Below are 284,925 nucleotides of genomic sequence, written 5' to 3' on the forward strand. Positions count from 1 at the left end.
CATCTGCTCCCTGATGCCCAGTGCTGGGTTATAGGCAGTGTGTAAATGAGTGGCCAGGGCCGACTTCCGGTATGACTTTATGCACAAAATCCCTCCCAGGAGGTTAGAATAAGCATGCCCGGAATCCACTCCTTTGCAAAGGTGATATAAACACTAACATAAACAGTCAAAATCATTTTTTTTCATAACTCTGGGAAATTAGCTAAAACCTTTCAAGAAGTCAAATGTTTCTATTGTTTGTTTTCTTTTGTTTTGTTTTGTTTTGTTTTTGTTTTTTGTTTTTTGAGACAGGGTCTCACTCCAGCCTTGGTTGGCCTTGAACTCATAGAGAACCCCCCTGCCTCTGCCTCCCACACACTGAAATTAAAGGCGTGGCCACCATGCCTAGAGACTATTAGTGTATTTAGAACAAGGTCAAGGGCTGGGAAAAGACACAGCTAGCAAAACACTCACCATGTAAGCATGAGAACTGAGGTTGGGGTCCCAGTCCCTGCTTAATGTTAGTGGGCATGGTGACCTGTAATCCCAGTGTATGAGAGGTAAAAGCAGGCGTGGGGGGAGGGGGCGGTCCCCCGAACAAGCTGGGTACCTTGACCAGCCCAGCCAGCAAGCTGTGGTTTCAGATGGGAAACTCTGCTTCAAAAGGTAAGACAGAAAGCAATCAAAGACACCAGCATCAAATTCTGACACACACACACACACACACACACACACACACACATGCTCATCCTCAGAGTTGCATAAAATGTAAATAGTTGAACCACAGCAAGACTACCATATTTTATGGGTTGTGTGTGTGTTTATGAGTGAGGTTTGTGTGTGTTCATGTCCATGCATGTGTTAGAGGGCCAGAAGTCAATGTCTCTGTCAGCTCTCCACCTTGTTGTGTAAGGCAGGGCCTCTGCCTGCCTGGAGCTCATCAATGCTGCTAAAGGAGGTGGCTCCTGGACCCCAGGGATCCTTCAGCCTCTACTTACTGAGCACTGAGATTACAGGTGTGCACTGCCACACACACACACACACACACACACACACTCATCATGGTTACCTGGAATCCAAACTCAGTTCCCAGCAAGGTCTTTACCCAGTGAACTGTCATCGCAGGCCAGCTTTGTGCTGATTTTGTGCTGGTTTTGACTTATTCCACAGCTCTGGCACAGGCCTGGAAGCCAAAATTCACACAGCTCTAACTGCTGGGAGAGCAGTTCCCATGGCAGCCACTGGTGGGGAAGAACAAACAGACTTAGGGTTCCCAGAACACTCCTGTCCCCAGGGTGCGCTTACTATTTGATTCGTTTGGAAGTTTCCTGGAAAGTTCCATGCTGCGAGGATGGTAAGGCTCTGACCTGACTCACAGCTCGATCTGTGAATGGCTGTAGCTCCAGGGCACTTGTCAGGACCTGCAGCAGTTTAACTTGCAACTTCCTGGGGAAGCCGGGTTGAGGAGAGGCTAAACCAAGTCTGGGAAGGAGCAGACTGTGGCTGTGTGGTAGAATACTTATCTCCCATGCCTGGGACCCTAGGGTCAATCCTACTACTGCTAAAAAAGAAAGCCTTTAAAAAGAAGAGACTCCTTGGAGAGAATTGAAAGTGCCAAGATATGCCGGGACTCAAGAAGGCCCTGTGCACATTAGTGTACACATTCCCAAAGTCCTGTGGATGGCCTGGCCTTCACATCTGGATATCTTCACATCTTCGTTGGCTTTAACTGTTGTACTGGCTTGGTTGGTTGGTTTGTTTTCTCAACTTAACACAAGATAAAGTCACCTGGGAAGATGGAACCATAGTTAGGAATATGCCCCAACCAAGTTGGCCTGTAGACAAGTGTGTGGCTCATTCTCATGAGTGATGATTGGTGTGGAAGGGTACGGCCCACCGTGGGCGGTGTCATCCCTAGGCAGTTAGTTCCTGGGTGCTATAAGAAAGCAGGATGAGCCCCAGTACGGGAAGCAAACCAGTAAGCAGCACTCCTCCATGGCCTCTGCTTCAGCTCCTGCCTCTAGGTTCCTGCCTTGGCTTCCCCTGAGGATGGACAGTAACCTGGAAACTGAAATTAACCCTTTCCTCTCCGGGTTGCTTTTGGTCACAGGTGTTTATCGCGGCAATAGAAAGCAAACTGAGAGAAGCAATGTGTGCTCTCAGCTGCTGAGCCATTTCTCCAGCTCTGATTCATCGTATATTCCTGAGAGACACAGTTCAAGCTCCTTCCTACCACATAAAAAAATTAACTCAAAAGATCGTGGACCTATATGTAAGAGCCAAAGCTATAAAGCCTTTAGAAGGAAATGTAGGTGTCAGTAATTGTAACCTTGGATTAGCTGACAGCTTCTTTGATGTAGTACTTAACGATTCAAGTAATGACGGAGAGCAAATCAAGTGCCTTCAACAGGAGGGCTTTTCATTCAGGATACTATCAGAATGAAAACTGACTCATAAGATGGGAGAAAATATTTGTGCACATTGAATACAACATTGGGTTGTACTTCATCTGGATGGATAGGTGAAGAACTCTTACGAGCTAGCGATAAAATTACAAACACGCCAACTCAAACCTCAGCCCACGAGCTGCATGTGTGTTTGGTGTTGGAGCAAAGAAATAATTGCCTAATCAGAGGCCTCGGCTATTCACACCCGTCTTATTACAAGGTCTGTAATCTGTCTGGAGTTAAAAGTTTTATATGCTGTGAGGGAGAGACCTACTGTGGGGGAAAAGACTTCAATCAGCTTTTCATCAAAGACCAACAATGGAGGTAACAGTCTCTGGGAAAATGCAAATCAGAACAGCAACAGCACCTCCCATGCGCAAGGAAGTCTATAATAGAAAAATGTAATGGAGGGACTGGAGAGATGGCTCAGTGGTTAGAGTGCTTTCTGCTCTCGCAGAGGACCCAGGATCAGTTCCAGCACCTACCGTTGGCTCTGGGGCACCCTAGGCTACTGGCCGCAGTAGGCTCCCGCATGTGTCACATACACGGACTCTCTCACACGTACATAATTAGAAGAAAACATAATATTTAACAATACATCATAGCAAGCATGTGGTGCGGTTGCAAAACCTTGTAAGTCCCTCTAAAAGCTCATTTGGCGGTTTCTCAACCAGTCACACAGTTACTAGAAGATCTGGCTATTTCCTTGGAGGTACTAACTACATCAATTACTTTTCTTGCCACTCAGCGGGAAAAATACTTGATAAAAGCAACTTAGTAGGGGAAACTGTGACGCCTGTTTGGGCTCTCAGTGTGAAGGGAAGCAGTCTTTCGTGGAGGGAAAGGCAGCTCCCAAGACTGGGGAGGTGGTGGAGGGGGCAGGCCTTAAACTCCTCATATCCCTCACACCTTAGTTAAACAAGAAAGAGGTAGAGAGCTGACAGGCTTTTTAGTTTTAGATCCTCAAGACCTTTCCCCTCCAGTGAAGCTCGTCCCCAATGATTCCATGATCTCTCAAAGCAGCAAACCCCGCTGGACACCAGAGGGCCAAATGCATGAGCCTGTGGGGGCTTTGACACTCTAACCCCAGCAGAGACGTACCTGTAAGCTACGAGAACACATGCCTGTGCCAAGCCACACTCAGGGTTCAGTAGGTCAAACACTTCCTGATCTCACAGGGCTTGGGCTCAGTTGTCGGTGCTCACGCCTGGTGGTTTATAACTACCTGTAACCCCGGTTCCAGGGAATCCCTCCTCTGGTATCCCTTGGCACCCATACACAATGTACGTGCAGTTGCCTATACACACGCACGGATGCACACACATGCACATAAGTATTTTACAAAGGAAATAGCCATGCAAATATGTAAGTTATAGCATTGTTCACAACAGTCCAAAGGAAGAAGAAACGCAAGTGTCTTATCAAAGGGTGAATAAACAAACATACTCTGACATATCTACACAGTAGAATATTATTTACCCAGGAAAAAGAATGATGTATTTGATACATACTGAAACATAGCTGGGTCCTTAAAACACACTGAGGGCCAGTGGCTAGCAACTTCTGTCAGTGTAAATATAATTTAAAAATAATTTTTAAGGTTTTTTTTAAAGAACATGTTAATAGAAGCCAGGGACAAAAGCCCACACATTATGTGATTCTATTTATATGAAATATCTTGTGCCAGTGAGTCTGCAGAGACAGAAAGGACTTGAGTGGCCATGGCAGACTGACAGGATAGTGCCTGCCAGGGGAGGGAGGATCTGAGGGCTGAAATGTCCTAAAACTGGAGAGTGACAGATGATGCTGTGAGCTTTAATTTTTAAACGTTCACTTGTTTTGTGCGCTCTTGCATGCCACCGCGTGAGTGTGGCTGTCAAAGGAGTTGCTTCAGAATCTGTCCTCTCCTGTCCCAGGGATCAAACTTGAGTTGTCCCACTTGGCGGCAAGCACCTGTACCCACTAAGCCATCTCATCGACCCTGATGCTACAATTTAAATATTTCCTCCAAAATCCATGGGTGAGAAATTTTATCTCCAACATGACAGGAGGTGGGGAGGCTTCTAACTGACTTCATTGTGAAGGTTCCTCTCTCCCTGACAGATCGATCCATTCCATTTTCAATTTTTCTCCCTCTCTTCTCCTTTGTTTGGACAGGGCTGGTTTTGAACTCACAATCCTGCTGCATCAGCTTCTCAAATTCTGGGGCCACAGACTGCCACTCCGACACTCAGCTCAGGCAGGAGATTTCTCTGTGTCAGATGTATTCCTCCTTCCTGCCTCTCTCTCTTGCTCTCTGCAGTCCTTCTCTGCAGATAACAGAGACTCGTGTGTCAATTGTGACACTCAGTGAGCCACGTTAGTGCTTAGATATCCAACTTTGTGGTTAAAGTCTATCTTGACTGGGTTCTTGCAGGGACCTAAGTCTGGCTCCCAGCATCCTCTCAGGGGGCTCACACCTGCTTGTCACTCCAGCTCCAGGGGATATGACACACTTTTCTGGCCTCCACGGACACGGCACTTACCTATAAACAGAATTTGTTTTCTATCTTAACCTTGGATATTTTTCTTCTGCTCATTCATTCATTTACTAGTGGTTTTTTTTTTTTTTGGTTTCAGACAGAGTCTTAGGAACATCCCAGGCTGGCCTCCCACTGTCAGCCTTCCTGCCTGGGCTCCCTGGTGCTGGGATGACAGGCCTGGACCACCACAACAGGTTTCAAATGTTTCAAACATCCCAGGGGCTGGAGAGATGGCTCAGAGGTTAAGAGCACTGGCTGCTCTTCCAGAGGTCCTGAGTTCAGTTCCCAGCACCCACATGGTGGCTCACAACCATCTGCAATGGGATCTGATGCTCTCTTCTGGCCTGTAGGCAAACATTGTAGGCAGAACACTGTATACATCTTTTTTTTTTTTTTTTTAAATCTCTACTTGTTTATTTTGTTTTGTTTGAGATAGGGTTTCTCTGTGTAGCCCTGGCTGTCCTGGAACTCACTCTAAACAAGGCTGGGCTTGAACTGACAGAGATCTGCCTGCCTCTGCCTCCCAAGCGCTGGGATTAAAGGTGTGCGCCACCACCTCCTAGCTGGTGATTGCTGTGATTGAGTCGGGCCTCAAACTCATTATGTAAGCACAAATGACTTTTAACTCCTAACCGTCCTCCTCTATTGCCCCAGGGCCGGGATCACTGTGGTGCTGAGGATGGACACAGGGCATCCCGGGGAAGCACTCTGCCACCTGAGCTATATCCCTGGCCCTGGGTTGGTTTTTAATGAAATTTCCCCTTGTATATTTAATTCATTAAATCTTTAGAAGTTGATATTGATAGATGGTGTGAAGGAAAGAGCTAATTTTATTTCCTTCCAAATAGCTAACCAAATGTCCTGGTATCACTTCTGAAATACTCCAGCTCTTTCCCTGCAGATCTGCAAAAGCCACCTCAGGAAACTGAGACCAGTGGTCACCATGGCAACCGGAATGCATTAAAAGTCTCCCTTCGGGGCTGGTGAGATGGCTCAGTGGGTAAGAGCACCCGACTGCTCTTCCGAAGGTCCAGAGTTCAAATCCCAGCAACCACATGGTGGCTCACAACCATCTGTAACGAGATCTGACTCCCTCTTCTGGAGTGTCTGAAGACAGCTACAGTGTACTTACATATAATCAATAAATAAATCTTAAAAAAAAAAAGTCTCCCTGCTTATGAAGGACCGAGTTCAGTGTGATCTTGATACGCATCATACCTAATTGAGACACACCGTTTAGTGTTTCTCAGAGGGGGAAGATAGCCCAGTTGTTATTGTTTGCCAGACAAGTGTGAGGACCTAAGTTCGATCCCCAGGACCCACTTTAAAAAGTGAGGCATGGCCGGGCGTGGTGGCTCACGCCTTTAATCCCAGCACTCGGGAGGCAGAGGCAGGTGGATTTCTGAGTTCGAGGTCAGCCTGGTCTACAAAGTGAGTTCCAGGACAGCCAGAGCTACACAGAGAAACCCTGTCTCGAAAAACCAAAAGATAAAAGAAAATAAAAAAAAAGTGAGACATGGTAGTGTGTACCTGTAATTCCTTTGCTGGGGAGGCAGAGACAGGAGGATCTTGGTGATCAGCCTGCTCCTATGACAGCGAGAGACTCAGACTCAAAATAACGATGATATCCCAGAAATGATACTCAAGGTTGTTTTCTAGTCTCTACACACCACACACACACACACACACACACACACACATACCACACACATACATACCACACATATACAACACACACATACACATATCACACACATACCACACACACACACCATACACATACCACACATATACCATACACACACACACACACACACACACCATACACATACCACACATATACTACACACACACACACACCACACACATACACATACCACACATATAACACACACACAGACACAAGCATATATATCTATATCTATATATATAGATATCACACAAACACACCACACATACTATACATACATATATCACATGCACATGCACATATATCACAGAACACGCATATATTACACATATACCACATGTACACATATACCACACACACACACCACACATACCACACACTACACATACACATACCACACAAACATATATCACACACACACACCACACATACACATACCACACATACACATACCACACACACATGCACATATGTCACACAACACACATATACCATACACACACATATACCACACACATACACACACACACACACACACACACACACACACACACCACACATACACACACCACACAATTCAAAGGAAAAATCATGACATCATCATAATGTAAATGTGGGATGATCAGGTTCGAAAATGCATTCTCAAGGCCACTGAGCTGGCTCTGTAGGTAAAGGTGCTTGCTGCGAAGCTTAATGACCTGAGTTCAATCCCCAGGACCCACATGGTAGAAGGCAAGAACTGATTCCTGATTCTGACCCCCACACAAGCATTATGGAAGGTACACATGCAAATAAATAAGCAAAATGCGTAAAGGAAATGTGATAAAGGTGAGGCCCCAGGAGAAACAGTGCCTTCTTGTGACCCAGCAGCAGCCCAGCTGGAGTCTGAGCCCCTCTTCACTTGCAGGATGCGTGGCCTCTGCCTCAGACAACAAAACCATTCTTCCCTCTCTGAGATGTCTAGCTTAGGCCATTGAATCCACTGCCTTTATGCCCCCCTCAATGTGCATCCTTGTGGAGAGACAGGACCCCAGCTTGCTGTTGTCTGCCAGGGGAGCAAGAGTCATCCATGGACTGCCCTTCCTGTCCCCTAAATTCACATATTGTGAATGGCTAATCTGCACGTCAGCTTGGTGGGCTCCAGAATTGCCATGGAAACCTGTCTGTGAGGGATGTTCTAGACTGGGTGAACGAGGAGGGAAGACTCACTGTACGTGAGGGGTAAAATAAAAAGGAGACAGTGAGCTGAGCACCAGCATCCATCTCTCTCTGCTTCCTGACCGCAGATGCAGCATGAGCAGCCGCCTCACGCTCCCACAACACTCCATGCCTTCCCCGACGTGATAGACTATTTCCTCAAACTGTGCCCTGAGATAAATCCCCCCTTTTAAAGAATTATTTGTTTATTTGATGTGTATGAGTACACTGTAGCTGACTTCAGACACACCAGAAGAGGGCACTGGATCTCATTACGGATGGCTGTGAGCTACCATGTGGTTGCTAGGAGTTGAACTCAGGACCTCTGGAAGAGCAGTCAGTGCTCTTAACCACTGAGCCATCTCTCCAGACCCCAAATTCCCTCTTTAAGACAGCTTTATCAAGTATTTTGTCATAGCACTAAGGAAAGTAGCATACAAAGCCTGACTCTTCTGCATGGTAGATGAATATTTGGGGGAAGGAGAATGGAGGGAAACAACAAAGGAAAGATAAGGAGGGCTTTATGGAGGTGACATAGTCCTGAGGAGGGAGTGCTTGAGAATGAGATTAGTGTCCATCTGAGAACAGATATGCAGCATATAGTAATTTCTTTGAGTGAATTGAGACATCCTATTATAGATGGGTGATCTAAAGACCCAGGAAGCAGTCAACTCACAAGTTTCAGAAAGTTCCTGAAATTTATCAGATCCATAAGTCGCCCCCCCCCCCACTACCTCTAAGGTTATATAAGAATGAAGGATTACTGAGAAGGGGAACCTCTTTATCCTGTCAAGCTGTCTGTCTGTGCATCTTACTGAGAGCTCCAGGGTCATCCATCACCTAGGTTGGATGATACAACTGCCTTTGACTCATCCCTGTTCCTGTAACTAGCCCCAATTAACGCATTGGATCACTAAGTTGGACTTCGGTGGTAATGTTACTTTGGTATGTTGTCAGTTCCTCATTTGGAGTGAGTAGGTATTTATTCACATCTCCTCAGGAAAAGTGTTACACATGAGAAGACAGAGCCAGGAAAGAGTCATCTGTGAATCCAGAAGAAAATCCTCAGCATGGTCGTATCTGACTGCTTGCAACTTGATCTTGGTTCTTCATTTTCTAGAATTGTGAGGCATATTTGTTCAGTCCTGTAGCCTACGATCTATTTGTATTGTAGCTCAAGATGCTTCTGGGGGGGGCAATTCTGGGAGCCCAGCCAATAAAGACTTTAGGAGTCTTTATTTTAAAGGCACTGGAAAGTGCTTTTGCTAGAATGCACCCGCTCCTCACCTGGCCCACAAGATACTCAAAAACACAAGGAAAGCATGCCCACGTCCATTTTGTTTCTGTTCTCTGTCTTTGGGTCAGCTACTGTCTGAATTTCTTTGCCTGTTTCTATCATAAAATACTTAAGGGAAAGAGGCTTGTTTTAGCTCACAGTTTAAGGTAAGATCATTATGGCAGGCTAGTCAAGGTGACAGGAGCTTGAAGCAGCTGTCCACACCCACCATCAGGAAGCAGAGGTAGGTGAAAGATGGCTGCTGCCCAGCTCCCTTTCTCCAGTCATACACAGCCAGGGAACGGTGCCGCCCACAGTGGGCGGCTCTTCACACATCAATGAACATTGTCCAGATAATTCTCCACAGGTATGCCCCGCCCCTCCCAGAGCAGGGTGGGGCTCTCCCAGCTGATTCTAGGACCAGTCAAGTTGACAATTAACACTAACCACCATAGTCATTTATCTCTGGGATGTAGGCATGTCAATCACTCACTCCCAGACTGAAGGTACAGTCACTGAAGACCCTTAGTGTTAGCATCTACACAGTCCTATTCCAGAACCCCGGAGACTGCCTATTCTAAGTCTATAGTCACCTTGAACTCTAGGAACGGCAGAGCCTCACAGAAAGATCACCCCATGGTAAGATCACCCCTGTATTAGTCAGGGTTCTCTAGAGTCACAGAACTTATGGACAGTCTCTAGATAGTAAAGGAATTTATTGATGACTTACAGTCGGCAGCCCAATTCCTTACAATTGTTCAGTCGCAGCTGTGAATGGAAGTCCAAGGATCTAGCAGTTACTCAGTCTCACACGGCAAGCAGGCGAAGGAGCAAGAGCAAGAGCTAGAGCAAGAGCTAGACTCCCTTCTTCCAATGTCCTTATATTGTCTCCAGCAGAAGGTGTAGCCCAGATTAAAGGTGTGTTCCACCACACCTTTAATCCCAGATGAAAGGCGTAGCCCAGATTAAAGGTGTGTTCCTTAAACTCGGAGATTCAATCTTCTGGAATCCATAGCCACTATGGCTCAAGATCTTCAAACCAAGATCCAGATAAGGATCTCCAAGCCTCCAGATAAGGGTCACTGGTGAGCCTTCCAATTCCGGATTGTAGTTCATTTCAAATATTGTCAAGTTGACAACCAGGAATAGCCACTACAATCCACCCCTTGTCAACTTGACACAAATAATATCTCATGTTCACATGAAACAATAACAAGGTTGTAAATACGCCTAACATGATATAACTATCCCTCGTACAATCGCAAACGCATTAGTAAATTTACAATGGGCATTCATATTACTTTATAATCCTCGTTTCTGCAACTGGTTACGTGGCCTTAATTGGTATTTATAACTACCTTCCTCTACTACCCATTCTGTATTTCCTTCACCTTCAGCCAGCACCTCAGCAGGTCTTGGCTCTTTTCCTGGAGGATTGACCCATACCTTCATTCCTGATGGGTCTGCGTCCTTTGTCATCCTGCTTGGATTAGGCTGTTGTAGTTTCCCATTGACTTTAATCACAGGACATGGTAGTACTAAGAGACGCCCTAAGGGATCTCCTGCACTCCAGACATAATCTTGCTTACCACCATTGTGAAGAGGTAATCCAATTTCCCCATGGTAATCTGGATCTATCACCCCTCCTAACACTGTTATTCCTTTTTTAGCCTGTTGGTTTAAGGGCATTAGAAGCCCAAAATGACCAGGGGGAAGTCTGAGCTTCCAGTTCAATGAAATGTTTGTTGTAGCTCCTGGTAGGAGCACTCCCCTCTCTGGAGCCAAAACTTCTAAGCCAGCAGAACCTAGAGTTATGGGGACAGGAAGCAAAAATTTTCCTAGAGGGTCACTAGGAGTGATAGTAAGTGGAACTATTCCGTTTTCCACCCCTTGATTCCTGGACCCATGAATCCTGGCTATGGGTGAAACTGTACCATATATCGAGCGCTGATTCAAAGCATATACTGCCTTCTGAAGAACTCTGCCCCAACCTTCCAAGCTGTTACCACCTAATTGGCACTGTAACTGCGTCTTCAAAAGGCCATTCCATCTTTCTATCAGACCAGCTGCTTCAGGATGATGGGGAATGTGGTAAGACCAGTGAATTCCATGATCGTGAGCCCACTGTCGTACTTCTCTGGCTGTGAAATGAGTTCCTTGGTCAGAAGCAATACTGTGTGGAATACCATGACGATAGATGAGGCATTCTGTCAGTCCGTGAATGGTGGTTTTAGCAGAGGCATTACGTGCAGGAAAGGCAAATCCATAACCAGAATAAGTATCTACTCCAGTAAGAACAAAACGCTGTCCTTTCCACGAAGGAAGTGGTCCAATGTAGTCAACCTGCCACCAGGTTGCTGGCTGGTCACCTCGAGGAATGGTGCCATATCTGGGGCTCAGTGTTGGTTTCTGCTGTTGGCAGATCTGGCAATCAGCAGCAGCTGTAGCCAGGTCAGCCTTGGTGAGTGGAAGCCCATGTTGCTGAGCCCAAGCATAACCTCCATCTCGACCACCATGGCCACTTTGTTCATGTGCCCATTGAGCAATGACAGGGATGGCTGGGGAGAGAGGCTGATTGTCCACAGAACGGGTCATCTTATCCACTTGATTATTGAACTCCTCCTCAGCTGAAGTCACCTTTTGGTGAGCATTTACATGGGACACAAATATCTTCACATCCTTTGCCCATTTGGAGAGATCTATCCACATACTTCTTCCCCAGATGTCTTTCTCACCAATTTTCCAATTGTGATCTTTCCAAGTCCCTGACCATCCAGCCAATCCATTGGCTACAGCCCATGAGTCAGTGAATAATTGTACATCTGGCCATTTCTTCTTACAAACAAACTGTAATACCATGTGTACTGCCCGTAGTTCTGCCCACTGTGAAGATTTTCCTTCACCTGTGTCTTTCAGGGTTGTCCCAGAAAGGGGTTGTAATGCTGCAGCTGTCCACTTCTGGGTGGTGCCTGCATAACGTGCAGAGCCATCAGTAAACCAGGCTCTAGTCTTCTCCTCTTCGGTCAGTTGATCATAGGGAACACCCCATGAGGCTATAGGCGCATGCTTGGCAGCAGATGGCATTGTAACAGGAGTAGAAACCATAGGCATTTGCGCAACTTCTTCATGTAACTTGCTTGTGCCTTCAGGACCTGCTCTGGCCCGATCACGTATATACCACTTCCATTTGATAATAGACTGCTGCTGTGCACGTCCCACTTTATGACTTGCAGGGTCTGATAGTACCCAGCTCATGATGGGTAATTCAGGTCGCATAGTAACTTGGTGTCCTATTGTCAAACGTTCAGTTTCCACTAAGGCCCAATAGCAGGCCAAGAGCTGTTTTTCAAAGGGAGAATAGTTGTCTGCCGATGATGGTAGAGCTTTGCTCCAAAATCCCAAAGGTCTTTTCTGTGATTCACCTACAGGGGCCTGCCAGAGGCTCCAAACAGCATCTCTATCAGCCACAGACACCTCAAGTACCATCGGGTCTGCTGGGTCATATGGTCCAAGTGGTAGAGCAGCCTGCACAGCAGCCTGGACCTGTTGAAGGGCCTTCTCCTGTTCCAGGCCCCACACAAAGCTAGCAGCTTTCCGAGTCACTTGGTAAATAGGCCTAAGTAACACACCCAAGTGAGGGATGTGTTGTCTCCAGAATCCAAATAGACCCACTAAACGTTGTGCTTCTTTCTTGGTTGTAGGAGGGGCCAGGTGCAATAACTTATCTTTCACCTTAGAAGGAATATCTCTGCATGCCCCACACCACTGGACTCCTAAGAATTTCACTGAGGTAGATGGTCCTTGAATTTTGGTTGGATTTATTTCCCATCCTCTGATACGCATATGTGTTACCAATGAGTCCAAAGTGGTTGCTACTTCCTGCTCACTTGGTCCAATCAGCATAATGTCATCAATATAGTGCACCAATGTGATATTTTGTGGAAGATCCAAACGATCAAGATCCCTTCTTACTAAATTATGACACAGGGCAGGAGAGTTAATATATCCTTGAGGCAAAACTGTGAAGGTATACTGTTGGCCTTGCCAACTGAAAGCAAATTGCTTCTGGTGGTCCTTATGGACAGGTACTGAGAAGAAGGCATTTGCCAGATCAATAGCCGCATACCAGGTGCCAGGAGATGTGTTAATTTGCTCAAGTAACGAAACTACATCTGGTACAGCAGCTGCAATTGGAGTTACCACCTGATTTAGTTTTCGATAATCAACTGTCATTCTCCATGATCCATCTGTTTTCTGCACTGGCCAGATAGGAGAGTTAAACGGAGATGTGGTGGGAACCACCACCCCTGCATCTTTCAAGTCCTTGATAGTGGCAGTAATTTCTGCAATTCCTCCAGGAATACGATACTGTTTTTGATTCACTATTTTCTTTGGCAGAGGCAACTCTAAAGGCTTCCATTTTGCCTTTCCAACCATAATAGCCCTCACTCTACAGTTCAGAGAACCAATATGAGAATTCTGCCAATTTCTGAGTATATCTATCCCAATTATACATTCTGGAACTGGGGAAATCACCACAGAATGTGTCCGGGGACCTACTGGACCTACTGTGAGTCGGACATCAGTCAAAACTCCATTAATCACCTGCCCTCCATAAGCCCCTACTTTAACTGGAGGGCCACAATGTTTCTTGGGATCCCCTGGGATCAGTGTCAACTCAGAACCAGTATCCAGCAGACCCCGAAAAGTCTGATTATTTCCTTTTCCCCAGTGTACAGTTACCCTTGTAAAAGGCCGTAGGTCCCTCTGGGGAAGAACTGGAGAAAGGGTAACAGCAAAACCTTTGAGTGTCTTATCAAGATCCTTCCTCAGCGGAACCTGGCCACCCCTTCATTCAAGGGGTTCTGGATCTGCAAACTGTCTCAAGTCTGGAAATTGATTCACTGGCCGAGATTGCTGTTTACCACGATCTAATGTAGCCTTTCTTTCATTTGGCTGTTTACCACGATCTAATGTAGCCTTTCTTTCATTTGTTTGAGAATTTTTCTGCTTATACAGATCAAACAAATATGCAGTAGGCTTCCTATGTATTTCATTCCTGGAAACACCATGATTGGTTAGCCAGTACCAAAGGTCCAACCGAGTCATGCCATTATAAATTTCACCTCTCCTGTGCTGACCATTACTGGGTATGCTATTATAAACATTCTTTTGTCTACGCTGTCCATTATAATAACTAGAATCACCTTGTCTCCGGCGATTCAATGCTGCCACCTGGCTCTTGTTACCTCGGAATCCAACTAAACCCAGTGAATTTAATTCATCTAATTGAGCAGAAGCATCTCCAATGCTAAGATCTGGCACAAGGAAAAGGGAAAGAACAAAACCCTTCAAATGTGCTGGTGCCCCTCTCACCAATTTGCGTCTTATAGAGCTGGTGAAAGGCATATCTTCTGGACCTTCCCATTGTGGACAATTATGCTTTACACAATATATCCACTCTAGCATTGCAATTTCCCTAAGTCTTAAAATCCCTTCATCAACACTAAGCCATGGAATATCAGGCATCTCCAAGTCATTTCCAGTAGGCCATCTTTTGATAAACACCTCAGCCAACCATTCAAACAAACTTTTGACACCTTTTTTAACTATGCGAGCTTCCGTATTAAACCTAGAATCTCTACTCAGAGGACCCATGTCAATAAACTCAGCCTGCTCTAGTTTTATGTTCCTTCCACCCTTATCCCACACCCTTAAAATCCATTCCCACACATATTCACCAGGTTTCTGCTTGAATGAATTAGCAAACTCATTAAGCTCCTTAGTAGTGTAGCGAATTTCCTCATGGACTACACTTTCTACCTCCCCTCTAGGAGCCTGTTTTGCTTTGAGTCTGGTTACAGGTCTAGAAGAAACTATTGGTGGGCCGTGAGCAGACTCTGCAAAATTAATTTCCTCATGTGGGGAAGGCATTATTTCAAGAGGTGGGGCTGAGGGTACTACTTCCTCAGGTGGGGCAAACCCTTGAGAATCTGAGGATTCAAAATTCTCAGCTTCAACATGGTCTTCCCACACATCCCCATCCCATGTTGTAGGATCCCATTCTTTGCCAATTAGAGCCCTTACTTTAACTGTCGACACACTCTGAGGCTGAGACTTGAATTTTCGCTGTAGTTCAGCCAACCTTACAATGAGAGTTTCTGTTTGATTTTCTGCAACTTGAGCTCTATTGCTACAAGAGAGAAGATTCTCCTCAAGGACACACTTAGCAACTTTTAGATCGTTTACTTGTGTCTGGAGCCTTTCGATTTTATCACACAACTCCTTCCTTTCATTCATCATTTTTTCCACAGATACTAAGAGCAGCCAGCCAGTAAAATCATTTTTCGATTTTTTCCCCATCTTGTAGAAAGCTTTGTGCACTGAATCACCTAATTCATTAAGAAAATCAAGGGCATTAGCTTCTTTAAGTTCGGAATATAGTTTCAACCATGGGTCTTCAAAATTCTCTGAGCTCCCAGGAGGGAGAGAATCTGGAGAGGTTTCAATAGTTGAAAGTGCTGGTGGATCAACAAGCCAATTCCAGAATTTTAAAAGATTCATCCTTGTACTTCTGTTACTCTAGAACCACTCCTGGTACCAACTTCTGTATTAGTCAGGGTTCTCTAGAGTCACAGAACTTATGGACAGTCTCTAGATAGTAAAGGAATTTATTGATGACTTACAGTCGGCAGCCCAATTCCTTACAATTGTTCAGTCGCAGCTGTGAATGGAAGTCCAAGGATCTAGCAGTTACTCAGTCTCACACGGCAAGCAGGCGAAGGAGCAAGAGCAAGAGCTAGAGCAAGAGCTAGACTCCCTTCTTCCAATGTCCTTATATTGTCTCCAGCAGAAGGTGTAGCCCAGATTAAAGGTGTGTTCCTTAAACTCGGAGATTCAATCTTCTGGAATCCATAGCCACTATGGCTCAAGATCTTCAAACCAAGATCCAGATAAGGATCTCCAAGCCTCCAGATAAGAGTCACTGGTGAGCCTTCCAATTCCGGATTGTAGTTCATTTCAAATATTGTCAAGTTGACAACCAGGAATAGCCACTACAACCCCCAAACAGAAGTGATCATGCTTTGAGAAGCAGCTTGTCCCTCAAGCAATAAGGATTTAGTTGGACTGCCCTACAGAATCAGATGATGATCAATGTGACCCAGAACTGTCCCTGTCCCCTGCTGCAGCTCTCTCTCCATCTAAACCTAAATCTCTTATCAGAGCCCTGAATATCGACTCGGGGGTCACTGAACCCCTTTGTCTTCTTTTCCCAACATGGAGACATTGATTAAATCTCCTTTTTCTGCTTTTTTTTTTTTTTTTACCATTAGTCATCTCTTTAATTAGAGAATTCACACTGGTGACTCATCTAGTCTGTTGGTGGCTCTCATAACTAGAGAGTTTGCCCTAAACTCCTGTAACAAGAAACCAACAACCCAGTTGAGTGGCAGACAACTGTGAAGCTACCAGTCACAGGGATCAGACAAGTGAGAGGGTCTGTGAGTAAGCAGAGGCCATGAGGTTGGAGACAGAGGACCACAAGAGGAAGGGCAGGCAGCATGTAGGATCTAGAGGGACCTGCCTCTGTGATACTCCTGCTCCTGTCACAAAGGTCCTCTTAAGTCCTTGTGCCTTACAGATGTCCCTACAATCCTATCATCTTGATCCCTCCCAGGAATTTCCTTATTCCCTGTCTTGTGACAATAGACTTTGTGCCTAAGGACCTTCTGGGCTTGCACTATCCCCTCTGTGGTCTCCAAAAAACAGGACAGCTCATGAGCGTCAGTGACAAGTGTACTCATCCAACAGACAAGATGAGTAGATAGGCAGACAGATGAAAGACAAATGTTTTGTCTTGAGATGTGGTGGTTTGGATATGCTTGGCCTATTAGGAGGTGTGGCCTTGTTGGAGGCAGTCACTGTGTCACTGTGGGGGTGGGCTTTGGAGGTCTCCTCCTATGCTCAGGCTCCACCCATTGAAGAAGAGAGCTTCCTTCTAGGTGCCTGAGGATGCCAGTCTCTCCTGGCTGCCTTCCGATCAAGATGCAGAACTCTCAGCTCTTTCTCCAGCACCATGTCTGCCTGCATGCTGCCATGCTTCCTGCTATGATGATAGTGGACTGAACTTCTGAATCTGTAAGCCATCCCTAATTAAATGTTTACCTAATCAAAGAGTTGCCTTGGTCATGGTGTCTCGTCACAGCAATGGAAACACCAAGACAGATGCCATCTTGCTATGTCGCCTGGGAAACCTTGAACTCTCGATCTCCAGCCTCTGCCTGAGTCCTTGGATGACTAGTGTGTGCCACTATCTCCCAAGAGCTTGCTTTTTTTTCACAGGCAGCCCACTCAATCCTGAGTCTTCCCCTAACATCACCCTTATCCAGTCCGTACACACCAAGCAAATATTCCCCTGCTGTAGATCTTCCTTGGCCAGATATGAGGCAGGTTGACTAAACCTTGGTAATACAGCTGAGGATGACCTTACTGCCTCCATCTCTCTAGTGCTGGGACTGTAGGTGTGTGCCATCAAGCTACACAAGGTGGGGATTGAACTCACAGCCTCATGTGCGCTGGGCAAAGATCTATCAGCTGAGCAAGCCCAGAGCCATCGCTAGGGCCAAAAATCCCATCAAGAGGAAAGTGGATAGAGATGAGGTGATCAGCAACTGGAAGGCAGAGGCAGGAGGATTGAAAGATTGAAGCTAGCTTGGGCTATGTAAATGAGGTCTGGAGCAGCCTGGGCTACATATAAAGACCCTGTCTCAAATAAACTAAACAACTGTTTGTATCACCCATATATACCCAGAATAACACTGGATCAGATATCGAGGCTACCTCAGTGAGCCATAGAGAAGGTGACCAAACTGCCCTTTACCTCCGGAGCAGTAATCAATATCAACCCCAAGTGCCCAGAACCCTGAAGGAGACCCTGTGACCCCCCTCCAGTATTGGGGATGACGGTTGTCATTTGTAAGCTGCAGAGGGAGGGGACACCGTACCCCAGCTCTCCACCTCAGCACACATGACAGGCTCATCGGCTTCCCCAGCCCCCGCCTGAAAAGGTATTTAATTTGCCTTTTACAACATGCCAATTGCAAGTTAATTAACTGGCAATTGAGAGTTATAGGCTGCATTAGAATTTATTAATACCATTGGAAGTAAATCTCCCTGGGAATTCAATTAATTGAAAAATCTCGTGAAATTCTCCATAAAGCAGGTCTGTGAGAGACTGGGCTTGGAAGTGCAGGTGCTGGCTCTCCTCGGGGCGGGAGGGGTTTGTGTTCCAACTGGGGCGGCTTTGGGAAGGCTTTATCCCTCTCTTGGCCCGGCTCCTTCTCACGATGCCTTAAGGGGTCTGGACAGGAGGTGATTTCATTGCCCAGGTCCTGTCAGGTAGGGGGTCAGTGATCTGACACAGTGGCTCACTGTGTTGCACCCAGCTAGCCTGGGAACTTAGGATGGCCACATGTTCCTGCACCTGGACATCCACAATTGAGCATGGAAGGGTGAGCTATGGGGTGAGTTTTGGGTCGAGTGAGTCATGGGCTTGGCTGGGGGACCCTGGCTTTACCTTTATTAATTACCCTTGCTGGGACTCAGTGCTGCCTGTTTCCACCCTATACCTCATGGTTTGGGGGGAAGGCCGAGAAGGAAGGACATAGGTGGGACCAACTCGGGATCGCAGTCCTGAGCGTTTGCCGTGGCTGGAGGCTGTGGAAGGGCAAGTAGGGTTTCCGGTTGTGGAAAAAGCAGCCACGATGCTGTGTTCAGGCCATAAGGCTGGGCCTCTCTCCCGAACCCCCTTGCTGGAGCACCCTTGAGCTTCACAGCGTGCGCATGCGCATGCGCATACACATGCAGGGGCTCGAGGAAACTTGAGGAGGGGAGGAAAAACATAGGTTTCCTTATCTCTTGCTCTGAGCAAGGAACACAGCAGTCTCCCATGACTAGACATTGCTTGTTGAGACCAGAACATTCCTGAGCTTCCTGCTCCCTGTCAATGTTCAGCTCCAAACTCATCCGTCCTCAGTCTCCCAGCACTGAGTGATCCTGAGTGATCCTGGGCCAGCTGGGTCCAGGACCGTGCGGGTAGAGTAGAAACACTCACCTATCGGGTCTGGGAACAGGCCTATAGCCATCGTTCCGGAACAGGCAGGCGAAATTTCCAACTGTGTGTCTCTTGGTCTCTCTCTCATCTTTAGCTCTTGGTTCCGGACTCTGTAGCTCAGAGCCTCTGCTTTCTCCATCACCTGGATATTTGATAGCCATCTTCTTTATTAGATTGGAACTCTGGTTTCAGTGTCAGCAGATGTCGGCTTTGGTTTGGAGAGGATCAGGCACACAACAAGAACCTGATCTATAGTGATCCAGCAGCCACTCTGCACCCCACCCTGACCTAGGACCTTGCTTATTGAGTATTTGGGTTTTTCCCAAAGTTCTAGAAAGGAATTAATTGATTGGCTAAGCCAGGTCTGGAAAGGAACAGGAGACAGGGTAAGGGGTGCCCTGGTACAGTGCTAATAGTTTAAACCCTAGTCGGAATAACTCTACCTCACAGCAAACCACTTTTTTTTAAAAAGTTGTTTCATGTCCCAAAATGTCACCAAAGCCATCTCTCCCATGACTAGACATTGCTTGTTGAGACCAGCAGACTCCTTGAAAAAGCAAAGGCAGACGCCATATTAATGTATAGTATTCCTAAATTCTGAGTTTTAAAATATTATTATTATTGTGTGTAGGTGATGCATTGTGGGCTGTAGGTGTGGAAGTCAGAGTTGTCAAAGAACAACGTTGTGAAGTCGGTTCTCTCAGTTCACCTTTATGCCACTTCCAGGGATTGAACTCAGGTTCCCAAGCTTACCCAGCAAGTGCTTTTCACATCGGCCGCACAGTCTGGTTTTCTATGGTCCGAGGTCACTGCTACTGCTTTGACATTGAGTGTCTCCTGCTCTAGAGCTTGAACAGATTCTATTGACACTCAGAGCCTTGTGAACTCAGAGCGTGGTGGGCGTGTGATTGACAGCTACGAAGAAGGAAATGGAGCTGTCTGCACTTTTCCTCCTCATGAACTCATCAAACTCATCAGGATAAGCTTGCTTGAATCATCCTTACGTTGTTGAGCTGTCCGGGTTGGGAAGCAGGTGTTAATTAAACACACCCCACCCGGAGTCATGCAATGCCTGGCGTCTCTCAGTTTAACTCTGCCTTATAGCTTTATAGCACGGTGGCATACGCCTTTAACCCCAACACTGCGGAGGCAGAGGCAGGCAGATCTCTGTGAGCCAGTCTGGTCTACATGGTGAATTCCTGGTCAGCCAAGTCTTCAAAACAAAAACAAAACCACGTGTCTGTTTTGCAGGGCTGGGGCCCCAACTTAGCCCAGATTCAGCCTTGATAGAGAGAGTAGGCAGCCACTTCTTTCTTTTAAAATTTTATTATGCTTTTATTTATGTGTGTGCGCGCGCGTGTGTGCGCATGAGTGCATGTGTGTGTGCACGTGCATGCGTGTATAGGTGAGTATATTTTTCCTCCTCATGTAAGTCTGTATTGCACATGTATGTGGATAACTACAGAGGCCAGGGGAGGCATTGGCTGGCCTGGAGCTGGAGTTTCAGATGGTTTTGTGTCCAGCATGGGTGTCATTCATGGAACCTGGAAGCCCCTGTAAAAGCAGACAGCTGTAGTAACTGCTGAGCCATCTCTCCAGCCCCATCTTAAAATGCAGACGTATTGATCCCTTTTTGTGTAGCAGTGCACATCTGGAGGCCGGAGGACACCTTGCAGGAGTCAGTTGTCTCCTGTCACGGGGGTCCTGAAGATTGTACTCAAGGTCACCAGGCTTGGTGGCAAATGTTTTTACCTATGGAGCCATCTCGGCTACTCCGAGCGGCCACTTCTGAAGCTACCTTCCCTCCTCTACCCGCTTTCTTGGGTTCCTCTGCCTCAGAAACCTTAAGGGTACCCTGAATCTGGACACAGTTGTTTATCAGTTGTCTGGCATAAATTATCTGGGTGCAGTCCAGCCTCCCCCAGAGCTGACAAGCCACAGAAAGACCACAGTGGAGAGAGCACCTTTATTTGAAATAACATCACAGGTCTCTGATCACCTCCTGGTGGAGACAGAGAATAACTCAGAGAGAGCCTACAGGGCCCAGTGGGGTCAGGTCACAGCCTTGCATAAGCACCAAGAACTTTAGGGATGGTCACTCCTGCTGGGCAGGGAGACATACCCGAGGGTGGTGTTTTCTGTTCTCTGAGTGTCAGGGCCATTGGCCCAGTTATAGGAGCACCAGGATGGGGGGAGGGCGTCATAAGAGACCAAGCACCAGCCAGAGAAGCCTTCAGGGCTGTGGGGCAGTTCTTCTGTGTAACCTGCCTGGACCCCAGCCTCAAGGTGTGTGGCCACGGCCCCTAGCAAGCCTAGAATACAGGCAGTCTGACTCTGTTAAGTGGACACGGATTTGTGTTGTCCATCAAATTAGGATATAGATATTCATGAAAGAGTGGCCATGATGGAGGTTGTAGGTCCCATTCTGGATGGATGGTCTCATTAAATGGTCCTTCCTTCTCCATGGGGGAGGGCAGATAAGGACCAGTAGGCTCAGCAAGACTGGGAGACATTAGGGGGCATCGCCAAAGCTCTTCGCCTTTCTCATTCTCAGAGACCCTCCTCCCTCACAGTCCCAAACTCCCCTCTTGGAAGCTGACCCCTACCCGCAGCCCTAAGGAAGACCAGAGGAAGAGAGGCAGGCCCAAAATTTTGTAGTGCCCTGATGTCTTTCCAGGTGGCCCTGCCTCCCGGCAGCCCAGCTGCCTCAGGAATCCTCTGGGCCACACACCTCAGGGTCATGGCTTCAACAACAGTGAGGTCTGGGTTAAAACCTACCCCCCAGGCCCCCACATCCAGAATCCGGGTCATGTGTACCATGTGCACATCGGTCCCCAGGCTGAGTGGGGAGCACAGACCTACCTTTTAAGGATTAAATGAGACAATATAGGGAAAGTGCCTGAGCTGGCCCTGGCCCTGACAGAGCAGGGGCTCAGCCATTGAGGGTTGTGATTATTCTCCCACCTCCACCTAGCCCACCCAGCTCACCCAGCTTACCCAGACCCCGTCTCCAGCGGGAGTGGGAGGTAGGGGGCAGGGGCAAAAGAAGAGCTCTGTCGGGGTGCTAGTCAGCACTGGGCCCTGCCCTTGGAAGCACCATCTCTCCCCAGGGACCCCAGGCTCCCAATGTCCTCCACAATGGTCCCTGCTTGATGCCCAGTCCCACATGGGGAGTCTTCAGGATGCACCCGCTGTTCAGCTGTAACACTGGGCTCGCACTGGACAGAGGGACTCTTACTTCCTGTCGCCAGCCTGGTCTGCGCTCTTTTGTGCAGGGTCGGGGCCCAGCAGGGCAGCCAGGATGCCGTCAGGTCGAGGACCTCCTCGCTTCATCTTGAGATTGGCTCTCAGGGCTGCATCCTGCCCAGAGCCACCCTCAGGAGAGGCCAGGGGATCTGGAAGGAGGGCAGAAGGAACGTTGCTCAAGACAGCCTAGGCGTACCCAATGGCCTGGCTCCCAGTGAGAGGAAGCAAATAGGCTCTGTCCCTCATTCATTCATTCATTCATTCATTCATTCATTCATCCCATTCATTCTGCAGCACACACATTCATTCATCTGTTAATTTGCTCACCCATTCACACATCCAGGTCTCCATTCATTTTCCCATTCATTCATCTTCTTTCCCATTCATTCACCTAGCTAGTCACGCCACCGTTCATTCACTTTGCCATTCATTAATTTCCCCATTCTCTCGTTTATCATCCACTAGCCCATTCTCTCATCCACCTACTCGTTCCCCAAGTCATCCATTCCCCTGCTCATCCATTGTCTACCTACGCATTCTCCCACTCATTCATGCACCTAGGCACCCTCCCCCCATGTGTTTGATCCTGCATTCATCATACCTAGGCACCCGCCCGCTCATTCTTTAGCCAATAGCAAGTGGCCTGAGCTCCAGACCCTGCAGAGTCACCAGCCACCCCCAGCTTGTACAAGGGGTCCCCAGTGTATTGGGAAGACACAGGAAAAACTCATTCCACAGTGAGAAGGAAGATAGGGACAAAGAGGGCTTAGGACAGCTTCACCGAGAAGCGTGGGAATCAGTGGTCAGCGGTCACTGCTCAGTGATGGAGGGATTGGCCTGAGCAAGATGTGGAGGCAGGAGACAGCCGGGCATGTCTGGGTGTGGCTGGTCATCCCCTGTGATGCCGGGGGCGGGGGTTGGGGCGGGGGAGGGGTGTTAGGGTTTAGACACTTATTGTCCTTAAGCAAATGGAGGAATGAGAATGCAAAATCAGAGGGCCATTTGACAATACCAAGGTGGAGTCCCTGAAGCAGGGACCACACAGCATGGCAGCCCCCACGGGGCTGTAGGTCATGAGAGTGTGGGAGGCCTGCTTGCTACTCACCATGGACTCCAATCATATGCTCAAGGATAAGGACCCTCTCTGCCAGGATCTTCAGGGCCTCGCGAAGCTGCTGCACACCTTCTCCCTGGTGGCAGTGAAAGGCCAGGTTCAGGGTCTCAGTAAGCCTGGGGTGGGCACAGGCTATGCAACACAGTGGACATCCTCACAGCCCTGCCTTTCCCTCAGTGTTCACACCGCTACAGTCAAAGCCAAGCAGTGGCTGTGTGCAGGCTGGTGCTCCAAAGAGGTCACCAATGAGCAACCTAGAATCCAGTCAGTAAGCATCCCCATAGTTACCCAGCATGTACTGCTGGCCTGGGCTTCTACTCTAGACCTGGTGGGCTCAAGCCTGTTTTTCTCTTGCCATGGTTTTCTAAGGGCTCCTTCCCAGCATGCCCTGGGCTAAAATTGTTGCTAGGTTTTTTTGTTTTTGTCAATATGACACAAGCTAGCATTATCTGGGAAGAGTAACCTCAAATGAGAAAGTGCCTCCATCAGATTGGCTTGTAGGCCAGTCTGTGGCTCACAATCAATTTATTGACTGATGATTGATGTGGGAGGGCAGAGCCCACTGTGGGCGGTGTCATCCCCTGAGCAAGGTGGTCCTGAATTATATTAGAAAGCCGGCTGAGCAATCTATGGGGAGCAAGCCAGTAAGCTGTGTTCCTCTATGGTTTCTGCCTCAGCTCCTGCCTCCTGGTTGCTGCCTTGACTTCCCCTGATGATGGACTGAAACCTGAAACTGAAATTAACTCTTTCTTCTCTGGGTTGCTATAGGGCACAGTGTTTATCGCAGCAATAGAAAGCAAACTGACCTGAGCAGTCTGCTCCCAGCTACTGAGCCATCTCTACAGCTCTGATTCATCATATATTCCTGAGAGATGCAGGTCAAGCTCCAACAGAGGCTCTACTTCCCACTATGCAAAGGATTATCTCAAAAAGGTCGTGGACCTGAATGTAAGAGCCCAAATCATAACGCCTTTGGAAGGGACCGTAGGTGTCAGCAGTTGTAACCTTGGATTAGGTGATGGTTTTTTTGATGTGATGCCTACAATACAATGGCCAAGAACAAAGTAGGCGATCGTGTGCCTTAAAAGAGGATTTTTTACTTTCATAATGAGGAATGCTAGCAGAATGAAATCTCACTCATAAATGGAAGATAATTTTGCAATTGTTGGACATCATATTGGACTGTTTTTAACCCAGGTTATATGAAGAACTCTTACAAGCTTTGGCTTCCCCTGATGACCGAAAGTTTGAGAATCTGCTCTTCAGCCAATGTTAATCACAGTGATGGAAATCAACCCAGGACACTCACCTTCCAGGCAAGACCAAGAGGCCAGAGCACCCGGCTCAGAGGCCTGCAGGTGAGCACCGAGAACTGCACCTGCCTGGATTGTCTGTCTGAGAGAACCCGGCCAGATCAGCTTTGTGGGGTAGGCTGGGTCAAGCCAGAAGACTAGGGACAGCTGAGCCTCCCAGCTGGTAGGAGCTAGTGCCAGGCACATTCAGAAACCTTCCCGCGTGGCTTCGCTTGTGGATGTACATGACCACAGAAAGTAGGATGCTAACTTTTGAGAGCCACTGCAAGGCGGAGGCAACGCCAAGTGGCCAAGGGGCAAGGCTGCCACCGCAGAACAGCACAGGGCTGGTGTCAGGACAGTTGTGCGGTTTTGCCCTGTGGAACACGGGAGCTCTGTTGTTCCATTCAGAGTCAAGGGGCGAGTCAAAGAGTGTTTATTAGATGATTAAAGCAAAGGTCTCACAGGAGACAAGGCAGCTTGTGTGCAGAATCCACACCTCCTAGCTGGGGAAGAGGCTCTGGGTCTTCGGGGTTTCTCAGAAACCCAGAAAGCTGTCATCTCCTCCTCCTCTCCCTCCCCACCTCACCTTTCTTTCCCTCTTCCATTTCTCCCTTTTCTTCCCCTCGCCTCTCTCCCTCTTCTCCTTTCTCCTCCTCCTCTCTCCTCTAGTTTCCTTTTTCCTTCCATTCCTCATGTGCTACATTTTATTTTGTTTTGTTTTGTTTTTGAGACAGGGTCCCAGTATATGCCCCAGGTTAGTCTCAAACCTGTGCTTTTCCTGCGTCAGCCTCCTGAGCACTAGGATTTTCTTTTCCTTCCTAAAGCCCCTACGCTTGGCTCAGCCTCACTCCTGTAGCCTAGGCTGCCTCCACCCTACTCCAAATCTCCTCACTGACTCTTGAAAAGTCTGCCACAAGCCTACTTCCAGCACATACAGGTAGCCCTGAGCAGGCACTTCCCTTCCTGGGACTGTTTTTGCTTTTGTTATTTATTTTTTGTCCCCCAACCCAGTCTTCCAAGGTCTCAGTGGCCCATGCTGGCTGTGGACAACCTTGACCTTCATGCATGCTGTGTTTACAGCTTCCGCTGGGGACCCCAGGACCGCCGTTCCCTTTCCTCCCCCTCCAAGCACTTGTCCCAGCTTCCACTTGCTTGACCCAATCTTTTCCTCCTTCATTAGGGTTCCAAGTTGCGCCCCCTTCCTTCCTCCGCCTGTTGAACCCCACATCTACCAGCTCACGTCCACCAAGTCAGTGTGGCGACTGCTCTTTGTAACGAGGGCTTGTTAAGGGGCAGTGTCTTTCCAGCATGTCTATGCCCCGCCCCCCACCAGCCACTCCTGAGAATGCTCCTCCCATCCCAGCATCCGGGCTCAATCACCCCAGCTGCAGCTGCGGCTGGCCCATAATTGCAAGAGTAGCCACCTTGTTGAGCTGGAAATTGCCAGAGGAAAAAGGAGGACTCTGTCCTCGGCAACTAGTACCCAGCTCAGGTGGCCTTGGTTGTCTGGCTTTCACCTCTAGAACAGGAGACATTACCAACAACCATAGTTACCTCTGCAGCGCTGGCTTTGTCCTCTTCTTCCTTCACACTGGGCTCACCCTAGGAAGCAAGTCTCATGGTCAAGATATTGGTAGAGGCAAGGGCATCTCTCCACCCTCGGGGACACACAGAAATTGAAGACAGATGGTCTGCAGTGACACAAGGGACTAGGACATCACTTGTCCAGTCCGCCATAGGGACACATAGACTAGGACATCACTTGTCCAGTCCGCCATAGGGAGGTATGTAGAGTTACCCCAAGGACTGCCCTGAAGCACGGGGCACTCAGGCTTGGAACTTGGTGGGGGGCGGGGTCAGCTTTTGTGAATGTTGATTAAATTGCCTTTGTCTCTAGGCTCTGTTTCCCAGTCTCTAAAATGGGGCCAGGAAAACCAGCATCATGGATGGCATTACATATACATGGCCAATGACTGCTTTGTGGCTTTGAGTGATGCTAACCTCTCTGTGCCTATATTGCTCACCTCTAAAAGGTGACTAGTAATAATACCTATCTTGCTGCTATGCAGGAGATTAAGTAGATTAATACTGAGCAGAGGCTTACACTATTCTGAGGTCTAGAAGTGCTGTCAAAGTTAGTGCTGCCATTGGTCACTAGAAGAGGCAAGCATGGTCATTGACAGATGTTTCTGAGTTCAAATCTCAGCTCTACTGTTGTGCTGTGTGGCTTTGGGAATTACTTAATCTCTCTGAACTATGGTTGCCAGTTCTGATAAGTCATTATAATATAGTCTGTATATGTGGTAGTGAGGCTTAAATACATGATGACAGCCACTCCTATTATCAGTAGGTACTCAGCAGAGATCCATTCTCCACCTCCTGACCCTGATTTGTGGCTTGAATATGAAATATTAGCCTCTTTGTTTGGTCTTAGAGACTGGAGGCCCATAAATCCTTGTGTATTAAAAAAGGTAATGGAAGAGCTGTCTGAGTACCAGACTCTGGGAGGTCCAGAGAACCAAAGGAACCTTTCTGGTTACACGGACTGTGAATCTATAACCCTGGGCTATACAGCATTAATATAAAACTCCAAACCACTTGGTGCATTAACTGTGTATAAATTGTGATTAGACCCTTCCAGGACAACCCCCAACTTGAGGCTATTTCCTCTCGTCACACTCTCAGGCTGGAGTCCCACCTCTAGGTTACCCCTTTTCTGTTGGGACATCTCAGGCTGTACCCAGTTCATGCTTTCCAGTCCCTCCTTTAGTTAGAATAGACAAACCTACACTTGGGAACATTATGGAGCTGAGTGCAGACATGTCCCCCAATTTCCCGGTGCCCAGCCCATACTTACAGATGGCCTTGCCACAACCCGCTCATCCACCAGGCCCTGAGAGGGGAAAAACCGTCAGTGATATTCTCGTCTTGGATGTTTTCTCTCTCTCTGGCCTCACCCACATTGGATCTCAGAAGAGGAAGCTGGAAGTTCAAACTTGGAAGCTGACTGGGCCTGCAGCCCCACCCACAGCAGAAGTCTGATCTAAGCCTTGGGTGAGACTTCAGTTCAATCCCTTGTACAGTGAAGCAGTGCCAAGCATGGGCATCATGAAAAGGAGGGAAGCAGGAGACTTAGCACTTGGGCAAAAAATCCTACAAGTAACTGAGGCAGGAGGATGGTCATGTATGTGCTGACCCAGGGTTTATATGTGCCAAATCCAGGGTTCTCAGTCATATGCTTATGTGTGCAGCTGTCTCTCCTGACACCCAGCTGCTCACAAAACACTGTCCAATCTGTCACTAAAATGGTACCCTAGCTCCTGGCCTCAGAGTGAGCCAGAGAGACCTTCTGAAAATGCAAACAGTAGCATGAGAACTGACTCCCAACTCAACCAGTGCCATCTACATGACAGAAACCTCACAGAGTTCCACAGATAAGTCCCAGATACCTCACCTTGTCTTACATCCCACTCCACATTTACTGCTAGCCTTGTCCCTAGATCAGGGCATCAGCACCCACACTCCCTTCTCTAACTGATGGATGACATGGCTGGACAGGCAGAGGAATCCTAGAACTTGGGACTGTCCGATCAAGCTTCCTCTCCCATATATGATTCTCAGGAAAAGAACCAGGATTCCAGTGCCATGGGTTACCAGCCAAGAATGTCTGTGTGACTTCCAGCAATGTCTAACCTCCCTGGGACTCAGCTCACCAACAAGATGGGAGTGGTGCCACACTGGGACATTGACACCCCAAGACTACCCCCTATATTACACTAGAAATGGCTGTGTCCTTACCTGGGATCCAGGTGCTCCTGGGGGTCCTGGGGGGCCGTGTGGTCCTGGGGGACCTGTGGGTAAAGTCATTGAATGCCTGAGGTCAGAAAAGGCCACTGATCCCCCATCAGATGTGAACAGAGACATTCCCAGCATCCTGACCCTGCCCTAGGTCTTCCCCCCATTGATAACAAATGAAAGTTTGATGAATGGACATCATAAAAGACTCATACACTCTCAGCTCTCATACTCCAATCTCTATCCACCCACCGCCTTTCATGCCTAATCTACATGGTTACCCCAATCCTGAGCCCAGGAGACTGAAAAGGGAGATAATCCAAGCTACCCCAGCTTGTTTGCCCCCTGCCAATGTGGAAACCTTGAACCAGCCCCCTCTAACAGCCTCTATCCATTTCTTTGTTTTCCATGGCTGCTCACCATGTCCATCCAAATCACACATTTAGAAATGCTTGATTAGGGACCTCTGTAGCCCCAGCCATTCTGGGCATCCTTATATAGTTATAGAGATGACTCTAGAGCCATCTGAGAGGAGATGCCCAAACTAGACTGGTGTGTGGGCATGCCTGGGGGATTGTCTTAATTATTAATTGATGTATGAGAGCCCAGCCCACTGTGGGTGACACCATTCCCTAAGCAGATGGTCCTGGCTGTAAGAGTCTGAATCAGTAAGCCAGCAAGTAGAATTCCTCCATGGTTTCAACTTCAGGTTCTTGCTCTGGCTTCCCTCAATGGCAGACTATGCCCTGCAAACTGAAATAAACCCTGTCCTCCCCTGAGCTGATCTTGGCCATGGTATTTGTCACAGCAACAGGATAGAAATTGAAACACTCCCAAGTTCCCACCAGGCCCTCTTCACCTCACCCTGCAGATGCCCTTCTGGAAAGTTCCACTGGTGCTGTTTCTTCCCATTAATTGATGAGCAAACTCTATTATTATTTCCTGGTTTTCTCACAGCACTGGGTAAGAGGAATACCAGGACTTCTCCCTTTCCTCCTCCACATAAATCTTTGGTGTGGGCCAGCCGCTGTGCATGGCCACTGTGGGCTTCATGCCTATTTCCCCCAACAGCCCGGGGGATGTCCCAAGGGCCAGGCTTTCAACCCTTTTACCTGCACAGACCTCACTTCTCCAGCCTGAGGGAGACTTCACTAGAGTGTGCCCAGGCAGCCACCTCAGGAGAAGACACACCAGGCCACAGTCTAATTACAAAACAAACACCTTCTCTGTGTCCCAAGCAAGCCAGAGATGTGGCATGTCACCTGGAAGTCCTCAGCACCCCAAGAATCTGCTGCCTCACCTCTCTCAAATATAACCTTCTATGTGAACCCCACTTATCTCCTTTCCAAAGCTGCCTCTCACCTTTGCTTTTTTCCATTCTACAGAAGAGTGGAGAGGAAACCCAGGTCCTTGTGCATGCTAAGCAATGACTCTACCACTGAGCCACGCCCCCAGCCCCTCCCTGGGGGATTCTAGGCAGGGGCTCTACCACTGAGCCACGCCCCAAGCACCTCATTGGAGGATTCTAAGCAGGGGCTCTACCACTGAGCCACGCCCCCAGCCCCTCACTGGGAGGTTCTAGGCAGGGGCTCTACCACTGAGCCACGCCCCCAGCCCCTCACTGGGAGGTTCTAGGCAGGGGCTCTATCACTGAGGCACACCCCACATCCTCACTGAGCCATGGCCCCTGTCCCCAGGACAGAGGTGAGCAGCACAGAGCTGCCTATATGCATTTCTAATCTGTTCATTTATGGGGCTCTTGGGGCATGGCGTGTGCATCTGTGTACACAGAAGGTCTGTGAGGGATGGGAAATCCCCAGTCTCTCTTTTCCTATAGGGATCTCAGTTTTGCTGCCCACTGTACACATGAGCTGTAACCTCCTCCAAGGTCCTGAGTCCCCTCTGTTGCCCAGCCTGGCCCTGGTCTGGGTTTGCATGGTTCCTGGTGCACCTCTCATTGTGGCCCCCACAAGGACAGCCTGGGACAACTTATTCAGGCATCTGTCTTGTTCTAGTAGACTTGCTCAGATTTGATGTGTCCAGTTGTGTCAGGGTGGGGATGGGGGTTTACCTCAGGCCCCAGGTCCATCTGTAGACTATAGACTGCCCAATTGGACTTTAGTTACCTCAGGACCTGGGCTCAGGGCTAAGGATGAAGACAGTAGAGTGCTTAACTGGGTTGGATTCCTAGCACTGAATAAGCTAGGTGTCCTGGGGGCACATCTGTAATCTTAGCACGTGGGATCTGGAGGCAGGAGGACAGGAAGTCGAAGGCTATCCTTGGCTACATAGTAAGTTGAAGGCCAGCCTGGGCTAAATGATACCCTGTCTTTAAAAAAAAAATGTAGGAAAAAAAAAGACCTTTGTACTCAGGACAAACCCAAAAAGGAATCCTTAATCTACTCACCAGGGGGGCCTGGGGGACCCCGGGGACCTGGGATGCCAGTCAGCACTGTGTCTACAACAGCAGGGTTCAGCTGGGAGTCTCCATCTGCAGAGAGAGTCAAATGATCAGTAGTCAGGCGGGGTGGGGGTAGCCAACCTGGATGCTGAGTCTGAGAGTCCAGCATCCCCACCCTGTGTGCAAATGGACACATTTACTGCTCAGAATTCAGAGTAAGGGATGGGGAAGTGGATCGGCGGTTAAAGAACTTGTCACACAAGCGTGAAGGTCTAAGTTCAAAACCCCAGCACCACCATAAAAGCTGGGAGTGGTAGTGCTTGCCTGTAACCCCAACACTGGGGCACGGAAACACCAGACTTGCTGGGTTCCCAGTCAGCAATCAGCAAGCTCTAGAGTCAGCAGGAGACCCTGTCTCAAATAATAAGGTGGAGGGCAACGGTGGAAGACACTCAATGTCAACCTTTGGCCTTTACACACACGCACACACGAACACACACACACATACACACGCACATGCATATACACACATGCACTCACGCATGCACGCACACACGCTTGCACACACACTCATGCATGTGCACACACTCATGCATGTGCACACACACAAACACACACACATATACACACATGCACACACTCACGTGCACACTCATGCACGCACACGCACACGCGCGCATACACACACATGTACACACACTCACGCATGTGCACACACACTCATGCACGCATATACACATGCACACACACTCACACATGTGCACACACTCACGCACGCATGCACACACAGACACGCACACACCTGCGTACCCGAATGCATGGACATGGGGTGAGGGCTCCTCCATTGGACTCCTGGTGGCTTAGGGATATATTTATTTCAGTGGTCATTAAGGTCACTGCCCACTCTTCAGCATCATATGCCTTCTCCCTAACTAGGAACATTTCTTCAAGGGAACCTAGGCTACAGACCAAGTCAGAATGGGCTTCCTGCCCCGCCAGGCACCCTTTGAGTGCACCGAGATTCCCATCATGCCTTGGGACAAGCCCCCTCTTACTGCAAGCGCTCAGAAACTATGCGTAAATCTCCAGAGTGGCTCCCTTAGGAAGTATGGCCACCCAGCTTTACAGCTGGGGAGACTGAGGCCAGGATTCAGAAACCAGTGCCCAGGGAGGTTTGTGTTATGTATATGGGGTGCTGAACAGGAGTCTCCTCAACCCTGTTTCCATAACAACAGACCCATACTGTCAATCATGTCACCAACCCATCCTCTTCTTCAAGATTTTATTTTTGGGGGCTGGCAAGATGGCTCAGAGGGTAAAGGCACTTGCTACCAAGGCTGATGACTAGAGTTTGATCCCCAGAACCCACATGGTAGAAGGAGAAAACACTCCCACTCTGACCTCTACACCTAAACTCTGGCATGTCCCTATCAATAAATAAATACAACAAATTTACTTTAGTGTACTCTTCTTTTTTGATGCAATTTATTTTTGAGGTATTGGAGATTGAACCCCAAGGCTCATAATGTACTATGTACTATGTAAGTATTCTACCACTGAGTCACGCCCCCAGCTCCTCCCTGGGGAATTCTAGGCAGGGGCTCTACCACTGAGCCACGCCCCCAGCCCCTCCCTGGGGGATTCTCGGCAGGGGCTCTACCACTGAGCCACGCCCCCAGGCTCTCACTGTGGGACTCTAGGCAGGGCCTCTACCACTGAGCCACGCCCCCAGCCCCTCCCTGGGGGATTCTCGGCAGGGCCTCTACCACTGAACCACGCCCCCAGGCTCTCACTGTGGGACTCTAGGCAGGGCCTCTACCACTGAGCCATGTGCCCCAGACCTACTTTTTTTTTTTTTTAATATGCTTTTTTTTTTCCCTCTTGAGACAGGGTTTCCTTGTGTAGCTGAGACAGGTCTTGAGTTTGCTGGATATCCCAGACTAACTTAAAGCTAGCACTGAGTCTACTGTGTCAGCCTCCCAAGCCCAGCTCCTCCAAGGTTTTTAAATCACCCCAGGGCTAGGGTTAAGGTGAGGTTAAGATCAGGGTTAAGCACTTAGCCAGACCTGCTCCTCCTTCAACTGCTCTCCTCTGCCTCCCTCTGGTCCCTGAGACCCAGAGTCTCTGACCCCATGCTCTGCGCCCCCACAAAGCAGGTGTTTTATGTGGTCTGCGACTCACACAGGTCACACTGTGGTCCCTGAGAACAAGCAGGTCTCTGCCACTTTTGTGTCAGTAAACACCTGTTAGTATCTTACAGTGAGAGACCACAGGGAAGAAAATGTTTCAGGGGTGCTCCTGGTGGGGGAGCCTCGCCAGCTGCAGGCGGAGCCGGGAACCATCAGACCTGGTGAGCTAAGCCTGGGGCCAAGAGCAGGCTTGGAGGCGGTCTCCATGGAGCGACCAGGCCTCCTGTCCTGGATGATCCCTGATATTAGCGACTCTTAGCTTCTCTGGGATCCTTAGCGAAAGCTAGTTTCCCTCAACAGACAGTTTGGCTCACCCACCCCCGACCTGACCCAGCACTCACTCTCCTTGTCTGTTGGTGTCTGCAGGGAATACAGGACGCCTTGGGGAGTGTTTGGCAAGAGGCCAGGACTTCCTGCTGGGCCAGGAGGGCCTGGTGGACCAGGGCGCCCCATCTCTCCAGGGAGCCCGCGTGGCCCCGGTGGTCCCAAGAGACCTACAATGAAGAGCAGAGGCTTTAGGTGAGACCAGCGGCTGCGATGTTACAGACAAGGGAACTATGGCCCTGAAGAGGAGTGGCCAAGGACATTTGTCCAGTCAGTGACAAGTCTCCGGGCCCACAGTCCTCCTGGGAGGTCAGTGGGACATCTTCCTCTTTCTGGCACAGGGACAGCAGAGGGTGGACATGACAGAGTTAGGAGTGGGATCGGCACAGGCTCCAGCCAGATGTCTTGGGACTCGGGAGTAGTTTAACTCTGGAGCAAGGACAGAGCGTGAGCCAGCCCTGAGCAGGCATTGGAGCTCTGCAGCGCGCAGGGGATCATGGGATTCCTGCATGGGGTTTCAGGTGCTTGGAACAAACCCTGGGCCTTAGCAGCGCCATCCCCACCCCAAGGGTCCCAGTAGACTCTTGTCCTGCAGCACCTCTGAGATTGGGGAGAGGAGAAAGGTGAGAAGGAAGTAATAAATTTGGGGTAACAAGCAAGATTAAGGTACACAAAATGCCACCCATGCCCAGGTACAAAGCAAACTCCTGTCTCCACTCCAGGGGACAGGGCTCCTTACCTGGAGGTCCCACTGGGCCCTTCTCTCCTGTCTGGCCCTGTTCACCTTTGGAACCTGGAGGTCCTGCAGGTCCAGGTGGTCCCATCTGTCCTGGAGGTCCTGAGGAGAGAATTATGGGAGAACACTGTGGACTCAGATGCCATAGAGGCTCCAGTTCTGGTCACATGGGTTGTGTGCTCAGATGAGTGATAGGCAGGGGCTCTACCACTGAGCCACGCCCCCAGTCCCTCCCTGGGGGATTCTAGGCAGGGGCTCTACCACTGAGCCACGCCCCCAGCCCCTCACTGGGGGATTCTAGGCAGGGGCTCTACCACTGAGCCACACCCCAGCTCCTCACTGGGGGATTCTAGGCAGGGGTTCTACCAAGAGCCACGCCCCCAGCCCCTCCCTGGGGGATTCTAGGCAGGGGCTCTACCACTGAGCCACGCCCCCAGCACCCGGGTATACTGGTCATGAGAGTTGAGAAGTTGCCTTTCCCTGTCTGTGATCCCAATGACTGAGTTTGTTTTCCCCTTTTGGGTAAACTGAGCAGCTGAGAAGCATGGTCTTCCACTGCCAGCCACAGAGTCAAACTGTAGCTTGTTTTCTCAACATCCTTTCTTCCTGCTGTCTTCTTGCTCAGGGTCCAGAACTGCAGTTGTGGCAGCTGAGCCCAACCTTCCCTGAGGGTCTGCAGGGCCAGGCCTTCCCTCTTGAATCACTATCTCTTGAAATATTCTGGAGGCCTGAGTGTGCCACCACGGAGCAGGCCCAGTTATCCCAGCACTGAAGAGGCTGAGGCAGAAGAATCAAAAGTTCAAGGCTAGCTTGGGTGACATACTTTGTCTTACTTCTGAGTCAGCTGAGGGCCGTGTATGGAGCACAGCATTTAAAATTGCATTTGACTCTGGTCTGTGAGAGAGTCTCTAAAGAACCTCTTGCTGGAAAATCTCACTCAAGGAGGCAGGAAAACGCAGGAGTCACCATTAGCGGGGTGTGTCTGCCACCTGCTGGCCATGCCTGGAACTTCACTTTCTCTGATAAAGTTCCAATCAAGAGCATCAATGAGTTTTGAGACTATGTAACACAGGAGATTTGGGGCCTGGGATCAGGGGCATATGTGTGAACTCTAGAGGTGAATCCTGGGGTTCATCAGGAGAGGAGAAAGAGGGGACTAGATCATATTCCCAGGACCTCCAGGCACTTACCTAAAGTGTCTGAGTTTTAGTTGCTATCTCTAACTTGTTCGTTCACATGCTTTGATTTAAGTTGGGAATGACACGTACAGCCAGGCATGGCTGCTTGCACTTATAATGCAGCACTGTTGGAGCGGGGTGGCAGAGAAAGAGGGATCGTGAGGGGTTGCTAGCCTCCAGCCTAGCTCCAGGGTCAGTGAGAGACCCTGTTTCAGGGAATAAGGTAGAGGACACATGATGCAAACTTGTGAATTTATCAAAATATCTAGGGGGGACACAGTGGGGACAGTGACCCATCTTGAAGGACATCTCACCCCCACATCCACCACCACCATCATCACCATCACCATCACCATGGTATACAGCCTGAGGCCAGCACTATCTAAGTGTGTTAGTTAGCTCTGTCAGTTAGACACAGCCCTGGGTCAACTGACAAGCTAGTCTCGGCTATGGAAAACACCTAGATAGGATTGGCCTGGGGCATGTCTGTGATGTATTGTCTTGAAGTTCATTGCTGTAGGAAGGCCCAGCCCACTGTGAGGTGGCACTGTCCCAAGGCAGGTGGTTCTGGGTCGTTTAAGAAAACTAGGTAAGTGTGGGGCTGTGGGTGACCCAGCAAGCAACATTCCTCCATGGGTTTTGCTTCCAGTTTCTGTCCTGACATCCCTCAGTAGTGGACTGATGTATAAGCTGAAAAAAGCCCTTACGTTCCCTAAGCTGTTTTTGGTTTAGAGCGGGTCATCAGGCAACAGAAAGGACCCCAGGACAAGCAGGCATGACAACTGCAACTGTGCTGGCCACGAACATCAGCAGCACTCTGCAGCCCGGCCACAAAGCCTGGACCTCTGAGGGGAGTCTATAGAAAGGTCTTCTTATTTTTGCTCTTGAAAAGAAGCCAGGGATAGTGGCCCAGGTCTAAATTTTAGCACACAAAAGGCTGAAGCAGGAGGATCAGGAGTTGGACAGCAGAGCTCAACATGGATCTATGGGGCTCTGTGTGCCTTAGGAACAGCTGCATGCTTCCAGGGCTTGCTTTTTTTCTTTTTATTTATTACCATCCTGAGAGATGAACACAGGTCCTCACACATACCAGACAGAGGCTCTATCACTGAACCACGCCCCCAGCCCCTCCCTGGGGGATTCTAGGCAGGGGCTCTACCACTAAGCCACACTCTCAGCATCTTTTATACTTTGAAACAGGATATGGCTTTGCTAAGTTGCTTAGGCTGGCCTTAAATTCACTCCATGGCTCAGATGGACCTTAAACTTATAACCCACCAGGTTCAGACTCCCCGGTAGTTAGGATCACAGACGTATGCTACCAGTACTGGCTAGATCGGTCACTTTTTAAAAGAAGAATGTAAAATTCTAATATTATGCTTAATTTACCTTTTTTTGTAATTAGTTCAAGTTTCAACACGCCACATGAGCAAATTAGACCCAGGAGGACAGGGTGTAGCCTATGTGTAGAGGCCCCGGGCGCCCACTGCCCACTCTGACCTCACTCCCTGGCCAGATCCCTCCCCTGTGGGTCCTTCTCACCAGCTGGACCTGTGGGTCTTCTCCTCCGGGGCCCTGGATGTGCGATGGGAATGGCGTCTGGCAGGAAGTCCTCGTTCCAGGTTGGTGGGGTGCTCTGCGGGGGTGGCAGGTCATTGTCTGGACCTGAAGGCTGCTCAGCTGCTTCCAGCAAGAGGACCTGGCCAAGGAAGGGTGGACTGTCAGGCCTTAGCCAGCCAGGACAAGGATAGGCAACAGATAAGAGTGGGGCCCAGATACACAGTGGAGTATTATTCAGCCATCAAGAAGAATGCCATTTGCAGAGAGATCATTATGTTAAGCAAAATGAAACAGACTCAGAAAGACAAATGCTGCATATTTTCTCTCATAGTCAGGATCTCCCCACCCCTTCTCTCTGGAGTTGAATACAATTAAGATTACATGGAAAATGTAGTGACCACTTTTAGACAACTTGGTAAAAAGAATGGGTTGGTGAGATGGCTCAGAAAGTAAAAGAGCTTGTCACCAAAACTGATGACCTGAGTTCGATCCCTGAGACCCCACACGGTAGAAGGAGAGAGTTGACTCCTGCTTATTGTCCTCTGACCTTCAAACATGTGCTGTGGCATGTGTGTGCCTCTATGACACATTCACACACAAAAAAATAGACAAAATGTTTTTTAAAAACTTAACAAAATGTAAAAGAAAAGCTGGGCATGATGGGAACACCCATGTGTCCAGTGTTTGGGAGGTGGTGACAGAAGGATTAAGAGTTTAAGAGTTCGGGCTGGTGAGATGGCTCAGTGGGTAAGAGCACCCGACTGCTCTTCTGAAGGTCCAGAGTTCAAATCCCAGCAACCACATGGTGGCTCACAACCATCCGTAAAGAGATCTGACTCGGGCTGGTGAGATGGCTCAGTGGGTAAGAGCGCCCGACTGCTCTTCCGAAGGTCCAGAGTTCAGATCCCAGCAACCACATGGTGGCTCACAACCATCCGTAATGAGATCTGACTCCCTCTTCTGGAGTGTCTGAAGACAGCTACAGTGTACTTACATATAATCAATAAATAAATCAAAAAAAAAAAAAAAAAGAGATCTGACTCCCTCTTCTGGAGTGTCTGAAGACAGCTACAGTGTACTTACCTATAATCAATAAATAAATCTAAAAAAAAAAAAAAATCCTTAAGAGTTTAAGAGTTCAAGGCCAGCCAAGGGTATATAGGAGTTCAAGGCTAGCCTGGGCTACACGAGACATTTTGTGTGTGTGTGTGTGTGTGTGTGTGTGTGTGTGTGTCAGTGTTGCTGTTTGAGCAGAACAGGGTCATGGGTATGCAGGGACACACGACATGACCCCTGATGGTCACTGAGACCAGTTGTCTGCCGCTCATGGTGAGTTATGCCTTTCAGCAGGGATGCTGTCCTTTGGTAGGTACATCTCTGTCCTTCCTTCCACATCAGAAGTTTCATGACTCTCAGGCAGCACTTTCCAGACCATCTGGTTCATTTGTAGCCATTTGTCACTATGACTGAATGACAGCGAGCCCCACCCTCTTCATTGACACAGAGAGACTGTGAGGTGTGCACCCTGTCCCCTCTTTCTGTGGCTTAGTGTGTTCAAATTCCTTCACTGGGGAATAATCATGAATGGACACATGGACAGATAGAAAGATAGAAGGATGGAGGGTTGGATGGATGGACAGATGAAGGGTTGGATGGATGGATGGATGGATGGATGGATGGATGGTTGAATGGATGGACAGATGGATGGTTCGATGGGTGGTTGGATGGATGGATGGATGGATGGATGGATGGATGGATGGACAGATGGATGGGTGGATGGGTGGAGGAGTCGTTAGGTGGGTAGATGGACAGGAAAGAAAGGTATAGATGGCCTGTTTCGGTGCTCTTGGCATCTGTTGGCACTAAACTGAGGCAGTGGCTCTCAGTACCCCATGCCCTGCCATCTCCTCTCAGTGGAACTGGGGCTCAAAGATGGCAAATACTGGAAGCCTGTGCCTGGAACTCTTTCCCTTGATTCAAGTTTTCAAGTAATGTATGGAAACACTGTATGGAAACACCGTAATGAGACCCACAGCTTGGCTCACTGACTCTTTTGGAGCTTTTGTTTTTATTTTATGTATGTGAGTATCTGGCCTGCATGTCTGTCTGTGCACCGTGAGGTCAGAACAGAACATCAGAAGCCCTGGAACTGGAGTTGCGAGCTGTGATGTGGGTGCTAGGATCCGAATCTGGGTCCTCGGAAAGACCACTGGGTGCTCTTAATGCTGAGCTATTTCTCCAGCCCTTTTGTGTGCCAATTAACAACAACAACAACATAAAAATTCCAAAACCCAGTGGGCCCTAGCTGTTCCTGAAGTGTCCATCAGAGGGCGCTGTGTACCTGGGCTGAACACAGGACAACCCCTGCTCTGGGTGGCAGACTTGGAGTCCGATGGGTCCTAGGGCAGAGGGGTACATCTGGGAACCCCGTTACTCCCCCTGATGCTGGCAATCAATGGGCCAAACAGCTGTTTTCTCTACCCTGGGACCTGGCTAGCCTGAGGTTTCATGGGAGGTATGTATGCCTTTCCAATTCAGCTACCTGGGATTCCTCTCCACCTGGCGCTAGGGCCACTCAGCTAAGCCACTCTCTTTGATCCTTGAGCCAGGAAGGTTCTGTGCATCTTTCTCATATATGACCTGGAAACCAAGACTCAGAGACTGTACTTAACTCCTCTGAGGTCACCCAGTGAGTGGGTGGTCAGACCAGGATCTCAGCCTCGGATCTCCTGACACCCTGCCACCCCCTCCCAGGTTTCCCACCAGAAAGGGAGGGTTCGGAATCCTGCCCCAGCCTGTGGGTTTCCCAGAGCTCAGGCTACTGCTGGGATGCTGCCGCAGCAGAGGGGAAGGGAAGTAACTTAACGGAAGGAATGTGTGTCTGAGGGTGGCATGGGATGGGTGACTCAGCACAGTAGATGCGAGCATGGCATGACAGGGACCTCTGTTAGGGATGGGGGAAGAAGGCTGCTCCCCAGTTTTGCTTGGTTACTGAGAACAGAGTTGTGTTGTTGGACGTGTGTGTGTGTGTGTGTGTGTGTGTGTGTGTGTGTGTGTGGTGGCAGGGGTGGGGTGTGGAGGGGTGGTGCTGTGGAGGAGGTAAGATTGGTGGGGACCAGGACAATCATCAAGTCAGAGGGATCCCAGAGGAAGTGTCTACCCCATGCCGCTAAGGATTGACCAAGGTATTCTTCCTGCTAAGTTCTGGGCTTCCTCAAAGGGACCCTGCCCCCAGCTCGTTAGTTGACTCCTTCTGGATGCTTCCACTTGGCCACCATGGCCCACAGAGCCCACGAACGGAGGCAGAGGTGTCCCAGCCTCCGTCAAACCTGAATCTGCTTCAGCCTGAGCCCCTGAACTCCTGGCTCAGCATGACTGATGTCCTAAGAGGGGAATCCATCTGTGCCCAGACTGAGCTTAACAGGGACACAAGTGGACACAAGTCCAAGAAAGTAGGAGTATGGGCTGGTGTGCTGGCTCTGGGTTACCCCCTGAGCTTGCTGCCAAGCCTGCAGACCTGAATTTGCCCCCTAGGGTCCACATGGAGGGAGAAAAGCGACTTCCATCAAGTTGTCTGTGCTTGCTCACACACTCTGGCATGCATATCTGCACTCATGACCATGCGCACGCGCGCGCGCGCGCGCGCGCGCGCGCACACACACACACACACACACACACACACACACACACACACACACTCAAGAAAAAGTAAAAAAACAAAACAAAAAACCAGACTACAGATATTCTGTGTCAGTGACCTGATGATGTCATCACAACCTGGTCCTTACTTTCCTCCATCAAGAGACCAGTGCAACTTTCACACGCAGAAACTTTTTGGGGTGCCTCCCAGTTCTTGTGGATTGTGAAGTGGGACTCAGGAAAGGAGAGGAGCAGGTGCCCTGCTGGCCTCTTGCCTATGCTGCCTGGGACAAAGGGAAGTCCACCCTAATGGCCACCTGTTCCCCCAACTTTCCCTTCATACCTTGCTCTAGAGCAGTGGTTCTCGGCCTTCCTGATGCTGGAGCCCTTTGACACAGTTCCTTGTGCTGTGGTGACACCCTCCCTCCCCAGTCATTTTCAGTGCTACTTCATAACAGCAATTTTGCAATCATCATGTAAATATCTGTTTTCCAATGGCCTTAGGCAGCCCCTGTGAAAGGGTCGTTTGACTCCCGAATGGGTCGTGACGCACAGGTGAAGAGCCACTGCTCTAGATCTTCCAGTTGTGTTGCATCTGTCATGCGAGTCCCAGAGAGGGCTGGGGAAGCGTAATTAGCGATAGATCACGGCAGTCTCTTTCTGCTTTGTCCAGTAGTCAGCTTAGCTGGTGACCTCTGTGCAACTACACAGCCCAGCAGCCCTGCACAAGTCTGCTGGGCACGCTGTCTAACCCTTGTCTCTTCTATATTATTGATTTAGTGTGAGGATGGGACACTTTAGAACTCGAAGCGTCACAGACACCGATTCCCTGGGGAGCCTGAGGGGGGGGGGGGGAGAGTCTTAATGATCCTGGGTCCTTTGGTCACGGGACAAATCCCAAGACTGACAATTCCTGGATTTCCCATTTGAACAAACATACTTAGAGAGTAAACTCCTGTTGGTTGTGTGTGTGTGTGTCTTGAGCAACTTGATGCACCATACAGCTCTGTCTGTATATACGCCTTTACGCCAGAAGTGGGCATCAGAGATGGTTGAGAGCCACCATGTAGTTGCTGGGAATTGAACTCAGGACCTCTGGAAGAGCAGCCAGTGTTCTTAACCACTGAGCCATCTCTTCAGCCCCAACCACACAGTAGTCTTATCTGAGAAACTAGAAGTCTCAGTCTCTAGGCTTCTGCCCTGTGGCTCTTAGGCAGGCTGCCCCAGACAGGAGACACGTGAACACTGAATAGGCAGCTGGAAAATGGCATGGGGAGGAGTCACGGTCCACAGCCCTTACCTGAGCGCTCACAAGTCTGTTTTAAGCAAGCTGGGCTGAGGAGTTGGGCTCTGCCCCAGGGTGGGCCCCAGGCTCCTCAGATTCAAGCTTTCTCTTTGGGCATCATACCCTGACACCACACCCCATCTTGGAGCTGGCTCTTTCACGGTACCCTGAGGTCCCTCCATCCCTCTGCCAGCCTGAAGGGCAGAGGGCAAGTTTGGCAGTTGTGATGTTTATTGCTGAGGCCCTATGTCCCAAGGGGAGTGAGAAATGGGGAGCTAGGGGTGGAGGGATTGCTCTTAGCCAGAGGGCATGTATGAGAGCCAGGTGCGAAGGAGGCAGCTGGCCCCCAAAAGCTGTGACTTGACACCCAGAATGCTGAACCGGAGCCAGGCCAAGCCGTCAGATTTTCCTCTGTGCCAAACCCTACCGCAACTTTGGAAAATGCCCATCAGACCAACGTCCCTCCCCTGCTCTGAAACCTTAGGGGCAGAAGTTTGTCCCAGCCTCTTCCCCAGCAGCCTGCTCACCCTTACCAAGCTCTCCACCCCACACACCCCCAAGTCTCCAGAGAGATGCTGACTCCAGAGAAACAGACGGTCCCTCAGCTCTCAACAGTGCGCTGGGCCTGGGCTGGAGACCCTGGCTGCTTGCATAGTGGTCTGATTACAGTAAACTGTACATTGTCCTGGGGCCTTGAGTACACTAAATTTTGCATATTCCCCCACAACCTGTCCTTAATGTTTTTATTTGTGTGTTTGTGTGTAAGGTGTGATGGGATACACTTGTAGTCAGAGGACAACTTGCAAGGGTTGGTTATCAGACTTGGAAGCAAGTACCCTTATCCACTGAGCCATCTCATCAGCCCATCTTTTCTTTCTATGTATGTATGTATGTATGTATGTATGTATGTATGTATGTATTATGCATGTTTGTATTCATTTATTCCTTTTTTTTTAGATAGAGTCTTGCTATAGCTCAGACTTAATATTCTTTCTTTCCTTCTTTCCTTCCTTCCTTCCTTCCTTCCTTCCTTCCTTCCTTCCTTCCTTCCTTTCTGACAGTCTTGCTATGTAGCTCTGGCTAGCCTCAGACTCACAATCCAGAGTGCCGGGATGACAAGGTTAGGGAGAGGGGCATCTTCCATTCACTTGTCCCCCAGGTATGCTCAGCATTCCTATTTCTGTGCACACATGTATGTGAGGGGACACACACATGTATGTGAGGGGACACACATGTGTGTGGAGGTCAGAGGATGATCTCAGATGTGTCTTAGGCCCTGCTCACCTTGGTTTTTGAAGCAGGGTTTCTCTCTGGGACCTGGGGCTCACCGAGTAAGCTAGGCTGGCTGGCCAGTCAGCCCCAAGCACCCTCCTGTCTCCACCTCCCAGCCTGGGGTTAGAAGTGTACACTGCCATGCCTAGCTCTTTCACATGGGTGCTGGGAATCGAACCCAGGCCCCCAGGCTCACAAGGCAAGCGCTTTGCTGACTGAGCCCAGCCGGCACCACTTGAATTTTGACTCGTATGGAGTTCAGATGAGTCCTGCCTATCCCTGCTAGCTCTTCCTAGACAGCCAAGCCACTGCAGAAGTCCCCATTCCTTTAAAAGGTTCTGTCACCTCAGCAGGACACCCCCCCAGGCCCTTCTTGTTCATCACCCACCCCTCTGGGTGTGTAGAAACAGAGTATGTCCCTATAAGGGACATGCTACAGGCACCTTTGATCCCGCCCCCTGCTCTCTGGCCACAGAGGCACTACATTCCAGGATGGCAGCAGGCCAGGCCAGGGGAGAGCAGAATTAACTCCGAGGAAACCTCATCCAGTGGAGAACGAGCGAGCCGCTCCCTGGCTTTGGAAGTTCCCAGGTAGGTAGACTTGAGCGTGTGCTCTACAGCGCCCCCAGGAGGAACTAAAAGGGAGAGTCTTATCCCCTGGAAAGGATACTCTACCCTGCTGAGCTGCCTGGAGGCTGCAGTGTACTGTCACACGAACTGTGCTGGGGGCTGTGGTGAGGCTTTGAGCCATTTCTGTTCCTGTAAGTAAGCCTTCATCCATATTCCTGTGAATAACCCCAACAAAACTCATTGGCCCACCAAGTTGCACTTTGGTGGTATCTGTACTTTGGCTTGTCCTGGGCTCCCTATCTAGAGTGAGTAGATGTGTGCTGTGTCTCCCCAGGACGTCTTGTCACACAGTCCTTCCCCCACCCACCCACCCAGTGGAACCACAGTGTGGAGCCCCAAGGTACCCAGCCAGTGAATACACCTGTCCCTGTCCTATGCACGGGTTTCCCCGTGCCCTTCCTTTCCCTTTTGAGGCCAGGCCTCAAGCCACAAGTCCTCTGTCCCTGGGGCACCCACTAAGGACCTGACCTCTAGCTGGCTGTCCCTCCTCCAAGTCTCTTACTCAGTTTCCTGTGCCCAGTCCCAAGCAGGTCCTTAACTGAGGAAGAGCAGCTTTGGAGAGACGGTGACTGACTTCGCTGAACCAGCCTCCCAGCATGCCTTGGGAGGATAGTGCCCTAGATTGGCCACTCCCTGAGAATGTCATCCCCTTGTTCCTATCTCAGGAGGCTAGTCCATCTGAGGCTACATGGAGCCACGAAGGCCAGGCTGCTTAGGCTAGGCTGTCTCCTTGCAGAGGGGCTTCCTTTAGCCATATCCAGCATGTACCACACGACCCTCCATCCCCATTCACGGTTGGCTCCCTAGGCCACCAAGCCAGTCTAACCTTGGCCTCCAGCGTGGTCAGCCGTTCACTCATGTCGCTAAGCCGGGTACAGTTCATACATTCTGAAAAGAGAGAGAGAGTACAGTGAGAGTACAGTATAGATACCCAGGAGACAGAAGCCTGGCACCAGGATATCCTCTAGTGACAGACAGGCAAGAAATTTCTAATATTTTTTGACTGGAAAACTCCTACCCATCCCTCAGAGCCCTATCCTTGAGGTCCACTCTCCTTTCTGCAACCTTGGAGACAGCCAGGGAGGACATGCTGGAGGTTGTGGTGTCCGATGGGAGGTCGAAAGGCTGCATGGTGGTTGCTATGTGCTGAGACCCAGACAGGAGGAAAAGCAGGAATTAGCAACTCTATGCGGCCAACCCTTCTAGGGACTGGAGGAGATGGGGTGGCCAGCACCCGATTCTCACACCAGGGTGCCTGTGAGATGAGTTTGGCAGTATCCGGAAGGACCTCAGAGAAGTGAAAGTTGGGTTTGCAGCTTTAAGGCTCCTTCTGCAGGCTAGGACAGGGTCAGCTTGTAGGGCCCTTGCAGGGCATGTGTGGAGCCCTGGCTTCTACTTCCAGCACTGAAAACTGGGTGTGGTCCAGGCCTGGGATCCCAGCACGGAGGTGGGAGAGGAAGCAGGTGCATTTAGGATTACCCCAGATCAAGTTCAAGGCCAGCCTTGGATATGGATGACCTTGTCTAAAAACAAACAACAACTACACCCCCTTAAATCCCTCTGGTCTATGCATAGCCGCTCATACCGATGAATCCAGTACCTGAAAGGCTGAGTAGGAGAACCACCAAGAATTCCAGGCTAGCCTGGCCTACAGAACAACTTCCAGGCCAGATTGAGCTGCACAGCTAGACTCCTGCTCTCCCGTGTGTGTGTGTGTGTGTGTGTGTGTGTGTGTGTGTGTGTGTGTCTGTGTGTGTGTCTGTGTCTGTCTCTCTCTCTCCCTCTATCTCTGTCCCTCTCTGTCTCTGTCTCTCTCTCACACATACATACACACACACACACACACACAGACACACACACACACACACACACAAACACACACAGCCACCAGTCTCAGTGTTCCCCTGGGCCCTCACCTCCTCTGGACTTTAATTGTCTGTTTACGTCTGTCTCCCCAGACCAAAGCCCTTTAATGTGGAAAGGAGACATTCAAAGCCACTCCGGAGAGCTTTGATTGCTTCAGACCCCAAGGCTTGTCTCTCAGACTCTCTCTCTTTTCTTTACCTAGTTCAAAGCTTAGATTCACAGGAACCTCCCTCTGGAGAAACAGATGTCCAGAGACTTGGGAGGCCTTGCTGTCTGACTCCATAGCTCCACCCGCATAGCTGACACAGGCTGCTGCTGAGAGGACGTGCAAGTGGCCTCCAGGAGGAGTGCAGAGGGGTGCGGGCAGTCCCGGTGTAATGCATGCTAGGACTAAAGCACTAGTTCTCTCTCTGAGTGTGCACAGGCCAAGCTGGGCCACCTGCCCACCTGCCTGATGTGTCAATCAAAGTGTGCTGTACGCTTATAATCCAGTCCTGGGGCAGGGGGGGGGGCCGGGGGGGGGGGAGAGACGAGGATGGAAAGTTCAAGGTCAGCCTGGGCTATATAAGCCTCTATCCAAGAAGTAAGGCCGGCGAAGTGGCTCAGTGTGCAAGCAGGAGGCCCTGAGTTCAAATCCCCAGAATGCTTGTAAAAGCCAGGTGTAGGGCCAATGGGTTGGCACAGCAGCTAAGGGTGCTTTCTGCCAAGCCTGATGCCCTGGTTTGAACACAGGGATTTACATGCTAGCAGGAGAAAACCAACTTCCACAAGTTGTCCTATGATCATATATATATATATATATATATAAGAGAGAGAGAGAGGCATCGTATGGGGGTGCTGTAATCCCAATAGCCCCAGTACTGTGGGGAGCACAGCCCAGTCAGGAAAACAGTGAGCTCCAGGTTCAGTTAGAGACCCTGCGTCAAGAGAATAAGGTGAGGGGTGACAGAACAGGACATCTGATGACTTCCGCTGGCCTCTGCAAGCATATGCACAGGTGCACAAATCAGCACACATGTGTCTACATGTGTTGCACATGCACTGAAATAATAAAACAAGAACAGAAAAAAAAAACCTGCAAAAAGAAGACGAGCAATAATGAGAAGCAGAGAGGAGATCTGGCATGCGCAGTGGGGAGAGAAAAAAAAAAAAACAGGTCAAGCAGTCACGTGACTCGGAGTCGGCCTTTGCGTGCTTGGCTTAAGGGGAAGGGTTAGGGAAGGAAGGAGAGCCGGGTGTAATTAGCAGTTCTGGTCAAGGTGGGGTCTGGTTGGCCACTGTCTGGTTCCGCAGAGTGGTCCAAAGGAAGCTCTTGTTTGAGCAGAACAGACTGATTATCAGACATGAGCTGCTCCAGCTCTAAGCTGCAGCCTCCTCTTCGTTAATAACTGTTCGTGTGGGCTCAGGCAGGGGCTTTGTCCCACTTTTTTTCTGAAATACAAAGTGACTGTAGGTTTATGGTTTTGTCTTTTTTTTTTTTAAGATTTGTATGATTTTCAACTGTGTGTCTGTATGTATGACTGTGTACGTGTGTGTGTGTGTCTAAGTATCCGTGTCTGTTTGTGCATGTGGATGCAGGTGCCAACAGAGGCCAGAAGAGGACGCCATATCTCCTGACGCTGGAGTTACTGGAGGTTATAGCATGAGTTCTTAGAACTGAACTCTGTCTTTTACAAGGATGGCAAGCAAGTGTCCCTAACCACTGAGTCATCGTTCGGGCCCTGTGACTACAAGTCCACAATGACTGGAGCCTCTGCATGGTCTGGAACAGAAGAGTGTAGATGCTGACAGTAAGGTGCTCCATGACTCTAATCTCACCCATCACTATGGATGGTGATTAGCTAGATCAGGTATCACCAAGTTTTAGCTGGATGCCCCTGAGGGATTAATGGACCTAGGAGCAGAGGTAGCAGCTGAGCCAAAGTAAAGGATGAAAGCAGGATGAAGGCAGAGACACCAGGCCTGCTTCCAGCCTGCTTTTACTTAGTTGCCTTGGAGACCTGGGTGAGGAGTCTCTGCTTTTTAGCAAATGAAGTCCAAAGTATTCAACTTTTGGTTTGTCTTGCTTTTGAGATACTGAGGGTTGGACTACAGTAAGTGCTCTACCACTGAGCCACGCCCCCAGCCCCTCCCTGGGGGATTCTAGGCAAGGGCTCTACCACTGAGCCACGCCCTCAGCCCCTCACTGGGGGATTCTAGGCAGGTGCTCTACCACTGAGCCACGCCCCCAGCCCCTCACTGGGGGATTCTAGGCAGGGGCTCTACCACTGAGCCACACCCCCAGCCCCTCACTGGGGGATTCTAGGCAGGGGCTCTACCACTGAGCCACGCCCCCAGCCCCTCACAGGGGGATTCCAGGCAGGGGCTCTACCACTGAGCCACACCCTCAGCCCCTCACTGGGGGATTCTAGGCAGGGGCTCCACCACTGAGCTACATTTGTAGCCCCTCGCTGCAGGTTGGAGAAAGGGTGTAGGCAAGTGCTCTGCCGTCAGCAAACCCCATCCCCAGGTCTCTTTTACTTTGTACTTTGAAACAAGGTCTCACTAAGTTGCTCAGGTTAGTCTTGAACTCATTCTGTAGTTCAGCCTGGTCTACAACTTTCCACCCTTTGCCTCAGGCTCCAGAATAGCTGGGGTGACAGGCGTGTGCCACCTGGTTCAGGTCTAAGTGTTACAGCAAGATTATGAATACAGGAGAGTCAGGCTGTGCCCTCCATCCCAGCTCTTGTCCTCCAGGCTCAAACTAAAAATCCCTTAGCAAGAAGACTGACACCCGGCCCACCTCCAGCTCCCAGCCCTCTTGACTCATTAGAAGGAACTCTATGTCTTGCATGGAGCACTCCCCTCATCACACACACACACACACACACACACACACACACACACACACACACACACACACAATTCCTCTCTCCTACCCCAGTCTGCTCCACATCAGTGGTTTATAAACAAGTTTTAGGAACAAAGACTCTCTTTTGCCTCTCCATAAAACCCTGTCATTCCGATACATAAAACAGATTAAAGACGGAAGGGTAAACACTGAATATTAACACAAGGAGAGGAATGAGAATGTGTACAGTATCCAAGGTGGGAACCAGACAGGACTTTACAAAGGAAAAGCAAGAGGGGGAGGCGGTTTTTTTCTGGTTAAATGTGGTAGATTGAATGCACATGTCCTCTAAAGGGGAACTGGAGGTAAAGAAACAAAAAAGGCACAGAGAGAAAAGGCAGAGGCTACCTCAGCAGATGCCTGCACCAGTCAGCCTCTCCTGAGATGGAATGCAGACAGGCCATCCGTCTCATCCTGGGAAACCAGGAGCCAGGAGGTCAGGTCACAACCGTTAGACCCTGCTGCGGTTGGAGCAGAGAGCAAAGGGTCCTCTGAGGGATGGGACCAGCCAATGGGACCAGCCAATGGGACCAGCAAAAAAACAAAGGGCCATGGACACTGGTGCTCAGGGAGAGCCACTGATGAAACACTGGGTTCTGAGAGACCTGCCTCTTGCATGTGCGTGTTTGTGTGTGTGTAAATAAACAGGTCTGCAGCATGGGGAAAGGGGGACAGGAGGAAAGGGGGCCCAGAGGACTCCCAGTGTCCCTTAACAGGATGGGCAAGAACCAAAAGGAACACGGGACCATCTGTCTACCACTCCAGTCCTGTCTTGTGTCCTCTTCACCCAACCCTCATCTATCCCACACTGAAGGCCCATGCCCACCCATCCCTATTCCCCATCTATGCTTAACTAATTCCTCACGCACCCCAACTCATGCCCTACCCACCCCTAACCCATCCCCCATCCATCACAAATCCATCCCCCAACCCACCCACCCCAGTCCATGCCCCATCCACCCCTAACCCATGACCTCTACCCCAGCCCATCCCCCACCCATCTCCTGTGTTAACTTCTACCCATCCTCTACTTACTCCCTAAACATCTCCCGTGTTTCTCCCACCCGTTTGTCATCTGCTCCCTTCCCCCACCTGTCCCCACCCCTATTCCTTGTTGCCCCTGCCTATCTGCCTACTCTTCCCTCACCTGTCTCCCAGGCGTTCTTCCCCGTGCCCCCCCCCCTCTCCACCCACCTCATCCTCTTCCCATCCTTCATCTATCCTCCATCTTACCTTCTTATCACCTGCCAGTCCTGCCAGCTGCTGCAGCTTATACCCACCTAACCCCCAACCCTCTCCCTACAAGATCCCCCATAGTTCCCCACCCACCCTGAGGCTCGGTGAAGTTCATGTGGACTCATCAGCTCTAACGGCTGTGGGTTATCTGTCGGGGCTCTTTGGTTTCCCGCAGCCACAGGACAACTGGGATTTTAGGGTTTTGTTTTTGTTTTTTGTTTTTTGTTGTTTGTTTGGTTGGTTGGTTTTTTGTTTTTTGTTTTTTTTTTTTGCTTTTTTGAGACAGGGTTTTGTGTTGTCCAGACTTGTCTTGAACTCATTATGAAGCCAAGGGTGACTTTGAACTCCCCGCCTCTACCTCCTAAGCATACATCACCACACCCGCTTGACTTGTATCACAAAAGTGATTTTCACCTTGAGTCTTGGCACCCCCTTCCCTTCCCAGACTAGAAGGTGCCCACCCCACCCCACCCCAGGGGATCACCACAAACAGCCAGAAGGCCACAGTGGACCTGGCTTGGGTAAACCAGTGCCTTGGCCCTCCCAGGTATCTGGGCAAATGGCACATTCCAGAGGCTTCTAAAGGTTTTTAGGGGCTGTTTCCAGGGTCTGGAGCAACAAATAAGACCCTTTGTGGGGGGCAAGGGTAGCCGAGGGAGGGAGCCTTAGGGTCTGCAGGGACCTGTTTCTGGAAATGTGTTAGGCCCAGCCCCGTCGTCTGCTCAGGCTTTCCGTTTGGCAGGTGCGCAGTGACTTGGCCCTTGGAAGATACTGGACGGGTGAGGCTTGTTCGCGTCCCAGTCTCAGGGGGGTGTCTTAGCGGTCCAACCATCTTGGATACCCCACGGCCCCAGCCCAAGCAAGCCTTGCACATCTGGTTGGTTTATAGCTCCCCTGGAATATGTCACCAGCAGGCAGTTAAAGCCAGTTTGTTTAACTTGTTCTAATTACTAAGCTGCGTAGGTGGGGCTGGTCCTGTCCCCTGGCTCTGGGACCTGCCCAAAGACATATGTTCTATGCTCTGGGCCTTGATGGCCCTAAGTAAGATGCAGGCCTCAACTTTGGGTATTCTGAGAGTTTTTAGCCCATCCTGACTACTCCACAAGGCAGGCCAAGAGGACAGGACATTCCCAGCACTGGGGCGATAATCTGCTGATCCCAAGAACCATAAGTGCTCCAGGCGGGGCGGGGGAGGTGCTATGTCAGTAAAGTGCCTGCCTTACATGCATGAGGACCCCAGGGGGCCCCTAAAAAGACAAGCACGAGGGCGGAGCCATTGGTGGGCCTCTGGGACCCACTAACTAGTCACCCAGTTTACCAAACCTGCTAGTTTCAGGTCAATGAGAAACCTTGTCTCCAAGAATAAAGTGGCTCCTTGTGGGTCGTGCTAGTAGGAGCTGGCGAGGTAGAGGCAGGAGGATTGTGAGTGTTCAGGCCAGCAAGATGACTTACTGGCTAAAGGTTGTTTACCTTTTCAATTCCCAGAACCCAAAATAAGGTGGGAGGAGAGAAGTCCTCTGACCTTCGAGTGAACTCTAGCCCCCCCCCCCCCCCCCCGCCGCCCAGAGAGGGAGAGGCCAGGTGGCTAAGCATGGTAGCACACACCTGTAGTTCTAGGACAGAACAATTACTGCAAATTGAAGCTAGCCTGGGCAACATAGTATGTTCAAGGCTAGCCTGGGCTACATATTGAGGCCCTGGGCTTGAGCCTTTTCTTGCTCCCTGCAGGGTGACATCAGTTGCCTCATCTGTAAAACGGGTCCACATTGGATTAGACCCAGGGCCTCGGGCAGATTCCTGTAGCTATGCTACATCTCCTTCATCCACAGCTTCTCACTAACACCCTCTGGCTATCCACCCACAGCAAGATAGGAGTGGGCGTGTCCTTTTGCTACCTGCATTTGCCTGGCACTGCTGCTGCTGGTGGCTGTACTCTCAGAACTCAGTCCTCACCTCCCTGCATGAGGCTGGATTCCTGAGGGTGGGCTCTGAGAAAGGCTTTGTCGTTAAGGTAGGAGTTGGCTACAGGAGTGAGTTTAAAGAGACAGCAGAATTTTACTCTGAGATGTTAGTCATAGACCCTAGTGGGCCATCTGTGGAGAGGGACATCAGAACAGGCAGCGTAGAGTGGGCTACTTTCCCCAGCATGACAGCCCGCAGAAGGTAGAGCGACCTGCCTTAGTTCATACATGAGGCTTCATCCACTCCCTGCATGGAGCCAGCTGTGCCCGGCTCAGGAGACTAGCTGTTGCTTTCAGCCACACAATAGTGAAGTGACTCCCTCCTCCTCCTCCTCCTCCTCCTCCTCCTCCTCCTCCTCCTCCTCCTCCTCCTCCTCCTCCTTCCACCCCTCCTCTTCCTACCTCCCTCCCCCCTCTCCTTCCCACTCCTCCACCGTTGTCTCTGAAGACTTCCCTCTATTGGTCACTCTTGCTGAACAGCCTCCATGGCCCTGGGAAAAAAAGCCCAAGTCATGGCCAGGCTTACTATTCCTGCAGATCCTCACAGCCCTCAGCCACACTAAGGACGCCATGATGCCTTCAGATGGACTGTGCCCCTTCTCCTGGCTCACCCTTCTAGTAGCTGGACCATATCACCCTTTGGGCCACACTTCTCACTGGGACATGCCTCTTACAGTTGAGTCACAACGGTACAGTTAAAGCCACATCCCTTCTTACTTGGACACGCCCTCCCCATCTGGGCCACGCCCCCTCCACTGGGCAGACACTCCCTCTGGCTAAGCCACATTCCTCCCATTGGCATAAGCGCTCTCAACACCCAGCCATATCTCCTTCAGCCGAGCTTCACACCTCCTAGGATACACCCCTAGGCCATACCTCTTCCTTTGGGCCACAGCCCCTTCAGCGGTCCACCCCTTAGAGCTATGCTACATCTCCTCCCACTGGGATATGTGCTCTTACAGTTAGGTCGCACGCTCTTTCAGATGAGCCGTGCTCGTCTAATAGAATATGCCCTCTAAGGCTGGGCCGCATCTCTTCCCATTGGATCACACCCCTCCTACTGGCCACACCTCCTTACATCATAGCCAAACCCCTCCCCTTCAGCTAAGCCTTGTCCCATTCAATAGAGCCGCACATCATCCTACCAAGCCCCACCCCTCAGCCCTTCTCTCTGGACCATACTCCATCCATTAAATCCGTTCAGGCCTCTGTCATTCCCACATAGCTTATAGCTTTTCTTCAGGTGGCATCATGTGAGCTATTCTGAGTCTCCCAGCCTTGGCAACAGACAGTCGTCTGCCCTGCTCACAGTTAACGCTGCCCTCGGCAGTTGTCTGGACACAGAGTAGCTTCCTTCATCCACTATCAAAGCTCTAAGAGAGAAAAGCCGCAGGACAAACGCTAGGCTGCGCTGTGAGCACATGGTCCGTTCTGAGTTGGAGGGAGGGTGTGAAGAGAGAAGGTTCCCACTAGCTGCAGGAATCCTCACTCTAATAAGCCAGCATTTGCCCAGCAGGCGGCTCCCAGGAAAGGCAGGGAGCAAGGGCTCTGTCACAGTAAGACTCCTATCTGGGGAAACCCAGCAGCCCAAGAAAGCCGACCTGCAGAAGTCATGATTGGGCAAGGCAGGACCGTCACACAGAGAAGCCCAAGTTCTAAGAGGACAAGCCTGGCATGCCCAACGACCGTCCATCACACATAAATATGGTCCCTAAGATGGGAAACACGCAGCAAGAGAGCAGAACACAAATTCAGAACAGAGCACTAGTCAACAGAAGAAAACAAAAACAAACATAAAGCATCAAACCAGTACTTCAAAACCCTAAAACAAAAATCACAATGTTTTTCTGTGTATTCAGTACCCTTAGAGAGCCATGAGTATACGGTATCCCTGTTGTGATTGTTTTTTTACATTTATTTGCTTTGTGTGTGCATCTGGGTGTGTGGTCACGGGTGCTGCACGCATGTGGAGGTCAAAGGATAACTTGCAGGAGTCTGTTCTCTCCATGTATGTCCTAAGGACTGGACTCGGGTTCTCAGGTGTAGTGCCAAGCCCCTTTACCCACTGAGCCAACTCACGGGCCCTATGGTCATCACCTGGGAGACAGACATCTGCATCTATCTGCCTGTGGGGGATTATCATGACTAAGTTAGCTGAGGTGGAAAGGCCCACATTGATCTTGGATGAGCCTGCTCCTTGGGCAGGAATCCAGGGCTGTATAAAAGAAAGACGGTGAACTGAGCCCTGGAAGATTCATTGCTGATTCCTAACTGCAGGTGGAATGTGAACCAGTGGTTCCAAGTTCCTGCTACCTTGACTTCTCTCCTGTGATGTACCTCCAGTAAAAAACAAAAAACAAAGCCCAATTCTCCCCATGTTGCTTTTGTTATGGTATTTTATCACATCAAGAGAACAAAAATGCACATTCAGAAGTGAAAATTTTAAAAAGTTCAATAACGGGTTGATATATAGGAATGTGTTTATAACATTATAAGGGGAAAGTGTGAAAACTGGAGAGAGAGAAACAAATCTTTAAAAAGGCATATAATCGCAAAAAATTCAGACTCTCGGAGGTAGAAAATAATAAATGTTTTCAAAGATAAAATGAAGCCTGTGGGAAATGTCAGAACCAGGTTGGTGTTGGAATCCTAAATATTACCAAACAGCTGGAGTGGGGAGCAGAAGCCACCAGTGTTCTTTTGAGAAAGAGGATTTTCTGGCTAAGATCCTATACCCAGCACAACTATCACGAAAGATTTGAGCCTGGAATGAAGACCTTGGTTTTAGACATGCACATTCTAAAACATGTATTCACACCTCACATGCCTCCTCTCAGAAAGATGGTGAAGGATGAGCATCACCCAAAGAACAGAGCAAACTAGAGAGAAGAAAACACTAAACACGAATATGCAAAAGTTTGGCTTTAAACTCCAGAGCTAAGGACGACCTAATCCTCCTGCCTAGGTGCTGGAATTTCAGGTGTGTGCCATCAGGTGTGGTTTCTGCAGTGCTAGGGATGACACCCAGGCTTTGAGTATCCTACCAATTGAGCTACAGCCCTGGCACCCACTTCCCTTTTTAAAAAGTTTAAAGCCTTGAAGAACTGACTTTTCCCCATAGATGATTTAATTTGAAATACTATTTTTGGTGTTGGCATTTAAACTCAGAGCTTCGTGTGGGCTTTGTATGTATCCTCCCACTAAGCTACACCCCCGCCCCCTGACACAATTGCATTTTTTAAATGGGGAAAAAAATCAGTGCTATATAAAGAGACAGACAAAATTGGATCTGTATTCTGTTTGTAATTATATAAAAGATGCATAGCCAGGGATGGAAGAAGAGGGGACAAACAGAAATAGTTGCATCGAAGTGGGCAGGTTTCCCCCTTGTTTTTTATAGAACTTCTGGGTGATGTAACATCTTGGCTCAGTCTGCTGGTCTAAAAATAGGTTTGGCCATCTCTACCTCATTAGAGTTGCTGTATGGGCTGGGGAGAAGTCAGGGGAGAAAGGGGTTTCTAATATCCCTATTTCCCCTCTTATCCCCCTCTCTCCTGTCTCTCTCCCCTCCCTCCCTTCCTCTTTCCCTTTCTCCCCTCCCTTCCTCCCCTCTCTCTCTTTCTAAGATAGGTTATCAATATGAAAGCCTGGCTGGCCTGAAATTCACTATATAAACCAGACTGGCCTTGAACTCAGAGATTTCCCTATAATCCTTTTTCCTAATTGTGTGTATCTACACATAGGTCTCTCTGAGGGTTTATGGCATGAGCACAGGTTCCTGCAGAGGCTAAAAGAAAGGGTATCAGATTCCCCTAGAACTGAAGTTTAGGCTGTTATGAGCCACTTGATATAGATACTTGGAATTGAACTCAGGCCCCCTGATTGATTCGGGAGGGCAGCCTTCGCTGGGTGTTGCCATCCTTGGGTAGATGGCCAGGGCGCCCTGAGAACAAGCCAGTGAGCATCGTTCCTCCCTGGATTCTGCTTCAGTTCCTGCCTCTAGGTTCCTGCTTGAGGTCCCTTCATGAGGGAACTGCAAAGTGTGTAAACTGAAATAAAACATCCCCTCCCCAGGTAGCTGTTGGTCATGATGTTTATCATAGCAATAGAAACTAGACTAGAGCATGCAGTATGTCATAGTCCTAAGCCACCCCCCCTTCCATTTGTTTTTTGAGACAAAGTCTTGCGTAGCCCAGGTTGACCTTGAACTCTTGCAGTTGAGAATGGCTTTGGCCTCTGATCCTCCCCTCTACCATGGAGTGCTGGGATTACAGGCACACACTAACCACACCCTCTTCACATAGCACTGATGATGGATGCCAGAGTCTTTTACCTCTAAAACAAGCGCTCTACCCACAGAGCTGCATCTCCTAGACTTCAGTGTCAGTCTTGACTTTGACTCTGCCTCAGCCCCTGAGATGGATGCAAAACTGGTTTTTAACACGGGTCTCTACAGGTCACCAGGACTCAGATATCCAGTCCGAGTTCCAACTCTGAGCTCCTAATCTGTGACTTCCCATCATGGGCCTCCTGACACTCTGAGGACATCTGCCTGCTCAAGTGGATCTGGTGGCTTCTGACTGTCACGTTGCAATAACTAAAGCCCTGAGGTAGAGGTAGAGGGGAGGATCAGAGGCCAAAGCCATTCTCAACTGCAAGAGTTCAAGGTCAACCTGGGCTACGCAAGACTTTGTCTCAAAAATAACTTCACATTGAGGAAGGAACATGGTAGGCTTTTAAGGACAACCATGGTGTCCTACTTAGAGTCACTATCACTGTGATGAAACACCAGGACCAAAGCAACTTGGGGAGGAGAGGGCTTACTTGGCTTGTTCTTCCACATTGCTGTTCATCATCAAAAGAAGTCAGGACAGGAACTCAGACAGGGCAGGAACCTGGAGGCAGGAGCTGATGCAGAGGCTATGGAGGGATGCTGCTTACTGGCTTGCTCCCTATGTCTTGCTCAGCCTGCTTTCTTATAGAACTCAGGATCACCAGCCTAGGGATGGCACCACCCACAGTGGACTGGGCCCTCTCCCCTCAATCACTAATTTTTAAAAAATGTCCTACAGGCTTGCCTACAGCTGGATGTTAATTGAGGCATCTTTTTCTCAATTGAGGTTCCTTTCAGATGACTCTAGCTTGTATCAAGTTAACATAAAATTAGCCAAGACACATGGGGGGATGGGGCTACAGCTCAGCAAGAAGAGTGCTCACCTAGTGTAGTGGTTTGAATATGTTTGGCCAAGGAAGTGGCACTATTTGGAGGCGTGTTGGAGTAGGTGTGTCACTGTGGGTAAGGGCTGTTAAGACACTCGTTCTAGCTGTCTGGAAACCAGTTTTTTCCTGTTTGCCTTTGGATGAAGATGTAGAACTCTTGGCTCCTCCTGCACCATGCCTGCCTGGATGCTGCCATGCTCCTGCCTTGATGATAATAGACTGAACCTCTGAACCTGTAAGCCAGCCCCAATTAAATGGTGTCTTTGTAAGAGTTGTCTTGACCATGGTATCTGTTCACAGCAGTAAAACTCTAACTAAGACACGTAGCATTGAGAAAGTCCTTGGCTTTATTCCTACCGATGCATAAAAGAGGTGTAGTGGTATATGCTTGTAATCTCAGCACTTGGGAGGTGGAGACAGGAGGACCAGAAGTTCAAAGTTATTGACTACTGGGAAGGTTTAGGGACTTCGTGGGTTACATGAGACCCTCTCTCAAACAAAACAACAAAAATAGAGGCTAGGGAGATAGTGCTATCTAAAGTCTGTGTTGTCCAAATCTGGGGAATTTGATGTACCACGCCTATGTAAAAAGTCATACACTGGTGACTGTAGTTCCAGCATTGGGGAGGCAGACTAGAGGTTCACAAGCAGTATGTAGTCACTTTTGAATTATTTATTATCTTATGTACTTATTATTTGTGTAGGGCCATACGTGTGTGTGTGTGTGTGTGATAGCATGAATATGGAGCTCAGAGGACATATTACACGAGTCAGTTCTCTCCTATCCCATGCTTCTGGGGATTGAAATCATGTCTCAGGCTTGGTAGCAAACACCTTTACCCACGGAGCCGTCTCACCAGCTCATGGTGCAACCACTGTTAAAAAAAAACTTTCTAGGTCTGACTATAAACTAACTTGACTAACATGTCCAACAAAATGAATACATACAATCATCAAAAGGCACGCATGAGGATGTCTGTGGTGGTCCTGCTCATGGTAGCCCAAGTTACAAATAACCCTGACTTCTAGGCTTATAAAGATGTCCCATGACTAAAATGCTTGCCTCACAAGTATGAGGGCTCAGGTTTGGGTTCTGAGAACCTACATAAATGTGGATGTGGTAGTACACACATAATACCAGCTCTCTTATGGCTGGCTCACTTACCACTCAAACAAGGTGGATGAGAAGAACCAGTTCCTGAGGTTGTCCTTTGACCTCCACTTTTGTGCTCCATGGCACGCATGTACTCAGACAGGAGAGAGAGAGAGAGAGAGAGAGAGAGAGAGAGAGAGAGAAAGAGAGAGAAAGAGAGACAGAGACAAAAAAGAAAAGATTGATTCCCAAATTGGATGTCCAGCATGATGGTCCAGACCTGTAATCTCATTTATTTGGGAGGCTACTTGAATAAGAATGACCAGTGAGGGGCTGGGGGCGTGGCTCAGTGGTAGGGCACCTGCCTAGAATCCCCCAGTGAGGGGCTGGGGGTGTGGCTCAGTGGTAGAGCCCCTGCCTAGAATCCCCCAGTGAGGGGTTGGGGCGTGGCTCAGCAGTAAAATCTTGCCACACAAACATGAGGACCTGCATTCTATCCCCTGACCCATGCCTGGTGATGAACATTTGTAATCCCAGAGATAAGTGGGTCCTTGGGATTCCCTGGTCAGTTAGCCAATCAGTCAGTTTTAAGCTGGAGGAATACTGAGCTTCAAAAAAAGAAACAAAGGAATTCAAAAAAAAAAAAAAAAAAAAGGAATGTGCCTAAGGAATGACAGCAGAGGTTGTCCTCTGGACTTCTTGCATGCACATGCGTGCGCGCACACACACACACATCTGAGGAGCTGGTGAGAAGGTTTAGGAAGAAAGGGTACATCTTAGTTGGGGGTTTCTATTACTGTAATGAAACCAAAAGCAACTTGAGAAGGAAAGGGTCTATTCAGCTTAGAGCTTTCATGAAGGAAAGTCAGGGCAGAAATCAAGGCAGGAACCTGGAGGCAGGAAGATGCAGAGGCTGTTGAGGATGCAGAGGCTGTGGAAGATGCAGAGGCTGTGGAGGATGCAGAGGCTGTGGAGGATGCTGCTTACTGCTTGTTCCTCAAGGCTTGCTCAGCTGTTTAACTGTACAGTCCAGCCCCATCTCCCCAGGACTGACATCACCCGAGATGGGTTGGATCTCGTCAATCACTAATTAAGAAAATGCCCCGGGCTTGCCTTCAGGTGGGCCTTTTCTCAATTGGTGGCTCTCTCTTCTCAGAGGACTCTAGCTTAACTCGTGTAAAGTTGACAAAGTGCTTGTTGACTAGTCTGATGTTGGGGGACAGAGAGAAATGCCTTCTTTGAGTAGTCCTTTGACCTCCACAGGTGAAGCCCTACCCCCACCCCCCCCACCCCACCCCCACCCCCGCCCGCCCCATAAACGAAATGGATAAACTTAAGCACCACATTTGAACAACAAAGGCCTTTGTGTAGCATCTTCCCTGGGTGCCCAACAGTTTTTAACTCAATCCCCCTGGATCCTGCTCTGGCCAAACTGATCAGGAAGGAAGGTTGAAAACCAACTTCCTTAACTCCTGGATCCTCAGTTACTATGTCCATGATAAGGACAATTCACCATGGTGAAGACCTTCCACTGGTTAGGAGTAACTGATGTGTCGAAAGTCTGGTTTATCGAATTTGAATAGTGGCCGACAAAGGGTGGAAATCCTGACCCCTCTTCTCCCCTCTAGCCATTTACAGTCTAGCAGGAACGAATCGTTAAAATTACCAAGCAAGTTACAACGTTTCGAAAAGTGCTTTCCCATGATCCACTCCTCCTGTAGCTGGAGAATTCTTTCAATTAATGCAAAGACAAGAAGCGAGACCACACCTCTCAGAAAGAGCAAATAAGTTGGAAGTCCAAGGGCCTGGAGAAAGTTCACAGCCATTAAGATCGCTTGCTGTACAGTTTGAACCTGAGTTTGGTTCCTAGCATCTACACCAGTGGCTCTCAATCCCCTAGAACTCCAGCTCCAGAGACAACGCGCCCTCTTCTGGCCTTTGTAGGTACTGCATGCCTGCGCGCTCCCACGCAGACACCCATGCATACTCATAATTATAAGGAAATATTTAAAACTAAGGTGGAGAGCAGTGTAGAAAGATGTCTATGTCATCTGCCAGTCTCCACCTGCACAAACAAACACGAAGACTCAGATAGCACGGCTCTCCTGGCTGTCGGGCCTGTTGCCTGCTAGGTCAGCCCTGGCTGAGAGCTAAGCAAGACAGGTCAAGGTGAACCTGAGCGGTAGGCTCTGCCAGCTCCAGCACTGTGTGTTCTGCCTAGTACCCAGAGCTCAGGGAGGCAGCTGTCTTGGGGTTTAACATCACTGCTGTGCTGGGGAGGGTGAGAAGGCATCTTGGTTTGGCTTGAGTTTGCATTTTCTTTTTACATGCTTGTAATCTCAGTGCTGGGGAGACCCAGGTGGGAAGATCATAATTTTGAAGTCTGTCAGGGCTATATGGTAAAATCCTGCCTCCAAAAGAAACAAACAACGAAAAAGAACAGAGAAAAAACTCAGTGATTTTATTTTTAATTATGTGTGTCTCTCTATACTACTCTGTGTGTGTGTATGTGTATGTATATATGTGTGTGTGTCTGTGTGTATGTATCTGTGTGAGGAGGTGAATGTGTGGTGGTCAGAACATAACTTTGGGTGTCAGTACTCAGATGCCCTCTACTTTCTGTTGGAGCCAGGGTCTTTCCTTAGCCTGGAACATTACCATGCAGGCCAGGCTAGCTAGCTAGTAAGTTTCCAGGAATCTACCTACCTCTGCCTCTCCAACAGAATGCAGGCTCCTGTTGTGTGGTTCTGGCCTTCAAGCTGAAACACTCTATCCCCGAGAGAGTCTCTAAGGCTCAGGAAATAAGCAACTCACAAGTCTCCGGAAGTCCCTGAAACTCAACAGACTCTCTAAGGCCCTGCCCAAGGTCATATAAACAGGAAGTCCTCCTAAGAAGAGTCTGAGGCATGAGCTGCCTGTGAGTCACTCAGAAGGTTGCAGGACTGCAGCTTTTGTGAACTGGCACCCAGGCTGGGGTGGGCTTCTCAGTGATGCAGCTGTCTCTGCTACTATACTAACCCCAGTAAACGCATTGGTTCACTAAGTAGATGGAATAGTGTCTTTAGTTATCATTGGTAGTCAGTCTGTCTGGGGGCAGGCCATGTATGTCTCAAGAACAGCCATGCTCAGCTCTCTATGTGGGGTCTAAGGATCCAAACTTGGGTTCTTCGTGTGTGACATGACCATTGCACCCACTGGGTTCTGCTTGGTTTTGTTGGTTTTGTTCTGATTCGTTTTGAGGTGGTACTGTACTAAGTAGCTCAGCCTGACTGTAAAATCATGATCCCCCTGCCTCAGCCTCCCAAATACTGGGATTGCAGGTATGTACCCCCTCACCAAGGTATGTGGTACCAGGAATAAGACCAGGGCTTTCTGCATGCTTGGCAAGCACTCTACCAACCGAACAACATCCCAGCCCTTCAAGTAGAGGCTGTGCCAAGCCAAACGGTGTGCGGCGACCACCAGACATGCATTTGAACTCTATAACATGTCAAGAACTCTAACATGTCAGGAACTCTATAACATGTCAGGAACTCTATATCAGAAAGAGAAGACTCCCACGCACTTTAATTACCTACTGTGAAGGCTCAGAAAAGTCCTCAGCACAGCAGGAGGCCCAAAGCCAAACACCAGTCTGCTAGAATACTCTACCATTCCCTCTCCCCCTCCCTCTTCCCATCCTCTCCTCCCCCCTCCCCCTTCTCCCCCTCCCTCTCTCTTTCCCCACCAACCCCTAGCCTGGCTTAGAACATTCTGAGGACATGAAGGGACTCAGCCACTTTCACGGGACAGCAAGAAGCCGTGAAAGCAGCCAGGCCAGTAGCTCTGTCCACAGGCTTCGGTGAGACACCACCACTCACTGTTCCTCGAGGGAGGAAATCGGAGCCTGTGTTGGGTCCTGTCCTCCAGGCTGCAGGAGCCCCACGGATTCCTGGGCTACAGATTCTCTTTCAAGAGCACATGCCTGATAGGACTGGAGAGATGGTCACGTACAGACTGATGTAATCACGGATCCGATCGGATCCCAGCACCTATGTAAGCAGCAGGGCATCCTGCGCATGCCTGAAACACCACCTTCAAGGGGGCGGGGCACGGAGAGCCGAAGGCTGCTAAGTCTTACTGGCTTCCAGCCTAGTTGAGAAAACCCAAGCCCCTGCTTCTGGGAGAGACCCTACTTCAGAGGAATAGGCAGAGGGAGACAGCGGGGAATACCAGATGCCTCTTCGGGCTTCCACCCATGTGTACAGGTGGACATGCTCAAAGACATGTGCATATACGCATGAAGGACAGTTGACAGCGTTCAGAATGATCCCTTTGACCCAAGACAGACTGCTGGGACACTGTTGCACTAAGCTGCCTAGGGGAGCCACAGATTTATTATGTAGTCCAGGCTGGCCTTAAAATCTCCATCCTTTGCCTCAGCCTTCCAAGTGCTGGGATTACAGACCTCTCCCACTGTGCCTGGCTCAAACATCCTCCTCCTCCTCTTCCTCCCTCTCCTCCCCATCTTCCTCTTCTTCTTCCTCTTCTTCCTCCTTTCCCCCTTTCTCCTTCCTCCTCCATCTCTTCTTCCTTTTCTCCTCCTCATAATAATAGTAATTATTAGTATTATTATTGTTATTATCTTATTGAAAGAGACTCCCATGTGGCCAGGCAGACTTCACATTCACTATGTAGCCAAGGCTGATCTTGCTTTCCTGATGCTCCAGCCCCAACAAGTGCTAGGTTTATAGCCATGCGCCACCGAGCCTGATCTATGTTGTGTTAGGGATGAGGCCCAGGGCTTGTGAACACTTGAAAAACACTCAACAAACTGAGCCACACCTCAGATAAAGCCTAGCTTCTATGAAGGTTTCCCTCCCACCCTGGCACAGAGCTTAGGACAGAGCATGGGATTAAAGACTGCAGGATGCAGGCCAGACACAAATGCAGGGGGCGGGGGGGGGGGGGCTACAAGTGTCCTTCACTTGTGAAAAGGGGTGGGGTGGCAAATGTGATTTAAGATAAGGACTATGAATCAGGAAGGAGATATAGCTTGGTCAAGATGGATGGCACAGCTAGTTCACGGTACCACCCAGGTCACCAGCTGATGATTCCCACTGCCTGCCTGTCTGCCTGCCTACTACCTTTAATCCTTCCTTCCCCTTCCCCTTCCCCTTCCCCTCCTCCTCCTCCTCCTTCTTTCTCCTCCTCCTCCTTCTTTTTCTTCATTATTTCTCTGTATGCACATTCATGTGTGCAGATGCACATTATGATGAAGAGGCCTGTGTGTACATGTGAGTGGAAGCCAGAGGCCAACCTCAGGGGTGTGTGTGTGTGTGTGTGTGTGTGTGTGCATATAATGTGGCACATAGGAGGGGGTCAGAGGCAGTCAGTTCTCTCCTTCCAACAGTTGGCTCTTGGGGATTAAAGCTGGGTCATCGGGCTTGCCAGCAGGTGCCCATATTCACTAAGCCACTTCACCGACCATCTTGTTTTTAGAGACAGCATCTCTCGCTGGCCTCTGATCTACTGATTCAGCTGGGCTGGCTGGCCAGGGAACCCTAAGGATTCTTTTTGTCTCTTCTTACCTAGTTCCCAGATTATAAGCATGCTCAGATTCCTACTCTGCCCACCAGGGGTTCAAGAAGATTTGAACTCAGGTCCTCAAACTTGCCAAACCAGAGCTTCACCCACTGAGTCATCGTCACAGCCCTACAGCAGGTTTTTAGCACACGACTTACCAATGAGCAAAGACTGCCTTTTGCCTTTAAAGGACTTTCCTGGGAGCTCTGTGGAGGTCACACTGAATAACACAAGTCTTTCCCAAGCTCCTCGGTGCTCCTAGCTCTAGGGTTGAGGGCGGTGGTGACCACGATGTGGCGGTGACCACAGCAACTCCCAGTTCCACACCTCACCCCGTGGGACAGACAGCTGCAGGGAACTGATGACACAGCCCAGTTTAGAAAGACCAATGACAATGAAAATTTGGTCTGACACCATCTGGCTTCAGTTCCCAGAGACTAAAATTAGGCAGGAGAAATTTAGGATACACTTCAGATGTCCAAAGAAAATAGGGGCGGGGGCCAGAAAATGGATCAAAAAAGAATTTGAGTGACTCAGCCCCAGCTGCGGAGAGCAGGCAGGAGCTCTGCGTGTGGGAAGGAGCAAAGGATGCCTTTCTTCCTTCACAGCAAAAGAAGACTGAAGGTCCCCCCACCCTGCACCCCCACTCCCACCCCCACCCCCAGTCAACACGTTCCCAAACCGGGGCCTTGCTTCAGCCTCACTTCCCAACTGGAACAAAGAGGTTGACAGGAAGCAAGCTGAGCTTTTATTTCAAGCTATCCCCCTGCCCCAGTTTCTTCTCTTCATAGGAAGCTTGGGAGGGGGAGCGTGTCTTAACACTTTAACTTATTACTGTGTGGCAGGCACATGTGTGGAGGTGAGAGGATAACGTTGAGTTAGTTCTCTCCTTCCTGCCTGGGTTCCATGGGTTGAACTCAGCTCACTGTGACGGCATGGCAAGCACCTTTACTCGCTGAGCTATCTCAGTGGCCCTTGTTTGGGGTCTTCAGTGGACTGCTACCCCATCTGGACTAGGTGTATCTGTCCCCCAAATCCAGCTGAGAAAAGGGCTGGACCACCCTTGTGGGTGAGTTTCTAGTCTCCTTTCTGTTGCTGTGATCCAATATCTTAACCAAAAAGCAACTTAGGGGAGAGAGGAGGTTGATATGGGTCATAAGTTCAGGTTATCCCATAATAGCCGGGAAGTCAAGGCTGGAAATGGGATGTCATTGCATCTTCAGTCAAGAGCAGAGAGAACCTAATGCCATGTACTTTTGTTTTGCTTTTGTTCAGATAGTTTTCTCTAGGTCAAGGCCTAGGGAATGGTGCTGCCCACAAGGGTCTGGTTCTTCTTCTTCTTCTTCTTCTTCTTCTTCTTCTTCTTCTTCTTCTTCTTCTTCTTCTTCTTCTTCTTCTTCTTCTTCTTCTTTTTTGGTTTTTCAAGACAGGGTTTCTCTGTATGGTCCTGGCTGTCCTGGAACTCACTCTGTAGACCAGGTTGGCCTCGAACTCAGAAATCCACCTGCCTCTGCCTCCTGAGTGCTGGGATTAAAGGTGTGCGCCACCACCACCCGGCAGGTCTGGTTCTTCTGATATCAATAAATTATCAAGACAATCCCCTACAGATAGGCCAACAAGGCAGTTTGGTTTGGGTGATCCCTCAAATGAGATTCTCTTGGACTTGGCAAGCGGACATTTAAAACTAACCCATACAGGAGTCAAGTGCCTGGGAGGCTGAAAAGGGACCCCAGACGGGTGTACACCTGCAATACCAGCACTCAGGAGGATCAGGGCCATCTTTCAGATCGAGGTGAGTTCAGGTGAGTCCAGGCTACAGGAGACCCTGGCTCCGTAAAGCCAAACCAAGAGAAACAAAGGAGTGTGGAGAGGAGGAGGGAGCAGAACAGAGGAGAGCAACACACACACACACACACACACACACACACACACACACACACACACCATGAACCAAGGCCCAGTGGGATTAAGGCTCTCTCTATCCTACCATCTTATCTTATCTGGAAGACCTAAGATCTAGATTCAATGAGATGATAGAACCCTCTAGGATCCCAATAAGCAAGAGTCTCTGTAGGGGGCTGGTTTTAGTGAACAAGACAGATGGTTTTGTCTAATTCTTAGCAAAATGGGCTATGTGACCCCTAAAGTCTAAGACCTTGACCTTGTTTATTTAACTAAATCCCTCCTTTTGTAATTTTATTTGCATGTGATGAGTGTGGAGGCCAGAAGTCCATTCCCCAGTGTCTTCCTCAGTCATTTCCCTCCACCTTACCTTTAAAAAAAGAGAAGGATTCATTTATTCATTTTGTTGGCATATGTGCACGTGAATACAAATGCCCTGGGAGGCCAGAGGCTTCAGAGCCCTTGGAGCTGGAGTTACACGGCTAGCTGTGAGGCCCCTGGCATGGGTGTGAACTTCACCTGGGTCCCTTGCAAGAGCAGCACAAGCACGCTCTTAACTGCGGAGCCACCTCCAGCCCCTCCAGTTTATTATTATTGAACCTGGAGCTCACTTTTGTCAACTGTGAATGGTGGCATACACCTGAAATATTACCATTCAAAAGACTGAGGCAGGAGGATTGCCATAAGTTCCAGGACAGTCTAAGTACACACAGAGTACTAGACCAACCACAACTTTACAGAAAGATCTAGTATGGATAAAACATTAAGAGGAAATCACTAAGACTAAAATTAAAACATAATCTCTTCCATTCCTAAAGACATCACAAAGAAAGTGGAAAGACAAGCCATAGAATGAGGATATTCATAAGTCATGTGACCAATGACATCATAATATTCAGATCCTATCTTATATAGGTCAACAACAAAAAAGCAAGCAGCTCAATTCGGAAAAAAAAAACATTTGTGTGTGTGTGTGTGTGTGTGTGTGTGTGTGTGTGTGTGTGCGCAAAGAGGGCACGGATCCCTTGGAGCTGGAATTAGAGGTGGTTTGAACAGCCTGACATAGTTGCTATGGTCTGAACTCAGGTCTTCTGAAAGAGCATCAGGCATTCCTGAGCACTGAGTTGCCCCAACAGCTCAAATTGAAAAGGTTAAAAAGACATTTCTGTATAGATGTCTCTCCAACGAACACATGAAAAGATGCTTCGAATAAACCAGAATTCCCAAAATGAGATGTTACTGCACATACATGCTCTCTCTCTCTCTCTCTCTCTCTCTCTCTCTCTCTCACACACACACACACACACACACACACACACACACAATCAAATTTAAAATAGAAACAGTTTAGGACAAGATACAGGTAGCAACTAAACAGTGTAGTGATTGTAACTAAACACATTCAAGTCAGTCATGTTGACGTGTTTAGTTTTGCTTGGTGTGACTCGAGCCTCAGTAAGTTATTCTAAAACCAACCAGACAAGTCTGTTATTGTGACTTGTCCCATCTCCCTTAGATAAATGAAACACTTGGGACTACAAATGTCTCAAAATTTTGGAGTTAAGATTCAAGAATGTCTGCATAGACTTCATCAGTTGAGCTTGAAAACCCAGAATGTTCGAGACGCTGAGGGTATACGGGGTTTCAGCATTCCAAACTGGCGACAGAACGGCCATCTCTTTTTAGAGTCTTCAACTAATACATTTCCCCAACAATTCCAGAGAAACACAACCAGCTTTCTCCTTTAGCTAGGCAGGAAGGAAAGCCATCCAAATGGAATTTCCTAGGCATTTTGTTTTTGTGTGTACGAGCTCTACGTCAGAGACGACAGAGAAAGATACATCGCAGAAGGAACAGAATTTGATGTGAAGCTACCACACTTCCGGTTTAAATGACACTGATTCTGACTTCAAATATGGCCATTTCCAGTTTACAATTATGGGTGTTTGAAGGCACCCATATTTGTTCTAAAACAGTGTCCTTTCTCACTTGAAATTTAGCCATTCAATTCCGGGCTTTCATTTCCTGTCGAAGGGACAACCACCAAGCTTCTTAGACTTTCCATAGACGCTTCACCCCAGACTACTTCAGAAGGACACCTTGTCTTTGGAGTCAATTTACAAAATCTCCACTCCCCAAAGGCAGATGGTAGCACGATGAAGCTGTCTGGAGAGGTTAGCGACCCTCCTGTGACATGCAGAAGCCAGGGGCAGAGCTGGAGCTTGGGCCCGGTCTGGGCCCGGTCTGCTGATGGCACACCTGTCATCTTAGCTTTACCTGTCAACATGACACCTCATAGACATGTTGACAAGGGAGTCTCAATTGAGGACTTGCCCTGATCAGATTGGTCTGTGCGGATATATCTGTATGCGGTTGTCTTGACTATTAATTGATATGAGGGCCCAGCCCACTATGGGCAGCTCCATTCCCTGGGCAAGTGGTCCTGTATTAGAACGTTATCTAAGCATGAGCCTGTGAGTGAGCCAGTAAGCAGCATTCTCCATGATTTCAGCTTCTAGCTCCTGCCTGAATGCCTGCCCGAACTTCCTTCAGTGATGGACTGTGACCTCTAGGGCCCAAGCAAACCCTCTCCTTCCCTAGTGTTTTGTCACATCAACAGAAATGGAACTGAAGCGCAGGACTCTTGGTGTCCAGTCCTCTAGTCCTCTGAGGGATAGGAGAGCAGGGACTAATAACCCCCAGAGACCAGCATGCTTTCCAGTGTCCCCCACCCCACCCCCAGGAAGGCATCCAGGACATGGGCCAACCTAACCTCTGCACTCAGCCATCTTCGGCTAGAACCCAGATAGAACCCCTTTCCTGGCTAAGGGAACCCAAGCAACTTAACCTCAAAGGCCAGTGTCCTGAGCTGCAAATGTGCTGCACACCAGGTTGTTATGCACGCTTTAGAGTTTTTTTTGTTTTGTTTTGTTTTGTTTTTGAGATGAAATCTCATTAACTCAGTGACAGAAGACAACAATGCTCTCTGTGGTGGTCAGTTTATGTCAGGCCTTTGTGTGTATATGTGCATATGAGTATATATATATGCATGTAGTGTATGCATGTGTGTTTGTGTGTATGTGTGTGTGTGTGTCTTTCCTCCAGAACTGTCTACCCTGTTTTCTTGAAATCAGGTTTCTCTCTCACTGGGATCTGAGGCAGAGCAATTACTAGGCTGGTTGGCCAATAAGCCCCAGGGATCCACCTGTCTCTCCATGCCCCCACCCGGCCCCCAGCATTGGATTTACAAAGTGCACAGAGCCATAACCATCATGTGAGTTCTGAATATCAAATTCCAATCCTCATGCTTACATAGCTAGCACCTTACAGACAGCCACAAATAGATGTAGATGTAGGTATAGTGCAAACACATACAGAGACATGGGCATCACAAGCAATGGATGGAACCCAGGCCTGTCTCCATGTTGTATTATTCAACCTCCCTTCTGAGATCAGAGTTAAACTAGGTCCTGGAAATTCAGAGCCAAACGAGGCTCTGTCCCTGCAGATGACGGGTTCACAGCTCAGAGGCATCAGAAGGCATTAAAGCGAGGCATGGTGGTGCATGCTTGTGATGCCAGCATTTGAGAGGCTGAGTCTGGAGGACTAACCTCAGCTACATGGTAGCAGTCTTAAAACACAACATCCCCACAAACAAAAGGGCACCTGAGGGCCTAAGGCAGCCGCTGTAAGATTTTTGCCTTAGGAGGGGCAGCCTGGAGGCAGAATGGAGGGGTGCCACCCAGCTTGTGATGAAAAACTTTCAGAGCTACAAGGGAAAGCCATTCATAAGAGGCAGGGTGGGATGGTCAGGCCCTAGCGATCATGTGTCACGTGTCTATCTATCTATCTATCTATCTATCTATCTATCTATCTATCTATCTATCACTGTCTATCTATCATCTGTCTGTCTTTCTATCTATCATTTATCTATTATCTATTTTCAGTCTACAGATCTACCTACCATGTTTATTAGCTATATCTATGTCTCTGTTCACTATGTATGTATCTTCTGTCTTCTCTTTACACATCACATCAATATATGAAATATATTTGATAATAATTACCGTTTGAATTGCATTAACATTAATATATACTGTTAGGTGTGCATGCATGACAATACAATTGGTGGGATCCAGGGCTAGCTGAGCATCTACTAGGCAAGTGAGCATCCACCAGGCTATACCCTGGATCCTGTTTTAAGCAGTTAACAAATATTCACCAGATAAACTTCACCACATCCCTACAAGGAAGGTATTACCAGTGTTATCAGTATTCCCATTTTATAGGTGAGAAATTGATTGTTCTTAAAAGAAAGAATGCACTCTGTTGGAACTGAAGTTTGAGTTTGTTTGTTTGTTTTTGTTTTTTGTTTTTTTTTTTTTTGCTGTTGTTTTTAAAAAGAATCTTACAGTTAGGTCAAACTGATCTTGAACCCCCTATGTGGCCAAGGCCCACTTTAATTTCCTGATCCTCTTGCCTCCCCCATCCCCAGTACAGGAATTAGGGTATGCACCACGGTGCTGGACGGAATCTAGGGCCTCCTGAGCTATAGGAAAGCACTCCATCAGCTGAACCACAGAGCCATCTCTACAGGAGGGGTTCTGTCTCTAAAGTACTCTACATGCCTATCTGCCATGTTCACATGCCCCTGGTGAGCGAGCAATAGCTCCGGGTCATTGGAAGAGAAGATATGAGCAGGTCCAAGGTTACTGAACCCAGGCGCTGAACCTGTACAATCCCAGCCAGGTCCCATGAATTCCTATGGTCAGTACCACATCCGTCCAGCAGGTGGCAGCCACGCACCTCCATGAGAGGTTGTCTTTGCCGGCTTTGCACAAAGACATCTGTGTTCGCCAATAGTTGCTGTTTGGCTTGTAGCCAAGCAGAGTGGAGCTAGACAGCTTACTCTTGATGGGGTGACAACTAGTGCAGCTGAGGTGGCTCAAAGGCGCCCCACAGACAGCAGAACAACAGGCTAGCAACGGACAAAAAACAATAGCAGCAAAAAACTAGGCAGGGCTTTGAGATTTGCGATTCAGTAGCCAATGGGTTAGTTAAATGGGGTGCTTGTCATCAAGCAAGAATTAGAAGTGTTTCTAGGGAGCTAAAGGGGAGTCGCTTGTTTGTTTTGTTTTGTTGGGACAGGTTCTTATGTAGGCCAGGCTGGCCTTGAACTCATTATGTATCTTGAATTCCTGACCCTCTTGGATACACCTCACATGTGCTGGGATTACGGACATGTGTCTATATGTGCCAGTATGTGGTGCTGGGGATGAAATCTAGGCTAGACAAGCCCTCTCCAAATTGAGCTACAGCCACAACTCAGAGCTTAGCTTCTCAATGTGTGTGGGGTGAAGGGACTATGGAGCACACAGGAAGGATGCTGGACATTGGGAGGGCCAGGATGCAGGGGCACAAATCTTAGTGTGTTGTGACCATTGTCTGTCTAACTGAGGCTCTTCAGAGGTCTGGTACAAATTCTACAGTACAGATCTGGAGTCAGCCAGAACACCTTCCCATCCTACCACCGTGGGACTTGGAATCACTGTCCACCTCCTCACCTAATATCTTATTTTTTTGTGTGTGCATATGTGTGCTTGTGTGTGTGTGCGCGCGCACGTGGCAGGCACACAGAAGCTAGAGGACAACCTCGGCTGTCATCTTTTTCAGACACTGTAATTATTTAGAGACACGATCTCATACTGAACCAAAACTCACTAAGTAGACTACGCTTCCGGCCAGTAAGTCCAGGGGACCTGCCTGTCTCTGCCTCCTCAGTGCTCAAATTACAGCACACACTGCCATGCCTGTGGGGTAGGGGTATATGCACGTGCGCGTGCGTGTGCGCGCATGCGCACATATGTGTGTGTGTGTGGTGTATATACATACACACACATGCACATGGAGCCCTAGGAAGAATGCCATGTTCCCTCCTCTCTCTCTCTCTCTCTCTCTCTCTCTCTCTCTCTCGGCTTTATTATTCAGGTCAGAGGCTCTCCCTGAACCCGGATACTTGTGTTTTCAGCCAGGATAGCAACCTACAAGCTCCAGCCATCCTCCACAGTCTTCGAGTTAAAGGCATCCCAGGAATCATGCCTGACTTGTTATGCGGGATCCGAACCCAGGTCCTCATGCTTGTAAGCAAGCACTTTTACCCCCTGAGCTGTCTCACCAGCCCCCTGGGCCAAGGTCTTTAAATACACTCTTTCCATGAGGTCCTAGTGATTGAAAAGGGTTTGCATTTCCAGAAGTAAATGGAGGTCCGTCTGGTCACCCCCAACCCCACCCCTAGCCCAGAATCCATTTCTGCATTCTGGAACATGGGCTGGGAGAGCAGAGGGAAGGGATCTCATGTCCCATGGAAGGAGAACCCAGGCCGACACGAAAAAGTCCAGCTGATAGACCAGCCATGGTCTGGGGGAGCCTCTCTCAACTGCTTCAAGCCAGAGCCACTGTCCCAAGAGACAGGCAGGGACGCTTTGGTCTCTGCTAAGAGGCTCCCATCACCTCTTTGATTAGCAGCCAAGGCGAGTTTCTTTCCAGGTCTGAACGAAAATAAAATAAAGCATGTTACAGAGTGCCTCCCTCTCCTCAGATTTTCATTTTTAATGTGGTTTTCAGCACTGGCGTACTGTGAATAGGCCTGTGTGTGTAAGCACATGTGCTCGCAATATGCAGGAGACAGAGGCCGCCGGCCGCTCACAGCAGAATCAGCAGGGAGACCAGAGGCAGCACTTTGAGGGCCCCATCACGGAGGACTGAGGTATCTGTCCCAAAGACTGCGGGGGGGAAATGCACTTTCATCTAGAGACTTTGACCTCTAATGGGAGCCATGATCTTCTCCAGCCTGGAAGATTGGTCAAAAGGATGGATGGATGAACAAGTCAGGAGTTTTGGCTTCCAGGGTAGGAGACAGGTCAAGAGAGAGGCCTCTTGTTTGCTTGCCTCGCAAGCGGGTGGACCTCAGTGGACTCCCCGAGCCCACTGAAAAAGCTGGGCACAGAAGGTCTTAGGCCAGCCTGGCAGCTTACTGTTTCAAACAAGATGGAAGGAGGGGAAGTTACTGACTTCTACGTGTGGTCCAGTGTATGTACACACACGCACACATTCCCCATGTACACATGTACACACGCACACACATCTCGTATGCACATATGTGAGCACACACATGCACACACACATCCCACATGCACACATGCACACACATCCCATGTGCACACATGCGCACACGTACACACAAACTTCTTAGAGCCACAAGAACTGGAGCAAGGTGGGCAGGAAGCTCTTTCCTACACCGGTGACTTAGGGTCTGGCATGTCACCTATGGTGACTAGGCCATTTCAGGCAAATGCCTGTCCATCTCTTAGCTGTTTGGCCTGTTTTCCCCCCATCCATGAGTTTATTTGGTGCTGGTGAGATGGCTCTATTGGTAAAGTCATTTGCTGCCAATGCTGACAGGCAGAATGTGATCCCTGGGACCCTCAAGCTGAAAGGAGAGAACTGGCTCCCACAAGTTGTCCTGTTTCACAGGATTGCCATGGCCTGTGAGGGCATGCAGACACACACAAACACACTTAATAAGTAAATAAGTAAGTAAATAAATAAATAAATAAATAAGTAAGTAATAAGATGTAAAGAGGTATTTGTCTTAGTTTTTTAAAAAACTTTCGTTTCTTTACTTTTTTCTCTTCTCTTTTAAAATTAGTTTTTAATGTATTTGAGTGTTTTGCCTGCGAGAGTGTATGCATATCACATGTATGCAGTGCCCAAATTGACCGGAAGAGGGCGTCAGACCCCCGGAATCAGAGGTGCAGGGGCTGTGAACCACTATGTGGGTGCTGGGAACAGAACATGGATCCCCTGCAAAAGCAGCAAGTTCTCCTAACTGCTGAGCCATCTCTCCAGTCCCTTCTTTTTAATCTCTCTCTGTCTCTCTGCACCCGTGTGAGTGCGCCAGCGCGTGCGCGCACGCGCGCGTGCAAGTGCATGCAAGTGCGTGTGTGCCAGAGGACAACCACATGTATTATTCTCGGGAACACTATTCATCTCCTTTGAAACAGAATTTTCCATTGGTCCAGAGTTCACCAATTAGATGGAGTAGGTCAGGCAGTGAGCCCGAGGGATCCTCCTGACCCTGCCCGCCCTGTCCCCTGTGCCTCTCCACCGCCCCACCCCCGCCAGCAGCTCTGTCCTGGCGTTTGCTGACCCGCCCTCCCAACTCCGCCCCAATCCTATCCCCTCAGTTTCTCACACTGCTTCCCCAGGGAAGCCATGTGAAGGTGGGGCTGGGCTGGTTTCTTCTGGAACTCATGATTTCTTTGCTATTCCGCAGCACTGAGGGGTGCCCTATACATCATCGTCAACACCCTCCATGTATGCTCTTTAGCTCTTTGCCTCAGGTTCTCCCTCCTGCCAATTTGATTTTGGTGTCTCTCTGGAACATGAAGTTCTTGCCTCTCAGGACTCTGACCAGGATTTCTCTTAGCTGCTGAGACAGACAGCAGGTTTCTCTTCAGTAGAACACGACTCTGGGTCATTATTTCCTTTCTTTCAGATAGGTGGGTGGACCAGTGGGTGGATTGGGTGGGGGTGGGGTGGGGGTAGATGGATAGGTGAGTGGGTGGGTAGATGGGTATGTTGGTGGATAGATGAATGGATGGGTAGGTGGGTAGGTGAGTGAGTGGGTGTCTGAATGGGTAGTTGGGTGGGAGAGTTGTGAATGGGTAGGTGGGTGGGAGAGTTGTGAATGGGTAGGTGGGTGGGAGAGTTGTGAATGGGTAGGTGGGTGGGAAGGTTGTGAATGGGTAGGTGGGTGGGAGGGTTGTGAATGTGTAGGTGGGTGGATGGGTGGATTTTGTGGTCTAGGATTGAATTTAGGACCTCATGCGTGTTAAGCAAGTACTTTACCACTGAGTCTGTCCTGTTGTCAAAAACTTGACCTAAAGAATGTATCCAAGGCCAATCTGGGCAACTTAGTGAGATTCTGTTTAAAAACAAAAACAAAAACAAAAACAAAACAACAACTGGGATACAGTTTGGCTCAGTGGTAGAGCCCCTGCCTAGAATCCCCCAGGGAGGGGCTGGGGGCGTGGATCAGTGATACATGAAACCCAAGATTCAATCCTTACAATAAATAAATAAATAAATAATCAATCAATCAATCAATCAATCAATCAATCAATCCAGACTCAGCCCTTCACACGTAGGCCCTGTGAGTGATTCCCAGAATTCCTCTGAGCTCAGTGGCCTCGAGTTTGACATGAGAAAGTAAAAACATCATAACGCCCCCCCGCCCCCGCTGGGCCTCTGGAGGCTCTGCAAGGATGGAGGAGATGACAGGAGGGGTGTGCTTTATGCATCCCAGACCCCATCATCACGTTCCTCGGCTCTGGCTTCAACATCTTCCCCACATATGGAAATGCTGTCAACCCGGACTTGGAGCCGGGCAAGGTGTGGATTTCCAGTTCAGAATCTCCTCAGGTGACAGAGGTAGCAAGGGCCGGTGGGTGGGATGGCTCACTGGCTCAGGGTGCTTGCTGCCAAGCTTGACAATCTGAGGTTGACCCCAGGGACCCATATGATGGAAGGAAAACAAAAAAACAACAGTTCTCAGAAGTTGTCCTCTGACTGTCACGTGTGTGCCGTGACACCTGCCTACCCACCCCTACCCCATCCTACCTCAACACAAACTAAATAAAACTTAAATAGAAAGAAAGGGAGGGACCTTTGTCCCTAGTCCTAAGAGACAGTGGTGAACTTTGGTAAAGACGGTGGCTTACACAGGGCCCTGAACCTACAGGGACCCAGGAATTTGTCATCTGGAGGAGGCAGGAGAGTGAAGGTCTGTTTAGCCCAAAGCCACCTGCCACTCTTCAGCTCTCTGGCAGCACAAAGGGCCAGCTCAGGCCTCCTATGTGATCCACGTCTTGGAACCCACCCTCCTCTCATGCCCAAATAATGACCTGACTGGAGACTGGCCTCTGTAGTTGGTGTAAAACAATGATCTCTCCAGGGGCAGGGATGGCCACTACCCACTCATGGCCTTTACCAAGGCCACTGCTCTCTTCTCCAACCTCTGCCCATGTGGTTTCCCACAGCAAGAGGCCTAGAGTCAATGTCATGGTCTTCAGGCATCTCTGCTGTCCCCATTGTGGTCCTGACCAGTGGGGTGTGCTAGGGGCTGCCTAGAAGTGCAGGCCCAGTTCTGTGAGGAAGTCCCCTAACTGATGAAAGACACAGAGAAAAAAAAGGTCAAGAGAAGGTTTTGTGATGGAAGAGAGTGTTGTACATCTGGCCCAAGGTCCCGTCTTTTTATGGTGGTGCGTACAGAGACAAGGTTGCAGAGGAACAGGCAGGCTGGACCTGTGAAGCCAACAAGGTGCTGAACAGCTCTCTGGGAGGAGGGAGGAGGGAGGAGGGAGGAGGGAGCAGGGAGGAGGGAGCAGGGAGCAGGGAGCAGGGAGGAGGGAGCAGGGAGCAGGGAGCAGGGAGCAGGGAGCAGGGAGCAGGGAGCAGGGAGCAGGGGGAAGGAGAAAAGGACTGGAGGAAGATGTGAGGTGCAGAAGGAGGGGAAGAAGGAAAGATGAATGGAGAGAGAAAGTGGGAGGAGGGAGGGAGGGAAGAGACAGAGAAAGAGGGAAGGAAGGAATGAAAGGGGAGGCAGAAGGGAAGAGAGGATGCAATGAAGGATGAGAAAGAAATGGCAGGAGTGGGAAGAGGGGGAAGAGGGAGAAGACAGAGGTGGGAAGAGGGAGAGAACAGAGGAGTGGGAGGAAGGGGAGGAAGTAGAAGTGGGGGAGGAGGGGGAGGAGAGAGAGAAGTGAGAGGAGAGGCAGGAAGAGGGGGAGGAGAGGGAGGAGGGGGAGGCCTAGGCTACCGGTCAAAAAGGCAGAGCAAACAGATGGGCCTCTCAGTTCCCCTGGGCAGACTTCATACAGGCCAGACCCTCCCTACCTCCTCAGGGGATGAGCCGCAGGGCAGGCTGAGTGGATCAGCTCAGAGAGAGTGAGTGCCCATCTCTAGAGTTGCCCAAGAAGAGGTTAGACAGCCATCTAGGGGCATGCTTGAAAGGGGGGCTGCTCCCCCAAGATCTCAGAATCTGAGCCCCCATCCCCCAGAAGGCAAGCTACCCAGCTGTGAGAAAAGTGACCAACACAGTATATAACAAAGAGATAAAGCCTCATTAGGTAACCCAGGCTGGCCTTGAACTCCAGATCCCCCTGCCTCAGCCCCCCCACCCCCACCCCGGGCTGGGATTGCAATTATGCTCTACCCACCTGGCTTAACTGTGCTTTAGTGCTGGGAGTAAGCTAACAGGAAGGACGGCATCCTGGGTAGCTTTGAGTAGGCTTGGTGAGGGAATATGGATCTCGGTTTCCACACTAACTGCAGGTCCTACTTCCCTCAGGAATCATGGTGTCCCACAGGAAGTTTCCTTTGTAGCTCCCTCTGGCAGACAGCAAAAGGAATGTAGAAACGAGCTCGTGCACAGCAAGTTCAAAGTTAGCGACTGTCTTAGTTACTTTTCTTGCAGCTCTGACCAAAGCAATAAAAGATGGAGGGGTAGAATTTGGCTGAGTCTGTGTCCTGTCCCTCACGATGGGGAAGACCTGGCAGCAGGAGAGTGAGGCAACTAACTGGTCATGTGACACCCACAGTCAGGAAGCAGAGAGAGGCAGAGGCTGGGGGACAGCTTGCTTTCTTCTCTTTATTCTACCAGGGACCCCAGCCTAGGGAATGGTGCCGCCATATTTAGGGTGTGTCTACCCAATCTAGAAATTTCCTCACAGACCTGCCAGAAGGGACTCTGATCCTGTCAAGCTGACAATCAGTATTGACCACCACAGTCTGGCCTGGACCTGCTGTCCTGCCTGGACAGACCCTGGGGGTGGCCACAAAGGCACTCTATTTCCAGTGTGATTTCTGTGACTCTCCCGTCATTGACAGATAACCGCCCCCCCAAGTTTCTGAGCCTCAGGTTCCCTAGCTGCAAAGCAAGCTGCTCCTCTCAAACAAGGCAGGAGGTGATAACTGGCACCGGGGTTGTCCTCTGACCTCTACAAGTGTGCCGAGGCATGCACACACACACACACACACACACACACACACACACACAAGCACACATGTCCCAAGTTTGTCCCCACTCAGTCCAGGGCTCTGATTCTAGGAGGTTCTGCTAGTACTTTGCTCAGCTCTAAAGAGGCTCTCTCTTCCTTTCCCCCTCCCCTCCCCCTGTCCCCCCTCTCTGTCTCACTCTCCTGTGCAGTGTTTGTGCCTGTGTGTGAGTATCCATATGAGAGTATAGTACCCCTTAAGGCCAGAAGGGGGCTGTCAGGTGCCCTGGAGCTGGAATTAGAGGTGCTTCTAAGTTTTGCCATGTGGATGCTAGAATGGAACTCAGGTCCTCTGCAAGGACAGTAAGCACTCTTAGGCACTGAGCCATCTTTCTTATTCCCTAAAAAAATATAAAGTAGGGTGCTTGTATGTTTGTCTGTTTGTTCAGTGCTGGGAATTGAACTCGGGGACTTAAAGTCAAGGCCTCTCTTAGGATATGCTGGGTGTCCTAAGTAGCTTCAGTTGTCAACTTTATACAACCCAGTCTCATCTGGGGGACTGCCCAGATAAGACTGGCCTGTGGCTATATCTATGAAGAACTGTCTTGATGGTTGACTGATATTCAAGCCACTGTGGGCAGTGTCATCCCTTAGGTAGATGGGTCAGGGCTGTTTAAGAAAGCTGGCTGAACATGAGCCAGTGAGTGAGCCAGTGAGCACCCTCCTCCATTGTTTCTGCTCTAGATCCCTGCCCTGATGCCCTCCTGCCCTGATTTCCCTCAGTGATGTACTGTGGCCTGTGGGGGTGTAAATGGAAATAAACCCTTTTCTCCCCTAAGTGGCTTTTGATCCTGGCGTTTATCCCAGCAACAGCGCAACTAGAACAGTAGCCAAGTACTTTGCCTAATTCCTCAACCTGAACAGGATTTTAATGTCAAAGGATGCGGGGATGGGAGCTACAGATGGACCATTCACAGATGACCACTGCCCTGCATCTACCTAAGGGGTGAAGGGGTCTGGGTGCTTCCTCACTCGGCAGCTTCTGCCTCGAAGCCTCCCTTGCGCCGACAGCCCCGGCGTCCTTCTTCAGACACATGCTCCTCCAGTCTGGAAAGCATTGAGAGAGAATGACTCCAACTCAGACGCAATCATTACAACCCCCCTGGGGAACGTGAACTCCAAAGTGAAATCTCCCTGTCAAAACGTTCCTGAATGGTCCGTCTTTGTGCTGGGATTGGCCTACATTCCCATCCTGACGGTAACGTTTGATATGGACCAGATTCTCAGGGCGCGGTGTGGAAGATAACCAAACCCCCAAACCTCCTCCCTCTGTGGACCCTGGGGGATCTGTCTTCAACCTGGATCTCCAAAGGACTGCAGGACAGCAGGACAGCAGGACAGCAGGACAGCAGCCTTTTTTGTGGGGACATATCTCACGCATGTTCAGAAGGCACAGCTACGTGCTTCAGAAAATTCCTCAAAAAAAAAAAAATCATACGTGTGTTGTTGTTATTGTTGTGTGTGAGTGGGAGAGTGTGTGTGCCATATCACATGTGAGGTCAAAGGACAACTTCGGGTACTGATTTTTCACTTTCTACCTTGTCGAGAGACAGGATCTCTGATTGTTTACCACTGTGTACACCAGGCTAGCCGACCTGTGAGCTTCCAGGGGTCTCCTGTCTCTGCCTCCTGCCCCACCCTGGGAACAGACAGGTGAGCTTATGGATGGTCCTGGGGTTAGGACTCCCATTCTCATGCTTACACTGGAACTCTTCAGCCACTGAGCCATCTCCCCAGCCCTCAGATAGAAGCCTTGTTGCAGGGAACACCAGGGTGTGTATGCAGGGTGTGTATGCAGGGTGTGCATTGTGGCCAGTGTCCCATGATGATGTCACCTCAGAGTCAATTTCTTGGTTAGAAGAGGAGGCCCAAAGGCTTCAGGTACTCAGTAAGCCTTAGTGAGGTACAGTGCTGCCCCCAGCTTAGTGGGGCGGGCAGGTAGAAGTTTATCGTGTTAGAGACCCCCGTTGACAGATGCCCTCGGCCTGCACACACTCTCTGGGAATGTAGACACTGTAGTCTACACTCTCTTACTTAGGACACTATGCCCTTCCCTTACCTGGGAGGTGAGGCAACATGACTGTTGGTAGTCCGTCTGGACTCCAACCCCACAGTTACCTGGTTGCAGCCAGGTATCCTCCTCCCCACAGTTACCTGGCAACAGCCAGGTAGGCCTGGCCCACTATAAAAGGGGCTGCTTGCCCCTCCTCTCTCTCTTGTTCTCTTACTCTCTTGCCCCTTGTTCTCCCTTCTCTCCACACGGTCATGGCCGGCCTCTACTTCTCTACGTTATCTCTCTCTCACTGCCTTTCTCTGCCTCTACTACCCTCTTAACTCCCCTCCATATGCCCTGAATAAACTCTGTTCTATACTATACCGTGGTGTGGCTGTTCCCTTAGAGGGAAGAGATGCCTTGGCATGGGGCCATTGAGACATCCCCTTCCCCAACACCTTGCCACACCCCCATAAAACATATTCTTATCGCTTTATCTTTTTATAACCACAATAATAACAGACCCACTTCACAGTTGGGAAAACTGAGGCATGGAGGTCTAGGTTGAAGATAAGTTCTATGGTGTTTCCCTGGTCTGATGGGCATGCCTAAATCTCTGCTCTCAGTCACTGCGATAACCTGGATGGTCCTCAGGGCTAAGGGATGGGAGTGCTGTGTAGCTATGTTCTCTATCTTGAAACATTTCCTCCTAGAGGAAGACTCACTGAGATGCAGAAAGTAGGAACTGAAGAGATGGCACAGTGGTTAAAAGCACCAGCTGCTGCTATTCCAGAGGACCCAGGTTCAAATCCCAGCACCCACATGGTGGTGGTTCACAGTCATTTGTAACTCCAGTTACAGAGCATCTGGCCCCCTATTCTGGCCTCTGTAGGCAGCAGGAATGCATGTGGTGCCCAGACACACATGCAAGCAAAACATCCATCCATACACATAAAATAAAATAAATCTTTTAAAAGACTTAGGAGGAAAAATAAAACTCAGAAGGCTCAAAAAAACAAAACAAAAACCAGCCAAACAAACAAAAACCAGAACTGGTAAGTTTCAGGAAGTTTCTGAAACCTACAAGACTCACAAGGCCTCTCTCCAGATGACATCTCTAGAGTCAGAGAGCCCCTTCTTCTCAGAGATGATTGCATACCCCAAAAAGTCACCTCTAAACTAAAATTGTTATAATTTTGCATTTTGGGGGGCAACTAATTACCAAATAAACTTTTAAAAAAGGCTTGAGGAAATTCCTGTAGTAAAACCCTCAACTATCACCAGGGTGTCCCACTTTCTTGGAGGGAAATGGAGCAGTAAGTGCCATTTGTCCCTGAGTCCCCTTCCTGCCCTGATTTTGTGCCTAGGGAGACCAAAAAGGGCATGATCGCCTGGAGTCAGAGTTACAGGCAGTCGGAAGATGTCTGATATGGGGCCTGGGAACACAAGAGGTATTCCAGGACTGTGGCATACCCTGCTCACTCTGCTGTGGTGCCCAGCAGGTCTATACTGCAGCCAGCCTACGTTGACAGCAGTGGCACAAGCCACTCCGTCTCCTAAGCATCCATGGCACCTGCCAGATGTTGCCTGTGACCCTGGTTCACAAGTCAACTCATGTGAGCCTGTGAGCCTTTTCCCCTCTGGAGCGCTCTGCTCTGGACAGTAACACACACATACACACACACACACACACACACACACACACACACACACACACACCCCAAGACTTCCAAAGGCTGGGCATGTCTTGCAATCCAGAGCCTCCCTCTGGAATGCATGAGTCCTTTGAAGTCTACAAGGCAAGAGTGACCAGATGTGGTGACATCCGTGTCCCAGGTAGCCTACAGTGACTACAGTGACTGAAGTTTCCTTGCACCTCCACAGGAAATTCACAGTTTAAATGGTTTCTCTTTGACATACATAAAGGGAAATCGAGGGGCTGGGGAGACCGCTCTGTAGGTAAAGTGCCCACTACACAAGATGGGGACCTGAGTTCTGATCTCTGGCACCCACTAAAAAAAAAGTCATGCGTGATCGTGCACGACCATATCCCCAGCACTGTGGGGGCAGGGTGTAAGCAGGGATCCAGTGAGCCCTAGGGTTCACTGGGCAGCCTAACCTAATTGATGACCTCAAAAAACAAGATATAAAAAACAGTAGAAGTCACCCAATGTATGGCTTTTGCATACCCCCGCCATCCACCCCAAACACAGAGGAGAAATCAAGTCAGCATGCTTGCTAGCGTTTGCAGGCAGACTGATATGTAGGCTACATTCATGACATCATGGTAGATAACTTTATAGCCCTCCATATACAGCAATTACAGTTGAAGGCTGATGGCGTCTCTCTGAAAACCTGACTTTCTCAGTAATGTCTCTTTAAGACAGTAGTATTCCAGGTCTCTCCCCGACCTCACCCCCACCCCCACAGAGACAGAGTAGCATCAGGTTGAAGACTTTCTGACACCAAAGCTGTTCTTCCCAGGAGAGTCTGAGGCTTCAGGCCTCGTTTCTTTCTGCAGAGCGGATGGATCACAGTCGCTTGGGGGTGGGGGCGGGGTCAGCCCTGGGGCTTGCTTTGCAACCTGTGGAGGGAGGTGCCGCTTATCACCCGTGTGGGGTAAAGCCAAGTCACGTCTTACTAAACAAATGGAACTGCGAGAGCCAGGCCTGGCCCCCCGCCATACCTTCCTGGACTTAATTCTCTCACTCGCTCATTCAAGCAAACCCGGGAGAGACGACTTGTCTGCTGAGCGCAAACCGCGCGTTATTCGAGATACTGAAAATACAGACAAAGAGCCTTGAGGGATCCTGACTCTGGAACTCAGGTTCACAGCTGGGGTTCATGGCGGGGCGGGGAATCGGGGTTTGGCGAATATTAGAGACATAGCTCAGTCTGTAAAGTGCTTGCTTGCAAACACGAGGAGCTGACGTCTGTCCCTGGCACCTAGGGAAATGCCAGGCATGGTGGCATGCACCTGTAATGCCGGCACTGGGGAGGCAAGGGCAGGTGGATCTCTGGAACTAGATATCTAGCCAGTTTAGTCTAATTGATGAGTTACAGGCCAGGGAGGCACCCTGTCTGAAAAGAGGCGGATGGTGTTCCTAAGGATGACTCGTGAAGAGTTGCCTCAGGCCTCCACATACGTGTGCCTATACGGTCATACATACCGCACGTGTACACTCACACATACATGCAGAATAAGCGAATAAGTAAATAAATAAACCAGGGGACAGTGAACTTGATGAGAACTAAAACTAAGGGTCAGTAAGGTGGAGCACCCACAAGGCTAGGGCAGGAGGACTGCAAGTTTGAGGTCAGCCTGGGCTACAGAGGAACAGGTTAGCCTGGGCTACATAATAAAACCTGGTCTTCTTGTTGGGAGCCTGCTAGGTGTGTGGGAGGGCTCACCATGTACAAGACCCAGTGACACTTATTTTCAGGTCATAGGCACAGTATCCTGCCTGCTCACTGAGTCTGCAAATCCCCACCCCTCCCCCTACAGTAAAAAAAAAAAAAAAGCATTTTTCCAACTAACTGAACCAAACAAAAGCATGCATTATTTAAATTTCCCTAGCAAATGCTTTTTGTCATTGGTTTTCTTCTCTTCTCTCTTAATAGCTTTATTTCTCACGAAGCAAACAAAGGCCCAGTGACTGAAGGAATTGCTCCAAGCACCCCAAAATGTGTGTTTGCCACACTGAGGGTGCTTGCACCCCCACCCCCAGCCTCTTTGCTCTCCAGGTCACTGGGAGGACAAGGCTGCTGCCATTGGCTGTGATTGTGACCCCAGACTGGCCTTTGCTTTGTTTGGTTTTGTTTTCTAAATTATGCATAGGAAAAAAAAGAGGCTAGACAGACAGACAGACAGACGGACGGAGACACAAAGAGACTAAAAAAAATGGAATATGCACATTTACAGGTGCCTAGGGAGACCAAAGAGGGCATGGAATCGCCTGGAGTCAGAGTTACAGGCAGTGGGAAGATGCCTGACATGGGTCCTGGGAACACAATTCAGCTTTCTGCAGGAGCAGTAAACACTCCTAACCACTAAGCCATTTCTCCAGACCCAAGGGCTGCTCTTTTAACCTTTCTGAGACTCTGTATATTCATCTCTAAATGGAGGCAGTGTTCATATCCACCCACTCTTCACAGTCTGTCCCAAGGGTGAGAAACAGCTGGCCACAGGCATGAAAGACATGCTCCAGGCTTGCCAGTCTGAGCCCTGAGGTACAGTGAAGCAAGGTGGTCTCAGACACATACATTCTGTGTGTGTGTGTGTGTGTGTGTGTGTGTGTGTGTGTCTGTCTCTCTCTCTCTGTCTCTCTCTGTCTCTCTGTCTGTCTGTCTGTCTCTCTCTCTCCCTCTCTCTCTCCCTTTCTCTCTCTCTCTCTCTCTCTCTCTCTGTGTGTTTATGCACACATGTGTATACATTTCCTGTATGTAAGTGCACAGAGGAGGAGTGCACTCGGATATGCACAGGTAGAGGACAGAGCTCAACTCTGGCTGTCACCCTCAGATGCTATCCACCTTGGTTTTTTGCTTTTTGAGGCAGGGTCTCTCACTGGCGTGGACCTTACAGACTCAGCCAGGCTGGCTGGCCGGCGAGACCCAGGGAGCCTCCTGATTCTGCCTCGTCAGCCCTGGGAGTACAGGCACACGCCACCACGCCCGGGTTGTTCCTGTAGGTTCTGAGGATCCGATCAAACTCAGGGTCCCCATGCTTGTAAGGCGAGCGTGTGACTGAGCCATCCCTCCGCACTAGCCGACCCTGTAATGCTATCACTTACTCCCTGAGCGGGGAAATGAGGATAGTATCTGGGAACTCTTTCTTTAATTGTGACAGCTGAGTGGGCTCCCTGCCTTGTCCTCCCCACAGCTGAGGAGGTCTGGGCTCTGGCCCAGCTGCTTGACTTCTTCACCTATCAAATAGAAGCCATGCCTGCCTGCGAGACTGGTTCCAAAGAGAGGAAGCATGGGGGCCATTTCTGTCCCCAGCTGCCTAGTTGCATACATAGTCTGTCCTCCTACAGATGGAGACTCTCAGGGGTTAAACCATAGCTTCTCCAATTTGGAGACTAAAATGCTGGGAAGAGGCAGGAAGATGAACATTTGCCTCTTTAACACAGAGAATTTGAAGTCAGGCTGGGCTGCATGAGACTGTATAACAAAACCAAAATAGTGTTGGAGAGACAGTGCACATACTTGCCCTGCCAGTATCTGACCCTGAGTGCAATCCCCAGAACCCACATTTAAAAAGCTGGGCATGGTGGTGTGGGTATGTAACCACGGTGCAGGGGTGGGGGCAGACAAGCAGATTTCTGAGGTTCAGTGGCCAGACATCCTAGCCTCCTTGGTAAGCTACTGGCCAATGAGAGCCCCTGTCTCAAGCAAGGTGGTGGTGAATGGCAAGATAACTCATAGATCAGAGCATGCACTGCTATGGCAGCGGACCTGGGTTCTTAGCGCTCAATATTGGGCAGCTCACAACTGCTTGTAAACTCCAGTTCCAAGGGGGCCAAAGACATCTTCTGGCCTCTGCTGGCACCCACACACATATGGTGCACATGAACCCATGCAGGCGCACACATAGAACATAAATAAAAGCAAAGTAAATTAATCTTTTTAAGGAGACAAAGTAGGGGCGGGGGAGACATCTAGGGGGTTAAAGTGCTTGCAGCTGTGAAGGCCAGAGATCAGATCCCAGAAATCCATACAAGTGCCAGCTAGTCACGGGGGGTTGGGGGACTGACTGCAATTCTAGCCTCGGAAGGTGGAGATGGGGATCCCCAGAGCAAGTTGGCTAGTGAGACCAGCCGTCCCAGCAAGCTCTGGGGTTGGCCTGGAGACTCTGCCTTGAGGAATGAGGTAGAAGATCTGTAGAGGATAGCTCCTGATGACAACTCAGGTCACCACATGCACTTACACAGATGTAAAACTATGCATACACCCAGACATGCACAGCACAGAGACACACACACTCTCTTGCATGCATATGCAAGCACACACACACCTGTGAGCACATACTCACGCGAATACACACACACACACACACACACACACACACACCTGTGAGCACGTGTGCTCACACACTTTCAGTCCTCACAAAAGCAAACATGAAGCCCTCACACCAGTGTTAAAGTTCAACTCGGTTTCTTAACTAAAAGAGGGCCAGAGCCTGAGAGGTGCCTGTCATAACCAGTCCAAAGGCAAACGCATAGAACTATGGGAACGCAGATGTTACAGGCTTGCCAAAATGAGCCCATGAATAGATGCAAACCAGGCGCATCCCCGGGGCGCAAGCAAGAACATTCCACAGGACGCAGTTAGCTGGCGAGCATGTGGACAGGGGTCGTGCACAGTGATTTTGACAGTCGTACAACTTCACAGGGTTATAAAATCGCTAAAAGACCATAAAAGGGGGAGATAACACAGAAGGGTGTGCTGGAGAGAGAACACCTGGTAATCCCCTCCTCCTTGAAGCTTTAATCAGGGTGCTGGGAACATTCTAGAGACGGCGGCCAGTGGTGACAGTTGAATCCGATATGCAAATGCACTTGGTGGTGCTGAATCACATACTTAAAAGTAGCTAAACTCTCAAAGCAGGAGAGATGACTGAGTGGCTTAGAGTGGCCTTGCAGAGGACTCAAGTTCAGCTCCAAGTTCCCTGTTGGACCACTCAAAAACAGCTGTATCGCCAGGCTGTGATGATGAATGCCTTTAATCCCAGCACTCCAGAGGCAGAGGCAGGTGGATTTCTGAGTTCGAGACCAGCCTGGTCTACAGAGTGAGTTCCAGGACAGCCAGGGCTACACAGTGAAACTCTGTCTCAAAAACTAAACCAAACCAAACTAGACCAAACCAAACGAAAAAACAGAGCCAGGCATGGTGATAAGCCCTTGACCTCCAGTGTGGGGGTCATAAAGATAGGACAAGCCTCAAGGCTCTCTGACCAGCCAGCCTAGCCTACTTGGTGAGACCCTGTCTCAAAAAAACATGTGGATGATGACTGAAGACTTGGGCCCGAGACTGACTAACCGTCCCATAAGCACGTACTCCTGCACACATATGCAGAGGTACACACACACAGAGAATAAGATGAAATTGATCATTTTAACTGGTTTTCAGATTTATTTTAATCGATTGACAGTACTTCCACTTGTGTGCGTGGGTGCGTGGGTATGTACCCAGGAGAACAGGTGCACAGAAGCCAGAAGATTCTGTTAGATCCATGGAAAATACATCTGGGTTTTGTTTTGTTTTTTGATGGTTTGGTTTCATTTGTTCTTATTTGTTTGTTTGGTTTGGTTTGGTTTGGTTTTGAGATAGGGCTTTTCTGTGTAGCTCTGGCCAGCCCAGAACCCACTGCGTAGACCAGGCTGGTCTGGAACTCAGAGATTCACCTGCCTCTGCCTCCCGAGTGCTGGGATTAAAGGCGTGCACCACCACCACAAAGTCCTGGCTTTAAATTTTTTTTTTTTAAATGAGCTCTGGTGACTGTATCACCAACAGAGCTGTTTTTTCAAGCTGCAGACAGTTTCATCTTATGTAGAATTTATCCCTATTAAAGAGAGACTGGGAGATGCTCAGTGGGAAAAGTGTTTGCTGTGTAAGTGTGAGACCCTGAGTTTGGACCCTCAAGACCCACAAAAAGCCGGACACAGTGGTACACGTCTGCAATCCCAGCACTCCTATGAAAGAGATGTGAGGCAGAGACCAGAGACATCCCAGAAGCCCTCGGGCCAGCTAGCCGGGAGTACTTAGCAGCTCACATAAGACCTGGTCTCAAACAAGGTGAACCTCCAACCTTTACAGACGCACCATGCCACGTATACCCACAGACACACCATTTTAGAAGAAAGTGCTTGAGTTCCGTTGCCAGTACCTGCACCTGAGTGGCTCACCATGGGTCCTAGCTTTGGCCTTATTGATGTGAAGAGACACCATGAGACTCTTATAAAGGACACCATTTCATTGGGGCTGCCTTACAGAGTCAGAGGTTCAGTTCATTACCATCATGGTGGGAATCATGGCATTGAGCAGGCAGATATGGTGTTGGAGGAGCCCAGAGTGCTACATCTTGATCCACTGGCAGTAGAAAGGGACTATCTCCTGAAGGCAGCCAAGAGGAGACTGTCTTCTGCACTGGGCGGAGCTTAATCAAAGGAGGTCTCAAAGCCTGCCTACACAGTGGCACACTTCCTCCAACAAGGCCACACCTCCTAATAGTCCTATGGCCAAGCATTCAAACACACGAGTCTATTCAAACCACCACACCACGTAACTCCAGTTCCAGGGGTTCAAAAGCCTCTGACTTCCATAGGCACCTGCACTCATGTGTACATACCCACACATACACATATACGTACACATGAAATAATAATACGAGACAGCACACACTACCCTATGCTGCCCAGTGGTATTGTGGCATTATAGCCTTCTCTGTTAGTCTTTTCTTGTGATGGTGACGATGATGACGAGGACGAGGACGAGGTTTCTGGGTCTTGACCTCAGGGCTTCATGCATGCTAGGCAAGCATTCTACCAATAGGCTCTATTTTTGCCCTAACATCTCTAATTTTATTTAAGATTAGAATAGGCTGAGCTGGTAACGCAGACAGGAATAATGGCAATAAAAAGTCTGCAATGTAAAAGCCACTCCACAGCCCAACGGTGACAAGCAGGTTTGCTTTGTGACCTGCCTCAGGAGCTGTCTCTCCTACCCAGAATATCTCCAGACCTTATAACAAAGAAGATCTTCCCTCAGATGAAGAGTGACCAACCAAAGGGCTAGTGTGCAGAGGGCTGGGGACTCTGGGAGCACAGAGTACTGGGCCCAGGGTCTCAGGTCTTCATGTGAACATGGTAGATCTTACCAGGCTCAAAAGCACATCCCAAGCAATGAGTCTTGCCCAAAGTTCCACCTTCTATGAGAGCCTCCTTGAGAGTGTCTGAGGAGTCCAGGCTGGCTAAAGAGAGTACCGGATACCACAACATAAAACGAAAAGTTGGGTAATCCTTCCCCCCAGGGTCACATTAGCTGGTGGTCCCAAAGGCCTCAGGTGAGGCCTGTGCTCTGGCTCAGGGCAAGGTCAACATTTGTGTGCCTGCATCTTCAGGGCCCAATCAGAGAGAATTTCCACAGACATACTTCTCTGGGATGTGGTTGGGCTGCTTGCTATCTATCTCTGTCTCTCTGTCTCTCTGTCTCTCTGTCTGTCTGTCTGTCTGTCTGTCTGTCTGTCTCTCTCTCTCTCTCTCTCTCTCTCTCTCTCTCTCTCTCAGAGGCCTCATTACCCCACTGACCAATATAGTCAGTCCCACATTGTGCTGGGGAGATGGCTCAATTGGTAAAGCACCTGCCTTGAAAGCAAGGGACCATAAATTCAATCCCCAGAATGTTGAAGAGTCCAGGATGGTGGCACCTGCTTGCAATCCCCCGAGCTGGGGACGATGGCCAGTCCTGAGTGATCAGCTTCTAGAGGAAGCAGTGAGCTCCAGATTCAGGGAGAGATTCTGTCTCAGAAAGGAATGGGGTTAAGGGATGGAGGAAGACATCGCAACTCAAACTGCTGTCTTCCACACACTCCATGCTTATAGGCACACATCATACAGGTATACACACAACAAAAAAAGAAAAGCCACTGCTTATAAAGCCATAGGGGGTCCACTATAGCTGGGGACACTCTGGGACAGCATTCCACCCTAAAGATTCTTCAGGGTCTTTCCAGATCTCTTCCCTTCTCTCCTCTCCTCTCCTCTCCTCTCCTCTCCTCTCCTCTCCTCTCCTCTCCTCTCCTCTTCTCTTCTCTTCTCTTCTCCTCCTTCCACTCTCTCTGTCTCTCTTTGTCTTTGTCTCTGTGTGTCTGTCTGTCTGTCTCTGTCTTTGTGTGTATATGTCTGTCTGTCTCTATCTTGGTCTGTCTCTGTCTGTGTCTGTTCTCTCTCTGTGTTCTCTCTCTTTCTCTCTCTCTCTCTCTCTCTCTCTCTCTCTCTCTCTCTCTCTCTCTCTCTCGTGTGTGTGTGGGGGGGGGCGCGTGTCTGTTTGGAGGCCAGAGGTTGATTTTGGCTCTCCCTTGAATCACTCTTCACCTTATTTCTTTGAGAGAGCAACCCTGTCTGAGCCTGGAGATGGCCGATCCAGCTAGATGGGCTGGTCCACTGCTGAGCCTCTGGGATCAGTTAGCCTCTCTGCCTTCCCCAATGGCAGAGCTGCAGATATGTTCCGCCAAGGGGACTCAAACCCCGGCCCCACACTTCTGCGGCCAGGACTTTACCCACTGAGCCTTCTCTGCAGCCCTTCCAGTGGCTCTGGAAGTGGTGTTCCACTTCACCTCCTCCTTGCCCAGAACCGGGACTCCAAAGACTCCTTTGTCCATCATCTAACACCGCCTCCCGCCCCGCCCATCTACCGGTGTCTGCCCAGAATTCCCTTAAAATCAGGAGCTGTGGATATGAGTTTCTTTCCTCCCACTCCTCCGGTGCCCCCTGCCCTTCCCCAGAGGACTGGACCCAGGTTTCTGATGCCGCCTTGATGACCAGGGGCAAACATGAGTTGGATATTTGCCCAGAGACTTCAGAATGAATAGCGGCAGAGTCCGGTTCCAAAATAGCATACATTAACAACCTGGAATCCATTCCGTCCTGATCCCGTTAGGCGGGAGGAAACATGGTCTGCAGCCAAATAAAAGACACTCTGGAACCCTTACGGCCTCCTCCATGGAAGACAAAGGCAGAGCGAGGACATTATGGGATGGACGTGCCTAATAAACGACGTGTTGGCATCTCCCTTCCACCGGGACCTGGATTAACAGCAGATGTTCTACGCGCATGTCGACTTGTACGCTAATCGAAAACAACTGTGAGGCTTTTGCAGACAGGAATTCCATAAATGCAGACGGGGGCCTGTTCCTGCAGTTGCTGGTGGGATGGTAGTAGAAGGGGAGCAAGCTGACTGGGGGGGGGAAGGGGAGGGGGGACAGGCTCCAGCCCTCCTCTGGAAGACCCCTAGCTCAGGGTCAACGCTCCAGTTCCCGCTCTGCTCCGGGGCCAGGCTGAAGCTGTCTTGCAAACCTCAAGGGGATGGAACAGGACATTGAAAACCTTGGGTTCCAGAGAGTGTGACACAGAACCAAAAATCCAACTCAGTTCCTCGATGGCAGTGGTTCTCAACCTATGGGTCAAGATCCCTTTGAGGTTCGGAGGACATTTTCACAGAGATCACCTGAGACCATCGGAAAAACACACACTTACACTAGAATTCATAACAGTAGCAAAATTACAGTTATGAAGTGGCAATGGGAATAATTTTATGGGTGGCAGTCACCACAACACGAGGAACTGTATTAAAGGGTCGCAGCCTTAGGAAGGCTGAGAGCCACTGCTTTATGGAATGGTTTGGAGACGATATCCTGGCATAGCCTATGCCCTTCACACGTGCATATCACACGCGTGCACACACACGGAAGAAAACAGTCACGATTTATAAAGTATAGAGGATCCACTGAGCAGTGTGATGGGGATCATGCTACCATCAGAAAAATATTCTCCAGACCTTTCTAGAACCTTCACAAATGTCCGACCCTTTCTAGATTCTTCCCAGGCTCAGGGATGGAGTTCATCAGTGGATCCCAACCTCAGAGGGTGAAGATGGACTGTGGAACCCGGGATAAACTTAGACCTGATGCTTCCTACACACTGCCATCTGAGAAGAACATCAGGAACACAGGGAGAAGATGCAACCATCCATGCCCGTGGATGCAGCATGAGATGGAGACCCACCCCAGCCTTCCCCCCCCCCCCCCGCCCCCAGTGCAGTCCTTCCCCAGTCCCAACCCAGGCAGGGCTATTAGAAGTCGCAATCTGTCTCAACAATGTCTCAATAATGACTACTCTTAATGATCATGATTTAGAATCACCATGGAAACGGACCCCTGCACTAGTCCATGAAGGATTATCTAGATTAGGTTAGTTGAGGGCCTGTGAGATGGTTCACCGAGTAAAAGCACTTGCCGCCAAGCCTGGCAACCTGAGTTCAACCCCTTAGGACCCATATGGTGGAAGGAGAGAACCGATATCCACAGTTGTTCTCTGACCTCCACAGGTGCACCTGTGCACACACACATACACACAAATAACATAAATGCCAATTTTTTTAATAAAATTAAATAGATCAGGTTGTTAAAGTGGGGATGTCTACTCTAGATGTGGCCTGGGTTTCTGAGCAAAAAAAAAAAAAAAAAAAAAAAAAAAAAAAAAAAAAAAAGACAAAGTGAGCTGAGCTCCAGCATCCATCTCTCTCTGCTTCCTGACTGTGGACACAGTAACAGCCGCCTCGCTCCTGCAGCCATGATGGACTGGACCTTCAAAATGGGAGCCCAAATAAATTTGTATTTCCTTAATTTTATTTATTTATTTACTTACTTACTGTGTGTATAATGTATGGAGTATATGCATACATACCCCAGCATGCATGTGAAGGCCAGAGGACACCATTCAAGAATCAGTTCACTCTGTATACTCTCCATTCCGGGGATGAAACTCCGGCCATCAAGCTTACATGAGCTTTCCCCACTGAGCTACCTCTCCAGACCCTTTCCTTCCTTCAGAAGCTTTTTCAGGAATTGTGTTACAAGAGAACAGTAACTTAGGTGTGCTGACTGGTCTTATGTCAACTTGACACAGAAGGTAGAGTTATCTGAAAGGAGGGAGCCTCAGTTGAGGAAATGCCTCCATAAGATCCAGCTGTTAGGCATTTTCTTAATTAGTGAATGATGGAGGAGAGCCCAGCCCACTGTGGGAGGTGTCATCCCCTGGGCTGGTGGTCCTGGGTTCTATAAGAAAGCAGGCTGAGCAAGTCAAGAAGAACAAGCCAGTAAGCAGCACCACTCCATGACCTCTGCACCAGCTCCTGCCTCCGGGTCCCTGCCCTGTTTGAGCTCCTGTCCTGACTTCCTTCAGTGATGAACTTCATGGAAGTATAAGCCAAGCAAAACTCTTTCCTTCTCAAGTTGCTTTTTGGTCATGGGATTTCATTGCAGCAATAGAAACCCTGACTAAGACACCAAGAGAGATCTCTTCAGGGCACAGATGAATGAAATAGAGTGACCAGGACACCTATTAGACATGAGCGGCCACAGAAAAGGAAGATGATGACCGACCAGGACGAAGAAAGATAGGCAGGGGGACCAAAGCTTCCTATTATCTCTGGAGCCTGCATCCTAGGAAAGTTCGGTGTCACTTGCAGCACAGGTCACACTAATATGTTTGTGTGAGTGCGGGTGTCCTCGAGTGTGAGCTCATGTGTACATGTGGAGAAGAGACGACAACAGAGACCGTTACTCCTTAGACACCATCCATCTGGGTTTGTGGAGTTTTACGTTTTGTTTTGTATTTTGTGGGTCCTGTTTTTGAGACAGGGACTCAGTAGTTAGCTCTGGCTGGCCTGGGACTTGATGTATACACCAGACTGGCCTTGAACTTACAGAGATCTTCCTAGAACTGGAATAGTATCTGTGACCATGCCCAGATTTTTTTTTTTAAAATGTGGGTTGTGAGGATAAAGCCCAGATCACTATGCCTGCGAGGTAGTTTTTTTACTGACTGAGCTGTTTCCTAAGCTCCAAGCTTACAACTTAAGTTCATGCCTAACTAGAAGGTGGCTCTAGACATGTATCTGCCCTTGTTAGACAGCCCTTAGCAGTCATGCTGTGTAATTGATTCAAAATCAGTGTATCCTGGGCTCAGTATACACAGCTGGAGTTCAGATTCCAAAAGCCAGGTGGGAGTGGAGATAGAAGATCCTGGGCCACACTAACTAGACCATCCAAATTGGTAAGCTTTCAGTATGAGACCTACCACTATAGATGAAGTAAATAGTGATTGAGAAAGATACCACATGCTGACCTTGGGACTTCAGGCACATGTACTTAGGTATAACACACACACACACACACACACACACACACACACACACACACACACCACAGCCTACATTCACATGAAAATAATTGTATCCTTGATTGGGCTTAATGGTACATAACTGTTCTCCCAGCATCCCAGAGGCTGTTCAGGTGGATCATGAGTTTTAGAGCAAAACCCTGCCTTGGATAACCAAGGGCTGTGCTATAGTTCAATGATAGAGCATTTGCTCAGCGTGTGCAAAGCACTGGGTTTTAATCCCAGTACCATAACACACACTCCAAAGACTATTACATTTATTTGTTTTGTTTTGCATTGGGTGTGGGGGGGCACATTTGTGTGGAGATCAGAGGACAACTTGAGAGAGTCAGTTCTCACCTTCTACCATGTAGGTTCTGGGGATCAAACTCAAGTTATCAGGCTTGGTGGCAAGCACCTTTGGCCACTGAATCATCTTGCTGACCTGCAGTCCAAAGACTGCCATGAGATCCAATCAATCCAATTGTCATGGAACAATACATAGACAATCACCATGAGTCTTTGGAGCAACAAAGACAAAGACAAAATATGGCAAATTAATAAAAGAAAAAGAGTTGTCTCCAAAGACATTTGAAAAGCAACTACAAGAGGCCTGAGACAATGGGAGACTGTCTCCCAAAGGGCAGAGAGTAAAATCTGTAGACTAAGAGGGTGGTTTTATTTTAGATTTATTTATTTTATTTTCTATGTATAAGTGTTTTGCCTGCCTGTGCATGTGTACCATGTGCATACGTGGTTTGCACAGAGGCTATAAGAGGGTGTCAGATCCCCTGGAACTGGAGTTAAAGATGGTTGTGAGCCACCAAATGGGTGCTGGGAATCAAACCCTAGGTCCTCTGAAAGGGTATCCATTGCTATTAACTGCTGAGCCATCTCTCCAGTGCCATCTCTCCAGCCACTGCCCATGAGTTTTATACACAGCTAAACTATCACTCAAGAGGGATGGAACAATTCAGTAATTTGGAGACAGGACTGGAAGGAGCCAAAACTTTTCACCCGTTAGAGAAATGCAAATCTCAAAATGTGTTACAACCTCTCATCAGTGAGTTGACAAAATTTAGTCCCTCTGGGCCCAGTGAGAGGCTCAGCAGGTAAGATGACTGCTGCCAAGCCTGAGGACCTGAGATCAATTCCTAGGACCCACATGGTAGAAGGAGGGAACAGACTCCAACCTGTTCTCTGACTGCCACATGTACCCTGATATGTGCTCCCACATACAAACATATGTGCACACATATAAATAAATAAATATTTAATTAAAAATTAGGAAGTCTGACTGTTGCGGCCAGCCAGCAGCTCGCAATGTGAACGGTTCGACTGAGATGGCCACTCGAGCTAAGGGAGGAACTAGACGGGGAGAAAGAAGAAACGGAGCCAAGACAAGTTCATCCTGTTCAAAGCTCAATTTTACTAGTTCCGACATTCAGTTAAAAAGGAAGGGGGAGGGAACCCGATTCCCGCCAACTGGTCTGGGGTCCAGTAGCAGGGTGAACACGTGTGTGGCTCCAAACAGCAAAGCGGCAGGTTCCAGCAGTGGGCATGGCAGAACGATTGAGCGGGAAGCTCCACCCCTGAGCAAGCAGGTTTCAGGCTGGGGGAGGGGAGGCTACACCTGACAACCCCAGCTATTGGCTTGTATTCAATGCTGGTGGAGTGGAAGTTGGAACATGAGCTTGGAGAGGAACTGATAGTATCTACCAGAGTTACAGACAGAAGCAGGCAAGATGGCCCAGTGAATAGTGTCTGCCATGTAAACACAGCATATGAGTTCATATCCTCGGTACCCAGGTAAAAGCCAGCCTTGGAAGTGCACATCTTAAACCCAGTGTTTAGGGAGAGGAGAGAGGCAGATCTCTGGTACTCCCTCGCCAGACAATCTAGCCAACTGATGAGCTCCAAGCTCAGTGAGAAACCTTGTCTCAAAAATTAAGGTGAAAAGTGATAAAAAAAAATCACATTAACCTTTGATGTTTACATACACACACATGTGTAAACACAGCCACACATACACACATATTCGCGTGCGTGCACACACACACACACATGCACATACCCCACACACCTACATGAATACTTATACATGTGTGCACAAACACCCTACATATGTACACACTTATCTACACACATGTGGATACCTTGTCACATACACACATATATACAGAAAAACACATACCCACACACCACACAAACAAACATACAACAATTAAAACTAAAACATAATAAAGTTCAGGCTTGGAAGTTTTGTTTATGACTACAAAGCCCCAAAGTTGAGTAGGTAAGGTGGCACTAGCCTTTAATCCCAGCTCTCAGGAGGCAGAGGCAGGCTGATTTCAATGAGCTCGAGGCCAGCCTGATCTACGAAACGAGTTCCAAGACAGGCTGGGCTATATTGAGAGACCCTGTCTCAAAACAAAAACAAAACCAAAAAAGTTCCAAAGTTGTTCCCTGCAATTCCACTCACAATGGTAAGAAAACTAACCACCCTTCAACAAGTGTCAGATGAACAGACTGTAGTATATCAATGTTGGGAAATATTACAAGGCAGTTAAAAATCAACTAGAGGAGAAAGAATCTATGTGGGTGGACCTGACAGGTATCTTACATGAAAAAGCAAGCTGTGCCCAGATGACTTCAGCAAAACTTCAATGTCTTTTAAAACAAACAAGCAAACAAACAAACAAGGTCCCCCCACATGTCTCAGGCTGGCCTTGAACTCACTACTCTCCTGATCCTTCTGCATCTACCTCCCCGGTTCTTACATAGATGACAGGCCTGCCAAACCATTCTCGGCTCAATTATACAAATTTGTATATATGACATGAAAGTACAAAACTTTGCCTGAGAAAGATACATGCTGGCCATAAGTTAGTGCCAGGTTTAGGAAAGAGAAAGAGGGAAGGGACCAGCGAGACGGCTCTGCTGGTGAAGGAGCTTGCTGATAAGACTGAGGCAAGAGTTCAGTTCCTGGGACCCACATGCACAAAAAAAAGAACCAACTCCCAAAATTTGTCCTCTGACCCCCACAGGGGTATTGTGGCATACCACACACACACATGCACATGTATACAGATGAGGTTAGAGATATGGCTTGGTGGTTAAAAACACTTGTTGCTGGGGGCTGGAGAGATAGGTCAGCGATTAAGAGCACTGACTGCTCTTCCAAAGGTTCTGAGTTCAAATCCCAGCAACCACATGGTGGCTCACAACCATCTGTAATGGGATCTGATGCCCTCTTCTGGGGTGTCTGAAGACAGCTACAGTGTGCTTACATAAAATAAATAAATAGATTTAAATAAATAAATAAATAAATAAATAAAACACTCGTTGCTCTTGCAGAGGACCTGAGTTCAGTTCCCAGCACCTGAGTGGCAGTTCACAGCTGTCTGTAAATCCAGCTTCAGAGGATATGATGCTATTCTGGCCTCTGAAAGCACTGTATGTATATATGCAGGCAAAACAGTCATCCATATGAAATAAAAACCTTTTTTGTTTTATTTTCAAGATAGGGTCTCTCTGTGTAGTCCCAGCTGTCCCGGAACTCTCTGTAGATCAAGCTGACCTCAAGCTGACAGAGATCCAACTGCCTCTTTCTCCACCTCTGCCTCTCTGCCTCTGCCTCTGCCTCTCTGCCTCTGCCTCTGCCTCTGCCTCTGCCTCTGCCTCTGCCTCTGCCTCTGCCTCTGCCTCTGCCTCTGCCTCTGCCTCTGCCTCTGCCTCTGCCTCTGCCTCTGCCTCTGCCTCTGCCTCTGCCTCTGCCTCTGCCTCTGCCTCTGCCTCTGCCTCTGCCTCTGCCTCTGCCTCTGCCTCTGCCTCTGCCTCTGCCTCTGCCTCTGCCTCTGCCTCTGCCTCTGCCTCTGCCTCTGCCTCTGCCTCTGCCTCTGCCTCTGCCTCTGCCTCTGCCTCTGCCTCTGCCAAGTGCTGGAATTAAAGGTATGGGCCACCATGCCCAGCTAAATCTTTTTAAAAATTTTTTTAATAAAAGTAAAATTAAAAGGGAAAAGCATGCAGGATACCATTACAATTATACAGCCTGGTATATATAGCAAGACCTTGTCTCAAAAAGAAAAATACATTGCCCTGGACTTTTTCAAAATAAAAGTCAAGGAAACATTGAAGCAAATATGACATAATGCTAACAGCTATTTAATCTCAGCGGTTGGTATATGAGTATTTTATGGGGTGTTTTATGTGCTTCTTAGCTCAGAAATATTTCTTACATAAGGTTTAAAAATTAAGAGTTTAATATTACCATCAGGATGTCAGGAGGCTGTGCCCGGCTGCCCCGTATGGTGACCTGCCTCTGCAAGGGGACATTCCATGGTTCCTTTCTTGGTTATTTTTGGCACAGATGGCAGATACTGCCACATTTTCCTGAAACCCCACTGAGGTGACATAAAGGATTAAGTTTAAAGATAGAAATTGACAAAGATAAAGAAATCCAACATGGAAACAACAGAAAGGGAAAAAAAGAAAAGAAAAGAAAAATGGCTGCCGACTATGCTCCATCAGGGAAGGCAAAGTGGCTGCGTTGTGCACACTAGCCATACCAACACTCAGAGGTGAGACAGTGCGGTGTGCTTCGGGGCAGCCTGATCTACAGAGTGAAACCAGGAGAGGGGAAGCGGGATGGAAATAGAGACAGAGACAGAACTCAGCAAGTAAAGGTGTCAGCCGCGAACATGAATGTCCTGAGCTCAATCCTCAGGACCCACACGGTGAAATAACTGACTCCTGAGCATTGTCTTCTAACTTACACACACACACACACACACACACACGCACGCACGCACACACGTACACATACACGTACATACACACACACACACGTACACACATACACACACATACACACATGCACACACAAATACACATACCCGCACAGACACACACACACATACACACACGCACACACACACATGCACACATGCACACACACACATGCACACACACACCTACACACAGACTACACACAGAGACATACACACAAACACACACACTACACACACATACACACACAATAAAAATGAAAAAATAAAAATAAAAACAAAAACAACCTGCTATCCTCAGTAGAAAAGTAGGGATGAAAAAGAATGTAGGTAAGGAAGAAGAGAGAGAATGAGAGAGAGAGAAAGAAAAGGGGCAGAGGGGGAACAACAGGAGGGGGAGGGAGAAAGGGAGAGAGAAGGGACAAGTTACTTAGTTCAGCCCTGGTTCTGCAGCAGGGAGGGCTGATGAGCCCTGGATCCCGCAGAGTCCCCTCCCCAGTGACATGTTGCATGTACTTGAAGGGAGAAAACAGAAGTGTTCCGTGCAGACTGGCTCATGCAGGAGGACGTCTGTGGGTACTGTCCTCTCCCCAAACAGAAAACTGGATTCTCTGCAGAAGGGAAAGGCAAAATGCTCACTCCTGAAGGACGCCAGCCATGGACGGAGAGCATGGTGAGACCAGCGAATGAGGTGTGAAATGATACACTGAGTGATCGGAAAGACCCCGCCTTCTCTTCTCCCGGCTCAGCTTCCAGATGGCCTGTGGCCAGACACACCCCTCAGGTACAGTTAGACACATTTTCTATGGAGAATCTGATCATGTCATCCACAGCAGGGAACGCCTACATACTGTGCAGCGGTACCCACACACGCAGTGCACAGTCACCACAGACATGATGCACTCATCCATCATGCATGGCTGGTAGACCCCACCCAGACACACATGCCAACATACAGGCAAGGCTCGGCTTTACATCTCAGTAAGTTCATCCTAGGGCTTGAAAATACCGTTAGGTCAGAAGGCATTAAATATGGTGTGGGTGGGGTGTAGCTCAGTTGTAGAGTGCTTGCCGGGAACCCCTCAGTCAGAGGCTGAGGGTGTGGTTCAGGGGTAGAGCATTTGCTTCAATGTATGAGGTCCTGAGTTCAACCCGAGCACCCAGGGTGGGTGTGGGAGGGGGGAGGTAGAGATAGGGATGTCTCAACAACAATCAAACAACAAAGCCGAAAGGATGGGAGAAGTTCAGACGGCTCAGACACTGACCATCTGGGAAGTAAATATATAGGCAATTAAGGAGGCAGCAAGAAAACTGCAAAGTTGTAAAGGAAGTGCTGAACAAGAGTCCCAGGCAATAAATGATTGCATTATAAAAGGCATGAGATTCTGGAACATTCCAAACCCACACTGGGGAATGCAGGCGGTGTTTGGCCATAAAGAACATTCAGGGGGTTCTTGTGTGAGCTAGGAACCAAGAGCCAAGTGTGTTCGTTCCCTGGAACTCAGAGCTAGGAACTCCCTAGAAGAAGCCCCTGAAACACTTTTGCTGGGGAAGGGGTGAGGATCTGAGCCATGGAGTCCTGGGCTTAAGGGCTTCTAAGAGCCTGTGGGCATTTCATAAATCGGACTGCAAAGTGGGACGGTTGGCTAAGTAAAGGCTGCCTTCATCTCAGATGTACCTTGTCCTCCTGGAGGGTACGCGAGGGACATGACCTCTGATACAAGATTCACACAAACTAGAATCACACAGTTTTATTACCGATCATACCCACCCACCCACACGTGACCACTGTGAGACTCCACCACTGAGTTCAGATGCATCACTGTGGCAGAGCCCAAAGTCAACTGACAGGAAAAAAAAGACCCTTGTGTGAGACCTCATTAGGGGACAGTGCCACACAAGATGTCACTGTTCGTTAAGAGGGTTTCCTTGGCCTTTTGCCTCAAGCTAATGCTCACACAGGAATCTTTTACATCGTATTTGCTAAGATTTTTTTTTTAAAGGGCTTGTGTGTGCCTATATGAGTTTTATGTGCACCTTGTGTGTGCAGATTCCTGAAAGGCCAGAAGAGGGCACCAAATCCCTTGGAAGTAGAGTTACAGACACTTGTGAGTCACCATATGGAAGCTAGGAACCAAACCCAGGTCCTCTGCAAGAGCAGTAATACTTCTAAATACTAAGCCATTTCTTTATATATATATTTTTTATTATGTATTTTCCTCAATTACATTTCCCATGCTATCCCAAAAGTCCCCCATACCCTCCCCCCCACTTCCCTACCCACCCATTCCCATGTTTTTGGCCCTGGCGTTCCCCTGTACTGAGGCATATAAAGTTTGCGTGTCCAATGGGCCTCACTTTCCAGTGATGGCCAAATAGGCCATCTTTTGATACATATGCAGCTAGAGTCAAGAGCTCCAGGGTACTGGTTAGTTCATAATGTTGTTCCACCTATAGGGTTGCAGATCCCTTTAGCTCCTTGGGTACTTTCTCTAGCTCCTCCATTGGGAGCCCTGTGATCCATCCAATAGCTGACTGTGAGCATCCACTTCTGTGTTTGCTAGGCCCCGGCATAGTCTCACAAGAGACAGCTATATCACTAAGCCATTTCTTTAGCCCCTATTTATCTTTATATTTATTTATTTATTTATTTACTTACTTACTTAACTTACTATGTTTGGAGAAAAAGAGAGACAGACAGACAGCAGAGAGAGACAGACAGAGAGAGAGATGTATTTGTGCCAGGGTACACATGAGGGAGTCAGAGCACAACTTGTAGGAATTGTTTCTCTCCTTTCAATGGGTGGGTTCCAAGGATGAGACACCTGTCATCAGGCTTCATAGCAGGCGCCTTTACCCACCGAGCCATCTTGCTGGCCATATGTTTTACATAGATACATATATATTTATCCTGTCTCTGCCTCCTAGGTATTGAAGTCACAAGTGCATGCTACCATGCCCAACTATTTCCCCATGGCCTGTAGAGATCCAAAACCAGGTCACTTGCAGGGCAAGCAAAACTGTCGAGCCGATTCCCTGGTCTTCCCGACGGCCATCTTGATGATGCATGAATACCAGCTCAACCTTTGCATAGAGTGCTGGCTAGTTGTTATGGCAACTTGGCGCCAGCTAGAGTCACGTGGGAGGAATGCCTTTATACGGTCAGCCTGTAAGCAAGCCTGTGGAGCAGTTTCTTGATTGATGGCTCATGTGGGAAGGCCCAGCTCTCAGTGGGTGGGGCCAACACTGGCAGGTCATCCTGGATGGCATAAGAAAGCAGGCTGAGGAGCAAATCAGAAGCAACACTCCTCCCTGACGCCTGCATCAGTTCCTGCCTCGAGTTCCTGTCCTGACTTCCCTAGATGATGGACTACAAGCCATAAAGTGAAATAAACCGATTCCTAAGTTGCTTTTGGTCATAGTGTTTTATCACAGCGGTAGGAACCCTAACTAAGAGACACCTGTTGCGTAATGATATGAGTAGAGAGATGGGCATGGCAGTGCTTAGAATCTCACCACGGGGAAGGCTGAGGTGAGAGGATCTTGATTTCAATATCTGGGCTACATCGTCTTCCAGGACAGACCATGCTATAGAGCCAGACATGATCTCAAATAACATTCAGGTATTTTTTATGAGAACCAGAAACCATCAACCAAATACATTCCCTGGGACACAGACAGAGACTCCCCAGAGATCCCTGGAACACTTGGGATGTTAGCCACCAGATGTGGGTGCTGAGAACCGAACAGCTGTTCTCTGGAAGAGCAGCAAGCACTCTACTGGGGGTTGAATATGCTCTGCCCATGGGGCGTGGTCTTGTTAGGAAGCGTGGCCTTGTTGGAGGCAGTCACTGTGTCACTGTGGGGGTGGGCTTTGGAGGTCTCCTCCTATGCTCAGGCTCCACCCATTGAAGAAGAGAGCTTCTTCTAGCTACCTGAGGATGCCAGTCTCTCCTGGATGCCTTCAGATCGAGATGCAGAACTCTCAGCTCCTTCTCCAGCACCATGCCTGCCTACACGCTGCCATGCTTCCAGTCATGATTGGCGTGGACTAAATCTCTGAACCTGTAAGCCAGACCCATTTAAAAGCTTGCCTTTACATGAGCTGCCTTGGTCATGGTGTCGCTTCACAGCAATGGAAACCCTAACTAAGAAGCGCTCTTAAGTTAACATCATCGCGCAAGCTTTCCTTTCTCCTTTTTATTCTGCCCAGGACTCCCAGCCCATAAAATGCTGCTGCTTACATTTAGAGCAGGTCTTTCTAACTCAATTAACCAAAAGTAGAAACTCCCTCTTAGACATGCCCAGAAGCTGTCTCCTGGGAGATTCTAGATCCTGTCAAACTGCTAAAGCACATTAACCATTAACCATCACCGCTGAATCTGACGCCAGAAGGAAACATAACGCCGTCCATTTCTTTATCTATAAAGATATTCTCTCAGCCAGCACATGCAGCCTTCAGCCTGGTTCAGATTGTCTGCGATTGTCAAAGCTGTTTCTGTCATAATTGTTTGGCTCTTCAAAGACAGCAAAGCTATTTCTGGGTCTTGCATGTTTGTTTGTTTGTTTGTTTTTTGTTACTACCAAAGGCTGGGAGGCAGGCTTTAGCCTCAAACCAGCATTCCTTGCAAACAGCAGGCATGTCTATTGAGATACTCTGCCAGGTCATAGAGGAGCAAGAGTTGGAAACGTCTGGGCTGCAAGATTCTTGCTGCATCCTCAATTTTACAGATAAGAAGACTGAAGCTGGGATAGACTGTAGCAAGTTTGCTCCTGCCGGGTATAAACACGCAGCAGGTCTGAGCTCCAGTTGTGGGGCTTTTAAAAGGCAACTGGGTGTGAGCACTGCCATCCCGAGCAAAAGCTGTGAGCTGAGACTCAAGTCACAGCCAATTGCTAAGGCCTTCATCTCCCTGTGGTTCCTGCATCTCCATGAAAGAGTAAGTTGGAGCTGAGATTATAGCTCAGTGGTATGCACTTGCCTCGCATGTGTGAGGTCCTGAATTCAATTGCAAGCACTGTGATAAGAAAATAAATTAAATAAATAAAGATGATAGATAGATAGATAGATTAGACAGACAGACAGACAGATAGATATGGATAGATGGGTGGATGGATAGATAGATAGATAGATAGATAGATAGATAGATAGATAGATAGATAGATAGGGATAGATAGATAGATAGATAGATAGATAGATAGATAGATAGATAGATAGATAGATTAGATAGACAGACAGACAGACAGATAGATAGATATGGATAGATAGATAGATTAGATAGACAGATAGATATGGATGGATAGATAGATAGATAGATAGATAGATAGATAGATAGATAGATAGGGATAGATGGATAGATGGATAGATGGATAGATAGATAGATAGGCAGACAGACAGACAGACAGATAGGGATAGACAGGAACTGAAAGGGATCTCTGGTGTTCTGAGTTCAGTCCCCACCACCCACATGGAAGGCCTGAACATGGTGGTGTCGGTTTATAACCCCAGTATTGGAGAAGCAGAGACAGGGGGATGCCTGGGGCTTGCTGGTCAACTAGCTTATCTTAATCAATAAACCCCAGATTCCAGTGAGAGACCTTTTCTCAAAACAAAAACAAAAACAAAAACAAAACAAACAAACTAGATGGCTCCTGAGAAACAACATCAGAGATTAACCTTGACCTTGCGCGCGCGCGCGCGCACACACACACACACACACACACACACACACACACACAGGTACACAGATACACCACACAAATGCCATGGCACAGGCACACATGTGCACACACGTATCAATAAAACTTTAAAGAGAAACACTTTAAAAAGATAAAAGAAAAGAAAAGCGTGTCTATGGCCGAGGCTGGAGAGATGGCTCAGTTCTTAAGAGGATTCGCTGCTCTTCCAGAGAACCCAGGTTCAATTCTCAACACCAACGTGGTAGCTCACAACCATCTACAGCTCCAGTCCCAGAGATTCTGATACTGTCTTCTGGCCTCTTCAGATACTGTATGCATGTGATGCATAGACACACCTTCAGACAAATAGCCATACACGGGTAATACAAACAAATAAAATATCAAGACAGAGGTCAGCCTGGGCTACATGAGATCCTGCCTCAGAAAAACAAATGGAAAAGAAAATGGGTTGGGGATGGTTCAGTGGGTAAAGCACTTTCTGTGCAAGCAGGGGACCTGACCCCCAGCACCTACAGGAAGCATGGGGAACTGAGCCCCAGCACCTACAGCAAGCATGGGGAACTGAGCCCCAGCACCCACAGAAAGCTGGGCACAGTGGCCCATACCTGTTGCTCCATCACTGAGTGAGGAGGTAGAGTCAGAAGGATTACTGGGTCTTGGCTCTCAACCTAGTTCCACACACACAGAATCCTTCCACACATGTTTAAAGACCAGATATAAAAAGCTTCAAGTGGGGGCGGGGACTATGAGCTATCTGAAGGCTCCCAGGATGTCCAGCCACAGCATAAATCCCACACATAGTTTTGAGGCATCCGTTTTATGGTTGAAGGCTGGGGACATGGCTTCAAGCTCTTCCCCAACAGCTTCCAGGAGTATGGGGGCACTGGGAAGTGCCAGAAGACACGGTGACAGTCCCTTCCGCTGAACCCCATCCCCAATACCTGCACCTGGTTTTTCCAGCTCTCCATGGAACTCAGGACCAAGCCCAACCCCAGCCTTTGTGTCCCTGAAGCTAGAAGTAAGGGGGTCCCTTGGGAGCAGCATGATAGACCAATGACCACACAGTCATGGAGACCCCAGGAGAAGAAGTTGAAGTAACTACAAGATGAACTTGAATGTTAAAAATCTTCCCTGAGGGTTGAGTTGTAGCTCGGGTGGTAAAGTGCTGGTCTGGCATGCAGAAGCCTTGCATCCCATCCTCAGACCACAAAATCTGGGTTCTGATGCATGCCAACATTCGGGGAGGTGAAGTCGGGATAGGCAGGGGTCAAGATCCTCATTAGCTATGGAGAGAGTTCGAGGTCAGCCCGGGATGCACGGAACACTGCCTCAATAAAGAAGAAGGGGAGAGGAAGAGGGAGGGGGCAGTGGTTCTCTAAAGCTTGGTGCCATGGCACACACCTGTATTCCCAGAATTCAGGAAGCTTCAGCAGCAGGGGTTTGAGTTTGAAGCTAGCCTGGGCTACACAGTGAGACTCTTTAAACACACACACACACACACACACACACACACACACACACACACACACACACACACACCTGCAACAAAATACTCTACCACAAAGGTCCTTCAGACAGGTTCTAAGTCACCCGAGAGTCCCATAGGAGTGACAGTGACTCGAGGACACTAATGGCCTCTGAACCCTACAGTCAGCCATCCCAGGACAACCCAAGACATCCTTGTCTTCTATCTTGGAGTGACATGAGCTAGCTCTGGACAGTAATGACACACACAGGGTCCCTTTGGGATAGACTCACATGGGCAGGGGACATCGACATACTTTGTCTCCCCTCGCCTCACCCTTCCCTACTCCAGTGACCCTCTATGAAAAGCCCATTGCCAAGCAAGTGACAGTGGGAAGGGCTAAGTGTTCTGGGTGTGTGCATAGACCAGAAGGCACACTATGTGCTTTGTGAGCTAAGCAAGAGCTTTCCAGAAAAAAAAAAAAAAAGTCAGGTGACATGTGCAGGCTCATGTGACACGTGGGCTACATGGCAACATGGCTAAAGGTGGGCAAAGATCTGATAACAGAACTCTATATGGTGCCTGAACCAGCTTCAGGGGAGGTGGGGGTACCACGGGCTCAGAGTAAGATGGGGTATCATAGGCTCAGGGTGAGATGGGTTATCATGGGCTCAGGGTGACATGGGGGTGTCACAGGCTCAGGGTGAGATGAGGGTGTCACAGGCTCAGGGTAAGGTGGGGTATCATGGGCTCAGGGTGAGATGGGTTATCATGGGCTCAGGGTGACATGGGGGTGTCACAGGCTCAGGGTGGGGTGGGGTATCATGGGCTCAGGGTGAGATGGGTTATTATGGGCTCAGGGTGACATGGGGGTGTCACAGGCTCAGGGTGAGGTGGGGTATCATGGGCTCAGGGTGAGATGAGGGTGTCACAGGCTCAGGGTGAGGTGGGGTATCATGGGCTCAGGGTGAGGTGGGATATCATGGGCTCAGGGTGAGATGAGGGTGTCACAGGCTCAGGGTGAGGTGGGGTATCATGGGCTCAGGGTGAGATGAGGGTGTCACAGGCTCAGGGTGAGGTGGGGTATCATGGGCTCAGGGTGAGGTGGGATATCATGGGCTCAGGGTGAGATGAGGGTGTCACAGGCTCAGGGTGAGGTGGGGTATCATGGGCTCAGGGTGAGATGAGGGTGTCACAGGCTCAGGGTGAGGTGGGGTATCATGGGCTCAGGGTGAGATGGGTTATCATGGGCTCAGGGTGACATGGGGGTGTCACAGGCTCAGGGTGAGGTGGGGTATCATGGGCTCAGGGTGAGGTGGGATATCATGGGCTCAGGGTGAGATGAGGGTGTCACAGGCTCAGGGTGAGGTGGGGTATCATGGGCTCAGGGTGAGATGAGGGTGTCACAGGCTCAGGGTGAGGTGGGGTATCATGGGCTCAGGGTGAGATGGGTTATCATGGGCTCAGGGTGACATGGGGGTGTCACAGGCTCAGGGTGAGGTGGGGTATCATAGGCTTAGGGTGAGATGGGTTATCATGGGCTCAGGGTGACATGGGGGTGTCACAGGCTCAGGGTGAGATGGGTTATCATGGGCTCAGGGTGAGATGGGTTATCATGGGCTCAGGGTGAGGTGGGGTATCATGGGCTCAGGGTGAGATGGGGGTGCACAGGCTCAGGGTGACATGGGCTATCATGGACTCAGGAGCTCTTCCACGAAGCCAGTGTGTCTGCTGAGTGAAAACAGATGTCTAAGCCAACAGGGTCTGAGCTCTTCTCCCCCTTACCCGTCCCCATCCCCCACACCACTGATACTGACCCTCTGTCCCCACCAAGGCACTAAGGCTACCAGAGACCCTAAGGAAGGAGGTGACAGAGTAGGGGGAGAAGGGGATGGAGATGGGGGCACGGCTCACTGACTAAAGAGATTGCCACAAAAGCATGAGGGAGGACGAGTTCGAATCCCCAGAATCCACAATGAGGGCGGGTGTGTCAGCCCATCTGTAACCCCAGCACTGGGTGCAGACACACGCAGAGCTTGGGAGCTCACTGGCCAGCCTGACTGACTGAGTTAGCAAGCTCCAGGTTCAGTGAGAGGCAGTTTCAAGGTGGGAGCAGAAGATGAAGACGCTGACATTGACCTCTGACCTCCATGTGCACAGACACACATACACACACTCACCTGAACATGTCCATACATCACACACATGCGAACAAGGTGAGTGGTTCCTGAGGAATCAATCAAGGTTGTCCTCTGACCTCCAAGTGCAAGTACACACATGCACATGCTTGCACACACACACACACACACACACACACACGTGTGTGTACACATGCACATACACACATGCATATACACACATACAAACACATACACACACATGTGTGCACACACATGCACATACACACATGCATATACACACATACAAGCACATACACACACACACACACTGAGTGGCAGCAGTCAGGTCCTATGAAACGTCCCCTTCACCTGGGCCAACCTGACAGCATCAGTGGCACCTTGGTCACTCAGCCTCAACTACCCCGGTGACCTTAGCAGGACCTCACATAAATAATACATTTCTTGGTGATGGTGGTGTATGCCTTTAATCCCAGCACTCAGGAGGCTTTGTGAGTTCAAAGCCAGCCTTATCTACAGATCACATTCTAGGATAGCCAGGGCTACACCGAGAAACCCTGTCTCAACAACAACAACAACAATAATAATACCACCATTTGTTATTGTTGTTGTTCCTTTTTGTTTTGTTTTTTTTTCAAACAGAATCTCATGTAGCTCAGGCTGTCCTTGGACTTGCTTTGATGACCCTGAACTCTTCTTGATCTTCCTGCCACCCGGGATTAGAGGCATATGCCACTGTGTCTGGCTTATGTGATACTAGGAATGAAAATCCAGGCATCTGTGTATGTGAGGAGAGCATCACCCTCTGAGTTATTATTACTATGGCCCTAACCCCAGATGACTTGGTGAGTTCCAGGCCTGTGGGAGAGCATATCTCAAAGCAAACAAGAACAACAAAAGACTCAAGGTAGACTGCACCTAAGGAAAGGCAGCCGAGATGGTCCCCTGGCCTCCAGGTGCATGCTCACACATGAGTGCATGCACCTGATTAATGCCATGGCCACTCAGAGACTTCCCGGGCCTCTGTATAGAGTGAATTCTGCTGCTCACTTGCAAGGGCTGGAACCCAAACAAAGAGCTGGAACCTTCAGTGAATGAGTGAATGATGCCACAGAGCCACCTTTGGCATGCATGAGGCCTCGTAATAGTTGGGCTCCTTGTTTCTAGGAGAGGAGAGCTTTTACTCAGGCTCTTGGTTCAAGGGATGAAGTCCATCATGGTTGAGAAGGTGTGATGATTCTGGGGGATTCTAGGCAGGGACTCTACCACTGAGCCACGCCCCCAGTCCCTCACTGGGGGATTCTAGGCAGGGGCTCTACCACTGAGCCACGCCCCCAACCCCTCACTGGGGAATTCTAGGCAGGAGCTCTACCACTGAGCCACGCCCCCAGCTCTTAAGATTCTTCTCTTGATGGTAAAAAGCACTAATGGGAAGGAACTAGGAGGAAAGAGATAAAGATTTTTTAAAGGGAAATATGACAATATCCATGAAGTAGAGTCCTGAGAAAATAAGTAGAATCCAGAGGACCAAGCCTGAAGTTTCAAGAACCCCCACCCACCAATCTCTATCCCTTGTGGCTTCCACAGCATTTCAAATATGCATTCAGTAAAATTCATTGCCAACATCAGATCCTCCACTTATTCTTCTAGGTACATCTTGTAAGCCTGCACCTAGGGATGCCCAAGCTTTCCCCTTCATCGTTGCAACATGAGCATCTAACGCAGTACCTGGACCCCCTAAGTCTGCCATACATTTTAAAAGACAGCCACACCCGCTTATATCCTGCTTTAATGGCAGCCGTGGAAGACAAGCCATAAAACCCTCCTCAGATTCACTAGGAATCATTTTCCTAAAATGCTGAGCTCTGCAGATTGGTGAGGGGTGACCTCAGCTCCTCCCAGGAGAATTCCTTTGGCTCTGAATGCTCTGCCATTCAAAATAAAAAACAGGCTCATACACAGAACAGGGGTGAGGTGAAAGGGCAGCCTCGTTTGGATTCAAATCAACCAGCTCCATGCTGAAATGCACTAGCGGAGCCCCTCTGCCCCAAGCCTGCCTTGCCCCTTATGGGGACCCTGGGGATTGATTTCCATCCATCCTATTTATTTCCAGCTGGATACAAAGAACAGAAATGGGGTGGGGTGGGGTGGGAAAGGGCCGTTCCACACTTAACTTATCACACATCCCCACAACACTCCATTTGTTACTTTTCTGGGTGCTGTGACCAAATATCCAATAGGAAGCTTTTTAAGACAAGAGGGGGTTATTTTGGCTCATGGTTTCAAGAGATAAAGTCCATGTGGAGAGGAAGGCATGAGGGCAAACCGCTCCAAGGTGGGAGGAGTGTGTAGCTGGGAATTCCCGCTTCCTCACATCTCAGAGGAACAGGAAGCAGAGAGTAGACAGGAAGTGGGCTACAAACAAGTTTCACAGAACTGTCTCGAGCCAAACAACCACCGCCATCGTAGGGCCGGCTGTGCTTGCTTGCAAAAGGTCATCATGGCTGTGCTAGCTGAATGCTGGCATTCCAAAGAATGCTGTCGTCGGGAGGGCCATAGGACCCTCATCTGAGTATCTTCACTCATAGTCTGAGGAAAACTCATCTCAGAAGCCATGAGAGTCAGAGACACCATCCATGCTGGGTACAGACCTTCCAAGGAGACTGTTTTAAGGTCTGCCATGCTCCAGCATCTGGCCTCCCTCTCACCCATGACTTAAAGTAAACCCAACAAACTCATTAGTTCCCCGAGATGAACTTTGGTGGAATGAAACTTTGGTTTGTTATTGGGACGTTATGAGGTAGGGGCAGACATTGTTTAGTCTGCCCATCAGGGAGACAAATTTTACCCCAAACCTCCAAGCCCACCTCACCCCACCCAACCTCTACCCCATATGATTCTCTTCCTCCATCAAGTCTCCCCCTCCTAAAGCTCCCACAATCTACAAAGCGATGCCACAGCTGGGAACCCTGTGTCAGAACACATGAGCCTGGGGGCGGTGCTTCATATTCAAACCCCAACAAGCACCCCCGAAGTGGGAATTTCTGGTTTTGACGGAGACGCAGTTGTGCCGTGTGATGTCTTCCTGTAGACTGTCTTATGAGAGGATGTTTTGCTGAAGCAGACACGTGGTGTTTTTCTGGAAGTTGCCTGGTGAAAGGGTATGTGATGTTTTCCTGGAGCAGATGTTTGAGAGGCAGCTGATGCTTGGAAAGAGTGTAAAACAGTGGACGGATGATGCTCTTGCATTGGTTCACCTTGCAACTCTTTGCTGGTCATCACTGGGCTTTGCGGATGCTGGTCTTCGCTGACGATGCTGTGTGATATTGCTTTGTCTTGCTTTCTTTGCTGATCTTTGCTTCATAGAGAAAAGCTCACCAGAGAACTTCGGGTGGTGTTCCTGCTGCTTGCTCCGACTCATGCCGATTGGCAGAGCCTCTCGGTTTCTTCGGGATTGAGCTGCAGCTACTGACTCATGTTTGGTGTTTGCCAAGTGGACTGGATTGCCTCTGCTGATTTGTATTTGGTGTTTTGCCACTGAACTGGACTGCTGACAACAAAGACTGGAATTGCCCCCAAAGAACTGTTTCTAAACAAGTCCACAACCCCATTTCCTATTCACCTTTCTTTCCCCCTACCTCTGGTGGGTGGTAGACTGTGGGGCGGTGAACCATGAGAGGAAGCCTGGTAATGTCAAGCTAAGGTCCCAGGGACTCTGACAGGACGGTAGGAGCTTTGTCTGCTTACAACTCCAGGCCCCTGTCAAGTAGCCACAGCCCCCCATAGAGAGAATTGTGGCCATCAGTCACAGAGGGCAACACCCACAAGTCCCTTCTCGTGTAGATGAGGCATCTCAGGCCAAGCCAATAGGAAGTACCTGCTGTCAGACCCAACCCACCCCAAAACTGTATAGAAGACCCTATCCGGAAGGAATAAAGGTGTGTGAGTTACTCCATCATCTGAGAGCATCCGTCACAAGAGCTGTTACACTGCCTGGGAAGAGAACACTCTCCTGACTCCTGACGCTTTTGGCAGAGGCAGAGGCAGAGGCAGAGGCAGAGAGGCAGAGAGGCAGAGAGGCAGAGAGGCAGAGAGGCAGAGAGGCAGAGAGGCAGAGAGGCAGAGAGGCAGAGAGGCAGAGAGGCAGAGAGGCAGAGAGGCAGAGAGGCAGAGAGGCAGAGAGGCAGAGAGGCAGAGAGGCAGAGAGGCAGAGAGGCAGAGAGGCAGAGAGGCAGAGGAGAGGCAGAGAGGCAGAGAGGCAGAGAGGCAGAGAGGCAGAGAGGCAGAGAGGCAGAGAGGCAGAGAGGCAGAGAGGCAGAGAGGCAGAGAGGCAGAGAGGCAGAGAGGCAGAGAGGCAGAGAGGCAGAGAGGCAGAGAGGCAGAGAGGCAGAGAGGCAGAGAGGCAGAGAGGCAGAGGCAGGTGGAGACACTTCCCCCTCCCTGTTCACTCCCTTTCCCCTTCTCTTGACCCCTACCGCTGGGCCAGGACAAAGGTCTCTGTAGAGAGCCTCCAGTACATCTGTGTGCGGATAGGCACACAGACTGACAGGGGCTAGAAAGGAGGCTGAAGTGTTAAAGAACCATAATTAATGTAAGTTTTGAAAAATCTAAGCCTACACATCCCAAATGAGATCTGGCTTCTGAGTTGCTAGGGGCAGTGCCATCCTGTATACCGGGGAAAGACTCAATCCAGGCTATGGCTGTGTTAACTATGGGTGGGATTTCCCTGGACCTTCAAAACTCTAGGCAGGAAAAAAAGAGCTGTGTTCCAGATCTGTGTTGACACTAACTCTCTTTCTGCCTCAGAGTCTCGGTTTCCCTACATTGCCTACAGTGAGAGCGTATAACACTGGGCTGAAAATCCTTTCTCTACTGCATCATATTCAAGGTGAAGACCATGGACATGACTCCCTGGAGAGACACCTGTTGGTAGGACATGGGATTTATTTTATTTTTACTCATATGTACATGCAGCTGTATGTATGGGGTGAGTTCGGGCATTATGTAGAGAGCTTAAGGAAGCCAGAGATTATCAGATGTCCTGTAGCTAGGGTTACAGGCAGTGGAGAACCACCTGGTGTGGGTGCTGAGAACAGAACTCCAGTCCTCTGCAAGAGCAGCAGTCACCTTTAACTCTAAAGCCATCTCTCCAGCCCCGCCGAGTCACTCTCAGATCAGACCTAGCATAGAAAGAATAGACCCACCCATATTCATGTTCAGTGCCTGCCTCCTGCACTCGGCTTTGGCAGAAATGAGGACCCAGGTCCCACGTGAGTCAGAAGCGTTGTTAAAATGTCTTAAGGGCTGGATCTATGGCTCCACCTGTAAAGCTCTCACTGTGCACACATGAGAACCTACTTTGGATCCCTAGCACCCATGGGCACAGCAATGCGTGCCTTAAATTCTGCCAGCAGAGAGGCGGGGTCAGGGATGACTGGAGCTCGCCAGGCGGCAACAACAGCTCTGAAAACTAGGTGGAGAGAACTTGAGACTGACACCCAACACCAACCTCCATCTTCCACACACAGACACAGGTGTCATCTAGATTCTGGACGTGAGAGGAAGTACGTACCCTTGCCTCTCAGAGCCAGGCCGAGTCTCCTCAACATGAAGTTCTTTGCCTCATTCACTTCCTGAAAACGATAGAATTTCAATCTTCTCTGTGGCGCAATAAAACCCGCTATGTGTACATCTGCTTCTTTATCCATTCATCTACAGGTGGATATCTAGGCTGATTCCAGAACAAGGCCAATATTGTTTCAATTTAATAGCAACTTGTCGCCCCCTCCAAGGCTCAGGGAACACCTCAGAGAAGGGGACAGAATGACAGTAAAAGCTTGAGCTGGAGAGAGGTGTGAAGGTTTCAGGATGCTGTCTCATGGGTGTAGCACCGCATCTGGACTCTTGGACTCTCAGGGCCAACCTGCAGTGTTTACCTGAGGAGACCTACTCTAGACTAGGCCCATCACAACCGCATCCCAGAGGAGGGGGGGCTCGGGAGGCTCCACCCTTCCCTAAAGATCTGCAGCAGTGAATGGTTGCTGGGTAGGGAGAGGCAATTTCTTCAGTGTTGTAGTCTCAGATGAGCTATGCCCTCTTCCAGGCTCTCGCAAGCAGCCCTAATGAAACTCGTTGGATCCCAAACAAGCAAACAAGGAGATACATAATGGTATGAGCAGGAAGGTGGCTGGGGCTTGCGAGCTTCCGGTCAAGCTGAGAAAACACAAGATGAGCCCTCAGATCCAGAGAAAGACCCTGCCTCAAAAAAGCAGGGGGAGGAGCTCAAGAGATGGCTCAGCAGCTATGAGCACAGGCTGCTCTTGCCAAGGACCCCAGTTCCGTTCCCAGCACCCACATGTCAGCTCACAACCATCCAGAACTCCAGTTCCAGGGGATTTGACACCCTTTTCCTCACCTCTGTAGGTCCAAGCATGCACATGATACACAGACATACATCCAATCAAAACACCTGTGCACATAAAATTAAATCTGAAAGAAAGGAAGAAAGGAAGGAAGGATGGGAGGGAGGGAGGGAGGGAGGGAGGGAGGGAGGGAGGGAGGGAGGAAGGAAGGAAGGAAAAAAGGAGAGAGAAAAGTTGCAAGAAGCAGATGGAGAGGTTGCTGTGGTGGTCTGACGATGCTTAGCCCGAGATATGGCACTATTCGGAGGTGTGGCCTTGTGAGAGTGGGTGTGGCCATGTTAGAGGAAGTGTGTCACTGTTGGGGTGGGCTTTGAGACCTTCATCCTAGCTGCCTAGAAGACAGTCTTCTTCCTGGCTGTCTTCAGATCAAAACACAGAACTCTCAGCTCCATCTCCAACACCATGCCTGCCTCGATGCTGCCATGCTTCCTGCCATGATGATCACAGATTGAACCTCTGTGACTGTAAGCCAGCTCCAATTAAGTGTTTGTCCCTTATAAGAGTTGCCTTAGTCATCGTGTCTCTTCGCAGGAATGGAACTAACTAAGACAGATGTGCAGTGCCCTCTTTTGATCTCCACGCTTACTCACAGGCACATGCACCCCCACATACATATGCACACAAACACACACACATGCATCCCCACATACATATGTACATACACACACATGCACACACATATACACACAGAGAGATGTATATATACAAATAACTAAATAAACATTTGCACATTTAAGTATATGAAAATTTTACTTATTTTAAAAAGATGCTATGCTATGCAAAAGCTGGAAATAACTCAAATACCTTATACTAGATGTTTAGCTAACAAAGGACATGTGTTTCCATATTCTATAACCACAAAAAGTTATAGAAGGACGTCAGTCCACAAGAAGAGATGCCCTTGAAAGCCACTGTGGTCGGTACATAAGTGTACTGTGTGCGCGGGCACGCGCGGGCACGCGCGCGTGCGCACACACACACACACACACACACAAATCTCAAGTTTTGTTGTTATCACTTTTTGGTTTTCTTTTTCTTTTTGCCAAAGGGAGATGGGAAGCTACTTTGAAATATGTCATTCCAGGTGTTTCTATGCTTTAACACTGAATATGAATAGGTGCTTTTGACTTATAATAGGACAGTGCACAGATATACTTATAAATATAAAACATTGAAAATGCATTTGAGGGTCTAGAGGGTCATGTGGTAAGGTCTTGACCCAAGTATCACTAACCTGGGTGTGTTGTGTACACTGGGGAGTTGGAGGCAGGGGGATTCCTGTACCTCACTGTCCAACCAGCCAGCCTACAGCCTACCTTAATCAGCGGGCCCCAGGTCTCAGTGAGAGACCTTGTCTCAAAAGAACGAGGTGGACGGCTCCAGTGCCAACCTCTGATCTCCACATATGCACAAATTCATGTGTACCCACCTACACATAAACAAAAGGTATATGTTTTTATATAATGAATCTGAGGGGAGCGAGATACAGCTCGGCATCCTGGTGTCTGCCTGTTTGTACCAGATTAAACCCTCATCTGCATTCCCTTAGCCACAAACTGCTAGTAATACCTGTTCCAGTTCTGAATGTGTCGGAGCCAGAAGGAGAAACAGGCTGTAAATCAAATTCCCTCTCCGAGATCAGAGCTGCTGAGGCTCCCCCACTTCCCATCCAGCCAGTGTAAATAGGAACCCAGACTGGCCACAAGCATGGTGAACCGCTTTGCCCAGAGTACCGGGCTCAGGGATCGTCAGAAGAGTAAAGAACTCCAGTTCTCAAAGCACGTAGAGCAGAAAGGGAACCAGCGGACCCAGGGCACACGGCGGGTGAGGACAGAAACACCCATAGCCCTTACAGCCTCGATGGCTAGCGTTCCAGCTCCTACTTACCTTCCTCGCAGTTGCTTCCGGTGAATCCTGGGCAACACCTCCACTCCAGCGCAGTCACCGTGCGGTAGGAAACCCGGTAGGTCGGTCTAATGAGAGTCCTGTAACTAACACAAGGACGCGGTCAGTGGGGCATGCACTCCTGCCCATCCACCCCGACTGGCTGCTGAAGGTACCCGGCCTACTTAGAGTTTGGGAGGACAGCAGGACAGCTGACCTGTCACCTCAGCTTTGTGCTCACTGGCTCTGTGGTTAGAGACAAATCACCAGCCCAGGAGACCCAGACAGGAATCAGGGTCCTTCTAGACTCTTCTTACTTCTCTTAACCCCTCACTAGAGGATGCCAAGCAGGTACTATACTACAAAGACATGCCCTCCCCACAGCACTTCACTGGGGGATTCTAGGCAAGCATTTTACCACTGAGCCACGCCCCCAGCCCCTCCCTGGGGGATTCTAGGCAGGGGCTCTACCACTAAGCCACGCCCCCAGCCCCTCCCTGGGGGATTCTAGGCAGATGCTCTACCACTGAGCCACGCCCCCAGCTTCTCACTGGGGGATTCTAGGCAGGGGCTCTATGACTGAGCCACGCCCCCAGCCCCTCACTGGGTATTCTAGGTAGGCATTTTCCCACCGAACACCTTCAGCCCTCTTTGTAAGACAGGGTTTTAAGTTGACTTGGCTGATCTCAAACATAGTCTGTACTGTCCTGGGTAGGCCTGACCACGCAATCTTCTGGCTTCTGCCTCTGAGTATCTGGATTGCTCACCCGGGCACGTACCACCTGACCCTGCTCACCCCTGTCTTTCTCTAGCTTTGTAAGTACACCCAGCTGCTGTGGAGAAGTGTCTCACAGTCTTGAGTAAGCAAGACTGGGGTTGCACTGTGATCAGAACGGTGCTCACCCTCAGCAAATGCGTTTTGATTAAAATTCAGACAGCCACATTAGAATCCTTCCTCAGTTAAAATGTTTCTAACCAGGCACATCAAGAAGGTTTAGAGCAGGGCTGAGGGGACAGTGCGGTCGGTACAGTGCTTGCCTTGTGTGTACCAGATGTGAGTTTGAAATGCAGAACACACATTAAAATGCCAGGTGTGGGGATGTGCGCTCATTATCCCAGCCCTCGGGAGGTGGGGACAGGAGACTCCCTAGGGCTTGCTGGTCAGTCAGCCTGGCCAAGTCGGTGAGCTCCAGGCTGAGTCTCAAAAGGGAGGTTAAAGGGCTGGTGTAATGGAATGATGGGTAAATGGGTGACCTGAGTCTGATTGCCCCAGACTCACACGGTGGGCGGAGAGAGCAAGTTCCCAAAGCCTCTGACTTCTACTTGTGCACTGTGTATGTGCGTATGCTCGTGCACACACACACAGAGAAAGGTTAAAAAGTGAAATCAAGCCGGGTGTGGTGGCGCACACCTTTAATCCCAGCACTTGGGAGGCAGAGGCAGGCAGATTTCTGAGTTCAAGGCCAGCCTGGTCTACAAAGTGAGTTCCAGGACTACACAGAGAAACCCTGTCTCGAAAAGAAAGAAAGAAAGAAAGAAAGAAAGAAAGAAAGAAAGAAAGAAAGAAAGAAAGAAAGAAAGAAAGAAAGAAAGAAAGAAAGGAGGAGAAAAAGAGAAAAAAGAAAAGAAAAGAAAAGAAAAGAAAAGAAAAGAAAAGAAAAGAAAAGAAAAGAAAAGAAAAGAAAAGAAAAGAAAAGAAGAGAAATGAAATGAAGCCCAGTGTTATGGTGCACATCTGTGAATCTAGCAGTTGGGGCGACTGAAGTTTGAGGACCTCATGTTTGAGACCAGTCTAAGCTATTCATACTGGGACCCTGTCTCAAACAAATAAAATACCCCCCAAAACAAACAAAAAGAACAAACAACCAACCAAAACAAAACCTATATGGTCAAGATCGCAAGCCCCGGCTCCTGTGTGTTACTCCAGCTTTCTGCTTTAACGTGTCTGTACCAATCCCCCTTCCACACAAGGCGGCTTGGCTTCACAAACATTTAAATCCACTGTCATGGGGTGATTTAATGGGCGAATGGAGAAATGAGGAGTTAATTGGTGGCAGCATCTGAAGCTTCCCTGTTGACAGGAAAACCCACAAATCACAGCCATTTCTAAAATGGGACTTCAGGAATAGGCTCTGCTTGTGGGAACTCTTGAAGGTCTCCTCCAAGATGTGCCTCGTGAGCATTCCGCGAGCCAGAGATGGTCTCCACCGTTTAGCTACATGTCCCCTGCTCTACCTGGGGTGGGACAGTTCCCTCTACACACTGCCCCTCTCTCTCCCAGCCTTTGGCCACTGAGAGGTACTACAGTCCACATTTTAAGTGATGATGCTGGAGAGACGGCTTAGCTGGTCACACGATTGCTGGTCAGGCCTGAAGTCCCGAGTTCTGATCCTCGTCAATCGTGTGACAATGCCAGCTGTGGTGGCAAGCACTTGTAACCCCAGCCCGGAGGAGGTGGAGATAGGAGAACCCCTGAGGGTCACTGGCCAGCCAGTCTAGCCTACTCGCTGAGTTCCAGGCCAGTAAGAGAACCAAAGAGATGGCTCAGTGGTTAAGAGCACCTACTGTTCTTGCAGAGGGCCCAGGTCCGTTTCCAAGCAACCTACTCACAACCATCTAGAAGGCCAGTTCCAGGGCACAGACATCCCTCTTAGGAGCTCTGAGGTGGTTACATACATGGTGCACATATACACACGCAAGCAACACACTCACACACACACACACAGAGAATAAAATAAGTAAGGGACTGCAGAGATGCGCAAACATTAAAACTATGACCGGCTCTTCCAGAAGACCTGAGTTTAACTCCAAGCACCCACATTGGGCAGCTCACAGCTGCCTGTAACTCCCACTCTGGGGACTCAGTGCCTCTGGCCTACAGAGGCACCTGAGCTAGTGTGCACATACTCCCACACAGAGATTTCCCTTCATTAAAGACCATTTTAAAATCTTTAAATTTTTAAAAAGTGCACATGTACACAAAAACAATTATTACCCCAAAACAGAACATTTAAAACCACCTTTTTATTATTATTGTGTGGAGAGCGCTCAGCACGTGCCACAGCACACCTGTAGAGATCACGGAGGGACAACTTTCAGGGGTCTGCTCTCTCCTTCCACTGTGTGTGTCCCAGGAATCAAACTTGGGTCCTCAGGCTTGGCTGCAAGCACCTTTTTCTGCTGAGCCGTCTTGCTGGCCCTAATACGGTGAATTGAGTGGTTTATATATGTTCATGTAGAGCAAGTCAAGAGGCCATGATCATTCCAAGCTTGCATATGAAGAAACTGAGGCAGAAGTTTGTTTAGCAACTTTAACAGCCCCACTGCTGGATGTCCGTGGCACTGTGGAATCGCTCCAGGGTCCAGTCAGTCTGCCCTGGCCATCTCATGCCTGAGAGCACTTTTCCTTCCAGGAGCTTCCTGAGGCTGCTGCTTTCAGGTTCCTGAACTGCAGGAGGAGAGCTTGATCCTCCAGTACAGCTCTCCTCTGGCTCACTATGGACCACTCTGCTGACTGGTGCCATCATTCCGACTCTGCAAAGCTCCTAGCCTGCGCCAACGACAAGCACAGACTCCACCAGTGGGTGGCGCTGTTTCGCCAGCCTGGCCGACCAATGCTACGTTTGAAGGGCAACTTAGTCTCCTGGATATCCAGAGGGCTTCAGTATGAATTTGTGAGCTATCTCCCTCCCTAAGACGGAGCCTAGGGGTGCTTCATCCTCCTCTGTCAAACCTGGTTGTGCACACAAAAGTTCCCCTCCCTATATACCCTTCCTTCTTCTTCTCAATGACCCTTCACAGTGAAACTCAAATGTTCCCTCTGTCCCCTGGGCAGAGTTGACAAGCTCCCTCCTCTTCCCCTCCTACACATCTTGTAAGAGAGCTTGGTTATAAGTTATTCACACGCTCAGCAAAACATTCCCAACCGTCTGCTTTGTGCAAGCAAGGGGATTGTTAGCATGAACAAGGAGGCGGGCATGGAAGTGTACACTTCTAACCCCAGCCTCTTGGGAGGCAGAAGCCTTTACAGAGTCTGAATGCAGCGTCTCAGAAGGCAGAAGCAGGTAGAGCTCTGAGAATTCAAGGCCAGTCTGGTCTATGTGGTCTATAGGTCAAGTAGGGCTATGTAGTAAGACTCTGGCTTTCCTGCTTAGGGTTTCTATTGACTGAAGGAAGTCAGGACAGGAACTCAAACAGAACAGGAACCTAGAGGCAGGAGCTGATGCAGAGGCCATGGAGGGGTGCCGCTTACTGGTTTGCTCTCTGTGGTTTGCTCAGTCTGCTTTCTTATAGAACCCAGAACCACCAGCCAAGGGATGGTACTGCTCACCATGGGCCGGGCCCTCTCCCATCAATCACTAATTGAGAAAACGTCTTACATCTGGGTCTTATGGAGACTTTAGCTCTTGTCAACTTGGGAGAAAACTGTTCAGCACACTGGACAAAGGGAAAAAAAATGCTAGACAAGGCAGGCACACAAGAGTGAGCAGCCAATACCAGGTGGCGTGATGAAGCTAACTCTACCCCAGCTTTGTGCGTTATTTTTTTGTTTTAGATTTATTTATTTATTATATGTAAGTACACACTATAGCTGTTTCCAGACACTCCAGATGAGGGCATCAGATCTTGTTACAGATGGTTGTGAGCCACCATGTGGTTGCTGGGATTTGAACTCAGGACCTTCAGAAGAGCAGTCAGTGAGTCCTCTTAACCTCTGAGCCATCTCTCCAGCCCCAGCTTTGGGCGTCATTAGTGTACATGTTTAGGTGTGCAGGTCACAAGACAACTTGTGGGAGTCAGTCCTCTCCTTCTACCATGTGGGTCCCAGAGATCAGACACAGGTCATTGAGTTCAGTGGTGAGTACTTCTCCCAGGGAGGGGACCTGCCTCATGAGAGATCTCCACCCGAGGCCAGACAGGAAGGAAGGAAAGGTGTGGAAGGGAATCAGGGCTGCTAACTGGGACCCAGCAGGGACCCAGCAGGGACAAACGACCTCACTTAATGAGAAAAACGGACACTCAGAGGAGAGGGAGGTCAGACTCAAAGCAGCATACACTTGACAGACTCAAGCCTCCAATGGGGCCAGTGAGTGTGCTCTTGTCTGCCAAGCGATGTATCAAAGCTCTTTGCTGGAGTCTTGGGAGGTGGCTCAGTGAGTAAGAGTGTTTGCTGTGCAGGCATGAAGACTGGAGTTCAAATCCCCAGCATTCAAAAATGAAGCCTGGACCTGGCTGCCTGAACTGTAACCTCAGCACTGTGGTATGTCCAGGAGGGGCACTGCAGCGCTGCGGTATGTCCAGGAGGGGGACTGCAGCGCTGTGGTATGTCCAGGTGGGGGACTGCTGGGATCTGATGGCTGCCAGCCTAGCTCAGGTTTAATTAGAGATCCTGTCTTAAAGGAAATGGATAAAAGTAACAGAAGAGGACACTCGACGTCCTCCTCTGACCTCCACAGTGGACTTGGACCCTGAGCAGTCCTAGCTGGGTGCTGTAAGAAAGGAGGCTGAGCAAGCCATGGGCAGCCAGATGCTAAACAGCACTCTGCCACGGTCTCTCTGTCAGCTCCTCCCTACAGGTCCCTGTCATGAATTCCTGTCTTACTTACATGGATGGTAGACTACATTCATATTTTCTCACAGAAGAGAACCCCTAGCTAAGACACTAACATGCCCTTCAAGGACATACAGGTCCTCCAAAGAAATGGTCAAAATCACAATTATGTGGCATGCAGAGAACTCAGAGGGGGACCTGCTACAGACCCACAGCTTCTCAGTGACTATCCTGAAAGTCTGCAGAAATGTCCAAGGTGTGCCCAAAAGCAGGTTGCTTCAAAGGAGATTAGAAGGACTGGCAAGATGGCTCAGCTGGGAAAGGTGCCTGCTGCCAAGACTGACCACCCAAGTTCAATCCCCAGGACCTACCTACAAGGTGGAAGGAGAGCCCTGACTCCTGAAAGTTGTCTTGAGGCGGCCACATGTGTGCCATGGTGCACGCACACATGTGGACACACACACACTAAATAAATAAGTGAATAAATACATTTTTAAAAGAAAGAGATTTGCAAAAGGTATTCCTATGGGGGTGAGATACTCAATTACTGGAAATAGATGCGTAGAGGCCATAACCCTCTGGCCTTCAAAGGACATCTCCCTGTAGTAACGTGAGGTCTCTTAATGGGAGCCTGGGTACTGCCACAGTCTGGGAGCCACTGGCTCATCCTAAGACCTCATCCTACGAGTCTTGCATCCCTCTCTCACTGGCCAGGTCATCTTTCCAGCCCCCTTGCTTGCCTGGTTCTCCGATGCCTCATCAGAGACCTCGGTGAAGAGGAACAGGCTGGGAGGTAGCAAAGCCTCCGCAGGAAACAAGGAGGCACTGCTCAGAGGAAGGAGATTAGCTCCTGAGGAGCAGCAGAGGACCAGCAGGGAGGGAGGGAGGGGAGGTCCCACTGCAGTCCTCCGGGAGGAGGGTTGTGTTTGGCCTCTAGCATTCCCCAGGGGCAGCCACAGACAACTTAGGCAAGAGAATTGTGAGTTTGACATTAGCCTGGGCTTCCTAGTGAGAGCCTGTCTCAAAAACAACAATGAAATCAGATGAGGGCTAGAGAGAGAGAGAAAGAGAGAGAGAGAGAGAGAGAGAGAGAGAGAGAGAGATCAGTGGGTAGAGTGCTTGAAATGATTAGGACCAGAACCTGCCTGAGTCCCAAGACCCATATGAAAATGCTGGCCATGGGCCAGCAAGATGGCTCAGTGTGTGAAGGGCTTGCCACACAGGCCTGGAGACCTGGGTTCAATTCCTGGAATCCATACTACAAATGTGGAATGAGAGAATTAGCTCCATAAAGGTGTCCTCTGGCCTGGACATTTACATCATCATCATCATCATCATCATCATAATAATAGTAATAGAAAAGTTAACTGTTGGATGTGGACACAGGTATATACCTGGGCTTGCTAGCCATCTAGCCTAGCCAAACTGGCAAGTGCCAGGCTACATAAGAGATTGTATCTCAAACAACAAGATGGTGACACTAGTGCCACCTGAGGTAGATCTATGGACTCTGCATGCATATACCACACGCCTACACACATACACAAGTACACACCAAGAGCAACAGGGAAGAGACAGCAGACTCAGCAGACAGCTGCTTCCGTTTGTAGCTCAGGTCCACAGAGGTGGGAAGCATCACCTAGACAAGAAAGCCTCTGAGATTCCGCAGTCAGGGTGAAGAGGAGGAAGGGGAAGGGGAATGGGGGAGAAGAAAGGAGGGGAAGAAGAAAGAGGCGGAAGAATGGGGGGTGGGAGGAAGAGGAGGAGGGACAGGAAGGCTAGCCCACATCTTAAAGTATTTAAATCAGAACTCCATTTAGCCTGGCAGGCGTCTGCCCCCTGAGCAGCAGGCAGCCCCACCAAAGCAGGAGGCCAGCCAGCAGGGGATCGTCTGGCAGAGGTGGAATGAGGAGGCAGATGAGGAGGAGAGAGTTCCTCCAAAGCCCTCCACTCAGCACATCTGGAAAAGGTTGGCTGGAATGCCATCAAAGACCTCAGAGGAGCTGAAGATTCCGCCAAGGGCAGAAGAGGCTTGGTGGAGCAAAGCGACCCACCCCTTGGTGCCCATGTGACTCCTCTGAGTCTGGCAGACCTCCTGAACCCAGCCCACCACCACTAAGAGTTGACTGAGAGAGCCTTGGGGGCACCCAAGGCTAATGTCCAATACCACCTGACACTGACTGTAAGGGACACACGCAAGCTAAGCCAATCCCCCACTCCAGAGCAAGACAGGGAATGGGAGTCATCCCCCTGTCCCAACTAGGAAACTGAGGCACTGAGCAAGGAGGCCCAGATGGTCCTTTCTGCCTCCAGGTCTTTGTTAGTGCTGTGTCATAACTTGACCCATAAGGGAGGAAGGATTAATCTGGGCTCATGGCTCAAGGGCATAGTCCACTAGGACCCAAAGGCAGCCGGACACATTCATTGAGTCTGCAGTCAGGAAGCAGGGGGAGATGAACGTTGATGTTCAGCTCAAGTTCTCCTTGTTTGTTTTAAATCTGTGCTTAATTTGATTGCATTCCCCCCTCTCTCTCGTGGTGTTGAAGGGTTACGGGGTCAAGGGGATGACACACTGAGACCAGCTACAGGGAGGCATATCAACTTTACTTGGGGTGATCAGGACTTATATAGTTTTGGGGACTAGGGATAGAAACACCCAGGATGGGCAACGGTCACTGGCTGAAGGCTTTGGGTACCAAAATGCCCATTAGCATAGGGAAGCATTTCAGCAATCTCAGGTTGTAGCTGAATGGGTTCTTATCGGGAGAAAGGAAGTTGAACCTGTAATCTAATTAAGGTTACATGACATTCTGCAGATAGAGGCATAGGGCCTGGGGAGTTGAACTCCCCAGACAAGTTCGGAAAAGGGGAAGCCCTGCCAATGAAGGGGGTCCTCCATATTGTGCCGAGCTTAGAAGGCTATCCAGTCAAGGGTAGAGTTCGACTTTAATTAGCAGGGCAGCAGCAGTGTGTGCCAAGACCATGTGCATGTCTGTGAGCAGAAGCCCCATCAGTCGTCCATGTTGGGTTTGTTTTGGAGACACTATCTTCACTGGCCTGGAGCGTGTCTATTCATCCAGGCTGGCTATACACTGGCTAACCAGTGAGCCTCAGGGATCGAAATGTCTGCCCCTTGCTAAGCTGGGGTTACAGGTATATACCACCAAGCCACTTCTAACCTGGGTTCAGGGGATGGAACTCGGGACCTTATGCTTGGGAGGCAAGCACTTTATGACAGAGCTGTGTCCCTCAGTCAAGCCCTAGTCTTGCTCCATTCACAGCAAAATGTCAAATTCTTATATTAAGTTTCTCCCTGCTCAATGCCATCTCCATCCTCACACCTACCATGTCCCCCAAAATGTACATACCGCTGTCCCCAGTAACTTAGTCATCTGGCGTTGTGCCTCCAGCTGGCCAGAGGGCAGCAGGGATCCACCTCCCTCTGCCTGCCCGGCGCTGGGCTTGCCAGCATGTGCCGCTGTGCCCGCCCAGCTTTTTCACAAGGGTTCGGGGAATGGAACTCAGGTCTCCTCTTTATACAGAAAGCTCAGAACCTGAACCACAGAAACTGAACCACCTCCCAAACTCAGTTTAGTATCTTTTTCTTTTGGGACAGTATCTTCAGGCCAGGTTGGCCTGAAATTCAGTCTCCCTGCCTTAGCTATTGAGTGCTGGGAATACAGGCACCCAACCAACCTTTCCCAGAGCGCTCTATCCCTGTCTCTCTGTCTCTTTCTCTGTCTGCCTATCTCTCTTTCTCTCTGTCTCTCTATTTCTCTTCTTTTTTCTTTCTTTTTTTTTTTTTAATTTTTGATACAGGGTCTCATGTAGCCAAGGCTAGCCCTGCGTGTGCTCTGTATCAGAGGGTAGATAACATTGAGCTTCTGATCCTCCTGCATGTTCCACTATGCCTAGTTTATGCAGTGCTGGAATGGAAATCAGGATTCTATGATTCTAGGTGAGCCCTGAGCCACATCACCAGCCCCTTACTGTCTAGGGTAGACCCAGGATCCAGAGATTGAAGTGACATTACTACCATGGAGAAAAGCAACGGGGGACCAAGGGAAGCAATTTGCAACTGATCCCAAGCTCAGTGAAGTGCCTTCTGTATTCTGTTTTCTCCACCACGGTTCTATGCCAACACAAACCAAGGCGCCCAGGAATGCTTCAAAGGATGGGGAGACCAAAATTGGGCCCCACACAACTCCAGAAAAATGGGGAGGCAAAACAGACAAGAAATACGGAAACCTGAACGCTGATATGTAAATGCTGCGGTTGGAACACGGCCAGACACGCTGAGCAAGTGGGATTCTAAGTGAAAGAATAGGCCAGAGTCAGCTCGGGATGGGGTGGGGGTCCTGCCAGTATTTGCTTCTCTAACCTCAGAGTAAGGAATGCAGGCAAGCAGCATGCTCAGGCCTGAACCGCACCAGGAGTGCCTGGAGTTGGTTCCTAAGCCTTTCGACACTCATAAAGCCTGCGCCTCGGAGTTGATTAGAAGTTAGGTTCCTGCGGGACTTCCATCATGGAGTCTCATCTCTTCCCCCAGCAATATTTTGAGACAGTATTCTGTCCTCTCCATTTTAAGGTAGGGAAACTGAGACTTGCAGGCTCCCAGCCAATGAGGCATCAAGAGAACTCTCTAGGAAGGCAAGGTTGTGAGAAGGTGGAGCTAGCAAGCTACGAGAGGGTAAGAAGGATGGCTGGGAATGCGCGTGCTTGAGGGGTGGGGCTGTGTATGGGTGTGGCTTTTTGAAGGGGCGTGGTTTTGGAGGGTGTGTCTGTGAGAGTTCAGAGCCACAAGAGGGTGTGATTGTTGTGAGGTGGTGGCTGTGGTAGGGCACAGCTGTGGGACGGTGTGGTTGTGGGAAAGTGTGACTGTAGGACCGTGAGGCTGAGAGGACTGGCTGCAGAATGCGCCCTCAAGAGGGGTATTGTAATAGGGTGTGGCCCTGAGTGGGCGTGGCTATTAAGGGGCAGCTCTAAAACCTAGATTTCCAAGCCCATATTTTTTAAATTTACTTTCCTTCTTAGTCCCACCATCCCTCTCCATCTCTTGTCCCCTCCCCCAAGAATCAGCAATAATCCGAAACAGTGACACTGTCTCAGGCAGGAGCATGTCTCTCTCGTGGCGGCATGTACACCTCACTCCCTGTTCATGGACTCTGTGGCCAACTTTCCTTTCCCAGCATCAAGGCAGCCAACCCCAGGACTGTACTTGGGTCACATCATGCGAGGGAACAGAAAGGCAAGGCAGAACCGGGCACCCTGGGTGCCTTTACCTCACGAGGTTGGCACAGGGCCCAGGCCACCGGCAGCTCTGGTAGACTCGCTGGACCACCGTCTCGGAGCCATTCTGCACCTGGCAGGACACTGTCCTTGTCACCGTGTGATGGCACCAGTGCCTGTGGGGACAGCAACAGTTGTGTTAGCCTTGGCTGTTCCCAGATGGCCCAGGGACAGTGTAGAAGAGCATACTATGGGGAAAGGGGGTATTGTCAAAATAAAATTTCCAACAGAAGCAACTTAAGGAAGGAAGGAAGGAAGGAAGGAAGGAAGGAAGGAAGGAAGGAAGGAAGGGAGAGTTGGTTTGGGCTGAGTCTGAGGGTCCAATCTGTCATGACCAGTAAAGCATGAGGTGGCTGGTCACATGGCAACTGCAGTCAGGAAGCAGAGAGAGTTGGATGCTGGTGCTCAGCTCACTGTCTCCTTTTTATGCAGCCCAGGACTCCAGCTGCATAAAAGAGAATGGTGCTGAGCATAGAGAATGGTGCCGCCCATTTGGTCTTCTTATTTCAATTAACCCAATCTAGAAACATACTCAGAGATATGTCTCCTAGTTGATTTTAGATTCTATCAAACTTGACAACCAATATTAACTGTCATAATCAGGCCTGGACCAGATCTGCCTGTTGTAGGACTCTTTCTAGAATAAGCACTCAGACATCAATGAGAAGGGAAGGGAGATGGCACCAGTGCCTAGGAAGCACAGCTTAGCGTAAGCATAGGAGAAACCTGTCAATCAAGTGAGCTGGTTACCTGGAATGCCAGAATGGTCAAACAACCTGGTGATCCTTAGCTATTCTGTTAGGAGCCAGCCTCCCCTGGGTTCCCACTAATATCCTGAGTATTGTTTAGGCCCTAATCCTGAGCTTCAGCTCTCAGTGATTAGAATCCACTTTTTATGAAAGAGGTTCCATGTACTTGGCATTGTCTACCAATAGAATCTATCCTTATGCTTCCGACCGCTCCTTCCTCTCTAGACCCCAAGCCCTGAGCTCTGCTTATCTGCCAGGAGAACTCAGTCTTGTTAGAAAGGTCACAGGCTTTGCTACGTTGCTAGGGAGTTTCTCTGTAGCTACTACCCCTAAAGCTTTATTGTGAGAATTGTTACATGGTAACCTTTTCCCAGAGTTTTACTTTGTTTAACTGTGTGAGGAGAAGAATAAAACACAAGGTCAGACTCGGGAAGTGTTTGACCCAGTGCCTGCAGAGATGGTACTGACTGGAGGTTCATTCTTCACCTTGTATGGTTTGTCTCTGCCAACCCTGAGGTTTATGGGGTTGCCGAAACCAGCAGACCCAAGCCAGGACAGCTCCTGGAAGGCTTCTAGGTGGGGCAGGCAAGCAAGTGAGATTTTACAGAAGCGTCAGCAGGTTGTTAAGGACAAATGACCCCTTGTTTCAGCTGTTCCTCCATATCGTTCTGTTTTGGTAGCAAGTGATGTCCTGCTGGTCAAACAGGTAGTACAAGCAGTGCTTTAAATAAATCACTAAATACACCAATATCTCCCCTTTTTCTTTCTTTCTTTCTTTCTTTCTTTCTTTCTTTCTTCCTTCCTTCCTTCCTTCCTTCCTTTCTTTCTTTCTTTCTTTCTTTCTTTCTTTCTTTCTTCTTTTTTCTTGGTTTGTTTGTTTGCTTGTTTATTTTTTGAGACAGGGTTTCATTGTGTAGCCCTATCCGTCCTGGAACTTCCTCTGTAGTCCAGGCAGATTTTGAACTCGTAGAGATCTGCCTGCCTCTGCCTCCCAAGTGTGGGGATTAAAGGTGTATGCCACCACCATCCAGCAATAAGCCAATATCTAATAATTGATCTTTTCTACCTTACTCTACTTCACACTCTTTTCTTCAAACTCTTAGTTTCTTTGCACCCTGTCTCCAGATAGTCTCTTTGTGTATCCCTAGCTGACCTGGAACTTGTGACACAGACCAGACTGTCCACCAATTCACATAGATGTACTGGCACTACCTCCCCAAGTGCTGAGATTAAAGGCCTGCGATACCACACCCAGACAAACTCTTGGTTAACACTGAACTGTGTATCTGGCCTGTAAAAGTTAACCTTCAGGATCAGCTAAAACATACACCTCCGGGAGTGTCTGGGAAGCTTATTAGAGAGGTTTGATTGGAGTGAATATGGGCGGCACCAGCCAGTGGTCTGGGGTCAGGGACTGAATAATCAAGAGGAAACAAGCTGTTTGCAACTACCACTCACGGCTCCTGACTGGGAAGGCAGTATGAATGGCTGCCCCAAGGTCCTGCCTATGTTCTCACCTGAACTGACCCAGTCTTGAAACTCTGCCACAGACATGCCCACAGTTTTGTTTCCATGGTACTTTTAGAGCCCATTGAGTTGACAATATGAACAATCAGAGATCCTCTGTCAGGGGCTAAGGGGAGGCTAAAGCACTTCAGGCTCTAAGCCCTGGTGTCCTCTCAGGCACTGACCTGTGGATTCCGTGGAAAAGACTCAACCCCCTCCTTGCCACTGAAGCATGATAGAGGCAGACCTGGTTACAGAAGAGGCCCAACCTCCTGATGAGCACAGGGATCTACAGGAACAGAGCAGGGTCAGTTCTAGGAAAGGCTACAAGCTAGGCACCAAACGATCAATCCATTAACTGCAGTCCTGTGGGTCATCAAGGGACAGTGTTACCACAGAAGGATAAACATGGGCCAGAGCAAGGCTGAAAGAGACAAAAGCATGTCAGAAATTCCTGTAAAATTAGGAGTGTCAGGAGAGCTGGACCTAAGGACACAGGCCTGTTCTGGAGGCTGGGGCCATGACTCAGTGGCAGGGCACTAGACTCCCCAGTGAGAGACTAGAGGTGTGACTCAGTGGTAGAGCTCCTATTAGAATCCCCCAGTGAGGGGCTGGGGGCATGGCTCAGTGGTAGAGCCCCTGCCTAGAATCCCCCAGGGAGGGGCTGGGGGCGTGGCTCAGTGGTAGAGCCCCTGCCTAGAATCCCCCAGGGAGGGGCTGGGGGTGTGGCTCAGTGGTAGAGCCCCTGCCTAGAATCCCCCAGTGAGGGGCTGGGGGCGTGGCTCAGTGGTAGAGCACCTGCCTAGAATCCTCCAGGGAAGGAGCAAGGGTATGTATGACTCATCAGGACAGTGACTGGCTACGGAATAGGAAAGGAGAGCTGGACAAGGACAACAGAGGTGGAAAGGGGACAGAACAAACAGTGTGGCGACTGGGCTAAGATACCCAGCAGGAACATACTCCCATCCCCTCCACCTACCACCAGATCCTAGAAATTTTAAAGCTAAAAATAAGTCCCTAGCCACATTAGAAAATGAGAAGCAGTGGGCTAGATGTTCTGAGGCATCCGGGAGAGACATAGAGCAGATGGGAGTAATTTGGAGGTGGAGAGCCCAGCCGGAAATCTCCAGCCAACAGGACCAGCACTAATGATGGGGGCAGCTTAGGAGCACATGTGGTCAGTACGCAAGGGAACCACCCGGGTGACTGCCAGAGGGCAAGGCAGGAGCACAGTAGAAGTGGTCAGGGATAGCGGTAAGAGGCAAGTCTCTATCCCTGCTGGGATCAGGAATCAGGCACTGCCTGCTGGTGCCTGTGGCACACGCCTTTAATCTCAGCACTTGGGAGGCAGAGGCAGGCAGATCTCTGTGAGTTCGAGGCCAGCCTGGTCTACAGAGTGAGTTCCAGGACAGCCAGGATTGCACAGAGAAACCCTATCTTGAAAAACTAGAAAAGAAAACAAAAGAGGAAGAATCAGGCATTGTAGCTGAGATAGGTGGTACATACTTACAGCATGAACACTCTGGAGGCTGAGGCAAGAGGACTGCAAGTTTGAAGCTATCTTGGACAACACAGTAAGTCCCAGACCAGCTTGGACCGTCTATATAGCACATAGACTCATAAGCTATTGACCTTCAGGATACTCTCAGGTCAGATAGCTGGATTCTTTTGCACACCCTTTCCCCATTTTTTTCCCCAAATCACCAGTGTACCAGGTATCAAAAGTCAAGGTATCAAGAAACAGTAAAGTCATATAAGACAAAGAACAAATGCCAAGACTTGAATTATTTGAAGAGAAAAATAAAAAGGCAGAGGCACCAACTGAATAGGCGATAAATCACAAGGAAAACCAACCAGATAACTGGAAAGAACATTTTTTTTAAAGACAGGGTTTCATGTAGCCCAGGTTGGCCCCAGTCTCACTATGTATATAAGGGTCACCTATAACTTTTGATCCTTCTGTCTGTACCTTCCTAGTGCTGGGATTATGAACGCTTTCTCAATAGGATGCTGGGTATCGAACCCAGGGCTTTTGGGGTGCTAGGCAAGTATTGTACCAACTGAGCTGCATTCATCAGCACAAAGAGAGCGTCTAAAACCTTAATATCCTCAAAGAGATAAAATGTGCCACCTGTAAAATTATGGGATGGAAACTTTTGATTTCTTAGAAATGAAGTAAGCCAGGCATGCTGGCACACACCTAGATTCGAGGTACTGGAGAAACTGAGGGAGGCAGGAGCATCAGAACTTCCAGGTGAGCCAGGACTAGCATCTCAGTGGGTCCTTTCTCTAAAAAATGTAACAGGGGCACGAGGAGTGGCTCAGTGGCTGAGCACGCTTGCTGCTTTTCCAGAAGGTCCTAGTTCTGTTCCCAGCAAACACCTGAGGCAACTCACAACTGTCTGCAACTCCAGCTCCAGAGATCCTAACATCCCCTCTGGATGTCACCACATACATGAGGCACACACACAGAAATACACATAAAAATAAACCCTTTAAAAAACAAAAACAAAAAACAAAAAACTGCCTTTGGCAGCACATACTTTTAATCCCAGCACTCAGGAGGCAGAGGTAGATCTAGTAGATCTCTGGTAGAACTTGAGGCTAGCCTCGTCTACAGAGCAAGTTCTAGGACACAGAGAAATACTGTCTAAGAAAAAGAAAACTACAAAGAGACCAGGTTTGAATAGCATCTTTCTGTAATCTTAGTACTTAGGAAGTAGAGGCAGGAGGATTAGGAGTTCAAAGGCATCCTCAACTACCTGTCAAGTTTGAGGTCAGCCTGAGCTACATAAGACTGTAACAGAAAGAAGGGAAAAGGGAGAAGGAAAGAGGGAGCATGAAGAAAACGAAAGGCAGAGAACTGTATAGAAAACTCACCAGAAGACACACACAGCCTATGGAAGGCTCCGCTAAGTGATACTATAGTAAATTTCAGAGCAATTCAGACACTAAGCTGAAACTCCAGCTCCAGAGGATCTGGCGCCCCTTTCTGGCCTCCGAGGGTGCTTTCACTCATGTGCACGGGCACACACAATGACACATGCATCATTTTACATCCTAAGATTTCAAAATCTTGGTGGTTGTGCTATTTTGAAAGCTTGTGGGAACCTCGGGATGAAAGACCTAGCTAGAGGAAGAAGGTCACTGAGGACAGGGTGTGGGAACTATTATCACAGCTTACTTCCTGCCAATTTCTCTTTCCTGGTTGGCCATGATGTGAAAGGAACTTCTCCACCATATGTCCCCACAGTGATGAACTGTCTGAAACCAGCAGCCAAAATGAATCACTCTCTCCTCACAGCTCGGGCCCACATTATGGCACACCTGCAGAGGTCAGGCAGCAACTTTATGTGGGTCCTGGGGCTTGAACTTAGGTCCCTAGGCTTGTGCAACAAGCCATTTTACCTGTTGAGCCATATTGTCTGTATCCACCCCCCACTTTTTTCATCATAATATAGCATGGGTTGGTTCTATATCACCACTCTGTGTGTGCTACCAAAGGACACAGAGATGTGATTCTATTCTAAACAATCTACTGCCAACCTGAGGACAATGCCCAACCTTGAAACCCATCCCACGGACACCAGAACAGACAGAGAGTCCGGCCACTGCTGGATCACACAATGGCATTTCCACAGAAAAATGAACTGCAAATTGGAAAACATTTTCCAGTGGTTTGAATCATCTCCTTCAGACATCTGATATTTTCATGGGCTGTCAATGGTCTCCAGCAACCAAAACAATCAAGACAGCAAAACAGAGAAAGAGGGCTCTGAGCAGAAATACATGAAAACCCAGCTCATCGGTGCTGGGGAGGCGGCTCAGCCAGTGACGTGATTGCCAGGAGAGCATGTGAGCCCGAGTCTGCAACCACAACATCAACATGAAAATCGCCAGGCCCAGGGCACACCTGGAAGCCCAGCACTGGAGGAGCGAAGACAGGAGGGTCTCTAGGGCTTGCAGCCAGTCTAGGCGAGCTCCAGGTTTAGTGAGAGAGATCACATCAAAATAATAGAGTGGAGAGCAGCTAAGGAAGGTACTAACAATGACCTCTGACCTGTGCACACACGCGCACACACACACACAGAATCAAGATGGTTCAAGTGGGTAAAGGGGCTTGCTGCCAATCCTGATGACCTGAGTTTGAGCCCCCACAAGGAGGAAAAAAACTGACTCCTCACAAGTTATCCCCTGACCTCACTCACACATACAAACACACACACACACACACATACCCAAAATAAATAGATACTTTAAACTGTTTACATGTATGGGCATCTTCCCTGGACGCATGTGCGTGCACCATATGTGTGCTGGTATCCAGGAGCCCAGGCGAGTGCAGCAAACTCCACAGTGCTGGAGTTACATAGTTGTGAGCAGCCACACGGGTGCTGGGTCCTCTACAAGAGAGACCAGGTCTCTTAGTGCTGAGCCATCTCTCTAGCCCCTAATAAACAAACATATGGAAGATAAGCCATGCTCCCCTCCATGTACCCCACCCCCACCCCACCCATGAGTGGTGGGTGCTGGGATGTGACACTCAGACATTCTGTATGGCAGTTATCACATCACTGATGCAGTAGAATACTTGATAAAAGCAACTTAAAGAAAAAGGATTAATTGATTTTAGTGTGTGTGTGTGACAGACAGACAAACAGACAGGGGCACTGTGGAGTGTGTGAGACAGACAGACAGACAGACAGACAGACAGACAGACAGACAGACGGGGCGCTGTGGAGTGTGTGTGTGTGTGTGTGTATGACAGACAGACAGAGGGGGCGCTGTGGAGTGTGTGTGTGTGTGTGTGTGTGTGTGTGTGTGTGTGACAGACAGACAGAGGGGGCACTGTGGAGTGTGTTTGTGTGTGTGACAGACAGACAGACAGACAGAGGGGGCGCTGTGGAGTGTGTGTGACAGACAGACAGACAGAGGGGGCGCTGTGGAGTGTGTGTGTGTGTGTGTGTGTGTGTGTGTGTGTGTGTGTACGTTAGAGGATTACTTTGGGAAATGCCTCTCTCTCTCCACCCTGTGGTTCCTGACACTCACATTCAGGTCATGAGGTTTGGCCAGCAAGCCCTTGTACCCAGTGATCCATCCAACCACCTAGAATGGTTGATTAGGGCTGGCAGCTTGAGGGTGCAGTCCACTGTCGGAGGAAGGCATGGAGGGTGGCAGGAGTATCAGATGGCTGCTCACACTGCATCCTTAACCAGGAGACAGAGAGAGAGAGAGACGGATGCTAGTGCTCAGGCCACTTTCTCCTTTTTACCCCATCTAGGATTCCATCCCATGGGATGGTGCGAAACCTCTCCAGTGTGCCAGCATGGGGAAAAGACAGAGACCAACCTCAGCTGTCATTCCTCAGGTGCCATTCATAGTGAGGTTGTTGTTGTTGTTTGAGACAAGGTTTCAGGCTGGCCTCAGACTTGTAGAGATCCTCCCATCCCTGTCTACCAAGTAGTGGGACCATGTTCCACCATACCCAGTCCAATAACAGGTAGAGCCAACATAGTCAAGCTTAGAATCTTCCAACACAGTCAGACACAGTATCCATTGTGTCCTAGCCCCCTCATCTTGGTGTTTGAAGACAGGGTCTCTCACTGGCCTGGGGCTCGCCAAGTAGGGTAGGCTGGCTGGCCAGTAGACCACAAAGATCCTCCTGGCTCCACCTCCCCAGCACTGGGGTTACATGCATGAGCCCCCATGCACAGGTTTGTTAAACATGTATGTATGTATGTATGTATGTATGTATGTATGTATGTATGATCATCATCATGAGGTGGGTTGAGAACATGCATGATGTGCGTATGCAGGCATGTATGCCATGGAGCTCAGGGGACAGTGTGGGACTGGGTCTTTACTTCCACTTTGGCAGGGTCCAGAGGTCAAACTCAGGTTGTCAGGATTGCAAGGCAAATACTTTACCACCTGAGCCATCTTCCCAGCCCCAAAATGCTGATTTCAGACACTGATCTGAGAGCTTCATGACCACTGCCCAAAAGAGAAGGCAATGACGTGGCTTCTGGATTCTGGGATCCAGGACCCAGCCCCAAGGCTTGAAGGATGAAGAACACTGGTGGAATTGTGTCATGGGGGAAGTCACTTCCTTGCAGTGACCCCACACAGAGAGCAAGCTGTACACCTTCCATGCGTTCATTCCAGAACCTTCCACGGTGGGAATTCCTGAGCCCAGTCCATGTGAGGACCCTTCAAAGACCATCAGTTCATTCCCAACATGGCGGTCAGCCAGAAGGAGAGTTCGATCATTCCAGAATCAGATTTCCCATCCATCCCGGCTGCAAAGAGTCTAAATGATTAGGACAACAAACCTATGGCCATTTATGGGCATGTCAGAGAGGATATGCTGAGAGAGAGAGGCAGCCAAATGCTCTCTGTTGGATCAGCAGCTCCCACAACACAATCAGGACACTGAGGACGGGGCCTGCATAGATGTGGGCAGAGCCCACAGAACAGGAGCTGATCTGCTATCTCCTGTTTTTAAACTCTGGACCCAAAACTCAGGATGTAAGCAAGCGCTCTACTAATGAGCCTGTGAGTCTCTAACCACTCACTGGAGGCCTCTAGGCCAGTGCTCTATGGCTCAGTGCTCTATGGCTCAGGCACATGCCTGCTAGCTACAGCCCCTTCCTACAAGAAAGTAGCAGGGAGATTAGTTGGGAGTCAGAGGGGTAGCAACAGATGAATGTTATCAAAATGCACTATATGGGGTTGAGGCGATGGCTCGGTGCACAAAAGCGGTGCAAATGTGAGGGCTTGAGTTTGAATCCTCAGCACCCACATAAAAAGCTGGGCGTGGCTAAGACGACTAGTAACCCCAGGACTGAAAGGGACAGACAGCAGAGGAGGATCATTGGGGTTCACCAGCCAAGACCCAGTGTAGTGGCTATTCCTGGTTGTCAACTTGACTATATCTGGAATGAACTACAATCCAGAATTGGAAGGCTCACCAGTGATCCTAATCTGGAGTTTGGGAGATAGAAGTTTCTGATCTGGATCTTGGCATGAAGATCTTGAGGCTTAGTGGCTATGAATTCCAGAAGATTAAGATGGGGAGTTCAAGGTCATCTGGGGTTAAAGGTGTGGTGGCACATGCCTTTAATCTGAGCTACACCTTCTGCTGGAGACCTACATGAGGACATTGGAAGAAGGAAGATTTACTGGCCCCCTCTCCTTCGCCTGCTTGCCTTGTGGGACTGAGCAACTCCTAGATCCTTAGACTTCCATTCACAGCAACTGCTGACCATTGTTGGGAGTTGGACTGCAGACTGTAAGTCATCAACAAATTCCTTTACTATATAGAGATGACCCATAAGTTCTGTGACTCTAGAGAACCCTGACTAATACACCCAGTCTCAAGGGAATAAGGTAGAAAGTAAATATAACAGGGGCACACACATGCACACACATACACACGCATGCACATGCATACACACAGCACCCCACACTAATAAACCAAAAAATAAACAAAGATTCTCTTGCCTCATCTAATACCCCTCTATTTCCTTCCTTCCTTCCTTTTTTCCTTCCTTCCTTTTTTTCTTCCTTCCTTCCTTCCTTCCTTCCTTCCTTCCTTCCTTCCTTCCTTCTTCCCTTCCTCCTCCCTTTTTTTTTATTTGTTTTGGGACAAAATCTCACTGTAGCCTTTGGCTAGTCCTAAACTCAGGATCTTCCTTTGTCCACTCAGAGTGTCCAAATTAGAGGTGAGGCCTGGACCCCATCTCCAGCAGGTGAGAAAAATTAAAGACCCAGGGAAGGAAATGGCTGCCCATAGTTGACCATCAGGCTACAAACAAGAGTTGGCAAAAGCCAAACCGCAACATTTCATTTTCTCCCACCCTCTTGCCAACAGCAGGGAGGCTGGTCCAGTGTTCACAAGGGGGGGGGGAGAGAAAGAAAGAAGGAAAAGAAAAGCTGATAAGAATCTGAGGAATCAGGCGTGGTGGCACACGCCTTTAATCCCAGCACTTGGGAGGCAGAGGCAGGCAGATTTCTGAGTTCAAGGCCAGCCTGGTCTACAAAGTGAGTTCCAGGACAGCCAGGGCTATACAGAGAAACCATGCCTCGAAAAACCAAAATAAAAATAAAAATAAAAATAAAAATATTGGGCTGGTGAGATATCTCAGCCGTTAGGAGCACAAGCTGCTCTTCCAGAGGTCATGAGTTCAATTCCCAGCAACCATATGGTGGTTCGCAACCATCTATAGAAGGATCTGATGCCCTCTTCAGGCTGGCAGATGTATATGCAGCTGAGCACTCAAACATTAAAAAAAAGTCTTTCTAAAAAAAAAAAGAAGAAAAGAAAAGAAAGGATCTGAGGAATCCAGGTGAGGACTAACAGGAACTGATCACAAAATTTTGCATCTCATACCCAGGGCTGCTGAGGCTGCTGGGGTGGTTGCAAGGAATGACAACCAGGGTGTCTCACCATGGGCAGTGTGCCTCCTGGTCCTGAATCCTGAAGAACGCCTGTGGGGGCTGGGGAGATGGTTAGTTGATTAAGTGCCCAGAGGACCTAAATTCAATCCCCAGAATTTATATACAAAAGCCAGGTGTGACGATGCATGCCTGTAATCCCAGCACTGGGGGAGGGGGGGCGGGAGGCAGAGACAGAAGAATCCCTGGGACTTGCAAGCTAGCAGTCCTAACAAGCCAATGATCTCCAGGTTCAAGGAGAGATGCTGTCTGAAAAAATGAAGGTAGAATTGGAAAGATGGCCCACTGGTTAATGCACTTGCCACCAAGTGTGGGGACTATATTTCAGATACCCAGAACTCACGTGAATGAAAGAATGAATGAAAATTTCAGAATCAACCGCACTGTTTTTGAGGCTAGCCTTGTCTAATGGTTTCTGGAAACTTCCAACCTATGACTTCAGACATGGTTGAACACTTTAAAATCCTATAGCTGCCGGGCGGGGTGGCACACTACTTAGATCCCAGCACTTGGGAGACAGAGGCAGGTGGATCGCTGAGAGTTTGAGGCCAGCCTGGTCTACAAGGCTACAAAGAGAAATTGTTTAGAAACAAACAAAAAGAGTCTACAGCTGAAGACAAGGGAGTTCATTCTACAGCCTTGGGTTGAGGTCCTGCCAGGGATCACTGTGTTGAGGTCCTGCCAGGGATCACTGTGTTGGGATCCTGCCGAGGATCACTGTGTTAGGGTCCTGCCAGGGATCACTGTATTAGGGTACTGCCGGGGATCACCGTGTTGGGGTCCTGCCGGGGATCACCGTGTTGGGATCCTGCCGGGGATTCACTGTGTTGGGGTACTGCCGGGGATCACCGTGTTGGGGTCCTGCCGGGAATCACCGTGTTAGGGTCCTGCCGGGGATCACCGTGTTGGGGTCCTGCCGGGGATCACCGTGTTGGGGTCCTGCCGGGGATCACCGTGTTGGGGTCCTGCCGGGGATCACCGTGTTGGGGTCCTGCCGGGGATCACCGTGTTGGGGTCCTGCCGGGGATCACCGTGTTGGGGTCCTGCCGGGGATCACCGTGTTGGGGTCCTGCCGGGGATCACTGTGTTGAGGCCCTGCCTGGGATCACTGTGTTGGGGTCCTGCCTGGGATCACTGTGTTAGGGTCCTGCCGGGGATCACTGTGTTGGGGTCCTGCCGGGGATTCATTGTGTTGGGGTCCTGCCGGGGATCACTGTGTTGGGGTCCTGCCTGGGATCACTGTGTTAGGGTCCTGCCTGGGAATCACCGTGTTGGGGTCCTGCCTGGGATCATTGTGTTGGGGTCCTGCCGGGGATTCATTGTGTTGGGGTCCTGCCGGGGATTCATTGTGTTGGGGTCCTGCGGGGATGAAGGGAATCACTGTGTGACTATTCCTCTCTGGGCTCCTTCTCATCTTCCTGTAGCCCACAGGGCAGGAAGAACAGCCTTGAAGCTAGGAGAAGTTTCAGAGTCCATCACATTGATGTGCAAATGAAGGCTGGAACTCTGTGACATCTCTCCCAGAAGCCTTGCTGGTGAAAGCCAAAGCAGCCAAGCAAATAGTTTTCTGGGGACAGGTTTCCACTGTCCGCAGGGTTCATCATACAGGGATTACCCTCAAATATCTGACACAGTGGGGATCATCTCTAGGTCCACAGGGACTTTGTGATAACTTCCAGTCAGGTGGTGTCAACTGGAAGAGTGTTCCTGTGTCTCTTCCTTCCAACTGTCACTTCTAGTGGGCAGATCCCCAAGTTCTGGTCCCCAGCTCCCCAACACAGGACCCTAACCGCCCCCACTCAGGCTAAGCTGGACCCACATCCAGACTTCCAGCCCATAAAGACTCTTCCAGAAAAAGCGCCATTCCCCTTACCACCCTGCCTCAGTGAGAGATACCTACTCCCCTACTTGGTTTGTCAACTGATCAACAAGGGTTCCTGGATCAAGAAAGTCCACACAGCTCCCTATGGAGTCCCTCTGAGCATGCTGAAGCCACTCTGGGGAGTGATAACAGTCAGGGAGGTAACTGAGCTGCTTTCAGGACACAGAGAGGGTGAATAACTCATGTGGCTTTTTTCTTAATTGGAGAAGGGACAGTAAATATGTAGGTGTATGTGGGTGCCCTCCCCTGTGTGAGTGTATAGAGACCAATGATTGATTTCAAAATGTCTACCTCTCACTTTCCACATTATTTTTCAAGAAAGGGTCTCTCACTGAACATGGAATTCTATATTTCGTAACAGTAAAGCCATGTCCGCAATCCATCATTGGCATATTCTTTTATTTATTTATTTATTTATTTATTTATTTGGATTTATTTGGATTTATTTATTTATTTATTTGGTTTTTCGAAATAGGGTTTCTCTGTGTAGCCCTGGCTGTCCTGAAACTCACTTTGTAGATCAGGCTGGCCTGGAACTCAGAAATCCGCCTGCCTCTGCCTCCCGAGTGCTGGGATTAAAGGCATGTGCCATCACTGGCAAATTCTTAACAAATGTTTTACAGTTGAGCCACGCCCCCAGCCTCTCCCTGGGAGATTCTAGGCAGGGGCTCTACCACTGAGCCACGCCCCCAGCCCCCTCCCTCACTGAAACATTCTAGGCAAGTGACTCCTAACCATAAAATTATTTTGTTGCTACCTCATAACTGTAATTTTGTAAATATCAGATATGCAGAATGGTCTTCGGTGACCCCCTGTGAAAGGGTCATCTGACCCACAGGTTGAGAAGCGCTGCCTTAGACCTTCATTGGGAGGGGGGGAGGACGGGGTCGCAGTCTAGGCAGACCACTTAGAATACACAGGCCCTGAATTCCATCCCTAGCACTGCAAGATAGACAGACAGACAGATAGATAAGAGCCTCCTTACTCTACCTTAAGGCCAGGGCTGGATCAGAAAAAGAGCCTTCAGAGAAGAGCTCGGATGCTGGGCTGGTATTGGAGCCCTGGCCTGAGGCTATAGGAAGGCATGCAGGGGCATTTAGGTAAGGAGACAGGACCTGAACAGCAAACAAGCATCAGAAGGTTTGCTTCAGCCTCCTCCCCAGGCACAGTGGCCTGGGCGGCTGAGACCCCTGCCCCCACTGCCGCAGACTGTGGAGAAATCTGAGCTGCCCTCAGTCTGTTACAGGCAATTAATTGCCCCTCTTTGTTCTCAGCACTGATTAAAGGCAGATGTCCCTTTGGAGGAAGGTTCAAGGAGCCCACCTCTCCCCTCTCCTCTCCCCAGACTGCCTCACCAAAGTCCTACCGGCACCATGGGGGCCCCACCACCACTACCACAAGAAAGACCAAGAATCACCCAGAGGATCTGCAACTGTTTTAAGTTCTTGATTCGTCCCCGCAGAGCCATCCTCCAACCCACCCTCCTTCCCATGCCACACACCCTGCAGTCTCCCTGATTAAAGGGTTTTCCTTCCAGGAACCCCTGCAGACCCAACAAGGGCGATTCCCACAGAGCGCCGGAGAAGCCCGGGCTTCCGCACCTAGTCCCGGGAGCCACTGCCGCGCTTGCTTGTGGGTTTCTCTGTGGGATCAAACAGAAAATTAAATCCATCGCAGGCTGCAGAATGCGCCGAATTAGGCTCATCCATGAAAAATCTGAACGCTAATGACTTACAGTTCCTTTACCAGAAAGGTTTCTTTTAATCAATCCCCGCGGGTGACTTTGCCAGGCATTGGGCTAGAATTCCATGGGATAAGTTTCTATCCCTGTAGAGGGGACATTTGAAACGGTCAGGTCTTAAAAGTGCTTTTGTTTTTCTTCTTCCTCCTCCTCCTCCTCCTCCTCCTCCTCCTCCTCCTCCTCTTCCTCCTCCTCCTCCAGGGCTCCAGCTTCCCGGACTAGTCACCAGTGCTAGGATGGGCTTTCAGTGATGCTGGGGCCTTTGGGTCATCTCAAGCTCTTGTAAGCAACCCCGATAAACTCAATAGTTCAGCATTTTGGACCGTGGTTATGTCCTGTCTCTGATCTGTCAATGGTGTCCCATCTTTGGTAAATAGGTAATTTGTGTCAAGTCTCCCCAGTGTGTCAAGTCTCCCCAGTGTGTCAAGTCTCCCCTGGAACAAGGTCACCTGACAGCATCTGAGGTTCACATCAGTAAAGTAGGGTCACTGCTGTCCCCCTAATATGTGTGTGCATGGTTACTTCTTTTATTACATTTTCACTTCATTCTATGTGTTTCGTATGCACATATGTGCATGGGTGTGCATGTGGAGGTCAGAAGACAACCCTGCAAGAGTCTCTTCTCTCCTACCATGTGGGTTGCAGGTATTAAACTCGGGTATCAGGCCCGTCAGCCAATGCCTTTTTCCCTCAGAGCCATCTTGTCATTCCCGGCCTCCTGCCTTACTTCTGTGTCCCCTGTGTCACGCACGCCCTTTCCTCTTGGGATCTGTAAGTAATAAGTTCCTTTTCTCTGGATATGGAAATGTTACTACACCTCATCTTTTCTACTGTTGTGTGTGTGTGTGTGTGTGTGTGTGTGTGTGTGTGTTCTTGAGTACATATACACAGGGAGTCCAGAGGTCAATGTGGAGTATCTTCCTCAATCTCTCTCTACCTTTTTAAACATTTTTAAACCCTCACCAAACCTGAAGCTCTTCAGTTTGGCTAGACTGACCAGCCAAGTACATTCAGGGTTGTGTCTGTCTCTGCATCCCATCCCACAAACGCTGGGGCTCTACCCATGCAGCACCACAGATGCTGGGAATCCAAACTCAGGACCTGGTGCTTGCACATTAAACACTTTGCCCCGCCCCCATCATCTCCCTAGCTGAGGATACTCTGTATCTGAGGACAGGCTGCCACTCTATCTGTCTTCATGCAGGCTCTAAGATGCAAAGAGGCAGGGGGTGCAGCACAGGAAGCCAGAAAGCCAGTCTCTGAGCTGGACGTGGAGCACAGTTGGTAGAGTGCTTGCTCCATATTCATGATGCCCTGGGTTTGATTCCCAGTAGCGCATAAACCAGGCATGCCTGTATCCCACACCTGAGAGCTAGAGGGAGGAGGTTTAGAGGTTCAAGGTCATCCTTGACTACCTAGCCAGCCTGGAGGACCTGGAACCTACATTTCAGAATAAGAAGAAAACAAACAAACAAACAAACAAACAAAATCAAAGCATAGGTCCCAGCCCTGCCTGGCGCAAGAATGTAGCTTTAGGTGTAAGACTTTAGCTAAGTCCTTTCTTGAGACAAAGAGCCCTGACTTGCACAGCAAGCGGCACACACCAGCAGCAAAACGCCTGCGGCTGTGGTAGTCTGCAAATGGTCCAGTGCACAAAGATGCTTGCTGCCGAGCTTGACAACCCGAGATCCAACCCTAGAACTCATATGGTGCAAGGAGAGACCCGAGTCCCGAAAGTCGTCCTCTGTGCTCCAAAGGTGTGTCCTGGCACAAGTGCCCACACACATACACACTCACTAAACAAAAGAATGGGTTTTACTTTTTAATCTTAAAACTACAGAAGTGAGCTTTTGTGTTCCAAACTTAAGTCTGCAGAATTCCGTAGGCCTCGAAAACGTGTAAATATAGAGTCCAGATGCAAAGACTGCCCCTTTCCCAAGTCTCAGGGAAGATCTGAAAGGACCCGATGGAGAAGATGTGGCTCCCCTTCGCTCTGGAAATTTCCTGGGCCCTGCCATCACTCAACAGGACGTTGGCTGATGCTGCACAGGGTCCTCCGGGCCTCAGGGTGGGTCATGGCCCCTGCCCTGGAAAAACTGACAGCCCAGACAAAACCAGGTCCTGCAGAATATAAACAAGAAGACTCTCAATCAAGCTCCAGAGCACGGCCAGAGAAGAGAAGGTGACCAACTCTCTACACGCACTCCCTCCCATCTGCGAGTAAACGCTACAGCCAGAAATACTCCAGCCTTGCGCTGGGACCGGATGCCCCAGAGAGGCAAACAAGCCCTTGTTTTTCTTCACCATCTGCTCTGGCTCTCAGAGAGCTGGGGCCCATCCCCCCTTCCTTCCTGCTGCTCTGTCACCAGCCTCCGAGGGTCCTGTTACCACAGCCAGGCTGTGCAATGACCTCAGGAAAAAGGCTTCGGTTAGCAGGTCAGGCTGGAGAGCCGAGTCCCTGGAGCTCAATGGCCATAGCCAATCGGAGAGCTGGAGTCAGTGAGAGATCTTGTCTCAAAAGTAATAATACAATGTGGAGAGGGACTGGGAAAGACAGCTCACAGTCTACTTCCGGCCTCCACGTGAACGGTCACACATGTGCTTGTGAACCCACATACATATGTGTGCACACACATGTATAACACACAAGTACATGCTTGAAAATAATACTGCTGCTGGAAAGTTGTCCTGTTGGGCACAGTGCAGACAGGACCCTTGAGATTACAGACCCAGCCCTGATAAGGAGCGAGGGTCTCAGTTCTGAGAGCTGGAAGTAGGTTGTGTGTAGAGTGTGTGTGTGTGTGTGTGTGTGTGTGTGTGTGTGTGTGTGTGGCACTTCCTTTTGTCCTTGCCAGTCACCAGCTGAAGTGTCTCCTTTTGTGGTTTTTGACTCAGGGTCTCACTTCTCCCCCACTGGCCTTGAACACTTTATGTCCTGAAAATGGCCTTGAACGACTGACCCTCCTGGCTCTATCTCCCAAGTACCGGAATTACAGGTGTGTGCCACCATGCCCGGTTTTCTTCAGTGCTTCACTGCTTGGCTTCAAACATGCCAGGCAAATGCTCTACCCACTACCCACGTCCCACCCTTGGACTGAGGTTTGCATCCCTACACAGTTTGGTTCTTAGATCTGCATAGCCTCAGACACCTCATAATCCCCAGCACTCAGAAGACACAGACAGACAGACAGGCAACAGACAGACAGACAGACAGACAGGCAGGAAGACAGGCAGGTAGGCAGGCACGTGCGCACACACACAATGCAGAGTGTATCTGAGTGTAATTTCCCTCCATAGGGAGTCAAGCTCTCCCACCCTGGGACTACTGGAGAAAGAGTCAAATCTACATCTTTCCCAGACTGCCGTCCTTCTCTGTTCCATTTGCTAACAAAGCCCTCCTGATCCAACACAGTGGATGGTGGCAATTAAAAAGTACAAATCTGGAGGGGTGGATCAGTGGTTAGAGCACTTCATGTTCTTATAGAAGACCCAAGTTTGGTTCCCAGCACCCACATCAGGTGGCTCGCAGCCACCAATTCCAGTTCTAGTGGATCCTACACCCTCTGGTCTGCCCGGGCACCTTTGCATGCATGGTAAACACACACATATGCACACACACACACACACACACACACACACACACACACACGCATGCATGCATGCATGTACATGCACACACATACATACACATTCAAATAAAAATAATAAATTTAAAAATCTAAGTACAGAGCCAGGAAGATGCTGGGCTAGGAAAAGCACTTGCCGTCCGTAAATGCTGGGCGAGAATGACTGCCATCTTTAATCCCAGGACTCAGGAGGCAACAAAGGGGATCCCCAAACTAAGCTGACTGAACTTTGGGCTCAAGGGAGAGGCCCTGGCTATATATAAGGTGGAGAGTGATCAAGGAAGGCACCTGACCTCAATCTCTAGCCTCCACATGCAGACATATGCACCCTCAAATGAGCATACTATTCATATGCATATAGACATACAACATATGTACATAAATCCCAGCATTCGTGCGGCAGAGGTAGATGGATCACTGTGAGTTCAAGACCCGCCTGGTCTACATTAGCAAGCTTCAGGCTGGGCAGGGCTACATAGTAAGACCCTATTTCAAAAAAGAAAAAAAAATGTATGTACATATTTATACACACGACACACATACACACACATACACACACTCATATTAAAATATACATATCATTTACTTCATGGCTAAGCTGGCAAGGAAGGAGACAAGGGCTGGCAAGATGGCTGAGTGTCTAAGGGTGTTATCCACCAAACCTGACAATCTGTGTTCAATTTACGAAAGCCACATAGGGGAAGAGAGAACCGACTCTTGTAATTTGTCCTCTGACCACCACACAAATGGCATGGTATGGAGACATGCGCGCACGTGTGTGCACACACACTAAACAAACAAATACAAACAAACAAATGCATTTAAATATAAAAGGCATAAATTTCTACAAGGGCGAAAATCAATAGCTGTGAACTCACAGGAACACACCAGTCTTTCAGGTTCATCTTTTGCTACTTAGCAAATTCAATGATAGTATAGGCTACATGAGACTGTGTCTCCAAAAAGTTAAATTAAAATAATAAGAATTCACCGGGCAGTGGTGGCACATGCCTTTAATCCCCAGTACTTGGGAGGCAAAGGCAGGCGGATTTCTGAGTTCAAGGACAGCCTGGTCTACAGAGTGAGTTCCAGGACAGCCAGGGCTACACAAAGAAAACCCTGTCTAGAAAAACAAAACAAAAAAATTATTATTATTAAAAAGAAGAAGGGCTGGTAAGAGGGAGAGGGAGAGGGAGAGGGAGAGGGAGAGGGAGAGGGAGAAGAAGAAGAAGAAGAAGAAGAAGAAGAAGAAGAAGAAGAAGAAGAAGAAGAAGAAGAAGAAGAAGAAGAAGAAGAAGAAGAATTCAAGTTATGACTCAATAGTGTAACATCATAGGCTTTAAATACAGTTCTGTTGCTCCTTCACTGTCAGCTTCAACATAGAAATGGTACCTTGCACCAGGTGTGGTGGTTGCATGCCTTTAATGCCAGCACTTGGGAGACAGAGACAGGCACATCTCAGAATTTGAGGCCAGCCTGGTCTACAGAGTGAGTTCCTGAACAGCCAGAGCTACACAGAGAAACCCTGTCTTGAAAAAAAACAACAGCATAAAGCCAACACGAAAAACAAAAATTAAAAACAAAATGGAAGGTGGTTTGGGGTTGGTTTGGATTTTTGAGACAAAGTTTCACTATGTATCTCTCTCTGGCTGTCCTGGAACTCACTGAGTGCAGCAGGCTAACCTCAAACTCACAGAATCCACCTGCCTCTGCCACCCAAATTCTGGAATTAAAGGTGTGTGCTTCTACACAGGCTCTACGTTCACTCCTTTTTCGTTTGTTTATTTTTTTAATTTTTTTCTCTTAATTTATTTATTAATTCACTTTATATCCCGATTGTAGCCCCTCCCTCCTCTCCGCCCAGTCTTACCCTGACACTCCCTCCTCTCACTCCCCAAGGGAAGCCCCCCTGCATGGGTGCCATCCTGTCCTGGCGTATTCATCAGGACAAGGCACACCCTCTCCCACTGAGGTCAGACAAGTCAGCCCAACTAGGGGAAGGGGATCCAAAGGGAGGCAACAGAGTCAGAGTCGGCCCCTGTTCCAATTGTTGGGGACCCCCATGAAGACCAAGCTGCACATCTGCTACGTATGTGGGGGGGCCTAGGTCCAGCCCATGATTGCTCCTTGGTTGTTGGTTCAGTCTCTGTGATGGCCCATGCTCAATCTTAATCCTAGCACTTGGGAAGCTACAGCAGGAGACTAATGATTTTGAGACTAGGCTCGGTTACACAGAAAATTCAAGGCCAGCTTGGGCTCCCTGTCATTAAAAAAAAAACAAAAAACTTAAAAAAAAAAACTAAAGTTCTTATTAATACAAGACGAAAAATAATAAAACTCTTAGAAGAAAACACGGGGAAGAGTTTCATGACATTGGATTGGGTGAGAGGTTCTTGGCTATGACACTAAAAACACAAACAACAAAAGAAAAAGCAGATAAATTTGATTATGTCAAAATTGAAAACATGTGGGGTCTGGGGAGACAGCTCAGTCAGAGGGAGCTGTTGCAGCCTGAGCAAGAAGCTCGGGGTACACAAGCCAGGCATGGTGGCGAGTGCCTGCAACCCCAGCGTTTGGGGCATGGAGACCAGAGGATCTCCAGAGCTTGCTGGCCAGCCTTATCTAATCAATCACTGACCTCCAGATTTAGGTAGAGATCTTATCTTGTAAAGGGGGGGAGTGTGTGGCAAGTGATAAAGGAAGAAACCTAACATCAACCTCTGGCCTCCATGTTCTCTCTCTCTCTCTCTCTCTCTCTCTCTCTCTCTCTCTCTCTCACACACACACACACACACACACACACACTGCATACACAGTCTTTTTAAAATTGTACTCATTTGTTTATGTGCATTGGTATCTGCCTGCATGTACATCTATGTACCACTTACATACCTGGTATCCGCAGAGGCCAAAAAAGAACATTGGACTTCCTGGAACTGGAGTTACAGACAGTTATGAGCTACTGTGTAGGTGCTGGGAACTGAACCTGGGCCCTCTGCAAGAGCTGCAGTGCTCTTAACCACTGAGCCATCTCTCCAGCCCCACTTTAAGAAAGAAAGAAAAAAAATGATGATGATGCATGCCTTGATCTTAGCACTCAGGAAGCTGAGGCAGGAGGATTAGGAGTTCAAAGCCCACCTGGACTAGAAAGCTGGCTTCTATCTTAAAAGGCAGTATCAACCAAAGCCACAGAAAATGACAAACAAATCTTCGCTGTTATAGGGACAGACGATGTCACAACCACTGTGGAAGAGATCCTCAGAAAACTGAGACTGGTGTTATGATTGGGCGATTCTGTCTGTGAACATGCACCTAAGAGAGTGGCAAGGAAGAGAAGAGATGCTCACCCAACTGCTGCCTTAGCATCAACATTCTACAGCCAGAAGGGCAAGCAAGATCACGTGATACATACACATCAGTACGCACAGGCGTACATGCACACGCATACATGCACATACACACACGTGCAGAATCACACACAGGTCTTACACAGTGCGTAAGGAAGCAGGAAGACCTTGGTCTCATCTCCAGAAACAATGAAAAAGAAGCATTAAGGGTACTGTGTGCACCTGTAATTGCAGAGCTGGGGAGGCAGAGCTGGGCAGATCCCTGGGAGTTGCTGGCCAAACAGACTGGCTTATTCAGTGAGCTCCGGGCTAGTGAGTGGCTGACTCAAATTAATTAATCAGTTAAGTAAGCAAATAAATAGGGTTGGGGGAGGGGCCTTGGAGGGGCGGCTCAGTAGTTAAGAGACTGGCCTTAAGTTCTCTTGCAAAGAACTTGAGGCCAGTCCCAGCACCTCCACCCAGGGGCTTGCAAGCACCTGTAACTCCAGCCCCAAGAGCATTGACGCCCTCTTCTGGCCTCTGCAGGCATCTGCATGCACATAGTGCACACAGACAAGTAGGCATGCACACACACACACTGCACACACATACACACAATCATTAAATCAATCAATAGACAAAAAATAAATCGCCCCCTTTTTAAAAATTCGAGGTATGAACTTGAATAGCAACACCCACGATTGACTTCTGGTCTCGACACACTGGTGTGCACACACGCACACGCACATGTGCCAGAACTTTTAAAAATAGAACATGAGTGAGCCTCACCTACACATCTGTCCTGGCCCCAGGAGCCTGCGCCCTCACAGCTGCCTAGCCTGCTGAGCCACAGACACCCACCAGCTTCCTCTACCTGACACCAACATTTGGCTTCCATTTCTGGCTCCTCACAGAATTCTCAGAGACCAGCTCTTGCAGGGTTTCAGGTCCAGAGGAAGCCAGAGGCTCTTGGGAGAATCAATTTGCATCTCAAGGGGTGGGAGGTGGGTTTGGCAGGGCCAGCCAGTGGGCCGTCTTGCCCAGCCACCCCCTGGCGCCCCAAGATCCCATCCATCCTGCAGGCTCCCCACCCGCTGTCAGCAGGGCAGGCACACTTCCTGGTGCAAGGTAACCTTAGCCGGCTCTGCTCCCCATGGGCTTGGCTGAGCTCTGTTATTAATCTCCTGTAGATCCTGTGTCCTGAAGCTGAGACAGCTGTCCCCATGTGCAGCTGTTCCAGGACCAGAACTAGCAGGCAGACAACTTCCAGTACTATCGCTTTTATGGAAAGAGATTTTTTTTTTTTTTAAACAAAAGTAGATGTGAGCTGTTTTTCCTGCAAAGGTCTAGGTAGATCCTCATACTGTCCGGGTGTCATGGCTCCCGGCTCCTGAAATTCATTTCTAGCCCCATGAGTTCATCAGTGTTCTGCACAACTCAGTCTGAAGAGTGAACACAGCGGAGTTCCTTCCACTGAAACTGAATTAATAAGGAACTGCTATGGCTAGAACATGACTCAGTGGTCAAGAACTTTCTGGGAATCTCCCAGTGAGGGGCTGGGGGCGTGGCTCAGTGGTAGAGCATCTGCCTAGAATCCCCCAGTGAGGGGCTGGGGGCATGGCTCAGTGGTAGAGCTCCTGCCTGGAATTCCCCAGGGAGGGGCTGGGGGCGTGGCTCAGTGGTAGAGCCCCTGCTTAGAATCCCCCCAGTGAGGGGCTGGGGGCATGGCTCAGTGGTAGAGCCCCAGCCTAGAATCCCCCAGGGAGGGGCTGGGGGCGTGGCTCAGTGGTAGAGCACCTGCCTAGAATCCCCCAGGGAGGGGCTGGGGGCGTGGCTCAGTGGTTACCTAGCACACATAAGACCCTGGGTTCCACTCCCATCATCACAAATGGCAAGCCAGAACAGGGCTTTGCTTTAGTCCAAGCCCTGAGCTCGCTCAGTTTTTCCTACATTACTTGCTAGGGCCCATGGCTCAGTGGTTAGAGTGTTTGCCTACCATGTATGAAGTCCTAGGTTTGATTGCTAGCACCACATTAACTGGGAGTAGAAGCTAAAGAGATATACCATGTTTAAGAGCACCTACTGGTCAGACGGTGGTGGCGCACGCTTTTAATCCTAGCACTTGGGAGGCAGAGGCAGGTGGATTTCTGAGTTCGAGGCCAGCCTGGTCTACAAAGTGAGCTCCAGGACAGCCAGGGCTGCACAGAGAAACCCTGTCTTGAAACAAAACAAAACAAAGAGCACCTACTGTTTTTCCAGGAGACCTGAGTTCAGTTCTTAGTACCCACATCAGGCAGCTTTCAACTGTAGCTCTAGGGGATTCAACACCGTCTTCCAACATCTTTATTCACATATACATACAAACAGACACAAACGCACACACGTATCTAAAAATAAGATAAATTTGGTTGGCATAGTGAAATACACCTCTACACCCTGCACTCAGGATGCAGAGGCAAATGAATCTCTAAGTTTGAGGCCAGTCTGGTCTGTATACTGGGTTCTTGCAAGTCTGGTCTACATAGAAATCCTGTCTCAAAAATAAATAAGTGAGTAAAAAAATAAATATTATTTATTATTATTTATAAAATTAATTACTTTTTTTTAAAAAGGACAGGTAAAACTGGAATTAGTCACATGTATTTGTAATCCCAGCACTCAGGCAGTGTGGACAGAAGAATCAGAAGTTCAGCTTGACTGTTGTACCCATCAGTCACATGTGATCACATGTACTACCACTCCTGGGTCAAACAAGGCTTTGGTGCTGGTGCGTACTCGCGTGTATATACATACACACACACACACAATGCACACGTGCATACATGCACGTGCGATTATAAAATTTTCTCCCTCAAAGCCCTAGAAAACCAACTGATCAAACATTAATATAACTAAAACAATATCTCAAAAATAGTCTGAGCCTTTAATCTCAATACTCAAGAAGCAGAGGCAGGGGGATCTCTGTGAGTTGGAGGCCAGCCAGGGCTGTAAAGTGAGACACTTTCTCAAAAAAAAAAAAAAAGAAAGAAAGAAAAAAAGACCAACTTTTTATACTTTGTGTGTCTGTCTGTCTGTCTGTCTGTGTCTGTGTGTCTGTCTGTCTGTGTGTGTGTCTGTGTGTGTGTGTCTGTGTGTGTGTGTCAGTGTGTGTGTGTCTGTGTGTCTGTCTGTGTGTGTGGGTGTGTGTCTGTGTGTCTGTGTGTGTGTCTGTGTGTGTCTGTGTGTGTGTGTCTGTGTGGGTGTGTGTCTGTGTCTGTGTGTGGGTTTCTGTGTGTCTGTCTGTGTGTGTGGGTGTGTGTCTGTGTGTCTGTGTGTGTGTCTGTGTGTGTCTGTGTGTGTGTGTCTGTGTGGGTGTGTGTCTGTGTCTGTGTGTGGGGGTGTGAAGTTGGTTTTCTCCTTCCACCTTTATGTGAGTAATGGAAGTGGAACACTCAGGTTGCTAGGCTTTTGAGGAATAAAGAGCTTCATAATTTGGATGTGGGGAGATGGCTTAGTGGGCAAGAGCACTTGTGCTGCAAGCATGCGGACCTGAGATCAGATACTCCCGCCTTCTGTAGAGAGCTGGGTGTGGCCATGCCCATCTGCCTCCCAACCCCCACCCAGTGGTGGGTCAATGGTGAAATAGGATCACTGGGGTTTGCTGGCTGCCTCCTTAGCTCCAGGCTCTGCAAGAGACCATCTCAAAAGAGTAAGATGGATAGGAACAAATCAGCGCACCGTACCGAGGTCCTCTTCTGGCCTCTACAGGGGAGCACGTGGGCACAGGCGCCACACGCACATGCACACAAACAAATTCTCAGGATCTGAGTGAATTGTCATCAACAGCTGCAAACCAAAGGAAAGGGACAAGGCTGACACATTCCCCAGCAGTCAGCCGGGGATCGCATCACCCCAGAACTGGGTGCCCAGAAAGGCCAAGACCTTGTGGAGTCCAAGGACTAGCCATATGGCCAAGTCAATCACAAGGACCCAGGGGGAAGACTATAGACAGGGCCCTCCAGGGGAACAGGAAAGGCAGATGTGTCAGAAGCCAGAGGTGACCTGCCTGGATGTACCCAGTGGAACTGAATCAGGAAGAAACTGCCCAAGCATTGAGGTACCCACAAAACACAAATTGCCAGCCCACCAGGACCCTCCATCATTGGGCGTCATATCCGATTCCAGAGACCATTCTACAAGGCTCCAAGTAGGGAGATATGTCAGTGGATAAAGCATATGCCATGTTATCATGAGAACCCGAGTTCAAATCCCCAGCACCCATATAGCCTGACAGGTTAGGATGCATCTGTAATCCTGGTGTTCCTATGATAAGTTGTTAGGTGGAGACAGGAGAACCCCAGAATCTTGCAGGCCAATTTAAACAATGATAGACCAGAGCCCATGTAACCACTAGACGAAAGGGAAAGATTCAAGGTTGTCACCTATTCTCCACACACTGAGACACACCACCTGCCTTTGCCTTCCAAGTGCTGAAATTAAAGGCATGCAGCACCACCGCCAGCTAGGAATGAAGATATTTTACTTATTATTTGTTTGTTTATTTAGGTTTTATTGAGACAGGGTTTCTCTGTGTAGTCTTGGGTGTCCTGGAACTCTCTGTGTAGACCAGGCTGGCCTCGAACTCAGAGACCCACCTGCCTCTGCCTCGTGAGTGTTGGGACTAATGGCATGCCCCACCACTACCCAGCAAAGATACTTTTAAGAGACACTTGTGCCCCTTCCTTTGGCTATCGGGTTATTTATCGGGTTATTGAGACAATGGTCCCAACGAAACTGGAGTTTCCCCAGGAATCACTGGGAGGAAGAGAGCTGGAGCCTGATGCCAGTCAGAGGTAGAAACAATCTTTGAGGAAGAGAATGGAGCCAAGACAATGACAGGTAAGTGATGGGGGAAGGGGGGCACACCTGGACCGGGGCTGCTTAGCTGGCCATACATACCTTTTGCCCTGACTTAAACCGAAAGCTTTGTCAGGATACCAAAGATAGAATTTGGGATGGAGGGACCTCTGAGTTCCCCTTCCCCGTGTGGACAGCGGAATAAATATCTCTCTTTTTTGCATGTAGTTTGTGTGCACATGTGCACACACACATGTGTGTGTGTGCGTGTGTGTGTGTGTGTGTGTGAGAGAGAGAGAGAGAGAGAGAGAGAGAGAGAACTGCACATGCTGAGCACACCGTGCATGTTTCCATGGCACATGAGTGGAGGTCAAAGGGCAATTTACAGGAGTTAATATTTCTTCCCACCACCATGTGGCAACTCAGGCTGTCCGCCTTGGCAGCAAACATCTTTGTCCACCGAGCCATCTCACCAACCCTGAATTAATCTTTTTTCTGCTTTCACTATTGAATTGTCTTTTTAATTGACAGATTGAGGGACTGGTTCATTGCTTGTTAGGGCTGCCAGAACTTAGGTGACTCTGACCCTCACAACTCAAGTTAACAGTGTCGGACAAGGAGATGCAAGAAGCCAGAGGACTCACCTGTCCATGATTATGATCGGCTAACCTGGACTGAATGTTGCTTGCTCCGAGGGGAGAGGCAGCTAGAAGGGCGGGACCCCCCAAGAGATTCAGAGAACAGTATATGGTGTGTAGGTTTGCTCCCTTGTGCACTTTGTGTGAACATTCCTGAAAATCCTCTAACAGTTCGTTACTGAGGCTCAGGTCACCGCCCCAGGGGCGGCTGGTCTACGTCCAGATCACACACTCTCCAAGTGGCAATGAGGTGTGGGGCCAACGAGAGCCAAGAGAAGCTAGTGGGGATTTTTACTGCCACGGCAATGCTTTCTCTGGGAACAGATTTTTAAAATAACAGACAAGCTGAGGGAATACAGAAAGGAGATGGAATCAGAAACCTTAGGGCTTTGCGGGAAGGTGCCCAGATACATCTCTGGAGACCATTCTGTGTGATTTAAAAAAAAAAAAAAAAAAAAAAAAAAGAATTTTTTTTTTAATCCTCTGCTGGAGGAAGTGGCGTAGTAAAGTGCTTGCTGCAGGAATATGGGTACCTGAGCTCAGTCCCCAAGAGTCAAGTACAAGGCCAAGTGTGGTTGGTGTTTTCCTGTAATCTCAGCACTGGGCAGGCAGAGACAGGAGAACCCTTGGGGCTCACTGGCCAGCCAATCCAGCTGAATTGGTGAACTCCAGGCTCAATAAGAGTTAATGTCTGAGGGCTGGAGAGATGGCTTAGCACTGACTGCTCTTCTGAAGGTCCTGAGTTCAAATCCCAGCAACCACATGGTGGCTCACAACCACCTGTAATGAGATCTGACGCTCTCTTCTGGTGTGTCTGAAGACAGCTACAGTGTACTTATGTATAATAATAAATAAATCTTTGGGCCAGAGCAAGCGGGACCAACTGGAGCGAGCAGAGGTCCTAAAAATTCAACTCCCAACAACCACATGAAGGCTCACAACCATCTGTACAGCTACAGTGTACTCACATACATAAAATAAATACATAAATCTTTAAAAAGAGAAAACAACACAAGCTCAGTGGTTAAAAGCACTGATTGCTTAAAAAAAAAAAGTCAATGTCTCAAAAACTAAGGTGGCAGGCCCATGAAGTGGCTAGGTGGGTGGAGGTGACTGCCACCTAACCTGACAGCCTGAGTTCCATACCCTGAACCCACACGGTGGAAGGAGCCAATCAACTTCCACAAATCACCCTCTGATTTCCACATGTCACAGCGTGGAAGCTTACAAGCATGCACATACACATAAACAAATAATCTGTGTGTGTGTGTGTGTGTGTGTGTGTGTGTGTGTGTGTGTGTGTATGTGTGTATGTGTGTGTGTATGTGTGTGTGTGTGTATGTGTGTCTTCGTGTGTCTTCTCGCATATGTGGATAACTTGAAGGAGTTAGAAGAGAGCACCAGATCCCCTGGAGCTGGCGTTGCCTGTGATTGTGAGCTGCCCCAAAAGATGCTAGGAACAGAACTCCAGTCCTCAGCCAGACTGAGTTCAAAGTCACTGGGCCATCGCCCCAGCCCCAGGAAATGTTATTTTAAAAAGAATCAGGCCGAGCAGTGGTGGCTCATGCCTTTAGTCCCAGCACTTGGGAGGCAGGGGCAGGTGGATTTCTGAGTTCAAGGCCAGCGTGGTCTACAGAGTGAGTTCCAGGACAGCCAGGGCTACACAGAGAAACCCTGTCTCAAAAAAAAAAAAAAAAAAAAATCAGGTTTCCAGTCCTGGATGAAAGGTGTGTGCACCTACAGCCCCCCCCCTTTTTTTTTTTTTACCAACTCCAAGGCATTTGTTTCTGCCCATGTGCAACCACTAACTGTGGGGTTATCTTCCCACTAGCCAAGGGCTCCAGACCCACTGTGGGAGGTCCCATACAGAGAAGTCCTGCCAGATGATTCAGGATCTCCAAGCCACCAAGGGTATCCCTGTTGCTCTGGAATGCAAGGGACAGGCTAAATGACAACTTTCCAGTAAGGCATTCTCTGAGTGTGCCCTGGCACTGCCAGCTCGGGGCAGGGACTGCAGTCAGGATGTCCTGAGTTGGAGAGCCCATTCCTTTATTTCCGTGAACGATGCATCTAGAACCCAGGGGAGCCTCCAGTGGGAGGGAGAGAGGGGAAACCAAGGTGGACTTGAGAGGTTCCAAGATGGAGTGAGGGACTAGAAAATGATCTCTTGGGTAGCAATTTCCTCCAGTTTTAATACTCCATTCTTGAGTGAAGCTCTTTAAAACTCAGTAAGTTCCAAAGGGAGGCTTCTGAAAACTCAGGAAGTAAACAAGTAAACACACAAGTCTCTGGAAGTTCCTGAAATTTAAGAGATTCACAATGTCCCTCACCCAAGGTTCTATAAGCAGTAGACTACTGAGTAGAGGAGACTACCCAGCCTGCTGATCTGCCTGCAAGTTATCCAGAGAGCTCCATTTTTCATGAGCCATCACCCATGCTCTCGGGGATGCAGCTGCCTTGAATTACTCATGTTTTTGTAATTAACTCCTCACCCATCTTCCTGTGAGGAACTACAATTAACTCATTGGTTCACCAAGTTGGCCTTTGATTGTGCCTTTGCTATGATCTCTGCTGGTTCCATATTGTGTGTGTGTAGAAGTCTGTTCTCATCTCTCCAGAAATAGTGTTACCCAATACCATCCTAGAAAGGCCAGAAGGAGGCGAGAGGTAGCCTATCTCCTCAGTGGATATATTTCATTGTCCTATCAGATGTTACACAAAGTTAAAGAGAAGAATATTGAGTGGCTGGGGAGATGGATCAGCCATGAAAGTGCTTACCTTACAAGCCTAGGGACTTGAGTTTGACCCCCAGAACTCAGATTTTTAAAAAGCCAGGGACTTTGCAGTTGGCTTGGCAGTGGTGGTGCACACTTTCAATCGCTGCACTCTGGCGGCAGAAACAGGTGAATCTCTGAGTTCCAGGGCAGCCTGATGTACAGAGAGAGCTCAAGGATAGCCAAGGCTACACAGAGAAATCATGTCCCCCCTTCTTTCTCCCCCCCCCAAAAAAAATCCAGGGGCTGGCTAAATGGCTCAGCAGGTAAAGGCCCTTGTCACCAAAACTGAAGATCTGAGTTCAATATCTGGGGCCTACATTGTGGATGGAGAAAACCAGCCACCTCCAAACGATCTCCACCTTCTGAGACATCTGGCCACTGTCCTGGGAGGTGTCCTCAATGCTGCTCATTCCTGAGGAGGTAGAGATGGAGAGGGAGACAGAAGGAGCAGGAAGGAGGTTAAAGTGAGGGGGAGGGAGTGGCGGGAAGGCAATAGAGGAGCCAATAGTGGGGAGAAGAGTGGGGATACAGCCCTGTCATCACATTGAGGTTCAGAACCCAAACAGGCCTGCCAGACAGTTTCCCAGTGGGACACAGAATGGTTTCAGGTTCTGTGTTCACTCCATCCATCTGCACAGAGGACAGTCAGGAAATGGGCAAAAACTTTGCACATTGAGTCAAGATGTGATTGAGGTGTGTGTGTGTGCGCGTGTGTGTGTGTGTGTGTGTGTGTGTGTGTGTGTGTGTGTGTGCGTGTGCGTGCGCGTGCGTGTGCATGTGCGTGTGTGTGTGTGTGTGTGTGCGAGTGTGTGTGTGCACGTGTGTGTACATGCACATATGAGTGTGGAATCCAGCACCAGCAGCCTGTTGTCTGTACCCGCCAGGGTGCTAGGGTCACAGTAGAGTGCAGGGTCACAGACAGCTTTTTATGTGGCTGCTGGGGATTTGAACTCAAGGCCAAGGGCTTGCTGGGCAAGCACTTTAACTCACTAAGCCATCATCTTTCTTGGTCCCACAACTGAAATCCTACAAGAACAGAAACAAACACCCTGAGTAACCTGGGGTCTTCCCTGAGTAAGACTCCTCCTCATCTCTGAGAGGCGCCTGTGGAGCCTGTGCCCTAACTCTCTCTGTGACAGGTTGGACACCGAAACCCTAACACCGACAGCAGTCAGCACCACTGGAGTTATGATTTAGAAGAGCTCAGAGCTTGTGCTGGGTGTGGTGGTGCACACCTTTAATCCCAGCACTCTGGAGGCAGCCAGGACAAGTTCTACAGAGCAATTTCCAGGACAGCCGGGGCTACATTTGTCTTGAAAAGGTGAGGGAGCAAGTGGTAGGGGAGACAGAGAGAGAGAGAGAGAGAGAGAGAGAGAGAGAGAGAGAGAGAGAGAGAATGTAGCACCTACCTGGCCACTCCCCCACAGGTGGGACTGGCCAGCCTGAAGTAGGACTAGGGACAATGGTCAGTAGCAAGAGGCAGAGGTGGCTCTGTCAGACAGAGAAGGACTGAGCACAAAGCTCAGCAGGTCTGACTCTCCTGATGGGAGGCCTGGGGATGTAGCCGAGGTTGTAGAACACTAGCCCGGTGTGTGAGAGGTCCTGGGTTCAATCCCACGCAATGTATGCACCACGTATGCAAATGAGCACTCACAACCCCGGGAGGATCAGGAGCAGAGCATCATCCTTGGGGATTTCGAGGCTAGCCTGGATGATATGAGGCCCTGTATCAAAAAGCAAAAAGGAGAGGTCTGGGAGATACTCAGTCAGTAACGTATCTGCCTTTCAAGAGCAATAATCCTCAGATCCTGTGGGGACAGGAACCCAGGTGTGGTAGTACATGCTCAAAGTTCCTGTGCCCGGGAGTCAAATAAGGATTTGCACTCGCTGGACAGCCAGCCTAGCCTCCTCAGTGAGGTCCGGGTCAGTAAGAAACCGTCTTATAACCAATCTAGATGGTGTCTCAGGAAGGATGCACAAAATTGTCCTCTGTCCACCACATGTGTGTGCTCATTGGGGCATTTGAACATACGTGTGAACTCCCGTACATATCAACACGTGGACATGCGTACACACATAAACAAACAATTGGAACATGTAAAAATGAATGAGGCTAGATGAGTATTTGTCAACCTCCCAAATCCCTGCATCCCCTTCTGCTGCCAGCATCTCATGCCCACCGTGGTTTCCACAGGAACCTCATCATATGGAGCAGAAGACAGGTTCCGGGAGATTAAACAAGGCCATTCATTGGGACGATATCAGGTAGCATGGATCCTGAGAGATCGTCAACAGACCACTAAGACTACTTAAAAATGGCCTTCAAAAAAATCAGGGGCTTTCTTGTAGTTTTCCCAAAGTAACTCCAACACAGAGACCCATGCTGGGTTTCTAACAGAGATGATCAAAGAGAGCCAGATGATCTGGGTCATGAGGGCTCAGATGAGAGATTGTGTTGTGGAGGAATAGGCAGAGAGGTACAGATCTGGAACATTCTCCTCTGGTCACATGTGTATGCAAAGGGATGCACATCCAAACACACATGCACACACAGCACACATACGTATGGCACACTCACACACATACAAATTAGCTAACAGAGTTTTATTAATAAAAGTAATTCAAAAGGCCCTTGCCTAACACGTACAAAGCAGTGGGTTCAATCCCTGGACTACAGGGGTCGTGGGGGAAGCTGTGTGGCACCACTTCGTTCCATAAATGACATCACACCATACATGTATGTATGTATGTACTCTTCTATAATGTATGAGACTTGTTCACTTCTATCTTCACATATGGAAGCATACAAAGTCCACACTTTTGTGGGTGCTTGGAGATCTCTCCCAATAGGAACTTTGAAAAGATATTTCCGAACAGAATGAAAGTGATAAACTGGCAGGCAACCCTCTGTGTGTTTGGAGAATCCTTCTAATAGAAACTTTTGGAAGATATCTCCAAACAAAATGAAGGCAGTCGAGTTTCACGTGAACTTGTGTGTGCGCATGTTTTGGTGTGTTTGTGTGCGTGCACAGGGAGCGGGCAGAGGTCAAGGCCCTCAACTTGACTTTTTTGAGACTGGGTCTCTCACTGAAGCTGGAGCGCAATAGCTCAGCTAGCCTTGCTGGCCAGCAAGTCCCAGGACTCCTCCTGTCTCAGCCTCCCAACCCCTGGTACAGCAAGCACAGTAGCTCAGCACTGCAGCTCCCTGTGAACCACCTCTCCTACCCCGACCAGCAAACCTTGGCAAAGGTCAGGGATCTTCCAAGCATGACGCTCCATGGCTCCCAGCACGCACCGTTCTGCTCTCCTCGCTGCAAACGCTGATAACATTTCTGGTCATGGTCATTGAGTCTGGTATCTACTTATCCAAACTTGGCTGAATCCCGAGATGCAAATCTAGAGATTAGGGGAAGTGTGTGTGTCTGTGTGTGTCTGTGTGTCTGTGTGTCTGTGTGTGTAGTCCTCTGGCTTAGTCCCAAGACTCTCTCTCTACTCAATAACTGCTCAAACACAGTATTATAAACACATAGAAAAACTGCTTTCCAAGGCAGGCATAACAGTACATGCCTGCAACCTTAGCTACTTTGGAAGTTGAGGAAGAAGGGTCACCGGACTGAGGCCAGCGTGTGATGCACAAGTGTAAGACCAGCCCAGGCACCTTAGAGAAACTCCATCCCAGATTTTAAGTTTTCAAGGGAGCTGGAGAGAGGACTCTACGGGTAAGGCAGCTTGCGGCACAAGTGTGAGGACCCAAGTTTGAATCCCCAGCACCCATGTTCAGTTTTGTTCCAAAATGAAATCACAGCTCACACTATACAGAATGGTCTACAACTTCCCAAGCTTGCTTTCATCTTCACATATGGAAGTGTCCACAGTCCACACTGCTGTGGGTGTTTGTGTTTGTAGCTCTCTTCCAATAGAAGCTTTTAGAAAGTTATTTCCCAACAAAATAAAATCACAGGCAAACTGGCAATAATAGAACCTGGGATCTACTTCCTAGCTTCCATAACGGGGGAGGCAGTGAGAAAGCGACGATAGAACAAGTTTGGAGAACGAAGATGGCAGTCAATCCTGTGTGTTGACAATGAACTCAAAGAGTGAGACTCTCAATTCAAACGGCAGTTTTATTTTTTAAAGTACGTGTGTGTGTGTGTGTGTGTGTGTGCCCACGTGTGAGCGCAGTGCCCGCCCTCAGAGACCAGAAGAGAGCCTCAGATGCCTGGCGCTGGAGATATGAGCAAGGGGGTTCGTTCTGGGAGACCCACGCAGTGGACGCTGGGAACCAAACTCAGGTCCTATGCAAGAGCAGTAAGATAGTAACTTAATTCCTTAATCCTGTGGCGGTGTGAGGATCAAAATACACCGCGTGGAGCTAGTACAGATGCGAGGATTGGAGAGGTCGTCAAATAGGAAAGTTAAATTCGGTAAGATTAGCAAACAACTCAGTAACATATATTTGGGTGCGCTGCCTTTTCTTTGAGAATTCAAAAACCATTGAGACAGCGCTAAACCATCGGAGGAGGATAGCGCGCCACCTGGCGGTAGATGGAGAAGCAACGGACAGGTCCAGGCACTGAGGGCTGAGTGACCCCGCGCCTCCACCAAGCCCACTGCGGAGCCGTGGGATCGGGGTGGGTACCCTGTTCCAGTGTGAATTGGACAGCCAAACTTTCTTCGGCCGCCTCGACCCCCAAAGGCCGAATGGAATGGGCTCTCCAGTGTCGCCAGGCGACCGAAAGGACTCATGGCCTGGTAACTCTGGGAACTGTAGAACACAAAGCCAAGGCCGCGCAGGTGAGCCGGGCTACTCCGTGGGGACTGAACCCGGAGTCTTGTGAGTCCCGGGAGCTCCCTCTACGACTCCCGGATGCAAGTCGGTGCCATCTCCATTCGAAGCCCAGGGCCGATGGGCACAGGGCAAAAAAAAAAAAAAAAGGGAAAGGACGGGTGGGCGCGACCGGAGACCACCAAGTCTGAGGCCCCAGGTTTCCAGAACCCCTCTCACACAAGTTGGCTCCCCGAACTCTTTAGGCCCGGGGTCCCAGCAAATGATCACAATATCTATTCCCTCTCCTGCACCCGACCACAAGGCTCCTACGGTCGTGCGTTCCAGGCGTCCGTAGTCCCCAGGCCTGCGTCCTTAGCACTGGGCTACTGTGCCTCGGAGGCCACCCCACTGTTCCCCATCTCGCTTTCGGTCTCCGTGCCCTCAGGCCTCGTGGTACAAGTCCCGTGTCCTTTCTTCCCAATCACTGGACCACTTCGCCTCTTAGTCTCTGTGGTGCGTCCCCAAACACAGAGCACTCAGCAGGGGGTCACTGCGCCTTGGAGCGCGCACTGGCTCTAATTCTCACGCCCCCGTGTCCTGAATACCCCAACATCCAGCCACCACTCCTCGGAGTCCTCACTGTCCTTTGATCTAGTTCCTGCGCCCCCAGCCCCTAGCCATTACGCCTCAGAATCCCCACTGCCCGACGATCCAGCTCCGCGGCGCCTCAAACTCGATGCCTTTCGACCCCAACACCCAACAGACCTCAACTCCTCGGATCCTCTGTTGTCCCACGATCTGGCCCTCACGCCGTCGAGCCTCTGCTTCCTAACATTCGACCACCTTTTCTGTGGTCCAGTCCTTGGTCCGCTATCCCGCGTCCCCCAGCACCGGGCCAATGTTCTTCACAGCCCCTGATGTCGCTGGATCCAACCCTCCGGGACCCTGGCTCACTGTCCTGCGTTACTAGTACCCGGTCACGGCTCTTCCGAGCCCCCGCTGTCCCGGGATCCAACCATCGTGCCCCCAGGCCCGGCCACTGGCGTTACTCACCGGCGACTCGAGTAGCCGTTGCCGGGGGAGCCGGCGCCCTGCTCCGGGTAGCCGTGCTGCTGCAAGGCTGCTGCCGGGAACGGGTAGAGAAAGCCGGTGGCCAGCGCCGACCCGCACAAGCAGCAGCACGCCCATGGTAACAGCAAAACCAGCTTCATTTTGCACCGCTCTCCCGCGGGGACCTAGGGTCCCGGGAGCCGGGAGCCGATCAGGAGTGCCCCAGACCGCTGGACTGACCCTGTTGCCCCAGGCTGGAGCGCAGGGAGCTAGCCGGTGATGGCGTGAAGTCAGGGTCGGAGGTGGAAGTCGTCTTGGGGGGGGGGGGCGCCCACGCCTCTCCAGGGCCGCCTTTTCAAATTCGGCGAGGTGGGCTCTGCGCAGTCGAAGGGGGCGTGGGTCTTTCTTTTTAACCCTCAGCGGTCCAGGACTGAGGAGGTGGCTACCAAGCCGGGGGTACCCCCAGGGACACACATGTTTCCAAACACTAAATCTTACATTGTGGGCTCTTATACACATTTTGCACTTTCCATACCAAGGTGGAGGAGGATTTGGTCCCTCTCAGTACCCAGTCTTTGATCAAACACCGTGACACTGTGAGATATCACTATCTCCATTTTTCAGAGGTAGATCTTGGACTCAAGGAAAGTTAAGCAAGGTTCTGTGGTAAAAGTGTGTGCTACAGAAACCTGACACCCATATAAAAAGCCTGCCATGACACTTAACCCCATCCTTAGAGCCTCCAGCCCTGGGGCTTCTGACCGGGCTCAAGGTTCAGTGAGGGAAACCTTGAATGGAGGTAAGAAAACAAGAGGACTAGAGCCGGACACCCTATGTTACTCTCTAGCCTCAATTTACCCATGCACACGCGTGTGCATAAGCCCCCTCTCACACACACACTTAAGCCTAGCTTGTGTGGTAGTGACCCCTATAATCCCAAGGCTCCACATGCTGATTGTGAATTTGGGGCCAGCCTAAGCTTCATAGTGACAACAGTAACCCAGAAAGTACAAACGGGGTTCTGCATCTGATAGTAGCACCCACAGCACAGGCCAGTTGACAGCAATGTGGAATATTCTGGTCTTTCTCGTTAGTCACGGTGTGGAGGGAAGGTTAGAAGACAAGAGTATTTTCAAATCCAGGTGAAGAGGAGGCTGTGAGCTAACCATTTGTTGAATGTCGCCGGTATCCATGAGGCACACTTCAGATTCCTTTGGGAGGAGGCGCTGAACACCCCTCCCCATAAAGTGGGGGTCCTCCAAACCCTTCAGAGCCCGAGGGAGACATGGATGGGGGGTGTGAAAAAAGGTCCTAGGTCTAAGACGCGCATCCCATGAAGGGGCTATCTACTCTGTGAAGAGTAAACCCGGCCTCCGAGACCCATGAGAACTTGGGAAGGGTGGACATTCCACAAAATAAAACAGAGCCAGGCTGAGCACGGCAGTGCATATCTGCGATTCCAGTTCTAGGAAGTTGGAAGCAGGAGTATTGGTCAGCCTGGGCTACATCACAAGACTTGGTAACAGACAAAAGAACTAAGTTGGGATTGGAGGAACTCTCGGGAAGGGATGGGCAATTTAGGGAAGAAGGTAAAGAGAGTTGAGTGTGATATATTGGGGTACCCATGCTAGAAGGTACCTGTGAGTTATGTATCTATAGGACTATATTAGACCAGATAGCAAGTCAACAGAGTGGGTGGCTCACTCTTTCCTAACAACAGTCCTAAAGCCAGATGGTGTGGGAGACTATAATTCCAGCCCCAAGCAATAGGTACAAGACTTTGAATCCAGCCTAAACCATATAGTGAGAACCAGTCTCAGATGGGCGCAGGGTCGGGGGAGATTCCTGAAAATGTAGCTCAGAGTTCTTGTCCAGAATCCTCCCAGCAAAGTGCTGGGCTGTGGCTCGGTGGTAGAGCCCCTGCCCAAAATGCTCAGTGAGGGGCTGGGGGCGTGGCTCAGTGGTAGAGCCCCTGCCTAGAATCCCCCAGTGAGGGGCTGGGGGCGTGGCTCAGTGGTAGACTGTCCGCAGCTTATACAAGGATGTAGATCAGATCCCTAGCGCTCTCTCTCTCTCTCTCTCTCTCTCTCTCTCTCTCTCTCTCTCTCTGTGTGTGTGTGTGTGTCCTTAATCCTCTACTGCTCATGCTTTGACGTCATCAATCTACTCCTGTCTCCAAGAGAGCAGTGGGTGCACACAACTATTTGAAGTTGCTTTTTGTTTCCTTTGGAGTTTTTAAAATGGGGTTTCTCTGTGTAGCCCTAGCTGCCCTGGAATTAGCTCTGTAGACTAGACTAACCTCAGACTCACAGACACAAACTGTCTCTGCCTCTCAATCGCCAGGACTAAAGGTGTGCGCCTCCGTGCCTGGCATGTCTCCTTTTCTTGATCGTTGGGATTACATGTATATGTCACCCTGCCTAGGTGAGCGGACCCAGCCCAGGTTGTTATTGTTTTCTAAAGCAATTTTTATTAATTGGCAAACAAAGTCGTGGCTTTCATTATGGCATTTGTACACAAGGCACAGTGAGTGCATTCTTTTGGTTTGCTATAGACGAGGATGCTCAGAGAGGTTAAGTGACTCCTCTAAGGTCACACAGCTGGTGCTGTGGAATGGGCCTCAGCGGCAGCTATTCTCTTTGGGGGAGTGAGACTAGATACCACAGACGCTTTCTACACGCTCTCTCCCATTCCCCACTGCTGGGTGGTGCTGCACCTGAAAGTGTTTTCAAGGGGAGCAACTTTGGAGCCTGGCAGTGGTGACACATACCTTTCATCCCAGCATCCTAGCACTTGGGAGGCAGAGGCAGAGGCAGAGGCAGATCTCTGAGTTCGAGGCCAGCCTGGTCTACAGAGAGAGTTCCAGGAAGCCAGGGCTACACAAAGAAACCCTGTCTTTGAAAACCCTATCTTAGGGGCCTGGACTGTTCTTCCAGAGGACCTGAGTTCAATTCCCAGCAATCACGTGGTGGCTCACAACCATCTGTAATGGGATCTGATGCCCTCTTCTGGTGTGTCTAAAGAGAGCAATGGCGTATTCATATACATAAAATAAATAAATAAATCTTAAAAAAGAAAAAGAAAACCCTATCTTTAAAAAAAAAAACAGTAAAAACAAAAAACAAAACAAAACAAAAAAAGAAAGAAGAAAGAAAAGAAACAGAGACAAGAGTGTCAGGAATTTAAGGTCATCCTTGGCTACATAAAGAATTTGAGGCCAGCCTGGGCTACATGAGACTTTGTCCCTAAAGCAAAATAATGTTAACAGCATCTAATTTATGGATTTGCTGAGGAGATCAAATGAATTATTCAGACAATGTACTTGGAACTATGTGCCTGAAATATTATAGCCATCAATAAAAACTAATGTGTGTTATTATTTAACTGAAGGACACCTGGTATCCTATCAGGTGGGAAGAGCCAATAGACTGTTCATATACAGAACATAGGCTTCCTCAGAGATCCAAACTCAACACATCTTTGTTTGTGTGTGGTGCTGGGAATTGAACTCAAGAATCCTCGTTCACACCAGACAAACCCTTTACCCATTGAGCGATATCCCCAGCCCCTGGTACATCTCTTTGTTCTAAATGTTGTTGTTCTATGATATCTGTAATGTTAACACTCGGGAAACAGGGACAAACAAAAACAGAAGATCCTACTGGGAAGGTGTGGTTTATATGACTTTTTTTTTTCAATGCTTATTCTTTTTATTGAGGGGAGAGGGCAGAGCACACAGCAGACCCCAGGTGTGGAGGTCAGAGGACAGACAACTCATGAAAGTCAGTTTTTTTTTCCACCAGTGGCCCCCCAGGGATTAAGTAGAGGTACAAGGATAGTCAGATTCAAGCACCTTTGTCCTGTGAGCCACCTCTCTCTCCAGTCAAAATTCCATTCAAGGTAAAGCGGTGTGTGGTGGTGCATGCCTGTAATTTCAGCATTTGGGGGGTTGGGAAAGGAAGATCCGGAGTTCAGAGTTATCCTCAGGCATATAGTGAGTTCAAGGCCAGCCTGAGCTATGTAAGGACTCTGTGTTGAAAAAAAACAAAAAACAAAAAACAAAAATAATAACAACAAACAATAAAAAAATTTAAAATAAAGGATAAACTTTCTAAGTGCTGGGCAGAAATTTAGGGACATTCCAGCAGCCTGGGAGTCCAGCACTCCTGGGAGAAGCCAGCAAAAGACAAATGCATTCTCTAAACTAGAATGTTCACAACTGCTGTTGCTACAGCTGCCATCCCCGCCCCCGCAGCGCTGCCCCAGGGGCCTCTGATCAGTTCTCCACACGGGCATTTGTCTGTGTTTCAAAACTGTGTTCCCAGCATTCCTGAAATACATGGGGAAACTTCCGGAGAGGGGGAAGCCATTGTTCATTTTCCAAGAGCCCCAGAAATCTAGCATCCGAAGTCTGGAGCTGAGAACAGATGCGGATGCTGGTAAAGTGCTTGCTTTGCAAGCATAAGGATTTGAGGTAGATTAACCACCCCCCCAGAAGAAGTTAACTGGGGGCTGGTGAGGTCAATGCGCAAAGGCTCTGGCAGCCAGACCTGGCCTGCCGAGTTCCATCCCCAGACCACATACATGGAAGGAGAGACTCCCACAGGTTGTCCTCTGACCGCCACACATACGCCAGGACATATACACATGCACTCAATAAATAAAACGTAATTTAAATAAATACAATCAGGGCATGGCAGTGCAGGCTTGTAATCCCAGGTCCCAGTGAAAGATTGTCACAAAAAAAAAAAAAAAAGTAGACAATGTATGAGAAATTCCATACAGTCATCTGGCCTACACACACACACACACACACACACACACACCCTTAGATCCTCATCCTCCCGCAGCAATACCTTATGTGGGCGGGACAGAGCTTGCAGTGTCCCTAACTGGCAGGCAGAAGTGACTTGTCCAGGATCTCCTCCTCCCCTCCTTCCACGATGAAGAGCCTGCTGTTTATTCAAAGGGCGTGGGGTGAGGGGTCAGGGGTGGGAATCATGACCGGAGTCTTGAACTCACTGGACACGTGCTGGTTGTGAAGCAGGATTTGCCTGCCTCTAAGCTGGAACTCTGTGGTGGTGTGTTTGGCTAGCATACACATATACAAGGGGCCGGAGTCCCATCCCCCGTACCACAAGAAAACAACAACAAGCTACAAATATTCTTTGAGCTAGATATGGTGGTCTAGAACTGTTATCCCAGCAGGAAAGAGTCTGAGAAAGGAGGATCATAAGGTCCAGAATGAAAAACAAACAAACAAAAACCTTGGAGAAAGAGAGAAAGAGGGAAGGGGAAAGGAAGGAGGAGGGGAGGAAGGGAAGGGAGACGGGGCGGGGGAGAGAAGGGAAGAGAGAATGGGGAGAGGAAGAAGGAGGAGAAGAAGAGAAAGAAGGAAGGAAGAAAGAGAGAGAGAAAGAAAGAAGGAAGGAAGGAAAGAAAGAGAGAGAGAAAGGAAGAAAGAAAGAAAGAAAGAAAGAAAGAAAGAAAGAAAGAAAGAAAGAAAGAAAGAAAGAAAGAAAGGAAGGAAGGAAGGAAGGAAGGAAGGAAGGAAGGAAGGAAGGAAGAAAGAAAGAAAGAAAGAAAGAAAGAAAGAAAGAAAGAAAGAAAGAAAGAGCAAGGTAGTACAGAGAAAGCAGTTTTTGCAAACACTAGCTTGCCAGCTCTTCTGATAAGAGAATCGCACCAGCATCCTCTCCAGCCCACAGAAAGCAACCTTCACTTTTGCTGAAGTCAGCAAAGCCCCTGCGCGGAGAAGTCAATACTGAGCAAGCTGAGGCCAAGGTAAATAGTGACCTCTTGGCATGATAAATCTTACTGTTAATCTAAAACAGGAATCTCTCCCAACCACCACCATCGGCCCCAGATTGCCCCATAACAGGACACGGATCCTGCAGGTCTCAGGGAAGCAGAGGGAAGCTTCGACTCTGACTCTGCTTTCTCCAGATGCACCACCCGCTCCCAGCTGTTTCAGGTCTCGGAATAACAAGATAATGGTCTGCTGGGAACAGCAACGCCAAACCGGAAGAGCTTCTTGCTTCTGCACCCAGTACTCTGTGCTTGACTGTGGATATCACAGAAGAGCCTGAATTGAGTTTTCCTCTTTGCCAGAACTCCCCAAAAGTCCACTCAGCATCTATGAAAGCAATGGCTCCTTTGTTGAGCACTTCTGTTAAGTAGAAATCGGCCTCTTTGCCTAGTGCCTAGAGGGACCTAGGTGATCAGAAAACAGCTCCTGAGGATTTGGGGTGAGACCAGATGGTAGAGGGTTTGACTAGCATGCTCGAAGCCCGGAATTCCATCCCTGGCACATACACCAGATATGTAATTCCAGCACACAGGAGGGGGAGGCAGACGGATCTGATCAGGGTCATTCTTGGCAAAATAGCAAGTTTGAGGTCAGCCTGGATTACGCGAAACTCTATCCTCCCAAAGAAGTAAAATAAAACCGGCGTGGTGGTGCACGCCTTTAATCCCAGCACTCAGGAGGCAGAGGCAGACGGATTTCTGAGTTCGAGGCCAGCCTGGTCTACAAAGTGAGTTCCAGGACAGCCAGGGCTATAAAGAGAAACCCTGCCTCAAAACAAAACAAAACAAAACAAAAAACAAAAACAAAAACAAAAAAAAGTAAAACTTAAAAATCTATCTGAGACTATCTCAAAAAAAAATTACGAAGGTACAAGATGGTGAACTGGTTGGCCATTGTGATGGTTACTCTCGATAGTCACGTTGACACAATCTGAAATCACTTGGAAAGAGTCTCAATGAGGATTTTCTTGATCAGGTTGGACTGTGAGCATGTCTGTGAGGTGTTGTCTTGATTAGTGGGAAGACCCAGCCCACTGTGGGTGACACCATTCCCTAGGCAGAGATCCTGGGTTATATCAGCATGGAGGAAGCCGGCTGAGCATCCACATGTATGCATTCACTCATTACTCTCTGCCATGTGTACAGTCATTATTCTCTGCTCTTGACTGTGGGTGTCATATGACCAGTTCTCTCAAGCCCCTGCTGTGCCTGCCATGATGAACTATAATCTGAAATTGTGAGCCAAATAAACCCTTTCTCTCTTAAGTACCAATAAAATAAGGAATATATCAATGTTAGCCTCTCTTTTTTCAGTTGTTTTTTTTTCTCTCTCATTGAAAGGTTTCATTGGTTTGTTTGTTTTTTTTGTAATTTCAAGTCTTTATCAACTACAAAACTTAAAGGCATAAAATAATAATCTAGTTTGAAAAGTGCCTATGAGAGCTGGAGACATGGCTCAGTGGGTATGAGCACTGACTGCTGCTCTTCCAGAGGTCCTGAGTTCAATTCCCATCAGCCACATGGTGGCTCACAACCATCTGTAATGGGGTTATAGATGCTCTCACTGATGCTCTCTTCTGGTGTGTCTGAAGATAGCGACAGTGTATTCACATTAAATAAATGAAAAAAATTTTAAGTGCCTATGAATAAATATCTGCCATCAGTTTCTCCATGAATTTTTCATGGTAGACAATTCTTTATGGGTTTTCTTTTTCTTGTTCTTATATATTTGTGGTCTATTTGCTTACTATTAATTAATCATAATATTTTTGGAATTAAATTATTTCAGTCAGTGGAAGGTTCTCCACTTCCATCACTTCAGGGTTTTGTTTTTGTTTTTGTTTTTTGTTTTTTTTTGTTTTTTTTGTTTTGTTTTCCTGTATTTCTGAGTCAGGGTCTTATTTAGCTCAGGCTGGGCTCCTATTTACTATGTAGCCAAGGTTGACTTGAGCAGACCCTCTTTCTACACATCATAGGTGTGCACTACCACCCCAGACACAACCTCTTTAGTGTGTGTGTCTGTGTGTGTCTGTGTGCGCATGCACATGCGCGTGCGGTCTCAAGTGCTCCCGAATGCGTGCACGCGAGAACACATTTGGAGTAACCACTCAAGAAAGTACATATGGATTTTATATCTATGGGGCTATATTGAACCAAGAGTTGGGGTGTCCCATCACATTTTCCTAACAACACTCCTACAGGCACATGGTGTGGTAGACTGTAACTCTAGTCCTCTGGAGATCCAAGCAATAGGAATCAGACATCGAGTCCTACCCTTGGGAGCTAGAAGAGGGCATCCAATCCCCTGGAACTGGAGCTTCGGGCTGCTGTGAACCTGAGACATGGCGGTGGAGAGTTGAACTCCGGTCCTCTGAGAGAGCAGGACAGTATTACTGTAAACCGCTGAGCCATCTCCCAGCCTCAGTCATAGTCTCTTAATTTTTATACCATGGTTATGTGAGATTTTAATATCAGAGAACAACCGGGTGAGGATAAATGAGAACTCTTGTATCTACCTTATGACTTTTCTATAAAGCTAAAAATCATTGCAAAACTTATTAAGGATTTTTAAATGAAGCAGAGAGACTTTACAACTATATAACATCTGGGGCTGGGGAGATGGTGCAGTGGGTAAAGCACCCTGCCATATACGCATGCAAGAGCTGAGCCAGGATCCTTAGAACCCATGCAAAGCTGGATGCTCTGTGGCACATCTGTAATGCAGCACTCCTGTGGAGAGGAGGGAGGGGACAGGAGAGTCCCTGAAAGCCCCTGGGCCAGCTGGTGTGGAGTTCAGAGCGATGAGCAAAGGCTCTTGTCATAAACAAGGTGAAGGGTGAGTGCATCATGGCACACGTGTGCCCAGGCACACACTCATTTATGCATGCTCACTTGAGCCAGCACACACATGCAAACACACACACACATAAGTATGTGGTGCACTGGTATCCAAATACAAATAGGCAGCCTTTGTTCCGGTCCTAATGCTGAATAAATCAATAGAAAGCATCTTGACGGCCGAGAAATTTGAAGACAGACTTAATACTGAATAACATTAAGACAACATTAGCCATTTTATTAAGTGTGATAATGGTGTTGTGCTCGTGTGTTTGTGCGAAGCATCTCTCTTGAAAGCACATGTAGCTAGTGGTGAAATGACATGATGTCTGGGATTTGCTTTAAACTATGGAAGAGCTGGGCATGGCCCATGCCTTCGTCCCAACACTTGGGAGATGGAGACAGGAGGGTCAAGGTTCAAATGAGAACTCAAGGCCCAGCTGGCTCTGTGAGACCCTGTCTCAAACAAACAACAACAAAGAGAAAGAAAAACAGAGAGGCTGGTGGTACATAAACAAACTGAGGCTGAAACGTGGCTGAATTCGTTGGTGGTACAGTTTTTGACTCTGGACCATCAAGATGGCTCAGATGGTGAAGGTGCTTGCCTCCAAGCCTAATGACCTGAGATTAAGCCCCCCAAAACTACATGGTTATGGAAAGAACTGACCCCCAAAAGTTGTCCTCTGACCTACACACACATACACACACACACATACACTCAGAGAGAGAGACAGAGACAGAGAGAAGGGGGGAAGGAGGGAAGGAGAGAGGGAGGGAGAGAGGGAAGGAGAGAAACTACATAAATGTTAAGAATTTGGAGGGCTGGAGAAATAGCCCAGTTGTTAAGACCTTGTGCTGTTCTTCCAGAGGACCCAAGTTCAATTCCCAGCACCCACATCAGAGGGCTCACATCCACTTATAACTCCAGCTCCAGAAGATACAACTCTCACTTCTGGACTCTCCGTGGCATCTGCACACAAACACATGAGCACAACCCCATTATCACACTTAATAAAATGGTTACTGATAACTTAATGTCATTCAATATCACATAACCACATACACATACACACAAATGCACTTAATCACAATTAAAATAAATATTTACACACAAACACACACTTGGAGCTGGAGAGGTGAAAATCAGTTGTCCACATTCCCAGTTAAGAAAGAACAAGGGAAGCCAGGCGTGGTGGCGCACGCCTTTAATTCCAGCACTCGGGAGGCAGAGGCAGACGGATTTCTGAGTTCGAGGCCAGCCTGGTCTACAGAGTGAGTTCCAGGACAGCCACCAGGGCTATACAGAGAAACAGTGTCTCAAAAAACAAACAAACAAAAAACAAAACAAAAACAAAAAAAAACAGAAAGAAGAAAGAGAGAGAGAGAGAAAGAAAGAGAAAAAGAAAGAAAGAAAGGACAAGGGAGGAAAGGAAGCTCTCTGCTGTGTTGTGAGAGGTGCTTTCTTTCCCAAGCAGATCCCTGGGGCTTGCTGGCCATCCACGATCACTTGCTTGAGCACTGCAGGTCAGTAAAAGACACCGCCAAAAGCAAATGAGAAACAGCCAGATGGCTCCTATGAAAGCCTTGGGAGAAACTGAAGGTTGACAGGAGAGAACTGACCCCACTAAGCTGTCCTCTGGTCTCAACAGGAGGGCTGTGGTAAATACACAGGCACATGCACACATAGACACACACACACACACACATGCACTCACACACACACACAAATGCACACGCTAATAATAATAATATAAAAAATGTTTAAGTAAAAAGAAGCCAGGTGGGATGGAGAGATAGTTCAGTGGTTAAATTTTTTCCTTTTTTGTTTTGTTTTGTTTTGTTTTTTGGATTTTTTTTTTCTTAGAGCACTGGTTGCTCTTCCATAGGACCCTGGTTTGATTCCCAAGCACCCACATGGTACCTCATAGCTGTCTGAGACTCCAGTTCCAGGGGATCTGATGCCTTCTTCTGGGTTCTTCACATACTGCACAGACATACATACAGGCAAAACCCCCATACAGGGGCTGGAGAGATGGCTCAGCAGGTAAGAGCACCGACTGCTCTTCCAGAGTCCTGAGTTCAATTCCCAGCAACCACATGGTGGCTCACAACCATATGTAATGGGGTCTGGTGCCCTTTTCTGGTGAGTCTGAAGAGAGCAATGGTGGTGTACACATGTATAAAATAAATGAATAAATCTTTTTTAAAAACACCCATACATACATACTTAATTAATTAAAAAATAAGCCAGGCGTGGTGGCATATGTCTTTAATCCCAACACTTGGAAGTACAGGCAGGTGAGCTCCAGGTCAGCCTGGTCTACAAAGTTTTGAGAATCCTGTCTCAAAAAAAAAAAAAAAATTAAGTTGAGGACTAGCAAAATAGCATAGTGATAAAGCTACTTCATCACCACGCTTGCTGCCTGATTCCTGAGTAACTGGGCCCATCTGGTGAAGGAGAGAACAAGTTGTGCTCTTACCCAATGTGTGCTCAGGGCTTGTACACACAGGTACACACACAGGAATAAATTCGAAGAAGAAGAAGAAGAAGAAGAAGAAGAAGAAGAAGAAGAAGAAGAAGAAGAAGAAGAGGAGGAGGAGGAGGAGGAGGAGGAGGAGGAGGAGGAGGAGGAGAAGAAGAAGAAGAAGAAGAAGAAGAAGAAGAAGAAGAAAGGGGGGAGGGGGAGGAGGGGGAGGAGTAGGAGGAGGAGAAGGAGAAGGAGAAGAAGAAAGAAGAAGGAGAAGGAGAAGGAGAAGAAGAAAGAAGAAAGAAGAAGGAGAAGGAGAAGGAGAAGGAGAAGAAGAAGAAGAAGAAGAAGAAGAAGAAGAAGAAGAAGAAGAAGAAGAAGAAGAAGAAGATTCTTTAAACAGCACTCAAGGAACAATGCCTGAGAATGTTCCCCGGCCTCTACATGAACACGCACATACACGTATATACACCACGCCCACACAAACATATTCCACAATAGCAATACCGACTGCATAGGCTGTTGAGGGTTTTAAATGAGGGGCCAGTAAAGTGGCTCAGAGGCTTAAGGTACTTGCTGCCAAGCCTGACAACCTATTTAATCCCTGTGACCTCGTTGAGGATGGAGAGAACTAGTTCCTACGAGCTGTCCTCTGTTCTCCACACATACACCGTTGTACACACATGCGTTCATACAAACACAAACTAGTATTTAAAATTTGTGTTTGTTTGTTTTCAAGTGGGAGTTTCTCTGTATAGCCCTGGCTGTCCTGGAACTCGCTCTGTAGATAGGATGGCCTCAAACTCAGAGATCCGCTTGCCTCGGTTTCCGGGATGCTGGGATTAAGGGCGAGCGCCACTACACCTGACTATTTTTCATTTTTCAAACAAGCTGATATGTTCAAAGTTCAGGTGAAGATGCAAAACCCTTTACAGCTCTCCTGGTGTTACACGGATAGCTCTGCACAAGGGCTCAGCCGCAGCAGCATGTGCACTCTGATGGCCAGCGAATGCTTGCATCTCAGCCTCTCCCTGGATCCATAACGCATCCCATATGAACCTAAGAGTCGCCTGCAGCCATCTGGCCAGAACCGCGCCTCTTCGTCTATCCCATGCTCCTCGTGTTCAAATGAACTTCTCTTGTTTTCATGGTCATTGTCAAAAGCAATTTGACGAATCCTTTTCACGGCCTCGAAAGTCTTCGCTTAGGGATCCCGATCTGCCAAGCCTCCTTTCTTAGAACCGACCGACAGCAGACGTGGTGGGGACGTGGATTTCCAGTGGGTCATTTCGCAGGGCGCAAAGGGGTCTGTCTGTCCCGGCATCCTCCACGCTGGTTACAAAGTCCGTTTAAAGGACAGCATGCCTTGAATTACGATCTGTCTGGCATCCTGGAACTCTGCATCCTGTCCACCCTTACAGCTGGACCACGGGCAGGATGGGGGATGTTCAAAGAAATTCTCTCCTAACATATGAAACCTCCCTGGAGCAACCAGCTCTTTGCAGCATATTTAGTTAATTGGTTTATGTTTGATTGTTCTACACAGTGCAATCAAGCCACTTCCTGGCTCTTCCAAGCTTCTAACTCACAACGATCCTGCATGCTTTTCTTTTGGGGTTTTCTATTCTTCTACAGAAAGACTGGTCCGGGAATACAAACAGCATGCTATTATGGACTCGGGCCAAAATTTCACATTTATAAAAAAAAAATCTAATGTGGAATGGCTAGAGAGAAGGCTTGGTGGTTAAAAGTGCATACTGCTCTTGCAGAGGATGGGAGTTCAGTTCCGTGCGCTATGTCAGGTGGCTTTCAGTAACTCCAGCTTTCGGGGCAGGGTAGGAGGTGAGGAGGAGCAATATGACGCCCTCTTGTGGCTTTCTTGTGTACCTGCACTCGGGCAGATACACAGAGACACACTAGATACAAATGATTCCAAAGTGACTTAAAAAAAAAAAAAAAAACTTTTTTAAAAACCTAAAGCCTGCCGGGCGTTGGTGGCACACGCCTTTAATCCCAGCACTCAGGAGGCAGAGGCAGGCGGATTTCTGAGTCCGAGACCAGCCTGGTCTACAAAGTGAGTTCCAGGACAGCCAGGGCTACACAGAGAAACTCTGTCTCGAAAAAACCAAAACCAAACAAACAAAGAAAACCTAAAGCGTGGCGGCCTGGCTGGCTAAGAGTGCTTGCTATGCAGTCCCGGGGGCTAAAATTCAAATTCAAACCCTCATTTAACCAGTCCTGTGTCCTGCTCAAGCCTGGAACCCAGACCTAGATCCCAAACTCTGAGGTAGGTGGAGACAGCTGAGGCTTAGCGGCTTTCAGCATAGGGAAAAGAAAAAAAAAAAAAAAAAAAGCCTCAGGTTTAGTGAGAAATCCTACCTCAAAGGAAAGGACAGAAGACCTTCATCACCCTCGTCTAGCCGCCGAGTGCAAAACCATGTGTGCATGCCTCCACACATGTGTATAGTCAGAAATAAATGAATACATAAATACATCTGTAAAAAGAACAGGAAGGGCTTGGTCCGATGAGTGGAGCTAAGCGTTGTGGGTATCCAGAGCTGGAGAGACGGCTTCGCAGTTAAGGGCGCTTGCTTCTCTTCCAGGGGACTGGAGTTCGGTTCCCAGCACCTGCTTAAGATACTCAAAACCGCTCTCTTTCTGCCATTTTCCCTCCCCGCCACCATGGTGTGAATGAATGTTCTGGCGGATGCTCTCAAGAGCATCAACATCGCTGAGAAGAGAGGCAAACGCCAGGTCCTCATCAGGCCGTGTTCTAAAGTCATCGTTCGGTTGTTAACCGTGATGATTGAAACACGGGTACATTGGTGAATTCGAGATCATTGATGGTCACAGAGCTGGGAAGATCATTGTGAACCTCACAGGAAGGTTGAACAAGTGTGGCATTATAAGCCTTAGATTTGATGTGAAAGAAGAAAGACCTAGAGAAATGGCAGAACAACCTGCTCCCATCACGGCAGTTTGACTTCATTGTGCTGACAACCTTGGCTGGCATCATGGACCATGAAGAGGCAAGACAAAAACATACAGGAGGGAAAATCCTGAGATTCTTTTTTTTTTAATGTAAAGCATAAATAAAAAGCCTTTGTGGACTTTGGGGGGGAAAAAAGATATTCAAAACCACCTGTAACTCCAGCTCCTAGGGATCTAAGGTCCTCTTGTGGTTTCACATGAATTCACACTCACAGGAACAGACACAGACACAAGCACACACAGATACATAAATAAAAATAAACACACAAGGAGAAAAGAAATGAAACATTGCAGTAATAGCGTGATATAGTAACTGCTACACCCTGAGTAACTGCTACACCCTGAGGCAGGGAGATCATGAGTTCAAAGCCAGCCAGGGTTATTTCCAGTGACCATGTCTCAGAAGCCAAAAACAATCCTGGAGAGACCAAATCATTCTGTAAAATGAGATACACAGAAATACACATAGATACAAATGATTCAAAATAGTTTTTTTTAAGATTCATTCATTATTATTCATAAGTACACTGTAGCTGTCTTCAGACACACTAGAAGAGGGTGTCAGATCCCATTACAGATGGTTGTGAGCCACCATGTGGTTTCTGGGATTTGAACTCAGGACCTTTGGAAGAGCAGTCTTACCTGCTGAGCCATCTCACCAGCCCTTTAAAAGATCTTTTTTAAAAACCTAAAGTGTAGAGGCCTGGCTGGCTGAGTTTGATCCCCCAGAATCCACATTTAAAAACAAAAACAAGGGCTGGAGAGATGGCTCAGTGGTTAAGAGCACCGACTGCTCTTCCGAAGGCCCTGAGTTCAAATCCCAGCAACCACATGGTGGCTCACAACCATCTGTAATGATAAGTGAATCTCTTCTGGGGTGTCTGAAGACAGCTATGGTGTACTTACATATAACAATAAATAAATCTTTTTTAAAAAAATAAATAAAAACAAAAACAAAAATAAACAAACAAACAAACAAAAAACAGGTTTGGTGTTACATCCCTGTAATCCCAGAGCCGAGGATGTAGAGACAGGTAGGTTCCTGCAGCTTGCTGTTCAGCCAGCCTAGCCAAAGCACTGAGGCCCAAGTCACAGCAAGAGATGTTTTAAAGAAGAAACAAGGTAGCTGGTTCCTAAAGAAGACACCTGAGGCTGACCAGTGGCCTCCATGTGTTGTAGAAATTATTTTAAGTCTAGGGCAGGGGGGTTACCCCACCTTTGTTATTGAGTTCCCAGATGAAAGACACACTCACAGCCTTAATAGTTTTAATAAGCCCCAATCAGCACAAGAGCTGGGCAGCTGCCTACCCTCCATGTTGTTAGAGTATACTTTCCTACCCACAACCCTGAGTTATTACTTGCTATGTTTCATCTGGGCTGCTCTTAACTCCAATTGGGCAGCCCTCAGGGCCACATTCTCTTGACCCTTAACCTATGGCAGCTTCTCCTTCCTCCTCTTCTGCACTTTCTTCTTCTCACCTCTAACCCCAAGCCTGGGAAACCTAAATCCCACCTATGTCTCTTCTGCCCAGCTATTGGCTGTTGGCATCTTTATTACCAATCAGATCAACTTGGGGGCAGGGTCACAGGGGCTATGTGCAGACTCCAGGTCTTTGGGGCCACACTTAGCATTACAATAGACAGTAAAAGACACACACACACACACACACACACACACACACACATGCACAAACAGCATAGGCCGGTTCCCCTGCATACACACAGACACATAGAGAGAGACAGCGACAAAGACACAGAGACAGAGACAAGCAGAGACAGAGAGACAGAAGCAAACAGAGAAGAGGAGGCATCTACGACCATCAAACAAATCTAATGTTGATGGACCATCAGTGTCTCAGAGCTAACCACTGGGGCAGCCAGCATTATGGTTGTGGATGAAGCTTTTCTGGCAACTATAAAATGGCTATGGTCGCCGGGTGTGGTGGCGCACGCCTTTAATCCCAGCACTCGGGAGGCAGAGGCAGGCGGATTTCTGAGTTCGAGGCCAGCCTGGTCTACAAAGTGAGTGCTAGGACAGCCAGGGCTGCACAGAGAAACCCTGTCTCAAAAAAAAAAAAAAAAAAAAAATGGCTATGGTCCTGGTTTACCAAGGCTCTGACAAGACTTGCCCTTCCCCAAAGTCTAGCATTTAGAAGAAACAAAACAGGGCCTGGGGCTGTGGCTTATTTGGTACAACACCTGCCTGCCATGCAGGAAGCCCTGGGTTCTATCCCCAGGACTGCATAAACCAGATGTGGTGGCGCACTCCTGGAATCCCAGTGCTTGGGGGGTGTTGACAGGAGCATCAGTGGTTCTAAGTCACTCTTAGCCATGCAGAGAATTTGAGGCCAGCAAGACGGCCCAGTGGGTAAGGACACTCACTTGTCACTTGCTGCCAAGGCTGGCATGAGCTGTGCGGAAGAAGGAGAGAACACTACTCCTAAAAGTTGTCGTCTTGAGTTTCACATGTGTATCCCAGCATGTATGTGTGTGTGTAACACACACACACACAGAGAGAGAGAGAGAGAGAGAGAGAGAGAGAGAGAGAAAGAGAGAGAGATAAGTAATAAAAATGTAATAAATAAGAATAAGTTGGGCATGATGATGCATGACTTTAATCCCAGCACTCAGGAGGCAGAGGCAAGAGGATCTCTGAGTTTGAGGCCAGCCTGGTCTGCAGAGTGAGTTTTAGGGTAGCCAGGGCTGTCTCAGTCAAAAATAGAAATCAAATAGAAGAAAACAGAACAATAAAGTAGAAACAATAAAAATGGCCAGAGCTGAGGACAGATACCTTTGGTTTGCAGACTAGAGGCGTGACTGAGCCTTAAGCTGTCACTAAGCTCTTCACAGAGGTTGGAGGAAGAAGGGCTCACGGCCTAGCAAGGATCCTTTCCCACGGGCTACCAATGGAGCAAAGCCACAGGCCAGGCAACCGGGCCCCTGGCTCCACTTTCCCATGTGCCTCAGGCACGAGGAAACCTGTCTCCTGTCCAAACCCCACTGTGAATGTTGACCAGATTGCAGGAGAGGGGCAACGGCTTTGAAGATAGGGATTCGGGAAGCAGGAAGCACTGTGTGTTTGGGTTGGTTCCCAGGGGCTTCTCAAGAGATTAAGGCTGATGAATCGGTCTGCTCATCTGTCTGCTCAGGTGGTTGGATGCCTTTGTGTGGGAAAAGGAGTCATTTCCCACAAACTCTCTCCTCCAGGGAGCAACAAAACCACCCTGTCCTATTCCCCACTGAGCCCTGCCCCCCTCCCCAAGCTTATCTTCCTTCAGCCTGGCTGGTCTATAAGGAAAAGGAATTTTTTTCAAATGATTTCATTCATGCACTGGTCCAAGCAATGCGGATCTGGATGTAGTTTTCAACCTGTGACTTTGGGTGAGATGGTGGCACACACCTTTAGTCCCAACACTTGGGAAGCAAAGGCAGGTGATCTCTGTGAGGTCGAGTCCAGCCTGCGGAGCATGTTCCAGCCCAGCCAGCGCTGTGTGACTCTGTCCTTTAAAAAGATGAAAAGAGAGCAAGGAAGGTACTTTGTAGCAAGTGTTGTGATTATAAAAATATAAAGGGATATTAAGATATGTTCTGTGGTGGGGGTGAGGTGTGGGGGAAGGGGGTGCCTCATTGGCCCCATGCCAAGGCATTCCTTCCCCCTGAGGGACCAGCCACAGGACGGTACAGTAAAGAATAGAGTTTATTCAGAGCATGGGGAGGGGAGTTAAAAGGGTAGTAGAGGCAGAGAAAGGCTGAGAAAGGCAGAGAGAAGAGAAAAGAAGAGGAGAGGAGAGGAGAGGAGAGGAGAGGAGAGGAGAGGAGAGGAGAGGAGAGGAGAGGAGAGGAGAGGAGAGGAGAGAAGAGAAGAGAAGAGAAGAGAAGAGAAGAGAAGAGAAGAGAAGAGAAGAGAAGAGAAGAGAAGAGAAGTAGCAGGGGAGCAAGAGGCAAGAGAGAGAGGCAAGAGTCAGAGAGTGAGGGGGGCAAGCAGCCCCTTTTATAGTGGGCCAGGCCTACCTGGCTACCTGTTGCCAGGTAACTGAGGGGGTAGAGTCCAGACAGAATACCAACAGCAAGCAACAGAAACACTTAGAAAAAGACATCACATCAAGATTTTACAACATCCAGCAGAGAGACCATTGGAGTAGCCTGCTTGTGAACAGAATCAAGGAGCCCGTGAGGTGGCTCAGTGGGTAAAGGTGCTTTCAGCTAAAAGCCCTTGACAACCTCAGCCGGATCCCAGGATCTCTGTGGGAACTGATTCCCCTGGGGGGGTGTGTCCTCTTACCTCACAAGTGCCACAGTGTGCACAGCCACACACACACAAGAAATCAAATTTGATAATATTAATAATAAAAGCTGCATAAATTCTGTATTTAATTTTTTTTATTTTGCTTCAAAGTCTTATTTTGTATGTATGAGTATGGATGAGCACCTGTGGAGGTCAGAGAAAAGCTTTTGGGAATCAGTTCTCTCTCTCTCTCTCTCTCTCTCTCTCTCTCTGTCTCTCTCTCTCTCTCTTTTATCATCTGAGTGCTGGGGATTGAATTCAGGTCATCAGACTTGGTGACTTTGCAGGACAAGCTATCTTGCCCAGCCACACAGTATCTATATGAGGGTGAGGCGAGGGAGGACATTTGATCTGGGTCTGGTGGTGCAACCCTGTCATGTCACCTACTCAGGAGGCTGAAGGAGGAGGATCAAAAACTCAAGGCCAATGGTCAGGCAGTGGTGGCTCCCACCTTTAATGCCAGCACTCAGGAGGCAGAAACAGATGAAGCTCTGAGTTCGAGGCCAGCATGTTCTACAGAACAAGTTCCAGAACAGCCAGGGCTGTCACGCAAGGAACCCTCCCTGTCTTGAAAATCAAAAGCAACAAAACAAAACAAAAATCCTCAGAGCCAGCCTGGGCTATAGAGCAAGGTCAAAGTTAGTCAGGCAACTTAGAGAGATCCTGTCTTTAAATAAAAAGTAAACACAGTGTATGGTGGCACAGGAAAGCACAGGTGGATCTCTGTGAGTTCAAGGCTAGCTTTGTCTACATACTTCCAAGTCATATGGCACTCAAAGTTACATAGTAAGACCCTGTCTTAAAATAAGTAAATAAATTTAATTTAAACTGAAAAGAGGGCTAGGAGTATAACAGAGGCAGGACATCTGCCTAGAATCCCTCAGGCAGGGGCTCTACCACTGAGCCACACCCCCAGCCCCTCCCTGGGGGATTCTAGGCAGGGGCTCTACCACTGAGCCACGCCCCCAGCCCCTCCCTGGGGGATTCTAGGCAGGGGCTCTACCACTGAGCCACGCCCCCAGCCCCTCACTGGGGGATTCTAGGCAGGGGCTCTACCACTGAGCCACGCCCCCAGTCCCTTCCTGGAGGATTCTAGGCAGGGGCTCTACCACTGAGCTATGCCCCCAGCCACCCCCACTTCCTTTTTATGGAAAATAGTTATCAAGAATGAAACAGATCCAGGTTACAAACCATTACATGGCCATCTCTATCTTTGAAAGTTGAACAGGTTGAAAACCTCTGAGTTGTACAAAGAAATTCTTGAAGGCCATTTTTATTCTCACAAGTCACAGGAAATCCACAATTTTTCCCTTTGGTTGTAAAAACAGCATGTGCAGTCATTTGGACCGTGAAGGGTCAGCTCAAATGACAGAATTTTATGACTGGTGGTTATATTAAATCTTTTCAACAATTCATAGGAAGGATTTAAAATCCGTCAAAGTTCTTTCCTTCTTTTCAAGTGAGAGACTTTATGGCTTTGATCACAAAATCAGGAGGAAATGAAGCTGAGTCCCTCCAGCCCTTGTTCCTACTGATGCCACATTGCCCTCAGGACCGAGCCATGTACCACACATAGGAAGTCAACTTCATCTGAATAAAATGAAAATCTTACGGTATTTTAATAATTTCTGATGATAATAATAATCCCAAATTTAAATAGTGTATATTGCCAAGAAAAGTAAAACACTTCACCTTTTAAATTCCCTCACCTGGAAATGAAAACCAAAATGCCTTGGCAAGACTAAAGTAACATTCATTGTCATTAACTGAAATATTTATATAAAGGGCCAGGGAATGAGAGATGGCTCCCGGTTAAGAGCACGTACTGCTCTTGCAGAGGACGTGAGTTCAGTTCCCAGCATCCACCACAGGCAGCTCACAATTGCTTGCAACCCCTAGAAGCTCTGACACCCTCTTCTGGCCTCCACAGGCACCTGCACTCAAGTGCACAAACACGCATGTACACACATAAACATATTTTAAAACTTTGGGGTCAGGGCTGGAGAGATGGCTCAGTGATTAAGAGCACTGTCTGCTCTTCCAGAGGTCCTGAGTTCAATTCCCAGCAACCACATGGTGGCTCACAACCATCTGTAATGGGATCTGATGCCCTCTTCTGGTGTGTCTGAAGACAGCTACAGTGTACTCATATACATAAAATAAATAAACTTTAAAAAAAAAAACCCTTTGGAGTCAATGAATATATATGTGAGGAGTTTCTGCGATGGTGTGTATTGATAGAGAAAAAAGAATTAATTTGTATTAAGCACCTATTGTGTTACAAACACAAATGAAACCCTTCAAAGAACTGTAATTTATTTATTTATTTTATGTATATGAGTACACTATAGCTGTATTCAGATGCATCAGAAGAAGGCATCAGATCCCATTACAGGTGGCTGTGAGATTACCGTATGGTTGCTGGGAATTGAACTCAGGACCTCTGGAAGAGCAGTCAGTGCTCTTAACCTCTGAGCCATCTCTCGAGCCCCTGTAATTTTTTTTTTTCAATTTTGGCTTGGGGTGTGTGTGTGTGTGTGTGTGTGTGTGTGCCTGCCTTGGTTAGTTTTTGACAACTTAACACAAACTAGAGTCACCTGGAAAAGGAGACCCTCAGCTGTAGAATCGTCCATATGACACTGACCTGAGGCCATGCCTGTGAGGTACTTTCCTAAGTACTGTGCTGGAGATTGGCTCTAATGCTTTGACTTAATTGGGAATCTGCATGTCCAAATGCTAAAGGCCCTTGTTCCCAATTGGGTTTTGAACGATCAATAAGGATGCCAACAGCCAATGTCTAGGCATGGGGAGGGACACGAAGATGCAGAGAGGAAAGGGGAAGAATCGCCATGACTCAGGGTAGAAGGATGGGATACCAAGTGAAACCGGTTAAGTGGCCACTGGCCACTTCCCTGATTGGGCCTGTGGTAGGTAGCAGAGGGAGGTTTAGAAGTACCCAGCCTTTGAGGAAGCCAAAGCATTTTAAAAATAAGTGTGTGTGTGTGTGTGTGTGTGTGTGTGTGTGTGTGTGTGTGTGTTTCACTTGCGGATCCAAAGATAGATCCTTGGCTGGTGTATGTGAGCAATCCACCAGGAGGCAAAGTGTGTAGCAAAAACTCACTTCTACAGTACTGGCTGATGTAGGAGGGCCCAGTCCACTGTGGGTGGTGCCATCCCTAGGCAGATGAGCCTGAGCCATGCAAAAGAAGTAGCTAAGCAAACCAAGGCATCAAGGCAGTCAGCTGTCTTCTCCACAGTCTCCAGTCTCCATCCCTGCCTTCAAGTTCCTGCCGTGAGTTCTAGCAACGATGGATACAACCCATGAACTAAAATAACCCCTTTCCTACGCTGCCTTAATTTTGATCCAGGTTTTATCACAGCTATAGAAACTTTAATTCCAGCATCCAAGAGGCAGAGGCAGGTAGATTTCTGAATTGGAGACCAGCTGGGTCTACAGAGTTCCAGGATGGCCAAGGCTACACAGAGAAACCCTTTCTCAAACCCTCCCCCTAACCTCCATCCCCCAAAAGAAAGAAAGGAGGAAAAGCAAACTAAGACACACACATGCACGTGGGTGCTGGTGCCTGAGGAGGCCAGAAGGGGGCGTTGAATTCTCTGAAGTTGGAATTACAGGTGATAGAAAACTACATCGGGAACCAAAATCTGGTTTTCAGCAAAAGCAGCCAGCACTTTTAACTACTGGTCCATGTCTCTAGCTCCTCTACCATATTTTTGAAACAGGGCCACTCAAGAAACCTGGAACTCACTGATTCAGCAGGACTAGGTGGTCATTTGCTCCAGGGATCTGCTGCCTCTGTCTCTCAAGCAGTAGGGTTACAGGGGCTTGCCGCCACCCCTGACATTTTTACATGAGTTCTAAGGAGACAAACTCAGGTTCTCCTGTTTATATGACGACCATTTTTACCAAGCCACCTCTGCAATCCTGTTGGCGGGTGTGTTGTTTGAGATGAAGACTAACATACCCTGAGTTGATCTTGAACTTTTATATAGCTGAGACTCTGAACTCATGTTTCTCCTGCCTCTGCCTCTGAGTGCCAAGATAACATGGGCACGCACACTGTGCTTGACTTTTTCTAGAATGTTAAAGGATGGAATACACTGCAACTTCTTCCCGATGTAACAAATAAACAGCCAGGCTCAATCAAGCAGCCCAGGCTCGCTCTGAACCAGCCAGAGGCAAGCCATCCCTGCACACAAAGGAGACAGTGCATTTCTGCACATAAGAGGGGAGATGGGAGGACTGGGGACATGCCCAGTGGTAGTGCTTGCTACACAAGCATGAGGACTTGAGTTCTATCCTAGTGCCCATGTAAAAGCCAGGCAGTGGCAAGCATCCTTTGTCTCAGGACTGGGGAGGAAGTGACAGGAAGAGGAGCTTGCTGATCAGGCAAGGTAGCAGAAATAGCAGAAATAGCTCCCTGTTCAGTAAGAGACTTAAGGTGAAAGGAATCGAGAGATCACACAAGAGTTAAACACACTGGCTGTTCTTCCAGAGGACCAGGATTTGATTCCCAGCACGACCGAATGACAGGCAGTTCACAAACTAGCTGTAATTTCACTTCCAGGGGGAAATCTGCCGCCCTCTTCTGGTCTGCTCGGATACTGCATGCAAATGATGCACAGACAGACCCATACAAATAAAATAAAAGATCTTGAAAAATAGGGCAGAAAGCAATAGAAGACACCAGAAATCTACCCTGGCTCTGTGCACTGTATATATGCATGTGTGCAAACGTACATGTATATGTATCGTCATGGGCACACACATACACAAGCATATGTACACACGTACATGAACACACACAAACAGAAAGAAGGGGGAGAGGGAGGAAGCTGGGGTATTGGACAAAGCCTGTGGTCCAGCTTCCTTACTGCTATCAAGTTGGACACAGCCTCCTTCCATTGTTAGTTTCTTTTCTGTTCCTTAAAGTCAAACCACACACTTTATCTCCGAGTACTAGCTTAGGCACAGATGAAAACATGACTCTAGAGATTGTAGAGATTTCCTGTACAAGCATGAGGATTTGAGTTCTAATCCCTGGCACCCACATAAAAGCCTAGTGGCGGCACTGGAGGGGGAAGAGGCAAGGGGATGCCAGGGAGCTGGCAATCTAGCTGAAACAGTGAGCTCCAAGTTCAATAAGAGACTTAGGAGGAGGAGGAGGGAGAGGAGGGGAAGGAGGAGGAAGAGGAGGAGGAGAAGGGTAGAAATTGATAGGGAAATATACAAAGCCAACCTCTGTCCTCCACAGGATCACAGAGAGACACGCACATGCATATATGCACACTACTCTATAGGAATTTACCTGGTAAGGGGAAACACACTGTGTAGTTTCTCTCTCATCTGAAAAGGAAACTTGAGGTGCGAAAGGGCAAGCAGTCCCATCTCTGAATATATGCTGCCCAATGACCTGACACCAACTTCTCCTACAGCTCGGGCCGGGGACCTAAGTGTGTTTCATGCCGAAAGTCAGAGGCAGGAACACAAAGTTCCCTTCAAATTTTCCAGGTTGTTGTAAAGAAATAATTTTCCTGAGGGGGTCTCTTGTCTTTTGAAACTTTTAAATTTTTTTTCTTTTTTCTTTTTTATTTATTTATTTATTATATGTAAGTACACTATAGCTGTCTTCAGACACTCCAGAAGAGGGAGTCAGATCTTGTTACGGATGGTTGTGAGCCACCATGTGGTTGCTGGGATTTGAACTCTGGACCTTCGGAAAAGCAGTCGGGTGCTCTTACCCACTGAGCCATCTCACCAGCCCTAAATTTTTTTTTTCAATGCATGCGAAAGAATGTATGTAATACATTGCCACTCTGGAACAAGAGCAATAAAATTAACCACCCGCGATTAATATAATGGTGCTTAAAAGTATGAAAGCCGGGGCTGGGGAGATGGCTCGGAGTTTAAAGCACTGACTGCTCTCAGAGGAGCCCCGACTTTGGTTTCCAGCATCCATTTTGGGCAACTGAACTTCCATAACTCTAGCTCCAGGGCACTTCCTTCTGGCTTCCACAACCACCTGCACTTTTGTATACGTGTGTGTATGTGTGTGTGTGTGTGTGTGTCCACACGCGCGCGTAGGTTTTGATTTTTTTTTTTTTTTTTTTTTTTGTTTTTAATATGAAAAAACTCAGAGAATGACCGAAATGTCAAAAGAACACACACACTGGTTTGGAGAAGCTTCTCCGCCGCCAAGAACAATCTCAGCATCAAAATAAATAATGACAGGGCTGCAAAGTGACTCATCAGGTAACGGCCGGAACCACCAAGCCTGAAATGGTGGTGGGAGAAGAAAACTGAGTCCTATGGCTTGTCCTCTGATCTTCACATATGTATCATGGCGGACACACATACACGCAGATAGATGATGATTGATTGATAGATATAACCTTTTAAATTGAAAAAAAAGTTGGGAGTCGAGAGTGGTGACACATGCCTTCAATGGTATTAAAGTTGGGGGGGCAAAGGCAGGTGGATATCTTTGAGTTTGAGGCCAGCAGGTCTACATGCGAGTTGGACTGGGGATATGGTGTCAATGACAGAGCGCTTTCCTAGGATTGATGACCACCTGAGTTCAATCTCCAGCATCCACCGCGGAAATAAAAGAAAACCAAAATCACAGTACTGTTTTCCAGGCAAGTTTAGCAGCTCCCTTAATCTATGGAGCGTTCAGGAAGACCGGGAGAAATAAAGCAGGTTGGAGCCTGGCTCTTGTACCCCTTCCAGAACGCTCAGGTTGCAGTTAGCAGGACCAGCTTTGCCTTTTCTCTTTTGGTCCTCCTCAGCTTCCATCGTAGGCCACTTTTCCAGGCTCCCGGAACTGTCAGGGTTTCCTGGGCTACTGCGCAGCTGTTCCCGGTCGCCGTGGAAACTGACCAGCCAATCAGAGCATGCGGCCCAGACTGGCGGACGCGGCGGGGAGCTTAGCGCGCTTTGGTGGTGGGCTTCCGCGGGTTCGTGTTAACGGACAGCGATGCTGAAGGCTAAGATCCTCTTCGTGGGCCCCTGCGAGGTAACTCAGGGCTCGGGGGCTCCCTAGAACTGGGGTTGTTCTCAGGAGGTGCAACTTTGTACCAGCAACCCCACTGAGGGCGGCAGCTGGCGCTACCGTGACCAGGCCTTCATCCAGTTCACCCCTCCCAAGTAGTGGAGGAGAATATTGAGGTACCCAGGTCTCAAGGGCAGCGGAAATAAGGGGCGCCTCATGACTTCCCCTCCGAACCTTCCGTGCAAAAGGAATGTGTCCATGAGATTAGAAAACTAGATATTTTCAATATAGGGACTTGGAGCAAGTGGTTATTAATATGAGGAAGTCACTCTATATGTGATTCACCGAATTAAAGTTCAGATGGACCGAAACTAAACATGCAAATAAGTTAACTGTAGAAGGAAGCTGGGTGCAGTGTCCCATGCCTGTAATAATACCAGGACTCAGCAGGCAGTGGAGGAGTGATCACAAGTTTAAGGCCAGCCTGGGCTATGTATTGAGTTCTGGGACAGCCTGAGCTACAATGTGACATGTCTCCGATAACAAAATTAGATAGATAGATAGATAGATAGATAGATAGATAGATAGTAGAATTCGGGAATTACCTACATGGTTAAAGTTCAAATCCTTGGGTCCCAGCTCAGAAGGTTAGCTTAATAATGTGATCTTCATCTGAGGTTATTGGCTGATGGACCAAACATGAGAACCAATGTACATTCATAGGTGACTATATGGTGAAGATATGTTTTTAATCCTAAGTTAGGAGGCTGGGGTAGAGCTGGGTGATAGGATGTTTGCCTAGCATACAGGAATCCCGGGGTTCAATCCTCTTCATATAAAACATTCATGGTGGTACATGCCTCAGTTTCAGGGTTTGGAAGGTAGAGAGGCACGATGATTGACAGTTCAAGGCCACAGCCCGGGCTACAATAGCAAGTCTGAAGCCGGCCTGGGATACGTGAAACCTGTCAGAGAAAGAAGTTGCTAAGTATGCACAGAAGCAAAGGAGGATTGAGCCATGTGTGGCGCAGGCCTGACACCTCAGCATACAAGACACTCAGGGTTGCCACAAGTTTGAGACCAGTCTGGACCATATAGGAGTGTTGAGTCTAGCCTGGGGCAGAGAGGAGGAGAAGGCTTAAAAGAAAGGAGGGGCTGGAAAGACAGCTTGGTGACTAAGAACACATACTGCTCTCGCAGAGAGAGCTGAGTTCGGTTTCCAGAACCCACGCCAGCTGGCTCACAATTGCCTTTAGGTTCCAGTGCCAGGAGACCTGACACCTCTGGCCTCTGTGGGTACAGGCACTCAATATGCACAGACCCTCACACGGCCTGGACATAATGGTGCGTGCGTTTAATTCCAGCACCAAGAGGCAGAAACAGGTAAATCTGAGTTGAGGGTCAGCCTAATCAATGGGCCAGCCAGGGCTACATAGTGAAACCCTGTATATAATAGTAAATAAATAAATAAATAAATAAATATATATAATAAATATATAAAATAAAATGGAGAGCATGGTTGTGGTTTGGAGAAAGTTTGCAGACTGTTACAGATCTGCGGTTGGTGATATACACAACGCTTCATCATTTTCAAGCCTGAGGCAGGAAGCTTGGTTCCCAGCCTGAGCTACATAATAAGTCCTTACCTTAAAGCAAGCAGCTTGGAGAAGAGAGTATAATTGCAGAGAGCGCTGTGTCTTTGGTTACTTGGTGGTCTGGGCTTTTTCTGAAGCAGGATCTCATGGAGCTTCGAATGACCTTGACCTCCTGATCGTCCTGCCTCTTCTCAGCCTCTCCACCCCTTCCTCTCCTCTTCTGTCCCTTTTATCCCTCACCTCATCCCCTTCTCCCATCCTGTCGAGTTTTACCAGGGCCCACTCAGGTTTAAGAGATTGACTTCTGAGGAGAGAGGAGCTTTGTTGTATATTCAGGCATATACAGGATGGTGCAAATACACAGAGAAGATCATAGCTCTGAGGAGGGAATCGGTGGATGGGGGGATGGATGGGTGAGCGGGTGTTGGAGAAGATGGGTAAAAGGATGGATGGATGATGGGTGGGTGATGGTTAGATACGGTGGGTGGGTGGGTGGATGGGCATGAGTGGGTAGAGGGGGTAAGTGAGTGGTGGCATTGATGGACGGGTGGGTAGGTGTTTGAATTGGGCAGATGGCTGGGTAGATGGATGGGATTAGTGGGTGATTGGATGAATGGATGGGGGGACAGAGGGGGAGTGAGTGGGTGGTTGAATGGAAAGATGGATGGATGGGTAGAAACCAGGTTTGGGTAGAGGGCTCAGAAAGGCTGTCTTACTGTCCTTTTATAGGAAAGGTGATTACTAATGTAATATATAAGGAGAAGTGACCCAGCCGGCCAAGAGTCCAGAAACCTGGGTCTCAGCGTTAACCTTGATCCTCTTCATGGCCTCTTATCTGTAACAGACTGACTGGCTGAAGCTGTGCAGAGAAACAGAGGAGGTGGTGGGACACACACTCACCTGGGGTGCTGCTCCTGTTGTTGTTGCTGCTGTTGTTGTTGTTGTTTGGTTTCTGGCTTTCTGTCCTCAGATAAGTTAACTGAGTACCAGCCAGGCTGTAAGGAGAGGCATACTGGGTCCCAATCCAAGCTGCTCCCATTGTGCTAGGGCAAGACAGCATGCTTCAGGGAGAAAGCATGCTTCAGCATGCTCTCTGTCTTCGAGATCCCAAGGAGTCGTGGCCAGTATTTCACCACACCTAGCAGCCCAAGCTAGCCTGGAACTTGCCTTCTTGCTACCTAGCCCCCTGTGTGCTAGGGTTGCAGGTGTGTGCCAGCGTTCATGGTGGGTGAGGCCTCCTGGGTGGTTTCTCTCTTGGATCTATTTGTTCTTGCTTTTACAGAGCGGCAAAACAGTGTTGGCCAACTTTCTCACTGAATCTTCGGACATCACTGAATATAACCCAACACAAGGTGTGAGGTGAGCTTGCCCTGTGTGAGTCTCGGAAGCAGCTGTGAAGCATCATTCATTCCCTCCCCACTTCCTAATCACGAGGGCTGCTGTGCTGTTTGTGTTTTCAGGATCCTAGAGTTTGAGAACCCACATGTCACCAGCAACAACAAAGGCACGGGCTGCGAATTCGAGCTCTGGGACTGTGGTGGCGACTCTAAGTAAGTTTCCTTTAATACAGCTCTGCTTCTACAGGTGAGTGACAAAAAACAGGGTCAGGGTTGGTTGGCTCAGTGGTAGAGCCCCTGCCTAGAATCCCCCAGTGAGGGGCTGGGGGTGTGGCTCAGTGGTAGAGCCCCTGCCTAGAATCCCCCAGGAAGGGGCTAAGGTTATGGCTCAGTGGTAGCACACTTGCACTGTATGTGTAAAGCCCCCAATTCTGTAATAACAATAACAAAAATAAACATTGAGAAGCGAGGGTGCCCTCCAGCTCTCTCCTGACTTCTTTTTCACGTCAGGTTTGAGTCCTGTTGGCCCGCTCTGATGAAGGATGCTCATGGAGTGGTGATCGTCTTCAATGCTGATATTCCAAGCCACTTAAAGGAAATTGAAATGTGGTATTCCTGCTTTGTCCAGCAACAGTTCCTCCAAGACAGTCACTGCATGCTTGTGGCCCACCACAAACCGGGCTCCGGAGGAGAAAGGGGCAGCCTGGCTTTGTGTAAGCACCCTGGACTTTCCTCTCCTGCTTTTTGTCTTCAGTGTTTGAAGTGTGTATGCCTGTGTGTGTGTGGGTGCGTAAGCACAAGCATAGGTCCACGTGCATTTAGAGACAACAGATGAACCTTAAGTGTCATTCTCAGGAAAGCCATTCACCTTGGCTTTTTTTTTTTAACTTATGTTTGTGTGTCTGCCTGAATGTGTGTATATATATTATGTGTGTATACCTCTTAGGTAAAAGTTTTTTCATAGAGGTATGAATTAGTAGTAAGGTGCTTGCCTAGAATCCCCCAGTGAGGAGCTGGGGGCATGGCTCAGTGGTAGAGCCCCTGCCTAGAACTCACAGTGATGTGGCAGGGTATAGCTCTGTGACAGAGCACTTGTCTAATATGTACAAGCTTTGGGTTCCTTCTCTAGCACCACACAAACAAAAACCCAAAACAAGGACCTGCCAGTGCCTGCTTTCCTATTGCAAGGGGGCAAGAGTTTTTTGTTTTGTTTGTTTGGTTTTTTTCTCTGTGTAGCTATGGCTGTCCTATCGCTTTGTAGACCAGGCTGGCCTTGAACTCATAGATCCACCTGCCACTGCTTCCCGATTACTGGAATTAGAGGTGTGCACCACCACCACCCAGCTAAGGGGCAGTTTCTTAAAAGCATTTTGTCAAGCAGGTTAAGACTTGAGACGTTCAGCACATCCCTGCATGTGCTAGCTCATGTGTCTAATCTCAGCACTGGTGAGGTGAGGCTGAGCAGGAGGACGACCGAGAGTTCTGGGCAAGCCTGGGGTACATTGCAAGGCCTGCAAGGGAAGGAGGGAGGGAGGAGAGAGAGGAAGCAGAAAGGTGGTGTTCCAGAAGCCTGGCTCATCCTTCACAAGCTAGAAAGTGTTCCTTGTCCACCTTCAAGCCTAATTAGCCTCCTTTCCCCCTTGGAGCTCCCCCCTTGAACAAGCTGAAGCTGGTGCACTCAAACCTGGAGGAAGACCCTGAGGAGGTCCGGGTGGAGTTCATCAAGTATTTAAAAAGCATCATCAACTCCATGTCAGAGAGCAGAGACCGCGAGGAGATGCTCATCATCACCTAGTGTCCCAGTGCCACCGCCTCCCAAAGGACGCTGACTAACCCCACCCAGCCGCTGACGCACCCTTCTCCTCTAGAAGGCTCCAGGAAGATCAGGCATGGTGCCACACACCTGTGATCCCAGCTCTCAGGAGGCTGAGGTGGGAGGAGGGTTGAGAGTTCAAGGCCAGCCCTGGCTGCATAGGAGCGCTTATCTCCTCCCTTCTCCAGAAGCAAAAAGCTGCCCTGCTTGCCTGTCTCAGTTGTCATGCATAAACATGTCCTTCCTTCCGGCAGCCCCTAGCACTGTGTTTTCAGGCTGAGCTGTTCACTGGTGCTTAGTGGGATGAAGTGGCCTAAGGCAGACAGGTGATGTGATCTCTGCTGTCCCCAAGGGCAGTGAGGGAACACGTGATCAAGCTGCTGCTTTCGGGCTTTGCTGTCAAAGAATCAATAATGGGGACAGTGAGATGGCTCACTTGCTGCCAAGCCTGACAACCCCACTTAAAGGTGGAAGGAGAGAGATCTGACCCTACAGAGTTGTCCTGTCTCCACTGGTAACATGGCACCCCCACAACACACACACACAATATAGAATGGTAAAAGGGATCTGGCTGGAGAGACGGATCTGCGGTCCAGAGTGCTTGTTGCTCATGCTGAGGTCCTGAGTTCAGATCCCAGCACCCACACTGGGCAGCTATGATTGTAACTCTAGTTCCAGGAGATCCAGGGCCTTCCTCTGGCCCCAGGCTACCTCCCACATCAGCATATGCTCACACAGACCGTATTAGACACGTTTCTGCTGCTGTGATAAAACACCATGGCAAGGCAGCTCGTAGAAGACTTTATTAGGCTTACAGTTTCAGAGAAGTAGTAGTCCATCAAGATAGGGAGACATGGCAGCAAGTGACAGGTGTAGCTGTAGGGACAGGAAACTGAGTCTCATACCGAACTACAAACACAAAGCAGAGAGAGCAGATGGAATGCCATCAGTCTTTGAACACTGAAAGCCCACTGCTGCTGACATAACTCCTCAAGCAAAACCACACCTCCTAAACCTCCGAAACTGCCATCAGCCGGGAGCCCAAGGCTCTGAGGGCCATCTCATTCACACAAACACAAACATAAATCACTTAAAAAATAACAAAGGGGCGGGGCGAGTTGTGCTGCTCCACAGTAGACCATGTGCTTAGAACCCCACTCGGGTTAGAGGTGTGCTTTAGAAACACCACTAGCTTAGCATGTAGGGGACTTTTGATTCCATTTCTAGAACTGAAAAGAAAAAAGTCAGTACAAAGTATCTTTATAAAGGAATGCAAAGGGCTAGGAGATGGCTCCTTTGGTAGAACCCTTGGCTTGCAAGCAAGAGGACCTGAGTTCAGCCCCCCCCCCCAAACCCGTGTGAAAGATCTGGGCACTGTGGCATGTCCTAAGATCCTGGCACCGGGGAGGCAGAGGCAGGTAGATCCTTTGGCTTGCTGGCCAGCCAGCTTATGCTAGTCTGTGAGCCACTAGCTTATGGAAGACCTTTTCTCAGAAATAAAGATGTGGTCTGGTGAGACAGCTCAGTGACCAGTTTCCTGGCTACACAGCATGAGGTCTGGATTCAGAGTCTCAGAACCCGCAAAATGTCAGGCAGGTATGGCGGCTGCCTGTATCCCTGAGAGAAGCTCAGGTACGACCTCCGGGGCAAGCTGCCTGCCTGGCCGGGCTGGACTAGGCCAGCTCTGGGGTCAGCTAGAGGCCCTGACCTAATAAGTAACGTGAAGTGGGCTCCTGAAGGCACGTGTGCACACACGCACGTGCACACACATACACACACTGAGGCACATACATAGAGAAATAGTTGTGGTGCCTGAATGAGCAACTACCAAGGCTCCTCTGGGCTTCACACTCATGTACACACACATGCACTCACATACAAAGGGACACTGGTTATCTTGGCACATGCTTACACTCACAGCTGCCAGGACATGAAAGCAGGAGAATCGGGACTTCACATTAGCTTCAACTATTTAACAATTTCAAGGCTAGCCTGGGCTACATGAGACACTGGAAGTTTCTAAACAAGCAAACAAAACAAAACAAAAGCCAATACTTATGAGATCCACTGGTGAAACTACTGTGACAAAGTTCCCAAGACTGGGCTCTGCATTCCCTGCAGTTAGTGGTCTTGTAACTTGTTGGACTGTCATTAACAGTAACAAGCAAGGCTGGTAAGATGGCTCAGCAGGGGATGGTGTGTGCTGGCAAGCCTGACAGCCTGAGTGTCAGGAAAGAGCTAGCTCCTGCAAACTATCCTCCAATCCCCCACACGCACACCCTCAGCTCAGGAAAGAGCTAGCTCCTGCAAACTGTCCTCCGATCCCCCACACGCACACACTCAGCATGTTCACAAGTGTGCGCGGACACACACAGAGACCCAGAAAATAAAAATAAAATAAGTAAGAGTTCCACCTCTATCTCGTCTCACTTTGAGACTACTCGATACTGGAGGTCAAAAGTCCAAAGTTGACACCTCCTGGGTCCAAATCAAGGTACCACCAGGGCCATATTCACTCTGGAGGAGCCAAGAGAGTGATTTGTTTTTGTTGTTGTTGTTTTGGGGAGAAAGTGTTGAGATAGATCTCACTCTAGCCCTAGCTGGCCTGGAACTCACTCTGTAGACCAGGCTAGCCATGAATTCAGAGATCTGCCTGCCTTTGCCTCCCCAGTGCTGGGATTAAAGGCGTATGCCAGCACTAAGACTTTCCCACTACTGTTGGCTTCTCCTGGCTGTCTGCACTCCTCTGTCTATGGCCACACTACCCTTATAGTCCAAGGGGACTCAGCAAGAGAGACAGGGATAGGACTGGATCCCAGACTCTGCTCTTCCCTCTCTTATGATCCAATGCACGTGGATTATAAGTGTCACTGAGTGTCACCCCAGACACCAGATTGACTAAAGCACCAGCCACCACAGTGCTGGCCCAAAGGTCCAAGTGTTAAAAAGGCTTGATCATCAGCCTGGTGCTGTTGGAAGATGGACACCTTTGAGAGGTCAGTCCTAACAGGAGGCTTAGGGAGCATGTCCTTTGAGGGGATCATGGGATACCAGTCTCTGATGTACTTCTGTGGCCACCTGAGGGAGCTTTGCCCCACCTCCTGTTGCCACCGTGGAGTGTCTCTTTCCACGGCCTAAACACACGCCATCACCAAATGAAACCTGGGAACCATGAGCCAAAGAGCAAACTTTTATCTCTTAAACTTCCCTTGGGTATTTTGTTACAGTAACAGAAAACTGACCGACACCACTGGGAACCAGGCAGGGTGAATAAGGACCCATCAGAAAATGGTTTATAAGCATCTTCTAGGAAAAACAAGCATCGTGTTTCTTTGAACCAACAAGGTGACTGGGGGTGGGGGTGCAGTATTCTAAAGTAGTGGCCATTTATAGAAAAGGATGCCCGGCTTACACGTTAATTTGAATGTCCATTTCTTAAGATTGATCAGGCAAAGACCCTGTCTTCTGTAAGGTCAGCTAAATTGCTTTGACAGAATTTCCTAGTCCCACAGCACACAGGCCCATTATTGTATTTGTGTGTTGGGTGGGGAGGGGGGGGGCACATGGCAGGAGGAAGCCCCTAGGTCTCTGTTTTTAAAACCAGAACTAAATGGCTAGAGCAGTGACTCAGCCATACCTGCTGCTCTTGCAGAGGACCTGAGTTTGGTTCCCAGCAGCCTCTTGGCAGCTCACAAACATCTATAACTTCACCTTCAGAGGATCTGATGCCCTCTTCTAGCCTCTGTGGGGAGTGTGCCTATGTGGTACTCACACATGTTCACAGGCAGCTATTCTTAGGAGAGGGGTGGGGGGAAAAGGAAGGGAGGGAGGGAGGGAGGGAGAGAGAGAGAGAGAGGAAAAAAGGAAAAGAAATGGAAGAAAAACCAAGTCACTTGGTCTACAGAGAAAATTCAAAGCCAGTCTGGACAACTTAGTGAGATAGTGTCTCAAAAATAAGGCTAACAATGTAGCTCAGTATAGAGTGCTTGCCTAGAATCCTCCAGTGTGGGGATAGGGACAAATGGTTCGGCTGTAAAGTGCTTGCCTAACATGAAGGAGGTCCTGAATTCAACAGCTAGACAGACAGACAGACACACACACACTAAATGAGGGAAGGCATTCTTGCCTTTAATATGAAGAATAATCTGTGGTTTTGATGTGTCTTTGCTGTATCAGTGAAATACTCTCCATGTGTTAAGATGGGAGTCATTTTTCCTGCTGCAGGTACAGCCAACTGCTCCCACTGCAAAAGGAAAAGCCGCTGGCTGAACTGAAAAACACCCCTTCTCCATTCTGCTCTGTCTCAGTTCATTCCAATTCAAGCTTTTGGATTTATTTGTTTATCAAGTCCTGTGTAGCCCAAGCTGATCTCAAATTCCCTATGTATCAGAGGATAACCTCTTGCGCGCACCCGTCTTACCAGCAAGAACGACGCTGCAACAGGATCCTTCTGCCCACGTTTATTGGGAGAGCTTGATTGCAGAGGCAAAAAGATCCCAAGCCCAGAACTGGTGCTGCTTATATAGGCCTAGGAGAGGCGTGTCTCACACCCGGATTGGTTGTGCTTGGGTTATGTTTACCACCTCATTTGCATGCCTACATCTGATTGGTTAACCTCTCTCATCTGATTGGTTAATTTTGGTTAATTCTCAAAACCTCATCTTGGCAAAAGAACTTTACTGCCTATGTATGCATGGTGGCCAGCGGAAGCCAGCGCCACCCTGCAACGGCACATGTGGCTTCCCACAATAACCTTGAATCCCTGATCCTTCTGCCTTCACTCTCACAGGCCGCCATTACCCATGCCCAGTTTATGTGATGCTACAGATGGGAGCCAGATGGGCTTCCTGTTAGCCAGGTGTCTACCCACAGAGCTGCAGGCCTCTCTGTTGCTCTTTATACAGCCTTTGAAAGCATGCCTCTTGTTTCCAAAGCCTCAGTGTGGCCCAGGTCCACTTCAGGATTCCAGATACTCAGCCTGTGAAAATCAAAATGAGCTCCGTCTTCTACATCTATAGTCTTATCAGAGTTTTGGTCAGATTATAGAACAAAGGCCATCGTTATCCAAACCCTCTGGTCAGGTGGTTGGCACTGTCTCTTGGGATCCCAGTCTCCTTAGTTACCGTCTCTCAGTGTGTAGCAAGAGAAAGATTCATACCCAGGCCTTTCATTCCTATTGTGTCCTGGAGTGAACATTTAGTTTGAAGGTTAACTCAGAACAAGCCGTTAGTAGTTTTCAAGATTTCTTCCTACCGTATAGGTTATTGTCTTAGTTATGGTTTTACTGCTGTGAACAGACACCATGACCAAGGCAAGTCTTATAAAAACATTTAATTGGGGCTGGCTTACAGGTTCAGAGGTTCAGTCCATTATCAAGGTGGGAGCATGGCAGTATCCAGGCAGGCATGGTGCAGGAGGAGCTGAGAGTTCTATGTCTTCATCCAAAGGCGGCTAGTGGAAGACTGACTCCTAGGCAACTAGGGTGAGAATCTTAAACTCACACCCACAGAGGCACACCTACTCCAACCAGGTCACACCTCCAAATGGTGCCACTCCCTGGCCCAAGAATATACAAACCATCACATTTATGAAGTATGTATTAATCGTAATAGCCACAGGTTCCTTTGGTCTACTTTTGTGTACAACAAACCTTAAAGGAAGATGGCTGAAGACAGGCTAGCCAGGTACAAGCTCCACTTAGGATATGCAGTGTCTGAAACGGCTCCGAGGGTAAATATAAAAAAGGGACTTTCTAAATACTATTTAAGTACTTATAAGGCAAATACTGTGTTTGAATTCTCCTTAAAGGCGTGGCTAGTAATCAATGGACTACGTTTCCCATAGCTCCTGTGGCAGCTTCTCTGCATTTCCTAGAAGGCTGTTCGCCCTTTGCTCTGGCCCTGATCATCCGTGGGAAGAAAAAATGGCAATGTATTCGTCAGCATTGTTTAAGTCAAATATCGTCTTTTGTCCTTTATCGTTCCCCTAATCTGGCTTCTGCTCCTTCGCTCGCTGGCTTGCAGAGCCCAAATAATCTGAGAATAGTCTCTGTGGCAACTACAACGGTTTCTAGGGCTACTCGGAGAAGCAGGAGGCTGTCCATGCCGAAGCATTCTGGGAGTTGTAGTTCTGGTTCCTTTCCAGGCAACGGCTTGTCTTGCTCTGCCTCCTCCCACACCAGAAGTGAGCATCAGGTGGTGGCGAGCGCGTAGACAGGGTGAAAGGTGTGAGGGTTAGCGACAGATCTGCGTATTCACCTTGCTGGTCACCGGCCACCACCACCTCGGCGCCAATGAATTTTCTGTCGCGAGCCCCGCTAACGGCTTGCCGCTGAAAACTCTGGGAAATGTAGTTAGGCGCGAGCAAGCTGTCGTTAGTTGCAGGTCTGAGGCGGGAACCGGGGCTCCTCATGTGTTCGCGGCTCGGTTCAGCCTTCCACGGTGAGGATTTTCAGCCGGGAAATCAGGACAAGACCTGGGACTGGATGCGCGGGAAGCCCAGCCCTGAGCCGGGGGGTGGGGGTGGGTGGGGGCGCAGGCCACCTCTCCAGTCCTGAAACCCCCCCCCCCCCCCCCCCGGTGATGTGACTCTGGGTTAACCGTCTAGTTCCTTCACGTTGTCCGGAATAGCAGAATGGATCCTGGTGATCGGAGCAATTAGGTGCTGTCCATGGGCTGGGGAGATGACACAGGGGTAAGAGAGCTTTTGCAACCTTGAGAAACCGCTCGAATCCCCAGCAGGGAGACAGGGACACAACCAACATGTGGGATCAGAGACCCTAGCCGCCAGCCTAGTCTACCTTCAAGTTCAGAGACGGACCCTGGCTCTGGGGAATGAAGCTGGGAGTAATAACTTCCTGTGGCCCCTGCAGTTGCACACGAGCTCTCAAGCATATGTCAGCATGCATACACCACACACAATAAGTAGTGATGGGTGCTGCCACAGCCACAGCCCTCCACTATTAAAGAAGAGGGAGCTGGGGTTAGAGTCGATAAGGTACCCCTCATCCATGGTCTAGCTGGGGCCGACAGACACAGATCTGCAGTACCTAGCAGTGTTTGCCCTCGGAAGCTTCACTGCTTCCTAAGAGCAAACGCGTTGATACTCCAGTAAATGACAAGGCTGGCGGGTGCTTTTGTTTGATTGGTTGGTTTTTGTTTTGTTTTGGGGGGATTTTGTTGTTTTCTGTTTTGTTTGTTTTTAGTCTGATGTTTGTTTTGGTTGTTGCCGTATGTATTTAGGGGGAGGGCATGTAGTGGTCAGAAAACTTTCTGGGTTCAGAAATTGATCCTTTCCTTTTGCCACGTGGGTCTGGGGGATTGCACTCATGTGATGCAGTGAGTGATCACATTTACCTGCTGAGCTATCTCACCACCTATCTTGGTTTTGTTTGAAATAAGGTCTGTATATGTAACCCTAGGCTGGCTTGGAACTTATAGTCATCCTCCTGCCTCAGCTTCCCCCAGTCCTGGGATTACAGACTTTAGGGAAATCATGATTAAAAATAAATAAATAGCCAGGCTGGTTGCACATGCGTGCGATTCCAGTGCTCACAAGGTAGAGACGGGGAAGTCAAGACTAATTTGAGGCTAGCCTGATCTACATAACAAGATGCAGACCAGGCAGGGCTACATAGTGAAACCTTGTCCCCTTCCATCACTAAAAAAAAAAAGAAGAGTGGGAGAGTGAAAGGACCAGCCATGTAAAGGTGCTTACCACCGAGCCGGACAGCCTGACGTCAGAGTCAATCCCCAGCACCCACACACGGAACAAAGCAAGGTACAGTGGGCCACACTTGTCACCCCCACGTCCTGCTGGGGAAGTTGGCTGGCCAACCGCCCCAGTCAAATGAGGGATCATGAATTAGGATATCAAGAGACCAGGTCTCACAAAACAAAGTGGACAGTGACTTTGGAAGGTCACCTAAGGTTGGTTGACCTCTGGCCACCACATGCACCTGCGCAAATATAAACACCAGCCTTCGTTTGTACATGGGTCCTGAGTCTCCCAACTCAGCCCACACCCAAACCAAATGCGCTTCCTTTACATGTATGCAGATGGCATTTCCTTTAAAGCGCTCTGGTTTTTCAAGCTATAATATTAAATTTTGAATAATTTTAATTTAGATTACGTCTGGGAGATAAAATTTGGAAGGATTTTTCCTTTATATCCTCCCCTCCCCTTTCAGTGTAGGAATTGAATCCAGGGACTTTCACATACAAAGCAAGTGTTCTACTAAACCTACTGGAGCCCTGTCTTTAATAATTTATAGAAGACTATAACTTTTATTATTATTTAGTGGTAGGTATTTGTAGTATATTAACATTTACTATCTAGCCAGAAAGCTGGTTTTTTGTTTTGTTGTTTGGTTGGTTTTCTTTGTGTTTTTTTGTTTGTGGTTTTGTTTTGTTGAGACAGGGTTTCTCTGTGTAGCCCTGGCTGTCCTGGAACTCACTCTGTGGACCAGGCTGTCCTTGAACTCAGAAATCCACCTGCCTCTGCCTCCCAAGTGCTGGGATTAAAGGTGTGCGCCACCCCTGCTGGGCTGCTTGTGCTGGAGACCTGAGCTCAGATCCCAGCATCCACACTGGGTGGCTGACAACCACTTGTAACTCCACATCCAAGGGATCTGACGCCCTCTTCTGCACTCCATGGGCGCCTAAGCACACATGCATATGTTCACACAAACATACACATAACATAATGAAAAGGAAATATTCAAGAAAAATACACTGCAGTGGGGGTTGGGAGTGGGGAGCCCAGTGGCACACTCCTTATCCCAGGAGCACAAGTGGGAAGTTGACACAAGTTCAAGATCAGCCTGACTATCACAGTAAGAACCAGGCCAGTAAAGGCTATGTGGAAAGGCCCTTTCAGAAACAACAAAAGCAAGCTAAGCGTTGTGGTGCACACCTTTTATCCCAGCACTTGGGAGACAAGAGGCAGGCGGAGCTCTGTGAATTTGAGGCCAGCCTGGTCTATGTTTGGATCTAACAAGAATTTAAAAGAAGCAGCAGGGCTGGGGATGTGGTGCAGTCAGAGTTTGCCTAGCGTACACAAAGCTCTGGGCTCCACATGTACTGGGTGAAACGGTGCCTGCGTGGAATCCAGCACTGCAGAGTGGAGGTGAGAGGATCGGGAGTCACATAGTGTGTGTGAGGCCAGCCTGGGCTACATAACAAACAAAACCCCCTCAGCGTCATAAGCCTGTAATTCAAGGACTTGCCCAGCTAAATCATGAAAGAGGAGGAAAGATTAAGAGGAAAGGGCGGGGAAAGGGCCACATATCCACCTGATGACCCTTGTTTCTTCTAGAGCTCCTGAAGTTCTGCCATTCCCCGTGGTCTGCAGTTCAGGAAGCTTCTGGAACATGCGGCGCCTCTGCCATGGAAACACGATCCGCGTCGTCAGCTTCAGATGTGATCTTGGAACGCTGGTAAGAGCAGGACCCACAGGAGTCTGTGCCCGCTTTGCCCTAGGCTGAAAGTCAGTTGGACCCTCCACCCACTTCAAACTCTGAGTCTGTATGGAGCCTGCTGTGGTCCTCACAAAAGGTCCTGAGGAGATCACCGGAGTATGGAGGCTCTCCTGTCTGTTAGCTTTATGTGGCTGTGTCCTCTGTAGCCCCTGAAGAGTTGCTTTAAGACCTCTATTACACTCTTCTTGGTTATCATCCAATGGCTTCCTAGCCAACCCACGTTGTGGCTCAGGAGCAGGTTTGTGGACAACGGTATCTCTCCTTTGCTTCACAGTGCCTGGACTCAGTGTCCAGTGACTTTCCTGTGTGCTAGCCAGCTCCTTTCTAAAGAATACACAGGAGAGCCTTTCCCAGGGAGAGAGAGGGGTTGGGGCTTGGACACAGCAGACTCGAGCTGGGGTTTCACAGCTGTGACCCAGCACTTTGGGAGTCAGGTGTAAGGGCACTGACGGGAATCTGAGGTCAGTTTGACCTATATAGTGAAACTCTGTCAGAGACAAAGCTAGATGAGAGCCACCAGAGCCGAACCCTCTCGGGACCAGCCTGTGGTTCAGCACATAACGCAGCCAGGACTCTTGTTCAGTGCTGAGCAGCACGTGTACTCGTCACTGGGTGTGAGAAATCTCCAGCTTCTCAATGACTTTAGTGTCATTGACCAGAACCACTGTCTACCTGCCCAGCCCAGTGATGCACAGTCACTAGCTAGAATCGGGCTCTGGCTCCCTGTGCATAGCAGGACACGCTGGGGCAAGTTCTGGAACTTCTCTGAGCCTCTGTTTCTCTATGTATGAATATCAGATAAAATAACACACAAGGATTGGGGTGTGGGTCAGTGGTAGAGCACCTGCCTAGAACCCCCCAGTGAGGGGCTGGGGGCGTGGCTCAGTGGTAGAGCCCCTGCCTAGAATCCCCTAGTGAGGGGCTGGGGTGTGGCTCAGTGGTAGAGCCCCTGCCTAGTACACACAAAGCCTTGGGTTTGATCTTGTGCCTAGATAATATATTAAATAAGTAGTAAGTTAAAAGAACTTTCTAGATTACAGAGTGCTTAACGTACAGAAGTTCTTTTTTATTATAGTTTATATGTGATTTGGGTTTTTTTTTTCTTTTTGTTTTTTTGTTGGTTTTGTTTTGTTTTGTTGTTTTTAGGGTTTGTTTTGTTTTGGAAACAGGGCTTTGCTGTGTAGACTAGGTTGACCCGAAACTAGTAATTATCTAGCCTCAGCTCCTGAGGCGTGGGGTCACGAGCGTGAGCCACACACTCGGCTCGTTCCTATGTATGATCTGTATTTGCTCTTTGCCCAGCAGCAGTGTCAAGCCCAGCTTACCATACCCACCCCCCTTGCTTGCCCTTGATTGTCCTGCAGCTGACCCAGACCTCTCCACACGGCAGCCACAGCCTCTGCCAGAGTCCTCCTAGGCCTTGAGCAGTGCTCCACCCTGTCTCACATAGCTGCTGTTCCCTGACAGCCTACCAGGACTCTGCCCTTGGGGATCACTCACCAACACCCCATCAGGCAGCCTCCCCAGCGCGTGCCAGCCACACCTTCCACTCAGCCGCTAGCAGAGCTCAAGTTCTTCCACCCAAACCCCTCACACCTCCCTCACCTCAGACCTCTCCTCCTTCCTCATCCCGTACCCCCCCCCAACCTGCCCCCACCAGGAGTGTGAAACCCTAGCGGGGGAGCTCTCCCATGGGTTTAAAAGAAACCAAATGAACCTAGAAAAGAAAATGAAGATAAGTTGTAATCTCACTAAGACTTGGTTTACAACCTGCTTTAACCCTCAGCCAGGTGTGGTGCTGCCCCAGGGTTGTCCTGTAACTTGGGCGATAAGCCAGGAAGATCAGGAGTTGGAAAAAAAAAAAGTTCCTGGAAAGACAACTCAGAGGTTAACAGTTCTTATCATTCAGTCATAAGGACCAGAGTTCAGAGCCCAGCACCTACCCTAGCCCCATGGAAGGGATCAGAGACAGGGGGATTGCTGGGACTTGTCAGCTCTCAACCTAGCTGAGACATCATGAACCCCAGACCCTGCCTCTATACAGACACCCAGGCACAAATGCACACAAATCAATAATTTAGAAAAGTAGTCTGTTTCTAAAAAGGTATGGTCGACTGTGCCTTTAATCTTAGCTCTCAGAGGCAGAGGCAGGCAGATCTCTGGGAGTTCAAGGTCAGCCTGGTCTACCTAGAGTGGTCCAGGCCAGCCAAGGCTACACAGTGATGCCTAGTTTCAAACAAACAAAACAAGAAAGGTGTCCATCATCTTTTGCTGTGGCTGTGGCATAGGACGGATGGATCACTAAATATCTAAGGGCTGGGGCTATGGCTCAATCGGTAGAGCGCTGATCCAGCGTGAGTCCCTGGGTTCCTCCTGTGATGCATGTAAGCGGAGTGAGGTGGCACACACCTGCAGTCCGAGTGCAAGGAGTGGGGGCTCAAGATCACCCTTGGTGCTGGACGTGGTGGTGCACTTGGGAGACAGAGGCAGGCAGATCTCTTGAGTTTGAGGCCAGCCTGGTCTACAAGTTTCAGGTAAGTTTCAGGACAGCCAGGGCTACCCAGAGAAACACTATTTTTAAAAAGGAAAAAAAAAAAAGCATCATCCTTAGCTGTAGAGAGTTAAAGGCCAGCCTGGGCTACAGGAGGTCTTGTCTTAAATAAATAAATACATACGCCGGGCATGGTGGCGCACACCTTTAATCCCAGCACTTGGGAGGCAGAGGCAGGCAGATTTCTGAGTTCGAGGCCAGCCTGGTCTACAGAGTGAGTTCCAAGACAGCCAGGGCTACACAGAGAAATCCTGTCTCGAAAAACCAAAATAAAATACATACATACATACATACATACATACATACATACATACGGGGGCTGGAGAGATGGCTCAGCGGTTAAGACCGTTGACTGCTCTTACAGAGGTCCTGAGTTCAATTCCCAGCAACTATATGGTGGCTCACAACCATCTGTAATGGGATCTGATGCCCTCTTCTGGTGTCTGAAGACAGCGGAAGTATACTTATACTTACATGCATAAAATAAATAAATCTTTAAAAATAAAAAAGTAAATAAATAAACAAATAAACAAATGAACCAACAAAAACCCTGATCCCTTAAGATGATACAACTTTGACCTCATTGTTGTACTGTATGCAACAGGTACTCTGGGTCCAGGGGGGAAAGGCGGGCTCATGGACCTCTTTGTTGAGGTAACATTTGAATCCTCTATGTTTTTAAGAGTTCGCCTTGGCAGCTGTCTGAAAGTTAATCCTGTGAAGGGACCTGAAGCAGCCCTCTGAGGAAGCCTCGCGCACCCCTGCCGAAGAACATCGCAGTGTGTTCATTCCCCTTCCGTTGGCCTCAGGATCCAAGCAGGAAAGAAGAGGGAAGAACTCTGAAGGACATGAGAGGGACCCAGCTTACAGTCCAGGTGAGTTCCTTGTTCCAGTCAGAAGACCCATCGTATGACAGTGTGCCTAAGGCATTAGAGGGTCTGAGGGAGGGGTTCTGTTGGACAGCTTGGCTGCCAAAGCTGGCTCTGCCTCTCAGGGGTACTGCCCCTCCAATGCCTGGGAGAGAAAGCGCCGAGCCACTTACTTCCTTCATCCCCGCAGCCAGAATCCTACAGGGCTGGTAGGATGGCTCAGTGGTTAAGAGAACTTGCTACTCTTGCAGAGGACCCAAGTTTGAGTTCCAGCGCCCACACTGGGTAGTTTACAACCACCTATAATAATAACTCCATCTCCAAAGGATCTGACACCCTTTTTCCCGCCTTTGAGGTCACCTGCACACACAATGGCGCGCACACACACACATACATAGAAAGAGAGAGATTTAGAATGTACTGTCTGACAGGAAGCAGCTAAAGAAAGGAAGGGTTTCTTTAGGTTTGTGGTTTAGAGCAGCAGTTCTCAACCTGTGGGTCGTGAACCCTTGGGTCAAATGACCCTTTCATAGGGGTCACCTCAGATCATCAAAAAACACAGATATTTAAGTTACGATTCATAACAGTAGCAAAATTACAGTTATGAAGTAGCAATGACAGTAACTTTATGGTTCGGGGTGAGTCAGCACACCAGGAGTTAAAGGTCACAGCATTAGCAAGGTTGAGAACCGCTGGCTTGAAGGGTTCGTTCGGTCCGTCATACCAGGGAGGGCATTACAGAGCTCACAGCAACAGGAGTACGTGGCAAAGACTTCTCACATAGTGGTAGAGAAGGAAGAGACAGAATAGACTGGGACCAGACGTGAGGGGAATCCTCGAAGGCCTGCCCAGAGTAACTTAGCACAGACCAGGCCCCTCCAACTGAAAACTCCACAGCCTTCAATGTAGCCCCGTAAGGTGCTGGAGATATGGGTAGGCAGTGAGAGCTCCTGCTCTTGCTGAGAACCTGAAGTTGATTCCTAGCACCCACCATGGGCAGCTCACGGCCACTCTGATGCCCTCTTCTGGCTTTCTCAAACACCGGCACTCATGTGTCCTAGCACAGAAAAATAAATCTAAAAACAGCAGCACAAGCCAGGGACTGATCATTCAGAATGTGAGGACGTCTCAGATTCACACAGTAAGTCCACAGATTGTGGGAAGTCCTTCTCCCCTAATGCTGTCTGACCCAGCAGGAAACCACACTTGGGAGTAACCCACGGGGTGCTCTGCACGTGGAAACCCCATGTTTGTGGTCAGCCCCTGGAACCCCCCATTCACAGTTTGCAGGCTCATCAGAGGGTTGACTTGAAGCTGCGCCTATCCGCAGGGAGCTTTCAGAGAGAGACTTTATATAAAAGACCATCGCCGTGCTGGATGCTTAAGAGCCGGGTATGGTGCTGTGTTCCTGCAGTCCCAGCACTTGGGAGACAGAGGAAGGTAGATCTCTGTGAGTTCAAGGCCAGCCTGATCTTCATAGTGAGTTCTAGGCCAGCCAGAGTGGCATAGGGTGACCCTGTCTCAAAGAAAAAAAGAGAAGGAAGAGGAGGAAAAGGACGAGGAGAAGAAGGAGGGGGGAAGAGAGAGAGAGAGAGATTGATTGATGGAAGCCAGGCATAATGGCAGACCAGAGACCTCAGATGACAGGACTGCAAGCATCAGAAGTCCCTGTCCCTTGTACTGTACCTGGCCCTGTGCCACTGCTGGTCCACCCTGATGGAAGATTGACCCAAGCCCTCTGATCCAAGAAGACGCCCTCTGAATGACCAAGCTGATATGCTGATAGGGGCTAGCAAGGGTTGGGCATGGAAACCTGGCCTTGGCTCCCAGTTCCCAAAGGCGTGATGAGACTCTGACTCACTTCACAATTTAGACTTGAGTCTCAGTGTACAGCTAAGCTTGGACAAGCTTGTTTCGATGTAGCCCTTGTTTATTTATGTGTTTTATATTCATTCTCCCCGCTCTCTCCCTCTCCTCTCTCTTGCACACACACATTTCTGCAACAGCACTTTTTTTTTTTTTTGGTGGGGACAGGGTTTCTCTGTAGCCCCGCCTGTTCTGGAACTCACAGAGCTCCTGCCTCTACCTTCCAAGTACTGGGATTAAAGGCTGTGCCACCACCACCTGGCTGCAACAGCACACTGTTTATAGTTTACATAATCATCCCTGTAACTTTGTAGGAAAGGCAGCCCCTCCTCTCAGCAGGTGTGTGAGCTGAAGGGACCCAAGGAACTAACCAGAGAGGACCAGTGGGCAACCGTCAGTCTGGATTCCCAGCCCCCGAGTAGATTTGTGGCCAGCCTGGTGTGGAAGGAAGCTGGAAGCCACCTGAATAGTGGTTCGTTGCCAGCATCAACCGGCTCACATTACAGCAGCCTAGCTCCTTCCTAGGTACCCCCTTGGGCCACTGCTCTATTGCTTCTTATCTTTGTGTGTTTGGGAGGGGTGTGTGTGTGTCTGTCTGTCTGTGTGTCTTTGTGTGTTTGGGAGGGGGATATGTGTGTCTGACTGTATATGTCTGTGTGTCTCTGTGGGTGTGTGTCTGTGTGTGTGTGTGTGTGTGTGTCTGTGTGTCTCTGTATATATGTGTGTGTCTGTGTGTGTGTGTTTGTGTGTCTCTGTATGTGTGTGTGTGTCTCTGTGTCTGTGTCTGTGTGTCTCTGTATGTGTGTGTGTCTGTGTGTGTCTGTGTGTGTCTGTGTCTGTGTGTCTATGTGTCTATGTGTGTGTCTGTGTGTCTCTGTATGTGTGTGTGTGTCTCTGTGTGTGTGTCTGTGTGTCTCTGTATATATGTGTGTGTGTCTGTGTGTCTCTCTGTGTGTGTCTGTGTGTGTGTGTCTCTGTATGTATGTGTGTGTGTGTGTGTGTGTCTCTGTGAGTGTGTGTGTCTGTGTGTTTCTGTATGTGTGTGTGTGTCTGCAGGCTTAGCACATGCTTGCTTTTGGGAGTTGACTCTTTCTACTGTGGGTCCTGGTATCAAATTCAGGTTGTCAGACTTTTCTCAGCAAGTGCCTTTGCTCACTGAGCCATCTCGCCGGTCCGTTTTTCTTCTTTTTTACTCTTGTATTACATTTCCCCTGTTATGAACAAAAGCTAAAATATTAGTGTGAGAAAACTTTTTACTGTTGCTATTTTACAAGAACCATGGGTGGACATTTGAATACCTGTGGAACACCTGCTGACTAGATGAACATGCATGTATGTGTTTATTTATGTATTTTCCCCGTTGATCACCCTAGAGGATTCTCAGGCCACTAAACCCTGGCATGGGGTTACTAGAAAAGACTATCAGCAGGCCCAGTCTTGCTCGTCTAGGCAATACTGCTCTCAGCCACAAGAGGGCGATATTTGTCCATGAATGTCCCTCACAAAGCCTGCTTTAAACCTCACCAGCTTTTCCTGCCCCCTCCAGGGGACAGAAAGAAACCAGTGAGTGTTTTATCCAGGTCACCCTGAGCCACTCCCCACTCAGCCTGCTCTCTGTACCAATAAGAAACCACCTTGGGAGTGGGCATGAGGGCTCATACAGTGAGATAGCCATACCTGCTTCCTCTGTGTCAACATGGGCTGCTCCACGCACTTTCTGGAAGGCTCTTCCCTGCCTTTCAGCAGAGAACACCTTTCCAGAAGTCTCCGTGGCTTTCATAGTGTCAGATCATTCTCCCCCCGAGCTCCCAGGACCCAGCGCTTGCAGTTTCAAAACACTCAACAAACTGGTGGCCTGCCTACTAGAAGGGGAGCCCCAGGAGAGCCTGGGTCAGGCTTGCCTGTTCACTGCCCCAGTGCCACGGCGCCTGGCTCCCTCGTGAGGCTCCGTGAGGCTCGGGAGAGGTGTGCTAAGTGGGTGCGTGACCATTTCAGCCTTGACCTTCCCATTCACATGGCTTTCCGATGTCCCCAGAGTCTCTAGAAACACATCCCGAGTAGTGGTGTTACCAGTTCTGCCCTTTGTCCCTTGTGGCGATTGAAAGACCATGTGGTTTAGTCTAAGGTAGATGCAACTTCAGGAACTTCCAGTTTGGGCTCTGCCTCTCACAGGCTATGTTGTGTCTGCTTTTTGTTGTGTTTTTTAAATAGGGCCTCACATAACCCATGCTAGCCTCAAACTCACGACATAGCTGGTTGTGGCTTTGAACCCTGCTCCTCTTCCCAATACAGTCCTAAATGCTAGGATTATAGTCTTGAGCCACCACATTTGACTGTACAGCTTAGGCCGGCCTGGAACTAAGATCCTCCTGCCTCAGCTTCCATAATGCTGGAATGACGGGCCTGCATCACCACACCCCATTTTATTTCTGATGTGTAGAGAGTCCGTAGCTGAGCTTCCAGGGAAACCAAGCACAGCCTGACATTGCCAGCCACCAGGCCCAACTTCTGCAGTTCTTTCTTCTAAACCCTTTTTGGACACCTTTGAACACAGGGACCCCCCTAGAACTCCAAGACCACCTGGCCACTTGTACTTGGCCCTTCCTTCTTCTTTGTCTTGTATCCCAGCACCAGATAGCAGAGGTTGCTCTGACGATATTTACAAGTAACCCATCCACTGCAGCGGCTTCTGGAACACACAGCGGCCAGGCCTTCCTGCTGATCGCAGGCAAGCAGAGTTCCTGGGGATGAGGCATCAGGAGCCCTCACAAGACCAAGGCAAGGAACTAAAGAAAGAACCCAGAGCCCGGTGGCGGTGGCACACACCTTTCACCCCAGCACATGGGAGGCAGAGGCATGCAGATCTCTGAGTTCAAGGACAACCAGGGCTACATGGAGAAACCCTGTCTCAAAAAACCACCGAAAGGATGGAGATTTTACTGTGTAATAAAGAGGAGAGAGAGGCTATGAAGGAGACATGTAGCCCAGCAGGAGAAGGATGTTTTGGGAAGCACAGGCCTAGATTCTTCTCTTATGTACAGGGTTGGAGACTCTTAGTGGACCCCAAGGGTCACCTGTGCAGGACTGTGTGTCATCTGGAGCTCTCTGTCCCAAAGACACTAGTGTCCCTTAAACCTAGCCTTTCTGTTTCCACCCTCCCTGCCTGCTTCTCGCCCTGGCTGTCTTTGTTTACTATAAAGTCCCAGGTGACCTTGAAGTCCCAGTCTTCCAGATGCTGAGGTCACAGGGATGCATCGCTGTGCCAGGTTTATGTGGTGCTATGGATAGAACCCAGGACCCAGGGAGCCTCATGGGGGAGCCAGGCGCTGTGGCACTGGGGCAGTGAACAGGCAAGCCTGACCCAGGCTCTCCTGGGGCTCCCCTTCTAGTAGGCAGGCCAGTCGGTTTGTTTAGTTTTGAAAGTGGAAGTGCTGGGCCGCCGGGAGCTCAGGGGAGAATGACATCACCTGACACCATGAAAGCCACAGAGACTTCTGGAAAGGTGTTCTCTGCTGAAAGGCAGGGAAGAACCTTCCAGAAAGTGCATGGCTACTTTGAAGCTAGCATGGGTTCTATGAGGGTTTGTAGAGTGGTAGACAAAACGCTCTACCAACTCAACTACATTCCCAGTTTTGAGGCCGGGGTTCTAAGTAGCCCAGGCTTGGCCCAAACTCTTTTTTATAGTAATTAGTTTATTTATTTACCTGTACTACTTTTTTATTACAGCTATTTGTGTGGGGGTAGGGCACAATAGGTGTGGAGGTCAGAGGTCATCTTGTAGGAGGTCATTTGTGGTAGCAAGTGCCTTTACACACCAAGCCACCAAAGCAGCCCCACTCACCCATGACCCTTCTGCCTCAGTCTCCCAAGTGCTGGGATTGTAGGCACACCTGGCTCTCTGTGTCTTGTCTTTGCTGCTGCTCCGAGCATGGGAGCCATCAAGATGACCCTCTAAGTCTGTCTCCCCTCCACTACTGTCCTGGGGGTGGGGGTGGGGACTTCTTTGGTATCCGTCTTGTGAGATAGGAGCGCCCCCGGAGCCTCGTCACGTCACCGATGACGAGCGAGCATCCACCCTCATCCCAGCCGGAACCTTCAGCTGATGAATAAGACTTGATTTGTCCCCTGAGCCATTGCCACCCCCGATTCATTCCATTCAAAGGCTTTAGCTCCCAACGGCTCATCTGACGCTGGGTGCAGTGGGGCCCCCTCGGAACTCCACTTCCACACGAGGAGGATGTGCGTTTTCTCCAGGGTGATGAGCTCTGACGTGGGTTCGAGCCTATTCAGGTGCTGTATCCGTCCTGTGATTTGTCTCCTCTCGATGGCTGTTCGCCTCCATCCAAGGAGCGTCCTCCCTCCCTGCATTCATTGGGAGTCTGCCTCTCCAGTATGAATTATGGAGTGAATGGAAATTTTCCCTTATTCATAGTGTACAAAGATTCCCTCTGCGGCAAGAATGTGTTGGCTTTCTGCTGAATCCCATCCAATGTCTGGGTAGAGCCTGGCCCAACGTGAGAACTAGGCTGAGGCCTGGTTTGCTTTCTGTTGCTGTCATAAATACCATGACTGAAGGCAACTCGGGAACAAAAGAGGCCATTTGTCCCACAGGCTCAGTTCATCATCTAGAAACCAGGGCAGAAGCTCAGTGCAGGGACTGACACAGCAGCCTTGCAGCAATGTGGCTTGCCGCCCTTGGTTTCTTCAGCTACCTTTCCTGTCTGCCTGCCTGCCTGCCTTCCTTCCTTCCTTCCTTTCTTTGTTTCTTTCTTCCTGTCTCTCTCTCTTTCTTTCTTTCTTTTTTTAAGATTTATTTATGAATATGAGTACACTATAGCTTTCTTCAGACACACCAGAAAAGGGCATCAGATCTCATTACAGATGGCTGTGAGCCATCATGTGGTTGCTGGGAATTGAACTCAGGACCTCTGGAAGAGCAGTCTGAACCGCTGAACCATCTCTCCAGCCACCAGCTAGCTACCTTTCTTATACAGCCCAGGACCACCTATATAACCCAGACTGGTCTCAAACTTGCCATTCCCCTGCCTCAGCCTACTGATTGCTGAGATGATAGGTAAGAGGCAGATGTTTCAAGCCTGCCCAAAGCCCACCTCTTCCTGAAAGCCCTCCAGGATTCTGTGAGCCTATACATTGACAAGTTTCTGTGTGGATTTGGTGTCTACAAAAGCTCTCTTCACCCATATCCGCAGCAGGTCTCCAAGGTGAACAGCCTCTGGCACATTGGAACAATGTAGATAAGGAGGTCAGCCAATTCCTCCTGCCTTCTGTTTTTCATAACCCTAGCTGTCTCGTCTGTCTTTATGGTTGTGCTGTGGAATGCACGCATGCATGCACACACCACAGTGGGGAACAATCATGGAGGAGGTAGGCATTGCATTGGGAAGCATTGTCTGAGAGATGCCAGGAAGATGCACTAGTGAACCAGAGAGTTTGGATGTCAAGCCGTGTAATGCTTCTTAAAATATAGAAAAGTTCTAACAAAGTAATATTTAATTTTTTTCTCCTTCTACTTGTTTTCACTCCGTAGACCAAGGTGGCAGGCTATCAGCCTTTGTAGAATGAATGTAGCAGGCTTGGCTTGGCTTGGCTTTGCTTAACAGACATATAATTTTGGTTTTGGTTTTGGTTTTGCTTGCTTGCGTGACGTGACGTGACGTGACGTGGTTTCCCTTTCTATCCGTGCAGGGTTCCCAGACTGCCCTTTGAGAATAAAATAGGAGGCCAGAACCAAAGTCTTTTGGATAAAACACCGCGACTGACCACACACTAACCCATTTGGCTGCCCTCCTTCCCAAGGCACAGATCATCCCAGCATGTGAAGGCCTCCTTCTCTCCCTCCCTCCTTCCCTTCTGACCCATTTTCACTCTTCCACCACACAATCAAAAATAAATAAATAAATGAAAAAAAAGCTCTCTTCATCTATGGTCTACTTATACCTGTTTTTTTCTTCTTCCCTGACAGACAATATTTGAAAGTGTCTTTTGCATTCTCCACGGAGTCTTCAAGTGCTGCAACACTGAGGGAAGGGCCGTGCCTAGTAGCTGTGTGTCACTATGGACTCTGTGGTATAGGAGATGGGCTCTGGCCAGTTGCCTTTGAAGATGAACTTCGTTTCCAGATAGTTTTCACACAGGGCGGTAGGAGATTTCTTACTGCTACACCTTCCACCCTAGCCCTGACCCTCGCCACCAGGCCGCCCAGCCATATTAGCTCAGAAGATCCATAAAGGGGCTGGAGCCCCAGTCCCCTCCCCTCTGCTTGAAGATGTTATTAATTAGAGTTGTGCTAGGATGCAGGAATGACCTTGGGAAGGGGCACTTGGTGACTAAGCAAGAATGGGCACGGGTGTGCTGACTCACCACACCCAGCTTGCAGGGGAGGCTGACTGAGGACCACCCTCAGGGTGACCTTGGAGGTCTGCAGGCTCAGCTCCCGCATTGCCTAGTCCTATACCTGTCGGGGAAATGGTAACTTCGGAACTTAGTAGGCAGACAGTTTCTGGAGGTAACATAGAGACATGAAGGGGTACACTGAGCTGGTCCCCAAGGGGGCCCCAGGTGAAGGTCACAGCCCTTCCTTTTCGCCTACGGCTGAGTTCTGGGTCCCACCAAGAATAGAACTCCCCTTCCTCGTTGGCTATGAAAATGTCTTAATGTCTCTAAATCCCAAGTTGCCTTATGGCCACAGCCCTGCTTCCAACCTTCTTCTAAAGCAAGTACGTTAAGAGATGGAGATGTCGCTCAATTGGTAAGGTGCTTGCCTAGCGTGCACAGAGAAGCCCTGGCTCCCTTTTGCAATTCTTCAGAAACCAGGTGTGGTGGTGCATTCTTGTAATCCCAGTACTTGGGAACATGTGGGCAGGCCGCATCGGGATCTGTTGTCTCCAGTGTACCGGACGCTGGCTGGAAATTAGTTGCTAGGATGTAATCTGTGCTGAGTCTCTAGGACAGTGTCTCCAGTCGGACCTAGAATGACTGTCCTGAGCCACATTCAACAAGAAATAGCACAAAGGGGTAGAAGAGACAGAGGTGGAGAAAGTGCAGGTTCTGAAGGGACAGATGAAAGGTAATCCAGGTTCATTCTAAAGTGGGCAGGGCTTCCAGGGGCCTTCTCAAGACATCAGTCTAGAGACCTGTAAAGATCTACACCCTTGCTGATCTTGGCAGCACACACCTGTAACCCCAGCAAGGCAGGGCACCCAAGAGTTCAAAGTCATCCTTGGCTACAAAGTGAGTGTGAGACTAGCCTGGGTATCATAGTTGAAGTCCTTCCTCAAAACAAACAAACAAACAAAAGCTGTTTAGGCCCCGGGCTGTGTTTCTCATTGCCCTACTCCCTGGTCTGAGGTTATCGGCAGGGCTCCCAGCTGTTGAGCCAGCTGTGTCTTCATTGAGGTCCCTGACTGGCATTCTGTCATCCCCCATCTGTGTGAGAGGATCTCTTTTTGGGTTTTTTGTTTGGTTGGTTGGTTGGTTTGGTTTGGTTTTTTGAGACAGGGTTTCTCTGTGTAGCCCTGGCTGTCCTGGAACTCACTTTGTAGACCAGGCTGGTCTCGAACTCAGAGATCCACTTGCCTCTGCCTCCCAAGTGCTGGGATTAAAGGCGTTCGCCACCACGCCAGGCGAGAGGATCTCTTAAGTGTACCTAATTTGCAAGTGCTCACAGTGACCTGTGGGTCCCAGGCAGCGACTCATTGAATCTTCTCAACAAGCTTTGAAATAAGTCTTTTGTGGCCTCCTGTTACAACTGAGGGAGATAGATGTAGAGAGCTTCCCTCAGCTCTCTGATCCACGCAACTCCTGAGTGGAGGAGCCAGGACTCAAATCTGTATCTTCCCTGCATCCATGACCTAAAAAGTCCTAGTGTTGGGTTGCAGGAGTTTCACTTACATTTGCTAGGATAAGCAGCCCGATTTCTGGACTCTGTGGCCCTTTAAAAATCCTGCTGCTTCTACAATCTCTTCTTTAGCCTGCCCAAACCTATCTAATGCTTTACAGGAACATGTGTGCCCGTGAGAGACATGAGCTAAGGCAATGAGAAGCTGTGACGCAGATTCTGACACCAGCCCTCAGTACATACCTTGTGCACCCCACATGGTATAAGGAGCTGGGTCTAGGTGCTAAGGCCAGCAGCTCACGGGCAAAGTGAGTCTCAGCCTGTAAAGAGAACAAGGCAGATGTGCCTCCAGAGAGAAAAAAAGAACACATGGAGATGAAATCCGGGCTTGGGGGCAAAGAGGAACCGTTTAAATGTGTGTGTGCCTTGTGAAAGAATTACACTCCCCGCCCCACCATCACCAGATGTGATGACAGTACTTACATAAGGTACTGTATGTAGATTGAACTCTGGACCTCACACATTCTGGAAAGGGCTCTCCCACTAAGCCACATCCCCAGCCCCTCACTGGGATTCTGGGCAGGCGCTCTACTGCTGAGTCACGTCCCCAACTCTCTTTTGACTTAATTTTGAGACTAGGTCTTACTGAGTTGCCTAGGCTGGCCTGAATCTCACTCTGTAGCCCAGGCTGGCCTTGGACTCACATTTTTCCCCCTGCTTAGCCTGCTGAGCCCCTGGGATCATAGACTTGCCTAGTTATACCCATTTGCTGCTGCAGCTAATACCTTTAAACCAGTCTCCCCCCACCCCAGAAAACCTTCCTAGCTTAGTATTATCTTAAATTCAGTGAAGAGAACAGCAGCTTTTCCCTGTTCCTCCACATGAGGGCGCTACACCACTCAGCCATGGGGTGATGTGTTCAAGCCTCTCCCACAACCTTTATGGGTGCATTTCTTTTCTGTGTATTCTCTAATGAGAAGCACTGGGCCACCTCTGCATGGTTTTTCTTGCCAATTTCTCTTGTAGCCCTCTCTCCCAGCAGACAACCACATTCAGCACACCCCTCACTTGTGCACTGCCATGGCCGTCCGTTCCTTGTGACCAGCCAGATGACTTAGATAATAGGGGAGTTTGAAATGAATGAGCTGATACTATCTGTAGGTTAGGATTCTGACCAAAAGGTCTTCAGGGCTCTAGGGGAAGGGATTAATTGAAATACCTTCCCGAGCATAGGGCTTTTCTCCAGTGTGAATTCTCTGACGTTGAATGAGTTTCATGAATCTTGAAAGCCATCACGTGGTCACTGTTGTTGGTAGATTTCTGTTGTGCAAAAGTAGCCAGGGTGCTTGGATGCTGGCTGCCTCCTCCCACACCCTCGGGACACTCTCAGGTGAATGTTGGAGCAGTGTTAGGAAACTGCTTTGTGTTCCTAACAGTCGATATTGGTTCCTGCTGTTACAACTGTTACAATGTTAAATAAATAAACTTGATCCAGACTCAGCCTCGCTTTTTTGTTTTGTTTTGTTTGGGGTTTTTTGTTTTTTTGTTTTCTCGAGACGGTTTCTCGGTGTAGCCCTGGCTGTCTTGGAACTTATGCTGTAGACCAAGCTGGCCTCGAACTCAGAAATCGACCTGCCTCTGCCTCCCGAGTGCTGGGATTAAAGGCATGTGCCACCAGGCCCGGCGAGACAGGGTTTTTCTACGTAGCTCCTGCTGTGGTGGAACTCGCTCTGTAGACCAGGCAGGGCTGGAATTCACAAGATCCACTTGACTCTGCTTCCCAAGTGCGAGCATGTGGGGCTTAAAGACCAGTGCCACCACCCCCAAATGGCAAGAAATATTTATTTCTTCTAAATAATATATTTGGCCTATTCCCACCAGTACAAACACTGTAATATTGAATAAATTTGATCCAGATTCAAGATGTAGGCCATACTTTATTTTTTTAATGTATTTGGCCTTTTGTGGAGGGTTGTGTGGTACACGTGTGTGTACTCGAGTATGTGTTTAGGTCCTAGGCCAGCCTTGGGTGCTGTTCCTCCAACACTGTCCACATTGTTTCTTGAGTCCTGGTTTCTCTCCAGTCTGGAGCTCACCAAGCAGGTCAGCCTGGATGATCAAGGCAGCCTCAGGGATCCGCCCACCTCTGCTTGACTTACAAGTTCATGCCACCGTGCCCAGGAATTTCACCTGAGGACCAGAGGTTCCAAGGATCAAACCAAGGCCCTCGTGCTTGCCCAAGCATTTCACCAACTGAGCATCAGTGGCTGCCCTTGAGCCGGACCTTCCTGCCTCAGGCTCCTTTGTGCTGAGATGACAGGTATGTGCTGCCTTGCCCAGCCTTCCCCCGCCCATGCTCACATCCCTCAATACTCTATTTTGATTAATTTAACATTTTTTTTCAACTTTATTAAAGAACTTTCCGAGAATGCCCCAGGGAGGGCCTGGGGGCGTGGCTCAGTGGTCGAACCCCTGCCTAGAATCCCCCAGGGAGGGGCTGGGGCGTGGCTCAACGGTAGAGCCCCTGCCTAGAATCCCCCAGGGAGGGGCTGGGGGCGTGACTCAGTGGTAGAGCCCCTGCCTAGAATCCCCCAGTGAGAGGCTGGGGGCGTGGCTCAGTGGTCGAGCCCCTGCCTAGTATGTATAAGGCTCTGGGTTGGATCCAAGTAGACTAAGTATCCAATCTTCCCTCTCTCCCATGATTATCCAATTGTTTCAATGCCATCTAATGAGTACCTCTTTCCCAACTATTTTGAAATTCTGCCTTCATTGTTAAATTCCTGTTCAACTTGGCTACTTCCCTTGAATCTACTTGAACCTGCTCCAATACCTTATTATTTTACTGTGTAATTTGCTTTGGTTTCTAATACAATTGCTTTCCCATTTACTGTTTTCAAAATTCACACCATGAAAAAGAGGCGGTTAAGTTGGAGCTAATGAGAGTCACTCTGAGGCTGAAAAAAATCTTAGAGAGCTGTTATTTATGGCCAGTCGTCCACAGGGACAAGATAGTAGATTTTAAAAGAGGTTGAAAGATAATATAATGAAAACAACAACAAAAGAAAAAACCCACTTGGGAGGCAGAGGCAGGTGAAATTCTGAGTTCAAGGCCAGCCTGGTCTACAGAGTGAGTTCCAGGACAGCCAGGGCTACACAGAGAAACCCTGTCTTGAAAACCCGAAATGTTAATAATAACTAAACAAAAAGTAGTGTCAGGAATTGCACAAGAAGCCCAGGACAGACAAGAGCCTAAGGATGTCTTATGTAAGCTAGGGTTCTTGGAGCCATTTTGTTTAAAAAAGAAAGAAATCCTGTTCTCAGTAATGACCCTTGATGAACTTAGTTTCAAATGAGATTTTGGGGTTTAATGCATCATACAACAATGTCAGGAGGTCATGTGACATGACTCTGTCTCAGGACTGGAGACTTCACAGACCTCCGCACAGGGCCACAATGCCCTGACTGTCCTGTCTTTCTGTCTCTTCTAGAACTAGCCCCGTGACAGAAACCAAATATAACATTGGCCATTGGGCCTCCCTTTTCAGGCTTCCGTGAAATTGTGAGACAATTATGCATCAGCCACTCAGCTTTAAGCTTTTCCCAGAAAACAAATGCCTTTCTCTGTCATCTTACCAAGTTCCCTGAAGCCCGCTGGTGCCTTCAGAACTATCCCGTGGGTCTGTGCCATTTGAGGAGTACATTTGTCATTTGTCTTCGCTGGGACTATACGTTTTATGTGGGTTTTTAAAAAAAGAGATTGGTTTTATTTTGTGTGTGTGAGTGTTTTGCCTACATGCATGCATGTAACACTGCAGGCTTGCCTAGTACCCGTGGAGGCCACAAGAGGGCGCTAGAGTCCCTGGAGTTGTAATTATGGGTGGTTGTGAGGCATCACGCAGGCGCAGGCAACCAAGCCTGGGTCCTGTGTAAGAGCAACAAGTGCTGTTACCAACTGAGCCATCTCTCCTGTCCCAGAACAATAGTTTTGAGTTCAGCAAGCAATTGAATGTGTGTGTGTGTTTCTTTGATTTTTTGAGACAGGGTTTCTCTGTATAGCCCTGGCTGTCCTGGAGCTCACTTTGTAGACCAGGCTGGCCTCGAACTCAGAAATCCGCCTGCCTCTGCCTCCCGAGTGCTGGGATTAAAGGCGTGCGCCACCACGCCCAGCTGTGTGTGTGTTTCTATGTGTGTCTGTGCATGTGCAGTGTGCTCAGGCGCTCCTTTCCCCTTCCCCAGTACCCTTTCTATCTTTGTATTCAGTCCCCCACAAAACTCAAACAAAAGTGGTTTCTCAGTTATGATTTATTTCAGTAGATACACTCAATGTAGACACAGCAGGGAGAGATATAAATAGCTGGAGGGTGCTGGGGTCAAGCACACACTTTCTTGTTTCAAGAGCAAACTACAGTGATTATATTGCTGTTATTATAAACAGATCTGAGATGTTTAAGCCTGTGAGTTTAGAGCCAAATAGGAAATTCATGGCTCTGAGTTTAACAATAGTTAGGGTGTTCTCAGTTATTTTAATTAGAAATGGCTGAGAGTAGTTAACAGAGAACAGTCTAAATTACTTTACGTAGATAGTTGGTTTTCGAAAACGTCCAAAGTCCACACAACGTGACATTTAATGTTATTTATTCATTTGTTGTTGAGACCAGTTCGTTCCTGACAGCTTTCCCTGTCTGTCTGGGATTCAAAGAAGAAACTGAGCATCTTTGAGTTACTCCAGTTGTGGCGAAACAGCCACTAGGCAAGAATTGCCTCATCATTTCATCTACAGCCATAATGCTGTCCAAAGTAAGGACACAGTTATAGGTTAGGACAGCTTGATTCTGCAGAGACAGAGTAGGCCAGTCCTTAATATTCCTATTTCTCTAGGTCTGTCAGATGACCCTGGCCAGTAGGCTGAAGACCGATGCTCCAACTGCTGAAGTAAGGGGCTGTCCAGGTGATCAGCAGTCTCTGTGGATTGGCTACGTTTTGGAAGCTGTTTTAGGCTTTCTATATATTTTCAGTTAATATCAGTCAGTCTTGGATTTCTGATGGGGTTGAGACCCTACATAGTCTCCTAGCCAAGCCAGGACAGTTCTGAGAGGATGGTTTTCAGATGGCATCCTATCTAAAGCTAAGACACAGCCAGATGTAGAATTATAAGGCTTTTAAGTAAGGATAGATGATAAGAGGTTCTGTTTAACTAACAAAGATGAAGGACTGGGTGTTTAGGTCTCTTGTACTTTATAAATTACAAAATAATGATAGTTATATTCAATTATATCTAAGATAAAATAGTCTTTTAATTGGACAGAAAGGGGGAAATGTTGTGGATAGCCCTGGGGCTAATCATATTTGATGTTAATTCTGTTCTCTGGTGAGTGGTTGGAACAAGGAATGAGTCAGCACCCAGGTGATTTCCAGTAAACCTGTTTCCCACCTTCATTTGTAAAATAAAGGAGAGCTGATGCTTGGGCAGATAAAAGGGAAGGTGGAGCAGAAGGTGGGAGGGAGAAGAAGGAGAAAATGGAAGGGGGAGAGGACGCAGAGGAGGAGGAGGAAGAAGGAGAAGATCGGAGCGGAAGCACATGGCCTGGAGATACCGCAAGTTCTAAGGGGTCTCATAGATGTGCAAGATGGTAGTGTAGCGGCAGATCTGCCCAGTCTAGGCGCACAGCTGTAATCACATGAACTGTTATGTGTTTTCTTTGCCGGGGCATATTTGGGAGGAGATTCACCGCTACAGAGGCTGGGTTGGGATGTCCTTGTCCTGGAAATCTCACGAGTCCTAAAGTCAAAATTCTCCACGGGAGTTGGGCCCGTGCCTGTTATGTGACCACCAAGCTCCCATACAAAGCCACAGGTGAGTACAGTGAATCTTCATGCCTACTTTTAAAATGCTGGGGGACTGAAGAGATGGTTCTCTGGGTAAGAGTGCTTGATGCAGGAGGATCCGAGTTCAAATCTCCAGAGCCCACATAAAACAGTCAAGGCCAAAAAATAAAAAAATAAAAAAAGCCCGGTGTGGTGGCGCACGCCTTTAATCCCAGCACTTGGGAGGCAGAGGCAGGCGGATTTCTGAATTCGAGGCCAACCTGGTCTGCAAAGTGAGTTCCAGGACAGCCAGGGCTACACAGAGAAACCCTGTCTCGAAAAACCAAAAACCAAAAAACAGTCAAGGCCACACTGTAACCCTGTGAGCTCAGGGCTGTGGAGGCAGAGTCAAATTCTGGGGCTTGTCAGGTGCCAGTCCAGCTCCAGATTCAGCGAGAGAGCCTGTCTCCAGGGCAAAAGGCTGAAGGTGATAGAGCAGGACCCTCTGCATTTGCAAATGTGGGTACGTACACATATGCACACACACAGAAAGGGCTAATGAGAAGCATCGGTGGGTAAGGGCACCTGTCACCAAGCCTGAGAGCCTGGCTCTGACCCCTGGGACCACATGGCAGAGGGAGGGACCCTGGTGCCTCCAAGTTGTCCTGTGACAACATGCAGAGTCAAACATAATCACATGCTCACACACAGCACACAGCACACATTTTAGAAAGTAAACCTGCCCTTGTTAGCTTTTTGTTACTTTGACAAAATGTCCGAGGTCTTCACCTAGAAGAGTGCATTCAAGCCCGGGTGTCGGCCCAGGCTCTGACTGCTTTGGGTCAAGGCAGAGGTCATTCATGTCAGGAAGCAGGTAGCAAACTAAGCTGCTCTCCTCCTCGAGTCTGGACCAGGGATGCTTGAAGTCTTTACAAGTCCGAAGTGATGGACTTCCTCCAACCAGGCCCCACCTCCAGACCCAAACCAGAGCTACCAGGACAGCCTAGTTCATCATTCTGTTAAATTCCTGTAGGTATGTTTGTTGTATGTGCTCGTGTGTGCAGTTGCATATGCCAATAAGGAGAGGACTTCGGCTGTCCCACCTTACTGCCTTGAGACAAGGTGTCACTACAGTACATGTGGGATCCCTTACGAAGTCCTGTCCCTCCACCACCCTGACCGTCCTGGGGTTACAGGCATGCAAACAGCCATGCTTAGCTTTTTACACCATGCTGGGAATTTGAACTAAGAGCCCCATGTTTGCAAAGCAAGCACTCTTGCCCACTGAACCATCTCTCCAGTCCTTAGTTCATCTTTTTCTGCCCCAGGGTTGCATGTAGCCCAGCTCAGGCTGGCCTCAAGCTATGTAGCCCAAATGAGCTCCTCATCCTCCTGCCTCCACCCCTCAGGGGCTCAGTCTACAGGTGTGCCCCTCAGTGCTGGTTTGCTGCCTGGTTCCTCTTGATTCTATTTTGGGCACAGAAAAGAACCTCTTACCAATCTCTCAGTGAGGATTCTAGTTCTCAGAATTTGACCAGGGGTCATTGCCATGGCTACGGAGATATGTGAAACTGTGCTTAAAAAAAAGAAAACCTTCTCTGTTAACTCTAGCCTCACACTCAAACAAAGGAAATCTCCAGGCCTGACAGCTTCATGGAGGGACTCTGCTCATATCTGAAGAAATATTAAAGGCCAAGCACAGTGGTGCAAAGCCACGATTCCAGGTCTCCAGAGGCAGGAGGATCGAGGCCAGCCCAAACTCTTTGAGAATCTCTTGAGATCTCAGAAGGAATTTTTTTTTTTTTTGAGATAGGGTTTTACTATGTAACTTTGGAACTCTCTATGTAGACCAGGCTTACCTCAGACTCACAGAGACCTGCCTGCCTCTGTCTCCTAAGTATAGAGTTCTCTCGAAATGAACATATAAAAGGTCTGGGGAGTTGGCCTCTGGAACAGGATGCACGCATTATTTAATATGTGTACAGTTCAACCCACAGCACTGAAGAGCTAAAACATGCCGAGCCAGCATAGCAATGCAAGTGGACCACAGCCCAGCTGCGGGTTCTCACCTAGCCTGGAGGAAACTCTGGGCTCCATCCCACCTGGTGCTCCAGATGTGGAGCCAGAGGATGGGAGAGTTAAAGGCCATCATGAAACTACTTAGTAAGACAAGGCCAGCAGCTCCTGCCTCTGCAGCATGCCTGCTGTGAGGACTGTTACCTGAGACCATGAGCCAGATTAACCTGGCTCCCCTGAGTGGCCTTTTGTTGTTGTTGTTGTTGTGGGGGGGGGGTGTTTGTTTTTGTTTTCTTTGGGGGGGGCTGGGAGTTGGAGACAGGGTCTCTGATGGTGCTCTAGCTGGCCTAGAATTTCTTATGTAGACCAGGCTGGGCTCAAACTCACAGAGATCCTCCTGCCTCTACCCACCTTGTGGTAGGTTTAAAGGCATGCAGCACCACAATAAGCTTGTCAGGGCATTTTTATCACAGAGCCAGATGACAATCCCACAAGGGCTCTCAGTGGTCACCTGCCTAGAATCCCCCAGGAGAGACTGGGAGCATGGCTCAGTGGTAGAGCCCCTGCCTAGAATCCCCCAGGGAGGGGCTGGGGGCGTGGCTCGGTGGTAGAGTCTCTGCCTAGAATCCCCCAGTGAGGGGCTGGAGGTGTGGCTCTCTGCCTAGAATCCCCCAGTGAGGGGCTGGGGGCATGGCTCAGTAGTAACACACCAGCGTAGTTTGGCCTAATTGGTGAGCTCTAGGCCAGGGAGAGACCCTGTTTCAAAGGTGGTAGATGTTGTTCTTAAAGATGATACCAGCCAGGCGTGGTGACGCACGCCTTTAATCCCAGCACTCGGGAGGCAGAGGCAGGCTGATTTCTGAGTTCGAGGCCAGCCTGGTCTACAAAGTGAGTTCCAGGACAGCCAGGGCTACACAGAGAAACCCTGTCTCGAAAAAAACCACTTTGGGGGTCTAGCAAGGTGGCTCATTGGTTAAGAGCACATACTTCTTTTTCAAAGGCCCTGAACTGGGATCCTAGCACCCACACTAGTGGCTTACAACCACCTGTAACTCCCACTCTGGGGTGAAACAGCACTATCCTCCAGTTTCTGTGGGCACTTGTGCTCCTGTGCACACATATAACTTTTCTTAGGAGATCTGTAGCTTAGATGACGTCCCTATGTCCCAGGTAGCTCGAAGGAGGACACCTGCTGTGTGAGAGGCTGAGGTCTCTGGGTGATCAGCACCCTAAGGACTGAAGCCAAGGGACCCATTGCCAGGCCAGCCCAGGCTATGCAGCAAGAGCTCACAGCAAGAGGCAAGAGCCTGCAAGATGCCTTAGCAGGTAAACGTGCCAGCCATCATGCCTGGTGACCTGAGTTTGATCCCCCAGACCTACAGAGAGAAAAGACTCCTACAAATTGTTCTCTGACCTCCATCCTTATATGCTAGCACATGCACACGTGCCTCTTTCCAACCACCCACCCACACAATAAAACAGAATAAAGGAAGAATGGAGGGAGGGGGCGATGAGTAGGGGTGAGGGCAGAAAGAAAATCCTAAATATAGTCTATTATCAGGTTCCACAATTAGGACTTCACTCTGACTTTGGGGATAGAAGGTGGGACACCATTCTGCCCGTAACACATATAAAGCTCAGGGTTTTGTTCCGTATTGAACAAAAACCTTCTAAATATATAGTAGCAGGGGGTGGGGAGCCTCATCTAATGAGACACGTCTTCGCAATTTTCCATTGCCTTCATCCCATCTTCAGCTGGTTAAATCAATAAAAGTCTCTGCAGTTTAAAAATACTTGAACAACTTTGACACTGGAGAACACTCGGTGCTTAGACTCGCTCTGCTTGATGGGATCTCATTTTCCAGAGGAAGCAGCCTCCGCTTAGCTCTTAGTCATCGCTGGCCTTCGAGAACATCCTCCTCAGCACCTGAATGCTCCCCAGGGTTTGGGGCGGCTGGGGCGTTTGGGGTAACGGCTATGTTAGCTTTCCTCCCCATAAGTGATGGGCTCCCCAATTTTACTTCAAAACAAAACCAAAGCCAGAAGCCGCTGAGTTTGCATTACAGTGACTTTTCCCCTCCCCCGCAAGACAAGGTCTCGGGTCTCTCTGTGTCGCCCTGGCTGTCCTGGAACTCACTCTGTTGACCAGGCTGACCTCGAACTCAGATCCGTCAGCCTCTGCCTCCCAAGTGCTGGGATTAAAGGCGTGCGCCATCCCTGCCTGGCTACAGAGACTTTTCTTTTTCTAAGGTTTATTTGTGGAGTGTGTGTGTTTAAGAGGCCAGAAAAGAGAAGCAAATCTCCTAGAACTGCAGTTATGGTGGTTGTGAACCACCCAACAGGGGCAGGCACATGATGCACAGACACAGGAGGCAGAGGCAGTGGAGTTCTGTGAGTTAAACTACAAAGTGGGTTCCGGGACAGTCAAGGCTATTACACAGAGAAACCCTGGCTCAACATGCCCTCCCCCCAAATAAAATTAAATACAAATTTAAAAAGAAAAATGGGGTCAAGGAGATAGCTCATTGGATAAAGGAATGTGCCATTAGGCCTGACAACTTAAGTTCAATTCCCCCAAATCCCACATAGTAGAAAGGGAAGAACTGACTATGGAGGCTGGCCTCCCACCTTCACACGCGTCCTGTGGCACGCATGTGCTTGCCAACACAAACGTGTACAAAAATTGGAAAAAAAAATACTATTGCACCGAAGTGTGAATCAAGCACAAACTGTTAAAACATTACCCACCTGAGGTTCCCCTATGGATGTAGAATTGTCACCCAGGGAGTGACCAAGTGTGGAGGGCCATGATCATGGATGGGAGTATTAGCAGCCAGTCTGTTAGGAGATCTCCTTGGCCTGCGGAGGAGAGAGCGGACACTGGATTTCCTCAAGCTGGATGTCTAGGCTGTTGTGAGCCATCCATGCAAGAGCAGAAAGTGTTCTTCCCATCTCTGCAGCTCCCAAGGCTTGCTCTCCTCTAAGATCCTGTTCTCACTTCTGCAAGACCTAACTCGGTCACAGACCCCTTTACAAGGGTGGCCTGACCCAAGCAGTCCCCACTAGACCTCAGTTTTGTTTTGTTTTTAAAGATGTATTTATTATTATATCTAAGTACACTGTAGCTGTCTTCAGATGCACCAGAAGAGGGCGTCAGATCTTATTACGCATGGTTGTGAGCCACCATGTGGTTGCTGGGATTTGAACTCAGGACCTTCGGAAGATCAGTCGGTGCTCTTAACCACTGAGCCATCTCTCCAGCCCCTTGTTGGTTTTTTGTTTGTTTGTTTGTTTGTCTTTGTTTTTCGAGACAGGGTTTCTCTGTATAGCCCTGGCTGTCCTGGAACTCACTTTGTAGAGCCTCTGTAGAGCCTTTGTAGCCTTTGTAGAGCCTCTGCCTCCCAAGTTCTAGGATTAAAGGCATACACCACCATGCCTGGCAGACGTCAGTTTTTAAAGATCCCACTAATGCAGTCATGTAGAGAGACACACTCCCAGCATATGAACCACTAGAGGGTCTTATGCAAGGACTATCTGCTTTCAGAGAACCAGCGGACAAAGGGTGTGTGCATGCTAGTGTTTGCTTTACTGTCTCCATCCTGTATGGTCCAAGATCCTCCTGCCCAGGGGATAGCATAATCAAGATGGGTCATCCTGGACTGGGGACACAGTAGTTAGGAGAGCTTGCTGCTCTTCCACAGGACCTGAGATCAGTTCCCAGAACCCACGTGTGGTGATTTGAATGGAAATGGCCCCATAACATCACACTATGGGGGGGGGGTGGCACTATTGGGAGGTGTGACCTTGTTGGAGTGGGTGTGGTTTTGTTTAAAGAAATGTGTCACCTGAGTTGGGTTTTGAGATTTCAAAGATGCTCAAGGCAGGCCCAATGTCATCATCCCAGATGTAGAACTCTCTGCAACTTTTTTGGCATCTGCCTGCATGCTGCCAAGATTCCTGCCATGACGACAGACTAAGCCCAGCCCCAGTTGAATGTTTTATAAGAGTTGCCAGGCCGGTAGCCTGGCATGGTGGCACATGCCTTTAATCCCAGCACTCGGGAGGCAGAGACAGGCGGATTTCTGAGTTCGAGGCCAGCCTGATCTACAAAGTGAGTTCCAGGACAGCCAGGGCTACACAGAGAAACCCTGTCTCAAAAACAAAGAGTTGCCAGGATCATGATGTCTCTCCGTGGCGATAGAAACCCTAAAACACCATGTCAGGCAGCTCATGACTACCTGTAACTCCAGCTCCGGGGGTGGGGGAGGTGGGGGGTGGATCCAACATGCTCTCATGGCCTCTGTTATTAATCTGCATTCATATACTCATAAAACACACACAAAATAAAATAAATGCATAAATATCTTTTTCAAAGGCAATGCCTTTAATCGCAGCACTTACACAGGCAGGTGAATCTCTGTGAGTCTGAGCCTGGTCTATACAGTGAGATCCAGCCAGGGTTACATAGCAGATTCCTGTCTCAAAGAATAGAGGGGAGGGGAGGGGAGAGGAGAGGAGAGGAGAGGGGAGGGGAGGGGAGGGGAGGAGAGAAAAAACTGTGGTGGTTTGAATATGCTTGGCCCATAGGGAGTGGTACTGTTAGGAGGAGTGGCCTTGTTAGAGGAAGTGTGTCACTGTGGGGGGTGGGCTTTGGAGGTCTCCTCCTATGCTCAGGCTCCACCCATTTTGGAAGAGAGCTTCCTTCTAGCTACCTGAGGATGCCAGTCTCTCCTGGCTGCCTTCAGATTGAGATGTAGAACTCTCAGCTCCTTCTCCCTATGTCTGCCTGCAGGCTGCCATGTTTCCTGACATAGTGATAATGGACTAAACCTCTGAATCTGTAAGCCAATTAAATGTCCAAGAGTCAGTGAGGGTGACCTTAGCTCTGAATCACTACATTGGGGATATGGCAGGAACCCCAGTGGAGGGATAGGCATACAAACCCACCCACAAAACTTTCAACCCAAAATTTATCCTGTCTATAAGAAATGCAGGGATGGGAGGATGGAGCAGAGACAGGCCAACCGATAACCAGCCCAACTTGAGACCCATCCCATGGGCAAGCACCAATTCCTGACACTGTTAGTGATACTCTGTTGTGCTTGCAGACAGGAGTTTAGCAAGACTGTTCTCTGAGAGGCTCTACCCATCAGCTGACTCAGACAGATACAGACACCCACAGTGACATAGGGGATGCAGCTTGTGGACTCTTTTTTTTTTTTTTTTTTCTCGAGACAGGGTTTCTCTGTGTAGCCGTGTCTTGGAACTCACTCTGTAGACCAGGCTGACCTCAAACTCAGAATCTGCCTGCCTCTGCCTCCCAAGTGCTGGGATTAAAGGCATATGCCACTACTGTCCAGCTGCATGTGGACTCTTATGAAAGAATAGAAGGAAGGAATGTGGGCCCTAAGGGGATAGGAACTCCACAGGAAAACCAACAGAGTCAACTAACCTGGACCAACCAAACCAAATAAACGGGCTGGACCAAGGCTTCCCTGCAAATATGTAGATGTGCAGCTTGGCCTTCATGTGGGTCCCAAAAAACTGGAGCCTGTCCATGGGATATGTTGTTCTAGCTGGGCTGCCTTGTCTGGCCTAAGTGGAAGAGGATGTGCCTAGCCATGCAGAGACTTGATGTGCCAGGATTGGGGGACACCCAAGAGGGGCCCCCACCCGCTCAGAGGAGAAGGGAAGTGGGGGGTGGGGGGAAGATTGTGGAAGGGGGTGCCAGGGAGAGGGGAATGGGAGCAGGACGTAAAGTGAATTAAAACAATGTTCGCCTGTGTAAGAGTTGCCTTGGTCATGGTGTCTCCACAGCGATGGAAACACTAAGACAGAAACAAAGAAATAAGAAAGGAAAACCTGGGGGCTGGTGAGATGGCTCAGTGGGTAAGAGCACCCGACTGCTCTTCCGAAGGTCCGGAGTTCAAATCCCAGCAACCACATGGTGGCTCACAACCATCCTTAACAAGATCTGACTCCCTTTTCTGGAGTGTCTGAAGACAGCTATAATGTACTTACATATAATAAATAAATAAATAAATAAATAAATAAATAGAAAGGAAAACCTGGTTTCCCACATCAATTAACCTAGTCAGGACATTCGCTCACAGACGAGCTCATAGGCCCATCTCCCCGGTTAATTCTCAGCAGATTCCATGCTGCTGAGAATTAACCAGTCATCACACTGGACAGGAAGCAAAGACCAGCCCTTCGTGACCTACTTCCTCTAGCTATGCCCCATTTCCCAACATGTCCAGAACCTTCCAAGAACAAGCTCTGGTCCTGTTGACCTCAATGTGGCATCCCCAGCTGGGTCAGCTGTGGGGAGCTGCCCTCACATTCGCCTGCTGACATCCTGTGTTCTAAGTAGTAAACAAATAATCTGCGCATGTGCCAGGGTAGTTCTTCACTCCATGTGCTCTGCCTTCCCCATGACGACAACTCGGCTGATGGGCTGCAGCCAATCAGGGAGCAACACGTCCTAGGCGGAGGATAATTCTCCTTAAAAGGGGCGGGGTTTTGCCATTTTCTCTCTTGCTCCTGAAGAAGTAAGCAATAAAGCTTTTGCTTCAGAAGATTCCGGTTGTCCTGAGCGTGTTCTTGCCGGTGGGAACAAAAGCTCGGGATAGTCAGCACAAGGGAAAACAAACAAACAAACAAACATGTAGGTGCAGGGTCTGAAGATGCCTAAAGCTGGAAAATAAGTCTCCTCCCCCAAGACAGGCTTCCCTGCCTAGTCCTGACTGTCCTGAAACTCTGTAAACCAAGCTGGTCTGAACTCTCAGACCTACCTGTCTCTGCCTCCAGAGTGCTGGGATTAAAGGTGTGCGCCCACCACCTCCTAGAATTGGACAATACCTTTTTCACTCTAGGAGCTCTGTTAATTAAAGTTTATATATTTGTGTGTGTGTGCGTGCGCGCGTGCACGAGTGTGCGCTGTGGAAGCAGAGCAAGAGCAGAGAGCCTAGGCTGAAGAAAAAAGTTATTTAAAAAAAAAGCTGGGCGTGGTGGCGCACGCCTTTAATCCTAGCACTTGGGAGGCAGAGGCAGGCAGATTTCTGAGTTCGAGGCCAGCCTGGTCTACAGAGTGAGTTCCAGGACAGCCAGGGCTATACAGCCAGCCGTGAAGAACATTTGCTGTTCTTCCAGAGGACCTGAGTTCAGTTCCTGATGCCCACATCTGGTTCTGGCAAGTGCCTAGGACTCCAGTTCCAGAGGATCCGGCACCCTCTTCTGACAATTTTGGGCACTTGCACACACGTGGTCCACACATATCCACTCAGGTGCACGTACATACACATTCAGTAAATCTAAAAGACAAAACACAGGCATCCGTCACTGGAGGAGCCTTCAGGAAGCCATTATGCCTTAAGAGCCAATGTATCAGACACTCCAGGCCAGAAGACAGTAACATTAGTGACATCAGGTACAAGGAGATACTGAGATATAGCGTTAGAGGTAAGGAGTTGATCAGAAGTACCAATGTCCTGGACAGACAGACAGCAACATGGCACACAGCTCCGTGAGAGGTCTGAAGTGCTCTGAGGTCCACTTGGCAGGAGCAGGGGCTTTCTTGTTCCGTGTTCCTGAGGATAGGGCAGGATTCACAGCAAGAGCCTGTAGCCAGACTCTCTGGTTCCCAGGCACAAGGGAGGAAAGGGTGGGGAGCACGGAGCAGAACGTGTGGTTACCCATGCCCTGTGACTTAAGCTCACTTTCCGGGTGTCTTAGCCAGGGGACTCACACTGGATGTGGGTGTAGGTGGGTGGGTGTCTGCCCTTGGTGGGAGGTGGAGGTCAGGGCCACTGCTGCGGGTACCTGGCAGCCAGCAGCTGGATTCTAACAAATTCCTATAGCTAGCTGTTCTAGGAGCCGAGGGCCCCAATACTTCAAAAACCCATGAACGAATGCTACCCCGCTGTTTATTGCTGCTAGAAGCCAAAGATTACAATATCTGTCAAGTGCCAGTGGCTCTGCTTGTTAGAAGTCAGAGCAATAAGCCCTGGACTGTGTACCTAACAGTCAAGTCACTGGCTTCTAAAGCCTTCAGCAACAGGCCCATCAACACCAAAGGAACTTCTCGGCTACCCACAATTCCTGTTGTCTGGTAAAGCAAAGGACCTCAGCCAAAAAGCTGGAGATGACAGCCTCTGAAAGTAGCTTTAGATTTCTTAATGACTGTAGGAAACTGCCCATTAGATTTCATCCCAAAAATGTGGGAGTCACCCTTTTATAGTCCTATCTTGATGGACCAACTATTAGCTATGAGCTGGGAAGATGGCTCAGTTGGTAAAGTGCTTGCCACACAAGAGTGAGTTTGGACTCCCCAGAGTCCACATACAGATCTGTGCATCGTTAGCAGGCATTTATAATCTCAGTGCTGGCAAAGCAGAGACAGTGGGGAAACTGGGGCTCACTGCCCAGACCAGTCTACTTGGTGACCTCCAGGCTGGAGGATTAATTACCTAAAAGCCTCAGGGGGGCTGAGAAGCTAAGGAGACCCACATACTAAACCCACGGATATCTACTACCACTTTGAAACTGTAGGGTACTGACCTGTATCTGGACTCTTCTATCCCGTAAGGTCTCTCTCCGTCCTTTAAAACTCCAACCCGCACCCCATCCCGTGCTACATTCCCACAGACCCACTTCCTTGGAGAGATTGGGTGGGCCTCCAGTTTGTCCCCTGGATCAAACTCTGACTCAGGTTCATTGAGAAAAACCTGTCTCAAGAAACAAGGTGGTAGTGTTTCTACCTGATAGTGTTTCTGCCTGGTAGTGTTCTCCCTTAAGCCCAGCACGGCGGAAGCAGATACAAGCAGATTATCTGTGTGTTGAGGGCTAGCTTGATCTACATTTGGCTACATTTGGCATTCCAGGCCAGACAGTACTTCACAGTGGGACCATCTCAAAAATAAAAGAGAGGGATTGAAGAAGACACCCAAGGCTGAGCTGTAGCTTCCATAGGCACTATGTGACTCACATTTGTTGTGGATAACCTGGGGCTAATCATATTTGATGTTAATTCCGTTCTCCCAAGAGTGGTTGCGGAAAAAGGAATGAGTCAGCACCCAGGTGATTTCCTGTAAACCTGCTTCCCACCTTAATTTGTAAAATAAAGGAGAGCTGATGATTGAGCTGAAAAGTGAAGGTGGGGAGAGAGAAAAGAGAAAATGGAAGAGGGAGAGGCCGCTGAGGAGGGGGAAGAAGGAGAAAAGCGAAAAAAAACACAAGTTCTAAGGGGTCTCATAAGCTGTGGAAAATGGTAGTGTACGGGTAATCTAGGCACACAGCATGTAATCATATTAACTGTGTTGTGTTTTCATTGCCGGGGCATATTTGGGTTGGAGAGATTTACCGCAACACATACACACACACACCCCTACATTAATTTAAAATAATCATTTTTATTACATTTTATTTTGTGTATGTGTTGCACCACAAGGTGGGTGTATGGCTTTCTCGGTTCACCATAAGACTCCTGCGAGTCGAATTCGCGTTATAAGGCTTGACGGCAAGCACCTGTACCCTCTGAGCCATTTCAGGGGTCGGTAAGAAACTTTTGCAAAATCTGAGGAAAGGAAAAAGTCCCTTTCCAACACCCGGTAGCGCCCTGCCCTCCTAGTGTCGCCCCGCCCCTTGGGGAGCAGCGCGCGTTCACTGGCCAGTGAGGTCCTCTCGCTCCGCCCTTGGTCTCGCTCGGCCCCGCCTCCCTTTGGACAGCTCCTGCTGCGCAGACTCTGCTCTTCCCAATGGAGCAGCTCCGGTCCTCCAGAGCACCGAGCCGACTTCCTAGAGACGTCCCCAAGGAGGCACCACCCGGAAGTTCAGGCTTCCCAGAGGGACCCTAGCGTGCTTTCTGTAACGCCTGCCGTTACTCCTTCTACCCCGAGGCTGTCCTAAGAGGGCTCTCCTTTGTCAGAAAAGATGAATGAAGCATAGTAGCTGTAGCATGAAGGGTTACAGTGTTGCGTGTTAAGGGATGAACCCCCAAAGTGCCTGTAGAAAACAGCTCTGGGCCTAATGTCCTGGCTGCGGTGCAGGATGAAAGACTCCGGTTGATAGACCGCTACGGAGAAAAACCAAAGAAGGCTGTCATGAGAACATCCTCGGGTGCAGGGGTCCATGGATGCCCAGAGACGAAGCTGCAAGGGTAAGTGGGGTCGATCCTCAGGGTTGCAGTTTTCAAACACTATCTTGTGTAGCTTTGATTTTTTTTTTTTTTTTTTTTTTTTTTTTTTTTTTTTTTTTTTGAGACAAGATCTTGCCTTGTAGCGTAGGCCAGCCTGGAACTCACGAGTCCCCCTGCCTCAGGTTCCCAAGTGCTAGGGTCATAGCCATGCATCACCACTACTCTGTTTTTACTGAAAACATCAGCGCTCTGATTGTGGCCATGAAACGGAGCTGGTGCCAGACTGGGTTGGGTTGGACTGTGTTGATGGGCTGGAAGCAGGAACTGGCTGATTATGTAATATGTATTCATTAGCAGTTCAGGCTCTTTCACAACGGTATACCCTCCGTGAGAACAAGAGTTCTGTTCTATCTAGCACCGAGAAGAATTCTTGGTGTGTTATAGCTGCTTAATAGGGTGTGAGAGGAACATCTTTTTATTTTTTATTTTATTTTATTTTATTTTTATTTTTCGAGATATGGTTTCTCTGTAGCCCTGGCTGTCCTGGAACTCACTTTGTAGACCAGGCTGGCCTCGAACTCAGAGATCCGCCTGCCTCTGCCTCCCAAGTGCATTAAAGGCCTTCGCCACCACGCCGGGCTTTGATAGAACATCTTAACTCCCCGCCTAGCCAGGGCAACTGAGAAGTAGAGGGGAGGTGACTGAAGGTTGGAAACCACCAAAAATGGAGTCCTGGTCAGGAGGATTTGCAGAGCACTCCTGCGAGCTAACCACTGACTTCAGGCTGCGTGGGCTCAAGGGAGGGGCTCGGGGCCCAGACCAGCTAAGTTTAGTTTCACGGCCCATCACCATCCACATGCATCCTGGAGCTGGGAAGTGTTTTCTTTTGCCTTGAATAGTCCCATCTACAGGCCCAAACCAATATGCATAGCGTGATTAATAAAACCATTCCCGCTGGCTTCCCTCTCAGATGATGCAAAAGTGAATATCTTCATGCCTTTCTTTTCCTTTTCTTCCCCTTTCATTGACCATTTCCTCAAAGAGTTTATTACTTAGCCAAACTGTACTGTGACTTCCTCTGTATTATATTAGAACTTTCCAGAAAGTTGATAATGAAGCTGGGCGTGCTAATCCATTCCCATAAATCCAAAGTTGGGAAGTCGAGGCAGTAGAAACAGGAACTTTTTAAAGCTGACCTGGGCCGTTGGGACCCTGCCACCCATACATGGGGAAATGTGTCCCTTCATAAAGACTCCTGACATAAAGTCAAGCGTGGCAATCTAAGCTTAGATCCCCAGCCAGCACTCACCTAAAAGCCAGGTTCGACTGTGCCCATCTGTAATCCACGTGCAGGAGGGAGGAGAAGAGAGGCCTGTCATTGGATGTCATTTTCTGGACTCCACATGCACATGCAGATACACACACATACACACAAACACTAATAGTGATAGTTTTTAAAAAGTTAATAATGGGATGGAGAGTTGGCTCATAAGCTAAGCGCACTTGTTGCTCTTGCAGAAAACCCAAGTTAGATTCCCAGCAACAACACGCTAGTTCACAACCATCTATAATTCTACTTCCAAGGGATCCAGAACTCCCTTCTGGCCTCCGAGGATACCACACGTATGGCACATATATATGTTTGCAGGCAAAACACTCATACACTGGAAATGAAAAATAATTGTTTTTAAAGTTAGTAATAACAATCTAGTAACAATTCAAGTAGTTAGGACTTGAATGTCTACTACTCTTAGGCACTGATCTGGGCTCAGAAAGAGGTCCTGCCCTCACAGACCTCCCAGTCTAAGTCAGGAGGCCAGGAGTAACCCCATCGTTGTTTAACACAAGTGGCACACTGAAAACCAGCACAGAGCAAACAGTGCCCCTAATGTGAGGATGACATCAGATTTATAGCTCCCATAGGGCTGGAGATAATGGCGTGTGGAGTGACTTTACTACTGAATTACCTTAAAGAGTAGTCCCTGGGGACTGCATTGCCTTTTGGGGTTTAGAGTTAACCTGCAGTGTTCCTTCCCCTCCCCTACTGATCAAGGTGAAGTTAGTGGAAGTGAAGAAGTAATTACAAACTTAAGGACTGGCAAGATGGCTCAGCCAGCCGTGTGCTGGTTAGCTCTTTGACATCTTGACACAAGCAAGCCAGGGTCATCTGTTAACGGGGAACTTGAAGTGAGAGGATGGCTCCATCAGATTGGCCTGCCAGCAAGTCTGGAGGACATTTTCCTGATTTGTTTGATGTGGGAGGCCCTGCCCACTGTGGGCGGTGCCAGCAAGCAGGTTGAGCAAGCCCGGAGGAGCAAGCCAGTAAGCAACATTTCCCATAGCTTCTGTTTTCAGGTCCTGCCTCCAGGTTCCTTCCCTGGTTTCCCTTGGTTATAGACAATGTTGCCAAAAGACTCTTTCCTCCCTAAATTGCTAACTAAGATAACTAGGGTGAAGGTACTTGCCACCAAGCCTGATGACTTGAGTTTGACCACCACATGGTGGGAGGAGAGGACCTGCTCATCTCGGAGCAGCCAGATCTTGGGGTACAGAATTTAGCATTGAGTACAGAGCAGCACCAGACCAACCCACTACATTCCCCACTTTCTATCTAAATAAAAAGGCTCTTTCTCTTATAATAATAAACATACAGAAGGAACAATCATGAAACAATTATGAAAACTATTAAATGAGAGTTACATTCAAAAAGTCCAGTCTTTTAGTATTTGGCAGTGTTTAGATAAAATATTTTATTGTGTACCCTATCTTGATAAGTTCAGATTTCTCTATCTAAATCATTTTTTCATTACCATCTTAAGCATTTTAAGTTCTCTAATTTCATAACTTAGAGTTAGCAACCTTAAGACATCCATTTATAATTTCCCCTAATCTTCATAATTTGTGTGTATCACATCCTGAAAAACATCTCCTTAGATCTTAAAACGCTTTCGAGATCCTTTCTAGTTTAACTGTGAGACTATAGCTATCTAGTGTTCAATTCCATCAGAGCCCTGAGAAGGGATAAACATTACCTGAGCATGCAGGAAATGCAGAGCAGCAGCTTCCAAGAGTACAGCAATGGCGGACAGCCGACTCAGGCTCCGAGCCACGTAACCCTCTTGTCTCTTCATGTCTGAAGTAACAGTAAGAGCCTGGTGTAGAAGTGAAGGCGGCTGTGGTTCAAAGCCAATAGAAAAGGAGGTGTAGGCTGCTGGGCGTGTAGCTCGTCGGTAGAGCATTCACTTGGCATGTGTGAAATCCTGAGTTCACTCCTCAGCACCACGGAAAGCAGGAATGATGCTACCACACCTGCAGTCCTAGTACCCGAGAGGCAGAGGCAGGTAGATCAGGAACTCAAGGCCAGCCTGAGCTAGAGACTGGGAAGGAAGAGGAGGGAGGGGGAAAAGGAAGAGAAAAAGAACCTTCTTGGAGTAAAAACCCCAGCTCTAGGGTTGGAAAGATGCCCAGCAGGAAAAGAGCTTACTGACCAGGTCTGGTGTCTGAGTGTGATATGTCCCTCCATCGCCACTGTAAACCTGGAGGAGAGAACCAACCTCGCAGAATTGTCCTCTGGCTTCCATCCTTGTCTTGTAGCCTTGACATACACGTTAGACACACATGTGAGAATAGTAATTTAACCAAAATGGATGATAATGGGCTGGGTTTTAAAATGATAACCATCACAAACTGTTAAACCCAATAATATTAAAAATAAAAGCAAAATTCTCTGTGACATTGGACAGGTGACAGAACTGTCTAGAACCTGTTTCTTTGTGGCTCAAAAGGCCTGTCTACACCAAAGAGGCATTGAATAGGTAGGTGCTCATTGCGTCCCAAGGCAAAAAACCTGTTTGTCAACCTGGTCTCCTCTCACACAATTTCACCAGCTCTCTGCTGGTCACATTTCCTGAAGTCCTTGTTTGATTTTGTTCAGTGCTGTGGGTGGAACTCAACATATGCTAGGCAAGTGATCTATCAGGAGCCACACCCCCAGCCCCTCCCAGGGGGATTCTGGCAGGGGCTCTATAACCAAGTTTTATCCTCAGCCTTTTGTTTATTTGTTTGTTTGTTTGTTTTTGAGGTAAGGTCTTTCCATGTAATTCTAGCTGGCCTAGAACTCACTGTGTAGACCAGGCTACCCTTGAGCTTGTCCTCCTGCCTCTGCCTCTTGAGTGCAGAAATTAAAGACATGTACATACACCCAGCTTTAGTTTTGTTTTGTTTTTTAAATATTTTATTTAGAAAGCAGGAGAAATGGCTCCACGGTTAGGAACACTTGTTGCTCTTACAAAGGGTCTGGGTTTAGTTCACGTCACCCACGAGGTGGCTTGTAACCATCTGTAACTCCAGCCTCAGGGGATCTGATCCCCTCTTCTGAGTTTTGAAGGCACTCAGGCATGTACATGCTGCACATATATACATGCACATAAAACATACGTGTAAAATAAAGCGAGTTATTTTATTTTTCTTACATGTATGCATGCGTGTCTGTATGTATCTGTGTGCTCATGAGTGCAGGTGCCCTTGGAGACCAGAAGAGTATGTCATATCCCCTGGAACAAAATTTAAGTCTTCTGCAAGAGAATTAAGTTCTCTTAACCATTGAACCATCTCCCTCCTCCCTCTCCCTCTCCCTCTCCCTCTCCCTCTCCCTCTCCCTCTCCCTCTCCCTCTCCCTCTCCCTCTCCCTCTCCCTCTCCCTCTCCCTCTCCCTCTCCCTCTCCCTCTCCCTCTCCCTCCTCCCTCCTCCCTCCTCCCTCCTCCCTCCTCCCTCTCCCTCTCCCTCTCCCTCTCCCTCTCCCTCTCCCTCTCCCTCTCCCTCTCCCTCTCCCTCTCCCTCTCCCTCCCCAGACACGCACACCTTTTATTCTATATTTTGAGGTGTGAGCTCATTCAAGCTCTCTTGGCCTTGAATTCCCTCATTAACTGGGGGTGTGCCTTGAACTGGCGATCCTCTTCCCTGCTCCTGAATAGCAGGATTTGGGGCCCTTGAACAGCACAGCCAGTGCGCCCGGGCCCCTGTCTGCCTGCAGTCCTCTGCCGTTTACCTGTGCTGCCCCTTCCTTCTGTGGCAGGACTCTGCTCTCTGTGAGAGCGTCACTGAGTCCCTGCACATCTTCCTTGTCCTCAGTCCCTTCCTTGTTACGTTTCGTGTGCTCTCAACTCTCCAGATTATGTCATGGGTTTCGTTTTCCTTTGCAGTGGGCCCCATCCCCTGCATGCACATTTGTTGGTCTGTTGTGGAGGGTTGACATGCAACAGTCTGAGTGCAGAGATGCGAGGACAGCATGGGGAAAGTTGTCTCTTTCCACCATATGGGTCCTGGGGACCAAACTCAGGTCATCAGGTTTGACAGCAAGCATCTGTACTGACTGAGCCATCTTTCTGTGCTAGTGACCAAACAAACCCAGGACACATGCTTACTAGACAGCACTCTGCCCTCTGAGTCCCAGCCCCAGCCCCCATCATCTAAATGAGAAAATTACTTCTCCCCAAACATCTACCCACACCTGAGTTCTCTAGCTCCCAGGTGATGCTCCACTCTGTGAACCCTGTTTTGTGGGTGGAGGGAGGTGTCTGTCCTCCAGTTCAGTGCTGACACTCACGTGAGCTGGCATCTGAACCCACAAGTTAGAGAGCCTGCTTCAGACTGCCCTCACAAGCCCAGGTTGCCCCTGGTACTTCTGGGTGGCTGGGTTCACATTGAGAGCTTCTGGATGGAGAAAGAGCTATAACAGCTGGGCATTCAAGGAAGCACTCGTCACCCCTGGTTTCTTAGGAAAAGACCAGGTGCATGGGCTGTATGGGGACAGAGTAATTCATGCACGGTTTTCATGATTCTTCCACGTGACTGCTGGCACAGCAGCTCTGAATTCCACAGTTGAGAGCCGTTTATGGGAGGCTTCACTTGATTAATTATTGACTCTCTCCAGCCCTCTCCCTTCCCTAGTGAAGGAGGGGTGGGTTAGACACAAAGTTCCAAGCTTTTCATCTGGACTGGATTCTCCTGTGACCAGCCTCCATCCTGAAAACCACCCAGGGCCCAGTTAGTGAGAATTAAGTCGCTCCCATTCCTCAGGAAGATGCAAGGCATTCAGAACTACAGCGCCCCTGCGACCTCCGTCAGGGATCCTAACTGGGTGTGGTAGCTCACACCTTTAATTCCAGCATTTGGAGGCAGAAGCAGTTGATTTGTATGAGTTTAAAGTTATTCTGAGCCACAGAGGCCATTTCAGCCAGGGCTACATAGTGAAAACCCCGTGTTAAAAAAACCAAAACCGGGCTGGTGAGATGGCTCAGCGGGTAAGAGCACCCAATTGCTCTTCCGAAGGTCTGGAGTTCAAATCCCAGCAACCACATGGTGGCTCACAACCATCTGTAACGAGATCTGACTCCCTCTTCTGGAGTGTCTGAAGACACGTACAGTGTACTTACATATAATAAATAAATTAAAAATTAAAAAAAAAAAAAACAGGGATCCTGGGGACCGTGGGTCAGAGGCCAAATTTTATATATCTGTCACTTTGCCACAATGTTTGCGGTTTTGTTTGCTTTTCATTTTTAAAAAGATCTACTTTGTATGTACAAATGTATGTGCTTCTGTGTACATGTCAGGTGCCCACAGAGGCCAAAGGCACCCGATCCCCAACACTGGAGTTCTGGGAGGTGGTGAACCACCTGACAGAACTGGGAACTGAGCCCAGGGCTTCTGGAAGGGCAAACAAACAAACAAGCAAAGAGTTGCCAGGATCATGATGTCTCTCCGTGGTAATAGAAACCCTAAAACACCATGTCAGGTAGCTCATGACTACCTGTAACTCCAGCTCCAGGGCGGGGGTGGGGTGGGGTGGGGGGATCCAACACGCTCTTCTGAGGTCTAAGGTGTATCATCTTAAGGGATCAGGGTTTTTGTTGGTTCATTTGTTTGTTTATTTATTTTTAAAGATTTGTTTATTTATTTTATGCATGTAAGTATAAGTATACTGTCACTGTCTTCAGACTCACCAGAAGAGGGCATCGGATCCCATTACAGATGGTTGTGAGCCACCATGTGGTTGCTGGGAATTGAACTCAGGACCCCTGTAAGAGCAGTCAATGCTCTTAACCGCTGAGCCATCTCTCCAGCCCAAAATACAGCATCTTATGTGCTATTTGTAGGGGGAGAATGGCCCAAAGTAGCTAAATTAGACAACGTTGGCAACGAGAACACAGGATACCTCAGACATACACGTCTATCTAAGGACGAATAGCCATAGGCCAGGAAGAGAGTAGGATCCCGACAAACTGCAACCCTCACTCCTGTGAGGCCCAGGCCCCAGCCTCAGACCTTGCCAAGTCTGCCTGTGGACAGTGACACAGAGCTGACATTCCTTTTGCCCTTTCACCCAGGCCTCTGAGAAAGCCTTGGATTGTCTGGCTCCCAAGAAGAGTTCCTACCCCAGGCTGGACTCCAACTTGCTAAGCCAAGGATGATCTTAAACTTCCTCCTCTTCCTGCCTCCACCTCCCAAGCGCTAGGATGAAAGCCTGCATGACCATTCCCCCTCCCCACATTAGATGCATAAGGATAGGAGTTTTCTTTTTCTCAGTGCCAATCCCTGTACTTAAATAGTGACCGACACTTAGGAAATGCTCAATCAAAAATGAATGAATCAACCAATAAGCAACGGCAGGGCTAGAAGATAGATGTTCTGAATAGCAAAGACGGCAGGCACATGCAGAGTGCCTGTGATTACTGGAGGTTTCAGAATCATAGGGCAAGGGACAGCGAGTGTGCTGGCTAGTCCTCTGTCAGCTTGACACCCAAACTAGAGCTCTCTCAAAGGAGGGCCCCTCAATTGAGAAAAATGCCTCCATGAGATCTGGCTCCAAGGCATTTACATAACTGGGGGAGGACCCAGTCCATTGTGGGTGGTACCATCCCTGGGCTAATGGTCCTGGGTTCTATAAGAGAGCAGGCTGAGCTGGGTGGTGGTGTGTGCCTTTAATCCCAGCAATCAGGAGGCAGAGGCAGGCGGATCATGTGACCCAAGTTTTCCCCTTATAGCTGGAACCCAGGCAGTTGTGAGCTATGTGGGGTCTGGCAACAGAACATGAGAGCCATCCATGGGCCTTTAACCCTGGACTGTGTTTCCTGGGTTTTCTTCAGAATCCTATTAAGAATGGCTGTCCACTATGGTCATGTGACCCAAGTTTTCGGAGGGGGGAGGTGGGGGAGTGCGTGGAGCATGGAGAGGGTATAGCTACCAATTCCTCTTGCTTTATGAGAGACTGAGCATCTCTTTGTGAGAGACTACACTGAGACCCTCCGGCCCCTGGTACTCATTAGGATTTTATTGCAAACATTGAAGATAATCCAGGGTCCTAGAGTGAGGGGTTCTTACACTGGTTCCTAGGATAATGTGATGCAGGGAGGATCTAGGACATCAGGGGAGTCCAAAGAGAGCAAAGTATCCCAGCGTAGGCACTAGTGCCCCCGCCCGCCCCAAGGCAAAGGAGGAAGGGGCGGGGCCTCCACAGGTCGATGCCGGAAGTGCCTCTCCGCCCCTGCTACTGGACCATGGAGACTGTGGCCCAGTAGAGACCTTAGTGTGAGGCTTTCAGGGGCGGCGGCCATGGAGGCCGTGCTGAACGAGCTGGTGTCTGTGGAGGATCTGAAGGTAAGGTCTGGGACGGAGGAAGGAGAAGGGCAGAATTGGAAAGGGCAGTTCCTGAGGAGAGCTGACTGAGGCTAACCAGTGCCGGTTTCGTCTTTCTTGGCAAGCTGAACTACGGCTCCCAGCAGCCTCTGCGGCATCCTGCTTCTTGTGGGAATCGGCTTCGTGTCCCTAGGCCTGACGGGAATTGTAGCTTCCCGGGTTTCAGCAACTCAGACCTAGGCCTGGGGTCTTAGTGTGATGCAGAGCTGGGAATTTGGGGTACTCGTGTGCAGGGATGGAGTAGTATAGTCACTGGTGTAAATTTTCGCTAGTGTTTAGTTCCTCACGGTGCTATTTTCACCGCATCCTTGTAGCTGTGTTTTCTTTCCTCTCCTAGAATTAAAGTAAGGCAGATCCAGGCCCAAAAGAGTAGGGTGGGACGGGACCAGCGGCCTCAAGGGAAAGGCCATGTAGGAGGTCGTTTAGCTCTGGGACAGTATGTTTACTCTTCAGACACTTGGGGTCAGCTGGTTTGGGAGCAGTGCCTCCAGCTGCCACCAGGTGGCATCTCCTCTTGGTACCACTAGGGGCTGGGTTCACGGACCTTCCGAAGGGGAGGACACAGCATGGGACCCAGGGGTGGAGATGACAGAAGCTTCGGGGTACCAAGATCTACAAGGGAAAGGCGGCAGGGAGGAAAATATGATCTAACTGGGATTCAGACATCAAGTTAGCTGGAGAATGATTGCTGCTCTTTGTTGCTAAATGGTCACTCTTCTCTCTAATGACAGAATTTTGAAAGGAAATTTCAGTCTGAGCAGGCAGCTGGTTCTGTGTCCAAGAGCACGCAATTTGAATATGCCTGGTGCCTGGTTCGAAGCAAATACAATGAGGACATCCGCAGAGGCATCGTGCTGCTGGAGGGTAAGGCGCTGGGCCCCACTTTCCAGCCGCCAGCCAGCCTGACCTCTACTGTGCTTGACCTCACCCCTCCAGGACCCTTTCCAACACAGAACCCTCACCTTACAGCACATTTGTCATTCAGTAACCACCAGTAACTTCACTTGGAGAAAGGGCTAGATTGATTCTCTACGTCCCCAGCATCTGAACAGTCATTCAGATGGAAAATGCTGTAGGAAAAAATGCTCTCAGGCTGGGGAGACTCAGTGCATCCTGTCCAGGCATGAAGACCTGGGTTCAAATCCCCAGCACCCACAGCAGCAGCTGAGTGTGGCCATCCGAGTCTGTATAGAGAGTAAGCTGGAATCAGCTAGAGATGGCTTGTTGCCATCTTAGCCCAGGTTCAGTTGGAGACCCTTTCTTTAGGGGATGCTGTGGAGTGTGAAAGCACTGGCCGTCCTCTGACCTCCATGCTTCCATGTGCACACACACAGTGTACACAAAACACTTCTGGTATAGTTACTAATTGCCGTTAATATAGTGTTTACGTTGTATTGGATAACAGTCATTTGGAAAATTCTAGAGATTTAGAATATCTGAGGGGCTAGTGGTATCAAGGCTGTGTGACCCCAGCACTACAAAGGTGAAGACACAGGAACATAGTTCAGTAGTCGAACATTGACTGTGGAGATAGAGGCAGGAAGGTCAGAAGTTCAAGGCCAGAGTCAGCACATCCTGACCAAATTTGAGGTCAGCCTGGGCTACATGAGCTCCCTGACTCAAAGAACACTGCATCTTTGGGGACTATAGGTGCATTCTATGCAAACACCGTTTAATTTTATAGACGGGCCTGCCGTCTGTGCACTTTGAAGTCTGGGGGCTGTGTTGGCATAGTCCCAGAGGCTGTCAAGGGACGACGCTGGGAACAGAAGACTGCTGTATCATTAGTCAGTTGACTTTGACACAGGACCTCTAACCTGTGCGTCCTGCTTCAGCTACCTCAGTGCTGCGAGTTCAGGGGTGCCGCCAGCTCTGGGGTCTCTAAAAGCAAATACTGTCCCCCTACTTTGATCAGTTTGGACTTTTAGGTTTCTTTTACAGTAGAGCACAGCAGTGGGAGTGGTGTCAGCATTTGAGTCCTGTTTGGAGACACAGTGCAGACCCTGAGGAGACTGTAGCACTGCACAGCTATTTAGTGCCGAAGTGGTGGCTGCCGCACCACGGAACTCCAGCGCTAGAGAGGCTGGGGCAGCCTGATGGGGAGTTTGAAACAAGCCCGGGCGGCATAGTGAGTGCCTATCTTAATACCGTCCTACGGGGATACACACACACAGAATGAAATGAAAAACAAGTCAGACAAGGGTCACTCAGGGAAGATGAGTTATAGGAAAGGGGGGCAGGTTGTGGGCCTAGAGTGGTGATTCACACCTTTAATCCCAGTAGTAGGAGGAGTAGCAGAAGTAGGAGGATCTCTGAGTTTGAGGCCAGCCTGGTCTATAGAGTGGGTTGTAGGACAGCCAGGGCTACACAGAGAAACCCTGTTTCAAAAACAAAACAAAAGCTCAGTCTACGGAGTGCATGTTTGCTGTGTATGAAGCCCTGCTTCAATTCCATTCCCAGCACTGCATAATAAGCCAGCCGTATCCCAGACCATTCAGGAGGTGGCAGGAGGAGCACAAGTTCGGGCATTCTCAGCAAGATGAGTGTCAGGCGGGAGGTGACCTTGCAGTAGGACCCATGGCTGCCAGTGGGAATGCACCCATCCATACAGACTGCGGGGCTGGCTCCTGGTCTCCACCACAGGTGTTTGACAGGCTTACGGCTGTCTCGGGGCTGTAACTGGGAAGCTGCAGGTGATAGAAACTGGTAATGGAGGTCCAGGACCATGACCCTCCCAGGATCCTAGAGCAAGTCAGCGTAGCAGGACCCATGGAACACAGTGTTAGAAGGAGACTCCATCTTTCTCTTCTCCCTTCCCCCTCCAGAGCTGTTGCCCAAAGGGAGCAAAGAGGAACAGCGGGACTATGTCTTCTACCTGGCCGTGGGCAACTACCGGCTCAAGGTAAGGCTGCGGAGCCCTTTCTGACCCACGTTCCTCCTGAGTGCCCAGGTGGAGAGTCCTGGCCCTCAGAAAGCCAGCAAAGGGCAGCAGGCTGGGGTGATGGGGACTGTGTGGGTTAGACTCTGAGAGGGAAGGTGAGAGAGTATCGGGGTGTGGGGACCACACTGACGTCAGGTTGGGGTGCAGCCCCGTGCCTGGAGCTGTTATCTCTGCTAGCTTATCACCCCCCCACAGCTGGGCTGTTTGTGAACTCTACTCTGTGGGGTGGGGCTGCAACGGGTGGAGGAGGAGGAAGGATGAGCTGGGCCAGGGAAGGACACCCCTGGGTGGGGGGGCTCAGGGGGACGCATCCCGAGGAACGTGTCGTGTGAGGTGTGCCTTTCCTCTGATTGCAGGAATATGAAAAGGCTCTAAAGTATGTGCGAGGGCTGTTGCAGACTGAGCCCCAGAACAACCAGGCCAAGGAGCTGGAACGCCTGATTGATAAGGCCATGAAGAAAGGTGACAGGCCTCTTGTTGGCTGTTCTTCCTCCTCCCCAGCGGGGCCCTTGGGAACACACACACACACACACACACACACACACACACACACAGAGTCCCTCATCAGACCTACCCTCCAAGGTCTCTGTAGCCCCAGAGTTCCAACCCGCAGACTCTGGGTACAGGTGCCCCGCTTCTGTGGAGGGGAGTGTGGTCAGGAGCCTGGGGCGGGACTGGTCTGCTCACACCTCCCTCTTCCTTTTCCAGATGGACTGGTAGGCATGGCCATCGTTGGTGGCATGGCCCTGGGCGTGGCAGGCCTGGCTGGACTCATTGGACTGGCTGTCTCCAAGTCCAAATCCTGAAGGCAGCCTCACCTGCTCTCTGCCCCGGGACGCCTAGGAGCCTGGGGGACACTGGAAGAGGGGCCTGTCCATCCTCACCATCGCCTTCCCTTTTCTCCTGCACCCCTGTAGTCTACCTCTACAGTCTCCATGACCCCCAGCCTCTTAGCCCCTGCACCTGTCGTTTAACCCTGTCATGCTTTGCAATGAGTGTAAATAAAATTGGGCCGTGGCTCGGGAAGCTCTGTGTGTGAGCGAGCATTGGCTGAGGGAGACCAGGTTCACCGGGTGCACCGCAGCCCTCTCTGCCCCACTCCAGGTTCCTCTGCCAGCATCTTAGCCCACACCCTTCCTTCCTCCCTTATCCTGAATCCACTTGGAAGGAACAAGGAACCTCGCTGGAGGACACGGCTTTTCCACCGCCCCAGAATCCTGGGAGAGAACAGTGAGCAGAGGGACAGAGCTGCGATTTATGACTCTGGTCTCCTCTGACCCACACAGCTGCCTGGGAGTTTTCCACTGCAGGGGCCTCCACTGGGCTTCCTCCAAACCCCACCCTTCCCTCCCTTTGTCTTCCTGCCCCCTCCCCTTCCTCTGCCCAATCTTTCTCCTTCAGGGGACACTGATGACGTAGGGTGAGAGAGGAAGCTGTGTGGAGATGGCAGGGACCGTGGGGGTTGTTGGGCACAGGATACCCCAGCCCCAGCCTGTGGGATGGGAGGCAGAGATCTCACAGAGCTCACCCCATGCCCCTTGTGCCAGGCTCTGCGTGGGCCTGTTTGACTTTCCTGCATTCTTGTCATTCCACAGCCCCTGGCAGGCTCGCTGGGGGGGGGGGGGGGCAAGAGGAGGTACCTGAGGGGAGCGTGGAGGAGCCTAATTCAGAGAAGGAGGGGATGGGGAGCCATGGTGGGCATAGCTCTGTCTCACATAGAAAGGGAACCTGGGGCCAACTTCACAAGCAAGACCAGGAAGCAGTCAACAAGGGAATCTATGTTCATACAGGTGCTCAGCTAGGGTGGGGTGGGGAACCCAGAGGTTTCCGCTTATCATGATTAATAGAGCTGGTGATGGTTCCTAGTAAGTGGACAGGGAGAGAGATTAACCAGAATTATGCCTTAGGCCTATGTTCAGCCCCCCACTCTGGGCCCCTGGACCCTTGGCAGGAAGATCAAACTCAGGACCGAAGAGTCAAAGGGCACCTGGAGGGGCAATTCAAGTTCAGGAAGTTTGGAGGAAAGTAGAATTCGGTGGCCTCACCTCAGCCCTGTGGCATTTAGATCCAAGCAGCCGCTGGGGCAATGGGAGTGTGCCCAGGAGCTATGATCTGTGGTCCCAACTCCCATTACAACCCAAAAGGCAATAATGTTGTGTCAACAAGGCTGAGAGCCAAAAATCCAAGCCCAGGGCCCTATGATAAAGACATCCAGGTTGGCAGGGCTGAGAGGTCTTGTCACCCCCAACTCAAACTCCATGGTCCTTGGCAATTTAGTGTCCCATCTGTAGGGTCTTCAGCGTCTTAGGTTGCTCTCAGGCTCTCTTAGTCCATCATGGAAGCCTGTGGTGGGCCTGTTAGAAGGTTTCTTCTCTAGACACTCTGGTCTTTTGGGTACCTAAAACTCTTTGTCCCTCTAATTTCATTCCCTGGCCCTGGTGACAGCTGAGTCAGAGACAGGCCACTTCCCCTGGATTCCTAATGCCTCCCTTGGGGGCTGCTCCTTGGCTGTATCCCTAAGTCTCCTAGTAAGTCCAGCCTCCCCACTCCTAGGGCGGGGAGTCTCGGGCTAGGCCGGAGGCCGGGGGAGGGGGTGGACTTTTGGCCCGTTTATTCCCTCCATCACAATCAACAGCTGCGGAGCGGAGCAGGCTTGGCTCATTCCTCTGACCTGCCAGGAAGCAGAGCCTCCCAGAGACCAGGCAGAGGCACTCAGACCTGACCTCCAGAAGACGGCAGACAAGAATCGCAGCTGGATGAGCGCTCCTTCAGCCTTCTCCCTCCTCAGTCTTCCGTGACATCCCTTTTGGGCCAAAGCCCCCGGAATTCACCTGGAGGTGCCAACTCTCCCTCTCAATCCCTGGGGCTCAAGCCCCCTTGGGGGACCTGCATCCCAGCATGTCGGTAGCTGTGGAGACCTTCGGCTTCTTCATGTCAGCCCTGGGACTGCTGATGCTGGGGTTGACCCTTTCAAACAGCTACTGGAGAGTGTCTACGGTCCATGGCAACGTCATCACCACCAACACCATCTTTGAGAACCTGTGGTACAGCTGTGCCACCGACTCCCTGGGAGTCTCCAACTGCTGGGACTTTCCGTCCATGCTGGCCCTCTCTGGTATGGGGTGAGGGAGGCTCTAGGGGACAGAGAGAGGTTGGGGAGCTAGGTGGAGTGATCCTTGAGGAAAGGGTGGAGGTAGTTGCCTTTGGGACACAAGGATTTCAGATGAAGCTCTTGGTTCTGGACAGCTACAGAAAAGGGTGCTGTATGACCCAGAATGGAACAGGTGTGAGTGTTACACACGGTTCCCTGCCCTCAAGTGTGACCCTCAGCCAGCTGAGGGGGGCTTCCAGATGTGATTTGGGTCTTTGCTAGCTCTAGGTAAAGGATGGAATGAATTTGGTGGTAGCCACCTGCAAGCTGAGAGTCGTCATGGTGCTAGTGTGCTGGTGGTCAAGGGGCTTCTCAGCAACGCAGCGTGCAGGCGCGCACGGGATGTTGACTGTATTTTAGCAGTTTGTTCTGGGAAGGGTTGGCTCAGTTGGCAGGGGTGAGACCAAGACGCCCATCTTGCTGGTTGAACGCCACCCTCAATAGCTCTCCAAACATCCACCGTCTGGGGGTCTCCCTGCTCTGCTGAAACTCCAGACAGAAGGGAGTCTACTAGGAAGTTTAGATGCATGCTGGAGAGGCCATTATGCGGCTGCACAAGTGTATTTGGGGCTCAGAGTGTTTTGTGTTGTTTGATGGTCTTAAATGACTGCAGCCTGCAGCCTACCTTGGGCCTAGCCCTTCTTTGGAGCCTTCTCCTGCCCCTTTCTTGCTCACCGCACAACACCTCCTCCCTTCCCTCCCATCATTTCCCCCAAGGGATCCCCAAACACACATAACACGTGCACCAATCCAAACCAAACAGTAGCTCCCCAAACTGATTCTGCCATGTGCGTGTCCACACCATCACCTCCCGGGCATCCACTAGACTTCCCAGTTGTCCCCACACTACAGATACAAAGAGTCGATGACCATGAACCCTCTCTGGTTGTTCCTGACACTAGATTCTGGTCTTGCTTTTCTGGGATCCCAACTGCAGGTGGTGAGTGAGTGGGTAGGGGAATCTGAGACCTGCCCAGGGTGGCAAACAGAACGTTGTGAAATGACCTCATATCTGGAAGATGCTCTGAGCTGAGATGGTGTCTAGGTGAATCTCTGGTACTCCGCTTTCCCCAGCTCTCCTGAGGTAGCCAGCAGCTAGGACTGCTGACTATGCTCCATACCCAACCTGTGGAAAAACTGAATCTATTCTGGGCCACAAACTCAGAGCAATAAGTGGCCAGAGGGGACCATGCATAGAGTCAACGCAGCGCCCGGCCAGCCTGCTGCATCCCTGGTGTGCAGAGGGCATTTTGCTGTGAGCCTGGTGTGTGTAGGGGGGTCTCACACGGGGTTGCTGCTCTTTGCCCATAAGAGAACTTGAATTTGGAGGAAAACCACATGGAGTTTGCTCGGGGTAATGGAGGGAGTTATGTTCTTTGGTTTGGTGTGTGTGTGTGTACATGCACGCACGTGCGCGCGTGTGCACACACATACACACACATTGTTTTGAGACATGGTGTTGCTATGTAGTCCAATCTCTGACCTCATGTAGCCTAGGCTAGTCCTGAACTGGAAAAGAGCCTCCTGCACCAGCCTTGCAAGTGCTGGGATTACAGGTGTGCACTACCATGCGTAGCTTTTCCTTTTACATGGACATTCCCCTTCCCTTAGCAGTCTGTGCTTTTCAGATATATTTACACCGTTAACCTCGTTTTGTCAAAGTGCAGCCACTCTGCAGAGGTAAGCAGCCTGTCTAGAGGCAGAGGAAGTGGAGAGAAGTTGTGATTTCTATTTACTGTGTGTAAGCCGTGAGCCAGTTTATTCTTCTATGGTCTACTGAGTTCCAAGAGGGATCGCCCTGCCCCCTTTGCACCCAATATTAGAGACTAAAGTCAGAACCATATATATACATATACCAGACAAGCATGATACCACTGAGCTACCCTCTGTCCCTCAGTGGAGGAGTCTAGGCCAGGGTTATACCACTAAGAACTACCCCAAGCCCTCACTGGGGAATTGCAAGCAAAAAGCTCTACCTCTGAGCTACAGTGCCAACCTTCTTTTTATATTCCATTTTGAGACAATATTGCTGAGCTGCCCGGGCTGGCCTTGAACATGCAGCCCTCTTGCCTCAACCTCTTCAGTGCTGTGGTGATTTCAGGCATAACTCACCAAGCCAGGCCTAACAACCAGTTAATGACTTCACACCTGTGCAGTCTCTATTCTATTCAACCACTCTCTGGATCCACATACCCATAGGCCCTTCAGTCATCTTTCCTTTGTCCATTAGCGTTCTCTGCACATAAAGAATTGGTGGGAGGGAGGGGACTATGGGGAAAAAAAAAGAATTGGTGGGAGAACTCTCTAGAAGGTGTGGCTGGGAGTCATAACGTCCTCTCAGAGACCTTTGTCCCCCCTCCCTACCTCTTAACTCCAGGCTCCTTCATCTCTTCTTGGCAGAGACCCAAGCCTTTTGCCTTCTGCACCATGCACCATGCACTATGGGCCCCACCCAGAGAAGGGGTACAAGGTTCCTGAGAGTGTTTGGCAACCATCAAAACCAGGAGGAGGAGCCAGACGCTTCCCTCAGCTTTGGGGAAAGGGAAACCAAGGCACCAAAAGATTCTGAGCTGAACTGACTGGGCTGGGTTCCTAGGCCCAGGTTTCCAACTTCCATGGTCCTCTACCCTCTGCCCTGAATCATTGCTGCCCCCTGCTGGTTACTCAGCTCCAACCCAGTGTTCAAGGTGTTGGGTATAGTAGCATAGGCCTGTAATCCCAGCAAACCAAGGCTGAGGCAGGAGGATCAAGAGTTAGCTATGTAGCATTTTTTTTTTTTTTTTGAGACAGGGTTTCTCTGTATAGCCCTGGCTGTCCTGGAACTCATTCTGTAGACCAGGCTGGCCTCGAACTCAGAAATCCGCCTGCCTCTGCCTCCCGAGTGCTGGGATTAAAGGCATGCACCACCATGCCTAGCGCTATGTAGCAAATTTGAGGCAGATAGATAAATAAATAGATAGACAGACAGACAGATGGACAGACAGGCAGAGGCAGGCAGATCTCTGAATTCGAGACCAGTTTTGTGTATCGAATTCTAGGATGGCCAGCGACTACACAGGGAAACCATGTCTTGTGGGGTAGGAGAGAGGAAGGAAGGAAGGAAGGAAGGAAGGAAGGAAGGAAGGAAGGAAGGAAGGAAGGAAGGAAGGGAGGGAGGAAGGGAGGGAGGGAGGGAGGGAGAAAAAGGAGAGTATGGGAAGAGTCATTGAGCCCTCACTTGAGTGTCTAATCACCTCTCCAAACATTTGCAGTTCTGCCTTAATTGTATGAGGCCTAATACCTCAGGGAGAGGCTAGGATGGACAGGCTGCGGAAGACTAGGGAAGAGGCTTCAATTCTGTGGCTGTGGGAGCCATCATCCATGCTGGGTGAAGACTTTCCGTTGTGGCTACTTTGGGGCTAGCCATCCTCCTGCCAGTAAGGGTTTTTCATGTTCTCTGTAAGGTGGCTCGATAAACTTGTCACCCAACGTGACATTTGGTGGTGTCCTACTTTGGTTTGTTCTTGGGACCTCCAGAGGAAGGGATAGATACTGTTTATGCTCCCCCAGGGACACATGGGTTGTATCCCCAGCATCATATAACCCAGAACTGGTGGTGTGTGCCCGTCACCCCAGCACCGTGAGGCAGAGACCAGAGGAGAAGCTTAAGGTCATGCTCAGCCACTACAACAAGTGTGGGGCCAACCTAGGCTACATGAGGCTTAGTTAGGCTGAGGATGAGAGAAGAGGGGCCAACCTAGGCTACATGAGGCTTAGTTAGGCTGAGGATGAGAGAAGAGGGGCCAACCTAGGCTACATGAGGCTTAGTTAGGCTGCGGGTGAGAGAAGAGGAGCCAAGATGGAGCAAAAGAAATAAGGAGGGAGTCTGGAATGGATCCTGAAGGGGGAGGGTCCTAGGAGTTTCAGGTGCAAGAGACCAGCAGGAAAAGGCTGATGGCTTCCCCACTGTACACTCTCCAGGGTATGTCCAGGGCTGCCGGGCTCTCATGATCACCGCCATCCTCCTGGGCTTCCTGGGCCTCTTTCTAGGCATGGTGGGACTCCGCTGCACCAACGTGGGCAACATGGATCTCTCCAAGAAGGCCAAGCTGCTGGCCATTGCAGGGACCCTCCACATACTTGCTGGTAATGGGGGACAGAGTGGACCCACGGGGTGGGGGGTATCTCAGGGCTTGTCTCACCTTCCCCTTTCAGTTGACCCCAGCCCTCTGTGCCTCAGCTCTCCCCTCTCTCCACCCTGTTTGTACCCTGCAGATCTCTAGACCACAACTCACTGTCGAAGGTAGGGTTGTCTCTGCTCCCATCTGAGCCAAAGCCCAGGCAGATCTGAGAGACTGTTTCCTTCCAGAGCTTATGACTGGCTGAGAGATCAGAGTCAGGGCATGTACACACACACACAGACAGAGTCACATAAATACACACACATATACATATAACATACACATATACACACACACGTATGCACATACATATCACACATATATACAACACAGACATATACACATACACACATATATACAACATATGTATCACACATACACACAGCATACACATGTACGTACACACATACATATACACATATACATATATACACATATACATGTACACATATACATATATACACACATATGCACATACATATCATATATATATACAACATACACATATACACACATATACACACATGCATACATATATGCATATCACACGTATACACAGCATATACACACATACACACACATCACACATACACATAACACACACATGCTCACTCATAGTAGTGATATACAGATGGCCCATTACTGCCCAGCTTACTTCATTTCTGCACACATTTCACTTCTTCATGATAAACCACGCAGGGTTGGAGAGTGAAGGCACTTTGTGGTGACCCAAGATTGATCCAGAGACCCCCATAGTAGGTGGGAAGAACCAGCCTTGGGAAGTTTTCCTTTGGCCTTCATACGAGCACCTCCACTCAGGTGGATACACCACACACTAAATAACACAGAGTGGGGGGTATTTCCATTTCCTAGCTCTGAAGGCTTGGCAAGTTCCCTTAGCCAGTTTGCTGGAGGTAAGTGACAAACCACAGGGATGTCGGAGGCAGGAAAGACTTTTTTGGACGGCTGGGCTTTCAAGATGTGGATTGTTAGCATCTGGGGGTCATGATTAGGTCATGTTCTCTGCCAGTTAAAGAATTATTAAATGGCAGGGGAAAAAGTCCCATGCTGGACAGAGAGCAGTGGAGAAATCTTGGACACAGCAAATGAATCTGCAGTAGAGGAAAAGCTTTTATTAGTGATAAGGAAATACAACCATGCGGCAGACACACAGAGAAAGACTGCAAAGCAGGGCGGGCTGGAGACGCCGAAAGTCCAGTATCTTGTCAAGGGCTGAGGTTTGGCTGTCACGGGCTGAGGCTTGGCTGTTTCTTTTTTTCAGTCTGAAGATGCTTCCTAATTTAGGGTTGGTCAGTTGGAAGGAAAGACAGGGTAGACTGATGGGCCCTCAGGTGTTGTGTAACATATCCTGATCGGGTGTTGGACTGTTGAGTCAGTCCATCAGTGCGGTGTGCTGGCAGGAGAAGAAAGTCCACAAGGCTTTTGTTTTAAGCTGCCAGGCTTTTGTCTCGGGTCCAGAAGGGAGGAAGAAGTTGGTCTTCTTTATTACCCAGCCATGGCTGTTCTCCCTGTCTCCCAGGGAATCCTTTTAAATTCTAGTCCCTCCATATGATTGAAGGCTAGTCGTGCACTCTGTGGTGGCTCGTGACTATATTCTCCAGAGGTAACAGGATCAAGGTTATGCCAGGCTACATGGTGAGTTCAAGGCCAGCCTAGGCTTCCTAAGATCTTGTCTTTAAAAAGATCCCCTGGGACTTGTGTGACCTGATGGCTGGAGTTTGACCATGTCTGAGGAAAGGAAGCATTACTCTTGGACATGACATTCCGTCCCTGCTCCTGCTCTGCCCGTCTCTCAAGCCCCTCGTAGCTCACTTGCTTGTGTATGTGTGTGTGTGTGTGTGGGGGGGGTTGTGGCGTGGGAGGGGCACATAGGACCAGATCCTCAGACCTTTTTCTCCAGGAGCCTGTGGGATGGTGGCTATCTCGTGGTACGCCGTCAACATCACTACTGACTTCTTCAACCCACTGTATGCTGGAACCAAGTAAGTGAGGAACCCACCCTTGGGGACAGCAGGTGGGTCTCAGCCCACACTCCTCTGGGCTGGCACTCACCTTTTCCACTCCTCCAGGTATGAACTGGGCCCCGCCCTCTACTTGGGCTGGAGTGCCTCCCTGCTCTCCATCCTGGGCGGCATCTGTGTCTTCTCCACCTGCTGCTGTTCCTCCAAGGAGGAACCAGCCACCAGGTGAGGGGATGAGCGGGAGGAGGGTATGGAGTGATTACCACAGCATCCTATGACCCCTGTGACCCCACCTTCCTCTTCATCCCACAGGGCTGGGCTTCCCTACAAGCCTTCTACGGTTGTGATACCCCGTGCCACCTCGGATGAGAGTGACATCAGCTTCGGTAAATATGGCAAAAACGCATACGTGTAGGAAGCTCTGGCCTGCTGGACACCATTTCTTGTCCCACTGTCTCCAGGACCTGCAGGCAGACCAGTCTCCAGTTAATAACCTCAGGACAGGCCAAATTTCCTGGCCTCACCCTGTGCCTGGAAGCCACTACCCACTCTAGGCACACCTTATCTGGCACTCAGCCTCTCCCTGGAACAGAAGCTTCAGGGGCAACTTGCCTGCTTCTTACAGCTGGACACAAGGGGACAGAGGTGTCTGCAGCATGTGACTCCATATAAATGTGTGCATGAATAAATGTATATTGTGATTGTTCAGGGGGCACCAGGGGTCATGGAGTCACAGCCACATAAGGGAGTCCTTTTCAAACCACAGACTGTCAAGTCTGCCCAATTTGGGGGCTGTCTCATCTAGTGAGATAGTGTGTCAGGGAGCTGGGGAGATGGCTCAGTGAGTTGAGTGTTTGCTACCCAAGTATGAGGACCTGAGTTCAAATCCCCAGAACCTGTGTAAATGGCAGGCCATGGATACAATCCTGCAACCCAAGTATGCTAGGTTGAGGTATTCTTGAGGCTTCCTGGCTTCCACCCTGGCTCCAGGCTCCATATGAGACGCAGTCTTAAGGGAATGAGGTGGAGCGCGATGGAGCAGGGAGCTGGAAACCCTCTTCCCACCTTCTCAGGCACACAGACTTGTACATAGACTACACACATGCACACATTCTCAACAAAAGGATTTGAAAGGGGGAGTCACTAACAACTGATCTGAGTCACCCACCTCAGGAGATTGCTAATAGCTGTGATGCTCCTGGCCTGCTGAAAGTTCCTCTCTGTTGACTCTTGACCTATTTTCTCACAGTCTCACACAGGGGCAGTTGATCTAGAACAGGCATTGGTAGGTGCATGTGTGTTTGAAGGTTTGGGGTTTAAAATAAAGATATTTTAAATGATGCAGTCTTTGCATGAATGTGTGTGTGCTGTCATGGGGCTTGGGTACAGCATGTGCCTACAGGTACCTGAAGAGACCCACAGAGGGCACAGGAGGCTGTGAGCCAACCCACGTGGGTGCTGGAAACAGAATCCTGCTCTTCTGTCAGATCTGCAAGGGCTCTTAACTGCTGAGCCATCTCTTCAGTCCCTTACCAGAGATAAATAATACAAGCGGGAGCTTGAGGGTCCAGAAAGAGGAGCTCATGAGAACGTGATACCCAGCCGGGCGTGGTGGCACACGCCTTTAATCCCAGCACTCGGAAGGCAGAGGCAGGCGGATTTCTGAGTTTGAGGCCAGCCTGGTCTACAAAGTGAGTTCCAGAACAGCCAGGGCTACACAGAGAAACCCTGTCTCGAAAAAACAAAAAACAAAACAAACAAACAAACAAACAAACAAACAAAAAGAATGTGATACTCTGCAGGTTTAGGAATGCATGCCTTTAATCCCAGCACTCGGGAGGCAGAGGCAGGCAGATCTCTGTGAGTTCAAGGCCAGCCTGGTCTTCAGAGTGAGTCTAGGACAACCAGGGCTACACAGAGAAACCCTGTCTTAAAAAACAAAAACAAACAACAAAAAACCCAAAACCCCCAAACAACAACAAAACAAAAAAGAAAAGAAAAGAAAAGGAAAGGAAAAAGAAAAAGAAAATGGTATCTTAGATTATGGATTCTGGCATTTTAAAGAGTCTCAGAGAATAAGACATCAAACCATGGTACAGGCTCCTTAAAAGGAAATCCCTGGGACTGTGTCTTGTTTGTTTGTTTGTTTATTTCACTTAGGCCCGAGTGTACTCATCAAGAATAGGCTGGGCCTAATATGGACATATTTCTGTGGAAAAGCTACAATATCTTCAAGGAAGAGGCTCTGAAGGTCCGTGTGTAACACAGCGGATTGGTATGTTGTGGGCAGCTTAGTGTGAGCCTTTGGGAACCAAGTAGAGCTGGTGCCTGATTAGATTTTAAAAGTGAGTCTGCGCGTAATCGTGCACCCCTGTGACCCCAGCACTTGGAAGGCAGAATCAAGGACATCCTTAGCTCTATGGTGAGTCTGAAGCCAGCCTGGGCTACGTGACACCATGGCTACAAAACGCAGCTAGCAGAGCTTAATTAGGGAGCTAGCTCAATTGGTAAGCAATTGCCTTTCAATCAAGTGAGGACCTGAGTTCTAGTCCCAGAATCCAAATCAAAAGGCTAGATAGCTGGGCAGTGGTGGTGCACGCCCTTAATCCTAGCATTCGGGAATCAGAGGCAGGCGGATATCTGTGAGTTCCAGGCCAGCCAGCTCTACAGAGCAAGTTCTAGGACAGCCAGCACTACACAGAGAAACCTCTCTTGAAAAAAAGTTTTTTAAAGAAAAAGAAAGAAAGAAAAAAGCCCAGGTATGGTGGCTTATGCTTGTAATCCCAGCACTGGGGAGATGAAAAGGGGGTGGGGGTCACAGGCTGGGAGATGAAGGGGGCGGGGGTCACAGGCTGGCCAGCCTTCTCAACAAATGTCAGAGTGTCAGAGCAAGACACATCTGCTTTCTGTTGTGATGCCACTGTGACCAAAAGCAACTTAGGGAGAAAGAGGTTTATTTCAGCTTTTAATTCCCAGGGCACAGGATACATGCACATTCCAGTAGTATTTTTATAGAGCCCAAGCTCACCTGCCTCGGGAATTAGCAGTTAGGAAAATGCCCCCACAGAGGTGCCCACAGGCCAATCAGATCCAGGCAGTCCTCCAATTGAGACTCCTTCAGATAATTTTGGGTTTGTGTCAAGTTAATAGCAGAAACTAACACCACCTAAGGTTGATCTGTACACACACACACCCAAGTACACATGCACACACACACACACACACACACACACACACACACACACACAAAGAAAAAAAAAGAAAAGAAAATGAAGCCACTAAACAGAAACCTTGAGTCCTGTGGGAAAACTGGGACAGGGCCCCCTGCAGCACTTTTTGGTGACCTGGGTCTGCCTCTGGGTTTTGGCAAGTGGCCCTTTCTTTTTCCTGTAACAGAATCCACACAACTGTATCGACTCCCCTGCCTGCCTCTTCCCTTCCTTTCAGAAAGCCTTAAGCCGAGTTGCACAACTGACCTCTTAACAGTATTGAGCTGGTTGCAGGGTGGGGTTCCTATTTCTTCAGCCGCTCTGTGGTCACAGAACTATAAAAGACCGAGGGGAACTTTTTTCTTTGTTTTCTTTCTTTGTGTTTTTTGCTTTTCTCTGTGTAGCCCTGGCTGTCCCAGAATTTCTTCTGTAGACTAGGCTGGCCTGGAACTCACAGAGATATGTCTGCCTCTGCTTCCTGAGTGCTGGGATTAAAAGTCATCACCGCCAGTCCAATGGGGGTGAGTCACACACCCCCATTTTTATTTATTCTTCTCTCATATATTACACCCTGACTACACTGTAATCTCTCCTCCTTCTCTTTTCCCCACCATCTTCCCTCTCTCCCAGATCTGCTCCCCTCAACCTTCCTTCAGAAAAGAACAGGCCTAGGGACATCAATGAAATACTCCATATCAAGCTACAATAAGACCTGGCACATATTCTTACATCAAGGCTGCATGAGGCAACCTAGTAGAAAAGTATTGCGTCCCACTCAACCGCAAGAAAGACGCAACCACCGGTTCTTCTACGGCAAAGCTTTTATTGCTTACTTCTCAGGAAGACCCCGACCCCAGAAAATGGAGTCGCTTATATAGCCCTCAGCCATGGCGTTTCAGCACCTGATATGGCGTGTCAGCTCCTGATTCGTTGCTCGCCCATCACCCCATTACTATGCCCTGAGATGGGCAGTGACTAGGAGTGAGTTCACTCTCGCACCTGCGTACAAGGCTTGTTTACTAGTTAGGCACAGCAGAGGCCAGCACCGTCTTATAATGGTGATTGCTCGCAGCTCGCAATTGCTCGCGGCACGGCTCTCCACAGAAAAGGGTCTTAAAGACAGGTAAAAGAGTCAGAGACAGTCCCTGCTCCCACAAGAACACCAAGTTACATAACTGTCTTAGTTAGGGTTTCCATTGCTGTGAACAGACACCATGACCAGGGCAACTCTTATAAAGGACAACATTTAATTGGGGCTAGCTTACAGTTTCAGAGGTTCAGTCCAGTATCATCATGGCAAGGAAGCCTGGCAGGATGCAGGCAGATGCGGTGCCGCAGGAGCTGAGAGTTCTACATATTGACCCACAGACAATCAGGAGAGATTATCTTCTGCAGGAAGCCAGGAGGAGGGTCTCTTCTGTCCTGGGCGGAGCTCAAACATAAGACCTCAAAGCCCACCCTTCCAACAAGACCACACTTCCCAGTAGTGCCACCTCCCATGGGCCAAGCAGATTCAAACCACCACAGCAACCAAAACACATGCAGAGGACCTAGGTCAGATCCACGCAGGCTCCCTGATCTCTGTGACCCCTGGGAGTCCAGGTCAGTTGATTCTTTAGGCCATGTTTTCGTGGTGTTGACCCCTCGGCCTCCTCCAATCCTTCCTCTTTGTCCTCCTCCTCTTCCTCTTCCTAGGGACTCCTCAAGTTTGTGAAAGTCAAAGGACAACTTGTGGGCGTCAGTCCCAGGGATCAAACTCAGCTACAAGTCACAAGTGCCTTTACCCATTAAGCCATCTCACCAACCCAAAATTTTAGCGAGAACTTGTCTCAAAAACCTTGAAAAACCTTGCTGGATCTCATTAGTAGCTAATTAAGGTCATTTGTCCAGCAAATGCTTAGGACCGCTCCTGCTGTGTGCTTAGCAGGGTAATTTCAAGGATTAGGTAATTACAGCCTGCAATTACAGCCTGCAATCCACTTAGACAAGTAGCGAGTCTGGGATCCTGCAGACACCATGCCAATCTCTGCAGCCAGCACCACCAGCAACAGGAACCTCTAAGCTTCCCCCATGCTTCCCAGGAATGCCTTGGTCTAATGCTGTGACAATTCTCCATACCCCACTTCCGACATCCTGAGTGTCCCTGCACACTAGTAGCATCAGGGACAAGAGTCAGCCTGACTGGTCCCATTTTGTCAAATATCAGACAGAACTATCTGGTTTCCTCTTACACCATTTTGCAACACTCCTCAGCCCTTACCCCACCCTGCCTACTCACTCAGCCCTTGAAGCTAGCTCAAAACTGAAATCTAAACTTAAAGGGTTGCTGACGGTACAATCTGTAATTGAGGCTATTTGGGAGGCAGAGGCAGGAAGATAATGAACTCAAGGGCTGCTGGAGCTATAGAGTTGAGTTCAGCCTGGACAATCTAGTGAGATCCTGTTTCAGATTACAAAATAAAAGTGATCTGGGCTGGGTGGTGGTAGTGCACGCCTTTAATCCCAGCACTTGGGAGGCAGAGGCAGGCAGGTTTCTGAGTTAGAGGCCAGCCTGGCTACAGAGTGAGTTCCAGGGCAGCCAGGGCTATACAGAGAAACCCTGTCTCAAAAAACCAAAAAAAAAAAAGTGATCTGGGATGTATCTCAGGGGCTGAGTGCTTATCCAGAATCCTCCGATTGAGGCCTGGAGGTGAGTTTCAGCAGTCGAGTGCTCGCCTAACCTGTACAATGCCTTGGGTTCCAGAAAAAAAGGGGGTGGGAGCAGGGACAGAGGAGAGGAGGGGGTGGAAATGGAGGGAAGGGAGAAGAGATAAAACATGAACTCAGAACCAGGAAAAAGAAACTAAAGTGCCTCCTTTCAAGCTAGGCACAGTGATGCACACCTTTAATCCCAGCACTCAGGAGGCAGAGGCAGGCGGATTTCTGAGTTCCAGGCCAATCTGATCTACAGAGTGAGTTTCAGGGGATCCAGAACGATATAGAGAGACCATGTCTTCAAACATCAAAACAAACCACAAACCCACCTCCTTCCAAACTAAATTCATAGCCAAGAAATAGGGCCAGTGAGAGGGCTCAGTGGGTGAAGATGCTTGCTGCCAAGGTTAACGACCTGAGTTTGATCCCAGGGACCAACTTAGTGGAAGAAGAGAACTAACTTCTCAAAGTTCTTGTGACTTCTACACTCATGCTGTGTCTCCTACACACACACACACACACACAACTTTTCATTAAAAATAAAACGAGGAAAAACCTGTAGCGTAACCAATAGCAGGTAAAGGAGCGGAGCTTCCACAGGACTCTGGTCCCCAGGGTTGCTGCGGCTTGGCCGAGCTGGCTAGGTGGTGCCTGCTTCCTCCTTGGCCACTTGATAAGCTTTTAGAGGCAGCTTCGAGATCTGATAAAGAGGATGACTGCTCCCAGGGGAGGAGGAATTTTCTAAAGTCTTTTCTTCCGTTATTTTTTTTACGTGTACATGTTTTGTCTGCATGTACGTCTGTGTACCCCATGTATGAAGTAACCTCAGAGGCCTGAAGAGGGCAGCAGATCCCCTAGGCTGGAGCTAGAGACTGTTGCGGGCTGCCATGTGGGGGTCCTTGAAATTGAATCTGGGTCCTCTAGAAGAGCAACCAGTGTTTTTTAACCACTGAGCCATCTATCTATCTCAAGAGGAATATTTTTCCAGGGGTACACGAGTGATTGTGCTTCCCTGCTGGACCCTCCAAACCAGCTCTTGGGGCCCATCTGTAGGAGGACATACAACCCTCTTGCTTTCTAAACACCAGACGTGGGCAGGAGACAGCTGAGTGGGTAAAGGCACTACCCTTGGAAGCCTGATGACCCTCGTTTGATTCATAGGACCCACACATGCCAGGGCTCATATTTGTAATCCTAGCACACCTGCAGCAAGATGGAAGAAAGAGAACCATTTGGGAGTCTGTGGGTCAGCCTGTGGGCCAGCCTGTGGGCCTAAAGTCCACTAAGTGAGGAGCAGACACAATAAAAGTCCTGTCTCAGCAGGGTAGAAGGGGAGAACTGATTCCTTCAAGAGTTGTCCTCTGCCATCTATACACTCTCTATGACATACGTGTGCGTACGTGCACACACGTGCACACACACACACTCATGCACAAACACAAAGAGGAAAAAATCTTCAGATACATGGAAAGAAAAACTATTTAAAAAACATCGCTTAAGAGGCAGAGGCAGAGGCAGAGCCAGAAAGATTAGGAGTTCAGCCTAATGACTATACATATAGTAAATTCAAGGCTAGCCTAGGCTATACAAAATTTTGTTTCAAAAACCAAAGTAAAGCAGCAGCTAAGAAAGGCAGAGATGACTTGAGAGTAGCTGGAGAATGGGACACAACCCTCCCATGACACAGAGGGCCGGCAATGGAGGCTACAAGAAGAAAGGCAGAGTCTATGCTGGCCTGACAGTCAACCCTGACCTTCACCTCCAAATACCCCAGAATGAGCAGGCAGGCTTCCTTTCACCAGGCCGTTTATTATCACAGCACTCTGTGGATGGACCACCCCCACAACAGTCCTGGGTCCCTGTGGCCTTCCTTGGTCGGCAGGGCACAGCTTTGCTGGGTGAATGGGTAGTTTCTCCCTCTCTCTGTCCTTTGTGAATGAGCTGGGGTGGGTTGGGAAGGGTGGGGGTACTTTCTCTCCCTGATGCCAGGTTTACACGGTCCACTTCAGACACCTGCAGAAAGAGAGAGAGAAGCCCATTGGAGAAGGAGGGAGGTCCTGGGATGCTACATGGAATAAGACTGTAGGCATGGCTGGGTCAGGCTCGGGCTCACCTGGTCTCCTGATGGGTACCCAGGCAGCGCACGGTGCAGTACCGGGCACCACAGCTCACACAGGTATACGGGGATGGGAAGCCACACACAGCACAGAAGGGACGCTGGGGCCGAGATGGGGGGCCGGCACAGGCTGTCAAGTAGTTGGGGCCCTCAGATGCACTCAGGTTCTGCAAGGACATGAAGGGTCAGGCATCCGGAATTCTCCAGTCCGCCATGCAGCTGATGTCCACAAGGGGCGCTGAAGAGCAGGACCTTGCTCACCACCCCCCCCCCCCCACCCCCCCCCCCACCCCCCCCCCCCCCCCGTGCTCTCTAGGGTCCCAACCTCAGACTGAGCCTTCTCTCACCTGCTCCTCCAGCAAAGCCTGGAAGTTTTTCCGGAAGCGAAGTTTAAAGTGGTCACCTCGAGTTTTCTTCTTTTTCTTTCCTGGGGGATGAAGGACACTGAGTTGCTGGACAGTGGCTGTGACAGTCCTGTTGGAGAGGCCTATCCACACCACAATCGGGGTCTGTCCCTCCCTGCCTACATCTGCACTAACGCTGACTGATATCTGCAATCCTGGTCGACCGTCAGCTACTTAAAAGTCCAACCTACTCCATCTTTTTATTTTGGGGACAGGAGCTGATGAAGCCCAGGTTGGCCATGAACTCACTGTGTAGATAAACGGTGATCTTTGATCGATCTCCCTGTTCCCACCTCTCAGGTGCTCAGATTACACAGTCTTGTTGTTGTTGCTTTGATACAAGGTCTCACTACCTACCCCAAGCCCACTTCAAACTCACTATATAGACCAGGCTGACCTTAAATTCTTGGCAGTTCTCTGGCTTCAAACTTTCTGTGTGCTGGGTCGCTATACCTGATTGCTCCATCTTTTTTATCCCACACATATGAAGAAACTGAGGCACAGAGACACAGACAGGAAAGGCAGATGCTCCCAACACAGGAGCCAGGCACTGGCAAAGCCAGAAGTAATTCCCAAGTCACCGCCCTACTGCCAGCCTTCCCTCCCACAGTCCCGACGCCTTCCCTTTCCTCCAGCCCAAGGGCAGGGATATTTTATGTGGTCTGTCCCTCTCTGCCTACATTTGTATAAATGACACACTTGAGCCGGCAAGATGGCGGGAAAAGGCGCTGGCTGCCAAGGCTGCCATCCTGAGTTCAGTCCCTGGCCCTCAGTACAAGGAGAAAAGCTACTCCCAAACATTGTCCTCTGACCTCCATGCCACACATGAAACAAGAGAGATTATTTAAAGTTTAAAAACATCTTGCCGGGCGTGGCGCACACCGCTGATCCCAGCACCTGGGAGGTAGAGGCAGGCGGATCTCTGTGAGTTCCAGAACAGCCTGGTCTACATAGAGAGACCCTCTCTCAAGAAACAAAACCCTCCCTACTATAAACAGACCAGACAACAGGCACATACATGGTGTTTCTAGCTTAGCGTATACAGCTGTTCCTGGTTGGTTTGCTGAGCTAACCACCCCCTCCCTGTCAGATGGCCTTGGAGTACAAAGATGACACCAGCAGACACTAATTTGACTCAGTGGTTCAAGAAGTGCCGGAGCCCAGCCCAGACATGAGCAGAGTAAGGAACAAGTACACAGGATGATAACAAAGGTCACGGCCATCGCTAGTCTCAGAGATGTGGCTGACACCTGACACAGAGGGAAGGGGAAATGGCAACCAATCCAGATGATTGACAGCCTTTTGTCTCTGTCTATAACCTGCTGACTGAACATGGTTTGTTTGTTTGTTTGTTTGAGAAAGGGTTTTTCTGTGTAACTCTAGCTGTTCTGGAACTCCAATTGAAGACCAGGCTGACCCACAGAAATCCACCTGCCTCTGTGTCCCTAGTGCTGGGCTTAAAGGTATGTGTCATTGTGTCATGTGTGTATGTGTGTGTGTGTGAGTGTGTGTATTTGTAAACACACGTGCACATGTGAGCAATGGCTCCCCCAGGCTAGAAGATGGATCTTTAGAATATCAATAAGTTGATATTAATTAATATCAATAAATTTCTCAGATTGCCTGCTCTCTGAATAAGTTGCAGTTTTAAAGAAACAGGGGCTGCTAAGATGGCTTGGTGCTTAAGGGAACCTGCTGCTGAACTCAGCAACCTGAGTAACCAGAATTTCAACTCTGGAAGGAGAAAACGAACTCCTGTAAGTTAATTTCTGATCTCCACAGGCAAGCGTGTGCAGGAATGAACAGACACACATATGCATGCACACAAAATGAGGAAATTAAAAACACAATAAAGATGCAATTCCCATCTGCGCTCATTGGCATCATCTGCAGTTACGGGTGACAAGGAGCTTCACGGCACTGTCTCGCTCCTCCTCCCTAACCCCCATCTCACCTGTGTCTGCATCATCATCAAACTGAGGTAGCCTCTTGCCCAGCTGGGGGAGGCCGGCATGGGGGTCATCCTGGAAGTTGTCATTCTCCAATGCCTCCAGCTGTCGGTTGATCCGCCGCTGCCTGGCTGCCCTGTCCAGCACCCGCCGCTGTCCAGGGTCCTGGGAGCGAACTAGATGGGGCAAAGAGAGTTACCGGGGTCAAGACAGGAGGAAAGTTGCACTGCCGTTGCCTAGAGCCCCAGTCTCCTCGCCTCGGCCCCTTCATTATGCTGTGAGGAATTCCCAGATCTTCACCCTGCTTTCTTCCAGCTTGGCAAGCTTGTTTCGGCCCTTTATGCTGCCTCTAAGTCCTCCCAGTCCCAGCAATAACTGGAGACACAATAAATTGCAGCTGGAGAGAGGGCTCAGTGGTTAACAGCGCTCCCTGCTCTTGCAGAGTGCTACAGCTGTTTCCAGGACCCAGGACCAGCAGCCATGAGGGTGGCTCACAACTTTCTGTAATTCCAACTGCCTCTTTTGTCCTTCATGGATACCTACACTCACCTGCACAGAGCAGCACACATACACAAATTAAAATAAAGAGCGCCTTTGAGAATTGACACAGTATTGACTTCTGGCCTCCATATTCTCAAGACCTGTGATTCAGTAGGGCAAAATCCAGTGTACATTTCTAGAATGTTCCTTCAGCCTGAGACGCATGCCTGTGCCCTGTGACTGCACCGACTACCTTCCTTGGACTAAAAGTCTCCCCAGTGTGGCTCCCAGATGTCCCCCTATCTTGTTGGATATATTTCCTATCCCGACATTTTGTCTCCTCTCTTGCTCTCGAGGCTGCTTCTGCCTGTCCTTTTTCTTTAATTGATAGCGCTCTTTGGCCTGTCCCTTTCTCACCCCCACAACCTTCAATAGGATCTCAGGAAGCCCAGGCTGGCCTGGGATGACCTCCTGTGCACAGCCACACCAGGCTTATGTGATGCTGGGGATGGAGCAAGAGTTTTGGGCATGCTGGACAACACCCTATCAGCAGGGGCTCATCTCTGACCTCTTTTTCTTGTATTTCTATCTTTCTTCAAAAAGTGCATTTATTCTGAGTGTTTCTGTGCACATGTAGGTGTTGCAGTACACGTGCAGAGATCAGAGGACACTGTATGGAAGCCTTTTCTCCTATCATGTGGATCCTGGGGACTGAACTCAAGTAGTCAGGCTTGGCAGCAAGCAACTTTACCTACTGCATGCACCATCTCACCTGCCCATTCCTGGTGCTGGGTTTCCCATAACATGCCAGTCTCAAACCAGAACTCCCCCAAACCACAGACTTCAGGACTACAGGACACCAAGAGGCTGAGGTCCAGCCTAATTTACATAGGCAGCCTAGGCTACATTAAAAAAAGAGAGAAAGGAAGGAATGAAGTGTGTATGTTCGTGTGTGTGTGTGCACGTGTTTGTGTAGTACCCAAAGCCAAGCCCTTTGATTTCCTAAGTTTCTCTGTTCCCTCCATCCAACATCCAGAAGCTGGAGGAAAGTGGGGCGATGGTGGCGCACGCCTTTAATCCCAGCAGTGTAGAGGCAGAGGCAGGCAGATCTCTGTGAGTTCCAAGCCAGCCTAATCTACAGAGCTAGTTCCAGGACAGCCAAGGGTACGCACCCTGTCTCGAAGAAAAAAACAAAAAACAAAAAAAAAACAAAAGCAAAACAATCCAGAAGCCGAGGTGAGTACCACTGCTCATAGCACCCGGGCTTTGGAGAGACAACACATCCTCTCCATCCCCAACGTCTGCTGAAGCAAGCAGTCACAAAACACGAATTAATGGTTCCGAGACTGCCCCAACACTGAGCGAAGGTAATTGACGTGAAAAGCTAGGCGGGGAGATGTTAGGCTGAATTTGAACTTGGGAAGCACAAAAGGGCGAACCACTCAAGGCTCACATACCGGCGGGTTTCTTCTCCACCATTGGCGCAACACAGTTGACAGAAGAGCCTACTGCGCACGCGTACTAACCACCGACCCTTGCTCTGAGCACACCCCTTCCGGTGGCGTGCACACATACGCGTGCGCAGTCTTTCCCCTCCCGCTTGAAGTCATTACGTGATGTTCCCTTGGAGATCAGCAAGCTTTCGCTTTCCGCCATCTTTGATAGGGGCAAACCTAATTCCGGTCGCATTGTGGTTACCCAAAAAAAAAAATCTGAGAGCCGCCTGCAAATGGTCACTTTTTAAAAACTGGCGTGGGTGGTCTTTAGGGGAGCGCTCTTGTCCCTGTGCCCTTTGCATCCCCGGTGCGTGTCCCCGCGCTGCGGGACAGGATAGGCAGGTTCGGTGGCTTTGTTGAACCCAGACCCACGAGGATGTCCGCGCGATCCCGCCTCCGGCTTCCCGGCCCCTCCGGGCCCGTCGCCCCCGCCGCGCGCCACCCCAGGCCTTGCTGTCCTGTGTTCCTCCGGGTCAGACTTGTGGTCAAGACCCGCCCCCGCGTCGCCTGGACCCTCCTCAAAAGGTCACTTCCCCTCCCGGGGGGATTCGGTTGCTCCGGTGTGAGTCAGGCAGTGCCCAGGACCGGACCCTCGGCTCCTCCCCACCCTCCAGCCCGCGCCCGCGGGACAATCCTTGCCTTGTCTCGCCGTCTGCATCTCGGGTTTTCGGTGGCCTCGGGTTACGCCTTTTTTCCAGGGCGGAGTCCCGAGCACAGCTCCTCCTCTCAGCGGGCTCGGTTTCCCCTTTTCCCAGAATCTTCCCGGGGCGTCGGAATCCAGGCGCTCAGCTCAGCGCCGGTGCGGGCCTGGGTGTAGCCTAAGCGTGCTGCTAGCCATGGCTGCGGCAGGCCCGGAACCCCGGCTTTTGCTCCTGCTCCTGCTGCTGCTGCCGCCGCTGCCCCCCGTAACTTCTGCCTCCGATCGACCCCGGGGCGCCAATGCTGTCAACCCAGGTGAGAACCCGGGCGGCCAGTGGGCAGGGTCGACACGTCCGCCAGCCTGGAAGGGAGTGTCCAGCCTTCCCAGTGCATTAGCCTCTCATGCAGAACTTGGGGTTCCAGGCTCCCCAGACAGACAGGAACACCCCAGCCCCCATTCGTGTATGTTACTCTCACCCGACTCTTCTGGAGATCAAATGTGCTGAAAGAACTTTAGTGAAGTAATATGGAGGTGTGTGTGTGTGTGTGTGTGTCGGGGGTGATACAGAGGGATAAACACGTGGGACACTAAGCCGTGTCTTAAGTGCCAGTTCTCTGGCTATGACAGACAAATTGCTGGTGATCACTGTGGCTACGGCAGAGACAGAGGGGTACCGGCGTTTTCTGCAGTCTGCGGAGTTCTTTAACTACACTGTACGGGTGAGTGGGGGGACCCATGGGAGAAATTCCAGCGGGAGAGGGCAGGGGTCGTGGGGGTTGGTCCTGTTTCCTCATCTTGGCCAGCTGAACCTCTTCCGCTGCGTGGGGGTGGGATCTTTCCTGCAGACCCTGGGCCTGGGACAGGAGTGGCGAGGGGGTGATGTGGCTCGAACAGTTGGTGGAGGCCAGAAGGTCAGGTGGCTCAAGAAGGAAATGGAGAAATATGCAGATCAGAAAGACATGATCATCATGTTTGTGGACAGGTAAGGAGGGCTGGGGTGGAAAGAGTGGGAAACTGGTTATGGAGAGAGAAAAAGAGACTGAGGTTCCTCCTGGCTCTCGTCTTCCCCTTTTCTTGCCCAGCTACGACGTGATTCTGGCAAGCAGCCCGACAGAGCTGCTGAAGAAGTTTGTTCAGAGTGGCAGTCATCTGCTGTTCTCTGCTGAGAGCTTCTGCTGGCCTGAGTGGGGGCTGGCAGAGCAGTACCCTGAGGTGGGCATGGGGAAGCGCTTCCTCAACTCTGGTGGTGAGTGGCCGAGTTCCCAAGACAGACTTGTCCCCTCTCTATCTCTCCCTCCCCCAGTGGAGCGGGCATTGCATGCTCTGGGTGCTTGAGTCGGGGACCCTGGCAGTCTCGGGAGGTCTAACTCACTTCTGCTTGCCACCCCCCCAGGATTCATCGGCTTTGCTCCCACCATCCATCAGATTGTCCGCCAGTGGAACTACAAAGACGACGATGATGATCAATTGTTCTACACTCAACTGTACCTGGACCCAGGGCTGCGGGTAGGGAGACTCAGGGACAGGAACCCCCTCTCCAGTTGAATAGGAGGGGAGGCATAAAGGGAGTTGGAGAAAGAGAGATATAGTGTCACCTGTCCCCCCTCCGTTCACTGCTCCATCTTATGCCATCTAGGAGAAACTCAAACTGAGTCTGGACCATAAATCCCGGATCTTTCAGAACCTCAATGGAGCCTTAGGTGAGGACGGTGGTTAGAGGTGGGTAATGAGGGATGGGTTCCTGCCAGAACTGGGTTGATCTACAACTCACCAGTATGCTAACTTAACCAACTCCTGAGCATGTGTGTTAGCGATGGATGTGTGGCTCAGTGGTAGAGCACCTGCCTAGAATCCCCCAATGAAAGGCTGGGGGTGTAACTCTGTGGTAGAGAGTGTGTCTAGCATACAGAAACCCCTAGGTTCAATTCTTAGCACCACACAAAAACAAAAGGAAAAACTGGTGTTTGGAGCTCGATCTACCGAGCACTTGCAAAGACCTTTGTGCACCAGAGGAGTTGGGATCCTATCGCTTCACACCTTAAAGAGCCTGTTGCCTCGTGGTTCCAAAATGAAGGAGCTCTTGAAAACCTTCCCCTTTTTGCCCCCAGATGAAGTGATCTTAAAGTTTGACCAGAATCGTGTGCGCATCCGGAATGTGGCCTACGACACACTTCCTGTTGTGGTCCATGGAAATGGTCCCACTAAGGTGCCCCCATGCCCTCAGCCCTCCACGCCCCCCCCCTGCTACCCCAACCCTCCTGGACCCCCTCCCCCTGGTTTTCTCCATTTCCAGCAGAAAAGGGTGCCAGGATGGCTGCCTCACCCTGCTGACTTTTTCCTGAGCCCAATGTCCTTGCCATCTGTCCCCAGACACCTCCACTTTAGCCACTCAACCCTGTCCCAACAGCTCCAGCTCAACTACCTGGGGAACTATGTCCCCAATGGCTGGACTCCCCAGGGAGGCTGTGGATTCTGCAACCAGACCCTGAGGACACTCCCGGGGGGGCAGGTGAGGACAGCACGGATGTCAGCAGAGGGCCAGCTGGGCGGCCTGGGGCTGAGCTCCTGTGCACCTGGACCTGGCCGAGTGGGCAGTGGGTGACTGCTGTGGGCAGAGAGAGGTCTGGGCTTGTGTGAGCCTTGTCCTGTGGTGTCCCCCAGCCTCCCCCCCGGGTGCTTCTGGCCGTGTTTGTGGAGCAGCCTACTCCCTTCCTGCCTCGGTTCCTGCAGCGCCTACTGCTCCTGGATTACCCCCCGGACAGGATCTCTCTCTTCCTTCACAACAGCGTGAGATATGGAGAGCATACCCCTTATCCCCCATCCCACCGCACCGACACCTCCTTCCGTCTGTCCTCCCTGACTGCATCCCCCATGTACCCACCTCTCTGCCCAGACCGTCAGTGTATCCCTCTCTCCGCCCATCTTCAGGAGGTGTACCACGAGCCTCATATTGCAGATGCCTGGCCACAGCTCCAGGACCATTTTTCAGCTGTAAAGCTGGTGGGGCCAGAGGAGGCCCTGAGCGCAGGGGAGGCCAGGGACATGGCCATGTGAGTGAGTCTGCCTGGGCTGTGGTCACACTACGCTCCCCTCCCTCATCCTCTGACACAGACAGTGGAGCCCCTGGGGAAGGAGACACTGACCCTTGACCTCATGTCAGAACCAGGAGAGCCCCGCTCATCCCTCCATCCCCACTGCCCTGCCTCCATGCCCCCATTTGGGCTCACCTCTCTATCTGTGGCTCTTCTCCTCCAGGGACAGCTGTCGGCAGAACCCTGAGTGTGAGTTCTACTTTAGCCTGGATGCTGATGCCGTCCTTACGAACCCGGAGACCTTGCGTGTCTTGATTGAACAAAACAGGTGACCAGCACCACCCATGCATGGAGCCCCAGAAGAGCTTCACCCCCTCCCCTGGTGGGACATAGTCCTATCCCATCTCGTCCATCCCTCACCTACGTCTTCTCCATAGGAAGGTAATAGCTCCCATGCTTTCCCGCCATGGCAAGCTCTGGTCCAACTTCTGGGGTGCCCTGAGCCCCAATGAGTACTACGCCCGCTCCGAAGACTACGTGGAACTGGTGCAGCGGAAGCGAGTGTGAGTCCCACCCACGTACCGTGCAGTGCCAGGCAGGCCCTTCCCTCGGTCCCCCTCCGCAGCCTCCTACATACACACTAGGCCCCCGCTATGGAAAGGGTGATATGATGGCCTCAGGCTTGGGATTCTGGGGGACACCGAGGAGGAGCTTCTGCAGTGAGCAAAGCGTAGTCTGTGGGGTTGCCCACCTAGCTGATCATACCCGGTGCCTGCAGGGGCGTGTGGAATGTACCCTACATATCTCAGGCATATGTGATCCGCGGGGAGACCCTGAGGACTGAACTGCCCCAAAAGGAGGTATTCTCCAGCAGCGACACAGACCCAGATATGGCTTTCTGCAAGAGCGTCCGGGACAAGGTGAGTGGGGTGGTTGGCATGGGTTGCCCATGGGGACTCGACGCTGTGCCCACAGCCTCCTGATGTCCTCCTCACGCATGCCCACCCTTTACCCCGCTCCAGGGCATCTTCCTCCACCTCAGCAACCAGCACGAGTTTGGCCGGCTGCTGGCTACTTCTCGCTATGACACAGACCACCTACACCCAGACCTCTGGCAGATCTTTGACAACCCTGTGGTAAGAGGGGACCTTTGCTCCCTGCTTCCAGCCCATAGCCCCCACCACCATTGCTGATCATGGGAGGGCAGGCGTGAAGAAGGCTCCGCTCGAGCGCCCTAACCCTTCCTACAGGACTGGAGAGAACAGTACATTCACGAGAATTACAGCCGGGCCCTGGATGGGGAAGGGCTAGTGGAACAGGTAAGCTGCCCCAGGACCTTGGCCCGTGTGAAGTACCCACTGCTGGCATTGGTGGGTTCTAAGCTGAGCACCCGGGGACTGAGGGTTTCCTATTCGGGCGAGAGGAAGGCTAACGGCCACACTAAGTGTTAAGGGCCTGTAATCTTAGAGGTCTGGAAGGTGGTGCAGAAGGATGGAGAGTTTCAGGCTAACCTGGGCTACATAATAGGTACCAGACCAGCCATGGTCAGATGGCAAGACCAAGTCTCAAAAGAAGAAAAAAGATGGGCTGAGAGAGAACTCAGTGGTCAAGTGCTTAGGACATAAGCATGGCGACCTAGTACAGGTCTCCAGAGCCCACCTGCAGTTCCAGACTGAGGACCCGCAGCAGGTTGATTCGCAAGACTGGCTGCATCCGTAAGCTCTGGGTTCAATTAGGAGATCATGCTCGGTGGATAAGGTGAAAGAACAATGGAGCAGTTCCTGGTGTCAACCTCAGACCTTCGAATGCACAAATGTGCACACGCACACCCCCAACATAGCCGTGCCCACCCGCACATGCACACCCCCACACAGCCGTGCGCACACGCACATAAAAACAAACAGAGGTGTGGTACATGCCAATAATGCCAGAGCCCAGGTCGAGGAAGATAACAGGGATTTGGAGTTGCAGGGCAGCATCAGACACGTAGCCAGTTCAAGGCCAGCCTGGGGACTGGAGAGATGGCTCAGCAGTTAAGAGCACCGACTGCTCTTGCGAAGGTCCTGAGTTCAAATCCCAGCAACCAGATGGTGGCTCACAACCATCTGTAATGAGATCTGACTCCCTCTTCTGGAGTGTCTGAAGATAGCTACAGTGTATTCACATACATAAAATAAATAACTCTTAAAAAAAAAAAAAGGCCATCCTGGATTACATAGTAAGACCTTGTCTAAAAATAAGTAAGTAGATGGGCTGGAGCTGGGGCTCGTGCAGTAGAGAGCTCCCCCAGTATTCACAGAGCCCTAGGTTCAGTTCCCAGCACAGTATAACCCGAGCATGAAGTTGCACGCCTGTGATCTCGGCATTCAGGAAGTGCAAGTAGGACGATCAGTGCCAGCCTCAGCTACCTAGTGAGTTTGAGGACAGCCTGGGCTACAAAAGACCCTGTCTCAAAAAGGAGGAAAAAAGACAGGACAAGATCATTGTTCTAGATGTTGGGGCTCCAGGCCCCCTATTCCTGCCCTCCTCTGCTAAAACACCCTTCCTCTCTCCACCTAGAGAGCTTGGGTCAGCCCTCCATAGATCCTCTCCTGTGTGTCTCCCCTCCCCTGTCCTTGTTGCCTGTCCCACCTCTCTTCTGTGAGCTTCACCTTGCCTTGTCCCTTGCTGCCCTGCTCTGTCCCTAGCCATGCCCAGATGTGTACTGGTTCCCACTGCTGACCGAGCAGATGTGTGATGAGCTGGTGGAGGAAATGGAACACTATGGCCAGTGGTCTGGAGGCCGGCACGAGGTGAGGACAGAGGGCTCCCAAGGGGACAGGGTGGGCCTGAAGAGGGACAGGGGACTTGGGGGATAGAGGGGATCCCCAAGGGCGGGGCTCATAAAGAGTATGCTAGTTACTTGTGGCCAGGAGAAAGTATATGTCCAAAGCAACTTGAAGAAAGGGTTTCTTGTGGCTCACAGTCTGCGGGCACAAGCCCATCATGGCAGGAAGGCATGGCAGCAGGAGCGTGAGAGAGCTGGTCACGTGGTCATATTGCACTGTAGTCGGAAAGCAGAGAGATGAGTTCTGTTGCTCAGCTCACTTTCAGGCCAGGACCTTAGCCCAGGGGATGGTGTCACCCACAGTGGTCAGGTCTTCCCATCTCCGTTAACCTAAGCTAGACAGTCCCTCCCCAGCATGCCCAGAGGCTTGTCTTCTAGGTGAACCTAGGTCCCATCAAGTTGACAGTCAAGGTTAGCTATAACACAGAGGTTGCTTGGGGCTACGGATGTTAGATAGCATGGGAAGGTGGCGTGGATTCACAGCAGAGCTAAGGACAGCAGAGACTAAAGGGCCCGGCAGCAGTGAGTCTGCCTTGACAATAGAAGAGAAAACTGCTTCTAGATGTCACAGACAGAAAGAGACTCCGGCTGGGCAGTCATCTGCACACCTTTAATCCCAGCACTCTCGACAGAGGCAGGTGAATCTCTAAGTTCAAGCCCAGCCTGATCTGTAGATCAAGTTCCAGGGAACCAAAACAAAAAACCTGGGAACCAACAAGAAGAAGCTGGTATTGTCCCTGAAGGAGAATGGGCTAGCCCAGGGATGTGGGTGGCTGAGTGTCTGTTGCTCACAGGATTCCAGGTTGGCTGGAGGATACGAGAATGTTCCCACCGTTGATATCCACATGAAACAGGTGGGATACGAGGACCAGTGGCTTCAGCTGCTGCGGACATATGTGGGGCCCATGACGGAGTACCTGTTCCCTGGCTACCACACCAAGGTGGGCCATCCCAACCGCTGCTGTACCTCTTCTTGTACCCCAGTCTCGGAAGGCTCTATGTGGACCCCGCCCTCAGCCCTTTAGCAACTGAGGCGCCACGGACTTGGGGCCCAGGATAAAGATGGACTCGGAAGGAAGTTAAGCCTCCTACTCGGGCCACTGTGCTATTAGGAGAGTCACTGGCAGGGCGTGTTGACACCTGTAACCTCAGCATTTGGGAAACTGAGGCAGGAAGGTCGAGTTTGAGGAGAGCATGGGCTGTGCAGTGAGCGCCTGTCTCAAAACAGGAGAGAGAGGCTGGAGATGTGGGTCAGCCAGTGCGCTCACCCAGCACGCACAAAGCCCTGGCTTCCATCCCCAGCACTGCATAGCCTGGGGGTAGGAGCACAGCCTGTGATCCCAGCACTCAGACGGTAGAGCAGGGGGATCAGAAATTCAGGGTCGTCTCGAGCTACATAGTTTGAGGCCAGCCTGGGCTACAAAAAATACCTTGTCTCAAAAAATGGGGAGGAACGGGACTGGGGAGATGGCTTGGTCTATAAAGTGCTTGTTCCCATGTCTTCCACCTCATGTACAAAACAAGTAAAGGGCTAGCCTTGGCGTGCCCTGCCCTTCCCATGACTTCCACCTTGTGTCCCCACAGACACGGGCAGTGATGAACTTCGTGGTCCGCTACCGGCCAGATGAGCAGCCCTCGCTTCGGCCACACCATGACTCGTCCACCTTCACTCTCAATGTCGCCCTCAACCACAAGGGTGTAGATTATGAGGTGAATGTAGGGTCCTTTCTGTCTTGGGGCCCGGGGGGCTCCTCCACACCCTTCATTTTACGGTCTTGTCTCTGTTACCCCCTAGCCTCCGGCTGGGCCTTCTTGAGTTTCTCAGTGGTTTCCTGTCGTGTCTTGGCTCAGCCACCATATTAATTAGCTTTCCGCTGCTGTAACAAAACACCGCACGGAAGAAACTTAAGGAGGAAAGTTACACCGCTTAAGCGTCTCCGTCACAGTCCATCGTGGAGGGAAGCCAGGGCAGGAACTGAAGCAGGGCAGGAACCTGGAGGCAGGAGCTGATGCAGAAGCCATGATGCTGCTTGCTGCCTTGCTCCTCATGGCTTGCTTAGCTATTTTCTTAGACACTCCAGGACCACCAGCCCAGGGATGGCCCCACCCACCGTGGACTGCGCCCTCCCACATCATTCATCTGTCAAGAACTGCCCCCCACAGGCTCACCCACAGGCCAATCTGACAGAGGTGTTTCCTCAGTTGAGGTTCCCGAGGTCCTGACAATCCCAGCTTGTGTCAAGTTGACAAAATCCCAACTAGCACAGCTGCTCTCCTCCTTCCTCCTGCTCCCCAGGACTCCACTGGTGACGTCCCTGTTCCTGCCACACACTCCCTGACAAGATAGTGGAAGGAAAAGAGGGAGGGTCTAAGTCCAAGGGGACGGTCCCTCACAGGGAAGGCACAGCAACAGCAGGAGCGTGTCCACAATCAGGAAGCAGAGAGAGTCCTGGTGCCCAGCTCACTTTGTCCTTTTTATTCAGTCCTAGATGCCAGCCGGTGGGTTGGCTCACCCTGATTCAGGGTGGCTCTCCCTGCCCTCCTCTAACCCATTTTAGAAACTCCCACTCAGGTATCTCCAGAGGTTTGTTTCTATGATGATTCTAAACTCCACCAAGTTGGCAGTCCAGATCAACAACCACATAGCCTCCCTTGTCCATTTGATTGGCACCTCTCCCACCATGCCTGTTGCCCCCCTGCACCCTCATCACCCTGTGAACTAACCTTAGTTTTATTTTCGTGATCTCATCTCCCCAGGGAGGCGGCTGCCGCTTCCTGCGTTACGACTGCAGAATCTCCTCTCCGAGGAAAGGCTGGGCCCTCCTGCACCCTGGCCGCCTCACACACTACCATGAGGGGCTGCCCACCACCCGGGGTACTCGATACATCATGGTGTCCTTTGTTGACCCCTGACACTCAACCAGTCTGCCAAACCTTCTCTGCCACTGTGCCTTGTTGGACAACCTGGGTCGCCATTCTCAGAGAGAGGGGACGCTGCCCGTCTCATCTCCCGAGAGTGTCTGTGTGCCTGGGATGGAATGTGCTGGTCCCAACAGTCCTCAGGAGGTCCCTGGAGTCTTCCACTTGCCCACTGACCCCATGGACTCAGGGAAAGTGGACTTCTGAGGGTCCCCTGCCTGATAAATTATTAAGCTTCCTCAGCCTCACTTTCAATAAAAGGATGTTTGTAACCATTGAGTCCGTGAGTCCAATATAAAGACAGGGTCTCATGTGTCCCATGCTGGCCTCCCACCATGCACAAATACACATGATTAAAATTTTTTTTTAAAATCTGCAAAATATTTATTTGTGAGTGTGTGTACTCATGCATGTGTATATGTGTGCACACATATACATGTGTGTGTCCAAGAACAAGCAGGAGCCTGTGGGGGCCAGGAAAGGGCATCGTAGCCCCTGGAGCTGGAGCTCCTGGTGGCTGGGAGACACTTCACATGGGTGTGGGAATTGAACTTAGGTCCTCTGCAAGAGCAGTTAAGCGCTCATAAGTGCTGAGCCATCTCTCCAGATGCTCTCTACCCACCCTTTCTATGCATGGCAGTCATTTAGCCAGATTGTGTGTAGGTCCAATGTGTCCCAGCTGCTCTGATTTCAGGATTGTAAGTTCGTTTATTTGTTGTGCCTGAAGACACTAGAATGTTCCAACAGCTGGGCACTAGAACCCACCTGAGATGCCACAGTTTTCACTTGATGCTCACAGCCTGGGGAATTCGACCTTAACTAGACACAGGCAGTGACTATGGGGTTTTCAAGCTTGTTCTTGTAAAGGCCATGGTGTGTGTGTGGCGGGGGGAGGGGGCGACATCCCAGTTCATCTCAGATCTCTCTAACTATGGAATTCAAACACTTTGCCCTAGGCTCCTGGCTATGACCCAGGTCCTTCCCACTGCCCCTTCCTGCTGGTCGGGGCTCCTGCAAGCTCAGGGAGGAATATCTTTGCCTTGTCCCAGTTCACAGTTCACTGTCCACGTGGCTCAGTGTGTAGGTTGGGGGTGGGGAGAGGGGGGGGGCTCCCCAGCCTCCTCCAGCCCCCTGCACCGGAGCCTTCAAGTGTTGGCTGTGCTCCAGTGGGTCTTTTCCTTCTTGGGACTTGGTGAGCCCCCAAACCACTGGAACCAGACAGACCTGGCTATTGGTGCTCTGCTCCCATGATCCTAATGAGGTAGAACAGACCTCTGGGGTCCTTAATGGAATCTAGGGCTTAAATACCATAGGCCTGGGAGGGTGGGCCAGAGGGGAGGAAAGGGCTTATTACATCTTCGGGTTGTTTAAAAAAAAATTGTATTGTGTATATATATTTGTGGGGTGGCATGTTTATGCTACAGCAAATGTGTGTGGAACAGAGAGCAGCTTGGCCTGTCCTTTCACTATGTGGGATTGGGGGATGGAACCCAGGTCCTCAGGCATGGCAGCGTGCACCTTTACCTGCTGAGCTATCTTGCCAGCCCTGCACATCTGGGCTCTTAGCCTCGCTCTCTATCTTGCCCTCCAGCCCTGCTATGCCTGGTGACATTGATTCTAGCCTCCCTAGGCCGGGCTTGGACCCTTGTGGTTCTCTACCTGCTCTGGCTTTATCGAGACTGACACATACCCAGGATGAGGGGTCGCCAGTCTGCCTGGGTCCGCAACTGGAAGTATTTCCGAGATGACTTTCCCATCACGGTGAGAGGTCCCAGAAGGTGCGCTGGGTTGCTGGATGCACGGGGCTCTAAAATAGCTAAATGTGGCCAACCCTCTCCTGTCTCCAAGGCCATTTCTCACTGGGAAATGGGATACATTTATAGTCTCTGCTCTCTCGCTCGTTAAAACAGCTGAGTTGGATCCATCCCAAAACTGCCTTTTTGGTTTTCATCCTCATGGGGTCCTGGTTGTTGGGGCAACTTCCGTACAGAGGCCACAGGCCTCTTCTGCCTCTTTCCGGGTCTCAAGCCACATCTACTCACGCTACCATGTTGGTTCCAAATGCCTCTCTTCCGAGATTGCATTATGACCAGTGGTAAGGAAGATCAGGGCACTGATGTCACCGTGTCCCTCTTATCCCGGGGTGGGGGTGGGGGTGGGGAGCTCCTGAGCTTACCTCTATCTTGGTGGTGTCTAGCCTTTGCCCTTCCCACCTAGGTTTAGTTTCTTCTGACAAGGCTAGCGCTTCCTATCTCTTGTCCCACCCTGAGGGTGGCCAGGTGGCCGTTCTGGCTGTGGGAGGTCTCCTGGAGGCTTTGGCGGCAAAGCCTGGAACAGTGAGCTTGCGGCTCCGGAATCAGAAAGGATTCATTAAGTTATCACTGGAACACGGGTGAGGAGTGGGCGGGTGGCGGCAGGGGCGTATCCATCGGAGCTGCCCTGCATGAGAGGAATGTGAGCCTGTATCTTCAGGCCCCGTCAGCCACGTGCGTGTCTGTTCCTGTTCCTCCAGGGCCTCTCTCATGCCTGTCTTCTCCTTTGGAGAGAATGACCTCTTCCAGCAGTTTCCCAACCCGCTAGGCTCCTGGGTACGGAGGATACAGGAGGCACTTCAGACAATCTGACTGTGGCTCTGTCTCTCTTCCATGGTCGCCTGGGTCTCCTGATACCGTTCCGCGTGCCCATCCACACTGTTGGTGAGCCATGTACCTCTGTCTCATCATCTCCCAGCTGAGAGGACTGTTCCCTTAAAGCCCGACATCCTAGCTTTCTGGTTCACACGCCTGGCACTTGCTCGGAGCAGGCCCCGACCTCTGTCCAGGCAGATCCCCGGTTAGTGGGATGTCTCAGCAATCAGTCTTCTTCCCTCATGTTCCTTCCTCAGTGGGCGCCCCAATTCCAGTGCAGCGAAGCCCGAGGCCCAGCCAGGAACAGGTGGACCAGTTGCACGAGTTATATGTAGAGCATCTCACACAGCTGTTTGAAGAACACAAGATGCACTACAGGATCCCTGCTCATCAACACCTTGTCCTGATGTCCATGTCCCTGTGTCCTGGCCTTCCTGAAAAACTGCAGGGTGGGATTGGGGACATGATTAAAGGTGGGAGCAGACAAGAAGTGTGTTTTAGCCGGAAGTGGTGGCCCACGCCTTTAATCGCAGCACTTGGGAGGCAGAGGCAGGCGGATTTCTGAGTTGGAGGCCAGCCTGGTTTACAGAGTGAGTTCCAGGACAGCCAGGACTACACAGAGAAACCCTGTCTCGAAAAACCAAAAAAAAAAAAAAAAAAAAAAAAAAGTGTGTTTTTGTGTTTGGGGAGGGCGGGGAGAAAGAGATAAGCCACAGGGCACAGGGGCAGGGGGCCCCATTGTCCTCACTGATTCTAGTAGCCAGGACCACTCCCTGCAAACAGACAGCATTGCAAGCACTTGCCTGTGTGTCAGGGTCCTCCTGCCCTGCCTGGCCTGAATGTTAGAGATCAAAGTCTCAGGTCCCCACCATTGCCCGAGACTGTGGCCAGTGGGCAGGCTAGCCAGCTGCTTCCCTACCTTAATGCCTCAGTCACCAGGGAGGCGAGCACTGTCCCCTTTCTATAGTCTCTTTCCCTCTCTTTCTCAATTCCAAGATCCTCCCAGTAACTTACCCAGACTCATTGACCAAGGAAGTTCAAAGGTCAGTCCAAAAAGGAGCCTAGAAAGTTCTGGGTCTCCATGTCTAACATCCGATCACCTCAGAAGTGAGCTGCTGGGCTGGTGAGATGGCTCAGTGGGTAAGAGCACCCGACTGCTCTTCCGAAGGTCTGGAGTTCAAATCCCAGCAACCACATGGTGGCTCACAACCATCTGTAACAAGATCTGACGCCCTCTTCTGGAGTGTCTGGAGACAGCTACAGTGTACTTACATATAATAAATAAATTAATTAAAAAAAAAAAAAAAGAAGTGAGCTGCTCCCTGGGAGTTCACGTCCCCAAACCTTCGCCGTCTGTTTCCCGGGCCCTGGAGTCCTGGTGGCGCAATGGGAGCCATTAGGTTGGATGTTCCCATGCCCCCTCCCTTCTCTCTCATCAGAAAATACCTCAGAAGCAACAACTTAAAGTGATAGGCACCTACTGGTTAGTGCTCACTTTTCTCTTCATGGGTGAGACAGGAAAGGGGTGGGGGTGGGGCAGGCATGGGGGCCCAGAGACAAGGGGACTAGGAAAGGGGGATTAGAAGACATATGGCTGACCTATGACCCTTGTGGGTACCAGGCACCAGGAAAGGGCCTGAGGAGACCACAAGGCTCTTTGGCAGGGGTGGAGGGGAGGGAGCCGATTGTATTGACTGACTGCATGACAAAACCTACGTCTTTCCTTTTCAGCCATGCCCTTTCTTCACCCTTCACTAGAGATGATTCTTGTCTGTGTTTTGTGCATGCGCATGCAGTTTTGTTTTTGTTTTCAAATATGTGTGGGTACAGGTGTGTGTGTGCTCATGTGTGTTGCACATGTGCACACCTGTTGCTCTTGGAGACCTGAGGTTGAGCCCAGCACTTTTCCACCCTGAAACAGGGTGAAACAGGGCCTCTCAATCAAACCCAGAGCACTGAAACAGGGCCTCTCAATCAAACCCAGAGCACACTGATATGGCTGTTCTTGCTAGCTGGTTTGCCCTGGGATTCCTCTCTCCAGCTTCAGAGGCTAGAATTTCAGGAGGCGTCCATGCCCACTTGGCAGTTACCTGAGTTCTGGGGATCTGAGGTCCCCAGATTGCCTGGCAAACGCTTGCCCCCTGAGCCATCTGCCTGAGTCTGGAAGATGGAGTTTTCCCTGAGAACAACACTTCAGCCCTGCCCTCTCTCTGCATGCAGGCGGAAGGCGCTGAAGGGTGAGAACGTGGAGAATTTGTAGTTCCCTATCAAGGTAACCAGTTTAAACTCTTGAAAGACAGTCTTCTTTTTCTCTGCCACCTTCTCACCTTCCTCCATCCTGGAGCCTGCACTGGATGGGTCCCTGAGCTCAGACATGGGGTGACATGAAAGAGTGACCTCCTGAACCCTGGGACCCATCTTAGGACCTTGAACTTTGAACTTTGGTGAGGTAAAGACACATCTTTCCAGCAGTAATCTTGGATTCTTGGTTTTTAATTTAACTTTTTAGATGGCTCAGTGGTTAAGAGCACTGACTGCTCTTCAAAAGGTCCTGAGTTCAAATCCCAGCAACCACATGGTGGCTCACAACCATCCGTAAAGAAATCTGATGCCCTCTTCTGGGGTGTCTGAAGACAGCTACAGTGTACTTACATATAATAAATAAATAAATTGTTAAAAAAAATTTTTTTAGGGGCTGGAGAGATGGCTCAGTAGTTTTAAGAGCACTGACTGCTCTTCCAGAGGTCCTGAGTTCAATTCCCAGCAACCACATGGTGGCTCACAGCCATCTGTAACAGATCTGATGCCCTCTTCTGGTGTGTCTGAAGAGAGCAATGGTGTACTCAGGTACATACAATATATAAATAAATCTTTAAAAATTTTTTTTAATTTACACTTTATTTATTTGGGGTCTGGGGAGGGGCTTGTGCATGCTATAGAGTGCATGTAGCAGTCAGAGTCGATTTTCTCCTTCTGTCATGTGGGTCTCAGGGGTGGAGCTCGGGAGGTCGGGCTTGGCACCTTCTGTACAAGCTGAATAATCTTACCTGGCCTTCATCCTGCATTCTGTGCCTCTATCTCCTGACATCTTCCACACACCTCAAAGCTACTGAAAACCGAAGAGCTACCTGCAGACGGGAGCTACATGCTCCGGGCCCACCCCCACGAGATCATGAGCACAGGAATCTTTTGTAATTTTCCAGTGACAGCAAGGCCTTCTCCCAGCTCTTTCCCAGGCTTGGGCCTCCGGTAGCCATGTTGGCTGGACTCTGCTATCTTCCTCTCTATGGGGAATACCTCATGTTCAGTGGTGAGCCTTGTGTGGCACAACCTAGAGCCATCTGAGAAGGGAATCTCAATCGGGGGATTTCCCAGATCAGATTGGCCTGTGGTTTTGTGGAAGATTGTCTTGATTGTTAACTGATGTAGGAAGACCCAGCTCACTGTGGGCGGCATCATTCCCTGGGCCTGTATAGGAAAGCTAGCTAAGCATGTGTCTACAAGTGAGCCTGTAAGGAGCATTCCCCTGGGGTTTCTGCTTCAAATTCCTGCTTTAGTTCCTTCACTGACTTCCTACTGTGATGGACCAAAGCCCACAAACTGAAACAAATCCTTCCCTCCTCTAAGTTGCTTTTAATCAGAGTAAACACAGAGATGAAAACCGAAGATGAAAGTTAGGAGTACCCATTGGTCATAGGGCACCCCCTCCATAATTAACAAGATCCTTCTACAGAAGACTCCCCCCTGGGGAAGAAAGTTGGCACTAGCATTGGTTCCACTCAGAAGGGGACACCGGGTGTGCTGTATAGGAAGCAGGGAACAAAGGACTTAGAAGGATCAGGACGTAAGGCTTGCTCTTTCTGTACTAAAGAGTGAGGCTGGAAGGGCTGGGGATCTGGGGAGAGAGTGGTGACGGCATCCCACTTTTATCCACAAAAGGCTGTGTGTCCTGTGAGTCGCCAGAGTCTGGACTTCATTGTGTCACAGCCCTGCTTGGGCAGGCATCCTGACTGGGGGTTTGTGGGAAGCCCTGTATACAGTTCTGAAGGAGCACTATGTCACACTGCGGCCGCACAAAGGCTTTGTGCTCCTGGCACGAAGGCATGAGTGAGCAGGGCTGCAGATTCTTTTCAAGTTAGGTGTTTTGCTTTGTAACAAGGTCTCAGGTAGCCTAGGCTGGCCTCGAAATCACTATGTAGCCAAGAATGACACAGAGCTACTGATCCTCCTGCCTCTACCTCTTGCATACAAGTATGCACCATCAAGTATGATCAAGTATGCAGTGTTAGGGATAAAATCCAGGGATATATATATATATATATACATATACATATATATAATATAAAATTATTATATATATGTATATATATGCGTGTGTCATTGATATTCATATATATCATATATATGTTATATAACAGCAATATATACATAGACACCACACACATCTCTATGTCTAGGTCTAGGTCTAGGTCTAGGTCTATATATCTGAGTTATAGCCCCAGCCCACAAACCCCTAGTGTCTAGAGGGATGCAGTTCAGTATCTTAGCCAGCATCTAAAGGGATCCATTGGTTCCGTGTTATACTCTGGGCTTTTCTAATTCCTTGACATCCAAGTCCATGCCCTCTCCTTACAGGTTCTGTGACTCTTGAGCTTCCTGCTCTGTGTCAAGGTCATTCCCAGCTTGAGTGAGATAGGATCTCAATACAAACGGCAAGACCCGACTCAGAACACCCTCGTGTGTGTGTGTGTGTGTGTGTGTGTGTGTGTGTGTGTGTGTTAGAGGCTATAAGAAGGCATCAGAGTCCCCGTCTAAAGTTACTTGTGTGAGCCATTCAACATAGGTGCTTCTGGTCCTCTGTAAGAATAGCAAGTACTCTTACCTGCTGAGCCATCTTTCCAGCCGCACACCTAGAATTTTTTAAATTTCTTTTTATCTTTATGTGCATGTGTGTTTGCCTGCATGCACGTGTAAAAGTGTCTTTTATTCTTCTGGTAATAATTGTCTTCAAGGCTTACTGCCTCTGTCTGCTAACCTAGGCCTAGTCCTGGAAACTTCTAGCCTCTGTATAACCTTATCTAGGCCCAGAATGTTTCCAGCCTCTGAGACTTGCTGTTGAAATAGCTCACCCTTCCTAGTTCTTTCTGAGCTCTGCCTGGCTGGTCAGTCCAGCTGTTCTGGCTCAACACCCCTCTTCACACTAACCGAGTCAATGTGGCTTCTCTCTCGGCCTCAAACTAACTTTGTCAATCTGTTCTAATCTTTTGGTTCCTTCTTATTCTCTAGCTCATTCTGTCTTCACCTGTGTCTAGATTGTTCTCTCTCCGCAACCTGTCTCTGTACAACCTTCCAGGTAAAACTGTCTCCTCCCCTTTTCCCTCTCTGCACTGCTCTCTTAAGTGGCTTCCGTCTCTTCCCGTGAGAGTTGTGCATAGCCTAATCTGTCAAATCATTCTCTGATTCATCACTTTGTCTGCCACTCAGTTAGACATCACTTTCAAACATGGGTGCTTCCTTCTATAAACTAACTCTACCTTCACTGTTTGGGATTAAAGGTGTGAACTAAGCATGAGTCTGCATTCCAACCAGAGAAATTAAAGATGTGTGTGTTAAGGACGAGCCACAATGGAACTAGAAACGGCCTTTTCAGTAAATAACACAATCTCCAGGATCACAATGGGATCAAATACCCTGTAACATGCATGTCCATGTGTGATCAAATGCCCTGTAACATGCATGTCCATGTGTGATCAAATGCCCTGTAACATGCATGTCCATGTGTGATCAAATGCCCTGTAACATGCATGTCCATGTGAGATCAAATACCCTGTAACATGCATATCCATGTATCACGTGTGTGCAGTGCCCAAGGAGGCCAGAAAAGGGCACTGGGTCTCCTGGAACTGAAGTTAAAGACAGTTGTAAGAGATCACGTGGGTGCTGAGAGTTGAATCTAGGTCTCTCCAGCCCCATCTCCTGCCCCTGCATTTTTAAACATAGATTCTGGGAATCAACATCAAGTTTTCAAAATTCCATATAAGCACTTCATTAACTGGGCAGTATCACCAGACCTTCAACCCTATCTCAATGCAAAGCCAGGCGAGGTGAGACAGGCCTGGGATCCCAGCACACTGGGAAGCTAAGACGGGAGGAGACACACATGCTAACCAGAGCAAGCCTTTCTTCCCCCTTGCCACCCTTCCAGGGCCTCCCTCCTGCCTGTGTACTCCACTGGGAAGAATACTATTTACAGATTCAAGCCTTTTGCCTAAAACTCCTGGCGGCATCGATGTCAAGTTGCCTGCAAGAGACTTGTGGGATTTTCCCCTTGCATCTTCTGGGACCAAAGTCTCTTCTCAGCCAACTCCTGGGATCTGGTACCATTTGCTCTGCCCATCATTACTGTAAGTGAGTGGGTGTCTCTGGGGAAGAGAGCCACCATCAGTTTCATTTGCAACAAGAGAACCCTCTCATGTACCCACATCCACCCACCCTGCAGTGGCCACTCCATCTGTGTGTCCCCATGCCTCAAACTCACAGAAGACCAAGTGGATCATTGTCACCAATTCTACATAAAGGCTCTGGAACAACTGTTCGGAGACCACAAAGAGACCTAT

The 284,925-nt window shown here is 49.3% G+C and overlaps 6 protein-coding genes, 3 long non-coding RNA genes, 1 other non-coding gene and 3 pseudogenes across 24 annotated transcripts, besides 1 other annotated feature; 10 read left to right on the forward strand and 3 right to left on the reverse strand.

Annotated features, from left to right (window-relative positions):
• Positions 1-21,172: 21,172 nt before the first annotated feature.
• Col26a1 (collagen, type XXVI, alpha 1) lies at positions 21,173-162,790 on the reverse strand. 9 transcript variants are annotated; one of them, XM_006504363.4, is made up of 13 exons: positions 161,976-162,166; positions 126,898-127,020; positions 116,068-116,171; positions 44,716-44,777; positions 37,046-37,202; positions 34,329-34,427; positions 33,607-33,759; positions 31,083-31,166; positions 28,679-28,731; positions 27,738-27,773; positions 26,435-26,482; positions 23,577-23,661; positions 21,173-22,620 (listed from the first exon to the last, which is right to left on the reverse strand). In XM_006504363.4, the coding sequence occupies exons 4-13, from the start codon at positions 44,770-44,772 to the stop codon at positions 22,460-22,462; spliced, it is 933 nt and encodes a 310-aa protein (XP_006504426.1). In that variant the 5' UTR covers positions 44,773-44,777; positions 116,068-116,171; positions 126,898-127,020; positions 161,976-162,166; the 3' UTR covers positions 21,173-22,459. The 9 variants fall into 9 exon arrangements, with proteins under 9 accessions (XP_006504426.1, XP_006504425.1, XP_011239160.1 ...); NM_001346699.1 differs by lacking the exon at positions 161,976-162,166 and adding an exon at positions 162,264-162,629 and having other exon boundaries at positions 21,174-22,620; positions 116,068-116,165; NM_024474.3 differs by lacking the exon at positions 161,976-162,166 and adding an exon at positions 162,264-162,629 and having other exon boundaries at positions 21,174-22,620.
• Gm30654 lies at positions 106,112-113,563 on the forward strand. The gene is made up of 3 exons (XR_377141.4): positions 106,112-106,165; positions 112,565-112,687; positions 113,287-113,563. It is a non-coding gene; the product is annotated as a predicted gene, 30654 (long non-coding RNA).
• Positions 140,484-144,349: an enhancer, noted in NCBI's record as "VISTA enhancer mm1626". NCBI's record gives its function as "enhancer in: limb[5/10] | facial mesenchyme[7/10] | ear[7/10]" and the evidence as "EXISTENCE:transgenic organism evidence [ECO:0001131][PMID:17130149]".
• Gm20485 lies at positions 143,049-149,788 on the reverse strand. Its single transcript, XR_868604.2, has 2 exons — positions 148,981-149,788; positions 143,049-143,360 (listed from the first exon to the last, which is right to left on the reverse strand). It is a non-coding gene; the product is annotated as a predicted gene 20485 (long non-coding RNA).
• Positions 162,791-176,047: 13,257 nt separating the features above from the next.
• Positions 176,048-176,454, forward strand: Gm43649 (annotated as a pseudogene).
• Positions 176,455-187,563: 11,109 nt separating this feature from the next.
• Ift22 (intraflagellar transport 22) lies at positions 187,564-193,923 on the forward strand. Of its 2 annotated transcripts, none has more exons than NM_026073.3 (5): positions 187,564-187,684; positions 190,538-190,614; positions 190,716-190,805; positions 191,103-191,305; positions 192,239-192,658. In NM_026073.3, the coding sequence occupies exons 1-5, from the start codon at positions 187,646-187,648 to the stop codon at positions 192,385-192,387; spliced, it is 558 nt and encodes a 185-aa protein (NP_080349.1). In that variant the 5' UTR covers positions 187,564-187,645; the 3' UTR covers positions 192,388-192,658. The 2 variants fall into 2 exon arrangements, with proteins under 2 accessions (NP_080349.1, XP_011239207.1); XM_011240905.3 differs by lacking the exon at positions 187,564-187,684 and adding an exon at positions 189,778-190,460 and having other exon boundaries at positions 192,239-193,923.
• A 4,636-nt stretch (positions 193,924-198,559) lies between these two features.
• Positions 198,560-216,523, forward strand: 4933404O12Rik (RIKEN cDNA 4933404O12 gene). Its single transcript, NR_015555.1, has 4 exons — positions 198,560-198,845; positions 201,721-201,841; positions 205,118-205,309; positions 213,153-216,523. It is a non-coding gene; the product is annotated as an RIKEN cDNA 4933404O12 gene (long non-coding RNA).
• Positions 216,524-232,688: 16,165 nt separating this feature from the next.
• Fis1 (fission, mitochondrial 1) lies at positions 232,689-245,648 on the forward strand. Of its 3 annotated transcripts, none has more exons than NM_001163243.1 (5): positions 232,689-233,004; positions 242,413-242,545; positions 244,507-244,583; positions 244,979-245,084; positions 245,331-245,648. In NM_001163243.1, exons 1-5 carry the CDS (start codon positions 232,981-232,983, stop codon positions 245,426-245,428), a joined length of 438 nt encoding a protein of 145 aa, NP_001156715.1. In that variant the 5' UTR covers positions 232,689-232,980; the 3' UTR covers positions 245,429-245,648. The 3 variants fall into 3 exon arrangements, with proteins under 3 accessions (NP_001156715.1, NP_001334433.1, NP_079838.1); NM_025562.3 differs by lacking the exon at positions 232,689-233,004 and adding an exon at positions 241,491-241,642; NM_001347504.1 differs by lacking the exon at positions 242,413-242,545.
• A 1,634-nt stretch (positions 245,649-247,282) lies between these two features.
• On the forward strand, positions 247,283-255,259 carry Cldn15 (claudin 15). Its single transcript, NM_021719.4, has 5 exons — positions 247,283-247,737; positions 251,734-251,898; positions 253,855-253,936; positions 254,024-254,140; positions 254,228-255,259. The coding sequence occupies exons 1-5, from the start codon at positions 247,521-247,523 to the stop codon at positions 254,328-254,330; spliced, it is 684 nt and encodes a 227-aa protein (NP_068365.1). The 5' UTR covers positions 247,283-247,520; the 3' UTR covers positions 254,331-255,259.
• Positions 255,260-261,607: 6,348 nt separating this feature from the next.
• Znhit1 (zinc finger, HIT domain containing 1) lies at positions 261,608-267,373 on the reverse strand. Of its 4 annotated transcripts, none has more exons than XM_006504497.4 (6): positions 266,903-266,946; positions 265,540-265,669; positions 264,293-264,463; positions 262,282-262,361; positions 261,932-262,101; positions 261,608-261,831 (listed from the first exon to the last, which is right to left on the reverse strand). In XM_006504497.4, the coding sequence occupies exons 2-6, from the start codon at positions 265,571-265,573 to the stop codon at positions 261,810-261,812; spliced, it is 477 nt and encodes a 158-aa protein (XP_006504560.1). In that variant the 5' UTR covers positions 265,574-265,669; positions 266,903-266,946; the 3' UTR covers positions 261,608-261,809. The 4 variants fall into 4 exon arrangements, with proteins under 4 accessions (XP_006504560.1, NP_001297677.1, NP_081594.1 ...); NM_001310748.1 differs by lacking the exon at positions 266,903-266,946 and adding an exon at positions 266,225-266,318; NM_027318.4 differs by lacking the exon at positions 265,540-265,669 and having other exon boundaries at positions 266,903-267,373.
• Plod3 (procollagen-lysine, 2-oxoglutarate 5-dioxygenase 3) lies at positions 266,433-276,060 on the forward strand. The gene is made up of 19 exons (NM_011962.3): positions 266,433-267,217; positions 267,531-267,622; positions 267,749-267,885; positions 267,986-268,149; positions 268,297-268,409; positions 268,540-268,603; positions 269,012-269,109; positions 269,311-269,412; positions 269,565-269,690; positions 269,832-269,953; positions 270,159-270,263; positions 270,373-270,498; positions 270,714-270,855; positions 270,958-271,071; positions 271,186-271,254; positions 272,623-272,727; positions 273,557-273,703; positions 274,347-274,472; positions 275,520-276,060. Exons 1-19 carry the CDS (start codon positions 267,100-267,102, stop codon positions 275,673-275,675), a joined length of 2,226 nt encoding a protein of 741 aa, NP_036092.1. The 5' UTR covers positions 266,433-267,099; the 3' UTR covers positions 275,676-276,060.
• Positions 270,847-270,955, forward strand: Mir702 (microRNA 702). Its single transcript, NR_030483.1, has one exon. It is a non-coding gene; the product is annotated as a microRNA 702 (primary transcript).
• Gm7284 (predicted gene 7284) lies at positions 277,376-278,866 on the forward strand (annotated as a pseudogene).
• Positions 279,267-284,714, forward strand: Gm26989 (predicted gene, 26989; annotated as a pseudogene).

This window comes from Mus musculus, chromosome 5, assembly GCF_000001635.26.
Source record: "Mus musculus strain C57BL/6J chromosome 5, GRCm38.p6 C57BL/6J".
NCBI classification, from domain to species: Eukaryota; Metazoa; Chordata; class Mammalia; order Rodentia; family Muridae; genus Mus; species Mus musculus.

Excerpts from the sequence above, each read along its gene's own strand:
- Col26a1 (NM_024474.3), bottom strand. The coding sequence starts at position 162,421 with ATGAAGCTGGTTTTGCTGTTACCATGGGCGTGCTGCTGCTTGTGCGGG. Across the intron at positions 116,172-126,897 it reads CCCTGTGCCAACCTCGTGAG|TTACAGGACTCTCATTAGAC; the intron begins GTAAAGGCACCC and ends TCCTTGTGTTAG. Across the intron at positions 27,774-28,678 it reads CAGGAGCACCTGGATCCCAG|GGCCTGGTGGATGAGCGGGT; the intron begins GTAAGGACACAG and ends TTCCCCTCTCAG.
- Ift22 (NM_026073.3), top strand. The coding sequence starts at position 187,646 with ATGCTGAAGGCTAAGATCCTCTTCGTGGGCCCCTGCGAG. Across the intron at positions 190,615-190,715 it reads AACCCAACACAAGGTGTGAG|GATCCTAGAGTTTGAGAACC; the intron begins GTGAGCTTGCCC and ends TTGTGTTTTCAG. Across the intron at positions 191,306-192,238 it reads AAGGGGCAGCCTGGCTTTGT|CTCCCCCCTTGAACAAGCTG; the intron begins GTAAGCACCCTG and ends TCCCCCTTGGAG.
- Fis1 (NM_025562.3), top strand. The coding sequence starts at position 241,598 with ATGGAGGCCGTGCTGAACGAGCTGGTGTCTGTGGAGGATCTGAAG. Across the intron at positions 242,546-244,506 it reads AGGCATCGTGCTGCTGGAGG|AGCTGTTGCCCAAAGGGAGC; the intron begins GTAAGGCGCTGG and ends TTCCCCCTCCAG. Across the intron at positions 244,584-244,978 it reads TGGGCAACTACCGGCTCAAG|GAATATGAAAAGGCTCTAAA; the intron begins GTAAGGCTGCGG and ends CTCTGATTGCAG.
- Cldn15 (NM_021719.4), top strand. The coding sequence starts at position 247,521 with ATGTCGGTAGCTGTGGAGACCTTCGGCTTCTTCATGTCAGCCCTGGGA. Across the intron at positions 247,738-251,733 it reads GTCCATGCTGGCCCTCTCTG|GGTATGTCCAGGGCTGCCGG; the intron begins GTATGGGGTGAG and ends TACACTCTCCAG. Across the intron at positions 253,937-254,023 it reads CCACTGTATGCTGGAACCAA|GTATGAACTGGGCCCCGCCC; the intron begins GTAAGTGAGGAA and ends CCACTCCTCCAG.
- Znhit1 (XM_006504497.4), bottom strand. The coding sequence starts at position 265,573 with ATGTTATGGGAAACCCAGCACCAGGAATGGGCAG. Across the intron at positions 264,464-265,539 it reads CCAGCACCAGGAATGGGCAG|TTCGCTCCCAGGACCCTGGA; the intron begins GTGAGATGGTGC and ends TGCCCCATCTAG. Across the intron at positions 262,362-264,292 it reads TGATGATGATGCAGACACAG|GAAAGAAAAAGAAGAAAACT; the intron begins GTGAGATGGGGG and ends TTCATCCCCCAG.
- Plod3 (NM_011962.3), top strand. The coding sequence starts at position 267,100 with ATGGCTGCGGCAGGCCCGGAACCCCGGCTTTTGCTCCTGCTCCTGCTG. Across the intron at positions 270,264-270,372 it reads GTCTTGATTGAACAAAACAG|GAAGGTAATAGCTCCCATGC; the intron begins GTGACCAGCACC and ends TCTTCTCCATAG. Across the intron at positions 270,856-270,957 it reads GCAAGAGCGTCCGGGACAAG|GGCATCTTCCTCCACCTCAG; the intron begins GTGAGTGGGGTG and ends ACCCCGCTCCAG.